The following is a 288,358-nucleotide window of genomic DNA, read 5'->3' as shown; positions in this document are numbered from 1 at the left end:
TTCTCAATCGTCTACCCCATTACTATGTACCTTTTGCGGTGAGACTCAGCACAAATTTCGGTGAGAGCTAACGTATACGGGTTTCGGCTGCTAAATGCTGGAGTCGTTCTCGTCCGCTTTGACGTCTCATTGGCCGCTCAGAAATTTGCCCGTAACTGGAGCCACAATCTGACAGGCATTATTGCATTTAATATGGATCTGCGTGGGCTTCGCGACCATGGATTTGCGTGCCGTTTAAAATTTCACGCGTTTCAATTATGCAAGTGATTGCTTTCATTTTTATTATTCACCGCGTACGTATTTCCCCTGCGCAGGCACACGGTGTGGGATATTTGTCGTTGTTTCGCAACTGCCGTCGCCTCTGATTTTGAAAAACGCGCAGACTTATTCGGGCTTGCGGCGCGGCCAGAATTTTGGCATTGCGAGGCAGTTTGTATTCATCAGGCTGCTGTCGTACGCCGCTAAATCTGAGCACCATCCTTGCCTTCGTTTTTTAATGGCGGCTATTTCTCATACACTGTTGCTAATTTGTTCTGGTTTTTCGCGAAGCGAACCGATATGTATTCTTTGCACGGCGGCATGCATCACGACATGTATAACCCATTCAGGCGTGAGCAGCCAAAAAAGGTGGCCGCCGCGCTGGTGGGATTTGTCCAGGAGAGGAGGCAGCAGATATTTTGCCTTTATGGAGCGCCCTTTCAACCTGTGGCTCTCTAAACGTTTGCCAGGCATTTTTTTACAACAATACCTCTTTTTAATGTATGTACTCATTAAGGAGGCTTTTTTCTACTTGCACATATAAAGCACGCCATCAGATTTTAATACTAAGCAGCATTGTATTTAAAGTTCAAAGAAATGTAGTGCGCTTTTCTTTTGATGCGATAATCTGTCCCGTCATTCATGTGCGAATGGTGTAAGTCTGCTGACAGAAAGGATAGTCTTTTCTGTAATAAATTTCGTTCCTGCGCTTCATTGTTGTACAGAAAATTTAGCAAAAGCGTAGGTGGAGAAGCGGTAGGGACTGCGGGGTTGTGGGGACCTATATGTTCCTTTTCAGACTGAAAAACTTTTACGCTGACCCAGTTTCCACCAACGACACGCCTTCTCGTCAGTCTCTACGTGAAGACTCTTGCCTGCATCTCCATGCACCGCGGTCTGCTCTATTTTATGGTATGTTATTTTCATATAGATACAAATTTCCCAATTGTTATCTTTTGTATACGGTTCTTGTTATTAAGCGTTCTTGTCGATACTTCCTTCAAATGGTTCAAATGCCTCTAAACACTATAGGACTTAACATCTGACATCATCAGTCGCCTAGACGTAGAGCTACTTAAACCTAACTAACCTAAGGACATCACACACATCCATGCCCGAGGCTGAATTCGAACCTGCGATCGTAGCAGCCACGCGGTTCCGGACTGAAACGCCTAGAACCACGCGGCCACAGCGACCAGCATACTTCCTACATTTTTTATTAATTTCTAGGCACTTTTGATGGATTGTGATCGTTGGTACAATGGTTACATGGTTGTGTTCGACATAATGTCGTTGTTTTCGGATTTATGGTAGGTGCTTCTAACTTAGGACTTGGTGATCCAGCCCATTATTGGACACACGTCAATTACGTTTGGTGGATATTTATTGACGAGTCTCATTGCTTAAAACAAATTCTGAGGCAGCCATGAGGGATCTTCGACCCATAATTTCTGCTTCCCTGACGAATCGTTAATATATAGAGACTTTTGGGTCCCGTCCTTGTAGCAAGTTAAGTGTCACACTTTAACGCGTAAGTAATATCCTTTATTTCCTACTATTGATTCTAACTATAATAGACCAAAATACTAGCGAACGTTTTTACGAAGTTAACTGATTTAACCTGGTGATGTGGCTCGTAAGCTGCAATACCACTCGTTAAATAAACTATTACCAAGGGCAGCCAAGCGGTTATTGTTCAAGAAGTCTACTTATGGAGGCTGTTGAGTCTCATGCAAGATAGTGTGTAACAATTTATTAGCAACCCACCCACCAAATCAGAAATAAGGGTCAATATCTTGTGTCAAAATTTATGCAATAGTGCTAGAACCATACCAGAAAATCTTTTATGTAATAGACAATGAATGCAGAGAAGAGCCAAAGGCTAACACTCAAGAATAGCATACGTATGCTTGCTAAACAATCGCAGAATAATTTGGAAAGTTCTCGTGAGAAACGATTATTATACTATAAACAGCAATTAAAATGAAAATAAATTTTCACGAGTGAATGGTGAATACTAGAAACCAAATGCTGCACAATGAAATTGCAATAGGTCAAGTCACTGCAAATAATCAGCTATAGCAATTAAAATAAACAATAAAATGAATAAGATTCATGAGTGAAATGTCAATCTGTTGATACCAAAAACACCGAGCTAAATAGTACCACAGAATCCACAGATCTCTCGCTCTTGTTCGATGCCCCCGAAACCTTTAACAGACAACGTGAAACAATTAAATAATAACTTCGCTCCATAGCACAACCATCATATTCTCGCTCTAGTTCGATATGCTCGAAACCCTTAAGAGACAGCATGAATCAATTAACTAATAACTTCGCTCAGTAGCACAAACATAATACTAAGTTAAACATTCCAAACTACCACAAATTTCGGTTAAAGACAGTATTAATATGTACTCAACCGATACAGGATCACTGCCTAAGGGCGCCCATCCCTGGGGACGAGAGGGGCGCAACCCCTCGCATTCTCCAGCTCTCGAGGAAAGAGAAAAATATAGCGTTGTTAGGTGTTTTTATTTCAAGAAAATGAGTGAAATATCGGCATTACACAGTTATTTAACACTTGTCTCCCATAAAATTTAAAATACACCATAGCCCCAGATCTTCCCAGCCGCCATCCCCCACCCCTAAAAACTATCGTATGGACGCTCTTTCTTCGTAGCACTGGTGCCTCTTATGTTGCCTGTCAGTACACACTGGCCATACACCACGTAGACTTAGAAAATGAAATTGGACAGGCCCTTGGTAAATCCTGTATGCCAGACACCACAGGCAGCACTCTCCGTCCACTTCCTAATCATTTCACAACAGACTTCTAGTAAACCACAGAAACACTGGACGGCCGGTCCTCCTCGCCCTTGGGTTCTCTCTCGTGTCATCAGTTGCCACCTGCCATTAGGTTCCACTGCCGTACGTTTCACGTCCAGGCATACTCAGGAACCGACTTCTCGGAAACAAGATTACTACGATAATTTAGAATCCCGTGCATTCGATGCGGCTGTCTATACGTTGTCAGCCAGCATCCGCCCACGGGTCTGGCTCCAGGCTCCGGCGGTTTCACTGCTCTCAGCTAGACTTCAGAAAAAGATCACTTGGGAACCAATAGGACACCGGACGGCATGCTCCATGGTGCATTCCACGTCTGAGTGGTGTCAGCCAGCAGGCGTATTGTGATGCATCTGTCACCTGCAGCCGACCCAATTTATGCCAAGATGCCTACAGCTCTGTCTGCTGCTAAAACATTCGTTAAATTTTACTTCGTCCAATGACGTTTCTCAAGTTTCTTCAAATCTGACGTGATTCTGAGCAGTGGTTCTGTTTCTACAGCATTTTCAGACAGGAACCCCCTGTAGAGAAACAGGGAGTCATAGAAGAATTGCGTAATGAAACGAGAAATATGACGAATATAGAAATACGGAAATTCAACCTGCAGACCAATAAACTCAGAAACCGATTTGCACTTACTAGGTAGAAGAAGTGATGGGAGCTTAAATTTATGTTGATGACTATGGTCAATTAGAAGAAGGAGAGAACTCTCACAAGGATAATGCTGGCCCAGTTTTAATATAAGGAGTCGATAACAAAGCCGCAACGTTCATCTACATCTATATCTACCCTGAAATTCACCGTAAGGACCTCTCACACAATTCCTCGACCCACTTTCGCACTACTCCTTGATCTGCGCTCATAGGTAGCACACCGCGATTAGTCTACGTCCACCGCGGCGCTCGGGGGCCACAGCACAGTTGCGACACCTGAGTATGGGCTTATGAGAGCCCGAAACCTGTCGTGATAACAAAATAAATTTACAACTGAAGGGGTATTTTTAACCTTTGGTATTTCCCTATCGTTCTACTACCGAACAGCTCGCACAAGAAACGGACACTTAAATCTTTCCTTTCGATCACTGATTCCTCTTACTGTCTTACGATGATCCTTCCTCACTGTATAGGTGGACGTCAACACAATATTTCATATATATTACGTATGAGGAAAATCAAATCAGATTTCAGAATAGAGTGCCGTGCAGAGCATAACATTGCTCATAAATAGATATGAAAATATACAGAACACGTATTTGGCCACAAATTTTTTTTAAAACAGTCGTGCTCCCTACTCAAAATAGGCAATATTCAAAGGAGTTAAAGAATCCCAGAACGTTAGTCTTATACGTCATATTGCCAAATTTATTTCTCATGTGTGACTGGAGAAACTGGACTACATGATAGAGAACAATTATCAGATTGTTAACTTTGACACGGGGAAGTAGAGGGAACGAGTGTCGATATTGACACAGGGAAAGGGTGTGGTCTGAAGAGAGATGGATACGTCTTTCGGTTACTGGGTAACAGATTTTCATTGAGAAAAATGGAATAAGGTAAACCAAATATTGAAAGATCTACGATTAGAGTCAAAAGACAGATGTGCAATATGATGACAGTACTTAATACGATAGTAATGACTGTTCGAGAGGAAGCTGGGATGACAATCCAAAATGGAGAATACTTTCTTAAGCCTTGAAATACGTCTGCGGTGAAGAACGAAGAATATAAATTTTTTTAGGCAGAGTAAATAATAGTTAAATGTTTGAAAGGGTAAACGAATTAAGAGCTCTCTTGAAGCGTATCAGATGGATGAAGCTACACAGCAACTTTAAAGTTCTAAGGAAAATTATCATTTAAGGAAAATGAGAAGCGGAATGATGCAGATATAGAAGATGCTTTAGCACGCTCGTAGATACAAAGGAATGCATTTCCTACCAACAACTAACGGAGTCCAGTAGGAACAGAATGTTGTGGAGCTCAAAGCTAATTTAAAAACTCTCTTTTCGACCGTTTCATATATCATAATGATGATCATGATATCTTCTCGTGAATATCGAGATCGTTGAAGGCAAAACAACACCTTATTTGAGAAGATACAATGGAGAAAACTGACCTTCGCGTTGTTGAAACAACGATCCTTGTTGAAAAAAATGATTGCAGCTCCGTCATTAGTAGCATTGAGAAGTATCTTTTTTATTTCTTGATGGTGGCTAGTTTCGGACACCTATGTCCATTTTCCGACCATCCGTATTGTGTAACAATACTGGCGAAAGCCCATGTACAAAAATGACGATCAAAGCAACACTATGACCAGCTCAACAACAGTAAACAGACCACATGGGACAGGTTCTGAAAGCAACTTATGGAGGAGCTCCAACCATTTCTTTCAGTTATAAAAGAAGTCGGGGACCTATTTTTCACCTCCAATGTGCTGCAACTTCGTAATCATCATATTATTTGCTTAAAATACAGTGCTGAAATTCTGCGCATGTAAGTTATGTAGATGGACGGGAATTTAATCTCTGTTTACTATATATTCAAATGGTGTATTACTCGCTGTTTAAGTTCTTTCATTGCTCTGCAGGACAAACGTCTGCTGGAAGAATACATCCCCATTTTTGCGGGGCTCTGAATAATCTATTAGACTTTGGATGTGCAGCTGCAGAAACACAATATCTTCACCTGATATTTCGTCCGTATATATTCCGGCCATCTTCCGAGGGAGTGACAGTCCTCGTTCCGTTCTTTTAAAACCGCGGCCTTTGATACTGTGCATGTGTCAGAGGTGAAGTTCGGTGGCAAAGAACAGATCAGGAAGTGAATCTGTAGATATCTGATACATCAATACCATGCTATCGAAGTATCAGTGGGAGCTACGCTATAGCGACATCTTTGCAAGTTAATTACAAGGTGTAAAACCTTGCTTGCACCTTTTTTTCTCCAGCATTTGAAGCTTTAATGAAGCAAATTGGTTACACATGTATCATTCAAAGTATTTTCCATCGCTGGCCACTACTTTCTCCCATCTTTCGAACAGTGTACGAATCCCGCGTCGAAAATATTGTTCATCTTTTGAAGCGATCCACGAATCGATCCAACTTGTGATTTCTTCGTGAGATCGGAAGCGTTGGTTCGCCAGGCCATGTGCCATTGATATAAACAGATGATAGTCAGAGGGAGCAATGTCAGCAGAATACAGAGGGTGGGGTAGGACTTCCCATTTTAACGTTTCCCAAGTACGTTTTGACCTCTTTTGCAACGTGGGGTTGACCGTTGTCGTGCTGAAAAATCACTTTATCTTGTCTCTCGCTGTATTGTGGCCTTTTGTCTTTTAATGCTCTGCTCAAACGCATTAAATGCGCTCGATGACGAGCACCTGTGATTGTTTCACTTGGTTTTAACACCTCATAGTGCACGACGCCTAGGTGGCCCCACCAAATGCAGAGCACGATCTTAGAGCCGTCAGTATTCGGTCTGACCGTCGACGTGGAAGCATGGCCGGGATATCCCCATGATTTTTTGCGTTTAGGGTTATCGTAAAGAACCCATTTTTTGTCCCCGATCACAATGCGATGCAGAAATACTTTCCGTTTTTGCCTCTGAAGCAACTGTTCACAAACACACAACCCCGTTCAACTTCAGCTCATTCTGTACCCAAGTATCTTCTTTCTGAATCATACCCATATCCTTGAGACGTTATGAAATGGCTCGCTGTGTCATTCCCACCAATATTGCCAATTCGTCTCGAGTTTGACATGAATCTTCACTCTGAAATGTCTCGAATTCTGCATCTTCGAAAACTTTCTCTCTTCCATCGCTATACCGGTCTACGACGTTAAAATCACCGTTCTCGAAGCTTTAAAATCCCCCACGATACGTTCTTTCACTAATAGCGTCCTTACCGTACGTAATTGAGAGCAATCGATGAGACTCATCTGCTGTTTATACGTATTGAAACAAAACAGTAACATCTCGCGCAAATGACGGGAAATAGGCGCATAAACTGACATTTTCAATCAAGAACAACTTAAGGACGCAGACACAAATGGGCTAATGTTTGAAAGAGGTCATGTTGACCGAGGTCCACGCTAACTGCCTGACGTCTGCAACCTGTTTCTTTCGACCCCTACTTACCGTTGTCGCCACCTATCGGCAAGCGGCAAAGTCCGAATTCCAGACCTTGTCCGGGGTATCAACGAAGGTGGAAGATAGCATATTGCGAGTATTTCGTAATTCTGCAGAGTTGAGAAGAACTGTAGGGGAGACACTGGCATCTCACAGCAATGAGTCAGTTTGCTATATACGTATGGTAGGTCAAAAGGAAAAGCTCTGTCCCCTAAAGACCAATGATCACGTTCGAGGCAGTGGTCCGGTATATGCATATAGCTCAGAACAATTGATAATGTTCAGGTGGATCCAAAGCTCTCACTGTACAGAGCACTGACTTTCCCTTAGACCATTATTTCAATGTTTTGAAATCACTAGCCACAAAGATTGCAATAGGAATGGGTGACTGGTGACTTTGAGACACAAAATGCTCGCCAGTGATATGATTCTCGAAACTAGGCTGCACGTACACGATGTCAGTACATCTCTGTGTGTACTCCGCAAACCACCTAGGGTACGTGGATACCACTGTCACTTTTCCCACTTCCACTTACGTTTGTGGATGGTAAGCAGAAAAAAGACCACGTTCAACGTGACTCCGTAATTCCTTAGCCGGCCGGAGTGGAGAGCGGTTCTAGGCGCTACTGTCTGGAACAGCGCGATCGCTACGGTCGCAGGTTCGAATTCTGCCTCGGGCATGGATGTGTATGATGTCCTTAGGTTAATTAGGTTTAAGTAGTTCTAAGTTATAGGGGACTGATGACCTCAGAACTTAAGACCCATAGTGATCAGAGCCATTTGAACCATTTAATTCTTTATTTTCGACGTTGTTGTCAATGCCTGAGATGTATGTATTAGTAAATAGCAATCCTTTCGACTAATTTAGGAACTTGGGCTGTCAGAATGTAGAGACCACCTCCATACCGTACACCTTCACGCTGAATAATTAAACCAGTTACAAATGGAGCAGGTTTTTGGAATCTGTTGTATCTTCCGGTAAGCAAATTGACGAAGATGCCACAACAACGAACAATAGTCAAGAATTAGTGAAACGATGAGGTTTCGTCAAGTGTTTGATCGGATTAAGGACAAGACTCCCTAGAAATGACACCATGGATTATTGTCCAAATGTTCACAGACAAACGAAAAGTAGGATATGGACAAATGAGGCATCAAATTGACCAACGTGACATCTGGGCTTGTACAAAAAATAGATTTAATTGTTTGAAAGTAATCAGGGTGATTAAGGAAATGTTACAAAGTGATTTGAGAAGTAATTGAAACACTTCACGAAGACTTGCTGCTATCTTTGTGAAAGAAATATCAAAAAGTTCATCAATTCAGGGTCTAGCTATTTTGCGTCATGAAAAATTAGACAGGCGCTGAAATGGCGGAATGTTACCTTCACTTTGAAAAACTGAAATAAATATCAAAATACATCATAAAATGAAAATCCTCTGTTCTCTCTTGTTCCATACTTTATTAATGATGATTGAATGCTGATGGGTATTTATATATTCCATACTTCACTCTTAACGAACTAAAATTGAAAATAAAATAATGGTAACTATGTTTTGTGAAATGATTTGTCGAAACGTAACGAATAAAATACCTTATAAATACATTTGACGCGCCTTTATTTGCTGCACATGATATGAAACATCATTCAAAGGCGAGTCAAATGCCTTTCTAATCTGTTTCACTACTTATTTTTATACAATTTTCTCTAATCCGTTTTACTACTTACTTTTACACGATCGTTCCACAAAAAAAATACAGTCTTTTTTCACTTATTTTTTTTTATTCGTGACTACATTAAATTTCAATTGTTTCTAAGTTTTGCGTCTTCTCTCTCAATAACTTGATGTGAGTGTCCCACATAAAGCACTTCATACAGAAGCATCCAGTTACGTATAGATCATTACTGAATCCAGTGACTGATAACAAGTTTCGTTTTCAAACTGTTTCGGATCTTCTCGTTTATTTACGAGTGTTACATTTATGTCTAGAGTCAGCTGTCAATCACCATAACAGTCCCCGATCATATATAATTTTCTATGCGTTCCATTATTAGTTTTCGGAAGTAACCTCTCAAGTCTTGAACGATCATAGAAACGCAGTTTCACATGATTAAGAATTGCAGAGGTCGTTGTTCAGACTCCAGAGAAGTTTCCATAACCCGAGCACAAAATGTGTTCCAAAATGCAGAAAATGGTCATCAGTGATCCGCGTTTCACACTGCCTCTTCTGAATTTCAGTCTAGTAGCCTTTCTGATAGGTGGAAACGATATCATGCGGTACTCAAGCTTAGAGAAATCAGAGTCTAATGCCAACTAAAAAGAAAAATCATCTATCTAAAACTATGCTTGGTGCGCAGTTAAAAGCAAGAGATGTAAAGAAACAGCAAAGAGCCAAAACGGTAATTTTTAGAGAAAAACATTTCGATGCTACTATTCTTGCGATAATTTCGTCTTTAGCTTGCTGACGTAAAATTTGCCAGTTACATTAGTAGTGGTTGACTGGCGGTCTTTCAAAGACTCACGGTAACTGAAAGAACAAATGAAAAGCTGTCTATCTAGAATGAGCTCTATTGGTCTCCAATCACTTTCGTCTTCGCTCTTGTCATTGTTGTTGTGGTCTTCAGTAAGAAGATTTTGATGCAGTTCTCCATAATGTTGTTGGCACATAAACTTTTGCAGCTGTGGTGGATGTTGCCCTAGTGTCTCTTCGCAACTGTATTACGTTCACCAAGCTCCTGATAGTAGCTTATCCAAATTTTTATTTTCTTATTAATTATTAGACCTTTTCCTTCACTACTTTTATTTTATATTTATAACCGTGTACTAATTTCACCGGAAGCCCTCCCGGCCATTACTCTTAACTTCATCCCACAATATCAAAGTACAACACTTCTATTCACTTTATAACTTCTCTAGTCTACCTGCCAAATTAGGGGATCTAACATTCGACGCTCCGACCTGCAGAATGGCAGTTCTGTTTTTCCTTATGATGACATCTTCCTGACTAGTCCCAACATGAAGAGGCGGATGAGTGACTAATTCACCTTCTGGATATTTTATCCAGGAAGATTGAAGCACACAGAAGAGCTGAATGCCCTCGGGCAGCACCAGGACCGCAAAGTATGTTGGCTAAAGTTAAAAGGCAACATCAGTGAATCATCCAGACTGAAACTACTGAAACGTTTGCTTACCATTTTTCGGTAACAGTATGGCTCTGTGGCATATCAACAGATACCCTACCCATTCGGTTGAAATTACTGTATGTATGCCTATTTGCATTACTGAGGCACACAAATCACCTAATCTAGGCAATCTCCTTGCTTCATTAGGGGCTTCACTATTACAAAAGCAGAAACTAAAGAGTGTGACACAAAGCTATCTTCTGTCCCACATTGTAATTGTAGGTCCATATGTTATCCTAGCACATCTTACTACTCCTGTCTACAAGAATGCAATTCAGAACAGTCTATCACACTTTTTACAGTAAATTCGAGTGAAAAACAAAACAGTCAGCTGACTTATTCATTATGGGTTTCAATCGATTTCAGTCATAGCCTTCGAGGAAAGAGTGAGCAATTCTCATCGACTTAAATCCTAAGGGACCTGGACTTTTCTTTTAACCACGTAATACCAAGATATTTCAACAAAGTCTCCTGGAAGTGTGACTTCAGAACCTTAAGAACTCGACAGATTTACAGAACTGTATTTAAGTGAGAGATACTCGCCACCAAATTTAAATGAGTAATTTTACACAGCTTGTGTGGAACCATCGCACTGCTACATACACTCCTGGAAATGGAGAAAAGAACACATTTACACCAGTGTGTCAGACCCACCATGCTTGCTCCGGACACTGCGAGAGGGCTGTACAAGCAATGATCACACGCACGGCACAGCGGACGCACCAGGAACCGCGGTGTTGGCCGTCGAATGGCGCTAGCTGCGCAGCATTTGTGCACCACCGCCGTCAGTGTCAGCCAGTTTGCCGTGGCATACGGAGCTCCATCGCAGTTTTTAACACTGGTAGCATGCCGCGACAGCGTGGACGTGAACCGTATGTGCAGTTGACGGACTTTGAGCGAGGGCGTATAGTGGGCATGCGGGAGGCCGGGTGGACGTACCGCCGAATTGCTCAACACTTGGGGCCTGAGGTCTCCACAGTACAACGATGTTGTCGCCAGTGGTCGGCGGAAGGTGCACGTGCCCGTCGACCTGGGACCGGACCGCAGCGACGCACGGATGCACGCCAAGACCGTAGGATCCTACGCAGTGCCGTAGGGGACCGCACCGCCACTTCCCAGCAAATTAGGGACACTGTTGCTCCTGGGGTATCGGCGAGGACCATTCGCAACCGTCTCCATGAAGCCGTCTTCCGCTCACGCCCCAACATCGTGCAGCCCGCCTCCAGTGGTGTCGCGACAGGCGTGAATGGAGGGACGAATGGAGACGTGTCGTCTTCAGCGATGAGAGTCGCGTCTGCCTTGGTGCCAATGATGGTCGTATGCGTGTTTGGCGCCGTGCAGGTGAGCGCCACAATCAGGACTGCATACGACCGAGGCACACAGGGCCAACACCCGGCATCATGGTGTGGGGAGCGATCTCCTACACTGGCCGTACACCTCTGGTGATCGTCGAGGGGACACTGAATAGTGCACGGTACATCCAAACCGCCATCGAACCCATCGTTCTACCATTCCTAGACCGGCATGGGAACTTGCTGTTCCAACAGGACAATGCACGTCCGCATGTATCCCGTGCCACCCAACGTGCTCTAGAAGGTGTAAGTCAACTACCCTGGCCAGCAAGATCTCCGGATCTGTCCCCCATTGAGCATGTTTGGGACTGGATGAAGCGTCGTCTCACGTCGTCTGCACGTCCAGCACGAACGCTGGTCCAACTGAGGTGCCAGGTGGAAATGGCATGGCAAGCCGTTCCACAGGACTACATCCAGCATCTCTACGATCGTCTCCATGGGAGAATAGGAGCCTGCATTGCTGCGAAAGGTGGATATACACTGTACTAGTGCCGACATTGTGCATGCTCTGTTGCCTGTGTCTATGTGCCTGTGGTTCTGTCAGTGTGATCATGTGATGTATCTGACCCCAGGAATGTGTCAATAAAGTTTCCCCTTCCTGGGACAATGAATTCACGGTGTTCTTATTTCAATTTCCAGGAGTGTAGTTTCTGTAAACAGCTCCCCTATTGGAACTAGCGTAGAAAATTTGTCTCCAGTACGTATATTTCGCCGGCCGAAGTGGCCGAGCGGTTCTAGGCGCTTATGTCTGGAACAGCGCGACCGCTACGGTCGCAGGTTCAAATCCTGCCTCGGCCATGGATGTGTGTGATGTCCATAGGTTAGTTAGGTTTAAGTAGTTCGAAGTTCTAGGGGACTGATGACCTAAAATGTTAAGTCCCATACTACTCAGAGCCATTTGAACCATTTGAACGCATATTTTTTTAGTTTTGACAGATGAAACTGACGTGGGTATCGTAGCCTATATGTGCGACACTCTTGTTGAGCCTCAGAAGACCAAAAGCGACTAGATTCACCCTCTGAAACCAAATAAGCAACGACGGCGAGTTCCATTAAAAATATAGAAAAATAGTGCATTTACATTCTAAAAAGATCAACCTTCTTGCAACGCAACTTCTGTTCTAAGTGTTGTTAATATTTGAGATTGGGATTTTGTGGCTCAGAAGGTGTGGGCCTTAGACACGACTAACCGGTTGGGCTCATCTTCGTTGCGTCGCTTGCTTGCACCCTAAAATGAGAAACTCTAAGATATTTTTGCTCCAGCACCCCCATTTTTTGAGAAAACCACAAGTAAAATTCAAGATGCGCACATCTCAAAAGTGGTGGGATCGATAAATAATCGAGAAATTGGCATTGCGTCTTAGTCATACTTGGGTTCTTCAAACGCATATTTTCCTAGATATCGAGGACTGTAAGTTTTTCAGCTGTCCCTTAAGCACCCATAAGTGCCAGTGAAAGCGCTGGTGGCGTAGTGACCAAGGCATCTTGCTGCGAAACAGAGAATCTGGGTTCGATTCAAATATTTACTGGGCACTGTATTTTTTCTGCATCTAAAATGTCGAAAAAGGAGAGGTAATAAAATAAGTAAATCTGTAAATAATAATAACAAAGCCAGCAAATAAGTTTTTCAAACGGTTTGGATTGGCGAAGAATTAAAAATTTAATCCTTGCCGCATTACAGAGGAGTTTTCACTCACTGCGAAATATGTCTACAATGTCCTTCAAACTTCTACATGGATTCTGACTGTCAAATAAACATTCGAAGCGAATTTACTAGTGGTGTCAGGAACATCGTTCCTTCCGTAGGTCGGTGGAATTCAGACTTGACTTACATTCAATAATATTTATTTTCGTGAATTAACTTAGATGTACCCCACGCATACGACAACATTGCCTGAAAGTTAATCACGAAATACGCTGTGTTTCACTATTGCAGCCGAGCCGTTGTGCTATTTCTCGTTCAGTTTTCAGAGGCAGATTGAAATTCTGAGGCTTCGAAACAAAATTTTTGACTTGACGATAAAAATAAACTTCAAATGAGTGGCAAACAAGTGTTCAGTTCGGCGGTATTACTTCCACGGTGCAAGTCGGCTGACACTTACCATCTACCGGAGTATGCTATCACACATGACGGTATTAGTTTGTCTATACCAAGAATCCAATATCAAACCAAAACTTGTCAGCTACGTACGGTTTTAAAATGTCCTCAAGACGCGTTTTGTGGATAGTATTTTTCAGTGTCCCGGGTATGGAGAAAGTGACGCCGACATTTTTTAACGAGTCTATTAAACGATTGACTTTTTTGTGCGAGGACTAAAGTTATCATTAGTTCAATATAAGCGCTGGAAAACTTGAAGCAACATTTTTTCAGACGCTTTGATGGCATATTGCTCCTCGTACGAATGCTTCATTTGATGTATACCACCAACTACGACCAGGGCTCGCTATTTCTCCTTATGCGATAACGTCTATCGAACGCTCGTCTTCGCAACAGTCTTATTCGGGATTGTTCTCAAACAACGAGGCTTAAAATTTTAATTCTTTGCTAATACAAGTCACTTGAGAAGTTTATTGCTGGACGGTGTGGCCGTGCGGTTCTAGGCGCTTCAGTTTGGAACCGCCTGATCGCTACGGTCGCAGGTTCGAATCCTGCCGCAGGCATGGATGTGTGTGATGTCCTTAGGTTAGTTAGGCTTTAGTAGTTCTAAGTTCTAGGGGACTGATGACCACAGACGTTAAGTCCCATTGTGCTCAGAGCCATTTGAGAAATTGATTACAGCGTCTATTTCTACTAATTTAGATGCGGAAAAAATACACATGTAAAATTAACCTGCAGGTTGTGTGTAGGACTCGAATGAAGGTTCTCTGCTACGGTACCAGATGCCTTGATCGTTGCGTGAATGGCGCCATCATTAAACAGCGTTTAGCTTTTGGACACATTTTTTTGGAAATTGTTAGTTTCTGGCCCCATGTACGAGTAGCGTTCAGTAAGCGACGCAACACATTTTTCTCTAGAAGGAGACTGGATTTATTGTGCATTCAAATACACCGTACTACTAGCCACAGTTGTAGCTACAAAAACCTATTTTAAAACATCTCCGTTCATTGCTACTCCACGTTACTGGGAGGGTCTATATGCCCACAATATACCACTCTACTGGTCGATGTCGGAGCCAACGTCTTGTTCCCTCTATAATCTGCCATCACCCACATACTGCTTCCCGCGGAGAGCATCCTTCATTTGGCCAAACAGGTGGAACCCTCCCATTAGGCGGTGAGGTACATAAAGGGCAAATATCTTTGAGTACAGCAACTGGTGGACAAGGGTGTCAGTATCACCATCAGAGACATTCAATTGAGCAACGAAGTGTTCGTGACACGTCGGTCACGGCGAATTAGAGTGTCCGCAGAATCCAATACTTCAGGAGCTGTGAGCAGCCGACCAGCATGCGGGAGATCGCACATGTTTGCGCGACCTAGTTTGCAACGATGACAGACACCTAGCCCAAACGATTCACCGTGCTTCTGTTCACTGACATGTCTCCGCAGACTTTCTGCAAGCCGCTACGAATACCTGCGATGCTCTGGATTTCCACCAAAAGAAACCCAATGACAACTCGGATCAGAACGCATCTCCGTTACAGACGCCATTTTGGGGACTACGTATACCGCTGCCACCAGTCGGAGCTTCGGGAAACTATAGGGCCTGAAGGGGGTGGGGACGGAGTCTTCCACGATGTCCCACAGAAATTTCTGAATTTTTTAATCTAAATTAGTCCAGAAAAAGTATATTGCATTACTTATTGAACGCCCTTCGTATCATGACGCAAAATGCTCAGTTTTCAACTGTCTGTCGACCCCGTCGATATTGAGTCTTTGTGCGTCGTCAACTTTAGAGATAATTTTCCCGGTGCAGGGTGGGTGCGGAGGGGGGAGGGGAGGGGGTTTAACCAAAATATCTTAGAGTCTTTCATATTATGTTGTTGAGTGGCGATCTGCCAAATATAAGCCGAAATGGTTCCGTGATTGGCCAGCACAGTTCCAGCCCCGTCCCGCTCACGAGGTGGCGCCAACGCTGCAGATGCCAGGTTCCTGCGGTAGGGCACGCGTCATCTAAGAGCAGCCGTGGGAAGTATCACCGTCGATGGGGGAGGGACCGCGGGAGCAGTTAACGAATCTTGTGTTCGGCAGTAGACCAGATGGAACTTGGATACAGAGCCAGGGAGACGACAGACAGTTGTTGGCTAACAACTCTCGGTGAGCAGTGTGAACTTTATTGAGGCTGCCCTGTCCGGTGTTCCTTAGTTCACTGATCAGTGTTTCCCGAGGAAATGACTCCCGAGTTTCTGTCAGGAAGTGGGCTGGTAGGTGCATAAATTCAGCATGTTGGAAGGCGCATGATTCTGTTAGTAAGGTAAGCCCATCCATCACGGCAAGATTGTATCACATCGGATGGTGCAAATCTGTTTCTAATTGTCCTGAGGGTAAAAACCGCATAAATAAACAACATGACTACGGTTAACTGTCCAAAGACACATTCAGTATGCTGTCCACCGTTTCCTGCCCAAACCTAAATCGATAAAAACCGTGTTCCTTCCGCAACAGATCGGAGTGTCTCGAGGACGTTCAGAAAGCGTTGCGAATACGTGCTTTCAATTCAGCTACTTTCGTAATTGGGGAACTGAACCCCACAGTCACAAGTCATGCGGATTAAGATCAGGTGATCTGAATGGCCAATATGTAGGGAAATTACGACTCGTAAATGAAGCACTTTCGAAAAGCCTCTGCAGCAGCCGCTTCTCTCCCTGTGCATTGTGGGAAGGTGTGCCACCTCGCATAAAAATTATCCCACCCATACATGTAGCCTGTTGTAGGGTTGGAGTGAAATTTGTGCACAAGCGACTCTCGTAGAGTTTACCAGTGACGGTACAGGTAACAGGATCCGCAGGATTCATTGCAAAAATATGTGTTCCCATGCCGTCAGTCAGCACCACACAGCCACCATCACACAATGAAGTGACACCGGTTGATATGCCTGTTGATTTTCCGTTGCCCATATTCTGCAGTTCTGTTTATTGACCTGTCAGAAGAAAATCTTTAGATCTGGAGTTTCCTGTGCACATTGAAGTGGACAAAGAATGACCTTGGAAAATTCTTTGGACACACGAAGCCCAATATTCCAAGGCCATTCGTTGTCCACTTCAATGTCGGCAGGAAACTTCGTGTGTCCAAAGAATATTCCGAGGCCATTCGTTGTCCACTTCAATGTGGACAAGAAACTCCAGATCTAAAGATTTTCTTCTGACAGGTCAGCAGGAAGCAACTTCTAAACAGGGGTGATTTTCCATGGGTAGCAATGCAGGATGTTTCGCAGGATTTTACGCACCGTGCTCGCAGACATGTCCAGCGTTAGGGAATTCCCCGTGCACTGTGCGTTTGCACACAACCGTTCTATCCAACCTCCAATACTTGGGTCAGATCTTCATTAGACGACACGTCAGCTGCTTTCTACCCTCTACCACACTGTACTTTAAAAGAACCTGTATTTTCGAATTTTGTAACCATTTTTTATCCAAGCGCTTGGAAGGCATCACACCATTGCCTTTTTTCATACGATCAGTGTGCGAAACGTCTGCAGGGCTAAAGGCCCTCAGTGACCGTTCTTGTAACACAGCTTTACCAGCAACGCGCGAGACTTCACGAAGGCAGTCATATCGGTCGTCTCGGACGCAAACTCAGGAACGCCCGTCCACCGCTCGTCTGCTGATTTTGACACTTAAGGCTCCATTTATTGGGCAAATTTTTGTTATCTTTTTCCATGAGGTTCCCCCCTGCGTTAATAATATGCTGCTCAAATTTGACGACATTCTGAGCTGTGGTTGTCTTTCTACAGCGTTCTGAAATTGCAACTTTAATTATGAACAACCTGCAGTTCCTCCATCATTTTACGCCTGCTATACAACCGTTCTCAGTATTTTCCCTGTTATGCTTAGCATCTGATTCGTCATTACACAGGGTGTTTCTAAAGCAACTGTGCACATTTCTTGGGATTAATGTTTATAGCAAAGTAAGGGTAAAATACCAAATAAAGTTTGTGTGAAATTGCTTTATTTATAAGTTATGATGCATAACGTCATTCGTGTTAGATATTACATCATGGATAGGTATTACATCATGGACCAGCAAGGGCTTTTGGTGTGTCGTGTTTGCCTGCATATCACCGATGTTGCTTTGTTGACCCCCTTTACACTGCTCAGTGGGAAATGCCTTTGTTTACTTGAGTTCGATGATATCCATTGAGGCATGTGTGGGTGGATGAGAATCCTCGTTTAACTACAGTAAGAGGGTGTCGTTTAGCAGTGAACATTTGGAGTGGTGTAGTGGACAATCGGTTACTCGACCGCACGTTATTCCACAGCGCTTGACTGACAAAGCCTATCGACAGTTTTTGGAACATGAATTGGGTGGTCTACTCCATGATGTCATACTGGCTACACGAACCAACTTATGGTTCTACACCTACATCTACATCCATACTCCGCAAGCCACCTGACGGTGTGTGGCGGAGGGTACTTTGAGTACCTACATCGGTTCTCGCTTCTATTCCAGTCTAGTATTGTTCGTGGAAAGAAAGATTGTCAGTATGCCTCTGTGTGGGCTCTAATCTCTCTGATTTTATCCTCATGGTCTCTTCGCGAGATATACGTAGGAGGGAGCAATATATGGCTTGACTCCTCGGTGAAGGTATGTTCTCGAAACTTCAACAAAACCCCGCACCGAGCTACTGAGCGTCTCTCCTGCAAAGTCTTCCACTGGAGTTTATCTATCATCTCCGTAACGCTGTCGCTATTACCAAATGATCCTGTAACGAAGCGAGCTGCTCTCCGTTGGATCTTCTCTATCTCTTCTATCAACCCTATCTGGTACGGATCTCACACCGCTGAGCAATATTCAAGCTGTGGGCGAACAAGTGTACTGTAACCTACTTAATCACGACGGTGGTCTTTCACTTTTCAGTCGGGAGACAAGGAAGTATCTTAAAGTTGGTTATCTCGATGAGTGGACAGGTCGTGCAGGCCCCTATTTGGTCTGCCAGATCTCTGGATCTCAACCCCCTTGACGTCTACCTTTAGGCCAGCCTCGAGGAGCTCGTGTATGGTGTTGGAATCGAAAACGTAGCACAACTACACAAATGAACTGAAAATGGCTGTGCAACTGTGAAAAATGAGATCAATGGAGCCTGCAATATTGCGAGATCGGTAAGAGGCCGAACGAGTCACTGTTTTCGTCTACATGTACATCATTTTCAACCTGTTCTGTGGTAAATTAACAGTACTAAATGGTTTCCAATTACAGATCAGCGTCATTCCTTTTTGAGAGATATTACTTTTGTGTGGTTAGCCTTGTACTTGAGGTCCCCATTCTATTGAATAACTCTGAAATCAAGAAATTACAAACAAAACTTTATTTTAAACATTTTGCCCTTATTTTGATGCATACATTACTTGCACAAAATGTGAACAGTTATTTTTGAATCACCCCGTATTACTTCTTCCTACCGTCTTTAGTCTTTAACCATTCAGGTAGATGCCATTTCTTCCCATGTTCTTTTCTGTATCGTTAAGTTAATTTTACCCGACTGTAATACCAAATGATGAAACACTTTGTACTTAACCCGTAGTTCCCGCTTTGACGCGGTGAATTTCGGCTCCCACTTACTCAGCGTCCGCCCAGTCGCCACGTCTGAGTGGGGCGCACACACATCACGTCTGTGGCGGTTCACCTCTCCCCTCTCTGTCCCAGCACAGTACAGTGCGGTGTCTCGCCACTGTTTCCTCCGAGTTGCGCTTCGTGGCTACGGGCCGTTCCTCCAGGAAGTTACTGATGAGCTTTCTGGCGAGATGAGACGGTTTCCGCCCGAGGTGTCAGGCGGTACGTCGCAACCCCCCGCGCAACTTTGCTGAACCAATTTCGCAGCACGTGCCTGGCTCCAAGGCGAAAACTCAAGGGAGTGCCATAAATATTTCTCCAAGCAGTTTGGTGCGCGCTCCACTGACCAGAGGAGGTAGACCAGCGCGAGAATTGATGGAGTGACGGACAAGTGGTTGGCGCCCGGTATTTCGGTGGGAGAAAGACCCTTCCTCGCAACTCTGCCGTAGAAGGCACGCCGCGACCGAGAGACGACGAGCAGAAAAAGTCGTTTCCTCGCCACAGGTGGGCTTCACATAGTCGGCAGCTAACTTTCATACTATACTCAAGAATCTATATTAGCTCTGAATACCGTATTAATTTTATAGCGCTTTACACGTCTCGACCTTTCGCCATGCTCAGAGGTTCTAAACATACGTAATACATTCATGTGTAAAACCTAAACTGGATTTTTCGAACGTGGATAATCCAGTTTAGGTTTTATGTGTGAATGGATTAGATATTTTTTCAGTGCTTGTTAATGGCGCCCAGACGCAATGCTTAAGGGAGAATACGATGGTCAAGACTAATAATATAAGTTCTTGAATACATTCGAAACAGTGTCTTCAAAGCATGAGATATTTATGCATTTTGCTGGTGTTTCATACCATATTTAGACAAAGTTACTCCCTTTAGCTTTAGTAGTCTTTGTGATAGTTCATTTGCATTTAATCGACAAAACTGTATAGTTCGCATTTGGCGTTAAAAATTCATCGCGTAATTACCAACATTTTTTTTTTCATGACGCTACAGCAGTCAGGATTAATGAATGTAGACACTGCATACATACTCTGGTGACTGTGAAAAATGAATGTAACGAAGCGTTGTGAGTTACAATCAAATTAAGTGATTAGTTAATCGAAATGGCAGCTCCACCAGTTAACGCTTCCAAACTCCAGATAAGAGCTAGATTTACTGAAGATTTTCTCTTTTCTGACTGTGGCAGCATCAGAGATGAAACCTGCAGCACTTGTTTCAACATAAGAACTTCAAGAGTAAGGGATAGGGTGAAAACCGCAAACACATACGAGAAAGGCAGTGAGCGAACTGAATAAACATGTCGTCCATTTGAGACACAATTCAGTGCTAGGTAACGCATTACAGTACGGGATGACAGAAATCCATACTCTTCGCGCAACTTGTCTGCCATGGGAATCAGAAGTTACAAAAGAAAAATAATCAAAGAGGAAATAAAAATTCGTCCGGCCAATAAAGAGTCCCAATAAATAAAACGAGGGAATCTATCTTGAGTGGTAGACGGGAGACATCGTTGACCATGAGAGATATAAGACTTGAATTAAAGTGCGACATCCCTCACCCAGACGGCATCGGCGAGTGGTGGGCTGACATTTTGAAGAGCAGACTGCTTGCATGTATAATTACGGTGATCGCAGCAGGCACGAACATACCGGCTAGTCATAACCAGATTCTTACCACTGTGATTCCAACTCCAACGAATTGTGGCCGATATAGGTTAATTACATATGGCAGAATCCTCTGCACTACTACTTACCAACCATATAACGGTAATTCCTTGAACCGGCGTTCGAATGGTCTCATCGAAATTTTTTCTTCAGGGAGGCTATGTCAAGAACGAGCATAATAATGGACTCAAGAGAGCATGTTTACATACACTCATGGAAATTGAAATAAGAACACCGTGAATTCATTGTCCCAGGAAGGGGGAACTTTATTGACGCATTCCTGGGGTCAGATACATCACATGATCACACTGACAGAACCACAGGCACATAGACACAGGCAACAGAGCATGCACAATGTCGGCACTAGTACAGTGTATATCCACCTTTCGCAGCAATGCAGGCTGCTATTCTCCCATGGAGACGACCGTAGGGATGCTGGATGTAGTCCTGTGGAACGGCTTGCCATGCCATTTCCACCTGGCGCCTCAGTTGGACCAGCGTTCGTGCTGGACGTGCACACCGCGTGAGACGACGCTTCATTCAGTCCCAAACATGCTCAATGGGGGACAGATCCGGAGATCTTGCTGGCCAGGGTAGTTGACTTACACCTTCTAGAGCACGTTGGGTGGCACGGGATACATGCGGACGTGCATTGTCCTGTTGAAACAGTAAGTTCCCATGCCGGTCTAGGAATGGTAGAACGATGGGTTCGATGACGGTTTGGATGTACCGTGCACTATTCAGTGTCCTCTCGACGATCACCAGAGGTGTACGGCCAGTGTAGGAGATCGCTCCCCACACAATGATGCCGGGTGTTGGCCCTGTGTGCCTCGGTCGTATGCAGTCCTGATTGTGGCGCTCACCTGCACGGCGCCAAACACACATACGACCATCATCGGCACCAAGGCAGAAGCGACTCTCATCGCTGAAGACGACACGTCTCCATTCGTTCCTCCATTCACGCCTGTCGCGACACCAATGGAGGCGGGCTGGACGATGTTGGGGCGTGAGCGGAAGAAGGGCCTAACGGTGTGCGGGACCGTAGCCCAGCTTCATGGAGACGGTTGTGAATGGTCCTCGCCGATACCCCAGGAGCAACAGTGTCCCTAATTTGCTGGGAAGTGGCGGTGCGGTCCCCTACGGCACTTCGTACGATCCTACGGTCTTGGCGTGCATCCATGCGTCGCTGCGGTCCGGTCCCAGGTCGACGGGCACGTGCACCTTCCGCCGACCACTGGCGACAATATCGATGTACCGTGGAGACCTCACGCCCCACGTGTTGAGCAATTCGGTGGTACGTCCACCCGGCCTCCCGCATGCCCTCGCTCAAAGTCCGTCAACTCCACATACGGTTCACGCCACGCTGTCGCGGCATGCTACCAGTGTTAAAGACTGCGATGGAGCTCCTATGCCACGGCAAACTGGCTGACACTGACGGCGGCGGTGCACAAATGCTGCGCAGCTAGCGCCATTCGACGGCCAACACCGCGGTTCCTGGTGTGTCCGCTGTGCCGTGCGTGTGATCATTGCTTGTACAGCCCTCTCGCAGTGTCCGGAGCAAGTATGGTGGGTCTGACACACCGGTGTCAATGTGTTCTTTTTTCCATTTCCAGGAGTGTATTTTTGTTGTCTTGGAGGAGACACAGTGAACTACCTCGCCCAGTAAAATGTATTTCGCGTTTCCAACCTTGATGGGGAGGCTGTCCAGAGTACCTCTATGGCTTCTCATCCTTGGTGGCACGGGAAGACTACCTAACATTTATGTTGATCGTTCTGCAGTGGTGTTAGGTGGTCGTCGCCATGGAACAAGTCTTGCTAGGCGTTAAAGTCTCTGTGTTTCAAATTTCAATACAATTGCTCCTTTCTTCAATGGTTAACAGCAGCAATTCTCAACTTGTATGGCGCGTACCCCTGTGGGGGCGTGATGACTCTAAATGGTGGGTGCTGGCGTATTGAAAATGAATTATTTCAAAAGTTAATTAATGTAGTGAAAAGAAAGCAAATCAAAATACATTCTGACATAAAAAATTGCAAATTTGCGTTTACACTGATAAAATTCGCTTACAAATAGGTCCGTTTCAGTACTGCCGAGTGAACTTAATAATTAACTTTTCAGCACTAAATTAGAAAGAAGTTAAATAATTATTACTGAAGCTCATGGACCTGGTGTTTCTTAGGGCAGCGGCCGTGCTACCTTTTCCGTGCTCGTGCTCTCCTCTGGTGTAATTCTTCAACTTTTCGCGCTCTACTTCTAAGACAGCAACACAGGGTCGTCGATTTTGGGTTTATCAGTGTACAGGATCGATGTTGCGGAATAGCAATAAATTTAATTATTCTTGTTTATTGGTATTTAGTAAGACCTGAACGCTATCTTCAGTGCGAAAATAGAAATGATATATTGTGATAGTATGAGGAAGCGGGGCAAGGTCAGTGATAAAAAACATGATCGAAAACTGGATCGCATGTACTGGAAGGTTGAGAAATACTGCATCTCGCGACTTTCTTAAATGATCTATTCAGTGGTATTAAATTGCTTGGGCAACAACATCTGACCGTCTTATTTTTAATCAATATTTTAGTGAGTCTGGGATAAAGACAAAGATCGATACTTTAACTGAAATTATATTATTATGTTTTGTGATTGCTAAATATTCAAGCGATCAACACGCAACTGCAGTCACAGGACTTCTGATTTTGCCACCTAAATGAATCCGTGATTGGAAGTGTTATTCACTGAATAATTAAATACTCAGTAACGACTGGACAAAAGAGTTATTGTAAACCTTTTCTTTATGTGTGTGAGAAATCGTCCAATAGTGTCGCGTTTACAATAGCCCAATAAAGGATTTTGAAAGTGTATACGGCCAACTTTCTGAGAAACAGAATTCTCTTCTACTTTAGAAGCTAGTGCACTGTGTTCTGGCTCGAATCGATAATCGATGGCTCTCTATCTTCATGTGTGACTGGACCCAAGCAACGACTCTGGTGGTGTTCCGATGGAACGCACAAGCTGTCCCGTCTGCGGCTCATAGAGCGCTGTCTGTGGAAATTCGCTCTCGGTCTGACTAGAGTCTTCGTGCTGCAGTTGACCAGTGCAAAGGACACCAGCTGACTTGCTGAAGCCCATCTGCTGTTCACACTAGTTCGTTATTGAGGCCGACGCATTCCTGGACTACATTTTGAAGAGATGTGTTGCAGCCAGAAGGCTCTGTCGAATGTCAGAGGTTGGCTGGTTCTAAGAAAGCAACTGTTGGTAATTTTATTTCCTGCACCAGTAGCGCAGCACTGAGGACAATTAATTTTATTAGCACGCTGTCAGATTTGTCACCTTTAGAATTTTGGTGTTCCATAGCCAGTGACGGATGTCTTTGTATAAGACGAACCTTATGTAAGTTGGTTTTGTTGCCAGATTTCGTCGGCTTCTGCAGTGTTACGGCAGTGTGGTCTGGGTCTTGTGGTGTCTAATATTATTTGTGAAGTTGTAAACCACTACCACTACATTTGTTTTGTGTTGCGCTAAGGGGCTTTGTATTGGGTTTGATTGACATGTTCTACGTTTTCATATCGTTTAATATTTCTTTTATTTATTACTATCGTTTTTGTATATATATTCAAAGCTTAGAGACATCTCAGGTTAAAATATTTCTGAAATTGTTTTACACCTCTCCATTTTGTAATCTTATTCATTTCCATGATTGCAGAAGATTATCTTTTGAATGCTGTAGTGAACCAATTTACTGTACCATATTCTGAAGTTTGTCATAGTGTGTATACTGTCTTACTGATGGAAGCTGGCCCATCATTCTAGTTTTCTTTATTCTGTAGTGTCAGTTTCATACATGAATCATTCATAAATTTAGTGTTAAGCCTTGTGGCTATAAAACTGTGTAATTTATTTATTTATTCATTAATTTTTTGTTCGAACAGTGGGTCTAAAATAAGTACAAGTTGCTGCTTAGGCACAAATTTTAATCGGACTCTTCTGTCTTTCAGTTGTGACAGCGTGGTTCGCTCGATGTTGCCAAATTTTAAAATAGGTACATTTTAAAAAGATTTTTTTCTGCTATATGTTATGTCCGCTACGGTGTTTCTGTGCTACAGTTCCCTTTGTCGCCAGATATAAGGAACAGAAGTTATCATGCGTTAAAAAGGAATTAGTAAATTAATGAGAATTTTTCACTATCAATCCAGGCAAGAAAGTGTGGCAGAGCTGTGCGCGTCGCTCGTGGGTTTGTGGCGCTGCCCTCTGTAAGTCACAATCGCCTAAGCTTGTGAGCTGGGTGTCTCTTCGTATTTAGTGCTCGTTACTCACCGGTGTGTTCAAGAGTGTTAATCTGGGAAGGCATGACATCTGATAGTAAGAGCGAATTCTTTTTGTGTGAGGTGGAAGGTCAGGGGCAGCTGATGGGTTTTTCAATACTGCACGTATAGAGATGTTCAGTCGCTTTAAGAGATTGCCTAACCCATTTCTCCATGATTCAGAGCATTGTTAATTTATCAGTTCAGAAAAGTCACGAAATTGGTAAACTGTTGTGGTCCTATGTTCACTTAAAACAACTTGCCTGTATATTTCAAATATCTCATTCAGTCACTCTTCAAGTAATATACGCATTAACTCAAGAAATTCTGAAGTTAGTTCTTATCGGGGCTTGGTATCATGTAAGCAAGTTAAAAGATTTACGTGAGAACATTATGTAGGAGAAATTATCCAATAGGGTTAGGAATGAGCTTGATAAACGGCATTTTATCTGGTTATAGGCTCGCGATGAGACATTTTTCGACTTATAAAACAAATTAAAACCACTTCTCGGTGTAATGTTATAAGGTCAACAAAATGGAAGCTGTCAATAACATCTTGGAGGGAATGTATCCTGAAGATCGTTCCTGTATGTTGTTTACTGAAAAACCCAGAACCTTTGTTGAAATCGACAGGATTGTTCCGAGTACAGAGAGCATTCGTGTCAGTGACGAAAAACGTGACACTCGTCGACAAGCTTCCGAGTTCACTCTCACTACTCATTCAGATAAGAGTCAAGTGAGAAGTGCGATTCTACATAATAATAATTTTTATCGTTGTAAGATCCCGACCTACTTGGTTCGTGATGGCCCAGTTTATACGATAGATTTCGAAGCAGGAACCGGAGCCGGAACAGGAACAGCAGTGGGAACACTGTCCGATTCTAGGGGAAACTGCCGCACAGAGATCTAATAAACTGAGAGCAGTTTCGAAGTACTTGATTCCGTTTGTAGGTACGTCTATTAAAGGTGAACCTGTGAGTACAAAATTTGTATCTTGAATTATGAGTGGTGCCTTAAGTACCATCGCAGTTCTTAATTTTTGCTGTTGCAACCAGATAGCAGTTGTTTGGCACCGTGAACAGAGAGTTCTTACCTTTCGTCACGAGTGTAAGGATTCAGGATTTGTCATGACCAAGTCGGCCGTTGTGGCCGTGCGGTTCTAGGCGCTTCAGTCTGGAACCGCGTCACCGCTACTGTCGCAAGTTTGAATCCTGCCTTGGGCATGGATGTGTGTGATGTCCTTATGTTAGTTAGGTTTACGTAGTTCTAAGTTCTAGGGGACTGATAACCGCAAATGTTAAGTCCCATAGTGCTCAGAGCCATTTGAACAATTGTTTTGTCATGACCAGTGAATTTTACACCTGCAAGAGGGGTATTAAATCAGTGTTTTCCTTTATTCTGAGGGCTACCTTAGTTCTATTTTAAATTTCGGCCTGGTAAGGCTGTGTAATCATAATTCCACCCAAGGCATTAGCGACGGTCCAAGTAGTTCCGTTGAATTTGATGTTGCGCATTTGAAAGAAGGGCAAGGTGACAAGATTTTAAGGGTTCTTGAGCAGTTTCCGGATATAATGACTGACAGGTTGTCAACGGCTGCTAAGAAACTATATCAGATTCAGTTGACTTATGGTACATACGTCACCAGTCACCATATAGCTTATCCTGTCCAAAAGTGAAAAAGTTATGCCAGATTATTGACACATTACTGGCTTGTGGCATTATTAGGCCATCCATCTTATCCTATGCTTTACGCATCTTTCTTGTACCTAAGGAGAATGGCGTGGTCCATAGGCCCGTTGTCGATTATCTTGGTCTGAAAGAGAAGGTTATTTTGTAGTCAGTGCAGTTACTGAATTTACGCAAGTGTATGTTTTTTAACTTCGTGGATGATGTACGTAGCAAAACCACTGAGGAACGTTTAGAACATTTAAGGGAAATTTATTTGCGACAAGGCAGCTTAATTACTAGAAGTACTAGCCGGGTCCGACGTTGCTTAACATCGGTGATCTGGTGGGAAGCGGCATTACGAACGTGGCAGGACCGTTGGAAGCAGTAGTTAGAATCAATTTATTGGTTTCACCATCTTCATTAAAGCGCTTTTTCCACAGGACTGGTTTTGCTTTTATTTTCAGAGAAAAGTCTGTGGTCATTCTGGAAATGTGGATACATAAATTATTTGTACATTTTGATTTCATAGATAAATAAAGAGACAAGAAAATACTGTTTACAATCACAGAAACAAAATCTACATATATATTTCTCTAAACTGCAATGTACTTAAGATGGCAGAACCAATAACTATTGGCTGTTTTAGTTAATCTAACCCATCAAGGAATCTCCTTTTTATGGCATTTAGTTTCTGGCGCTGGCTTTAAAATTGGTACAGAGGGTACAAGTCTGAAATTTCCTCAAACTAAAAATAATACATGTATAACTCAATTTATTCCCCAAGTAAGCCGCATCCTTGAATCAGTTTGAATCAGTTAATCTGTAAGGCGGAAATCTTTCAGTGGATCGAAAGTCAGCCGACTGTTTTTGATACAAACTTGGGTTTTGCCTGTCGCAGATTTTGAACGCCCTATTATAGTTTAAACTGATGACACTCATTGTGGGATTGGAGCTACACACTTTTAGCAGCTTGACAGCGACAGAGGACCAGTCGTGTACACTTCTAGGGCTACGTCTGCCGATGAACTTAAACATTCCGTCTCCAATTTAGAAGCGCACCAGTCAGGTTCACTTTGGATATATTAAATAATGCTTGGAATACTTTTTCTATTCGTTTATTTAATAGGAAACTGAGATCAGAATCCAGGTGTAGGCAGTGTTAAACAGAAGCTTCTCGCTGATGCACAGTTTAAGGGTTACCAACTTAATAAACGACTTCTTTGTTGTTTCACCTGTTATTCGGGAATATATTCTGTCTCACCAAGAAACGTGACCTTTCTATTTTTAGATACTTTCATAAATCTTTGCTTGGAAGGCAATCGGGTATATATAAAACCTTAGGCAAAGGTATGGAGCATCTCACCTGGCCTCTATTTAACAAGGACGTAACAAGGCTGCTCAATGAGAGTGAGGTCTATCCTAATACTCATGATTTTCTTCATTCTGTCCGTGAAGTCAAGCCAACGGAAAACGGCTTGCGAGTTATTTTGGTCCCCTCACTCGAACCAAAAATGGTAACAAATGTGCACCTACTGTTTTTAATTTCATTTCATTTATTCAACATGCCCCATTAAAGTGTTTGTAATATTACTAGGGTGGCAATTTTAATATTGGCAACTATTTATTTACAGCTCGTGCAAAACAGATTCGTGCCTCAAAGTTTTACTGACCTTCAAAGTAGTCACCAGCAGTGTGTATAACCTGTTGGCAACGATGTAGAAGTCGTAGGAAACGCTTGGCAGTGCCAATTGTGTTGACAGTTCGAGCGGTGCGGTCCGTTTCCCGACGATTTTGTAGCACGAGGGCTCAAGTAAGGGGGGGGGGGGGGGGTACAGTAGGTGGTATAGCACTTAGCAGCCCCATCACTCAAACATATCTCTAACTGCTTGCACTGTACGTGCTTGAGCATTGTACTGCAAAATGATGGTCAGGTCCTGCAGAAAGTGTCATCACTTCTAATCTGCTCGCAGGCTGTGTTCCAAAAATTAACAGCGGATGGAGCTGATGGAGCTGAAAAGTGCTATACCACGTACTGCACTCCCCTGACTTAATCCCTCCTGAGTTCAACTCGATTTCGAAAGTGAAGGAAACACTTCTGTTTTTAAAAGTTTCAGTAACATAAATATTCGTATGATGAAAAACATTATCAAATTACGAAATATACGCAATTTGTTAATATATAGATTTACCAAAACTGGTTTATAGATTGGCCAGCTCCCTCTCTTTCCCGTATTACTCTTCCTTATGGTATCTCTGTCTGTATTATGATCGTGACACACCCATAAGAGTGACCTACTGTTTGATCACCCTCTTCCTCTACACCTAAAAACAGCACTTGGAGTTAGCGTGAGCTGATGGTAGGAAGATATTAATTTTCCATGTCCGGCTAACATCATTGCAATATTAGATGACTGTGGTAACTTTATGAAAAGACAATACTGAACAATCAGAAAAAAAATCTTTTGTGATTGCGCCATTTGTTATTCCAAAGCGCTCTCATTCCCATTTTTCTTTTGCAGTGTATCTTAACTTCCTCCTGGTCACAGACGAAGGGATTCTGCTGTAGATCTCTGCTGCGTTTTCTCTAGCTCCTTGTTTGGCAAACTTGTCTGCCAGTTCATTTCCAGGTGTTCCTGCTGGTGCGTTCGTCGATTCGACGTTAATATATCATTTCCTCTGCCGCAATTCCCTAATTTTCTCTCTAATCTCTTCTATCAAATATTTATGATTCCTGAAATAACGAATTCAGAGTAATTCTACTCTCCTTGCATATTACCACGACCATGTTAACATTTTCTTCTCGTGAGTTCTCTAATTTCTCTAAGGCTTGCAAGATTGCAAATTGTTTAGCGTGGTTAATGGTCCACCCATTAGGGTGCACTTTAACTGACAGGCAGGTATCCCATTAATCATTATTACCGCTCCTGAACTTGTCCCGTTTTCTCAATAACTTCCATCGGTATAAATCTCTGTAGGATATTCCTTGAGTCTGTAATTTTGTTCTAAAGTTGCTGTACTTGCTTGATAGGGGAGTTGTTTGTAGTTTAAAGGAGCATCTATAGAACGGGCCAGGTATCCAATTTTTGTAATTATTTGTTCTTCAGATGTTGTCTTTACATTAATAATTACTTATGTAAGGCCCATTAGAATGCACAACGCTTCAGTAGACGTTCTATAAGCCTTAGCAATCTTTGTGTTGACAAGTCCTGGATTCTAAGAATGACTGAATCTTCGTGCAGTTATATTTTCTTCTTGGTGGGTGAATCCAAACAAGAGCTGCATATTGCAATACTGGTAGTATAGCGCCTTTGTAAATTATTTTCGTTAGTCCTCAACCAAGTCCCCAGTTGAGCCTTGCTGATTATTTAGACAAAAAATGAATACGTTCGCTGCATTTTTCAGTCATGTACTGTATATGTCCTTTAAACATAACTTACGAATCAATAATTACACCCACGTATTTTAATCGTTTAACACGTTGCAAAACGTTATTGTTTAGAAGGATACTAAATGTTGCTTTGTCTTTACGCCTTTTCCCTGCATTAGTTTCGTTATTAGTTCATTAGAACAGACACTGTGGGTTTTGGCCCAAGTTACGATGTTTTCCATTATTCTAGAGCTCCCTAGCAATAATGATAGTATCTACTTTGATCAACATCATTAAGTCATATGCAAATTCTACCGTTCTTGTGCTCACTGTGTAATTCAAACTAAACAGAGAATTATACTGTCTATTCCAGTAATCTACGCCACAGTAAGACCCGTGTGGGCACCCTTTTGTCACCTTTTCTTGTCTGATGCTCTCACACGCTAACACTCCCGTTTTATCAGTGCAGTATTTGTTTGCTGAGTTATGTAAGTTCTACGATATTCAAATCATAGTAGCACTTTAAGCATTCTGGGCCACCAAGCTGCGTCAAAAGCTACATGAAAGTCAAGACTGCCCTTTATTACACGCTGTCCTTGTGGTATGCTTTCCTCTACGAAGTTCTTAACAGCAAAGAATGGATCTGTGGAGTAAGCCATACTGAACGTTGTTTAGGTGTTTCTTAGAGAAGACATGGTACATAAGTCTGTTAATTAATAGCTTTTCTAATACTTTTCTCTCCGTATACACGAGGCTGGTAGGACGAAATTTGGACACGTTCATGGGGTTTTCTTCACCAGCTTTGAGAGTTGGTACTATTTCAGCACTTTTCTACAGTCTCGGAAAGCAACCGCTTCTTAGGCAACTGTTATGTAGTTAGGAAAAACGCTACACAATCAAAGAAGAATCTTGCTAAATAAATCATTTTCACCATAAGTCTTGTTTTCAAGCAACTTCTTTATTATTTCCTTTATTTCTGTCTGTGTAACAGCTATTCCGTTCCGTTCGGTCGTAGCGTTTGATATCTTATTAATTTGATATTCCGTGTGTTGTGTTCGATCGTCCCCAAGCGAAAAATATTCCAGGATATTGCTGGCAGTTTCGGTTAAATCCGTTGTCGTGTTCTAGCTTTGCCAAGGGGGTGTTATTTCTGATTTTCCCTGATGCTATTCGATAGACTACGTTCTAAGCGTTACTTGTTGGGGTCAACTTTCTGTACTGCTTCCAGGACTACGTTTTTGCTTTCTGTATGGCTGTGCTGTATTCCTTCTTCTCTTTACAATATTGTTGTCTTCGTAGCTCCCTCAGCTGTTCATTGTCCTTTGTCCTTGAATCAATTCACCTTAACGCGATGCCTTTATTTTGAACAGCAGTTAATTCAGATGTTCACCAGGGGTAGATTTTCTCCCAGTTCTGTGCTGCGCCTGGTTTTGTATCTTGAACTATTTATTGCATGAGGTCTCAAGAGCTTGTTCATATTATGTGATAGCAGTTTTGGTATTAGTTTCCTCTTGAAGTTTTGCTGCCAAATTTTGTTCTATCTTTTTTTAAGTTGTGTAAATACGTGTTTGGTAAATATTTGTGCCTAAGATCTTCCAACAAGTACCCGTCAAAGTCTCTCAGAGGCTTGTAGCTGTACACACCGATTGAGATTTTCTCTCTACGACACTCTATAACAATAGCCTAGCGACGAATAAAGCGGCGTTCTGCTAGAGTGCGCAACCTGCTCAGATTTCTTGGATTTAGGACGCTGTCTGTGGAGGCTCGCTCTCAGTATGTTGGGAGTTTTCGTGCTGCACGTAACCAGCGCAGAGGGTCCCTACTGAGCGCAGCAGTTCTTCACACTAAATAATGGAGCCAAAGCACGCGCTACACTGATTGTTTAGGTGTGTGTGGCAGCCACAAGGCTCCAGTGGATCTTACAGGTTGGCTGGTCCTAAGGAAGTAAGTGCTGGTAACTTCATTTCATGAAACACCAGCAGTTAACTGACGACAATTAATTTGTTGAGAACACTCTCAGAATTTTCGCCTTCTGCATTCGGCAGGTATGTTTGCATATGGCGGACTGAATCTAAATTTATTTTGTTGCCACACTTTAGTGGCTTTTGCAGTGTTAGGGCAGTGCGGTCTTGATCTAGTGCTGCCTACTGTTACTTGTAAAGTTGTAAACTGCTACCATTGGAATTGTTTTGTGTTATGGTAAGGAGCTCGGTATCAGCTTTGCTTATGGCATGTTCTATGTTTTCTTAAGGTTTAAGAGGTTTTGTACTTAATATTTTTATTCAGAGATTTGAGATACTTCAAGTTTAAATGTTTATGACATTGTCGGATACCTCTTTAGTGTAACGACGTTTATTGCCATGTTTTCACAAGACTGGATTTTGAATGGTTTTGTAGTGTCGTCAATAAGCTTCATATTGCCAAGTTTCCCACGTCCAGAGTATGTCCAGTATAACTGATGGCAGCTGCGTCGTGATTGCTTTTCGCCTGCTTTAACTCTCGTTGTGTTAATTTTTTGGTGTCATTTGACATTCTATTCTTTCATTGTTTTATTGTTAAGCCTCACAGCCATATCATTATGTAGTACCTTTTTTATAGTTCCGGCTTCAAAGAAGGAGAGTTGTTCTTTTGGCAAACTTTTTTCCTTGTCTTTCGCTCACAGATCCCCGCTTTCGTACCATTGCTCTATATCCATAAATAATTTCAAACATACGCTACACTACTAAAGATGAATGGGAAACAAGGTGATTAGATTTTTAAAAAATTAAAAAAAGTGCTTCTTTCAGGCTACGTTAATTATAGCTCTGAGAAACGAAATATTTCCTCTGGCTGTACCAACCTCATAGCAGTTTTACAGATATCCAACATTTGACAAAACCAGTAGGAACAACACTTCAAATGTACATACTTCTCAAATTAAAAAGAAAATATAAGTCGATTATTTTCACTCAAATTCCATATTATTAAACAGCATCCCAAAACAAAATTTATAACATTGAAATTAATCTCAATTCGAATACACTTGCTGTAGTTTCCATTACCAGTTGCCTTAAACAAAGTATTATGATAACATAGGAGATGACTGTGCATATGTAGAATTTGTGGAGTTTATGAGCGTCAAGCCAACGGCCTGGCCGCAGTGGTAACACCGGTTCCCGTCAGATCTCCGAAGTGATGAGTTGCCGGTCTGGGCTACAACTTGGATGGGTGACCATCCGGTCTACAGAGCGCTGTTGGCAAGCGGGGTGCACTCAGCCCTCGGGAGGCAAACTGAAGAGCTACTTGGTTGAGAAGTAGCGGCTCCGGTCTCGTAAACTGACGTACGGCAGGAAGAGCGGTGTGTCGATCACGTGCCCCACCATATCGGCAACCAGTGGCTCCTGTGGTCTGTGTATGACACGACGGTCGGTCGGTACCATTGATCCTTCCAAGACCCGTTCGGACACAGTTTAGTTTAGGACTGTCAAGGAGAATCTGAGGGGGGGGGGGGGAGGGGGAGTGGATCCGAGTGTTATATAACATTTCCTATTTCAACTTTCACTGTTTTCGGGAGTTGATTCGGAAGCAGGATGCAACGGTAGATGGGCAGCAGCGTTGTCTCTGTGTAGACGTAACTGTCTCGGCGGTTCAGCAAGGCGCTAAGGCGTCTGTTAGGTAGAACTAGGGGTCAATTGCTCCCCCCTGAAAAAAGAGATGACCACTGGTGCTGACTGTCAGCTGACGACACCTTTATTCCTTTGAGACGGGATGCCTTTGAGCTCAGTGGTCTAAAACAGCCACTCATATGTCTGTGGACATTTCCTCTGGCCCCTGGGGCCCTGATACCTTCTATAACCCATTACGCTAATGATGATTAGCTTCCGTCTGAGGCATCACTGCCTTTGATCTGCTGACTAGATGCTTGCAATGGTGGCTCAGCTGTGCACGAATCTCTCTTAGGTGTTGGGTTTGGCTTTCACAGAAACCTTACCACTAACTAGATACAAACAACGAAAAATAAAGCATTAACACTAATTTTCCCGCAATCGTCTCTCTATCAAAGTGACATCGCACAGAGCTTCCCGAGTGTATAGTACTCTTCATTTATCACATGATTCAACCGCAGTACCGCAAATGAACATATAGATCTTCCTTTTTTCATAACTTTGACATGAAAAATTTATACTATATGACTGACATTGGTTTAGTGGGGTAGTTGTACACTAAGAAGTCTCTATCCTCCCATTTTAAAAGCGCTTGAGTGGACCAATTTCAGGACATCTGCTATTAGACACTTCGTGACACAAGGTTCCTTCAATGTGCAATGCCTGACTGAAATGTGAAGCATCCGGAAGGGTAGGAGGAAGTGAAATGAAACTTCTTACCTTGACAGGCTATGTGAAGTTTTTTTTCTCTATGATTACAAAATCGATTCAGATTTATAGAGAACTTGGAAATATCAGCCCATTTGCCAGTATAATGTTATAGACTGTCTGACCTAGATGTATGCACTGATTCAGTTAAGAGGGGTTTCTTAAGCCGTTGTATCTTCTCCTGAGACAGTCTGGTACACAACTCTTGCAACAGATCCTTTATATTCAGGGATGAAGTTAGCATCGGAGATGGTTCCTCAAATATTGTACCCAAGACCGATCTGTGGACTTTGGTGGCCATGCGGTAACCTGAGCATAATGCAGAAAGTTCGCAGAGTTGAAAAATAACACCACGAAACCGTCACATGAAAGATAACACAAGGGGATGCATCAAATCCATGACGTATCATTGTGCCATCTGCGTTCCCTCTATCACTACTAGCAGCGACCTCCAGATTTCTGTGGCCGAGGTCGCTTACGCACGCTTGTGTGGTGGTTCAAATCCTGGTAGTGTAAAAACTTTTAGTGATACCATTTGGCCGGTAAGGGGAGGAAAGACGTTGGTATAAGGTTCCTGATCATCAGAGTCTGTGCCATTGTCCTGGTTTAAACACCAAAACTTTCAACAGTGTCTCAGTAGGTGAGGAAATGTGACACTGTTGATGGTGGTCTGTCTGTTGGAAGGGGTCATTAAGCTTGGCTGCTCCCTTGGTGCTACTCAAGAAGAGTGGACTACGTACTAGCACTGGATTTCACCCTCTCCGTTCTCTCATCATCATCATGCAGTACAAACATTACATACACACACAATCCATACATGTAGTATAACATACATATAATGTTGTAATGGTGCATGTTGTAAATAAATAAATTAAAAATTAACAGATCCCTAGAGTTGTACTAGATGGTTTCTGTGCAAAGCGTGTGCTAAGTCTTTTGTAGCATCGATTGTATTTGCGCTAGGTTCTTCTCTTTCCCGTTGCTGGGAGATCAGAGAATGTTTGGCTGCAAGAGTGGAACACCTATCTCGTGCTCGGATAGCGGCAGTGATTGACTGGCAGATCGCAGTGCCATCAGAAAGTCCGCATTTCCCTGGGACATGCGAGTTCTCCATTTTGGCCAAACTTTGCTGGAATGCGGAGGCCTAGGTTGTGGAGTGCTCATTGGTGCAATCACATTTTTGAGAAATTTTACTAGCAACTGCTTAACCACAGAAGTAATGAAGTCTATTTGGGGGAACTGTTGCCTGGCCATATTGCGAACGAGGGACAAATTAGCCTTTCTTTTATGGATTAATGAATTAATGCTTAATGTATCTGGTAATATTCCAAATAGTTTTGCTATACAACTATTCTCATATACGAGTATCTATTTTGGTGATGCAACCAGACAGCTGATCACAACTGGTCTCTATTATTGTTATTTGCGCCCATCTTGGTCTAACAGCCTTACCTATTCTGTTTGTGTTCTATTGTCGTTGCCTGATTTCCTTTTACTCCGACGTTGGGCGTTTACTTTACTTCACAATTGTCATTTATCTAGACTGTATATAATTTTAGATAAATCATGTTTTTATGTATAAGTAAATAAAAAACAACGCGTAGACTCGATGTGTAATATACGTTCAACCTATTGTTTGCTTGTCCATTGTACTGTTAATCTCCCTATATGTATAGTTACTAACGGATTTCTTGCGCTTTAGTCGAATTTCAGGCAAGCCTTAAAGCGCTTTCACCGATTGTAAAACTTGATTGCTTGGTCATCAGCCATAAATTCAGTTAATCTGTAAATGTTCTTTATTGTTTGGATAGCACCGCAGTTCACTGAACGAAAATTTCATAGTACGTACAAAATTTTATTTTTCTTCATAGTGGTTAGCACTTTTAGGGGGCCATATGTTGTTTGATTAAAATCATTGGTTTCAGCATTTATGTACTAAATCAGTAATTAGTTTTTTTTGTATTCTCACTCCAGCTGCATATCTTACTGTGGTAGGCTTTTATCGTTGGGTTTTAAGCCCTTGGAGTATCTAAGAATGGTTTTGGATGAACTTTGCGCTGTTACTTTGTTTACTGAACTGTACCTAGCTGTAAGTTAAATTTAAATTATCAGACCAATAACCGTCTTATTTTGTGGTGTTATTCCAAAAGGACTGCAGCCCACCTGTCCAGAAGTATCGAATTGTTGGTGATTGTTCTTGATTACCTCATATGGATCATAGTCTTTCACCCAATAGAGGACCTGTGTGGTCAGCATTAAGTAATTTGGCACAAGTGAAGCTTCTTTTCAAATTTATTGGCTTACGAGACGTGACTATACAGCCATCTCAAGAGTGGGCTGTCGTTCCTTACGGTTTGAGCGTAAGGACAACACAATATCCAGCCCCAAGTGGAGAAAGGTCTCCGAGGCGACTGGAAACGAATCCAGGCGCCTTTGCATACCTACCGCTGCGGACAACAACGGAGTTTGGCTTCGCAGCTGCGTTGTGGAATGAGTACATGGGGACTTTGGAGGGGTCCAGAGCTCACATAAAAGGATAGATAGGCTTCGCGGACTACACTGAAACCTTAGCCAACTAGAGCATCATGTCGACTAGTCTTTGATGGAAGATGGTCACCGGATTTAAATTTGGCTTTGTGATGTAATCTCTTGCACCATAACACCCAGCCCACCGGTAAACTAAGTGAATTTCTGGATATTTTCTAACTTTTTCACTGTTCTTGCAAAAACTGAATTATTCACTAATTTGTAAAAATCTTTTCCGAAATCACATTTCCCGAGAGCCCTCTGTTCCATGCTTCATAAATGTACTCCTTCAACCAGCAATTCTATCGAAAGATATGCCACAGATCATACTAACATGTATAGAGACATTGCTGGAGGTTTCTACGCTGTTCTACCCTGTTCCCCAGCGTTGCCGGGACGGAATCAATTTAAGGGACTAAGCACTCTGGACACAATTGAAAGTCGCAGTGCGAATCATGCAAATGGATAGGATATGCTAGTTCTATCTCCAGAACATATCGCTCACCAGAATTCTCAGCAACAAAATGGATATTTTCCTTCTATCTGGCTGTTTCCCTTTTCAATTTACATCGGAACGCCCAAACAATAGGCTTTGTTGCATCGGCTATCTGTAGAGGTTGTTTATATCCAAGTAGAGGATGCAACTTAAGTTTTCAGAGGATTGTACTCTTCCTCACTCATTCGTGGGTCAATTGCATCGTTTACTTGTGCATGCACTGACAGATAACCCCCCCCCCCCCCCCCCCTGCATCCTGCAGTCTCAGAAGAATAGCATGTGAACGTTTATCAGCAGTTCGATTCTGACAAGTGTTATTTTAGCATTGTGCCCCACGAAATAATAGAAGGTAGGAAACAGCGATTATGGGCCCAGGCATAAACTCCCTAAAAAAAAGAGCCATTGTATTCAAACTGGAAACTCTCGGATGGTTTCTTTGATATCGATTTCCTTCCGCATCCTTTAAATATTTCGAACTTGTACTCCGTTTCAAATGACCTCGATGTCGATGTGATGTTGAACGCTAATCTTATATTCTTCCAGCCGGCCGCCTCGGGAATGGATGTGTGTGATGTCCTTAGGTTAGTTAGGCTTAAGTAGTTCTAAGTCTAGGGGGCTGATGACCTCAGGTGTTAAGTCCCATAGTGCTTAGAGCCATTTGAACCATTTTCTTTCTTCCATGGATGGAGATATTATGAATCTAAAACTTAACCACTCTTTCATTTTATGGGTTACAAAAAATAGTCTTGAGCATTACCACATGTGTGTGTGTGTGGGGGGGGGGGGGTGGGGGGGGGGGTGTAGAGACATCGTATGGAAGCCTCACGTTTAGGTATCCAGTACGGTTATTATGATTTAGCTTCTTCATGTCACCAGTATACTCAAAGCATAAACAGTGCCGTATCATTTAATTCTTGTTGAGCGTAACATGCGTGCTGGATTCATTATCAATCATCGGTTAATTATGGTCTCATTTTGTTCTAAACAGTTTATATTTCTAATTTTATATGAAAAGATTCGATAGTACCAAAAATATGTTTAACATTTCCATGTTGAAATGCATGAAATATTTCTTTCAGGTACTGTCCACGGAAACCTGCACGAATATACAGGGTGATAGCACTGCCTCTGCCGATTCGTTTTATGTAACATGCAGTGAGTCTGAATCAGGATCAGTATCCAGACAGGCGATAGACATGAAATCTGTGTAAGTTCTATCTCGAAGATTTGGGTGACTGCTACGAAAGAAATCATATTGTACAAAATACAGGTGAGGATTGGCTATGAGTTCCATGGTATTTGTGGACCGTGATATTACTTATTTCTGACGTTTTTATCTAAGTGTCCCCAATCTCTTTTGGTGTAATTAGCGGTGGAGTCATGCAGGCTTTGGATGTCTCTGAAAGTTTATTAAATTTATGCTACTTAATCTTCCGTAAGTGGTTCAAGCGTTATTACTTGAAAATTGGTACTTCCACTCTTCCCATTTTCATAACATGTATAAATTTCGTAGTTTGTGATGCTGAAGCACTCTTTATAAGGCAATGTCTCTGAACAGTTTACGAAAGATTAAGTACTATAAGTGGAATAAACTTACAGGGATATCCAAAACCTATATCGTTAAACTGGTAATTAAACAAAGAACTTTTGGAGATACTTGGATTAGTCTGGTAGAAGTAAGGTATAACTTGGTGCAGTAATACTGTGTAGCTCATAGCAAATCTTCACTTGTATTCTAAAGTATGATTCCGTTTGCTAGCAGTCGCCTGACGTTCTGGCTGGGAAGTCATATCGTTTACGTCAGTTACATTGTCTGTCTTGATAAGGATTCTGAAGTAGACGTAGTGTGGGTTGCTGAAAAGTAATCGTTAGTTGGCAGGTGAATCGCTGTGTAGAGTTTTATTGTCAGAATATTTCGGGGTAGTGCAAAGACTGTTAATTTGTTTTAAACGTTCAGAACCGTAAAACTGTGCACTTACCAAATCACAGAAAACTAATATCCTATGAACATCTATGAGCCACAACTCTAAACAGGTAAAACAGGTAACTCATACAACTACGTACGAGTAACGGTTTGAAGAGTTATAAACGGAATGACCACATGGTCCCATTCGGAGGAAAAGTAGATTGCAGACTTTAATTAATAGCCCAGGTTCTGGGAAAATGCAGTATGTCTACAAACAAGGCAGCTTACAAAACACTTCTCCGTACCATATCATAATAACGCTCAGTTTCGTAGGACTCATACCAAACAGACTATCAGAAGATATTAACAGTATAGAAAGAAGCGTGGCACGAACGGGCAAAGCTTTGTTTAACTCACAGCAGAGCGTCACAGAAATGTTGAACAACCTGAATTGGCTGATTCTTAAAGAGACGAAAACTTTCCCGAGAAAGCCCACTTACAAAGTTAAAGAAAGCAGTAATAATCAAAGATTGCAGAGACAGTATTCATCTCTCTGTGTATCCCTCTCGCAAAAATTACCTCGAGCAATTAAACAGAGAACCGACTCGTGGAGATAACATCTTGGACCTACATATAACAAACGCACCCGAACTTTTCGACTCTGTAAGCGCAAAACAGGGAATCAGTGACGGTAAGGCCGTTGCAGCATCCATGAATATGGAAGTAAATAGGAATATAAAAAAAGGCAGGAAGGTTTATCTGTTTAGCAAGAGTAATAGGAGGCAGATTTAGGACTACCTAACAGATCAAAACGAAAATATCTGTTCCGTCACTGACAATGTTGAGTGTTTATCGAAAAAGTTCAAGGCAATCGTAAAATGCGTTTTAGACAGGTACGTGCCGAGTAAAACTGTGAGGGACGGGAAAAACCCACCGTGGTTCAACAACAAAGTTAGGAAACAACTGTGAAAGCAAAGAGAGCTTCACTGCAAGTTTAAAGGCAGCCAAAACCTCTCAGACATACAGAACCTAAACGATGTCAAAGTTAGCGTAAGGAGGGCTATGCGTGAAGCGTTCAGTGAATTCTAAAGTAAAATTCTAAGTACCGACTTGACAGAAAATCCAACGAAGTTCTGGTCTTACGTTAAATCAGTAAGTGGATCGGAACAGCATATCCAGACACTCTGGGATGATAATGGCGTTGAAACAGAGGATGACACTCGTAAAGCTGAAATACTAAACACTTTTTTCCAAAGCTGTTTCACAGAGGTAGACCGCACTGCAGTTACTTGTCTAAATCCTCGCACGAACGGATAAATGGCTGACATCTAAATAAGTGTCCAAGGAATAGAAAACCAACTGAAATCGCACAACAGAGGAAAGCCCACTCGAACTGACGGGATACCAATTCGATTCTACACAGAGTACGCGAAAGAACTTGCCCCCCTTCTAACAGCTGTGTACCAAAGTCTCTAGAAGAACGGAAGGTTCCAAATGATTGGAAAAGAGTACAGGTAGTTCCACTTTTCAAGAAGGGACGTCGAACAGATGCGCAAAACTATAGGCCTATATCTCTGACATCGATCTGTTGTAGAATTTTTCAACATGTTTTTTGCTCGCGTATCATGTCATTTCTGCAAACCCAGAATTTGCTCTGTATGAATCAACACGGATTCCGGAAACAGCGATCGTGTGAGACCCACGTCACATTATTCGTTCATGAGGCCCAGAAAATATTAGATGCAGGCTCCCATGTAGATGCCATTTTCCTTGACTTCCGGAAGGCGTTCGTTATAATTCCGCACTGTCGCCTGATAAACAAAGTACGAGCCTACGGAATATCAGACCAGCTGTGTGGCTGGATTGAACAGTTTTTAGCAAACAGAACACAGCATGTTGTTCTTAATGGAGAGACGTCTACAGACGTTAAAGTAACCTCTGGCGTGCCAGAGGGGAGTGTTATAAGACCATTGCTTTTCACAATATACAAAAACGACCTAGCAGATAGTCTCGGAAGTTCCAAGTGGCTTTTCGCGGATGATGCTGTAGTATACAGAGAAGCTGCATTATTAGAAAATGATAGCGAAATGAAGGAAGATCTGCAGCGGATAGGCACTTGGTTCAGGGACTGGCTCCTGACCCTTAGACAAATTTAATGTATTGCGAATACATAGAAAGAAGGATCCTTTATTGAATGATTATATGATAGCGGAAGAAACACTGGTAGCCGTTACTTCTGTATAATATCTGGCAGTATGGGTACGGAATGATTTGAAGTGGAATGATCATATAAAATTATTTGTTGGTAAGACGGGTGCCAGGTTGAGATTCATTGGGAGAGTCCTTAGAAAATGTAGTTCATCAACAAAGTAGCTGGCTTATAAAACACTCGTTCGATTCTATGCTTGAGTATTGCTCATCAGTGTGGGATCCTTACTAGGTCGGGTTGACGGAGGAGGTAGAGAAGATCCAAAGAAAAGCGGCGCATTTCGTCACAGGGTTATTTTGTAAGCGTGATAGCCTTGAGGAGATATTTAGCAAACTCAAGTGGCAAACTCTGCAAGAGAAGGGCTCTGCCTCGCGGTGTAGCTTGCTCGCCAGGTTTTGAGAGGGTGCGTTTCAGGATGAGGTATCGAATATATTGTTTCCTCTTACTTATACCTCCCGAGGAGATCACGAACGTAAAATTAGAGATATTCGAGCACGCAAGGAAGTTTTCCGGCAGTCGTTCTTCCCGCGAACCATACGCGACTGGAACAGGAAAGGGAGTTAATGACGGTGGCGCGTAGGTTGCCCTCCACCACACACCGTTGGGTAGCTTGCGGAGTATAAATGTAAATGTAATTGTAGATCTAGATTAGGGAAGATCAGTTGAATTACAGCTCGTAGGGAGGTATTTAAGCACTCGGTCTTCTCGCACCCCCATAAACTATAACTAACAGGTGTTTGCATTGTAAGCACTCTCTACCGTGCACCTACATTTTTGTGAACCTGGTTACTGTTTCCCCGTACATCTATTACCCTCCCAAATTACTCGCCATCATTAACTTAATAATTCGTTGATGCATCAGGACGTCCCTACTAATCTCTTTATTTTATTAACGTTGTGCCATAAAATTCATTTCTCCTCAACCCGACTGAAGATTAGTTACACGACTTACATATCTAATACGCAGTAATATTATTTGAATTGCGAACATGATATCTGTGAAGGTTAACAGGAACTGATGGTAGTATATTAGCGATCAAATTTAATACCAAACTTCTGGTTGCAAACGGTATAGTTTCTGTGACCGTAAGCAAAACTGTTCTAAATTAACACATCCTCCTCACTTATTTAAAAATGTGAAATACTATACTGGTAATAAAATCGTGAGTCAGTAGAGAAATGGATTTCTTCAGAGGACTGAAACCATACATCTTAGATCAATTCAGAACAATACCGGCTGGGCTAAACACCTGACTACATACATGATCGTGAATCCTCGAAACGAAGACCAGGCCCACCTCACGTACTGCAAACAAGGACCATCGATGATTGCAGAGGGTGACTGGAGGAAATCTATTGACATCAGCAGAAGGAATCACTCGTGAGTTTCGAAGTGTTACTAGACGTCCAGATAGCACAACGACTGTGCGTAAGGAGTTGAGACAGTGGTGTACAGTTGTAAGTAGGCTGTTTAGGTATTTTTATTGGTAACGCCGCCGCCACGTAGCGCTCTGTATGAAAATCACTGGCTGTGCCGTGTGCAGTCAGTGGCTGGTTGGCATTGTTGTAATACTCGCCATTGTAGCGTTGGGCAGCTGGATGCTAACAGCGCGTAGCGTTGCGCAGTTGGAGGTGAGCCGCCAGCAGTGGTGGACGTGGGCAGAGAGATGGCGGAGTTTTGAAATTTGTAAGAATTGGTGTCATGAACTGGTATATATATTATGACTATTAAGGTAAATACATTGTTTGTACTCTATTAAAATCTTTCATTCGCTAACTATGCCTATCAGTAGTTAGTGCCTTCAGTAGTTTGAATCTTTTATTTAGCTGGCAGTAGTGGTGCTCGCTGTATTGCAGTAGTTCCAGTAACGAAGATTTTTTGTGAGGTAAGCGATTTGTGAAACGTATAGGTTAATGTTAGTCAGAGCCATTCTTTTGTAGGGATTATTGAAAGTCAGATTGCGTTGCGCCAAAAATATTGTGTTTCAGTTTAAGCACAGTCTTGTATAATTGTTCTAAGGGGACGTTTCATATAGACCAGCCGTGGATAAATTTTTCAAGGGGGACGTTTCACAGTGGTCAAGTAGCAAACGTCGCAAACTACACGTTTCTGTGGTCAGCACACAGCGACACTCGATGGGGTGTAAAGAGCACCGTCTCTGAACCGCGGATGGTGGGAAACGAGTGATCTGGATCGATGAATCACGTTGTGGTAATGGGATGAACGAGTTTTTGTCTGGCGAATGCCAGTAGACCGTTAGCCGACAACATGTGTATTCCCATCGGTAAAGTATGCAGTATGTCGTCTTACGTTATGGAAGTGTTTTCTTGGTTACGGATTGGTGCACCTATTGCTCGTAAAAATACGCTAATTGCAGATAGATATGAATACATTTTACTAGCATTATGTACCGCGCAAACAAGGCGAGCATTTGTGGAACGATGACTGTACCAGAATGACAGTGCATCCTATTGTAGCGCAGAAAGTGTGCGACAATGGTTTGTGGACAGTGATATTCCTGAAATGAAAGGGTCTAACCAAAGCCCTGATCTGAATCCCAATGAACATCCTTATTGTGAGTTAGAACGTCGACTTCGTTCCAGGTCCCAGGGTTCAACGCCATTACTGCAATGCCCTGCTGGACCCGCTGGACAGGACAGATAGAATTAATTGTGAAAAAGAGGCCAACATAAGGGGCTTTCAGTTACACTCGAACATAATTTTTTTTTATTTGATCAAACATTACAAGAGCCCAAAACTTTTCTTAAACACACAGATTTAATCTTTGGGACTTAATTACTGGCTGGAAGCCACTTTAATTTAAAAACGGCTGAAGGCCAAAATTTAAAACGCAAGCATAATCAGAAATTTAAAATGCAAGCCTCATCTTAAAACATTTCTTTAGTTCGGCTGAAGTAACCAAGTTAAACTAAAATCGGCTGAAGGCCGAAGACTTAAAAATTCAATTTCTTTTTCAAATGCCAAAGAGCTCACGTGAAACAGGCTGAAGGCCTTAAGAGTGAAACAACTCTAATTGAAAACACAAAAATTCTAAACTGGCTATAACCCATACAAATACCAACAACAAGAGCAAATGTAAATAAAATAAGGCAGTACACACAAGGGCGCCCAGAAGTTCAAGGGTCGGCCTGTAATTCAGACACTAACGCTCGCTTAGGCGAGACAGGCAGTCGGGCCAAAAATTCACGATCCGACCAAAACCCAACCGACCGACAGTCAGCAGACTCACCGACAAGATAACTTCCACGTCACCCGATCACTGCGCAACAACGTAGAAGATATTGGCGCCAACACGATGAGGAAACTACACTGCCTGAAATTTACGTCAGAGCCCAGGGCAGGTAACCGGAACGTTAACGGTCACAAGGCAGGAGATTCCGCTGGTGCACTTCAATCCATATAACCAAATACAGTGAAACTCCACAGGAGGGTGGCCTGAATTTTCCAACTTGAAAACCACGTTGGCGCTCGCGGGAATATCCCAACAGCCGACAACGAACTCCAAACGACACAATGTGAACACTCTTGATTTGCTGGCAGGTTAAATCAAAACTCAACTTTCGTGTCCAGGGTCGGTGAGCGACGGACCTCGTGGCAATGGCAACAGCGCCAAACTCTCCGACACCGCGTAGAGACCGCCAGAGGGCCCGGCCAAACTACGCCCCGCCAAGATGTCCTCACTGTTCCACGCCAACCGACCGACTCCTCAGAGCCAGTACGCCGACAACATTTAAAATAACTTGTCAGTCCAAATTACACACAGTTTCACGAACACTTGCACGAAGAACTAGACAATGCTAATGGCGGTGACTCTACGACCACAGCGACGAATCACGAGTCGCCGCTCACAGCCAACCCATAAGTGATCGCCGGCCAAATACACGTCGTCCGGCTAGAAGACCGACCGACGACCAACCAAAATCGTCGCTACACCAATCATGTGAGTCGGCAACCGTCGGGAGACTCAGGGCGGTCCGGACCTCACTGCTGCCGCGCCCCGACTTAACTTGTGCCGCGTGCCAACCAAACACTGCCAGGTCCGAACTAACTGCTGGCACGTTCCAACCAACTTCACTGCCCGGTCCGAACTGCACTGCTAACACCCCCTTAGGCCCTGACAGATCCGAACTAAATACCAACACACGACAACCGGGAAGTAATAGCAGTCAGCAAAGATAATACGCCAGGACTTACACCGATAAGCGCCGCTGCTGCCGCTCACGGGCAGGCAAGGCGGCAACTCGGTGACACCAGTAATTCAAATTAACATAATGAGGTGGTAGTACAGTAAAAACAGGGTATCAAATGAGATATGGCACGAACACGAGCTATGCACGGCTCAATTACATTACCTGGATTCCGCTCTTACGGAGCAATTGGCTGTTTTTCCTCCTCAAGCATCCTGACACCTTTCCAGAAGTGTCTCCAGTAGAGTTCACGCCACCAGAAAGGCAGAGGGAGGCCACACATCATTTTTATGTCCATTATTATGTATCCTGATTCTTTTGAACAGATACTGTGATCAGAGAGCGTGGCATGCAGAGTGTCGACGTATTACGATTCTATATGGCAAGGTGTTGAGAAACGAACTTTTTGAACTTCGATATAGATACCTAAAGACAAAAGAAATAGAAATTCTGTACGAACAGGCCTTGAAGGTCCTACGATACAGACCGGCCGCCGTGTCATCCTCAGTCTTTAGGTGTCACTGAATGCAGATACAGAGGGGCATGTGGTCAGCACATCTTTCTCCTGGCCATTCTCAGATTATGTGACCGGTACCGCTATTTACGAATCAACAGCTCCTCAATTGACCTCACAAGGACTGAGTGCATCCCACTTGTCAACAGTACTCGACAGTCCAGCGGTGAACCACCCAAGTGCTAGCCAAGCTCGACAGAGCTTAGCTTCGACGATGTGATGCGAAATGGTATTACCACTGCCATCTGGCATTCTGGAGCCACTTACTTGTACAATAGCCTAGTAAACTGGAACATACACTGAATATTCTGTACATAATAATCCCATCGAACCCAGTGAGTTATATGTATCATTTATAAGCGCGTCAAGATCGGAACATGTAAACGTACTGTTTGCTTTTTTCAATTTCTTGTGTTATTTGGCCTCCGGCCAATGTCCACCGTTTTGCAAAAAGCTTTGTTCTTAGATTTAAATTATATGTACGGGTACTATGAATTGGCATACACAATAACAAATTAATAAAATCATCAAATTTTGAAAGGATCTTCTTGCCAGCAAAAAGTGCTCACACTACCTGCAGTAACATGAAAACAGCAATATAATTGTAGGTAAGAGTGATTTGATACAAAGGCAAAAGAAAGTGAGGTGAAAACACATTTAGGATAATTGGTAACAGAGATAATCACCTTGCCCTGAGACAGGCTACTTTATTCATGATTTATACCCCATCGTCAAGAAGACATACATGACCTCGTCATTGCCATTTCTATGAAGGCGATTTATCTGCGTTTGAGGTCGTGGTACAGTATGGCGTTACTGGGCTTAGTGCGCAGTGACGAATAAAACAGCATCGAAAAAGTGGAGAATGCAGTTGGCATTCCGGACCTGGGCTTTGTATTTCAACACTGTGGAAGGTAGCGATGTGATGAGCACCTACAGAAAAATCCTTTGCTTGGCAGAGTGCAATGCAAACGCGTTATTCACGGCTACATATTTGGAGCCCTTTACCGCTAGAGGGCTATGAACAGCAGAGTGCAACATGGCGATGTGTAACATAAGTAGGTCGGTCCTTGCGGTAATCGAGTTTCGAATTCGATCAGTTCCTCCACACATAGAACATTCAATCTTTCAGCAACGTGACAGTGCCTGACCACACACGGGCGCTGTGGCTTCTGCTACAATCCGACGCCTTGGGTTCACCTACTCAATACAGTCCCAACTTGGACCCGTCCCATTTTCACATGTTTCCAAAACTTAAAAAGCAAATCTGAGGTCTTCACTTTGAAAGCGTTGAAACAATGCAAGCAGAGGTGGGACTGTGGCTCCATCAACCTACTCAAATATTCTACAATGACGGTACGAGCCAAACCAATCTATTATTGGGAGAATTGTGTTCATCGCCAGGCTTACTATGTAGAGAAACAAATATTTAAGCAAGAAGATTAAATACGTAGAACGTTAAAACGTTTATGTTACTTGAAAGGCTTTAAGGGTCATCACGTAAAAAATTTGGAAGCATTACTTCTCAATACGCCCTCGTATATTTTCCGGCAAGTGAATACGATTCGACATTACCTTCAGATGGTCAGCATACAAACCAAAGGTAATGCCGTCAGGTAAGGTCGAAGCTACAACCTATCGTTTAGTGAGTAAAATTTCACACAGTGTAACGTAACATACTGAAGCAAATCAGTTCTCTCCTCAACAACTGACTGTCCCATAGATGGTACAACGACTGCTTTCCGAACGCAAATGGAACGTTGGTACAAGAAGTTATAAAACATGAGAAAGCAAAAGTGGTGCAAAAATGTTTTTTGAGTTTTTTAGTGGACTATTTAAGAAACATCGATTTCGCGGAGCTGCTGTAGCTCCTTTCCATATCCTATAGATTGATATGAGAGCTATTCTGAAATATTAAGACTGGAAGGGGTTACTGCAATTTATTTTAATTAGCAAAGCAACAAGAACTCAATTATAAAAAGGAACTTATGTTGGATTGGGTTCTCACTTGTCGCCAGCCGTGGTGGCCGAGCGGTTCTAGGCGTTATAGTCTGGAACCTCGCGACCGCTACGGTCGCAGTTTCGAATCCTGCCTCGGGCATGGATGTGTGTGATGTCGTTAGGTTAGTTAGGTTTAAGTAGTTCTAAGTTCTAGGGTACTGATGATCTTATAAGTTAAGTCCCATAGTGCTCTGACCCTCAAAGCCATTTGAAAAATTTTTCAACCAAACTTGTCAGAAAATATTAACCTTCGTACCAAAGAAGGAAATGATCTGGGTAAAGACTTATATTCGTGTCTAGACGAAGTGAATTTCTAAACAAGGTAATATAATAGATAACGAATTATATTCGTTTCTATAGGAAGTCAGTTTCTGATTTTCAATATTAGAACTTGATTTATATATCCACTGCTTCGCAAAACCATTTTAGGTGCGTGCAATGATGGTCCGTTTAATAACATGACAGCCGATATTTCCTCATTTGCATCCATCCATCTAAAACACGCCCCATCTCCAAAGACCTTATGAAACTATAAATAATTTCTTTCAGCACCGTGCATCAGTATCATCGCTTCGTATTTCTCTCCATCGTCAGCCCTTTTCTATAAGGATGCGTGCTTGACTACAGAAATCCATGCTGATACAAGTTTCTATTACCACTGTGTGCTGCAATAAGACACTAAAACATGACCCACTCTGACTGATAAATTATTTTGGACCTTCAGCTATTTTAGCAAGTAGCGCTACGTGGTTTGTCAGTCAATAACGAAACACGAAGACTCGGTCAATTATTCGCATTTCATTTACGGATGTCGGAACGTTTGACGAGATGTTGTTTGTGGGGACACTTTGCCATCAGTGACGACAGTTGGATATTGATAAACGTATTTAAACGTATTCCTTGAGCACCCTGCAGATGTGGTTAATGGTGAATTCGTTGCTAAAGTTTGTTACTAGATTCCCACAATTCATAGAACGAAAATGCACCACCTTGCAGACACCTTAAGTGAACGGCAACTGATAACTTAGATAGTAAGTAGGCTATGAAAAAAAAAATTGCCCCATGGGTGACGCTATTTTTAACGGTGAGCAAATAGCTGCGACTGGAACAATTTAAGGGAGTTGCACAAAACTTTTCGCGTGAGTTGTTACAACGGAGTAAATATGAATTAATACCACGGAACTCAAACAACAATCAAATCAACGTGTTAGATCTGGAAAAATGGTCTCAAGAAGTCGAAAACTGTCACATCAGCAGAAAAAAATCATGATGATGACTGGTTGGATTATGAAATAGGGTAATTAAGTACTTTACAGTACTACAGGAAGATACTGTACCTTGACGTATAGGTATAGGCAGACTATAGCAGCGAATGACAATTTGTACCAAGGTAGAGATTCGAACAGCCTTGGCACTAATTTTCATTCGTTGTCTCAGACTGCATGCATACATCAGAGATGTCTGAGGCTTGGAAACGTCTCTGGAACCATATGGTTTCATTTGATCAGTAGATACTGGACCAATATCACAAGAATTAGAAGAAAATGCAGCAGCATTTGACGAGGAATAAAGGTGCTGTTTCGCTACGATAAAGCGCCACCATACTCAAATGCTGTTGTTGTCCAAACTTTGGAAGAATTACATTATAAATTCATGCAATGTCATCGTATTTTCCTGATCTGGCTCGCTGCGTATTCGTCTTGTTTACAGCCGAGATAAAATGGCCCACAGGTAAAAAATTCTACACGAATGAGGGCGGCGTCATCGAAACAAAAGTTTGTCTTAGAAAGGTTGATCATTGCTATACTATTGAGGGTTTAGTAATGAGTGGGTGGTTCGGTAGGATTTACGTCTCTCAAAGTGGACTACAGTCAAAAATATATACCTTCTTCGAAATAAGTGGTGCCTTCTTTCGTAACATGGGAACTTAATGAACCGTTCTCGTTGGTAGTCATAGAAAGCAACTTGCTATCGTTACTATCTACCCTATCAGGAAGCTCTTCACTGACCCCAGCATTACAAGTCGGCCTTAAAAACTCTCGCAATCAACAAGTACAAAGAAGCTTACGAAGAATAGTGTTTGAATAAGGTATTTGCACGATATTGCTGAAGTGATGCTCTGTACGGAAAGTAGACGGCTGATCCTGTGTCTCGTTATTATCTCTTGTGGTGTTCCTTGAATTATTTATTCAATAACATTACAGTAAATGTGTTCTCTCATTAATCAGCAACTGGTGAAGTTCTCCATATCCAATAAACCTGAAGAAGCAAAACATACACGGTGACAAAAATACTAAGGAAATAAGCACTCGTAATAACACACCTGACTAACAATGCTACTATACCAATCAGATCTGGGAGACAAACCACCAACACTGATGGAGATAACCAGATTCTTAACTTGTATTTGCTGTCAGTCTGTTTATGCGAAGGAAACTTATAGGAATCTTAGAAACATATGTGTAGAACATCTCAGAGCATTAAATAATCGCTCTCACTCAAACTTTACAAATCATGTAGTAGCACAGAATCACCACAGAGAGAACACACAGGAACTGATTTAGACCTTCTTAAAACTAGAAGAAGCATGTACCAAAATGTTAGATAAGAGAGTTATCACATTCGGAAATAAACTACAGTACTAAATGCTTACTTATCACTGAACAATAAAACATTATTTTCAGCTATAGAAGAATCGTGTAAATTAACCTTATCCCACACCCCTCCCCAGAAAAAAAACAAAGAAAGAGAAACAGCGTATGCTTATCATCTAAATGAAAGTCTCTCTCTCTTTCTCTCTCTCTCTATCTCTCTCTCTCTCTCTCTCTCTCTTTCTCTCTCTCTTCTCTCTCTCTCTCTCTCTCTCTCTCTCTCTCTCTCTCTCTCACACACACACACACACACACACACGCACACACACACACACACACACACACACACACACACACACACACACACGTACACAAACGCACAACCAGAAACACAGAGGCTGAACATCTCAAACATCAAGAACATTTTCAAATCGCATGTCGCTCCCCCAAGTAACGAAACGAACACGTAACGAGTAATAAGACTACTACATAGCCGCAACAACTCGTGAAATGCGACAGAAAAGAAACCATGCGCTTTGCTGATAAATTATATCAAATTCGCGTATGACAGCAAGCAATGATAAAAGCAAAAGAAAGAAGTACAGTAACATGTAACAAACAGGAGAAACAAGAGAGCAACACCAGAAAAACCTAAGTGACACGCTAAATAATGAGTTTCTCAGTCTGAAATGAGCGAAACCAAGAAGAATACGTTGTTTGCAGATGACAAACTACAGAATGCTTGGTAGATGTACTGGTATCAGCATGCACAGATAACAGCGTCACATGAGGTATGAGAACAACAGTATACACCTATATTTCCAAATTTATTATGCAGTACCTAAATTTATAGGCACAGAGTCTGTGAGCATCGTATAATGCATCAAGTCTGATCAATGTGTCTCAATTGTGTACCATACGTTAACTAACATAAACTATTTGAGACCTAATAATCGCTCCTTTTTGAGCCAAAAATTCTGACAACATACGCAAGAGGCTAACATTCAATAATATTTTTTCAGAAAGAAAGTAAATACAAATTTCACTGAAGGCAGCACATGAAGTACTGGAAAATATCCGGGTAGTAACAAAACCTAAAAACTACTTCCGTCAAAAGTTGGAATTCATCTCTTAGCAAGCACGGACAACAAGAAGACGAACAATATCCAAAAGAAGATGGCTGAACATCCAGAAAGAGATTTTCACTCTGCATCGGAGTGTGCGTTGTGAAACTTCCTGGCAGATTCCGAGGTACTGGCGGAAGTAGAGCTGTGAGAACGGGGCATGAGTCGTGCTTGGTAGCTCAGATAGTAGAGCACTTGCCCGCGAAATGCTAAGGTCCTGAGATTGAGTCTCGGTCCGGCACACAGCTTTAATCTGCCAGGAAGTTTCATCACTGAACTTGTTTTCTGGCCGTACAGAGTGCTCAGGAAAGAAAGAGTCTAGTTAGACAATGGCAAGCCATGAAGACTCCTTCAAACTATTGTAATGATACACTAGATCAAACAGCCCTTTCCCCCTCCCCCCTCATAATTTCTGGTCAGTCTGTCAACAATGATACCGCGCACTGGTCGAGCATGAAGATTGCAATATTTTAAACACAATATGAATGGTGCATATTCTGAACAGATATCTACAAGCCAAGGATTCCTTATTGAAGGTTTTAAAACAGGCATGTTTTGGGTATCGTTTGTTTCCTTCACTGTAGAAAATCTTGGAGCTATGCACAAGTTATAATACTTACCAGTGAATAATAGAGTTACGATATGGTATATCTGTACTGTGAGGTTTTTTTAAGTGAATTTCAAATAATTTTGGAGGAAACAGGTTGCTTACATTCCTGCTACCGAATATTTTACAGCGAGGCCCGGTATGAGAACCTTCGACTGCCAGGAGATTCTCGTGAATCTGACAGTGATCAACAGAAATCATCGCTGATGACTTTGAGCCTAATCTGCCAGCCGTCTACATGTAAACAGCACAACCACCGACTGGACTTACTTTTATTTTGCATGTATATAAGACTTTCGTACAAACTCATTTACCTGTTCAATGTTCTGTGTAGCAACACGTAAAAAAAGTGGACATACTCTTGTTTTCCTCATAATCTTTGTATGTGATGGAAGGACATCACTTGTTTGAGAATAACTGTCCGCAGCTCGTGGCGCTTCCCGCGCCCGGCTTCCCGGGTTCGATTCCCGGCGGGGTCAGGGATTTTCTCTGCCTCGTGATGACTGGGCGTTGTGTGATGTCCTTAGGATAGTTAGGTTTAAGTAGTTCTAAGTTCTAGGGGACTGATAAACATAGATGTTAAGTCCCATAGTGCTCAGAGCCATATGAACCATTTGAGAATAACTTTTGTGTAGGACAACTACAATGAAGTTAGCTTTGGATGAGATATAGTTCAATTGTTTGCGAATGAAAACACTAGCTGGTATTTGATTTATGGGCATAATGCCTGGTCCAAGGCATATTTCTCTGCCTAACGTATTATCTTCCACTCCTGGTGACTTCATCAGAGGGTTTAACGATTCAGAAAGCTGCTACAGACGCAGGACGAGCTCAGGACGCCGAACTGCTTATACGTATCCACTCAACGGTCGATTGGTAACGTCATCAGTCCGCTATCTACTTTGGTTCCTCCTAACGAAATGTGTGTGTGGGTATCGCCTCCCATCGCGTAGACCGGTACCTGGTGTAAGTCTTTCTAGTTGTCGCCACTTCTACAACTTTCGTGTCGATGACAATAAATGATGAAGAAGACAACATCCAGTCCCAGAGCTGATAAAATCTCCAACCTTGTCGGAAATCGAACCCGGACCCCTCGCACGGCTTTCTGCCACTCTGACCAGTCAGCTATGGAGGCAGACGTTCCTCTTGATGAGGTGACCTTACAGTTGGAAACTGTTTTTGCAAAGGGTACGGTAAATCTCTTCAAACATTGAAACTTCCTGGAAGATTAAAGGTATTTGCTGGACCGAGACTCTGGTAGAGCACTTGCGCGCGAAAGACAAATGTCCCGAGTTCGAGTCTCGGTCCGGCACACAGTTTTAATCTACCAGGAAGTTTCACATCAGCGCAACTCCGCTGTAGAGTGAAAATTTCATTCTTCAAACATTGCCTCATATCAACTTAGTATCAGTAGGACAGCTACATCTATAAACTAACTGATGATTTAGCTGTGGAGAACACGCTCAGCATAGTTGTAGCGAATTTTTATATGTAAATTTTAGAATGAGCAGCTCTTCAGACGAGTAAGAGGAAATCCTAATGTTGGCATTGGTATGTGGATGATACTTCCATTATATGACCTCATGGAGACGAACTCTCTGAATGACAACCGTTTTTGAATAATATTAATTCACTATGGAAGAAGAAATGTGTGCAGGTAATTAGAAACAGTCTGTGGGAGCTTCAGGGTATGAAGTCTACAGAAAGCCTGCTTGCTGTCCCGAGCAGAAAAGGGTAGGTATCGAAACATTATTAGACCGAGCTAGAAGGATCTGTGAAGCACAGTACTTGGCAGACGAGCTCCGTCATTTATAAACGGTTTACAGATAAAACGACTATTCTGAAAAGGTGATAAATAGAGCGCTACATCCTGCAAGAGGCAAACAAAGGCAAAGTTTTCCTTTCACTTGAAAACTATCACACATCTCATCTGCAAATTACTTAGGAAACACAGCAGTGATTCAGTGTTTAAACCAACAAGAAGTATGTACCGAGGGCTTCTGGCTGCGGCTTTCCACAGTAGAACTAAATACTGCGGTGACAAAAGTCTTGGGACAGCGAGATACACGTATCAAAACGGTGGCAATAGCTCTTAAACAAGGTATAAAAGGGAAGTTCATTGGCGGATCTGTCATTTGTACACAGTTCATTCGTGTGGAACAGTATTCAGCGTGATTATGGCCGAGCGACAACAATTAACAGACTTTGAACATGGAGCGGTAGTAGGAGCTAGACGCAGAGGACATTTCCTTTCAGAAATTGTTAGCGATTCAATATTCTGAGATACAGTGTGAAGAGTATGCCAAAAATACCACATTTCAGGCATTACCTCGAACCGCGGACTACGCAATTGCCGACAGCCTTCACATAACGACAGAAAGCAGCTGCGTTTGTGTGAAGTTGCTGGTGGTTAAATACAAGCAACACTGTTTGAATTAACAGTAGAAGGGAATGTGTGACGTAAGAAAACCGTTTCGTTTTGACAGTGCAGTGAAATTTGGCGTTAATGGACTATGGAAGTAGATGTCCGATTCGAGTATCTTTCCTAACAGCACGATATCACCCGCATCATCTCTTCTCCATTCGTCACCATATTCTTTGGATTAAACACCGACAAGATAATTAACTCACGCGATGCCGCATTTTTGAGCGCATAAGGCTTCACTCAGAACTGCAGAAGTCTCATCTGTTACACCCCCTTTTTTGCGTAATACTAGTGTCGATCGTTAATTAAAACTCATGGTGTTCACATTTGCCACTTGAAGTAAAAATCCGAAACGCAATAATTTTTCTGTTATGTAGTTATTGAGAAGCCACATCAGCCACTGTAATTTACGACAGGTTAGATTAGTAATTAAAGATAATTGAGGATCACTGTAAACCATTTTGATAGTTTTCTCTTTCGTGAAACTTAAATTAAACCTAGATTATAGATGTGATATGGCATAGGTCATCCTCCGATCGATTGTAGAACTTGGAAACCCATTCAGGGAATATTCGTTCACATTTTTGTTGAACGCTGTTGGTTTGTACCATCCTGTATTAAAACACTTCCTTTTATCAATAGAGCAATTTATAAACAATGTTTTGTGAGTAGAATAAAATTTCCAATGGTAAACTTAACTGTTTTTTCGACGTTATTTTACCAGCTAACTAAAAATAGGAAAGCCTTGAACCCTTTCCTCTAAATTTAGTTAGTATTAAGATTCTTTTACAGGGAGCGCAGTGGAGCTGACGCAGCGATCATTTAGTATTTGGTTATATCATCGATAGTCTCACTGAACTCTTCTGAATTCTACATGTCATGCGTGGTCTGGCGTCTCCTTACCAGCAACAGGTCCCAGGTTCTAACTAGTTAATTCCCTAAAAAACACGCTCAGGGCGTCGTTGCGCGAAAGAGGTAGGGAGACACGATATAGAACAAACAGACACCACCATGAATGATTAGAAAAATCCTGGCAGGGTCGCCATTTTCTTCCGACTATTAGTTGACGCCATGCCGCGTTGAGCCGTAGCATTGCGGCGTGCAAAACGAGGTCCGGCACGACGTTAGGAGTTATCTCTCGCCTATCGTCATCCCAGTGTATAAAATCCCGTGCTGTTGCGGCCAAGTGTACATAGCAACTACAGAAAATAACATTATCACCCACCTCAACGAACACAAGAGCTGTTGCCGTCTGGGCAAGACGGATACATCGGCTGTGGTAGATATCGCCCAGTCCGGGCGGGAAGGAGTGCCGGTCCCCGGCACGAACCCGCTCAGCGGATTAGTGTCGTGGACCAGTGAGCCGTGCAGTATGAGGATGGTTTTTGAGGCGGTTTTCCTTCTACTTCGGCAACTGCGGGTCGGTTCTCCGTATTCCGTCTCGGTTACACTATGTCGGTGATCGCTGAGCAACCACTGTCTCCACATAAACCATAATTACTCTACTACGCAAACATTGAGGTTACTCTCGTCTGGTATGGTGTGAGACGTTACAGGAGCCAGTTGCGTTACAGGAGCCAGTTGGGGGGGGGGGGGAGGGGGTAGGTAGGGGGAGGGGAGGTCCACGGGGGGCCGCACCGCCCAATAACCGTCGGTTCCGTGTGGGGCGGCGGTGGGCTGAGTCGACTGCTGTAGCTTCTTTTGGGGTTGTGTACCGCTGAGGGCTACAGCGGGTCGAAGCCTCTCCGTCGTTTTGAGGTCTCCAATTACATACAATACAATACAATACAATATTACACTAACATCAATTTCGTTTTCTTACACTGTCGTTTTAGCTAAGTATAATAGTTACTAATCTACGGTGTACAGATAGGACACAAATTCAAAAACACTGAAATTATTTCAACAGCAAAGACGGATTAAAATGCTAAATGAAACGGCCAGAGCCAGCTCTTCCTATCCTCAAGTTCCGTAGCGTATTTGTCGGCGTTACTGCAAGATCATAGAAAGTGGTCGATTCCCATAAAAAAGGCAGGCCGTGACGTTGACGTCACTGCACTAAGACACTGCAGGTCTTACTGGTGCTAGCGGCAGTGTCCGGCGGGGTGCGGGAAACTGTTTAACATATTTATCTGGCACCTTTCCAATTACATAATGATTTCCCGTGGACCCTGCACGGAGCCTAGCGTCCGCGAAATGTGGCGGACAAGCTGACTAATCTGACATCTGACGTTCTTAGCTGGACCCGTATACTTCGTTGGGGCAGCGGCATGATGACGTCACGAACCGACAACTGGTTGGATACATATAAACAATTCGGCCCGCTGAGCTTGTTTTGAATAACGCCTATCTATACAAATAGTTTAAGCGTTTGCTGCCGGGTGACGTCGTCGACCACCGCCGATATTTCGACAGGAGCACACCATGACATTCTCAAGGCACAACTGCAAGGAGGATGCAATGTGCAAGGGAATTTAATACCTCGGTTCACAGACGAGAAACAAGAAAGATACCACACGTAGAACAAGTGTCAACACAAACAAAGATAACCAACATCAGAAATATCGATAGTTACTATTAATAGTGAGGTAGCACTAATTCTGTTCCTCTGTTTTTTGATGAGAGACAGAGCCGAATCCCAAGCAGCATTTAAATAAAGTCCACCATCTCTGTTTATAAGATTGCTTGATTGTTTGATTTCAACAGCTTGCTTAATAATACTATCCCAATAGCTGGACGTGCAAGCCAGAATCGAGGTGTTGTTGTATTCGATAGGATGACGGTGTCAAGGCAATGATCTGCAATAGCGGATTTTCTCAGCTGTTGTAAGCGTGTGTGACGCTTATGTTCAATACACCGGTCTTCCACAGTCCTGATTGTCTGACAAGTATATGACATGCAAGGAATACGATAGACACCAGACTCACGCAAACCAAGATCATCTTTTACGGACGCCAACAGAGCCTTAATCTTAGGTGGTCGAAAAACACATTTCACATCATATTTCCGCAAAATACGGCCAATGATTTTCGAAATGCTTCCTGCGTAAGGCAAAAAGGCCGTAGACTTAGGTGCCACTTCGTTGCTATCGTCACTCACCCGTTGCACAGAAGGCTGATGGCGCAACGCACTTTTGATCTTCCTCTCACTATAACCATTCTGTCGAAAGGTGACTTCGAGATGTGATAGCTCGACTGCCAAACTTTCAGAGTCTGCGATAAGATGGGCCCTGTGAACCAAGGTACGATGTACTCCTTCACGATGAGATGGATGGTGACAACTATCAGCTCGCAAATACAAGTCAGTATGAGTAGGCTTCCTACAAACAGAATGTCCCAACGTACCACCAGTTTTCCTTCTGACCAACACATCAAGGAAGTGAAGGCATGCTTTCTTTTCCACCTCTATAGCGAACTGAATATTCGGGTGGATTGAATTCAGGTGTTCCAAAAACGTACATTGGCTTCGGTTATCTGGGCTGTAGGCTTATGTAGGGAACTCCGATGTCAAACAGCGATATATACTGCATGCTAACTGTAATATAGTTGTATGATGTCGTCAGTTTTTGCGCTGTATTGCGATTTTACGCCATTCTTCTGCAGCGCTATGTTTGTAGTTGTGTAATAATAACCGATCTTTGTGCTTAATTACGTAATTAGGATGGATATTAGCGTCAGTTTCCCGACCAAAATAAATAAAGTAGACTTACCTAACCTTTCTCTCCCGCATCTGGACAGTTTCTGTGTATCAGAGGGTGCACTTCGGCTCTCCATCCTGAAGCACCAGAGTTCAAGACCCAGAAAAGGCACTGCCACCCCCCTCCAGATCGCCATCTTGGATTACATTACGGGAGGAACGAAGGCGCCCTCTCGTGGTACTGGTGTGTACTAGGTCAGTTGGACTCCGTAGCCCATGGTGAACACACCAGATGGAGGCAATGCCTAAAATTGTTTAAATAAAGACTGTTTAAATATCCACCACAGGCAGAGTCCTTTTCCCACCAAATCCCAGGTGGGGCTTGGTGGTGTGGGGTGGGATGTCAGCACTACTCTGGGACAAAGAAATTCCTGCCAAAATTCGAAGTTCCCGCAAACGGGGTAGATTGGGGGAGTGGTGGGGATGGTGGAGGGGGCAGGGGGCGGACAATGCAGGGGCACACCTACAGCTGGTAAAACAAGCAACGTCCTCTGGTTGTGGGGGTGGACGTTTTTGTGGGTGGGGTTGGGCGGAAGTGAGCGCAATTAATTGATCAGTTTAATTAATTTCCATATCAATTTGATATCATAATTGCGCTGATACCCCATCTCCCTACTACTCATGACGCCAGGAGCTACAGTGCTGTGACTTTCCAAAACAATGTAAGTATGGGACCTCTCTCCAGGTCGCTACCATACTCGTTGAACATGGTTACTTAGTATGGTACTGAAATAGGAGTCATTGTAGAACAAAATGCGGCGCCAGTCATCAGCAGTGCGTTTTTCCTGTTCAAGGCAGCACTCCAAACACAGTTTTTTGCGTTTTGGTGTTACCGGCTGCCTGCTCACTGGGTGGTTATGCTCCAGTCCGTCTGCTACTGATCTCCGGTCAATGGTGCTGCGTGACAGAGAATGATGAAGACAGTGCATTACTTGTTTTCGACTGTCAGGTACAGATGTGCAAAAACATGGCTCTGAGCACTATGGGACTCAACTGCTGTGGTCATAAGTCCCCTAGAACTTAGAACTACTTAAACCTAACTAACCTAAGGACATCACACACATCCATGCCCGAGGCAGGATGCGAACCTGCCATCGTAGCAGTCGCGCGGTTCTGGACTGAGTGCCTTGAACCGCTAGACCACCGCGGCCGGCTACTGATGTGCAGTGTGTCTGATACGCACTACGGCGATCCTGCCTTGTGGAGGGCTAGTGAACCAAAACTTGGCGACGAGTGTGGCTAACCTCACGTTCCATGCAGTTCAATAGTGCGCTACCTCGACATTTGAATGCCCCTTAATTTATCACCAGAACATTTACAAAATGTGACAGATCTACCAAAGACACTGCTTACACTATTCTTCTTCGCCCTTTTCTGGAGTACTACTGTGCAGTGTGGGAACCACAAAGAAAGGGAGCTCGTTTCGGGGATATAGCCAAATAGGGGAGAGAGGGCCCCGGATATGATACACGAATTGGTGTGCGATTCATTAAAACAAAGGTGTTTTTCGTTGCTCATGAAATTTCAATCACCAACTTTTTTCTCAAAGTGTGAAAATATTTTGTTGGCAGCCATCTACAGAGAAAGAAATGGTCATAATAAAAAAATAAGGGGAGAGAGAGCTCGCTCAGTAAAATTTAAGTGTTAATTTTTCCCGCGAGCTCTTCGAGACTGGAACGGCAGAGAAATAGCTTGAAGGTGATTTGATGAATCCATTCGGCAGGCGCTTAATAGTGAGTTATATGGCGGTCATATAGATGTAGATGTAGATGACGAAATCTGTATATTTCATGATTCTATCAGACAGTGAAACTGAAGCCCATAACATGGCTTCTTTCCAACTCTGTCAAGCGCTGATAACGCTGTCGCACACGAGTACGTGACATCTACGTGTCCTTCATACTGATTTTACAACACCTGACGCTCACCACAATCTTTAATCCCACTTTTATCCATCTACGTGTCAGTACTGTGCTCTCAACATCTGACGCTGATCGCGATCCTTTTAATACTTCCATGGCTGGTGACTGTGATGCGGGTACACACTGGTGCCACACACTACGTGGGGCTTCTTCCGTCGGAGGTTCGAGTCCTCCCTCGAGCATGGGTGTGTGTGTTGTCCTTATTGTAAGTTAGATTAAGTAGCACGTAAGCTAAGGGACCGATGATCTCAGCAGTTTGGTCCCATGAGATTTTACGACAAATTTCCAAAATTTTCCTACGCAATGCTAGCAGTGGAAGCATAGCCGTCGCCCTGAACTCGTCTGGTGTAATTTCGTACAAATCATTTCACGAAGCCACATAGACAGTGAGTCGGAAGGAAAGTGGTGAAAGTGGTGAAAGTATTATTGGTTCTGAACAAAGGAGTCGTATCAATGTATGTACTTGAACAGTGGAGGAAAGGCATAAGCAGGAGATGGTAAATGATACATCTTGGTCTAATGTTTTGATTAATTTTTTTATATTTTTCACAGAAGATGTTTAAAAGTCCACCATGGATTGTGATGCATTTTGTAACCCTTCTGGACAGTAGTCGTGTTACCTATCTGAGCTCATTCGTACGGTCCTTTACATGTAAAATACGAGCGGGAAGTTTGCCCACTGTATCCACTCTGCCCTTGTAGACTTCGTTCTTAAGCCAGTTCCGCTATCAGTAACTTGACACATCGGGATCGGATTAGCTCGCTAGGCAATAAATGATTATACGGCAACCCATCCAGCGGCCAGGATACGTTTCAGTGCGGTACTGTGTCACTGGGTGTGCGGAATGTGCAGGACCTCCGTCGTGCTGGAAGTACATACGACGTCGTGTCGACAAAGGAATAACCTCCAAGTATCCACGTAACACATCTTGAAGGAGAGGAAGATTCGACGGCAATCCATCCAGTGGCCAGAATACGTTTCAGTGAGGTACTGTGTCACTGGGTGTGTGGAATGCGCAGGACGGAATGCCAGACATTTGCCATGCCGGACATTTGCCACGCCGGACATATGCCAAGCCGAACATTTGCCACACTTGCCCCTTCGCCAGGTAGCGATCCCTCAGGTAAGGGACGCCCTTCCTACTTCTGTCCGCTTTCAAACCGTTGTCTCCACATCTTACTCGATACAACCTGTATGTAAGGAACCTTCTCCTTCGACATCTTGGCCAAATACAGATCTTCTTTTCCGAAATAAAAATATTTATAGCTTTTGGGAAACAAAAGCGATACCAACTATTATGTCGGAATCTAATTAGTTCTGCCAAGTATAAATGTAGATCCCTCTGTCTGTACTGTAGCTTCCATTCACGCTTACTGATTGCGATAGAAACAGTCTATCGCCATGAGAGCAACAAGAAAGGGACGATGTAAAGAGAATGCGAATGTACGCTAATCATTTCTTTTTGATCACTGCATTTGTGCCTACTTTAATTACTACAACTGCATGCCCAAAAGACATTAAGGAAAGAAGAAATGGGCATGTGAATGTTGGAAAAGAAGAACGACATACTCCATATTAATTTAATCTCTAAAATGCGATATCCCTTGCGGCGAAACATTAGTTAATAAAATGTAGCGGGACAGTGTTCAAAACATGACTGAAAATACATTCACTAAATAGAGATAAGATCATCTATGATTGACATGTCGTCTAAAGTCGACATACAGTTTTAAAATGTTAGAAATAAGGAAATGAAGTAATACAGAATGGTATGGTCGTAACGTACGTTGTTGTTCTACAATGTTTAGCTCTGGTATTTACAGGATCGCAGAGAAAGCATCCTAGGTTTTGGAGGGATAAGCCGTAATTGTAACGATCTGCACTACTGCAGGAACAAGAAAGACAACTTAAGGAAAAATAATGTAATGTGTATTCCAACCCACACAAGAGACATTAAGCAGATTGTTCCTGTGACTTAGTATGGGCAGAGGTTATATTCAACAACCGGAATGAAGTAATAACTGGCTCCTTTTACACACCCCCGGTCTCAGATGAAACAGTTGCTGAACAGTTCAAAGAAAACTTGAGTCTCATCACAAATAGATACCCCACTCATACAATTATAGTTGGCAGTGGCTTCAATCTACCTTCCACATGTTAACAAAATTACACTTTCAGAACCTATTGTAGATAGAAAACAACTTCTGTAATTGTTATAAATGCTTTTTTTAAATTATTTTGAACAATTAGTTCATGAGACCATTCAAATTGTGACCTCGTAGCCACAAATATTCCTGAGCACCACGACGGATACAGGGATTAGTGAACACACATTCATAACGAGGCTCAGTTCCATAACAAAGAAATCGACCAAAACTAAACGTGAAATATATATATTTATAAAAGCAGCTAAAAATTCGGTTGACGTCTTTCTAAGAGATAGTCTCCAATCCTTCCAAACTGTGTAAGTGAAGACCAAATGTGGCCTAAGTTCAAAGACATAGTATCAACAGCACTCGAGAGATTCATACCAAATAAATTAATAAGAGACGGAACTGATCCCCCATGATACACAAAACACGACAGAAAGCTGATGCAGGAGCACCGAAAAAGGCAAGTATAATTTAGACGAACGCACAATCTGCAAGATTGGCGAAGTTTTACTGAGGCTCGAAATTTTGGTGCGGATTTGAATGCGAGATGCATTTAATAGTTTCCACAACGAAACTATCTCTAGAAATGTGGCGGAAAATTCAAAGAGATTCTGGTTCTATGTTAAGTAAACCAGCGGAAACGCTCAGTGAGCGAGGAGAAGGAGGAGGAGGAGGGGGAGACAAGGGACCCAAACCTCCGGAGCAGGTAAAACCGTGGCAAATGTCCGGCACGGCAAATGTCGGCACACCGCAGTACCTCGTCGTGCTGGAAGTACATACGACGTCATGTCGGCAAAAGAAATAACCTCCAAGTATTGTGGTAACACATTTTGAAGGGAAGGAAGACGACATACTCCATTAAGACTGCTTTCTAAAACAACTGGACCGATGAACTGGTCGTCAGTAATACTGCATCACACATGTTCATTGAGAAGAATAACAGTACGTAAACTGTCGTCGCTTTGGTCGTATTAGCATGGGAGTGCTGTTCAGGAAGGACATGCGACTGGCACATGTCACCTGTAGGTCAGACTCGGTTAAGAAGAGAACATACGTTCATGTGAAGTTTTTTGTTCAGAATCATCAATACTATCACGTTTCCTCCTGGCTGACCCTGTATTTATGTAAGTTGTTTGGGCGTCTGTAGAATTCGCTGAAGCCAATCTCTTTGGGGGGGGGGGGGGGGGGGGGAAAGGGACAGCCGATCCTGGCTCTCGGATTTCTCTAGCCGGTGTTGCGTCAGGTCAAGCTGAAGCCTGAAGCTGCGTTACCAGTTGCCGGCGGTACGCCGCGGCCGCTGTCCTTGGAAGGCACGTGACGCGTTGGCGAGCTGCACACACGTGGCGAGCGGCCGCTCCAGTCCACTCCAGTCTGTGGCTGACAGCGGCCATCGTCACTTCCGCCTCGCCAGCAGGTGAGTTCGTCGCACTTTCACTTAAATGTGTTCTTCTCACAAGCGATTTTGCTGAAGAACTCGACACGTGTTCTTAGCACCAAGAGATACATTGTAACTGAGACTACTGGGGAACGAGGAAAACGGTGAGCAAAGCAAAGAAAAGGTGGAGGGCGTTGACCTCAAGTAATTCGGAACTTGTGTTTTGTCTGGGACTGCCACCTCGTTGTCCGTAAGTATTGCGTAACTCATGGCTGGAAGAGGGCACATTGTGTTCCATTATTGTCTTTCGTCATTTGCTGATGGCGCGTGGTAACAATGGAGGTTGCTACGCCCCCGTATAGCCAAGTATTTCTCTTGTAAGCAACCGCGTTAACAAGTGTGCTGTTGCTCACGTTATTCACATCCTGAAGAGAATATGCACCTGGCATCAGGAGACATTAAGGAGCTCAATAAACTTTACGGGTTCATCCTGATTATTCGCACTGTAGATACAATATATTACCATTAAAAGGGATTTTTGAATGCGATGATATTTACGTCGATTTCATCGTAAATTAAGTTTATCAACTTACCCGTTACGGATGTTCTAGAATCTGAGAGTATGAACACAGAGAATGACAAACACCCACTTTTTGAAATTTTTGGTCGTTGCCATATTGTAGGTTTCGAAGCTATTTGTGTTAAACGTCTGTTGCTTTCATGGTAATTACTTCTTTCTTTCCTTATCTTGGTATTAGCTCTGTGACAACAACGTTGCTTTATCGTCATGAGTGATACTTTTATAACGAACTGCCGATAAATGAATACATTTACTCACGGCGACTCTGTGCACACCAGTGTTGTTAGCTTCCTTTTCAGTTACCAAGTGGCTACGGATTGGTCACTTTTCACTATAAATACAAATATTGATCGTCACGAAAAATCCGGAAGTCCCCAATATGTCCTGTACCAATGATGCATAAGGGGCGGTACAAAAATTTTCCGTTCGAATGCCGTAGATTGCAGAATCGGTATGCCATTTAGGAAAAATGGCCGAGTGCATTGAGGCAATCATCTCATTGACGCACTAGGATGAGGAAACATCATATTCCGTGAAGAATTTCGTTAACTGACTGTTTCACATTCTCGTCCGACAGGAATCGTCGACCCTTCAAGGCCATTTTTAAGGGACGCAGGCGTGATAATAACGTGTGTGTGTGTGGGTGGGGGGGAGGTGGAGCGTTCAGGACTATAGAGCGGGTGCTCGAGTATCTACTGCTTGAGATGGCATAACTTCTGCTGGCCACCCAGATAGACTGGCATCTTTCCAGGGGGATGGTTTTCGACAGATATGCTCTCCCATGCACATTATTCGTTGTCCGATGGATGCCTATCGGTGTTGTCCTTCGGCAGCCAAGAAATGAATAACAGCACGTTGGTCCTGACAGGACGCGTATCGTAACGAAGTCGCTACCGCACACATACAGGAAATACACGAATGTCGCACTTGTCGGTGTATATATACCAGCATCGGAGTCGCTTTCCGTTGCATATACGCTACAGCAACATCCTCAAACGGAAACATTTTGATCGTCCCTTACTAATATTGATCGTCACCAAATATAAGCAAGAATCGAAGACCTGCAGTAAAAATGATGTATGTTACAAATATCACCTCCACTAGAAATAATCTAAGCTGGTGATTACATGAATGACGGACTATGCAAGTACAGTAATTGCAAGTACAGAAAATCGCAGTGTTTTCCTCGTTTCCCATAAGCGACATGTACAAAGGGGGCAACAGACTCGTTTTACAATTCTCAACGTCTACCGGTTCCTTTTAATGATCCAAGATGCTTACGCTAGAAAATGACGTTTTTGTTAAAGATTCCTCTAAAGTTTACCTGCCATATGGGTTGTGCTCCTCCGCTTTCATGACAACAATGTTTGTCTTTATTCGTGGAAAACCTAATGGCGTAAGTGATGATAATGATTCCGCCCTCTAGATTGAGCAACACTACCGGCTGTATACAAGACCCCTTTATAGGTGCACTTCAGTTCCCCAGACGTCGCCCAACAAATCAACTAATTCATTTGCTTACCTGCTACTGACTTCAAATGCCGCTCCTACTTGACATCGAATTTCAGCATTACCCGTAACTCTTTATTTGGCAATATCGCTTTCAAACAACAACAAAATTGAGCGCTGTTTTCTGCAATATGCTAAACGTTTTATCCTTCGATGGGGAATAGTGCTTGCAAGAAACATTTCGGCTCGCATATACAGCGGCATTTTGCTGTCTCTGGTGAAAATTTTCTGAATGGTGTGCGTGTTTAACGGACACACATGACACTACGTGGGCAGCTATTAGCGGGGTCGAAGTTTCATTCTGGTTTGTTGTGCTTTTTCTGTGCAAAGAAAACTGCTTATAAACGCAAAGAGGTACATAGCAAATGGACTGATCTTTTATGGGAAGAGGAGACTTGGCTTTGTCTATCTGATGGACAACAAGTTCAGAAGAAGATGAAAACTGCAGCTTCAAAGCTATTGAGTTTTATACGGTATGATAGTTCTGCATAGTCGCCGGGCTATGAGCCGAAAACGAAGATGTCGACTTGGCCTTCAGGAGCATTCGACTATGTGTTGTGGAAAATGTGGATCTGTTTTGTGTTTTGCCCAATATTGAATTTTTGAAGACAGTTCACAGGAATTAGTGCGAAATGTTACCATTTTTTTAATCACAGGAAAAACATTGCAGCATTTCTGTTACAGCACATGTATACCTTTTGTTGGGAATAATACTTATACGCACTATAATGTATTTAAAAAATGGATGCAAAAGTTCTCATTTGACCATAAATATATAATTTAAGTAACTTAATATTTTCCTTTCACCATATTTTTGTGTGCTAAACAACAGGGTTAAATATGTAACTCGTATGGCAGTCTCCTGATTCTTAAATATATAACCGTAACACATGCTTCAGAAATTTATTACTGATCCTGTAATCGGATACAATTCTACCTTTGTTAAGGTCATTATTTAGCATTGATAATTTCGCATTTTCCTTAAAACTTATATTGAGAGAAAACAATCAGTTTCTCTATCAAACATTAATCAGGTGCAGTTCTTACTGCAGTTGACAGATATTTTGTACTGATGCGATATTCCTGCATCAAACTGTGTCGTCCATTAACAGTTTCAGAGCTACTGTCGTTTATCACGTAGTACACTTACTTTTTGGTCATCCGACAGTAAATTACTTCTGCATGTTATTTCAGAATGACGTGATATTTCCTTGTCGATATGGAACTTCAAACAATTCGTGGTAAATAGGAAACGGTATTTTCTATGCCTGACGTGTGGAACCCAAGTTTTCGAGTTGAGCACGTTCCAAGAGCGACTTTGCTGGTGACTTGGACACGCGACGTTCTGAGAAAACGTTTACCGCGTTTTCTGGTAAAAAGCGTTAGGGTGCGATTTGGGCCGTGCAATTTGATAAGATACTTCCCAGAGGTTGAAGCTCTTCTGTCCGTGTTTGCTTTAACAACATGTATGTTTTTGGAAGGGGTCCGTCTTTAGCAAATTACAGTTTCGTTCTTTATAGCAAACAGGTTTCACTACAGTTTCAGCATCATCAATGGGCTTTTATGTTATGGCTGTTAAACATAAAGAATTTCTTTACTATTTGTATGCATGCAAATTTTATTTTTAAAATCGTAATCAAACATTTTTGAAGAACACATAAAATTATGTAATCATATATTTTTACCGCGTGGTGTGGTTTTCCTGCTGTAATACGTTTTCATAGTAGCGGTTTCGTACACAGTTTGTCATCTGTATCCATATACAACTTAATGTAGACAGATTATTTAAGCAAAAATTACGATTTGAAACTGTTATTGCTATGCTTGAAATTAATTAATTCTAAGTGGAAGGTTCTGTCTCTGCTCTGTGTGTGTGTGTGTGTGTGTGTGTGTGTGTGTGTGTGTGTGTGTGTGTGTGAGTGTGTGTCTATTTGCATTATGTTTCACTCTTGTTTTCCTTTTTCCTCATCTTATTCTCTGTGGAATTCTGTATATTGAACTGTCACTGTCACTGTTTCACTCTTTACCAGCTGGAAAAACAATGTGGCGGAGAGTGGAACAGTTGAATGTGTTTCTGGCGGTTGTTTTCAATCTTTCAGAGGTGTATGTGCCATGTTGTGTGTGTGTGTGTGTGTGTGTGTGTTGATTCTAGTGGGGGGGGGGGGGGTTAGAATTATCTAATAATGCCTTGATGGCAGATATCAGAGCTCCATTACTGAGAGCCATGTATTTCTTTTGTGTTTTATAGCTGCCTCCAATTATTAGTTTTTGTGGTGGCTGTTGCTACATTTCACAACTTTCGAGTCAGTATTGATGGCTGATGGGCTATGTTTCGCGTCCATAAGATCTTCAACAAATTTGGAATGGACACTGTTTCTTTATAATGCTCTTCTGTATTCCATGTATCTGGTATTAAAGTTTCTGTTATCTGTCCTGTATAAACCGATTTGTAGTCCTGTCATGTTAGTTGGTAAATACCTGATGTGTTGCGTTCCTCTGCTTGTGTTGTGTGTTCTTAGTATTATCTGTGTTGAATGGTCTGTCCTGTGGGCTATTTTAAGGCCTTGTTGTCTGAGATTGTCGTTCACAGAATAGGCGACATACACAAAGAACAAGGGCTAACGATAGCAAATCTTCCAATCCATGTGTGGCATACAGCAAACCAGTGCTTGACAGTTTTGTTTAAAAACAGTCTTGGTTGCAATTTTAGATTCTTATTTTTCAACGACGCGTATCACCGTATTTAGGCATCTTCAGGTTATCTTTCAGGTGGACGCGAGTGACACCAAGATCTGCATAAAAAAGGCGAAACGTGCCGATGGAAAAAAACTAAAATTCCAACCAAGACGGTTTTAACCAATGCTAAGAATACCCTATGGGACAGACAACTCAACACAGAATAAGCAAAGGACAATCGATAGAAGCACGAACAAACACAACAATCATAACCGTTCGAACGACGAAAGATCCGTACCCAAAGACTGGAAGGTTGCATAGGTCGCACCAATATTCAAGAAAGGTAGTAGCAGTAATTCACTTAATTACAGACCCATATCGTTAACATCGATATGCAGCACGATTTTGGAACATATATTGTGTTTGAACCTTATGAATTACCTCGAAGAAAACTGTCTGTTGACACATGGCGTTAGAAAACATCGTTCTTGTGAAACACAACTAGCTCTCTACTCACATGAAGTATTGAGTGCTATTGACAAGGGATTCAAGATCAGTTCCGTATTTCTGGATTTCCGGAAGGCTTTTGAAACTGGACCACACAAGCGGATTGTAGTGAAATTGCGTGCATATGGAATATTGTCTCAGTTATGTGACTTGATTCGTGATTTCCTGCCAGAGAGGTCACAGTTCATAGCAATCGACGGAAAGTCATGGAGTAAAAAAGAAGTGATTTCTGTCGTTCCCCAAGGTAGTGTTATAGGTCATATGCTGTTCCTTATCTATATAAACGATTTAGGAGACAATCTGAGCAGCCGTCTTAGGTTGTTTGCAGAAGACGCTTCCGTTTATCGACTAATAAAGTCATCAGAAGATCGAAAAAAATTGAAAAACGATTTAGAAAAGATATCTGAATGGTGCGAACAACGGCAGTTGACCCTAAAGAACGAAAAGTGAGGTCATCCGCATGAGTGCTAAAAGGAATTCGTTAAATTTCGGTTACACGATAAATCAGTCTAATCTGAAAGCCGTAAATTCAGCTAAATACCTACCTATGACAATTACGAGCAACTGAAATTAGAAGGAAGGCAGAAAATATTGTGGGGAAGGCTAACAAGCAAAGACAGCGTTTTATTGGCAGGGCACTTAGAAAATGTAACAGATCTACTAAGGAGGCTGCCTACACTACTCTTGTCGTCCTTTTTCAGATCCTCAGTGGGATCTTTACCAGATACGACTGACGGAGTGGATTAAAAATTACTCACGTATAAAAATCAACTTTTTGCTCTTAAAAGAACAAAACCGACAGGTATGAAGCTAATTTCAGTGGCATCCCAAGGAAATTTGATGGGACCGTTACAGTTTATAGTGTATATTATTGATCTAGCAAAATGCGCCGGAAGCTCTTTGAGGCTTCGAAGATGATGCGGTTGTCTATAAGAAGCTAGCAACCATAGCAGACCGTAGAGGAAAAGGTCCAAATATTGGCTAGTTAAAGCTATACACAGTAAAAATTTTCTGTTAATTAATAAATTATTGAGGAAACCTTGGGATGGTACAATAACATGTGCCATTAAAAGTTAAAGGGGTTAAACAATTAAAAAAAACATCCTCCTTATTTGAATAATTTATTTTATAAACCAATAAAAAAACACCGATATTGGCTACAAATACGGGCAACCATTAACATGAGAGGGAAAAAGTATTTAAAAACAAGTTTCAAGCGGAAATTTATTTGCAATAATCGCAAGTATACACTCCATTGTCAATCCCTCACTTTCAGTATGCGTCCACATATTGCGCTAGATGTACTGAATCCAAATTTGGCTGTTGGCGTCCGCTAAAAATGGACTGTCGCAGAATATGCACAATCTATATGTCCCAGAAGACGTGCGGTCTTCAGAAAGCTCAAAAACTTTCCTCGTCGTCTAGGGTAAGCTCATTCTCATTAGATAATTCGTCTCACAAATATAGGTCTTTTTTATGTTGCTAAGCAACAGTCATACAATACTTTTTAAAGTAACATACCTCCATTTAACGACTTAATTGTTTATTTAACGTCAACTCATGTTTCGGCCTTTTATCCCATTTTCAAGTATTTGATTTTATATGTTTAACGTATACTGCAGGACACTTAATATGTCGTCAAGATCAAAGTTCGCCAAATATTAAGAAAAATATTGGCTCACCACGAAATTTCAGACGTACAGTCATCATCTTGAACCGATCAGTGAAAAATCTGAAAAGTGACAAGATGATGATTTTACATCCGGCAATTCGTGGGAAGCCAATATTTTTCTTAATTTATGGCCAGCTTTGAGTGTGACAACATGTTAAGTGTCGTGCAATATCCTCGTATGTTAACGGCACAAAATTACATACTTAAAATTGCTATAAAAGGCCAAAACCTGGGGTGTACTTTCTTTTTCTTCCATGGATTTTTTTGCTTCAATTTTTGATGAGGCAAAGTAGCTGTCTCTTCCTCATTAGTGACCTGTCCAAAGAACTTTCGAGCTCTCCGTTGTATGTGATCCTGAAGTAAAGCAAGCTCTTACAGAGTTCCGTCCTCTGTTTTCTTGTTTTCTTTGCAATTGTTGGTGAGGAAATGTCGAAAGGGCTAACAAGAGCCGAAGCTCCTGGTTGTGGATCTGATCAGCAAGGAATGGGCCGAGGAAATCATGAATACATTCTTGGCCTTGTAGAGGATAACAGTGAATTTCTTGCCCTTTGCTCTAGGAAAAGAAGTGCCTTATGGCTTACGAATCGATAGGCATTATGAATGGTGATTCAGAGAAAGATCTGCCCAACTTCTGCCAGCTGATTTAGTGGTGAGAGGTGCGTTAGTGTCACTGCTCTCTGCTAAAACAAGCGCCATTCGTTTCAAATCTGATGCTGTATAACCAGAAACCTTTGATCCTTAGTTAACAAGTGTGAAACAAGCTCTTCTTCCAGACATGGTCCTAAAACAGAAGGCCTGCCTAGCGTAGCACATTCAGCAGCAGTTGGGGTAGGATCTGTTTTCTTACTTAAAGTCAGCAGGGTAGAGCGAGAGGTAGATCATATACTTTTGCTGCCTCTAGAGTTCCTCACATTAGTGACGGCTTCAGTCATCTTCAAAGAGTCGTGCGTTTTCATTTTCTCTTGGCTTGGTGTTTAGTCTTGTTGTACGGCACCACGAAAAACAGATCTTAAGTAAATTCCAAATAAAATTACAGGACTGTCAACTGATCCAAATACAGAATATCCCATAATTAGACCCTCCATGGTAGCCCATATTTGTTCCATACTGTGGTTCCTGCAAATGGCCCTATATGTAATTACTAAATGTAATTACTAAATACTGACGGGGCAATGAAAACTGGGAGGCACATACTTTAACGTACCAGTAATACAGTTCTTCGAACGAACTGCATGCAGGGCGAAGTCAAAACGTAAAAAAAAAGAAATAGTTACTCACGTACCTGTTGTTAGAATGTATTCCGCATCAAGGTTTCCGCGCGCAAAATCTCAGTGCACCCAAACAACATGTGTTCACAGAACGAACTGTTTACAGTAGTCGGTGGCTTGCACACGCCACGGCCAGGTTGCAGCACTTTCTGCACCTCCAGGCCTACCGCCCTATATTTAGACCACGGCCCATATTTGGACCTTCTCTTATAACGATTTACAGAAGGACCTAAACCCATGCCCGAGGGGGGACTCGAATCTCCGCCGGGACCATCCGCACAGGAATGACATTCAGTGGAATGATCCCATAAAATAAATAACAAGAAAAGCGGATGCCAGACAGTAATTCGCAGGAAGAATCTTAAGGATACAAAATTCATACAGTTAAGAAGTAAAGGAAGCTCGTTTGACTTATCCTTGAGTACTGTTTATCAATGTGGGACCCTTATAAGGCAGGACTCATAGATGAGATAACAGAAGATACAACCAACAGCGGTGCGTTCGTGAAGGGATCGTTTAGACTGTGACAAGCCTTTCACCAAGTGGTATTTGCTTCAAATATTACAAACAACATTATTCCTGAGACCGATCAATGAAAACTCGCCATAGGAGAATGCAAACTTCATAAGAAAGTTACTGATCTTAATACTACGTTATTCCTCAGAAGGAGGTCTGTTATTAAGCTGCACTCTAGTGGTAAAATACACTACGCATGTTTAAAAAGTTTGAATACTGGAATACAAATAAATAGAGAAAAGTTAAGATAGTGGTTTTAATACTACAGCTCAACTACCAACTCCGCCTTATATTTAGCATTACATACAGAACGTCCATGAAACAATGTTCAGTAGTCAGAAGGTCCTTTTTCGGGATGTTCAGTTTGCGCGTCACTTTCACATCTTCGGTCTCGGTGAACCATCAGAGACCCAATCTGCTCTGTATCTTTGCGTGGTAAGTTCACATTTGTAGCACTAAATCCCGTCACCGGAGATAACTTTTTCCTGAAAAGAGTTATCCGCTCTTTTCTTTTTAGTGCAACAGCAGACGTCCTATTGCATTGCTTGTGTTCAGGAGGCAAAGTATGCGGGATATTCTTTCCACACACTTCTCTCTACTTCAGCCATTCTGGAGAACGTCCTGAACATTCGACTTCAGGACGGCTGATGAATGATGCACGTCTGTTGTTTGCAGTAGTTGGTACATGCTCTCCAAGCAGTTTCTGTTCAGAAGACGCTTGCACACAGGGAATAACATCAGTCCGGGAACTTTGGGACGAGTGTTCTAAGCATAACGAACTACATGTACGAAGTCTAGGAATCCACCGATTATCACCTTATAGAAGGCGGTATATAACGGTGACGGTTTCATAACCTTTTTTTCAGAATTACTTCATAATGAGAAGAATGTTTTGTTTCGATTTTTATTTCCGTGACAAACAAAATGGAGATACATAATGTAAGTGTTTTCAGTCAGAAGTATAGTTAGTTGCACAGACTGAAGGAAGTCACACTTGCTTCCATATAGCTTCATTTTGTTACTTTTTGGGACTGTCACTGTCACACAGGCATACCTTCAAATAGTTCAAATGGCTCTGAGCACTATGGTACTAAACATCTGAGGTCATCAGTATCCTAGACTTAGAACTACTTAAATCTAACTAACCTATGGATATCACTCACATCCATGCAGGATTGGAACCTGCGACCGTAGCAGCAGCGTGGACCCGGAGTAAAGGGCCCAGAAACGCTCTGCCACAGCGGCCGGCTGGAATACCTTCCTGAACACCATCTGCATATTGTCTTGGCCTTATGTATCAAACCCAATTAAACGTAAAGCACACCCTACAAGTAAGAAATTTGTTTTTTCAGCATGGCTACCAGCACGGCATGTTGCACGGCGGAATGCAGGCCAGTACACCACGACAGTTAATTAGTAGACTCATTTCGCTTGTGTCACGCAATCCTCTCCTGATTATCCACTTGAGCTGAGTGGCTTCCCTTAATGATACAAATTACTCACATCTAGAACTAAGCGAACATTCTCGTGGAGTTATTGTATGCTGTTGCTGCGATAGTTAAGGTATTGTGTGACACGAGCCATCTCACACTTCGTAGAACAATCACCTCACGCTCTACTTTAATTCACTATAGCTGCATTTTCCTCTAGAAATCAACGTTTTATCTACTGCTTATATACTTCCTCATATACGCTGAAGCTCCAAAGAAACTGGTATAGGCATCCGTATTCAAATACAGAGATATGTAAACAGGAAGAATACGATACTTTGCTGAACGTCCGTATAAGAAAGTAAGTATCTGTCGCAATTGTTATATCGGTTACTACTGCTACAATACAGCTTATCAAGATTTAAGTGAGTCTGGACGTGGTGCTATAGCCGGTGAACGAGCGATAAGACACAGCATCTCTGAGGTAGCGATGAATTGGGGACTTTCCCATAAGACCATTTCACGAGAGTACCGTATCAGGAATCCGATTAAACATCAAATCTCCGACATCGTTGGAGCCTGAAATGATCCTACAAGAACCGGACCGACAACGACACAAGAGAATCGTTCAACGTCACAGAAGTGCAAGCCTTCCGCAAATTGCTGCAGATTTCATTGCTTGGCCTTCAATAAGTATCAGCGTGCGAACCATTCAACCAAACATCATCGATATGGGCTTTCGGAGCCGAAGGTCCACTTATGTATCGTTGATGACTGCACGACACCTAGCGTTACGCCTTGCTTGAGCCCGTCAACACCGACATTGGGCTGTTGATGACTGGAAACATGTTGCCTCGTCGGACGAGTTTCGTTCCAAATTGTATCGAGCGGATGGATGTGTTCGGATATGGAGACAACCTCATGAATCCATGGACCCTACATGTCAGCCGATGCCGATGCTAAGCTGAAGGAGGCTCTGTAATGATGTTGGGTATGTGTCATTGGTGTGACATGTCTAGATACGACTCAGACAGGTGGCACGTAAGTGTCCTGTGTGATCACCTGCATCCATTCATGTCCATTGTTCATTCCGACAGACTTCGGCAACACCCCACACGTTCAGAATTGCTACAGACTGGCTCCAGGAAACTCTTCCGCGTTTAAACAATTCCGCTGGCCTCCGAACTTCCCAGACTCGAGCATTATTGAGAATATCTGAGATGCCCATGCAACGTGCTGTTCAGAAGAGATCTCCACCCCATCGTACTCTTACGGATTTACGGACAGCCCTGCAGGATTCATGTTGTCAGTTCTCTCCAGCACTACTTCAGACAGCAGTCGAGTCAATGCCAGGTCGTATTGCGGCACTTGTGTGTGCTCGCGGCAGCCTGATATTAGGCAGGAGTGCCAGTTTCTTAGGCTATTCGGTTAATGTTAAGTCTCATAGTGCTTAGAGCCATTTTGAACCCCTCCTCGACGTTCTCGTCCGCCACAGTCGAAGTACAAGTTTTGTGTACATTGTCAACAGGTAATCTACGCACACCGACCTGTGCCCACACGTTACCGGCCATCATCACAAGCCACAGAATCACGCTTTGTTACAAACATTGGTACATTGTGCAGTGGTAGATGCCGATGCCTAGCTGAACCACCTACGCAGAATCTTCAGGAGCAACGGCGACAAGTACCGCCAAATAAATGAAGTGATCTCAAGCGTGAATCGCAATAAGACCGCCGACGAGCAGCAGGAAACGAATCTTGCTTTTCTGTCATTCTGTGGGTCCTTGTCCAGCAAGAAGAGCTTCCTGCTGAAAAGTCGAAAGATTAAATTGAACTTCTGACTTCAGTCAAAATTCTGACAGTTGCTGAGTGCAGTTAAAGGTACGTCAGGACTCAGAAGGCCTGGAGTGGGCACGTTACCTTGGGAGTGTGGACGTTCTGACGTGGGACAAACAGTCTGCACTGTAGAACAACGCAATTGAGTGTGCTCTAGAAAACGTATATCGAATTAAATTTGACGAAATCTATGTCGTGGTACGCAATAACGGCTTCTGGAACCATGTAATTAAAGAAGCCATCGAAAGAAAAATCATTGAGAACACCGTTAACAGAGACAGCTGCAGTAGCTCATCGCGACTTGAGATCCAGCGACCGCGAAGTTGAAGCGGGCACATCCAACACGGAGTCAACGACTGTCTATATGCGCCGATGGCGTGAGCGCCCTTGACGTCAGAGCCGGCAGCTCGAGGCTCACGAGAAAGACTGGGCGTAGGGGTTACGTCACAGCACGTGACACTGCAGGTGTAAGAGTGCCAGCAGCCGTCTCTGGCGGGGAGCGAATAGCTGTTTCCCACGAGTTTAATAATTCCTGACGGCGTGTTTAAGTACATACAAGTTCTCGATAGCACACGACAAAAAGGTACCATTATGGGAGTCCTTTTCAATTAAATATCGATTTCCTATGGGCCCTGATCGGAGCCGAGCATTCGCGTGTGGCGGACAAGTTCGTTGCTAGGCCCGTGAATCTCTCAGGCCCCGCGGCAGCTCCTGTATATTAGCAGTCATTCCACAGGAAAATGGTCAAGGAGTGGTTGGTAGAAATCTAGTGATATTTTAACCACACGATGCGCCCGGAAACCAGAAAACATTTTATTCAAAAAAACCGCTAACTATTCACACTGCATATCTCTGTCCTTACGGCCTAAAACTGATACCAAATTTCTGCACAGTGCTCAAATAAAGACCGCACAATCATTTTGTAAGCAATCAGTTTGTACACGAACTGCAATCTGTCAATATCGTACTACTGAACTGTAGCCCACTATTTCCTTTGTTGAAACTATATGGTAGTTCCATTTAATAAAATTTATTCCTAGGTCAAACTGCCCTTCAGGAGTTTTTCATCTTGTCGAGAACTTAATAATTGTTCTCATTTGAACGTATTTCCTTAAGAACGCCTCGATGAATAAAAAGATATTTAGAAGTCTAGAACCATCACGTCAACCCGATTTTTTAATCATGGAACCAAGGACATGTGTGGAGAACGTGAGTTATGTTCCACATGACCTATGTTTTCGGAATCCACGTAGATATCAATGAAAAAGGCTATTTTGTTCCACCTAAATCGTAATGTTAGAACTCAGTATATGTTACAGATTACTGATGCAAATGGTTCTGGGTTTTACCCTGGTTTTAGTATCACTTGGTTCTCTTTTTCACCCATTATGCTTGCAGTCATCCAAAGAAGCTGACGTCTGTACGTGAATTTCAGATAATTGTCTTCTTCTTCACAAGGACCAAACGTAGGCTATCAGTTCTTTTCTAGGTGCTAACAACTTGGCCTTGTAATGAACGTGTCTAGTTACAAATTCCAAGATACCGCGTTTAATTATATTAGCTGAATCGACATTGAATAACAGTAGCCTAAATAAGGAGTAGTATAATATAACGGTAAAGAAAGTAGGAGTAATGAAGGCCAAATATCAGTCATAAGAACAATGTCTCTATCAGATAACAAGCGACTATATTGAAGCAGTGTGGAAATACGAGAATACAAACGGTGTGCTGTAATGTCAGGGTCGTTGGTTCCTTGTAAGCCGTATCACAATGAAATATATATAAGGGTAAATAGCGTTTAACTGTGTTTGCATGTGAAGTAAGCCAAAAACTAATTTTATTAAATATTGACTATGGATACAGCAAGGTCAAATTTTCCTGCCAGGCTCTCAGCATATGACGTGTATATAGTAGGCCCCCTTTTGCTTGCTGAAGAAAAAGCACGAGCATGTTAGCAGAATTCTAAGTGTTTACAATAGAGAAAATGTAAAAAAGTTTTAGGTTGACCGAGAGTAAATAGATGACTCACAGCTACGGTCACGGTATGACTGAGAAGTGTGTTATACTGGCAAACGTACTAAGATCATTATGTGGCGTTCCTTAAATCAAGCCGTCCGAGTTGGCCGAGCGGTTCTAGGCGCTACAGTCTGGAACCGCGCGACTGTTACCTTCGCAGGTTCGAATCCTGCCTCGGGCATGGATGTGTGTGATGTCCTTACATTAGTTAGGTTTAAGTAATTCTAAGATCTAGGGGACTGATGACCTCAGATGTTAAGTCCCATAGTGCTCAGAGCTATTTTGAACCTTAAAGCCACAGCGTACTTCAGTAAACAAAATCACCCTACCATCATATAACTGATTATTGCAACAAATATTCTGACTTCCGTGCCTTACTTATTAGGCTGTGTAAGTGAGTACTAGAAGTTAGAATAGAGAGCAAACTGATACTCTAAGAAGAGTTTGCTTCTATATAACCTTATGAATACAAAGGGACAATTATAATCTTAATAATAGATGTTAGAGCTGAAGTGGGAAAGGGGAGTTAGGATACTTCGAATACTACCTTCGTAGGTTAGTAGAAGCCATAAGAAGTCTTGTATATTGCAAAGTGAAATTATGTATCCGAAATTCTGAAAGAAGCACACTGAAGTTCTAAATAGCTAAAATAACGTATGAAAAGTGTGAAAGTAATTTGTGATAGTAGTAAGAACTGTGTACGGCTGTGTTGATGTTTACGTTTAAGGATTGAGGATGAATTCTTTGTCATAACTATTTTATATTCACTTTATTTGACACTTGTGGAGGACATCTTTCCACATGCGCCTCTACCATAAGTATCGGTTTAAATTCGTACTAGATCTTGATCTTTGCTTCACTTATACTTAGATGTGAAGTTCCGATCAGAACCATCTGGCGACGACAGCTGGCTGAAATCCCAAGTGTAGGGAAGCTATCACAGTGCTCGAATTTAGTCCTCCTCCGTTGTGGGCTCTATAGAGCGACTTTTAGCCATTTCACGGACTGTGTGTTTTTTTTTCTTATGCTCCCAGAACCCTTCATCTTTTCTCTTCTTCTCTCGCGCTATTCAATGCTCTTCAGTAAACTCTTCTCCACTCTGCTCTCTGTTGACTCAGTTTTAACTTCCAATATCCTCCTCTGTTCGTTGATATCTGGTACGTTGATCGGTTTGCACTTGCTTCTCCAATTTTCCTTCCCTCCTGCCATAATCCGAATTTCCGATCAATTATTTTGAGTTCTACAAATCAATCAGTTCCTTTCTTTCCTCTTGTTCTAACTGTTATTTATATACTGTTTTGCTCATTCTACTCATACTCATCCAGACTACAAGTCTCTCCATTCTTACCGTTTTCAGTGTTCTGCCTCCTGACTGTATCCTCATGCTCTGGCACAGAACTAGCCTAGGTCCTCGCAATCATATCTCACCATCTCTGCTAGGGCCCATACGATTTTTCTCTCTTCAACATCTAGTTGTTCTGTAGCCGTCTTTCTAGTATTATCGTCTCTGAACAAACTGCACCGCATTCCTCGCCGTTTCCCTGCAGTATCTGACGTTTGCTACCGTGGATACATTATTTTTATTGTATACCTCACTCGTTAAATAGAAGGCTCATACCAATTTCTTCAGCATGTCTCTTGTTCTTTCACTGCTACTTTCCTGGGCTCATAACTGTCAATAAATGTGAGCTATGCGCATTCATTACTTTCGCTACTGCAGCGAGAGATTTCCACAAGCGTGTGTGTGATATGCGTCAGCAGCTATATGAAGACAATAAAATGAGTAACGGGAAGTAGTTCATTTATAAGTTTGTCTTATTTGTAACTATGGCCTGCTCGTATTGATGAAGAAATTGGCGTCCCAGCAGTAACTCCGGAGCCGGCCGGTGTGGCCGAGCGTTTATAGGGGCTTCAGTCTTGAAATGCGCGACCGCTACGGTCGCAGGTTCGAATCTTGCCTGGAGCATGGATGTCTTTGATGTCCTTAGGTTAGTTAGGTTTAAGTACTTCTAAGTTCTAGGATACTGATGACCTCAGATGTTAAGTCCCATAGTGCTCAGAACCATTTGAACCCATTTTGAGTAACTGCGGGCCGCGCGGGGTAGCCGTGCGGTCCAGGGCGTATTGTCACGGCCCGGCCGACTCCCCTCTTCGGAAGTTCGAGTCCTCCCTCCGGCAAGGGTGCGTGTGTTGTCCTTAGCGTAAGTTAGTTGAAGTTAGATTAATTAGTGTGTAAGCTTAGGTACCGATGACCTCAGCAGTTTGGTCCCGTAAAACCTTACCACAAATTTTCAAAGTAACTGCGGAAATGTGAATAAGAGTTCACGACGACGAGAACGGAGAAAGTCCTTGTATTTTCCAAAATTTCAGAACATCGGAACCAACTACCAAGGACGAACGCCAATTATAATGCCAATAATTATGTTAGGTAGGGGAGTTGGTAGAATCTTATAATTACCACTGAGTGCTAATCTTTCATGTTCTTGGTTCCAATCACCACAAAGTCACAAGAAACAAGTCATTATTTAGTCACCCGATAATTCAATTTCAGCTGGCAAAGCCTTTTCCGAACTGCCGGTATAGTTCAAAGAAATGGTTTGCCTTTTCGAATAAAGACCGAGAACTAAATCAATAGCAAGAATTGGAGGAATAAGCTTGGCTGTTTAGCAGTGAATAGGTGAGAATGAAGTGGGAGCATTCGTTGAAGCAGGAAGGAAGGAAGATTTAGTGTTAATATCCCGTCTACGACCAGGTCATTAGAGATGGACCACTAGGTCGGACTCTGTCATGAACGGGGAAGAATATCGGCAGCGCCTTTTCAAACGAACCATTCCGTCATTGGCTTGAAGTGATTTAGGGAAATCATGGAAAACTTAGATCTATGTGGCTCGATGGGAATTTGAACCATCGTCCTCCCGAATGCGAATCCTGTGTGTTAACTACAGTGCAACCTTGACCGCAAGAATTGGTTGAAGTGTCGTACAACTGGAAAAAAATATTGTTAGCAGTCGTTCGATCTTATTATCCAGAAGAAGGTATGTCAGTCGAACTGAGTGCACGATAACAACAAGAACTATGTGCGCAGTGAATGTAACCAGAACTTGACGAAACAGACTCTCAAAAACATCGGAATTTGAGTGTACCGCAATGTCTCCAGATTTAAAACATCCGAGATTTCTAAGTCATTGATGATTCGACACTGAGAACCGCCATCAGAACGTAGTAGCGAGTTTTCGCAGTCAATTTATTGTAATGTGTAAGAGCATTAGCGACGTCTGTATGTTGTTAGCTCAGTCGTCTAATCCACTTCTTGCAATTCCAATTAAATGCTGCGCAATAAACGATGATGTACTTGCTAATAAAAATAGAAAGAAATATTCTTATCTTAACTTTCATTGTTTATATAATGAACGCTCTAATTTTTTGTCTGAAATTGTCTGTTGAGGGTCCCAGTATCTCGAGCCACAATTAGTGGTGACAAAGGTAATTCGTAGTTATCATATTAATACGTAAAATGATGTAATAAAATATCAGTTCCCCAGTTTTCAATTTCGTGAACTTGACTCATTGTCAATTGCTGTGTAACTATCGTGTGCCACAACTGTATCATCTTCTTCTGGATCACTTTCATCACCTTCACTTGATTCATTTATTATTGCTGACACCTATATCTTTGAGTAACCTCTGATACTGAAGAGATTTTAGAACTACAAGTAACATACAACTGCTCGAACAACAAAGGAGATTTATTTCAAAACAACAATGGCACCAGACACTTCGGTACCAACAGTCACAAACTGCAATCCTTTCTGCCATATTGATGAACGTTTTAATGAGAAAAGTTTTCTCGCCGATGTCTAAGGGGGGAGGAACAAAAACTGCCTACACTTAAATTAAATGTAATAGGCCGATTTAAATAATTCACAAAATTGTGAAACTATGACAAGACATATTCTAGATATTATTCTACAACTACCTAAATTCTTGCGTCTTCACTCCAACAAATAGATATATGACACAAATATCACAAATACTTAAGGCAATTCGGGTTAAACAATCAGAATTCTCGAATGTGCGTAGGTAACGACACAATTACCTTGGTGCCTTTGTTGGTTAACACACTTTCTGGAGCAAAGAGTTGGGTCAACATTTTTTGTTACCTTGAGGTTCCTGAGACATGAGCGAATTTCTTGACACATAGTGTCATTTCTTTGAACGAATCTTTTAATACATTTCGATGTTGATATTACCCCTGGGATTATCAGTGTTTTCCGATAGGTGTCGCTTATTTCTCTATCTTTCTCATTCTCTCGTTGTCTTCATGTTGATCTTCTAAATTTTTTTCTTGTCCACTACGCTTTTGCTTATCATTTACCAATCTGTAGCAGCTCATTTCCTATACAATAGGCCAGTCTTGCTGGATTCATACTACGAGCAGATTCATAAAGCTTCTGTCATTTATAGCTCTTAGCACGTCTTAAAACTGACTTTCCTACAGCGGTTCCTCTAACATTAATTACTTTCTCCTTAGGTGAGGATTCCGTTACGCTTGTAGGCTGCCAATTTTTCCCACCATAATACTCTTGGCGTCTAAGAATTTCGAATCGATGCCATCAGCCCTTACTCTTCGACGCTAGTGCGGTTTCATTTCCTTGTCTCTATTTGATTATAAACCCTCTCTTAACCATGAAGTGCTTTCGGTCTGAATCCATACCTTACGGCAACTTCCGTAGTTCCTCAATATTTTTCTACCATTGCGCTGCAGTGCAGTCCATCTTTACTGGTATATACTTTTCAAGTTGAACGCAGATATACACTACTGTCCATTAAAATTGCTACACCACGAAGATGACGTGTTACAGGCACGACATTTAACCGACAGGAAATGATTAGCTTTTTAGAGCATTCACACAACGCTGGCGCCGGTGGCGACACCTACAACGTGCTGGCGTGAGGAAAGTTTCGAACCGATTTCTCATACACAAACAGCACTTGACCGGCGTTGCTTGGTGAAACGTTATTGTGATGGCCCGTTTAACGAGGAGAAATGCGTACCATCACGTTTCAGACTTTGATAAAGGTCGGATTGTAGCCTATCTCGATTGCGGTTTATCGTAGCGCGACATTGCTGCTCGCGTTGGTCGAGGTCCAATGACTGTTAGCAGAATATGGAATCTGTGGGTTCAGGAGGGCAATACGGAACGCCGTGCTGGATCCCAACGGCCTCGTATCTCTAGCAGTCAAGATGACAGGAATCTTATTCGCATGGCTGTAACGGATAGTGGAGCCACTTCTCGATCCCTGAGTCAACAGATGGGGACGTTTGCAAGACAACAACCATCGTGGTTGGACTATCAGCTCGGAGACAATGGCCGCGGTTACACTTGACGCTGCATCACAGACAGGAGCGCCTGCGATGGTGTACTCAACGACGGACCTGGGTGCACGAATGGCAAAACGTCATTTTTTCGGGTGAATCCAGGTTCTGTTTACAGCATGATGATGGTCGCATCCGTGTTTGGCGACATCGCCGTGAACGCACATTGGAAGCGTGTATTCGTCATCGCCATACTGGCGTATCACCCAGCGTGATGGTATGGGGTGCCATTGGTTACACGTCTCGGTCACTTCTTGTTCGCATTGACGGCACTTTAAACTGTGGAAGTTACATTTCAGATGTGTTAAGACCCGTGGCTCTACCCTTCATTCGATCACTGCTCTGACTGACTCAATGCCCAGGCGTATAAAGGTCGTTATTACGGCCAGATGTTGTTCTGGGTACTGATTTCTCAGGATCTATGCACCCAAACTGCGTGAAAATGTAATTACATGTCAGTTGTAGTATAATATTTTTGTCCAATGAATACCCGTTCATCATATGGATTTCTTCTTGGTGTAGCAATTTTAATGACCAGTAGTGTATATAGTGGAAGCAGTTTTAAAAGAATTTTTTTTTACGAGAAGCAGAAGTAAGAGAAGAATATAATGTAACGTCCCGTCAACGATGAGGTCATTAGCGACGGAGAACGAGCCCGGCTTGGAGGAAGGATGCTGAAGGATATTGGCGTTGCCATTTCAATTTGTGTCATTCAGTTATTTCCTTTAGCGATCTAGAGAAGTTACGAAAAACTTAGATCATTCTATCTGAAAGAGATTTCTCCTGACCTTCTTTCGAAGTGGAGTCCACTGTCTGACCTCACTTCTACTTTTCTCGATTTCGAGACGGATGGGTCTTCATCGAGATAAAGATTAATTGTGTCTAATGCAGTTTATCCATTACTTGCTACTAGTTAATGTTTTATCCTTTTTTATGTTTTGCATACCACGCACAATCTAGGATGGGTCTACTACTTCACAATCTTATTAAATTTTGTCCTTGAATCTAAGGTTTGGTACTAATATTACGTCAGTTGCATTAAAACTCCGGAGGTGTAATAAATGAGTCGGTAATAATATTGTCACGTGGCGATTGTATTATTCCAGAGGCGCCCCTTGCACGGCACATGACTAGCTGGTGCTCTTCTTTATTTGTAGTCTATTCACAATAAATTATTAAAGAAGTATACTATAATAATTCTCCCCCATATTTATCTGACTCATTATATTGTTCATTCTGCTGTCTTAATAAATTTATGCCATTTCAGTGACAAGCATTTTCAAATATTGCTTTTAGTGGTCTTCATTTTCTTCAGATGTTACGAATTTATCCCTTTGTTTTCCAGTTTGAATGCCATGGGTTTAACAAGGAAAATACAACCTCACCTTTACGGCGCACTGCTGTATTGTAAACCGATCGCGACGCAGTTACATGGCGTATGCCGGTTTTATTAAGTTTGCGTACGATCCTGCATTTACGTATGAGATACATCTGAGAATATTCTTGCAATTTGTTCTTGTATTATTTTTCTCAGGGGTATTTAAAGCTCCCAAAAAGCCGTATTCCACGTAAACGGTTACGCTATACTAATAATTTACATGAATAATTTTAAAGTATGTTTACCTGATAGATGTATACGTGCTAACGAATTAACTGGTACAAGCACAGGTGCGAACACACAAAATCTTGCGACCTCCCTGCCCTCTTCCCCCACCGAACCCGGTCTTCTGTCATTGTCTCTCTCTCTCTCTCTCTCTCTCTCTCTCTCTCTCTCTCTCTCTCACACACACACACACACACACACACACACACACACATACATACACAATTATACACAAATTCCATATCCGAAAGTATTTGTGTTTGGAACGTGCGAAGCTGCCAACCACAAATTAAACTCATCTCCACCTTTAATTTACTTTATAATATTTGAAAACTCGAAATGACGGATAACATGTCATCCATACTTAAATTGTGAACAGAGGACGTCATTTTAACTCACACTGTTCTATTAACGAACGCTGTTGTTGGTTACTTTAATGAAGCAAGTTTCCGCAAACATTATAAGCAAACTAAATTAGGGTGGAGTAGGTCTGAGGCATCGGTATCAGTTGAGCTCTTTCTTTTCTTAAGTATTTTCAAAGACCTACTGATCAGATTCTGTATTCGGAGATTCTTCATTGACAATAAGAGATTTGATTAAAACATTTAGACTTGGTTTTCTCATCTAAATGACAGACATTCGCCCACAGATTCGTTTGGTGATATGTACTTGCTAGTAGTGTTGTGACGCTTCCACAAAAATTTTCAGTCTAATATTCAAGAACCATAACACGAAAAAATTCGTACGAAATATCGTGTATAATTGTTGACCGAAACTTCAGTAAGTTCGTTACCTTTAGATGCAAATGTCAGAAGTAAATCTAAAAGCATTATGAAATCCTTTAAAATCGTAGTCAGTAGATGATATCGTGCTCAGCCTGCAAATAGAAACGAGAAAATCCGATTACACTATTACTGTTTATCGTCCTGTTCACGAACCGTAGGTACGTTCGTGTATTCATGTATTCCACTGTTCACAATTGAAATATGGATGACATATTATCCAGCATTTCGAGTTTTCAAATATTTTAAAGCAGATTAAAGGTGGGGATGGGTAATAACATCAAGTTTAATCTGTGGCTAGCAGTTTCATACATTCCATAGACGACAGAAAAAACTACAATTTAACTGCTATATTGCGGAAATAGAAAGTGCTGTTGAGCTATTGATGTGCGGTTTTCAGAGAATGGACTGGTAGTCAGGGGCTAATATTGTCAGCCAGTCAACAGATTGTAATAATACTTACAAAGTGTATTTCTTTAATAGAACAATGCCTATTGACATTAACAAACTAAAAGTATGATAAGTATATTACAATATCAATGGTGCTTGTTGCGGAAGTCTAGAGCAAGTCATTAACGAGGCATCGCATTTTGAAACGTTCCCACATACACACTTGTACAACATCTGTAATTGCACACATTAAGGAACAGAATAAATGCATACACTAGTTGTGTTGATAGTGACCAGTAACGAGACAACTGATCATCACGCGTTGTGTTCAAAATGACCACCGGGAGCGGTAATACACGCCTCCACCTGGTATGGAATGACTGGTACATGCTAGCATTTTAGCGGAGATGTCCGAGCAGGCTGCGGTAACACGTCGTTGCATATGGTCGGATGTAGTTGATATGTCTTTTGCCTTCCCAACACAAAAAAGTCTAAACGCGTCGAATCTGAGAGCGGGCTGGCCAAGGTGCAGGTCCTCTGCGTCCAAAACAACGATTTGAAAAGATTTCGTGAAGACATGCTGTAGCACATCTTGCGCTGTGGGCTAGGAAGCCGTCATTCTGGGCTCACAGGTTCTTCTTAGTCAGCAAGGGAAGATGGTCTGTTGGGAAGCTGCGGAACATGTGCGCGTTAAGTGTTCCGTGTACGAAAAAGGGACCTATGAGCTGTTGGTTCACTATCGCACACTACACGTTTACAATCCATGGACGATAAGTTCGGCCGTACATCTGGCCATAATTGGTAAATGTGTCGTCATTACTAAACAAGTAACATGATACATCTGGAGCACCCTGTCTTAATGCCCATGCTCAGACGTTAACATGATTGTCATAGTCGTTTCCATGCAGTTCTAGATGGATGGAGACGTGATAGGAATGGGACTTAAGTCAGTAGAGAATCCGCGAGAAACTTGTCTGACTCACGCCACATCCTCGTGTGATTGCGCGGGAGCTAACATTTGTGTGTGTGTGTGTGTGTGTGTGTGTGTGTGTGTGTGTGTGTGTGTGTATGCGTGTGTTTGAGTGCGTACATACATGCGTGTTTCCCTTTCCACCCTCGATAATTCTTGAAGTCGATAGATCGTTAGGTTCTGTATAGGAATCAAGCAGAAACAAATAGGGTGTCCAGACCATATATTTCAGTGTAGAAGGTAACGCTGCTGACCACCTGGAATTTGTAGAGATTGTACGAGAACTCTCCGGACGCCCAAACCCACAATGAAGACAGTTCATCCTAGGCAGAACTTCAGCATTCCATGTTTGCATTATCTCCGTCATTTGTTTTACATTCTTGAAAGGACTGGAACCATACGTCATCTAATACATGTAAAGTAACAAGTGTCCCAAACCTCGCTTGTGTGGCGTAAATGTGATGCAGAGCTACAGCTATTGTATCAAATTCCAGGTAGCTATAATAACTGTATGAACTGTCATGAAATTCTTCTAATGTGTCCGCGGGATGTACCGTCCAATATATGCCAGTTTTGGTATGGGAACTCGACACTCATGTTTCGCGGGCATTTTTCTACCATATACTGCACGCTAATCGATTTATGAAATGTCATACTTTGTCTCAGTATGCGAATTAAAAGGAAGACTTGATTGTCGACGGAAAGGACGGTGCTCATTTCAAAGAACCATAAGCTCCTAGAGATCTATTAGAAATTGATTCTGCTATATGATTACCTCGAATGCTAAGCGACTTACATCACTCATATAATTACACTGGGTCTGAGTTTAGTACAGGCCTAGGCAAGATTTGTACTCGCTGATCGTACTTGTGCTACGATCCCGCTCCCTCATCACTTTCCGAGTACGTGTGTGAGTGCGACAGCAATATGCTGAATCCGTGCACATAGGAAACACAGGAAGATGCGTTAACAACACATTGAGACTACTTCCAAGAGGCGAGTATTGCAGCATACGTCTATAAGCGAGATCCTATTACTAGTGTGTGTTTTCAATTTTTGTATTTTTCTACCAAAGGAATAACTATTTGGTATTGAAATCGATCAGCGTATTAGAGAATGAATAGAACTACAAAAATGTTTTACACAAGGGCATTGCCGTTAAGTTACACTTGAAAGTGGCAGGGACCTTGTCAGTACCACAACAGAAAAAAAACCGTTTGCCTACATACGTTGAATCAAACACCGAAAATACTGTAGCAACTTGTCTGTGCATTAGAAAATATTGCTCTCGGAGTAATATTTAATAAGAGTCATGTAATTTCCTAGATTAGACAAAAAGGTAATTGGGCTGAGTGCTACACTGTTCGTCTGTCAATTCAGATTGGAGGTAATGAGGATATACACTGAAGCGCCAAAGAAATTGGGATAGACATGCTTAGTCGAGAACAGCGATATGTAACAAAGCAGAATACGGCACTGCAGTCGGTACCGCCCATATAGGACAAGTGTCTGGCGGATATTTTAGATCGGTTACTGCTGCTACAATGACAGCTTATGAGGATTTAAGTGAGTTAGAACGTGGTGTTACAGACTGCGTACGAGCAATGATACACAGCATCTCCGAGGTAGCGATGAATTGGGGATTTTAGCGTATAACCATTTTATGAGTGTACCGTAAATTTCAGGAATCCGGTACAACATCAAATCTCCGACATCGATGCGGCCGGAAATGATCCTACAAGAACCGGAGAACTACGACTGAAGAGAATCGTTCAAGGTGTCAGAAGTGGAACCCTTTCGCAAATTGCTGCATATTTCAGTGCTGGGTCACCAACAAGTGTCACCGTGCGAACCATTCAACAAAACATCAACGATATGGGCTTTAGGTGCCGAAAGCCCACTTATGTATCCTTGATGACTGCACGACACATAGCTTTACGCCTCGTTTGGGATTGTAAACACCGACACTGGACTGTTGATGACTGCAAACATGTTGCCTGGTCGGACGAGTCTCGTTTCAAATGGTATCGAGAGGACGGACATGGGGACAACCTCATGAATCCATGGACTCTGCATAGAGACTGTTGAAACTGGTGGAGGCTCTGTAATGGTGTGGGGTGTGTTCCGTTGGAGTGATATGGGACCCTTGATATGTCTAGATACAGTGGGACAGGATTTGTGGACAGCCCTGCTGGATTCATGACGTCAGATCCCTCTAGCACTACTTCAGACATTAGAGGGGTCCTTGGCACGTCTTGTTGCAGCACTTCAGCGTGATCGTGGGGGCCATGCACGATATGTGGTAGGTGTGTTAGTTTCTTTGGCACTTCAATGTACTTCAGCAGCCAAAAGCGAGAATACTATGAAAAACAAATTGAAATCAGTCTTCGACGTGCAAAGTCTTAAAATCTCTTTGAAAACTCATGATGACCTAGTTTGGTTACTTAAACTTAGCTAGTTATGACTGGTCAACAAATGACTTCCTTGAGTTCCGGTAAATGTTCCATGTCATGAACTTCGAACTGATGTTTCCACAGTATAAATTTCTGTTTCATGGCATCAATATCGTCCACTGCATCCGTTACGAAACTGTTGTCCCCTTGCACTAAAAGACTTAATGAATTCAAGAAACTAATGGTGTTGACCATGACAGAAGTTTTCAGTGCTCTATTTACCCTTAATTTAATTTTTTCGGTATGGCCGTCTTAAGGTCATGCGGCACTCACTCTCGTACTTCAGAGGACAAACGCATCGCATTGCTTACCTTGTCGTGTTGAAACGATATTCCAGTGAATGTTTTTCCTACTCTTAGACTCTCTGTGTAGCCTTCAAACAATAGGAAAAGTAAAGCAGTTCACGATCAGCTTTGAATGATGTAGCTTTTTTCACTTGTTCTTTTTATTGGCAATTGTATAGACGCCACGGGGTTCCTAATCGACAACATAAATCTCGTTTAACATAGGATTGTCAGTAAAGTATTAAACGACAATTAGCTTGCTCTAGCTCAGTGATTTCAAACCTTCATGAGACCATTACCTCTCGTTGCGGTCACATATCACCTAGTGGCCCCTCCCCTCCTCACCCCACACCATCAACAACATTAGCGCCTAACTAACCTTCAGAATGAATAGGATTTTATTTCGAATAGTGTCACGTTAAAAACGAAAAAAGGGTAAATGATTTAGTTTTTCTAAGTCTTTTACTGAAACTCTAACTAACGACTCAGTGAGACAACTGGTGCCACTTATTTGCAACAAATCATGGTTACAGGATGATTAAAGAATTCCACAAGTGCTGCCTACAACACGTCTGAGAAAATTAAGCTAACAAGACACACTGAGGGTAGATAATCGTTGCAAAACGTGCTTTCTCTGCTCCACTTTTCTCTTTAGCGACACTCCCTTCATTCAGAATAAAATGTGTGGACTATACTTTTGTCTACAGTTTGTACACTACTTCAGTGCTGGACTGTTCACTTCTGAACTGGAAGAAACTCCCTATAGCAGTGCAGTAGCTTTTACAGAATTATTGCTGTGGTCTGCTGTCAATTAGTTCTGTTACTGTTGTGAAGTAGTGGTGCGGTGTGACCGCGCGGTCTTAGGCGTCTTGTCACGGATTGTGCAGTCCCTTCCGCCGGAGGTTCCATCGGGTGTGTCTGTTGTTCATATCATTTGTTAGTTTAAGTAATGTGTAAGTCTAGGGACCGATGATCTCAGCAGTTTTGTCCCTTAGGATTTCACAAACATTTGAACATTGGAAACTTCCTTGCAGATTAAAACTGTGTGCCGGGCCGAGACTCCAACTCTGGACCTTTGCCTTTCGCGGGCATGTGCTCTACCGACTGAGCTACCCAAGCACGACTCACGCCCCGTCCTCACCTCACAGCTTTACTTCAGCCAGTACCTCGCCTCCTACCTTCCAAACTTTGAACATTTCTTTGCAATTCTGGCGTAAACAATGAAGCAATTTCTGTGTATTGCTGGAACTACGTACACCTCTTAGAAGGTATTTTAATAAGATATGTAAACATATGTGATGTATGTATCACAATTTTACTGTTGCAGGTTCTTGGCACAAAGTATGTGTATAGTTGGTGAATAGTGTGAGGAAGATGATGTTCATATATTAGTTTCACTTGTTAACGCTCTTATTTGAAAAAAGTAATTGCTGGTAACTTATGTAATCAGTATTACAGTCTTACAAAATAGTGATAATAGTAATAATATTTTGAAAATAATTTTCAATTGTATCAGGAATTCAGTGCAACCTTTTCGTTTTTGCCACCTCAGGTAACTACATTTATTATCTTGGGTTATTTACCCGCGATTTGGAAACCACTGCTCTACCTGTATCCGACTGCAGCCTTCTGTTGGCGTTCCCTGCTCGCCCCTCATTCTAACACCCACACTCGCCACTGCGCTCAGAGCGGCCGGAGCATTAGCGTACGCCGAGCGCTATTCGGTGAGATCTGCTTCATGACGTACAGTGCTTCGCTTGCCTGCCAGCGTAACATTATTGGCTGCTGCAGATTGTTGTAGCTGGACCATCGTCATCGATAACAACTTACTGGTGATTGTAGTGACGAAAACGTTGTGGTATCTATGCTGTTCACTGATTGTACAGTGTACGTGAGCTATTCTGACAGCTTCGAATGGTTGTTCGGGATGCGAGTGCTGAGTATAAATGTAATGATCCTCCGATATACGGTACATATTTACCAGATGTTTTTCCTGCAGTTCTGAAGACTAATAAATGTGCTGCTCACGATGATCTAACAAAGCCACACAGTAGTCTATGATGGGATGTATAACAAATGCTAATATACCAAATAATTTGCTTTTTAAGACATTTGGAATACTTATACCAATATTGGATAAAAGGTGAAATGAATAGAAACGCGACGATAATTCGGATTAGATTAGGACATGGAAGCGAATAAGTGATGATAGTTTATGAGAAACCATGGCTGTATTTGTTTGATCTGATTTTTGTGAATCAAGAAAAATCTAAATCTGGGTTCTGAGGCAGTGAATTTAACCTTGTAACTCGAAGTCTGAAACACTGAGCTAACACACGCTACATTTACTTTACATAGGCGTCTCCCAATACAGGGTGTTTCAAAAATGACTGGTATATTTGAAACGCCAATAAAAACTAAACGAGCAGCGATAGAAATACACCGTTTGTTGCAATATGCTTGGGACAACAGTACATATTCAGGAGGACAAACTTTCGAAATTACAGTAGTTACAATTTTCAACAACAGATGGCGCTGCAAGTGATGTGAAAGATATAGAAGACAACGCAGTCTGTGGGTGCGCCATTCTGAACGTCGTCTTTCTGCTGTAAGCGTGTGCTGCTCACAACGTGCAAGTGTGCTGTGGACAACATGGTTCATTCCTTAGAACAGACGATTTTTCTGGTGTTGGAATTCCACCGCATAGAACACAGTGTTGTTGCAACAAGACGAAGTTTTCAACGGAGGTTTAATGTAACCAAAGGACCGAAAAACGATACAATAAAGGATGTGTTTGAAAAATTTCAATGGACTGGGAACGTGACAGATGAACGTGCTGGAAAGGTAGGGCCACCGCGTACGGCAACCACAGAGGGCAACGCGCAGCTAGTGCAGCAGGTGATCCAACGTCCACGTATCGTCTCATGCGCCAGAGTTAACACATCTATCCACACAAAATTCAAACGTGGCAACCCCTCAGCGCCGCTACCATTGCTGCACGAGAGACATTCGCTAACGATATAGTGCACAGGATTGATGACGGCAATATGCATGTGGGCAGTATTTGGTTTACTGACGAAGCTTATTTTTACCTGGACGGCTTCGTCAATAAACAGAATTGGCGCATATGGGGAACCGAAAAGCCCCATGTTGCAGTCCCATCGTCCCTGCATCCTCAAAAAGTACTGGTCTGGGCCGTCATTTCTTCCAAAGGAATCATTGGCCCATTTTTCAGATCCTAAACGATTACTGCATCACGCCATCTGGACATTCTTCGTGAATTTGTGGCGGTACAAACTGCCTTAGACGACACTACGAACACCTCGTGGTTTATGCAAGATGCTGCCCGGCAACATCGCACGGCCGACGTCTTTAATTTCCTGAATGAATATTTCGATGATCGTGTGATTGCTTTGGGCTATCCGAAACATACAGGAGGCGGCGTGGATTGGCCTCCCTATTCGCCAGACATGAACCCCTGTGACTTCTTTCTGTGGGGACTCTTTAAAGACCTGGTGTACCGCCAGAATCCTGAAACAATTGAACAGCTGAAGCAGGTGGATATGTGGAAAATATCGTACTATAGAGTTTCCGAGACCGCAGCGCCATCTGTTGTTGACAATTGTAACTACTGTAATTTCGAAAGTTTGTCTGCCTGAAAATGTACTGTTGTCTCAAGCATATTGCAACAAACGGTGTATTTCTATCGGTGCTCGTTTAGTTTGTATTGCTGTTTCAAATACACCGGTCAGTTTTGAAACACCCTGTACATCGCCGTAAGTTTTATTTAACTTGTATTTTATGATATGATTATTCAAAATTGAAAATTATTGACAATGCGCACAGTAGCAACAGTTCCGTCACAGTTAAATGCAGTGTTACAGTCAAGCAGATGGCAGCTGCCCTTTCACTTGTCACAACCATGCGATTCCTGTATGTGTCGGGATATTATCGAGAGCAGATACTTAAAGTAAGACTCCAGACAAATATAAAACCTTGGCAACAGCTTTACCGCCATATTCACGAATAATAGAGCAACCATCACAGGGGTTGGGAAAAATTCTGGAAGAATATTAACACACACAACACTTCCGTCCATTGTCAATAGCACCTGGTAAACACTGGTTGCCGACACCGCGAACATGAAAAACATGGTTGTTGGTGACGTTCGGCATAGCCATCTTATTGCCATTCGTATTAAATAAAATACTTCACCACACTCATCGTCAATTGTAGCGATCAGAATCAAATACAACTTTGAACTCGGAGAAACTTGGCCTTTATAACCAGATCAGCGGCGGACTAATACGTAAATTATCTGACGGACACTACGGTGGAGAATGTATTGACTCCAGATTCGTGTCTCTATCCGAGATAGAAAGTGAACGCTAGAACCACGCTCACGGTACATCTAGTAACTTTCACAATACGTTCAAAGTCAGCGTTGATGGATGAGTAACGAGAATATTTACACCAATACGACTGGAACAAACATGGTCGACAATAAGAACAAATCACATTTCTAGAAACATCTCTGCGTAGTGTATCATAGTTTCCCAAGAGTAGGTTGTTATTTTGATAGTAATTTATTATTCTTCAAGATAAAATTTTCTGACAAAGGTATTATTCGGTTTTCCCGAAGTGTTTCTTCGTGGAAAGCCCTTATTCTGTCACATGAACAGGTTCCGAGCTTTTGAAAATTTTGTTATTTTATAGTAAGACTACAACGAACTGCAATGGCAGACAGTACAAGAAAGACGTTCTGAGTGACAGAGTGATTTATTACAAGATTTCGAGAGAGAACTAAGTGACTGGAGACGGAGGACATATAAGTTCGTTCCCTATATGTCTCACGGAATGGCCACAATGAGAGAATCCGAGAAATTTTAGTTAATACGAAATTATACTGACTTTAGTCATCCCACTCTCCATTCGCGAAAGGTATAGCGAAAGGGCGATTAGACAGTCGCAATCGATGTACCCTACACCACACACCGTAAGGTGGCTTGCGGAATATAGACGTAGATACAACTACAAAAGAGCCTTAATAATAGGAAAGGGAAGTATCATTATTTCTCAAACAGAAGTTAAAATTTTTCCGAAAGTGCTTATTGTAACTGTTCGTGAAGAGGTTATTGGAAGTCACCACTGTTACTAATACTATCTTTCTTTTTGTATCAGAATATTGTTTTCAGGGTAAGAGGCACAGTAAGCGCGAACAATCATACTGAACAACTTTCGGTACGAAAAATTGATCATTGGTACAACGTTGGGCCGACTATGGAGCGTTTTAACGAGCACATAGACAAACTGTAGAATGGGAGGGAAGTAAAATAAAAATGGTCTAGTTGCTAGCATAGCTGCCTACTAATTCGAATGTCTCATGTAAGATTGTCGGTGACCACAACAGGGATTTCTGTGGTGGAATGGCCTGGAAGGGATCTTCCACCTTTTGCGAGTCAAAGTGAGAACCTGCTTAATAAAATAAACAGCGAAATTTCCACACACTCCACAGAAGTGGCGTAAGATTGAGATACTGGAACTACGATCGTATCCAATAGTTTTTCATTTATTTGTTACGCAGCATGGTACTCAGTGTTTAGTTTACTATTGCTTAAAATATAGTAAATGACATGATAGCTGTTACTATGCTAATAAATCCCTTATATACCCTTAAACAAGTAATAGCGCTGAATAGCGTCTTATAAAGGACTTACCCTTTGTCTTTTATCCAATTTTATTTGTAGCTAACTTCTGTCCAGACATATTTACAAACAATAGAAGGACAGGTGATTTTCACGAGCATCTCTGAGCCTCGCAAAAAGATTTGTAGAAAACTTGTGTTTTATCTAGTGATTGGTAGGCATTGTAACATTGCTAAATGTATCATGATGTGAGGACTATTATACACTCCTGGAAATTGAAATAAGAACATCGTGAATTCATTGTCCCAGGAAGGGGAAACTTTATTGACACATTCCTGGGGTCAGATACATCACATGATCACACTGACAGAACCACAGGCACATAGACACAGGCAACAGAGCATGCACAATGTCGGCACTAGTACAGTGTATATCCACCTTTCGCAGCAATGCAGGCTGCTATTCTCCCATGGAGACGATCGTAGAGATGCTGGATGTAGTCCTGTGGAACGGCTTGCCATGCCATTTCCACCTGGCGCCTCAGTTGGACCAGCGTTCGTGCTGGACGTGCAGACCGCGTGAGACGACGCTTCATCCAGTCCCAAACATGCTCAATGGGGGACAGATCCGGAGATCTTGCTGGCCAGGGTAGTTGACTTACATCTTCTAGAGCACGTTGGGTGGCTCAGGATACTTGCGGACGTGCATTGTCCTGTTGGAACAGCAAGTTCCCTTGCCGGTCTAGGAATGGTAGAACGATGGGTTCGATGACAGTTTGGATGTACCGTGCAATAATCAATGTCCCCTCGACGATCACCAGAGGTGTACGGCCAGTGTAGGAGATCGCTCCCCACACCATGATGCCGGGTGTTGGCCCTGTGTGCCTCGGTCGTATGCAGTCCTGATTGTGGCGCTCACCTGCACGGCGCCAAACACGCATACGACCATCATTGGCACCAAGGCAGAAGCGACTCTCATCGCTGAAGACGACACGTCTCCATTCGTCCCTCCATCCACGACTGTCGCGACGCAACTGGAGGCGGGCTGCACGATGTTGGGGCGTGAGCGGAAGACGGCCTAACGGTGTGCGGGACCGTAGCCCAGCTTCATGGAGACGGTTGCGAATGGTCCTCGCCGATACCCCAGGAGCAACAGTGTCCCTAATTTGCTGGGAAGTGGTGGTGCGGTCCCCTACGGCACTGCGTAGGATCCTACGGTCTTGGCGTGCATCCGTGCGTCGCTGCGGTCCGGTCCCAGGTCGACGGGCACTTGCACCTTCCGCCGACCACTGGCGACAAGTTCGATGTACTGTGGAGACCTCACGCCCCACGTGTTGAGCAATTCGGCGGTGCGTCCACCCGGCCTCCCGCATGCCCACTATACGCCCTCGCTCAAAGTCCGTCAACTGCACATACGGTTCACGTCCACGCTGTCGCGGCATGCTACCAGTGATTAAAACTGCGATGGAGCTCCGTATGCCACGGCAAACTGGCTGACACTGACGGCGGCGGTGCACAAATGCTGCGCAGCTAGCGCCATTCGACGGCCAACACCGCGGTTCCTGGTGTGTCCGCTGTGCCGTGCTTGTGATCATTGCTTGTACAGCCCTCTCGCAGTGTCCGGAGCAAGTATGGTGGGTCTGACACACCGCTGTCAATGTGTTCTTTTTTCCATTTCCAGGAGTGTAGATGTTGCTTTTTACGTCGGTTCTCTTTTGAATGAACGGACGTGACGATAGGGTGATAGAAATTAAAATGGCTGCCTGACTTCAGATTCCCAACTAACAGGTACGTTTGGCCGAGCGGTTCTAAGCGCTACAATCTGGAACCGTGCGACTCTTACGGTCGCAGGTTCGAATCCAGCCTCGGGCATGGATGTGTGTGATGTCCTTAGGTTAGCTAGGTTTAAGTAGTTCTAAGTTCTAGGTGACTGATGACCTCTGAAGTTAAGTCTCATAGTGCTCAGTGCCATCTGAACCATTTGAACAGGTACAGTTGACCTTACCTGCCAATCTTCTGCTGTCTTGAACGTGGTCAGCGTCAGACCTTATCTCTCCTGGAAGCGATTTCTAATTGTTAATTATTAGGTTGTAGGAGGCAGCAGTGGAATTCTACAGGCCACAAATCGGACTGATCTGGTAAAATCTTTTACATGTTTTCATAAAGACACACTTGTAAATACGAGGTAGCGTTTTACAGTTAAAATATTGAATATTACACCCACAGCAATAGCACAAACCTGACACAGATAGCGTCTTGCTGCAGAACAACATTCTGTTAACTCGTCTTGTCCTTAATCGCAGAGAGAGAGAAAGAGAGAGAGAGGTGGTGAAGAGAGTGCACTTACACTAAGAGATAAATGGTAATGATTATTACTCACGAGAAAGAATAAACTGAAGCCCAGGCAGAGGCAGTACAAAGCGCTACCTTGCAGGCACGGTTAGTTTTCTCGCGACTACCGATTGATATGCATACCGTTGCATTTATGATGGTTCACGACCGAAATTATCGCAGTTGCATTACCTTTAATGCGAAACAATACTAACCCGAGTTGTAAGGTCCATGGCTGCTATTGAGTAAGCAAGCAAAAAGACGCACAAATGACGACAAATTCTGAAGCTACGGATCTCCACAGACCTACCCCAACTAATAACCGCAATCAACTGAGGACTAAAGAGCCTCGCCGGACAGTTTTTTTACGAGAATATCGCAACCTAGTAAGCGTCCGATGGCAGAAAGAGGAGTCCGCAGTCTACCTAAACAGAGTGACAGTTAAGTTTTGTTCTGGCCTGCGAGGCCTGCCCTCACGGTCCTGAAGTTGGGCTCCCTGGAGTGGTGGCACCTCATCGGAAATGGAGGGACAGATAGGTGTCCCTCTGTCACAAAGAAGCCGTGGTCTAGAATTCAAAGTAACGACTCGGCTGTTCACCATGTTGCAAATTAATAGGAATATTTAAATGAAGGATAGAAAGTTTACTCCGCCCCCCGCGACAACAGTCCTTTGGCTAGGCAGTCCTATGGTGATATCTGACTACCTGGGAAAATTAGTTTCACGATTAATTCATCGAATTTCAATTATTAATCGCACCGACCTTTTTTGATGTATCAAATGATTCGTAAGTTTACGTACAGTTCAAAACGTCCATCAGAAAAGTAAAAGGTATTTTGTTGTGACACTCTTTGTCGCAAAGGCAGGACAGAGTGGCAGCCGTAGAAAACATAGTCTTAAGTATTGCTAGCGAGTGAGTGGCGAGCGTTTTACACTAAATGTTTACTTGTTATACTCGTCTTTCCGAATCCATATCGTAATGAAAAGTTTTTTTTTAGAAGTTATATTTTGAAAACTGTACTGTCTGAGACGACGAACGGTCGAAGGGGAACTACTCACGGTGAAATTTGCTACTCTAGAAGCTCTCCAATTCGTACCCATTTGCCCTTTCCTTCTTTTCCACCCACCAGTACAGGCTGAAAGCCCACTCACTCTGCATGAAAGACACTTCTCTGGTGTCCCAGGCAGACCGGAAAGATCTAAATAAGCTGAATCCATGGAAACATTCACGATTCTGGGGCGCAGCATCGCTAGTAACAACGCCGCCCTGTACACTAGTCAGAACCAGTAGCACAGTGGGGTAGATAAACTAGAGCTTGTCCATGATAAACACAACCCCTCTCTCCCTGTCCCTCTCTCTCTCTCTCTCTCTCTCTCTCTCTCTCTCTCTCTCTTTCTCTCCCTCCCTCCCTCTTTCTCTCTCTCTCTCTCACCCGCTGCTCTCGACCAGTGTGGTACGCTAAACTACACGCTATATTTACGGACTAGCTCTCGGAACTCTGTCCTGTCAATGGAACTACTGCTTGTACTGACTTCAATAGCGTACTAGCCTTCTGGATTCCACCGTGGTCTTACTCTCCCTCCCACAGCCACGTTTATCAGACTGTGTCTGCCAGAGCGTGGTTATTTCTCATTTACGCTGTCTCATTAAATTGATGTTGCCATACGACACACTTAGAATGATATAAAACGTTATCTGGTAAAATATGACAATAGCGCAGCGCATATATAAATCAGCGTAAATCTATAACGCCAGAAATATGTTTTTCGACGATATGTCACGTTGACAGGTTAGATCTATTGTAACACTTCAGCATACGTATTAGAAAGGCTACAATGCCGAAATCATAACTTTGTGAAAGAAATTAGCAGTAGTTTAGAGTGAAAAGGAGGGAATTTATTCAAAAAAAGAATAAAGAAATATCTAGCAGTAACAGATCTAGCAATAAGCCTCTGAATTGCTTCAAAGTCTTCCTTTAAGCCGACCTGGTGAGGATCCCAAGCACTCGATCTGCACGTACTCAAGAATGGGTCTTGCAAATGATCTGTATGCGACCACCTCTGCGGATGAGTTACAGAATTCTAAAACTCTCCCAATAAACCGCAGTCACATTTCCGCCTTTCCTGCAACCGTCCTTACATGCTCGCTCCGTTTCATAGCAGTTGGCAACGTAGCACCTAGATATTTAATAGACGTCACTCTGTCAACGCGCATACCAGCAAAACAGTATTCCAACACTGGAGGATTTCTTTTCGTAATGTCTCCATTACATTACACCTTTCGACATTCATGGAAAGCTTCCACTGATCGCACCAAATAGAACTTCTGCCTCGATCATCCTGTGTCTTTCTACAGTCGCGCACTGACGACACTTCGCATATACTACAGCGTCATCAGCAGACAGCCGAAGAGTGCTGCTCACCCCATCCGTCAGACTGTTTACGCATATGGAGAAAAAGACGAGTCCCATCAGACTACCCTGCAGTAATTCTGACGATATCCTTGTCTCTGATGAACAAGCGCCTTTGTGGACCACGCACTGTGTTCTTTTATTTAAGAAGGCTTCGAGACACTCACATACCGGAGGCTTTGTGAAATCCTGTCCGGAAATCTAGGACTATGGAGTCGAACTGTTGCACTTCATAGGATATTGTTTCAAATTTAGCGTTTAAGAAAATCATTCGCGCAGGGGATCGTGCAGACATCCCATCGTTTCATCGCCTCACAGACTCCCTCATGAAGGACATAAAAATAGATACCCCTGGCGTTGAGAAGCAACTGAGAGGGATGCAGACCCAGTTCGGTTTTACAGATAATACCCTACAGCATTGGCATCATACTTGGCTTCAATTTATCGCAAATTTCTCGCCCAGTGGTAAGCCCCAGGCAACTGGAAAGAAGTGCTGGTGACCCCTGTATATAAGACGAAAATTACAGACCAGTATGATTAACGTCGGTATGCTACAGAATTTTTGAACGTCTGAAGTTCTTCCTAAATCAGCGCCTGATTTATGGACAGGAGGTTTCCTTTCCGAAAGAAATTTATTATATTCGGAACTAGAATAGGTTGAAGAATGAATCATACCGATTTTAAGTATACAGGTGTCTAATTTTTAGACTAAGTTCTTTTACTCTTCTTAGATACAGGAGTAAGCAGAGCTTTCTCCAGTCGTTTGACACTTTGTGCTAGCCGAGAGATTCGTGATAAATGTAATTTAAGTAAGGTGCCATTGCCGTAGAATACTCCTCGAAGAGCCGAATTGGAAATCGACTTTTTTCATCTTCAGACGCCAACGCTGACAAGTTTTATGTCCTCCATTCGGGAGTATGTGCGACATCAAAAGATGGTATGTCTGTACGATACCCCTGCGTGAAAGATTTTCTTTAAACGAGAAATCTGAAACTTCAGCTTTCGTTTTGCTGTCTTCTAATTCCAGACGAAACGTGTCAAGGAATGGCAAGCTAGAAGCTTTCGAACGGCTTACTTATATTGCGTAAGTAAAAAGTAGGGTCACATGTTATGACAGGCTGGGCGACCAGTGCGGAAGGTTCAGCCTGCTAATTGGAAAGGTTTATCGTGTCCGTCACGCACAATGGCACATCTCTTTCCCGAACTATGAGACTTGTGTGATAACAGTGTCTGAAGTGTGCAGACGACCGTAGTGTGTGTGTGTGTGTGTGTGTGTGTGTGTGTGTGTGTGTGTGTGTGTATCTGTGTCTGTGTCTGTGTGTGTGTGCGCGCGTGTGCGTGTGTGTGTGTGTGTGTGTGTGTGTGTGTGTGTGTGTGTGTGTGTGTGTGTGTGAGTATGTGTGTGTGTGTGTGTGTGTGTGTGTGTGTGTGTGTGTGTACTGTAGCATCATGTGGGAGAGGGCGAAACCCCTGCCAGCACAGAGCCTAATGCTCTCCACCAGCGCTAAGGGAGCCAGCGAACACAACGTCCCCACCAACCCTCGGATCAGCATCACCAGTGGTACCTTTCATTCTGTGAGACACGGCGGAGAGTTTTGCAATTCAGTCCACAACACTGGCAGAAAAGTCTAGTGATAATGAATTTTACGCCTCCATTCCTCCTACTCTTCGCAAAAGGGTAAATTGCCAACAGCGCGTGTCGCTACCAATTGTGGTGTGCGTACTGTAAGACCTTCAGTACACACAAAATCAGATTATTTGACTTGTCGCTCTAACGAAGTAGGCGGGTGTCAGCAATATGTCTCGTGGTCTTATCGTGGCGTCTTTATCTTCTGCTGTTAGGACCGACTACAGAAATGCCACTTGCACGCTTAGAGTAGCAGATTGACGGTGACCAACTTGTAACAGAACTTGATTAATTTTCACACACATTTATTAAAATAGTAACAAACATAAACCTTATGTAACTTGATTGTGGGTGCTACTTACAATTGACAATCTGAAGTTCCTTTGGTCTATGAATGTTAATCTTATTCTCACATATCTATGATACTTTACAAAGTGTCTATACATTTCTCTTCATGGCTATGTACAGGAATATGATAATATTATTAGGCGCAGACGGAAACTTGACTATAGACTGGTACAGACTAATGCAGACTGGTACGGATGGTGCTGACAAATTCAGACTCGTACAGACTAAGGCAGACTGACTAATCGGAGGTCTGTACACTCGTTATAACACGTCGCGCATTCAGGTATCACTGCGCGAGTGTGATCCGCGAGGAGAAAGGGTTCTACGTTAGCAGCAATCTCAATGGCTGCGTTACATATTAATACGCGGATCGGTGGAAGCAGAATTTGGCCCGCCTCTAAGGCAGCGCCATCTCTTAGTGAGGAGACGGACGAGCGCTGCGCCTGCGCTGTTGTGCTTAGTGGGGCGCGCTCTAGTGGGAAAGTTGTGTGCGCGCTGAGTACACGGAACTATGTACACAACACCCATCGAAGTATTGGCCACACCCAGCGCTCCTTATGTTCAGTGATCTGACGAGAATAGTTGTATTCAACGAGGTAAGGCTCCTGGCGATTCACTTGGGTAATGAGGGGCCTGGGATCGGCCAAACACTCTTCCTGTCTTTGGAGGGGTTCCAGACGCTGCTTCTTACTCATGTAGTTCTACAGTTGGCACCATGAGCGCGAATGGATCGCGTTCCAGTGTTCAGAACTAGGAAATAATCACTTGCAGTACCGGGATCGAAGCCAGGTCCTCTGACTGGAAGTCAGACACGTTGAGCGCTCAAATATAGTGAACGACTCTGATACTGAATAACGCGAGCAGCCAAGTCACAAAACAGTAAACCGAAATCTATGAAGGCTACGAAACCAGCGCTGTCGGATATGACATGTGAGACTGAACGCTTCTCCTTCTTACAGGAACCTTAACAGCGTATTGTCACAAACACTCTTCGGATACTATTTCTGAATGAGAAACTCTCCGTGCATTCTTTCCTTATGTACAGGATGCAGATGGTGTTACACCTACACACTTTCTGCAATCTCACAGCAATGCTAATCGTTTGCATATGCAACCCCTCATAGCAATTTGGACGGCAGTGTATTACGACGTTAAAATTACAATGGAGGACAGGGAATCTTGATAGTCTCCACACATTTGTTAATGGATCCTAAAAGAAACATAATTTCATATTTATGCGAACCACCTGTCCGCCATCTTCATGAGAAAGCCGCTGCTCTTGAGTCCTGTTTAAAACCGATGCCAGCGAACCGTCGTCCTATATAGACCTACGTACTGTAAACGGTGCCTGCACAGCTCACCATAATTGCTGTTCCCAAGACTGGGTTGATGGCGTCGCCTGCAGTAGAACACGGACGTCGTCGGCGTATCATACTCAAAGATTATTTTCAATCACTCGGGCTGATCGCACCAAAGAATATGGTGTTTTGATGCGAAATAGTACAGGGTTTCCACAACCTGCTAGGAGGACAAGCCTGGCCATCATTAATCAGATTGTTTACCATCCTAATTGCAATTGCTTCTTTATAAACACTTTTCCAAAATGCGGAAGTACTGACAATGTATTAGAGTCTCGTAAAGTTCATCTTATGCCCTCTTATAAACAATATTCAGCTACCACCTATTTTTAAAGCTGTTGTAGCCGCGCGTGGCAGTCTAGCTGCTTCTCACTTGTCCTGAAACTGTGAGAATCTAAATGCCGATCAAAGCCTTCACACGATGACACGGAATTCTCTATATGCCGCTCTTCATAAGTCCCAGATCATTTTTTACAGAGCCGTGCGGTGTCCTAACCTTGGAATGAGTACGGAAAATAGTCTTAATGATGTAACTAATATAACCCCTTAAAATTCTTCCCATCTTAAACGATATGCCCTCAGCATAAGGAACAAATGTCATAGATCTATGTTCCTCTACAGGCAGCTCCAGATTCCATACCACAACGCACCTGCTTCCCAGCGAATTCATTTTCCTTAAAGACAGCCGTAAAATGTGCAAGTTTCTGGGTTTAACTGTCCGCTTCAGAATAGCATATAATCTTTGAGTGCGATGTATCCATATCGTCGGTGTTCTGCTAGGGGTCTTGTTATTAGTCCAGTCTTGGGGAGCAACAAATGTGGTGAGCGGGGCATCCGCCGTGTACTGTAGGGATGCCTGTATTGGACGATGGTTCGCAGTCTGACATCAGTTTTCATTGGGACACAGCAAAGGCGTACTCCTGATCGCCGAAATATCGAGTCATGTAGATTTTAAGATGGACAGCAACCCGGAGGAGACTCTAAACAATTAAAATCTACACCTTGAATTAAATGTAACATATATAGATGTACTACCTAAGACGACATATGAATGTTCGTACCTAACCGAAACTCGAACCTGCATCTCCCGCTTATGGCGAACGGCTCCTTACCACTTAGGCTACCTGAGCACGCTCCCTGGATCGACTCAAACTTCCATGTGTGTCGCATCTGTCTACTTCCTCTCATACGTTATTGGTTCATTTCCCCACACTCGTACCTCTCGTGCCTCCCACGCGGGTTTTATAATGAAGATAAAGAGAAGTCATGATTATCGATGTCATTTTCAGCACAGACCCGTCTTCGCTTAATACCTATTTATATTTAATGACGAACTATAGTTTATAATAATGAAATTTATTTCTGAAGTTAACCCTAATTGCAAACGATTTGAATGCACCACTGAAGTTCAATTTCGGCAATAAATTTCATAAAAAAATTTTGTACGTGCCTGGAGCAGCAACCGTAGGACGAAATCTGCTTGTAGAAATAATAAACAGTCCATCAGCTGCAAAAATGGAAGGTTTTTTATAACCGCTTTATCGTGGTTTCGATGTTTATAAATACGTTTTCTTCAGAAGCAAATATTGTCAAGTGGGTTACATGTTTTGGCAGAGGTGCTTTAAAATATAGCAGAAAGGCGTCAGTAAAATGCGAAATTTTATCAGCCGATATTTGAAACTGTAGTTATGTGTCAAACAAAAATATCTCTCAAGAACTATTACATCGATAAAGTCTGTGCAGTCGCACGAAGAGGGAGGATAGTGATAACTTTCGTGACGCCCGTAATTCCTGTGGAACACTTCTGTCGGTTAAATCGTTGACATCTAAATACGACATTTTGAATGAACTCATGATGTCCAACGATTTGTTAAATCTCTTTTAGTTATTGGAGCATTATTCGAATGCTTGACATACTTTAACGGATAATTAGACAGTAAAATCATGATGTATCTTTTGAAATTCTGAGAGCCCTTTTTACAAATTTTCGTACTACTACTCCACAAATACAGATCTCATTGAAGTTGATCTTATGAAACTAGAGACATTAGGTTAGATACTGGCACGTGCAGCCTCTGTTTTAACCTCTAAGATATCATGAGGTGAATAATGAGGAGAAAAATTGATAATTTGTATCACACGTCACACGAAAAACACTGTGAATTGTACAGTACAGATATAGATGTAGATAAGCACCTTTCTAGATAACATGCAGGAATTTACGAAATGATTTCTCGTTATTTCTGTCCGACGTCTCTAAAATGGCTGGTAATGCCATTACTGACTTGGAATACCCACGAGTACTCATTGGTGAGCATCTTTGATCATCGATGCCTATTCGTGTATTCCAAGCACTGGGAAGGCATCCTGTGGGAGCGACACACGGCCGATGCCGTTCGCAGTTGCTTACTTGCGAGAGAATTAGTGTCACGAATGTTGACAATCTGCGCCCAGCTTTGAGCTTATCACCACGAGGCACCTGTGCCGTGTCTGCTGTCGGCATACCGTGGAAGCGGAGAGCACAGATCCTACCCAGCTCCTTGCGGTAGCGGTTTCTGCTTTATGCAAGGATGCGTGATGCTTTCCATCTTCATTATGCACTGAGTAACTCATATTGGCATCCATGAATACAACGGTCGTTTTATAATTCATGGATAAAACAATAGCTTACCCATTCACAGTCAAGATTATGTTTTTCATGTAACACGAACAATACTTACCTGAAAAGCGCTTTTCATCATACTTTTATAACATACTGAATGTGTTATACTCTGCATGGTAGTTCAAGTGAAGAACCAAGAAGATATGGTCGGAGGTCATTCTAATTTCGCACTACAAAACGACACTGCGCTATGGCTAAATAAGTACAGTGCCCTGGCCTGAATCGAATGAACGAGTTCGATATGAAGGTCAACCTTCTACGATTCAGATGTATTTAATAAACTATTCGCGAAGAAAGGGAAAGAGAAGGGTCAGCCCTAGCGAATGAGTCTTGTGAAGCTAATAGTGCTGAGAGGCGTGAAGAGGTTCACCTCTAAATACTAAAGTGGAAGAGCAGTAAGTTATACCATCGTTTGCTACAAAACAACGTAGTAGTTCACTCACTCACACACTAGAGATGAGTAGCAATCGTTACATGAAATCAGTATAGTTATACAGTGGCCAGTACGGGTGGCAAAGTCCGGGAGGGAAAGGAAGTCTGGTTATTAACTCATGTAGTCTGTCAAGTAAATTAAAGACACGGTTTCGCTTCGTATATAATGTTGCATCGATCGGGTGGTATTCGGAAAATACATGCAGTAGTCCATATCACTAAGACATGGCCGGGCCTTCGACTGCACGAGTGTGCTTTTAAACGATATCCCAGACCTTTAGCTAAAAACGCGTCTACTCCTATGTCATCATTAACATCTCGCCTCGCTTTGCTGCCAGAATTTACTAAATTTGAGAGGCGCAAAGGTGAGCTGGACCTCAGAAACTGCAGATAATATCTCCACTGGAAAGGCTGCCACGGCCCGCACAGTGGATGAATGTCGTCCTCAGATTTCGACCAAGAGTCTACAACCTCACATCCTAACCAAGATTAGTGTTCACCTTAGCTTTCCAGCCAAGAGAATTGTTAAAACGAAGCTCCTTTGCTCTCTCTGCGGAAAGTCTGTCAAAAATTACTGGTTGTCCAATGAGACACTATGTTAGAAACGCCCCCATTGAGAAGCCCCGTAGCAAAGAATTTCCTCTCTCTTTCGAAAAGTTTCATATTAACTTAGTCAACCACCTAATGTTTCAGTTTAAACAAATTTCCAATAGTTTGGTGTAGGATCCTCACCTCGGGCTACGGAGAAAGCTTGGACCAATCCGAAAGATCTCGAATTATCGCCTTTCCGAAACGTGACACCAATTCCTCCATTCTGGCTAATATGTTAACACATCGCCCGGTCAAAGAGTATGCTACTTCCCCTTCCAAATGCTTGGGTCCATAACATTCAGGCGTTGGTCCACGGGATGTGGTGGTGAAATTCAAGAGCTCGCATAATGTGAGATGGTGTTCCTCAGTACCCATATTATTGTAACTAGGGATTAAACTGCTGCATAAAATTTGCAGAAACATCAACTTCGGACGTCGGCCCGGCGCCAGTTGTGCCATCTTAAAATTGCTAGCCAAATATAACAAGTAAGTTTCAGGTGAGTGCTGTCAAGTCCTGCCTCTGGAAGGTTGTATCTGCAGCCGGCACAACTGCCAGAGACACGGTCAGTGCTCTGTGACCCAGCGCCTCACGGGATAACAAGGCCGCCTGGGCGAGGCGCACCGAGGTGACCAACTAAGCGGCTGGGCTGCCAGATCACCCACGCATTGTACTGGCGGCGTCACTACCTGGCGAGTCAGCTGCAATGGCAACATCGCACATCATGCATCGCGTTGCTGTTGTTGTATTCAGCCCGAAGACTGGTTTGGTGCAGCTCTCTATTCTACTCTAACCTGTGCGAGACTCTTCATGTCCTAATAACTACTGCAACTTACATCCTTCTTAATCTGCTTACTGTATTCGTTTCTTGGCCTCCCTCTACGATCCCCCCTCGCCCCTAACCACACACTTCCCTTGAATACTAAAGTTGGTGATCCTTTGATGTCTCATAACGTGTCTTATCAACCGATTTCTTCTTTTGGTCAAGTTGGGCCATAAATTTCCTGTGTTTCCAGTTCTATTCAGTATATCCTCATTAGTTACGTGGACTACCCAACTAATCTTCAACATTCTTCTGTAGCGTCATATTTCGAAAGATCCTATTCATTTTTTGGTCTGAACTGTTTATTATACATGTTTCACTTCCATAAATGGCTACACTCTAGCCAGCCGTTCTGGCCGATCGGTACTAGGCGCTTCAGTCCGAAACCGCGCTGCTGCTAAGGTCGCATGTTCGCATCCTGCCTCGGGCATGGATGTGTGTGATGTCCTTAGGTTAGTTATGTTAAAGTAGTAAAATAGTAGTGCGGATAAGCTACTATAAACAGCGTAGTGAACACATTATTGTGGCCAAGATTGACACGAAGCCCACGCCTACTACAGTAGTACAAGTTTATATGCCAACTAGCTCTGCAGATGATGAAGAAATTTATGGACTGTATGATGACATAAAAGAAATTATTCAGGGAGTGAAGAGAGACGCAAATTTAACAGTTATGGGTGTCTGGAATTCAAAAGTAGGAAAAGGACGAGAAGGAAACGTAGTAGGTGAATATGGATTAGGTCTAAGCAATGAAAGAGGAATCTGCCTGGTAGAATTTTGCACAGAGCATAACTTAATCATAGCTAACACTTGGTTCAAGAATCATGAAAGAAGGTTGTATACATGGAAGAACCCTGGAGATACTAGAAGGTTTCAGATATATTATATAAGGGTAAGAGAGAGATTTAGGGACCAAGTATTAAATTGTAAGACATTTCCAGGTGCAGATGTGGATTCTGACCACAATCTGTTGGTGATGAACTGCCCATTAAAACTAAGAAACTGCAAAAATGTGGGAATTTAAGTAGATGGGACCTGGATAAACTGGAAGAACCAGAGGTTGTACAGAGTTTCAGGGAGAGCATAAGGGAACAATTGACAGGAATGGGGGAAAGAAATACAGTACAAGAAGAAAGGGTAGCTTTGAGGTATGAAATAGTGAAGGCAGCAGACGATCAAGTAGGTAAGAAGACAAGGGCCAGTAGAAATCCTGGGGTAACAGACGAGATACTGAATTTAATTGGTAAAAGGAGAAAAAATACAAATGCAGTAAATGAAGCAACCAAAAACGAATACAAACATCTCAAAAATGCGATCGACAGGAAGTGCAAAATGGCTAAGCAAGGATGGCTAGAGGACAAATGTAAGGATCTAGAGGCTTATCTCCCTAGGGGTAAGATAGATACTGCCTACAGGAAAAATTAGAGAGACCTTTGGAGAAAAGAGAACCACTTGCAAGAATATCAAGAGCTGAGATGCAAACCCAGTTCTAAGCAAAGAACGGAAAGCAGAAATGTGGAAGGAGTATATAGAGGATCTATACAGGGGCGATCTACTTGAAGACAATATTATGGAAATGGAAGAGGATGTAGATAAAGATGAAATGGGAGATACGATACTTCTTGAAGAGTGTGATAGAGCACCGAAAGACCTAAGTTGAAACAATGCCCCAAGAGTAGACAACATTCCATTAGAACTACTGACAGCCTTGGGAGAGCCAGTCGTGACACAACTCTACCATATGGTGAGCGAGATGTATGAGACAGGCGAGATTCCCTCAGAATTCAGGAAGAATATAATAATTCCAATCGGAAAGAATGCAGCTGTTGACAGATGTGAAAATTACCGAACTATCAGTTTAATAAGTCACAGCTGCAAAATACTAACGCGAATTCTTTACAGACGAATGAAAAACCTGGTAGAAGCCGACTTCAGGGAAGATCAGTTTGGATTCCGTAGAAATGTTGGAACACGTGAGGCAATACTGACCCTACGACTTATCGTAGAAGAAAGATTAAGGAATGGCAAAGCTACGTTTCTAGCATTTGTAGACTTAGAGAAAGCTTTTGACAATGTTGACTGCAATACTCTCTTTCAAATTCTAAAGGTGGCAGGGGTAAAATACAGGGAGCGAAAGGCTATTTACAATTTGTACAGAAACCAGATGGCAGTTATAAGAGTCGAGGGACATGAAAGGGAAGCAGTTGTTGTGAAGGGAGTAAGACAGGGTTGTAGCCTCTCCCCGGTGTTATTCAATCTGTATATTGAGCAAGCAGTAAAGGAAACAAAAGAAGAATTCGGAGTAGGTATTAAACTCCAGGGAGAAGAAATAAAAACTTTGAGGTTTGCCGATGACATTGTAATTTTGTCAGAGACAGCAAAGGACTGGGAAGAGCAGTTGAACGGAATCGACAGTGTCTTAAAAGGAGGGTATAAGAAGAACGTCAACAAAAGCAAAACGAGGATAAGGGAATTTAATCAAATTAAGTCGGGCGATGCTCAGGGAATTAGATTAGGAAATGAGACACTTAAAGTAGTAAAGGAGCTTTGCTACTTGGGGAGCAAAATAACTGATGATGGTCGTAGTAGAGAGGATATAAAATGTAGACTGGCAATGGCAAGGAAAGCCTTTCTGAAGAAGAGAAATTTGTTAACATCGAGTATGATTTAAGTGTCAGGAAGTCGTTTCTGAAAGTATTTGTATGGAGTGTGGCCATGTATGGAAGTGAAACATGGACGATAAAAAGTTTAGACAAGAAACGAATAGAAGCTTTCGAAATGTGGTGCTACAGGAGAATGCTGTATATTCGATGTGTAGATCACATAACTAATGAGGAGGTATTGAATAGAAATGGGGAAGAGTTCGTGGCACAACTTGAATAGAAGAAGGGACCGGTTTTTAGGACATTTTCTGACGTATCTAGGATCATGAATTTAGTACTGTAGGGCAGCATGGAGGGTAAAAATCGTAGAGGGAGACCAAGAGATGAATACACTAGCAGATTCAGAAGGATGTAGGCTGCAGTAGGTACTGGGAGATGAAGAAACTTGCACAGGATAGAGTAGCATGGAGAGCTGCATCAAACCAGTGTCAGCACTGAAGACCACAACAACAAAGTAGTCAAAAGTCCAGGGGACTGATGACCTCAGATGTCAAGTCCAATAGTGCTTACAAACATTTGAACCATTTGCTACACTCTAGACAATTACTTTCAGAAAAGATTTCCTAACACTTCAATCTATATTCCATGTTAGGAAATTTTTTGTCTCAGAAATGCTTTTGCTGCCATTGCCAGTCTGGATTTTGTATCGTCTGTACTATGGACATCATCAGTTATTTTGCCGCCCAAACATCAAAACTCATCAACTAGTTTCAGTGTCTTTCCCTAATCTAATTTCATAAGCATGCACTGACTTCATTCGGGTACATTCCATTATCCTCGTTTTGTTTTTTGCTGACTTTCGTGTTACATCCTCCTGCGAACACTATGTCCATTCTCTTCAACTGCTCATCCAAGACCTTGCTTTTTCTGAGAGAATTACAATGTTATTGACAAACCTTAAATTCCCTTACTGCTTTTTCACTGTACAGTTTGAATAACGTTGGGAATAGACTACAGCCTTCTCTCACTCTATTCTCAATCACTGCTTACCTTTAACGCCCCTTGACTCTCGTAACTGCCGTCTGGGTTCTGCACGAGTTGTAAACAGCTTTTCGCTCCCTGCATTTTACCCCTGATACATTCAAAATTTCAGAGGGGGTATTCTGGCAACATCTTCAAAATATTTCTCTAAGTCTGCGAAGCTACCAACGTAGGGTTGCCTTTCCTTAACCGGTGTTCTAAGATAAGTCGTAGGGTCAGTATCGGCTCACGTGTACCCACATTTCTGCGGAATCCAAACTGATTTTTTTGTAGGTCGGATGCTACCAGTTTTTCCAAACGCCTGTATAGAATTCGTTTTAGTATTTTGCAACTATGGTTTATTAAACTGATAGTTCGGTAATATTCACACCCGTCAGCAGGTGCTTTCTTAGGAATTGAAATTATCAGATTTTTCTTAAAATATGAGGGTGTCTCATTCAGTACATCTTGCACACAAGATGAAAAGAGTTTTGTCATGCCTGGCTCTCCCAAACGGTTCTGACTGAATAGCGCCTACTCCCAGGGCCTTGTTCTTTCAGAGCTCTACCAAATTCTACTCTTACTATCGGATCCCCAATCTCATCTCCATCTACGTCCGCTTTCCTCTCTATAATATTGCTTTGAATTTTATCTCCCTTGTATGGACGCTGTATGTTCCGCCGTAGCCACAAGTGTCGGCACGACGATGAAGAGAAGAAGAGCAGAGAGGGCTGTGAGACGACGTCAGCCAATAGTACGCTGTCTAGGACGACACCAAGACTAGGGCGGCATCTACACAAAGAGAATATAAGCGCCGCGAGGCCGAGTAGCGATGGAATGGAAGAATAGCCGTCATACAAACGCTACAGCAGTGACGTATGAACTATATGCATTGAAATTGTATATACGGAAGGACATTGATAATTTGCATGTCGGCATTTGCTTCCGACACACCTTTTTGCGAATTTAATTACTGTCAATTCAATTTACTCCATTAGTCCGATTTGCTTGAATTGTTGTCTAGCGATCCGAGAAAACAATGCACCCTATATTGTCTAGCGATCCGAGAAAACAATGCACCCTATATGGCACGAGTTGACAGGACAGTGCACTGTATATACTCCTTCCACCTTCCAGCTTTCCCTTCTTTGCTTGGGATTGTTTTGCCATCTGAACTCTTGATGTTCTTGCAGCTGCTTCTGTTTTCCTTAAAGGCCTCTTTCATATTCCTGTAAGCCGTATCGATCTTTCCCCTACTGGAATATGCTTCCTAATTTGTCCTCTAGCCATTCCTGCTTAGCCATTTTGCATTTCCTATCAGTCCAATTTTTTCAACATTTGTATTCCCTTCCGACTGATTCATTTGCTGGTTTTTTATATTTTCCTCTTTCATCACTTAAATTCAATATCTCTTTTGGTATCCAAGGGTTTCTATTAGGCCTTGTCTTTTTACCTATTTGATCCCCTACTGCCTTTACTATCTCATCTCTAATAGCTACCCATTCGTCTACGGCTTTATTACTTTCCCCCATCATATTCAACCATTCCCTAACGCTTCCCTCTGTATCCTAGGAATGAGGTAGTTGAGGATCTGTTAGAGGAGGATCAGTTTGGCTTTAGAAAAGGTAAATGCACCAGAGAGGCAGTTCTCACGTTGCGGTTGATAATGGAATCAAGATTAAAGCAAAATGAAGAATTTTGTAGGATCTGTCGACCTTGAAAATGCCTTTGACCATTTCTAATGGTGCATCGTGTTTGAATGTCTGAGGAAAATAGGGATAAGCTATAGGGAAAGACGGATCACATACACTTGGTAGAAGAACCAAGAGGGAACAATAAGTGTGGAGACCAAGAACGAAGTGCTCAGATTAAAAAGGCTGTAAAAGAGGGATGTAATCTTTCGTTCTTACTGTTCAGTATGCACATCGAAGAAGCGATTTCAGAAATGTAAGGTTCAATAGTGGAATTAAATTTGAAGGTGTAAGCGTATCAGTGATATGATTCGCTGATAACGTTGCCATCCTCAGTGAAAGGGAAGAAGAGTTACAGGATCTGCTGAATGGAATGAACAGTCTAATGAGTACAGTATATGAACTGAGAGGTCAGCGAAGAAAGACGAAAGTAATGAGAAGTAGCAGAAAGGAAAACAGCGAGAAACTTAACATCTAGTTTGGTGGTCCCGTAGTAGACGAAGTTACGGAAGTCTGCTTTCTAGGCAGCAAAATAGCCCATGACGGACGGAGCAAGAAGGACATAAAAAGCAGACTAGCACTGGCAGAAAGGACGTTCCTAGCCAACAGAAGTCGACTAGTATCAAACATAGGCCCTACTTTAGGAAAAAAGTTCTAAGAATGTCCCTTTGCAACACAGCACTGTATGACAGTGAAACATGGACTGTGGGAAAACCGGAAAAGAAGAGAAGTGTGTTGCTACAGAAGAATCTTGAAAATTGTATGGACTGATAAGACAAGGAATGAGGAGGTTCTCCACAGAATCGGTGAAGAATGGAATATGTGAGAAACGCTGACATGAGGATAGAACTTAATAATAGGGCATCTATTAAGACACAAGGGAATAACTTCGATGGTAGTACAGGGAGCTGTAGAGGGCAAAATCTCTAGAGGAAGACAGAGATTGGAATACATGCAGCAGGTAATTGACCACATAGGTTGCAAGTGCTAGTCTGAGATGAAGAGGATGACACAGGAGACAAATTAGTAGCGGCGCCGCATCAAACCAGTCAGAAAAGGTAGTGGTGGAGGTGGGACAATATGCAATCGGCGGCTGGCGACTGCCGCTTCAGGGCTCGGAAGACACACTAGCCTAGCCTAAGTAAAACTAATGTGCAATTACTTGGAAAAATATGTTGTTTGGAGAGAGCCGGGTAGGAAAGATGAAGGTCTTGAACAGCGTCAGATGTTGAGTGATGACTGTTAAATGGGGGTTGGAACGCCCATTATTGACACTGTTAAATTTCGTTACTTTGCTCCCCGGTACTTTCGAAATCACCGTGGCAATGGATATTAAAGTTTTACAGTACATTGCACGTTATATTCGTACTGCACTGAATTTAAAATTTTGCATTTCAGCCAGTGGTTTGTGAAATATAATTTTTTAACCACACGGTAAAAATTTTGTATAATCGTTTGTACTTTTTCCAATACAATTTTGCTGACACTGAACATTATTTTATACACTCCTGGAAATGGAAAAAAGAACACATTGACACCGGTGTGTCAGACCCACCATACTTGCTCCGGACACTGCGAGAGGGCTGTACAAGCAATGATCACACGCACGGCACAGCGGACACACCAGGAACCGCGGTGTTGGCCTTCGAATGGCGCTAGCTGCGCAGCATTTGTGCATCACCGCCGTCAGTGTCAGCCAGTTTGCCGTGGCATACGGAGCTCCATCGCAGTCTTTAACACTGGAAGCATGACACGACAGCGTGGACGTGAACCGTATGTGCAGTTGACGGACTTTGAGCGAGGGCGTATAGTGGGCATGCGAGAGGCCGGGTGGACGTACCGCCGAATTGCTCAACACGTGGGGCGTGAGGTCTCCACAGTACATCATTGTTGTCGCCAGTGGTCGGCGGAAGGTGCACGTGCCCGTCGACCTGGGACCGGACCGCAGCAACGCACGGATGCACGCCAAGATCGTAGGATCGTACGCAGTGCCGTAGGGGACCGCACCGCCACTTCCCAGCAAGTTAGGGACACTGTTGCTCCTGGGGTATCGGCGAGGACCATTCGCAACCGTCTCCATGAAGCTGGGCTACGGTCCCGTACACCGTTAGGCCGTCTTCCGCTCACGTCCCAACATCGTGCAGCCCGCCTCCAGTGGTGTCGCGACAGGCGTGAATGGAGGGACGAATGGAGACGTGTCGTCTTCAGCCATGAGAGTTGCTTCTGCCTTGGTGCCAATGATGGTCGTATGCGTGTTTGGGGCCGTGCAGGTGAGCGCCACAATCAGCACTGCATACGACCGAGGCACACAGGGCCAACACCCGGCATCATGGTGTGGGTAGCGATCTCCTACACTGGCCGTACACCTCTGGTGATCGTCGAGGGGACACTGAATAGTGCACGATACATCCAAACCGTGATCGAACCCATCGTTCTACCATTCCTAGACCGGCAAGGGAACTTGCTGTTCCAACAGGACAATGCACGTCCACATGTATCCCGTTCCACACAACGTGCTCTATAAGGTGTAAGTCAACTACCCTAGCCAGCAAGATCTCCGGATCTGTCCCCCATTGAGCATGTTTGGGACTGGATGAAGCGTCGTCTCACGCAGTCTGCACGTCCAGCACAAACGTTGGTCCAACTGAGGCGCCAGGTGGAAATGGCATGGCAAGCCGTTCCACAGGACTACATCCGGCATCTCTACGATCGTCTCCATGGGAGAATAGCAGCCTGCATTGCTGCGAAAAGTGGATATACAATGTACTAGTGCCGACATTGTGCGTGCTCTGTTGCCTGTGTCTATGTGCCTGTGGTTCTGTCAGTGTGATCATGTGATGTATCTGACCCCAGGAATGTGTCAATAAAGTTTCCCCTTCCTGGGACAATGAATTCACGGTGTTCTTATTTCAATTTCCAGGTGTGTATTTTTATTTTAGTTCAGTATACTCAGTATATCTATGTTGCTACTCCCTGAAAATTTGAATACTCTACTGCAAGTGGTTTTCAACACTTAGGGAATAATGCAATGGAAAAGGTAAATTTTTAGAAACCAATTCTAGAGTTTGAATTGACTAAAAACTTACCTACCATGTGTTTGAATTTTCATTTTTATACGTTCAAAAGCACGCTGCATCAAACAGTTTATCATAATCTTAATCATTTTCCATAGTTTTCATTCTTTTCTGCCGTCTGGACTCTTTTGTGTCTATTTCTGCTAAATATTGTGCTTTATTGATACGAGTGTTGTCCACATGTTGAGGTTCTATATTGTTGTTTACTCCAGGAAAATTCCCATGTGCTGTAGCACTTTCACCCTACAAATGTTGACATCATTAAGAGCATTTGAGTTTTAGTGTCTTCACCCAAACAAAAACATTGTTCATTATGCAAGTCAATACGAGAGCGTTGAAAGACTCGTTTGGATTACGACTCTGCTCATATATAGATTTCTTCAACAATTTAGGATGTGCCAGATTTCGTAAATGGCTTTATTTCTTCCAAGACTGCTGCTGGCATGGAATGTTTCTGGTTGTATGAAGTATGAGTATGGAGCATTGTTATACTTGCGCCATGAATCAGGATCAGAAGGGCGAGCTGATGTACTGTTTTCTCATCTGTTGACTGTTCGAGGAAGCCTATGCTGCCTGCCTCATTCCGAACAAATCATCAGCGTTATTTCTGATGTACATCCCATAGTAGTGTTGTATTTCATCAATAATTTTATCTGCCAGCCTACCCCTTACAGTTTTAGCATCAGAAAATTCCTTGTTTCTCAATCATACTTTCAGTTCCACCTCTTGGTGCCCTTAGTGTTCTGGACGTGATCCACAAATTCCAGTCCTGTAATAATGTTATCATAACGTTGAGCTTCTACTACACTGTCGTATGCTTTCAAGCCCACATCATCTAAAAACATACAATAGCAAACACCCGTTTCATCCACAGTTCGACTGAAAATTTTAGTGGGTGCAGAGATCTTCGCAGTTCCTATCACAAATATGTTCGGCTTGGTTAACTGATATATATCTGTAACAATGGTTGGTCAGAGTCTGAAAGTCGATTGATCACCTTTCCGCAATCCAGTCTGGTCACTGTAGCAACAGAATGCTCAGAACTTTTACATATCATACGCGTTTGTATTATGTTTCACAATGTTTTCTAAGGTGTTACCAATGTAAAATACACGTAATTCAGATGTATAATACTGGAATCCACAGCCTTCTAAATAAAAGTTACAGACTTTATTTGATCTTCAAGTAATGCATGTAGAATTCTTAACTCTTTAAACAGGTGCAGGAGATATATATATCCCATGCAAGTTTACAATTGATGTATACATCAGGTGCAGGTGATATATATATCCCATGCAAGTTTAAAATTGATTTATACATAATTTTATTAACGTAACTGCAAATAATATAATGAAATAAAATTCAGAAATGATTACATAAATTTCTTTTCCATACCCACTCCCTTTAAAAGACCCGAGATGCCGCATACTCATGGGAGACAGCTTTATCATCACCTGACAGAATACTAAAGGAGCCTCATTGAGCGTCTCCATTTGGACAGCTGGTTGAATTGAGCTTTATTCAGATTTGGGGGGCATTTGGACGTGACAGTGAGCCAGTATTGGACTGCATGGGGAAGTGAGAGCAGGTATACCTGTCGTCAAAGTACCAGTGGACCACCTCTGACAGCAGATATACCTGTCGTCAAAGTACCAGTCGACCACGTCTGACCACCAACAGAGAGCACAAAGGGCATCGTAGTCCCTTCACATTTCCACTTGTCATTCAAGGAAAAGTAATGGGCTACCTGCAACATTACGTTGTCATCTCGCTTCACTGGTCAGAGAGTAGCAGCAGTTTGACTAGGGAATTACAGTCCCATGCATGTACTGATTTTAACACAACACACGTGGCTACATTTGGATTGGTGCTCTGACAGGGAAACATAGGCTGCTGTTAACTGACATCACATGGTATTTAGAAATGAACAGTTATTCTGCACAACTCTTGATATTCATCGTCTATCAGTATAGCGACTAACTGGGGAGATATCCAATCCATTCATTGTTTTGGAGTGGCAACACGGTGTTACTCCTGGCATCATGGGGTGGAGAGCCATCACTATGACTTCGGGTCATGGCTGGTGACTCAGGGAACTCTCAAGGCAAAACGATACATCACGGTCATCCTCCGTCCTTATGTACAACTGCTCACGTCACAGAAAAATGGTCATCTGCACATGACATGTGTAGCTCTCAACTGTCTACGTGGTGTTGAGGTACTCTCACGGCCAGCAAAATCCCTAGATCTGTCCCCCCCCCCCCCCCCCCCCCACACACACACACACTCACAGGACACGTATGTGACTAGCTATGATATCAGCTCGGTGTCAGTGTCGGTAGTCAGAATATCAAGGAGCTGTTAAAACGGTTACGGTTGCCTCAGAAGAGGATACAATGGCTTTAGGAAACCCTTCCCAACACAACAAACGCCTTCAAATTCAAATTCAAATGGCTCTCAGCTCTATGGGACTTAACATCTATGGTCATCAGTCCCCTAGAACTTAGAACTATTTAAACCTAACTAACCTAAGGACAACACACAACACCCAGCCATCACGAGGCAGAGAAAATCCCTAACCCCGCCTGGAATCGAACCCAGGAACCCGGGCGCGGGATGCGAGAACGCTACCGCACGACCACGAGATGCGGGCCCCAACGCCTTCATCCAGACCAGAGGTGGCGTAACGTAATACTGATAATTGGATCAATACAATCAAATTCTTTGCACATTGACTAATTTTGTAATTACTGAAATAACATCACATACCCTCTCAGATGGTGAAGATTCATTTAATTTCCTCCTCCCCTTTCGCGCCATTCACTTTGTGAGGCAATGGAGCTGAACACTGTCGATACTTCAACCGCCCACAATAAAAACTACTAACTAGCTGAAAACTGAGAAGAAATATTACGCCTAAAACCGATACCTAAATGACCCTCAAGCGCCCCATCTACTCCTATGCAATGATCTCATAGAATTCTGATACATACACGTAACATTTACTACTCTTTCCAAATCTTATAACTTCGTGCACTTCGCCTAACATTCCGTAACCCATTCCTTGCTCCTACCCGCTTAAAAAATACCACAGCGTTCCAAAACGGGAACACATAAGTGGATCACAGTTTTTCCCTAAACTCGAACCCAACACACTAATTGTATCCCACTCGCTAGAATCTCATTCTAGAGCTGCGCCTTTCTCAACACAGACCACATGCTCTTCATCTTCATACACCAGGTACCTTTCCCGGTGTAGCCTTAACCTCCTCTGCCTCCCAGATCCCAAATTCACCTCAGACATCTACGCTACTAACCAATGCTTACCCAAAAGCTTCCACTTCAAACTAAGGCTCCAACCTGTCTTTTTCTCAACATTCATTCCACTAAAACGACCAGGGATTTAACTACACCACTAAAATAGGTCGATATGATTTCACAATGCTTTCACAGAAAAGTAAAAATGTAATGAAAATTGGATGAAAATCTCTGTGAAACAATCTGGCACGTTAGCTTAAAATACTGTGTATGTCTCATTATTGGCTTTGTGTTTCTCTGCCGTTAATGTGCATTCATTGTCTTATACGGATCACTTGTAACCTCACACAAGAATACAAATGGTTCAAATGGCTCTGAGCACTATGGGACTTAACATCTATGGTAATCAGTCCCCTAGAACTTAGAACTACTTAAACCTAACTAACCTAAGGACATCACACAATACCCAGCCATCACGAGGCAGAGAAAATCCCTGACCCCTCCGGGAATCGAACCCGAGAACTCGGGCGTGGGAAGCGAGAACGCTACCGCACGACCATGAGATGCGGGCACACAAGAATACATATACACTGTCCAGGCACATTATGAAACACCATGCTAAACCATCCCAACAGGACAGGTAGTTGGAATTGTGGAAAGGGGCCACAATGAGCGGCTCTCAGTTACATTCGAACACATATAACTTTATTTATTTGAGGAAACATTGCACTACAGATTCTTCAACTAGGTTATCGGCTGAATACGCCACACTGAAGGTGGCAGGGGTAAAATACAGGGAGCGAAAAGCTATTTGCAATTTGTACAGAAACCAGAAGGCAGATATAAGAGTCGAGGGGCATGAAAGGGAATCAGTAATTGGGAAGGGAGTGAGACAGGGTTGTAGTCTATCCCCGATGTTATTCAATCTGTACATTGAGCAAGCAGTATAGGAAACAAAAGAAAAATTCGGAGTAGGAATTAAAATCCAATGAGAAGAAATAAAATCTATAAGGTTCGACGAAGAGCAGCTGAACGGAATGGACAGTGTCTTGAAAGAAGGATATAAGATGAACATCAACAAAAGAAGAACGAGGGTAATGGAATGTAGTCGAATTAAATCGGATGATGCTGCGGGAATTAGATTAAGAAATGAGCTACTTAAACTAGTAAAGGAGTTTTGCTATTTGGGGAGCAAAATAACTGATGATGGTCGAAGTAGAGAGGGTATAAAATGTAGACCGGCAATGGCAAGGAAAGCGTTTCTGAAGAAGAGAAATTTGTTAACATCGAGTTGTAAGTAGGCTGTTTTGGTTTTCTTATATTGGTAACGCCACGTAGCGCTCTGAAAATCACTGGCTGTGCTGTGTGCAGCCAGTGTCTGGTTGGCATTGTTGTAATACTCGCCATTGTAGTGTTGGGTAGCTGGATGTTAACAGCGCGTAGCGTTGCGCAGTTGGAGGTGAGTCGCCAGCAGTGGTGGACGTGGGGAGGGAGATGGCGGAGTTTTGAAATTTGTAAGGATGGATGTCATGAACTGCTATATATACGGGGTGTTTCAAAAATGACCGGTACATTTGAAACGGCAATACAAAGTAAACGAGCACCGATAGAAATACACCGTTTGTTGCAACATGCTTGGGACAACAGTACATGTTCTGGCAGACAAACTTTCGAAATTACAGTAGTTACAATTGTCAACAACAGATGGCGCTGCGGTCTGGGAAACTCTATAGTACGATATCTTCCACATATCCACCATGTGTAGCAATAATTTGGCGTAGTCTCTGAATGAAATTACCCGAAGCCTTTGACAACGTGTCTGGCGGAATGGCTTCACATGCAGATGAGATATACTGCTTCAGCTGTTCAATTGTTCCTGGATTCTGGCGGTACACCTGGTCTTTCAAGTGTCCCCACAGAAAGAAGTCACAGGGGTTCATGTCTGGCGAACAGGGAGGCCAATCCACGCCGCCTCCTGTATGTTTCGGATATCCCAAAGCAATCGCACGATCATCGAAATATTCATTCAGGAAATTAAAGACGTCGGGCGTGCGATGTGGCCGGGCACCATCTTGCATAAACCACAAGGTGTTCGCAGTGTCGTCTAAGGCAGTTTGTACCGCCATAAATTCACGAAGAATGTCCAGATAGCGTGATGCAGTAATCGTTTCGGATCTGAAAAATGGGCCAATGATTCCTTTGGAAGAAATGGCGGCGCAGACCAGTACTTTTTGAGGATGCAGGGACGATAGGACTGCAACATGAGGCTTTTCGGTTCCCCATATGCGCCAGTTCTGTTTATTGACGAAGCCGTGCAGGTAAAAATAAGCTTCGTCAGTAAACCAAATGCTGCCCACATGCATATCGCCGTCATCAATCCTGTGCACTATATCGTTAGCGAATGTCTCTCGTGCAGCAATGGTAGGGGCGCTGAGGGGTTGCCGCGTGTGAATTTTGTATGGATAGAGGTGTAAACTCTGGCGCATGAGACGATATGTGGACGTTGGTGTCATTTGGACCGCAGCTGCAACACGACGAACGGAAACCCGAGGCCGCTGTTGGATCACCTGCTGTACTAGCTGCGCATTGCCCTCTGTGGTTGACATATGCAGTCGCCCTACCTTTCCAGCACGTTCATCCGTCACGTTCCCAGTCCGTTGAAATTTCTCAAACAGATCCTTTATTGTATGGCTTTTCGGTCCTTTGGTAACATTAAACCTCCGTTGAAAACTTCGTCTTGTTGCAACAACACTATGTTCTAGGCGTTGGAATTCCAACACCAGAAAAATCTTCTGTTCTAAGGAATAAACCGTGTTGTCCACAGCACACTAGCACGTTGGGAACAGCACACGCTTACAGCAGAAAGACGATGTACAGAATGGCGCACCCGCAGACTGCGTTGTCTTCTGTATCTTTCACATCACTTGCAGCGCCATCTGTTGTTGAAAATTGTAACTACTGTAATTTCGAAAGTTTGTCCGCCTGAAAATGTACTGTTGTCCCAAGCATATTGCATAAAACGGTGTATTTCTATCGCTGCTCGTTTAGTTTTTATTGCCGTTTCAAATATACCAGTCATTTTTGAAACACCCTGTATTATGACTATTAAGGTAAACACTTTGTTCGTTCTCTATTAAAATCTTTCATTTGATAACTATCCCTATCAGTAGTTAGTGCCTTCTGTAGTTCGAATCTTTTATTTAGCTGGCAGTAGTGGCGCTCGCTGTATTGCAGTAGTTCGAGTAACCAAGATTTTTGTGACGTAAGCGATTTGTGAAACGTATAGGTTATCGTTAGTCACGGCCATTTTTTTGTAGGGATTTTTGAAAGTCAGATTGCGTTGCACTAAAATTATTGTGTGTCAGTTTAAGCGCAGTCATGTATAATTTTTCTAAGGGGACGTTTCAGAGTATAGATTTAAGTGGCAGGAAGTCGTTTCTGAAAGTATTTGTATGGAGTATACCCATTTATGGAAGTGAAACATGGACTATAAGTAGTTTAGACAAAAAGAGAATAGAAGGTTTCGAAATGTGGTGGGACAGAAGAATGCTGAAGATTAGATGGGTAGATCACATAACTAATGAGAAGGTATTGAATAGAATGAGGAGAAGAGAAGTTTGTGGCACAACTGGACTGGAAGAAGAGATCGCTTGGTAGGACATATTCTGAGGCATCAAGGGATCACCAATTTGGTATTGGAGGGCAGCGTGGAGGGTAAAAGTCTTAAAGGGAGACCAAACAGATTCAGAAGGATGTAGGTTGGTGTAGGTACTGGGAGATGAACAAGCTTGCACAGGGTAAAGTAGTATGGAGGGCTGAATCAAACCAGTGTCTGGACTGTAGACCACAACAACATAACGCCACACTATCTTATGCATTAAGGGCACAACCACATTAATAAAAAAAAAACGACTAAAAGCCACTAACTCAAAATTGAGAAGCCAAAGAGAATATTTAGAAGGCAGAAGGAGAAGATCTCACGTTAAATATGTTCTATAATTTGGCTGAAGGTCCTAAAAATCTAACACTTGAAAAGTAACAACCTTAACTTAAAGACTGCTGAAAACCCATGATTTAAGACTGAAGGTAAAATTGAATAAAAAGCACAGGGCAGAAGGGGTTATCTTAAATTAGGCTTAAGGCCCCAAGCAATCTAATACTTGGCAAGCAAGGAACATTAACTTTAAAGTGGTTGAAAGTCAATGGCTTAAAACACCACTAAACACAATTCAACTTTAATTCAAAACCATCGTCTATCAGCCATACAAATACACACAACAGAAAATAAGAAAAGGCAGTGCCGCTAACGGCGCTCAGAAGTTTCGGGGGGGGGGGGGGGGGGGGAGGGGGGCGGTCAGCACTTGAAATACTAACGATCACTTAAGTGAGACAGGCAGTCGGCCCAACCATTCTCGATCCGACGACAATTCAACCAACACACAGTCAACGGACTCACTGACAAAGTAACTTGCGCTCCACTCGACCAGCACAAAACTGGGAGTTCACTGCGAACGTAAAAGGCATCGACGCCCACAACCAATCATACATTGAGCTGTCGAACTGCTCACTATACTCGACAGCGACAACACGGCGAGGAAAGGACACTGCCTAAATTTACGTCAACGGCCCGGGCAGGTAATCGGAACGTTAACGGTCACAAGGCAGAAAATTCCGCTGGTGCACTTCAATTGCACATAACTAAATACAGTTATACTCCAATGGACGGTGCCTAAACCTTCGCCAATTCGAACACACACGTTGTTGTTCGCGTAAATGTCTCAACAGCCAACAACGAGAACGAAACGGCACAATGTGAGCAGTCTTGACTTGCTGGTAAATTAAGTCTGAACTCAACTTTCGTGTCCAGGGTAGGTGAGCCATGGACCTCGTAGCAACGGGAACAGCCCCACACACTCCGACACTGTGTAGAGACCGAGAGCGGGCCAAGCCAAACTACGCCCCATGGAGATTTCCTCGCTGCTCCCAGCCAACCGACTGACTCCCACGCATCAGCACGGAGGCAGCACTAAAGTAACTGAGCAGTCGACATTACAAGCTACACACAGTTTCATGAATACTTGCACCAAGGACTAGACAATACTAACAGCCGCGATCGATGGGCAAGATACACGTCGTCCAACAAGACGACCGACCGATGACCAACCATTGTGGTCCGCTCTCAAGTGATAAGTATCGGCAACCGTCAGGTGAGTCATGCCTGTCCATAACTCACTGGAGTCGTGTCCCAACTGAACTTCTGCCACGTCCTAATTCAAACACTGCAAGGTCCGAACCGCACTGCTAGCCTCTCCCAACTCACTGGCTGATCCGAACTAACCCGAACGCACGACAACCGGGAAGTAATAGCAGCCAGTAAAGATAATACCTCAGCCGCGGCTGCCGCTCACGAGCAGGCAAGGCGGCAACTCAGTGACACCAGTAACTGAAATTAAGATAGCTAGGTGGTAGTACAGTAAAAACAGGATGACAAATGAGATATGGTATGAACATTTGCCGCGTTCGGCTCACATTATGGTGATAATCTGTCAAAAGCCTGAATAACCATCTTTTGCAGCACTGGCAGCTGCGAGACGAGCAGAAAGAGAGTGAGTGAGGCCATAGGAGGTGCCGATAGGTATGTGGAATTATGAAAACTCCAGTGTCATGCCCAGATGTACTAGTCTGTTGTCCCGCGCAGTCTCGGTTGGGTTAATTCGGAGGAGTCTGATCGCCTGGGGAGTACGGTGAACTCACGATGGTGCACTTCGGAACACACACGAACTCTGGAAGCCATATGACACGCAACATTGTTTTGCTGGTAGATGCCGTTGTGCCACTGAAAAACAAAGGACATGTATGGGTAGAAAAGGCCGGAGGGATAGATGCGTACTTGAGTTGATCCATCGTGCCTTCCAGAATAGTTGCATCTCCCATGAAAGGCACGAGAAGATTCCCCACACCATAACGATCCCACCTGCAGCCTGGAATCTTCCAACGATTTCTGCAGTATGTTTGCTTTCAGACTTTTCACGCCATACAAGTTAACGGTCACTTATGCAATGGATTATAAAACATGATTCATCTGTAGACGACACCTGTCAGCGCTCAGTAGACGTCCAGTTGCAGTACTGGTGTGCTAACTGCAGCCTCGTCTCCGATGAACAGCAGTCAGCATGGGTGGTTAGGGCAGTCGCCTGCTCCAGAGGACCATACGCATCAAGTTTCGCTAAACAGTCATTGAAAAGAGATTGTTGGTAGCCCCTTATTTCATCTGGGTGATCAGTTGTTCATCTAATAGTTCGTATACATGTCCACAGCCGTCGTTCACCGCTGTCATCTAAGGGCCGTGGTGACACACAGTTACCTCGGCGCCGGTTTTGGGCAGCGTCATTTTTCCATGCACGGTGTACGTTAAGTACCTCATAGCGCGTACAGTTTCCAAACGTAGCCACTTCGGAAATGCTGCCATCCTTCGCACGAAAGCCACTGATCATTCCTTTTGTATGTCCACCCTTTAAGCAGGAGGATTCTGGGACGACGGCCGGCTTGCTGTAGTGACAAAAAATAATAAATAACAAATAGTAAATAATAAAAAATAAAAACATCTACAGCCGTCCTTACGATTCAATTTTATTTTGTCGCTACCAGTTTCAACGCTTCATTGCCTCATCTTCAGGCTGTTTTGATGCATGGGGGTCATACCAACCAGTACTGCATCAAAATAGCGTGACTATGACGCAATGAAACTCTTAAACTGGTAGCAACAAAAAAATAAAATAAAAGCGTAAGGATGGCTGTAGAAGTTTTTATTTTCTATCACTGATCATTCCCTCTTGAACGTCAGAGAAATCTCTCCGTTTCCGCATTGCGAGAACGAGTCCACTGTTTTCCAAGTCCCTTCTGCGCTTTTTATACACCCTTCACTTTTAGTGCTACCACCTGCCGCCTGTAAGTGGTTCATTCACTTTCATGCCGAATGTGAATGGCTATTACATTAATGTGGGTCGACCGAGTAATTCTGGCCGTAAGCAGTAACATTTAGAACGTACGGTTACGTTTTTAGAGTGATCTGGACTTCCGAGCATCTCTTAATACTTACCCCCGCAAAAAGTCGCAAATTGGGAGTTTTCACTGCTGGTATAACCATTTAGATTTATGAGTTGTTGTTACAATGAGAAACCATGTTATTGACTGCAGTACTGACAACTTAAACCGTGTGTGAACCTGAACAGAATCTACTGTTACAGGCAATCGTATGTAGTTTCGAAGCGTTAGATGGATATGGGTATTCGGATTTTCCAACAGAGAACACATACACGTTACTCTTCACTGCACTGCGTTATCGTCTTGATCACTTAGCACTTAGTCATTTATAACAAACAAAAAGTGACTATTCACAGCCAGAATGAGAGCAGCAGCTCAGTTACTCTTAGTATATCCCTATGAAATAAATATTAAAAATAACACAAGGGGTTCGGCAACCCTGATGAGGCTATGTATGCATATTACTTACGTAATTAACTGAATAACTATAATGCAAACTCTTAGTTTATCACTGCAAAGTTACTTAAAAGTGACGACTTCACTCGTTAGTTTTCTAGGTGTGATTAAAAGACATTACCTGAAACAATTATCGAAAATATTTTACCTTAAACTTGAAAATGACAGGAGAGGAAGTTAATCACAGCGAACTAAAACATGGACGTATCAAGAAGACATATTCATTTGTGGCAGTTTATACCAGTAGTTTCGTTGTTAAATTAACGCACTGGTATTGTAGTTTCAGGTAACTACGTTTCCCGATATCGTAGCTCAGCAACAAATCAATTCTTTGTAAAATGACAATGGAATTAGGATAATGCATGTCTATAAGAATGAGGGATTGCTGAAAAGTACTTTACGTGAAAATTTTGAAGGCTTTTAAAATAAAATAAAGGTTGTTAACATTATAAATCATCATTCTCCTAGTCTAAGTACTTATTTCTTCACAAAGTCACAATGGCGACGAACACGTTCCCCCAACGAGAAAGCAGTTAGTTGATAGCGTCACTGTAAATGTGTGACTTTGCTGATGGAGCCACAATCTCATTTTCTATACTTTTGTGTCTACGAATTCTATATTTCTGAAATGGAATGTTCCGTGAGCACTACTCCGAGATTAATGTATAATAATCCGTGTAGTGCAGTCATGGTCTCATCGAAGGAGCCACGTGAGTACAAACGACATTTCTGCCCATCGAAGGAGCCACGTGAGTATTTTCTATACTTTTATGTCTACGAATTCTCTGATTGAACTGCTTCATACCTATCAAATTTGGGTCCTCTAATGCATTCTATTGGGTTTGGAAACACAAAAATCGGATCGGACCTAGTTGGTACTGTGTGGAGGATGATCGATGACCGTGAACCCAAGGCGTCGGATTGTCGCCGACGTCGCAACGCTTGTGTGATATCCGATACTGTAGTGCTAAAGGAAAGGGAGCCCCATGTGTGGACAAATTCTTCGGACTCGTGCTTTCAGTTATCTCAAGGTTCCTCACCGACAGGCACAGTTACACTCCACCTTACCATGTTAAACGCTACAATTTGGGGCCCTCTAGCCGCAGAGGGTAGCAAATTGCCTCAGCGATGTATGTAAGGTGACCTAGGAATATAGATGACATTTAATACCTCAACCGATATGGAAAATGGAATAAAAAATTTTTGGCATTAGTTTTCCTGCTGAAATACAGATCTGCTGAAACTCCTATAAAATGTATCGTTCCAGACTTTCAGAAAAAAGAAAAGTGTACTGATACCTGTTATTCCCTATGCACTGCCAACTATGAGAGTACATAAAAGTGCTTGCCTTTTAGCAACTGAGCAGTCGTAAATTGTGATGACGATCACGTTACACAATTTCTTCATGGCTCAGTTAATTAATTACGGCCAATCGTGCAGCCATTCCGAGCCATTGTTATGGAAATACCAGTGAGAAATTACTTCACAACAATTTGTGTCCGGGAATTCTAGCATGAGGGGCAAATTACTTTTAGAGACGACTTATAATTGTACACCTCTTCATAGACAATGTAATTAAAATTTCGTCCCACAGTAATGAACATTTAACAGTACGCTAGAGAGCGTCACATGAACTACGTCACTGCCAAAAAGCCAGTCCCTCTCTCTCCCTCTCTCTGTCCAAACTGCCTTCACCCCTGAGAGCGCGGAGCTCTTCCAAAAAACGCTCCTAATTAAATTCGTTGTATTTCCACGGTTTTTGTAGATGATAACTGTGAAAGTGAATTTGATGTAGTAAAGATCTCTTGGGAATCTATCAATAATTTTGAGTTAAGAACATATTTTGTATTGTATTCTAATACATAATCGACACATATAAATGAAATATTGAGAAATTTAAGTATAATACGCTATCATAATTTCACCAGCTTCTTTCACAATTTGGTGTCGATCAAAACTGTATCGATAAATAATAAGATGTAAGACTATCAGAAAAATATAAAAATTTTATGGTGTGATATATGATGATGTCATTAAGTTACAGTCGCGTGCCTGACATGTAGAGATCTTCTTTAATGCAGCCTATAGGCTGATATTGGCATGTCTTCGGTCTACTGCAGAGATATATCAAGTGTTGAAATCAAAAGGTACAAGATGTCGTAACAAGCAAACCAGTTGTAAGATTTATATACCACTTTGGGTGACTTACTCATACATCTAGGCAATGGAAGCATGTGTCATTATCTCCTCCAAAAAATTCGAAGGCAGGGTAATCCTCAGCGTCAGAGGTCCGATCTTTCCGAATTCCTCGAGCACTAACAAAACATTAATAGCGACGCTTACCTGAGATGCTGCGTAGGCTACGCAAGTCCATCAACAGCAAACGGCCTTGGATGTTCTCGGAGGGGGTTATTCTGTTCAATGATAACGTGCGTCCACACATCTCCAAGGTCACAAAGAATATAATGGTCAAGTTTAAGTGGGACAGCTTGAGCATCCTCCCTACAGCCCTTACATATCCTTCCACATGCTTGGTAGGCTAGAAACACATCTCAAAGGCAAGCGTTTCAACTTGGACGACGAACCGAAGAACACAGTGGGGGATTTACTCACGTCACAACCATTGGAATTCTCTCAACAAGGAATCCTTCGGCCAGTGAAACAGTGGGATAGTATTACACAGGCTTATGGTGATTACGTGTGAATGAAAACTTCACTTGTACCATTTATTTTCTAACACCCTTCATATATTATCTGCAATAGAGCAGTAAAGAGAGACATTCGATGCAGTTTATGAGTACTCTGACCATAGCACATCTCAGCAATCATCTACAAAGCTTGGCAGTCCACCTCATAAAGCAAGGAATGAACATAACGTCTCCCAGCAGAGTGCAATTACTCACTGATCGGTGTGAAATATTGTAACATTCTGTTTTGGTTGCACTGAACAGCTCATAATGACAACTGGAAACATACACTAATGAGCCCAAACACTCTGTCGATCCTTTTAACAGCATGTGGGTGCACCTTCGCAACGCTATAAATCAGCGACTGCATGTGACACAGAGTCTAGAAGTCCTTGATAGATTCCGAGAGATACAAGGCACCAGGTGTTTGGGAACAGGCTAGACATATTCCCTAAATTACTGTGGTCTGAGGTAGCGGAGCTGGAGCCAGATAGTGTCTCGGATGTGATCCGTCGGATTCAGATCAGGCAAATTTCGTGGCCAAGACTTCAACGTGGGTTCACTATCGTGCTCCCCAAATCACTGTGGCACGATTCTAGACTTGGGACATGCTCTGCAAGCTTGCTAGAAGATGCCGTCGCCGGCGGGGAATACTTGAAGAATGATGGGCTGCAGGTGGTCTACGATAATGTTCACGTACTCCACACCTGTCATGGTGCCATCGTTTACTACTACAAATTACATGGAAACCTAGGTGGATGTCCCTCACAGGAAAATACTCTCTCCAAGGTTATGCATCTGTAGTATGCTATAAGTTTCGAACCACCACTCGGCCTGGGTAACGTTGTATAGGAACAGAGATCGTCTTACATCCTGCTTTACAGAGCGTACAACACTACGACTTCCGTGTTCTGTGATGCGTAGGCGTCCAACACCTTGTCACCCGCTCGCCGTTTAGCCGTTGTACAACCACCTTCCGTGGCTGCTCAGAAGAGCTGCACGTGAAAAGCCGACACTTTTGGCGTCTCCGTGTCAACGCTCGATTCCTCATTCGTTTCTTTTCCACGTGTACACGTTCCTTATTGGAACACGTTTCCGTAGTGCCACCCGACGACATTCAGTAAATGCCCCGCGTCACGGTGTTGTTTATGGTCGTAGTTCTAAGAGCATACTTTCCTAGAAGAGTTAGTCTACATCTGTATCTACATCTAGATCTACATCTACATTACTACCCTGTAGTTCACACTGAAGTGCCGGCAGAGTGTTTATCGAACGACTTTCATACAATTTCTCTACCGCTCCAATCTCTAACAGCGCACTTGAAAAAGGACTACTATCTGATCAAAAGTGTCTGTACTCGTGTTAGTGGACATTAATACTGTGTATGTCAACCCTTCACGTTTATGAAAATTCGAACTCTGCTGGCGACACTTTCAATGAGGTGACAGGATGGCTGTGGAACAATGGAAGCCTATTCTTCCTCAAGGCCCAAAACTAGAGACGGTATAGATGTAGGACGTTAGAGTCACAAACGAAGTCAACATTCTGACTCATAACAGATTTATTCTATTGGGTTCAGGTAGGGACCCTGGGCAGACCATTCCATTACAGAAATGTTGTTGTGCAAAAGCCAATTGCTTTATGACAGGGAGCATTGTCATGTTGATAAAGTTCTCGTCTCCAAACTGTTTCTCTACTGTACGCAGTAGACAGCGCTGTAAAATGTGTTCATTTACTTTCGCTTTTAGTGTTTGGCTATGCACAATAAGGGACCACACCCTAACCACGAGAATTACCTCCATACTACAATGACACTGTCCAATAGCAAACATTAACTCCAGCGTCGCATCGCATTGACGAAAGAAATATGTAGCTTACGAGCAGCTGCTCGATCACTGTATCCTATTCTTTTAACTCCTTACGCAGATTCACTGTGCTATCAGTACTGCTGGTAGCACTATGGAACCGACGAGTGATTCCTTCCATTCACTTCATGGGAGTATTTTACAGTCTCTGTTCGTAATGCTAGACGGTCCCTATCGTCTTGGTTTAGTTGCGGCTGTTCCTTCGATTTTCCACTTGACAGTCACGTCATCAACTGTTCGATATGGACACGTCTAGGAGGGTTGAAATGTCTGTCATGGATTTGTTCCTCAGGTGACTTTCAATGACTACTCCACAATCGAAGTCTGAGCTCTCCTGAAACAGCCATTCTGGTATTACTGTTTCTCTATTTACAACACAGCACTCGCCGGCTCCTCTTACAGTGGTGGGTCTGTCCGTTGTGTCTTCTAGTGGTCAATTCCACATCACGTAGGTAGGTCCAATACTTTTGACCAGTTAGTGTGTGTTATCTTTCACATATCTCGAAAAATATTCATGAAGCTAGCATTAGATAGATTCGAGCTCACACAGAGGTTTTTCAACTATCGTTCTTCTCCGACACCGTTCTCTACTGAAACACGAACAGTGGGGGGTAAAGTGAAAGTGTGACACAGTACGTTCCTCCATACACCGTAAGGTAGCATGTGGAATCTAGATGCAGTCATAGAAACGCTTCGAGACGTCCAGCTGATTTCGTAACTAAATTTTTTATTGCAGCAATTTAAAGAACCAGCATCAACTTGACATTTTTATTCGATAGTTGAATCATTGTATGATTCCTTTGAACAATATCAACTGTCCAAACATTATTCCATGAATACATTGACCTTCTTGTGTCTCGGTGATATACATTTATCAACAGTGATGACAGATATTTTTGAAATAATATACAATTTAGTTACCTTTCTTCCAATCTGTCTCGTTTTCATTTGACAGCCACTCATAAACACAAGACGTTCAAGAAAAGTAACTATTTCTGCCCATCCATCTTCCGGAGAATGTTAGATTTAAAAGACGTGTCACATGACGATATGAATGTGCAGGGTGCCCGTCATGTTAGAAGAACGTATCCATCCTTGTACCCAGGGGAACATCTTTGCATAATACTGGAACCTCGCTTTAAGAAAAGTGAAGGTCACGGGTCCCTGTTACCGACGCTGTAACACAAGTTTAGTCAACTGATTGGCTGTCACAGCGCATCACATATTTACAGCGAAATGTTCTTGAAAATATTTCTCTACAAAGTCAAGAGGGTTTTCATTGAACCACCGATGTGACTTACGAATGTAATTGACAGTGTCACGAGTGAAAGTTGCTTCATGAGCAAACACATTTAATACGATCCCTCTTCTAATTGCAATTAGCCAACTGCTAACTTTCAGTCGTCTGCTTTCGTCACTTTCTCGAAGGCGTTGAATACACAGTAAATGATAAGATTATAGGCAGTGAATAAGGCTGTGAATACGTAAGGTCCCACATATCCTTGTATGTGCGATATCGATTCGTCTAGATATTCAGAGTCTGCTTGTTAAAGAGCTGTGTTCTGACATCTAAACAACTTCTTCTACTTCATTCACACTCTGCTCATTTGCACTTTCAGATCAAATATGGGTGCCATGCACTGCACCAATTTCACGCACTTTAGTGAAATCACAAGTAAACACTCTTAGATCCTGTGTTCTGTGGTTAAGATATTGCCCACTTTATTGACTGTAAGAGGCAGCAACGTTACCAATACAAAGTCAGTACACAAATATCATGTAGGCGTAACATTTGTAAATATATGCATAACAGATTTAGTGAAATAATCCAGTAAATATCAGTTTCAGTCACAGTTGAAAAATTCTACTGAAGCACAATTTACAAACTTCAATTTCAACACAAAAAGACACTCAAAAAGTAAATCAAAGCACTTGAGTAGCAAAGTGCGAAATGGAAACTAATCTATGTAATCTGCTATATTATCGAAACCAATAAAAACCGACGCTCGGAGGTGTCGATTAAACCATGGGGATGTGTGAATGAATATTAATTTTTTGCGCTTGACTTTCAATAAAAGAAAACAGTGATCTTTTTACTTCTGTTGCTGCCGAGCAGCGTCCCCTGTTAACATAGGCCTGACTGACATCAGTTGAGACAGATAGATAACGAAAGCAAAGATTTAATTTGGCCAGAATACATTCAACAATTCTCTAAATACTCTGCGCAATCGAATAAATGGTCACTGTTTCGAAACCCTTGAAGTGTGTCCCATTCAAACGCAAAAGTCTGCAATTTGGCTCACAGATTCGTATAACGCTCCTCTGTAATGCTGCAAAACCGTGGTACACTGCGGTGTCACACACTGGCTCGACGACGCCTCACACAAATGGATGTCGACACTTCCGAGAAAAAGGCTGGACCACAGAAGTTTGTGTGACGTGTAAGGCGGATGAATGATTTCACATTGACACCAAATTTGACCACAAATCTGCCCAACGGCACCGTTGACGTATGACGCGATGGGAAGGTCGTCACAGCTCCGCCTACGCACATTTCACACCTTCTTCTGCCGACTCTGGAATCGAAGTCAGAACTGCAACGTCCAGCGTTGAAATCAAGCGGTTTTCTTATAGCTGGACGGGGAAAATATTTCAGCCACACAGCCGTGCAGAAGCGAAACGAAGAGGCCTCAGCCGGTTGCATAAAGGGCGTAAATGATACCTCCCCTTCCATGTCACGCTGATTTCCTTACATTTAACAGTCGAAAACGACAGTTCGAAGTGCGGCTTGCAACATGTAGATTTACATCAAAACCTGTGGCACTACCCACACCCTCGGTCGCTTCAGCTCTTCTGTATGGACATTTTGAGGCTACATCCTTGTTGAACTTGAATGCATTCCTTTGGAGCGCAGCGCGAGCGCAATTTTTTCTGTCATTTACAGCTTGGAAACATTCGGAACCATTCAAAAAAACTATTCGAATAAATTTAAAAATGCTCTGAAGCAGAAAAGGGTACCCATGCTTTTTCAGTACTCCAGTTTCACGCCCTTCTTTTGCGGTCGCACTGAGCTACAAAAGGGGTTGCTGCCCCATGATGTCCGTCGATAAGGGCTACATCACCCGAGGCGTGTTAACTGTGTCAAATATTGTCAAGAACATAGTCCCTTTGCTAATCTCACTGGGAACTGTGGTTTTCGAACTCGACATATGTGGTAATAAGGGCCCCAAGGAAAGGGGTGGTTACATTGAAACCCTCTATACCACCCCATGAAACTTTCTTATGTCAATTCTGAGCGGCAGTGTGTATCAAATGCTTTCCTGGGCCACTCAAAAGAAAACCGCCTGAGGCTGAGGTTACAGAACGCTGCACTTTTGCATCATTTTACAAGAACGTTGTAGGCACTTTTGAGTCAAATTTCGAACCTCCACGTTAGTATGGGAGAAATTCCAAATGTGAAACTAGGCACAAAACCACGTTTAGACAATCACTCAATCAAGAAAACCACAGTGGCCTGTGTCATTTCCATGCAAAACTCCATACTTGTCTGCTAGCGCCATCAGAAAGTGGCTTGTTGCAGCTGCACTACCAACTGCTCTACTTGCGTGAATGTTACAGCTGCCGTAATAACATGACTGTTGGAGTGTTCACTTGCGCGTTACTTGTAAATTGTGTTCAGAAGAGTATTAAACCCACGAATATGGTGAGAGTATTAGGGGTAAATTTGCGAGGTGCTGAATATGGAAATGAAATCGGCGTCGAGGATAGAGAGTCCACGGATATATTATATAACATAATGATTAAGAAATACATAATGTTACGCCCGATAGATATAATGATTTTGAAGGAAGGGAAGAACCTGAATCTAAAGGTGGCTGTTCAAGCAGTAGACGATGGTAGTCTCCAGATCAAAAGGATTAGTTTTGTCAAAGTGGGTACGAACTATCTCCATCCAAACAGTCGAGGCCCACTGTATTGGGAGGTAGTGACGGCAGCGTACTAGAGAACATTTATGAACACTATTGCAATAGTGGTCTCAGTTCCTTTAGCAAACTATTGATGGCGCTATAACTGCATTACAAGTAAACAAAATTTCAGATTAATTCTAGGTCATGTCTTTAGCAAAGATGAGCGGAACATTATTTTAAAGGAAACGGGCTGTCACAATCACAAACTATAAAAGAGTATATAATACCGCAAGTTGACAGAAGAAAGTCATATTGATCCATTGTTCACTATTGGCATCGGCAAATAAGGGCACTGGAATCGTCTAAAATGGTTGCCTCGGACAATTTCAAAGCTTCGATTTCTTATGTCAACAATTTTGAGGCTGAATATGGCATTTCATCCAGGCATATAACTACATTTGTCGCACGTAAGAACATAAAAGACGAAAATAGTATACGTCAGAAGGCAGAAACAGTTTGTGGAGGAGGTGAACGTGTTTATGACAGAGTAAGGAGTGGAGAAAGGGAAAGTTTGGAACACTGACCAGATTCAAGTCCTATATGAAATATCTTCTTCAGCAATGCAGGAGAGAAAATACTGCTAATGTGTTGCGGTCTGCACATAGCTCTACACGTAGCTTAAGAATTGTGTAGCTATCAATGGCAGGAAGACTAGGAAACAAGTTGTACATCTGCTTTAAAGAGGCACAAGACACTTTCGGCCCAAATATTTTGAAGAAACGTGAAACAATTCTCCAAAAAACATTCAAATGGGAGCAAATAAAAGTGGGATAGTGACTAAAGCATGCATGAAACGTTTGCTAACTTCAGTTCTCGGAGAACATGAGCCTATTGGTGTGTGACTCCTAGTCAGACCATACAGATTATACCCTTCTAGATGCTAGTTTTCCAACAAAGATGTTATGTTGAAGATGCTGCCACCGAAAACAACAAAGTAATGACAACCCGTGGACAACCCGTGGATGTTTACTTTTTTGGGCACTGTAAGCTCTGTATCAGAAGGATGGTTGATTTTCTAATACTACAACGTGACAACTGCAAGTGAAGATACATGGCCGTTATTTAATTAATTTGATTTAACATTAATTTTGTGCACCAAAGTATACTCCTATGTTGCAATATGCTTGGCGAAACGTGGGTTGTGACTTTGACATACCAGTATCATCATTCGAAATTTTAATTTCTGTGGATTTTGATACTGCACTGCTTGAATGCGAAAGTGGTGCTGAATCCGAAAACGGTGCTTTAGTGAAGTGTGCTTTGTTTCCACTACTTCACCAAAATCTCACATCTGCACTATGATCGCTAATACAAGCACTAACACGTGTGCAGAATATGTAAGTTTTGAAGTATTATTGAATTCACTAAATTACATATAATATCCCTCCTATGGTCTAATATCTTGTTACTTTATTTCTCCCTATCACAATGCCACTTGCGGTAGAATACAATGTTTTATGTGGAAATGATACAGATCACTGTTTCTTTAACGATCGAATGTTATTCTAACCAGAGTTTCGTGCGGTTCCGAGCGTTCGAGGTGAATGTTGACTCTTGTTAGGTACCGAGAAACAAATTCCTTCTGTTTTAAGCTCTCGTTTTACATATTATGACAGGTGGTAGTATGAACCAAAACAAGAAAAAAAATCCAGTAAACATGGAATCTAAAATGTATACCTTATGAGCTGTTAGCAGTTGTTTAGCTTCGCTTCTGCAGAACACTTCCTTTCTACCGAACAAATGCACGTGGTTCATAATTTAAGTATTTCAGAGTGCATGATAACCTTAAAAATTTTTTCTTTGGTTTGGACTACTTCCTCCCAAAATATGGAAAGCGATGAGCTTATAGTAGAAGAGGTTTGTTTCACAGCATCTAAGATGAAGAAATGCTCACAGCTCTTAAGGTACACATTTTAGACCTCATGCCCACTGGACTTCTGCTTCGAAAGATCGTTCCTGTCATATCCTTGAATACCGACCACTCCTCGTGGGACTTACTGTATCTTGAATTACACTTCTTTAAAATGCCGGCCAAATATGTGAAAGTCTCGATGAAGCGGAACTAAATCTTGGCAGTGTCCACGTCTCGATAGAGAGGTTCAGATGGTTCTGACCACTATGGGACTTAACATCTCAGGTCATCAGTCCCCTGCAACTTAGAACTACTTAAACCTAAATAACCTAAGGAAAGCACACACATCCATGCCCGAGGCAGGATTCGAACATGCGACCGTAGCTGTCGTGCGGTTCCCGACTGAAGCGCCTAGAACCGGTCGGTCACACCGGGAGGCCCATAGAGAAGGAGACAGATAAATGTCAGAAGAGTAAAATGTGTTTATTGCTTTGTCATTATAGGTCGCAGATGACAACATAATTTAATAATACCGTATGGAAGGAAATTTCTACGCTGGAGCCGCAGAAATGAATCTGAGATAATACAACACTTGAAATATTGGATGCCTTATTCGAATTATTAAATATAACCAGATCTTAAATATCTATTGTTCGTAATGAAACACTCATAGTACTCAAAGATGCTTAATAGTCACTTATGCTTAACAGCGTGTTGGTGAACCTTTGGAACGACATAGAGCAGTGATTTTGCGTGACATGCGTTCGATTACCCTTGGTATACATGCGGCACCAGATGTGTGCGCACAGATCACGTAACTCCAGTAAATTAACTGTGACGACTTTGGAGTCCGCTAACATAGCAGATGTGCCCCATCGCGCTTACATCATGTGAATCTGGGAGCCAAAGGTCAACATGAGTTCTCTCACATGTTACTCAATTCGCAGCAACCCTATTCTGGATCAGTGACACGGACAACTATCCTGCTCGAAGATGCCGTGGCCACGGGAAAAAACACGCTCCCTGAAGACATGCAACTGGTCCGTCACCGCTTTCATGACCACAGCTCTCAGGATGTCATAGAATATTGCCACCACCGTCCTAAGTTCGTGTTGCGTTGTATAGCAGCCGTTCGCCTCTAAGAAGGCGACTGAGGATACAACTATGAATCTAGTCCAGTGTAAACATCATTCATCCGACCAGTCGAAGCGTTTTCATTGATGCACTGTCCAATATCGGGGATCCCGAGGGAACTGAATTCTTAATTTACTGTGTCGTTAGATGAACATAAAACACTGTTTCCTAACGGAAGTTAAAAAAGGCCTTACATACCATCGGTTTTTAGCGTTCCATGCGTCAGCCAGTATAAACGGAACTCTCATTGGATTTGTCTGTTAATAAATTATTTTTTACTCATCGGGATGTCCGATGAAAAACCTATCGAAAGAAGATAATCAATTTCGTCAATTTTTTAATACACAAAGCGAAATCTCGATATCCCAGCCTAATAACTCAATGTTAGTTTATATTCGTAAGGGTAAGGCTGCATTACTTAATTTTGTCAATGATTTAAGCTCCCGAAAACAACGCTGTCAGTTGATTCTTTGGTGTAGCACGATATTAACGGCACCCTCTATTTCTTCTCTGGTTTATTGTGTCCTCACTAAGATAAACGTCCGAAATACTAAACCGAACAGACTCTTAAAACTTGAAGTTACGATATCTCTCATTTTCTGACCTGATTTTGATTAAATAAAGCCTTTACTTGCACCAAGCTTCACTGAAGCTATGTGGAAACCCCATCAAAATTAGTCTAGCATTTATGGAGATTTTTGGTCAGACCGACAAACAGACTGACAGACACTACAGTTTAAATCAGGATATCGTCCTTTGGTGATCCGATGTTGGTGAAATAAAACCTATACGTTACCTCAATCTACGCTCGCGTTACCTTCAAAGAACCTATGCAAATTCGTCTAGCACTTTCGAAGATTAGCGTTTTCAAACAATCATACAAAATGGTTTTATAGCTATATTATTAGTATAGATTGTATGCCGAATGATGTGCCCCGAAACACTCTTGTCGTCAAATGTGTCACAGACGGCCGAGTATCCGGCTGGGCAGGAAGGGAAGCCCCCAACCTCCACATTGTGTGAGGACGCATTTCCCTCCAAAAGTTGATACACTGTCGCTTAGCGTTACTTGTGTTTCACTATCATTCAGCCACGTTCCATAAATCCTCCCGACAGTAGTACACGAACAGTCGATCAGATTGGCAGTTTCCGAGGTGCGCATTGCCAGTGGACGGCCTTGGCAATCTGCCCTACTGTCTAAGTCATTTAAATCATTGGGTGCCTCCTTTTGCGGAATCGTAATTTCATTAAAATGATTACCCAATAGTCTCTTTACCGCTTACATACATTTGTTTCGACGTCAGTGCCCTCAATAGAAGGAAAGGCTACGTGTAGCGCACAAATGAGAAGGAAGAGTCGCTGTTGTTTGGTCAGACGATTGCTGAATGGTCACTGGATGATGTTCGGAAGTGTGTGAAATCTTATGGGACTTAACTGCTATGGTCATCAGTCGCTATGCTTACACACTACTGAACCTAAATTATCCTAAGGACAAACGCACACACCCATGCCCGAGGGAGGACTCGAACCACCGCCGGGCCAGCCGCACAGTCCATGACTGCAGCGCCCTAGACCACTCGGCTAGTCACGCACGGCAACAGTCACTGGAACACTTCCATCCATTTGTATATGAAGGGCTTATTTCAACAGTGGTACAAGTCCATTTTCATTCATTTTGAGATACACAGTCCTAAAGTTAAATGAGGGCCTGAAAAATCTGCAGATGAGATACCAGAAATATTCAAGCATATGGCTTCTTGCTAGAGATGAACCCTTCTTTCTGTTTGTTTAGCTAATTAATTTAAGAAGTATTCAAGACGGAAAAGTGGAGGTAATGGGCTTGTACCACTATTGAAATAAGCCCATCATATGGAAGGACGAGTACGACAGATCTATTTAAAGTGCAACAGCCACAATGAAAGTGATCAAAGGATGTTTTTTTAGTGTTAGAATTCCGAGAACATGCCTTCCTGAAAGAGAAAAGCAGCATACTGCTTCTTTCTACATAAACTTCGTGGCTGATTATGTAGGTGAAAGAGAGAGAACTGAGCTCAGACGGTTAAATGTAGTCGTTCTCCGCTCTCACACATCTCGATTAGCACAGGACACGGGAAAGTTTCAGTGTTTCGCAAAGCACTAGTCACTAAAAGCCGTAAAGATGCATATGCATTATAGATGTAGATTCTACGGCAAGCTCCTGTATTGGAACCACCCACCCCCTAACACTCCCTTTCAAATTTTGAGAAATGGACGTAATGTAGGAAAAAACGCTAGAGATATTCAGCGTACGTAGAGCGAGATGCCACTTCGGTGAAGCACTTGAATTCTGCTCAAGTTATCGAGAGATATTCTTGATTTATTTTTTCCTCGTTACCTTCAGTGATTTCAGACAAACAGTAGAGAGGTTATTTTGATAATTATGCATTCAAAGTGCAACTCAACCTTAATTTACTCCCGTGCTTTTTTGCGTCCATTCATGAATCAATAATGTTTGGTGCCCTGCATCCAGTATGAGACGTCGAATTTCGTGGTAAATAAGAAAACCTGGCAGCTGACTCTTGATGTTTAATTGAAGAAACAATAGGACACTGAAATAAGGCTTACTCACCTCTTTGATATTCATCTGAAGAAAGCCAACCAAACTGAGACTGAAATATGTCGAAACTTAAACCATTCTGAGGTATCAAACACTGTACATCTAAACTGCATTGAACCGGCGCAAACTTCCTCTTTCCCAGATATGGTGCACAGACGGTTCTGCTTTTTAACTGCATTTCATATCGGTACTAATGTATCTACAATGACCTACGACGGATAAGAATGTTAATGACAGTAAAATGTTTGGCGGTCAAAATAAATACAGTATAAGATACGACGTGAACGGGAAACACTGCGTTGGCCATTAGTCAGCTAATTAAGGAGATATATTTACTACCGTATTCCTTCCAGACAGCTATGGAAAAGGGAACAGTACACTGTCTGAAACGACGCGCTACCAGGAGAACTTCGGTATGTAGCGTATTTAATAAAGCTCGTACTTTAGAGAAGTTACGGACAGAGATATGATTATGACTCAATAACTTACTTGCACTTTAAAGCGAATCATTCACTTCTCAAACGACTATGCACTTCTGTCAATATCTGTGAGTGATTGAAACCTTGTTAGGTACCACTTAAAGTAGACGTACAACATCAGTGAGAGAAAATAACACATCTACATGACTACTCTGCATTTCACTCGTAACTGCCTGGCAGAGGGTTCACTAAACCATTTCCATTACATTTGTTTACCATTCAACTCCCGAAAACCTCTCGGAAAAAGCGAACACTTAAATGTTTCCGTCGCGATTTGACTTTTCTTGCGTTATTACAACGATCATTTATGTCTATGTAGGTGGTAGTGAACAAAATATTTTCGCTTTCGGTGGAGAAGAATGGTGATGGAAATTTTGGGAAAAGATTTTGCCGCAATGAAAGACGCCTTTGTTCTGATTATTGTCCTCACAACTAGCGCATCACATCCGTGACACTTCTCCCCTGTTTAGCGATAGTGAAACATGAACTGCACTTGTTTGAACTTTTTCGATGTTCTCCGTCTACTTTGTATGGTAAGGATCCGTGCCGCGCGGAGTGGTCGCGCGGTTTGAGGCGCCTTGCCAAGAATTACGCGATTCCTCCCGCCGTAGGTTCTAGTCCTCCCTCGGGCATGGGTGTGTATGTGGTTCGTAGCATAAGTTAGTTTAAGTTATGTGTAAGTCTAAGGACCGATGACCTCAGCAGTTTGGTGGCTTAGAAATTCCTACACCTTTGGACGTTTTGAACGTAAGGAACCGTATCGCACAGCAATGCTCAGGCAGAGGACGTAAAAAGTTCATTGTAGACAGTATCTTTGGTAGACTTCTTGTTTCTTGCAAGTGTTATGCCAGTAAAACGCAGTCTTTGGTTTGCTTTCCGTGCAATATCCTCTGCGTGATACTTCCAATTTAAGCTGTTCAGAACTGTAATTTCTTGGTATTTCGTTGAAACTCACAGTTTTCACATTTGCGTGATTAAGTATTAATTTATTACTCATGTATATGACCTCACGCTTTTCATAATTAAGAGTCAAATGACACTTTTCAGACCCCAGAAATATTCTGCTAGAATAAATTTGTTATTGGTTTGATCTTCCGATGACTTCACTAGACTTTATGAATGAAAACACCTAAGACACTGGTGTAATATTCTACAATACTTATTTTTTATTTCACAAACTGGTTTTCGTCTCTTACGCCGTCATCAAATCCAAAGACAAATACGAGGTGCTCTGAAATTTCCAGTAGTTGTAAATATGTCAGCAGAAACGTCTGTGGAGCAGGAAAGCTGGGATATATAATGATTTAAAAATTCGAAACTATCGTATACACCGTGCGTTTTCAATGATATATTCTATGCTGATGCCGCGCCCCCTAACATCATATGTATTAGTTTTAGCAGAGCAAGCATGAAAGAAGCGTCCGTTTCCATGCTACGGTTTCATAAAGTGGATTGTTGTCTAAGCTTTTCGGATTAGCTGCTTGAATGGTGTACACATTTTAGGACATTAAGAAGCGTTTGGACTATAGTACCGAAAACTAGAAGCGCCAGAAATCTCAAATCTCGTGTTTTCTTAAGCACTAGATACTTTTTGATCCAAAAAGAGAAAATGGTGAGTTAAGTAACAAAAACATGTGAACTGCTCATTAGAATATTAAGTCTTTTATTGTCTGAATCATAATTTTGGCATTTTCTGTATTTTCAGAGTTTAATGGGATATTACATATAAAATAAGAGTCAACAGACGTCACGAAAGTGCGAATGATGAACGCAATCTGACATGGTTGGAATGAGCATTGGGGAAGGTGTTATGCGATTAAAAATCGAGATTTAAATCACAAGTAAGTATAATTATTTTGTTTCTCTTTGATCTGCATTTTTGTGTACGAGATACAGAAGCTTTACAAGTTACCCCACATTATATTAAGTTGTCTGAATCACCAGTTTATGACAGAATTTTCTGACCTGATTTTATCGAAAAGAACAATACACTAAAGAACTGCAAATTCCTTCCCTTGGCATATCTGACGGTGTCTGACCGATGCATATGTGAAGGTAACACATAAAATCTATGATAACAAAACTCTTGACGTAAGTTTGGACCACGGTATCAAAATTACTTAGATACGTTTTTAGTGAAGTTTGTGAACGAGTTAATATTATGTGGCCGAGATTTGTACAAGGATGTGCCACGTTACCTTTTGAAAAAAACACAAAAAGTGCTGATGTAAACTTAATGTTACAACCATAAAAGAATTTGTCATTATATTTAGAACAGTCAAATGAATCTTAATAAATATGGATTTGACCAAAGATAAATTTAAATCAGTGAATCGTTACAACTTTCTCAGGGGATGCGAAGAACAGCGTTCAGAAAACGTCGCATTCTGATATCGAAGTACAATGAAATATGAGCCACAGACATTGGTGTACGAACCAATAATTTTGTCCAGTCGATAGATGGTTGATTATTTTCTGTGTCTTCCACATATATTTCTTCATTATTACGTTCGCAAATCAAACTCTGGTGGTACATATCCGAATGTCGAGAGTTCGAGTCCTCGATTATAACATCTTCATTGCTGCTTTATATGAAGCATATATGTTAAAGAAAAGGAAAAATTTGTAAGAACGATCCGTGGTTGGTTTTTTGGGGATACTGACATTCGACATTTCAGAGAAGTACATAAGAAAATAATCATTTAATTAAAAATAAATTTTAGTACTACACGTTATTAAATTGGAATAAAAAGTAGAAAATAATTTCTCAAAGATAATACAGATATCTGACTGCATATTCCAGTTATAGTATCTTACCTGCACAACAATAATGTCCTCAGGAAAGCACAGTTTGGATTTCAGAAGACCTCAATATTCCATTCACATGTAAGCTCAGTAAATTTTACAAGCATTAAATAATAAAATTTCGTGTGTTGATAATTTTCGTGACTTATCTAAGACCTTTGACTGTATGAATCACAGTATTATCGTAGATACGCTGTTGTGTAATGGGATTGATGACATAGCCAACCAATAAATAATGTTATATCTAACCAAAAGAATGTAGAACGTTGTACTTAGTAATTGAACCAATGATGTCTGGGGCCATTATTCGGATTAGGGAGAAATCACATATGGGATTCCCTAAGGCTCAATCTTAGGTTCGCTGTTACTCGTCATATATGGGAACATTCGTCTGTTAATATTCAACATGAAGAATTAGTCATTTACCAGATGACACTACTATTGTAAATGGAAATGGTAAATAACGTTCTTTAACATATTCCTAGCTGGTGTTCTGTGTATGGTCGCATCCTCAGTTATACAAAGACACTCCACTTCCATTTTTGCACGTGTAGGAGTACTACATTGTCAATAAGCTGTGTGCATACTGATGAGAGTTTAAACGGGGAACGTATATTCTGGAAGTCCTAAGACGACTTAGTTCCGCCAAATTTGCAATTACAATCATTGTGAATCTTGCCTAGAGACAAATCAGTAAGTTGAAGTATTTTGCATATTTTAATCAAATAATGTCATATAAAAAATAATATGCGATAACTTATATTTACGAAAGTAAGTATCAATTGTTAAAATACATCCTGTCAGAATAAATTATGATGCCCACCCATGATCCTCTTATAGACGTCTGTTTAAGAATTTGTGTATTCTGACTACTGGTCCACAGTTCATTTCTCCCCTCATAAAGTTTATTGTAAGTAATCCATTGCAGTTAAAAACAAACACTGATGTATATATCTACAATACCAGAAGAGAAAATGATATTCTTTACTCCACATTAAGGTAGGGTTCAGTATAAAAAGTCTGGCAGACTTTTGGTAAACAAACTGAAATAGTTTCTCCCTGACAACTGCTTCTCTACCATAAGAGAATTTCTATTATTGTAATGTGTAAAAGGTAGTTTGCAGGATTTATTAACTCATATTAGCATGTACCCATATTTACAAATTAATTGGCAATGTGAGTTTCAAATCACTCAATCTACATCATTATGATTTATTTTGCAAATGGTCTACGTGACATGAAACTAAATAAGTGACCAACTAACTAAGACAAGTATACGGATTGTCCCAAAAGTATATCTTTGTGAATTTATAAAAGGGATGATAACACATGTAATATTTATAACATAAACATGGGGCACATTCAGTACATAATTGATGCACAAATAGTTGACTTCCTAATTATTGCCTATTGAATTCACTTCATTTGTTGCTTAAATCTAACAAGTATTGTCACAGAAATTAAAAATTCACAAGAAAAAATTATCACTGTGTATTGTAGATTTATTTTTATTTAAGTAATATTTTATTCTTTTTAGTCTCAGTGAATTTCAATCAAATTTGTTTATGTACCAACTATGTCACTTATGGCTTCACCTGTATACGGGTATGGCACATATATTACACTTATCTTCTTCTCCCCCTTTCTATGTCCATCTCCTCTTTGCCTCTCTCTTTGTTCATATGTTCCTATCAGTTTGCATACTACCTAAACACACTCCAGTACTATCATCGTAACAGGGTGCTTCTGTAGGGGAGCCTAGATGTCAGGTGTCAGTCATTCACTCACACCCCTACCCCTTTCATAAACCACCAACAATAAAGCAAGTTAATATTGCACTGTCGTCCAGTTCTGAGCTATGTTTGAAATTTCAAGTCTCTATCTGAGGTGGAAGTCAGTTCAGAAACGGTTGCAATATCTGTACCAAAGAGACAGAGGAACAAGAAAGTACCCTGATAAAATCGGTTTACAATGCTTTTGTTTCATAACCGACTGACAGTTTCAGCTTTTGACTTGTTACCAAAATTCACGTTTGGTGTGCATTCGTTAAATTTATGAACTCAAAACAGAAAGTGTTGTTACATGGCACGCACATAGCTGCAGAATATTACTCTATTTGAGTCCAGTCTATTTGGCGGGGTCCTCTCGTTCCTTGAGCTCCTCGACGTGCGCTGTTCTATGTGGTCGCGCTTTGGCATCCACAAAAATGGCAGCTGGGACGAATGCACCCCTGAAAAGCCACACATGGGGAAGTGCTACAGTGTAACAATAATGTTGACTAGTGGATGTACCGTGTTCATCGATATGGAGGTCAGTACACCCAAGCAGTTTTATCCCCCCCAAACCATAACGATTGACCACCAAAACTATCACATTCGACAACATTCCTGAGTGCATTACGTGTTCCCATCGTCAGCGTCGAACACGATCTATTTGGTAGTCCAGCTGTTACAATGTTTCACGAGAGTGCTGATCTCCAAATCTTTGACCAAGGTACACTCACCGATGAATGGTATTGTTACACTCTACTACTTCCCCATCATAGATGACAGCGAGTGAGCTCAGTGAACAATAGATGAGATCTTGAAGGAGAGAATATTAGGCGAATGGACTGGCCTGGCTGTTGTGACCAGCATGGGAGCACGATGCAAAGCATACAGTGCCGTCTTTGGTAGAAATTTGGAAACTTGTGGTAGATTCCTATGGGACCAAACTGCTGAGGTCATCAGTCTCTAGGCTAACACACTACTTAATCTAACTTAAACTAACTTACGCTAAGGACAACACACATACCCAAGCCCGAGAGAGGACTCGATCCTCCGACGGGGATAGCAGCGCGAACCGAGGCAAGATGCGTCAGACTGTGGGGCTACCCCGCGCTGCCCGTCCGTGGTGAACACACCTTATTGAGAACCATGTGGTGCCGTTTTTAATGTCCAGGGGACCATCATGAATCACGTGCCTTCAGTAAAATTATTACCTTTTAATAAAAATGCTATTTCTGTTCGTCTCATTGCGTATTTCTTTCAGTTACTTACTGTACTGTACTATACTGTAGGAATACTTTCTATATTTGTCTCCCAAGTTTCATCGAGATGTTGCTTAGCAGTGACATATCATACAAAAGTTACTTTCGTTCTTCAGTTTCGCATACTTGCGTATTACAGGACTTAAATGGCGTAGCACGCGAAGTATTTATAAATGCAGCACAAAACACAACCTCGTGCGCACTAACAACGAAAACTGTAGGAAACTGCGGAAACAGCTTATGGTTGCCTGTAGTGCGCATTCCTTTGTGTGATTCTAAAATCAGCTACTAGACGGAAGTACCGACCAAAATACATTTTGTACACAAACCTCTATATCTAACAATTTCCCCTACAGATACAGAATCCAGCCAGTATCCGATCCCGTTACTGGATCGATCCAAGGGAAGCAATTAATAATAGACGACCGCAACCTTTTTTCCATATTGTAATTTTACTTCTCCAAAAATGGGGCGGTCCGGCATTGATAAAAACGGCACATCACTAAAGATGTCAAGTATGAAGTTCTAAATAAAATAAATGGAATAATATAAACTTTAAAATAGGCTTTGATGAAGGATTTTCTACGATTTTTAAAACTACTTAAATGATTTGACACACAGTGGTAATGTAATCGTGGATTATATGGTGACGCTTGTGGTGCATGAAAATGATCATGTTCATGATGGATGACACTTAAATATACCCTGTGTTCAACCGGTTAACGTAATGATTCCAAAAGCGTTTCAAGCATAGAAGGAGGTCTTGGCAATGAATGAGTTGTTATACTACGCGACTTCAGGAAGTTAGGGCGGATGTACATTGTAAGGCAGAGTGAAGATTTTCCAACGTTTTCCAGATTTGACAACTATTATGGTGCAACTGAGATACTGACGACACTATCAAAAGTTGAAATGGAATCAGTAAGTGCATAGCTCAGGAATTGTAGGATTTGAACATTAATTACGACCTGTTGAATATGAACTGTCGCAGGTCCGTTCAGAACTCACGCGATGTAAGAAGCTCTGAAGAGGAGATGTGACGTTCCAGAGGGCGTACACTTTGAATCACTGGGCAGCCTCCTCTGTTAAGTTCATCTACAGCTAGAACCTAAAATGTATGTATTTAATCCCTGTGCTGTACCTTCTTTTCACTGTAATTCCTAAATCTCTGGTACTATTTCTATTTTTGTGCTAAACCCTAACCCTTCGATAAAATCGCTACTGACCTCTCTTTAACAAACTGTAATGGTCGAATGCACTCCTTAATCAGTAAGCTCCCTTAAATCTATGTGGACTATATACATCCATATACTAATTCGTTCATACAAATACATCACAAGTACACTGGGCAAACTTTCGTAAAATTTGACCACATGTGAATTGTGCTATACGCATAAACTGACAGTTAACACAGCGATGTCCGGAGTAAACGTTATTTGCAGGTTCTGTAAATAACTGAATTTTTATACTACGGCGCATTGAGTATAGGACCTTTTTACTCCATTCCATATTGGGTCAACAATGTTTTGCATGAGAGAAAGTTTTCTGTTCTCGCTATATCACAGTAAAAGTTTTGCGCTAATTATAATTGCAGTGCATTCCTCTGCTATAAACTCTCATTCGGATTTAGCCCATTAAATTAAAACGTTTCCTGGATATCTTACAGTTTAAATAGTTACTCTCACTATGATAATTAACAGCAGTGTTTGAGTTTGTACTCTGACCGTTTGCTCTACATCCACATTGTTTTTCTTTTCATTTTGATTCGGTGCCCGGCGATGATTTTTTATTGCCCTGCAGATGTCACCAGTTTCGGCGGTGAGATGTTGCATGATCTCAGCTCGTCTTTCATAGTAGTCGCTTCCTGCACGTTGCCACGAACTGTGACTCCCGAACAAAGTCCAGGATGTCTTAACCATTTCGGTCAAACTGAAACAGGTGATACTGCGTCCATAACCGATTATATTCAGATAGGCAACCAATGGTCGAAAATGCAAGTTTAATATGTTACGAACGTACATGGCGTACATCGCGTAACAACGACGCTCATAGTGAATCTCCAAAGTGCCTACTACCAGTCCCAATGCACTCTCTCAAAGATCCCTGGTGTCTGTTGTAGCAGGAGACTAACAGCTTGGACCCCAGAAAGCAGATCTTCATACGTTTCTAGGGAGATTTCATACACCAACGTCTTGACGCAACCACTGTGGTAAAAGTCCAGAAGTGTGAGATCTTGCGATTTGCGGTGGCCATGGGACAGGACCTCTCTTTCCAATCCAACGATGAGGGTACGTGTTGCTCAGGTGCTCGTGGACAATAACATCGGAGCGAGCTGATGCACCATCATGTTGAAACCATATCCTTTCGCGGACAACAAGAGGTACACACTTCAAGAACTGTGGCTGAACATTTCTCCGGAACCCCGGTAACATGTATCAGTCAAACGGGGTGGCAGCAAACAACCTTGGACAAGTCCCTCAACTACCCCCCCCCCCCCCCCAACCCCCTCCCGTCTGCGGAAGTTGACACCGATGTGGGCGACGTAGGGATTGACCTAACTCCAGACATGGCTGTTGCGGCCATCGAAAACATCATAATGCGTTAATCAGGCCTCGTTAGTGAGAATATATGCTGTACGAGATTCGGTGCTACGGCACTGCGGTGGGTATTCCATTGACTGAAGTGGAGGAGGAACTCAAAAAACCTGTTTGTCCCAGTGCTTTATGACAGCGGTGTAATACTTGTTCCAGCAGTACTCTCTACTCTCCACACGCTATCCTTCGAAGTGTGCGTTTCAAGGCCAAATTGACAGGTGCTTATTTCCAGGTGGTAGGCCACAAGATACAACCCCATGTCCTTAAAGTCTGGTGTTCGGACATATGATGGCGATGGCCTGGGACGGCTGTCTGTAGCGCGAACAGCCCCGTCTCTTGTAGCTTGGTATACATGGAAATAAACTTCTTCAAATTACGATGACACCTGTTGCCAAATGCTCTCAGTAAATTCGTGCTGCTTTACGGGAAATACATCCAGCTACACCGTACGTTAAATGCGTGTTAGCCCACTAGCCGGCCGCGGTGGTCTCGCGGTTCTAGGCACGCAGTCTGGAACCGTGCGACCGCTACGGTCGCAGGTTCGAATCCTGCCTCGGTCATGGATGTGCGTGGCGTACTTAGGTTAGTTAGGTTTAAGTAGTTCTAAGTTCTAGGGGACTGATGAGCACAGCAGTTGAGTACCATAGTGCTCAGAGCCATTTGAACCATTTTTTGTTAGCCCACTCTCGTGACGAGTAACATTCGATCTTTGACTTCGCGTCTTGCATTGTACATAGTAACACACTTTACCACGGACCACATCAAAAGCTGTCTGATGGCGTGGACACCTAACAGCAGGGATGATAGTGTGCGTGTGGCACAGGTTAATGCGCCGGTACGACGCATGCGGTCTTCCCATGACACTCGTGTTCTGAGCTAAGCTGTGTACAGTATGTCTGTTGTTGGTTGGGGATGCTCCCTGTTTATCACCCGCTACCTGTTGCAGTGTACAACAGACAAACAGGATGCTTATGAGAATGCAGCAGAACTGTATGCGCCGTTGCAACTCATGCTCTGAGACCGTCGCTCGTCGCTTTGTACAATTGCTGTGAACTATGGTGTTGCTTTGAGGTGTACCCTGTGTGTGTCCATAACACAATAAACATGCACTTCCTATCATTTTTCCCTGTCTCAATATAATCGGTTGTGGAACCACTATCATCTTTTCAGTTTGACCCAAAAGATTTGAGACAGCCTCTATACGACTGAATGTCTTGCTCCCGATTGTCGTCAGATGAAAATCAAAATTTTTGATTAACGCAAAGGATTCCACTGGATGGGATTAGATGTGACGTTGTATGAAAACCGGCAGATCTTCAAAATGGTTCAAATGGCTCTGAGCACTATGGGACTCAACTGCTGTGGGCATTAGTCCCCTAGAACTTAGAACTACTTAAACCTAACTAACCTAAGGACATCACACACATCCATGCCCGAGGCAGGATTCGAACCTGCGACCGTAGCAGTCGCACGGTTTCGGACTGCGCGCCGAGAACCGCGAGACCACCGCGGCCGGCCTTGTTCACATATCAGCTCTTTGCTCAGCAGCGTTATCAACGTTTGATGCTGACAGTTTGTTCTGAGTAGTCTTATTTTGTGTTCTTCCCTCTTTCCGACGAATCTCCACCAGGAAGACACTTCTGTCCTCTCTTCTGTTCTCGTCTGCCTTCCTGTAATATGTCCACAGTCCTTGTGTACGACAAATAACCAAAGACTCCTTGTAGCTTTCATCGAACAGTTCTACAGCATCGCCAGTACGCACCGACACAACGACAGATTTCAACACGCTACAATATCTCTCGTATTAGCCGTCTTTTACAACAGTAAATACTTGTTTAATGCAACTTTTACCGATGAAAACAAAATTATTGCTCCTCCATATTCTCACTTTACTGCATTTCACAAATTCCGCGAACTCTAATGTATTTCCTTCACAATAATTCACCCTAATCCCAGCTGTCTTTATAATCCTGTTTCGCTTAGACATGGATTGTATTTACCACCTAACTGGGAGAAGTGCGTGAAAAGTAATGTACTGAAATTTATTACATTATACAAACTTCCATAACAGAATCATTTTTATAAACAAGTGTACTACGTAACATAATACTCCAACAAATTAATGTCATATGTGTGGGCAGGAATAGGATTATACATAAGATGTAAGATTTGTGCTTCACACAAAGAAGCAATAAGTAAACGAGTAAACACAGGCAGATAAAGGTTAATAAACTTCCCGTCTCAAACGCTGTCCATGTTTAAGTCCGGGGGCTTGAGGACCTGATGTAGAGAGTAGGCGACACTAACCGGAACTCAATGGAATGTCAGTTCTTGGCGAGGGTACCGCTTCCTTGTGAATTTCATTAAGATACTTTCCAAGTCGAGAGGTGGACTGCCGCTAAACATCTTGATGCAGCGGTTATCTAGTTAAGTTCTCCGCTCAAATATTTCTAGTGACCAAGACGCAAAAAATCTTGCGACAAGACGGTAAGACATCTCATACCTTTCCTCATTCGGACCGAACATAGCGTCATTTCCTGGCTATATCGCTCATTCTAAAGTGACACCTAGTGGGCGTTTCCTAGACTAGATCCTGGTAAGTCACTTGTTCCCTGGTGCCGCCGCGAAGAATAAACATTCCAACACTTTCTTTCTGCTCCCAAGGCTATTTAGGGGACAGTAACGCAAAAAATAGAAGCATGGTGGGTTCCGGTTAAGTCTCATTACTTTTGTGTGTATCTGTGTATGTGTATTTATCTGCATGAGTTGTGTGTGTTATGGTTACGCATTGTTCATATTTTCACGTGACTCGTCTGATAGTATCATTATCCAGTTACTGGCATTCATGCCGCACGGGATTAGCCGAGCGGTCTGGGGCGTTGCAGTCATGGAGTGTGCGGCTGATCCAGGTATAAGTTCGCGTCCTCCCTCAGGCATGGGTGTGTGTGTGTTTGTCCTTAGGATCATTTAGGTTAAGTAGTAAGTAAGCTTAGGGACTGATGACCTTAGCAGTTAGGTCCTATAAGATTTCACGTACATTTGGACTGGCATTCATGTCAAGTTCCCTACTATGCACACACTCATTTGCAGTGTTTGTGAACAAATGCTGAAGGCGGTGCCTCTCTATCCGAAACTAAAATGTATTTCGTTATCACGTTGAATAATGATTTATGATCACTGCCATCATTGCCAATATGGACGTTTAGAATCACCTAAATTTAGATTTCACGTCGCCATTGTTGATCAGTTCTAATGCTTATATAGAAATAACATACAGCGAGTCAGTTTCCACACTACCAGTTGATAACTTGCTTTTATGTGTAGCTACATGAGACCACCTACAATTTTCACGTTGTGACAGAAGCTCACTTTTTGTCTGTATATGCTTCCATACACCCTAACGGTTAAACGAAATTGGAACACACTGAAGGGAAACAAAAAGAAACTTCATCAATTGAGAGGATATGTGCTGCTGTTGCAACAATTACAAGATCGAGCTCAATTTTGAAAGACGTTGGCAGTGCAAGTGCGTTTATCAGTATGACGTTGATCCTCTCTAGCCTCGATGCATGATATGATTCATTTGAGAAGGAAAAGGGTATCATAAAGTCATTTTATTCTCTCGTCAGGCAAGCTATCCATCAACTGTAGCAGTTGGTCCTTGATATCCTGAATACTGACAGTGGGACGGATTTGACGCCTGAGCTGTTGACACAAGTTCCTGTCTAAGACAGATCTTGAGATGTAGCCAGCCATGGGAGTACAAAACAAACTCACAGTGCGTAGAGACATGTGTCCAGTGTATACGAGCTTTCGGCTGTTGGAAAGCGGCACCTCTTTACTGTCACGTGAGAGATAACATGTGAGGGCACAACACGTGAGGGTACAGGATGTCCATGACATACCATTGTACCGTCAGAGGTCCCTCGCTCACCATCAGCCGTGAGCTGAGGTCTCGCACGATGACTCTCCGCACCAAGATGCCGGGACTTACGCCATTCTGCGTATCCAGAACCTTGGAACAACCGAACCGCTCCTGTCGCCGCCATATTGGAGGGCGACGTTCATCTAATGTAGTGCAGAAACAATATTCATCGGTGAACACTACGTGACGCTGTTCGTCAGCTGTCCACGCTTTCTGTCCACGGCGCCACTCCAAAGGCAGCCGTTTGTATTCTGATGTAAACAGCAGCCTACGCATGGACCGTAATTCTGCCGTCCAGCTGCCACTAGTTTTTGTCCAATAGTGCACGATGGCAGAGATTGTTACAGGGAGTGCCATACTTGTTCTTGCGTTGTAAGGGCAGATGTCAAGAGGTTACGATGTGTTCGGTGCACAAACCGGCGTTCCATCCTTGCGGCGGGCAGACGTAGTCACCTGTGACCTAGACGATAAGTTTGGCCTCCATCACGTTCTCGTGCAATCCAACTTTGAGCCAATGCCACATCCGAATGCCTGCCCCCCCCCCCCCCCCCCAAATACGTATTTTGAACGATTCGGGCTACCAGGCAAATGGAGGCAGACATGAGGCCCGTTTAAAACTCTCTTAGATGGTGATAATACTGTCTGACATGAGTACGCGGCATTTCTATGACGTTAATTACTTTGGAGCTGGCTCGGGGACCGGGAGGTGGCCGTTACCATGTCTTACATGTTCTGACTATCGGCGCCATCTAGCCTGTGTTTTGCTTACTGTGGAGCCCGATTGGCCTCAGTCCGTGGCTCAACACTCCGTAGTGAGCGTTGGACAAGAGATAGCCTAAGATGCAAATTTTACCTTCATTTTCGGCCGAGCCAGTAGAATGAGAAGGTCCTGGTAAATCACAAGAAGAAATTTCATCCTCGCATTCAACGGAAAACAAATGTTAATTGTCAGAGATGAAGTGGAAATTTCTGTAACAAAATTATGATATCGAATATAAGATATATGTGCAAAACATTTAGTGAACAGAGAAAATAAAAGATTGAACAGAATACGAAGGGTACTCATTTTAATCTATATTTATTACAAATTTACCGTGAACGGGAAATAACGTCCTCATACGTCCACACCTGTTTTGAGGCATCTCTATAACAATAAAGTTTTTGTGTAATTAGGGTGAAAATTATTATTTTGTAGATAAAGGCCGGCCGCTGTGGCCGAGCGATTCTAAGCGTTTCAGTCGGGAATCGCGCGAAGGCTACGGTCGCAGGTTCGAATCCTGCCTCGGGCATGGATGTGTGTGTTGTGATTAGGTTAGTTACTTTAATTAGTTCTAATTTAGTGACTGATGACCTCATTGACCTCCGATGTTAAGTCTCATAGTACTTCAGCGCCATTTTTTATAGATAAAGAACTATGAATGAAAACAAATGCACTTACATGCACGCGTTTCACCAGAGAACTCTAGAAAGATAAACCAACAGCTAAATCTCAACTGAGACTCACTGCAGAGTGCCCGGGTGCGGTCTAAGGCAAATACGACCCGCACAGTAAACAAAACATAGGCTACAAGCCACCAGTAATCAGAATATGCTAGGCGTAGCGTCGGCCAACTACCGCTTCCCGAGTTTCCAGGCCTGGCGGGGTGGAGGCACCGACGGTGTTGACAGTGATCTTTCAACATACGATGCTGTTCACGCCCTTTATCATTCCTACATTTGGTAACAACACGAAGAACCTCACACAGAATTCCTACTCTAATATTTTACATACACGCCGAGTATCTAAACATTCATGGTGATGTCTGATTGTTCTATATCGTGTCTCCCTACCACTTTCGCGCAACCGCGCTCTGAGCGTGTTTTTCAGGGAATTGACTAGTTTGAACCTGGGACCTGTTGCTGCTAAGGAGACGCCAGACCACACATGACATGTATAATTCAGAAGAGTTCAGTGAGACTAGCGATGATATAACCAAATACTAAATGATCTCAGCGTCAGCTCCACTGCACTCCCTGTAAAAGAATCTTAATACTAACTAAATATAGTAGAAAGGGTTCAAGGCTTTCCTATTTTTAGTTAGCTGGTAAAATAACGTCGAAAAAGCAGTTAAGTTTACCATTGGAAATTTTATTCTACTCACAAAACATCCTTGATAAAAGGAAATGTTTTAGTACAGGATGGTAAAAACCAACAGCGTTCAACAAAAATGTGAACGAATATTCCCTGAATGGGTTTCCAAGTTCTACCAGCGATCGAAGGATGACCTATGCCATATCACATCTATAATCTAGGTTTAATTTAAATTTCCCAAAAGAGTAAACTATCAAAATGGTTTACAGTGACCCTCAATTATCTTTAATTAATTATCTAACTTGTCGTAAATTACAGTGACTGATGTGGCTTCTCAATAACTATATAACAGAAAAATTATCGCGTTTCGGATTTTTACTTCAAGTGGCAAATGTGAACACCATGAGTTTTAATTAACGATCGACACTAGTATTACGCAAAAAAGGGGTGTAACAGATGAGTCTTCTGCAGTTCTGAGTGAAGCCTTATGCGCTCAAAAATGCGGCATCGCGTGCGTTCATTACCTTGTCGGTGTTTAAGCAGCGTCAGGGCGGCAGCGGCCAGCGCAACAGCCATCCAGCTCGCCGTCTCGGATCCAACTCTCCTCTAACTTCTCCTTACTACAATTTACCGAAGTTGGTTTAAAAAAACTATCTGGCTATGTTTTCATCTGACCAGTCAGGGTCTCAATGTTAACCTTAAGCTCCGCCTACAAAATTCTGTCTATCCAATGAGGAACGTTATACTTTTCGTGGTGGGGCAAAGTTTTTTAAAGTTTGCAACGTAACAGAGACGCTAAAAAGTCTCACGCTAAAACCTGCAGCTGGTGTGGTCCTTTTAGCGTTATCGTGAGATCTATACTGTTCTTCTGGAGGGCTCTATCTTTTAACATGGGCTAGAGGATTGTCCTAATGTAACAGACACGCGAAAAAGTCTCACGCTAAAACTTGCGGGTGGTAGTAGCCCTTATTGTGTTATCGTAAGATCTATACTGCTTTTCTGGAGGGCTCTAGCTTTTAACATGGGCTGGGGGTTGCCCTTGACGTACCTGAGACGCGAAACAGTCTCACGCTAAAACGTGTGGGTGGTGAGCCCTAGAGGTTAGCTGGAGACGTGGGTGTGTTGGATTTGCCTGACACCTTACATATCACCACCCTTCGAACTTGATTTTTGCACTGTATTTAGGCAATGATTGAATCGTTGTCTAAGTCAGTCAAAAATTTTCTAATTTATCTAAATTTTGTTGCATACTATTCAGCCACGTTATTCTGTTCTATGCTAGTTTGTATTACTAATTTATATTTTTATATTCTTCCACATTATAATTAAAAATGACAAGAGAAGAATATTTTTATACTATTGTTAATGTTTAATTATTTTCTTTCTTTATTTAAGTGTGAAGTTTGTTTTTTAAGAAGTTTGTTATCGAAAGTGAGGAGTCTTTCACATCGATTTTCTTAGAAATATTGTTTCTGTAAATGTAGTAATTAAGTAAAATCTATTCCTAACACATTTTCTAAATATCATGTACAAGTAAAGTGTTTTTGTTTCTAGACACGCATTTCAACATTGTGACACTAACAAATAAGAATTATTTCCAAGAATTGCTTTGACAAAGAAATATACATACACAATTATTGAGATATTATCCTACTAAATGGTATAAATGTTAAAAAAAGGAAAACATCCAGCAAGATAATTTTTTATTCTTAGTTTTTATAAGGAGAAACTAAGTAAAATATAGTTATTCTTTCATTTTTATGAGGAGAAAATAAGTGGCATATTGTTTCTTTATATACTATCCATTTCAGAACGAATGACTATTTTTATCGATAGTCTATTTTTTTACGTAAGTCCATAGACAATGACCGTTATTTTGTAGTTTGTTAGCTGTCTGGTGTGCTTAACTTATTTAGTTTCTCACACATTTCTTTTGCACAATTCCTACATCGCATAATTTGATTTCACACGTTCACACAATCCTGTGAATGTTTAAGCATGAGGTTGGCCAATGTTTTTGCACGAAGGCGATGGACTTGAGCGAGATGGATGTGGGCAAGTATTTGATGTACAGCTTCGTTCGTCGTTCCTTGTTGGCTTTGCAAGTGTGTGTTGCTTTTGTGGAGGTCCCATAATGGAATGGAGCTGTGAGTGCAGAATCTCGTGGTTTACTGGCTTTGTATGCGTGAAAGTCATCGTTATGTGTCGCTGAATGCGATCGTTTTTCGTTGTAATACTTCGCAGACGACTAGTTTACAATAGGATAGGGATTTGGGAAGGTATGTCGTCTATTCTTCACCCATCTTCTTTCTTGGTCTCAATCTTGCGAATCTTCAACTTCTGTTCTTCCTGCTTTTTCTCTGCATCTTACTTGCTTCTTGGTTCTTCTCTGGGCAGGATATGGAAATATTTATTGATAACTAGTCGCTTTGAAGTTCTCCTCCTAGTAACAGTTTGATAAATTGTTTGGGCGCGTCATTTTTAATTTGTGGAAGTTCTTCTTCAGTTTCGTGCATAAGCGTGCTCTTTAATAGCAGTAGTGTGACTTTTACGCATATTTTTTGCCAGTGGTGGCTTGCCCAAGCGGTCTTCTCGTCCGGCCGTTTTTTTGCTCGCTCAGTTCATTCGGGGCTCGGAGACCCTTCCGGCGTTCGCCGTCCCAGCGCCGTCCCGCCGCGTCTCAGCAGGGGTCTGTCACTGTGCATCTCGGTGTTCCATCCCAGCAGGATTCCTCCTAGCGGGCAAATTTATTGCCCACTTTCGCTACAAGGGCATTATGTTAGTTTTGCTGTCTCTTCCCTTCTCAGGACCCTCCTGCTATGTAGGAATCGTGTCTTGCTAATTACGTCCTTTTCTTTCTTGATACATCTCGCGTTGCAACTTGTGGGTCGTTGCATCTACATCTACATCTACAGCCATACTCCGCAAGCCACCTGTCGGTGTGTGGCGGAGGGTACCCTGAGTACCTCTATCGGTTCTCCCTTCTATTCCAGTCTCGTATTGTACGTGGAAAGAAGGATTGTCGGTATGCTTCTGGTGGGCTCTAATCTCTCTGATTTCATCCTCATGGTCTCTTCACGAGATATACATAGGAGGGAGCAATATACTGCTTGACTCTTCGGTGAAGGTATGTTCTCGGAGCTTTAACAAAAGCCCATACCGAGCTACTGAGCGTCTCTCCTGCAGAGTCTTCCACTGGAGTTTATCTGTCATCTCCGTAACGCTTTCGCGATTACTAAATGATCCTGTAACGAAGCGCGCTGCTCTCCGTTGGATCTTCTCTATCTCTTCTATCAACCCTATCTGGTGCGGATCCCACACTGCTGAGCAGTATTCAAGCAGTGGGCGAACAAGCGTATTGTAAGCTACTTCCTTTGTTGTCGGATTGCATTTCCTTAGGATTTTTCCATTGAATCTCAGTCTGGTATCTGCTTTACCGACGATCAACTTTATATGATCATTCCATTTTAAATCATTCCTAATGCGTACTCCCAGATAATTTATGGAATTAACTGCTTCCAGTTGCTGACCTGCTATATTGTAGCTAAATGATAAGGGACCTATCTTTCTAGGTATTCGCATCACATTACACTTGTCTACATTGAGATTCAATTGCCATTCCGTGCACCATGCGTCAATCCGCTGCAGATCCTCCTGCATTTCAGTACAATTTTCCATTGTTGCAACCTCTCGATACACCACAGCATCATCTGCAAAAAGCCTCAGTGAACTTCCGATGTCATCCACCAGGTCATTTATGTATATTGTGAATAGCAACGGTCCTATGACACTCCCCTGCGGCACACCTGAAATCACTCTTACTTCGGAAGACTTCTCTCCATTGAGAATGACATGCTGCGTTCTGTTATCTAGGAACTCCTCAATCCAATCACACAATCGATCTGATAGTCCGTGTGCTCTTACTTTGTTTATTAAACGACTGTGGGGAACTGTGTCAAACGCCTTGCGGAAGTCAAGAAACACGGCATCTACCTGTGAACCCGTTTCTAAAGCCCTCTGAGTCTCGTGGAGGAATAGCGCGAGCTGGGTTTTCACACGACCGTCTTTATCGAAATCCATGCTGATTCCTACAGAGTAGATTTCTAGTCTCCAAAAAGACATTATACTCGAACGTAATACGTGTTCCAAAATTCTACAACTGATCGACGTTAGAGATATAGGTCTATAGCTCTGCACATCTGTTCGACGTCCCTTCTTGAAAACGGGGATGACCTGTGCCCTTTTCCAATCCTTTGGAACGCTTTGCTCTTCTAGAGACCTATGGTACACCGCTGCAAGAAGGGGGGCAAGTTCCTTCGCGTACTCTGTGTAAAATCGTACTGGTATCCCATCAGGACCAGCGGCCTTTCCTCTTTTGAGCGATTTTAATTGTTTCTCTATCCCTCTGTCGTCTATTTCGATATCAACCATTTTGTCAACTGTGCGACAATCTAAAGAAGGAAGCACAGTGCAGTCTTCCTCCTTGAAACAGCTTTGGAAGAAGACATTTAGTATTTCGGCCTTTAGTCTGTCATCCTCTGTTTCAGTACCATTTTGGTCACAGAGTGTCTGGACATTTTGTTTTGATCCACCTACCGCTTTGACATAGGACCAAAATTTCTTAGGATTTTCTGCCAAGTCAGTACATAGAACTTTACTTTCGAATTCATTGAAAGCCTCTCGCATAGCCCTCCTCACACTACATTTCGCTTCGCGTAATTTTTGTTTGTTTGCAAGGCTTTGGCTATGTTTATGTTTGCTGTGAATTTCCCTTTGCTTCCGCAGTAGTTTTCTAACTCTGTTGTTGTACCACGGTGGCTCTTTCCCATCTCTTACGATCTTGCTTGGCACATACTCCTTGCTGGAGTTTTTACAATGGTTCTTACAAAAGTTTTACTTATAATCATCTAACATATATCTAGTACCTACTTGTTATACGCCTTCTTAAAAAGCTTTACAAATTTCGGCGCCCTTTCCATGTTATAATTCTAAGGTATTTGGAGTCTTAACGTCTACTCAAGAATCCTCAAATTCGTTTTTTATTTTTGTGTAGTGTCGTGGTGTATAGCATTTTAGTATTTCATGCTGTTAGACTATCTACACTTTATCCCTTCACCTTAATCTATGGTACTATTGGTGTTATTATTGAAACTACTTTCTTTTTCCCACCTTCCTCTCTCTTCATTCTTCTTTCACCTGACGATCTTATCTGCAACATAATCTTGAAATATTGTGCTGATTATTTACCAATAATAAAATTAATCTTCAAACTTTTTTATATGGCTCACATGGTGAAGTCCTAAGGTTTTGCCTGTTTTTGGATTCATTAGTTCCACAGCATTATCATGAGCAATTCGGCTAATTATGACAGGTCCTTTGTATGCAGCGTAAAACTTATGTATTTTGTGTTTCTGTTTGCTGGATAGATGGTGTTTTTTTACAAATACTTTCTGACCTACTGAGAATGTTCTTTTAATTGCTGTTCTATCTCCTCTTTCTTTTCTTTTAATGGCTGCCTTTCTGATGTTGGAGAGTGCTGTTACTATGATTTGTTTGTGCTGTCTACGTGGTACAATAGCAAATCTAACATTTTCTTTGGTTATGTTTGGGGGTTCAATATTTTTAAGTACAGTAACTGGACGTAGTAGTGTAGTGTTATGTGGCATTTCATTTATTACTTCTTGAAAATCTTTAAGGTATATATCCCAAGTGTTGTGTCTTTTGCCTGCATATAATCGGCATAAAGTGCCTATGTCCTTCATAGATCGTTCTGCTGGATTTACGCTAGGTTTGTACTTAGATATGTACACGGGTTTTATTTTGTGTTGTTTTAACGTGTTCTGTCATTGCACTGATTTGTATTGTGGGCCATTATCAGAAATTATTCGTTCCACTCGACCTACTTGTCTGAGAAAATCTTGTCTAAATGCTTTACTTATAGCAAGTCCTGTTGCTCGTTTTAATGGTGTCAAGGTAACATATTTAGAAGTAAGTTCCAAAACGACAAATATGAAAATGTACCCATTTTTGGTAGGTGGGAGGGGCCTCGTCAAATCTGTTGCAGCTATTTGTTTTAATCTTTTAGGGATTATTGGAAACATAGGTGGATGGTTTGGAAAGTGACGTCTTTAGCCCTCATACATTTTTTGCATTTGACTAATACCGTTCTAATTCGTCTTTCCATATTAGGAAAATAGCTTGTTTGTTCTATTTTTAAAAAGCATTTCTTTGGTCCAAAATGGCCATTACTTAAATGTGTATACCATATGTCCTTATTAATTAGTTCATCTGGGATATAAATTAGCCATTCATTCGTTGCAACATTTCGTCTAAAAAATAAAACATTGTTTTTTACGAGATAATGCTGTCGAATGTCTGGAAAATCCTTACTTCTCCACTTGTGTTTGATTCCTAGTATTTCGGGATCCTTGTCCTGTTCTTTGCCTATGTTTTTCAATGCTGTCGTAATGTAGTTTTCGAAAGGTACTTGTTTCATATAGTACATTGTAAACTGGTCTTCTGCTGCTTCCAAACCTATGTTTTTGGATGCACCCTGTGGACATCGTGATAAAGCATCTGCTTATACATTCGCTGGTCCTGGTATGTGTGTAATAGTGAAGTCAAATTCTTGTAGTATTAACATCCATCTGGCTAACCTCCCATGAGTTAGTTTGGCGGATAACAGAAATTCTAATGCTTTGTGGTCAGTATATACTTTTGTTTTCCTTCCGAATAGGAAATATCGAAAACGTTGGAAGCCCCATACAATGGCGAATGCTTCCAGCTCCGTGACTGAATAGTTTTTCTCGCTTTTTGTGAGTACCCGACTGGCAAAGGCAATTGTTCTATATGATCTTAGCCCTGCCTGTTCGTATTCTTGGAATAACACAACTCCTAACCCTGTTTTCGCGCTATCAGTGGCCATACAAAAATTTTGTGTTAGATCAGGATGTGCTAAAATCGGTGCTGTTGTTAGTGCGTTTTTCACTTTTAAAAATTCTTCATTGGCTTGTTGATCCCATACCCATGGCGTGTTTTTTCCATTCAGTGCACATAGGCGTGGTGTTGCGAGAGAGTCGATCCAAATAAATTTTTTATAGAATCCGGTGAGACCTAGAAATCCTGTTGGATTTGCCTGACACCTTACAAGTATGCCTTCTGGGAGCATCACTTCTTTTGTCAGGCAGTGCACTCTGATGTGACAAAAGTCATGACGAAACATCTAATATCGTGTCGAGCCTCCTCTATGGTTCAAATAGCTCTGAGCACTATGTGACTTAAAATCTTAGGTCATCAGACCCCTAGAACTGAGAACCACTTAAACCTAACAAACCTAAGGACATCACACACATCCATGGCCGAGGCAGAATTCGAACCTGCAAACGTAGCGATCGAGCGTTTCCAGACTGAAGCGCCTAGAACCGCTCGGCCACTTTGGCCAGCAAGACTCCTTTTCCCCAGCCAAGTGTGGATTGGACTCAACAAGTCGTTGGGAGTCCCCTGAAGAAATATTGAGCCAAGCTGCCTCTATAAATGGTTCAAATGGCTCTGAGTGCTAAGTGACTTAACATCTGAAGTCATCAGTCCCATAGAACTTAGAAATACTTGCAGATAACTAAACTAACGACATCATAGGCATCCATGCCCGAGGCAGGATTCGAACCTGCGATCGTAGCGGTCGCACGGTTCCAGACTGCAGCGCCTAGAACCGCTCAGCCACATAGGCCCATGATTGGGAAAATGTTGCCAGTGCAGGATTATGTGCTAGAGTAGACTTCTCTTTTATATTCCATAAACGTCGGGCGATCTGGGTGGCCAAATCATTCCCTCGAATTGTCCACAATGTTCTTCAACCAAGTCGCCATCAGTGGCGGCCCGGTGACATGGCGTATTATGATCCATAAAAATTCCGTTTTGTTTGGGAACATGAAGGCGTTGAATGCCTGACATGGTCTCCAAGTAGCCGAACATCGGTTCAGTTGGATCAGAGGACCCATTCCATTCCATGTAAATACAGTCTACACCATTACGGAGTCACCATCAGTTTGCACATGAATTGACAACTGCACTCCACGGCTTCGTGGGGTCTGCTCCACACTCTAACACTACTGTCAGCTCTGTCAACCGAAATCGGGACTCATCTGACGAGGCCGAGGTTGTACTGTCGTCTAGTTTCCAACTGATGTGGTCCGAAGCCCAGGAGAGGTGCTGCAGGCAATATTGTGCTCGGTACACGCGTACGTCTTTTGCTACCGTAGCCCATTAACTACAAATTTCCCGGCATTGACCTAACAGATACTTCGTGGTACGACCCACATTGATTTCTAGGGTGATTTCAAACAGTATTGATTGTATTTCAGCACCGACGTGTCTACACAAACGTGGCCGCTTACGCTCGTTAGGTGAATGCCGTCGGCAGCTGCATTGTCCGTGGTTAGAGATAATACTTGAAGTTTGGCATTCTCGGCACATTCTTGACATTATGGGCCTCGGAATACTAAATTCCCTAAGGATTTACAAAGTGGCATCGCCAATGCGTGCAGCTCCAACTACCGTTCCGCTTTCAAAGTCTGCAATTTCGTGTCGTGCGGCCTTAAACTTGTCGGATGCCTTCTTATATGAATCATCTGAGTACAAAAAACAGCTCTGCCAATGCATTGCGCTTTTATATCTTGTGTATGCGATACTACCTCCATCTGTAAATATGTATATCGCTTTCCCGTGACCTTTGTCACCTCAGTTTATATAATTGTGAAGATTGGATTCTATCCTGATCAGACAGAAATTGTTCTTGTTTTTACGCCCAAACACTTTGCGGTGTAGTTTTACAACCGTCAGTGGGTGCATTGAGTTGATTATTACCAAATGTGACAGCCTGGTATTGGCAGTATAGCTGATATCGTACTCCAAGTAGTAACTTTTTTATCCCGCTTTTTCAAACTTCTGTATCGACTGTGCGTTCCAGCACGCAAGACGAATTTATGCTTGATAAAGATAGAACCATTAATCGATAATGATATAGACTTATACTTTAATACATAGTTCTCTGCGTGAAAGTATGTAAGAAGTAATATACGAGTATTAGTGGCTGACACTACCCACATTGCTAGCGAATCTAATAACTAAAGAGGACACTTTTGACTTTCAAACAACACATGCTACCAAATTACCACAAAAGATGGATATACAGAATGGAATAAGGTACCCTGAAGAAGTGATTTCAACTTATCCCTGGAAATTTTGTTTAATACGTGCCAGACTTTTATCGTTTCGCTTTCAAGATCGAGGATTTTTTGTTGCTACATATAGAATTGTATTCTGAGAATGTCTTACAGTTTCAACAATGTGAAATATAGTTTCTTTTATCTTTTAACGGTGATACCACTGTTAGATAATTTTATTTAGGGAAGCTCCAAGTAGTCAATCAACGATTAAGACAACTCTGTAGCCTGCCACATTCATTGTTCACCTACATGCAAACGAGATTCTACAGAAGTGGCAACAGATGAAGTCACATAGTGTGTGGTTGGTGGATTATAACAATAATCATAATCGATGCGACGAGGAACTACCGGCAGTATATCCTGAAACAGCACGGTATATACAATGGCGGAAAGAAGTTTGGGGGTAAAAAGGAAACTGTATCACTTATAACCTTCTGTCCGATTGGATATTTGAAAATGGATGCTTAGGTCGTCAAAGCAGTAAACAAAGACTTCCTCCATGCTACAAATATGATCCTCTCAGTGCTGTAGAAAATTAAAATTTGAAAATATAATAGCACGGTAGAATAATAAACGATAAAATAGCCGATTACTCAAGATTGACTAATAAAGCTGCGGAATCTAACTTCCTTACAAACATCAGCGTCCATAATCTGCAATCACCTGCCAACACAACGCGGCCAAATATAGGGAATCGGCAATCAATATAAAAACCTGTGGAAACGGAAGTATGTGCACTTCGGCCCATGGTAATATCGGACACCCACGTTGTCCAAAAATGGACTTTGAAGAGTCTGCAGAATCTACACCTATAACTTGAAACGCAATAGACAGAAACTCATTTAGAGGAGTGCACGGTACAACAATGTATGTATTCATTGCATTATACGGAGAATGAATTAATTATATCTTGATCCACTTTTGTAAAACCAGTGATTGTTTCTCAGATGAATACATGCTACCTTCGTAAGTTTTTCATTTATGATTAAAAGTAGAATTAAAACACATAAAATCACATGATATAAAAATGAGTTTACATACAAATGTCAGAAATGTAAGCACTAGTAATTATATCCATATTTAAGACTTTATAAATTTAACTAGTACAGACACTTACGACAAGAGTTTCTATATGAAAGAATGCAAACTTGTTTATTTTCACCACAAAATATATTAATTGCTTTTATTATGGACCCCTTAGTGCATTTAGATATTGCCCTAATTGCTGTATGTAGTTATAACTAAGTTGAAATATTTTTGTCAATAATGCATGTACTGGTTCACATAGCTAAAAATATGGTAAAGTATTGGTGACTGCCACCAGCAAAACCTGACAGTGCGTGGCGCTATGCAGGAAGTTGAGCACCAGTAAAGTACATATGTGTGTTGTAAAGACAGGTAGAAAGTTGCTCATAAGAGCATGTAAACTTCTTACTGGTTCACGAGCTTTTATTTAAAGATTATCCAACCACAAGCTCCAACCAGAATGGCATGGAACCCAACAGTGAACAATTTAGGACTTATTTTGTTACAACAAGAAGATACTAACATCTAATATTCTGAACAACTGGACTTAGTCGTACACATTAATCATTCTTCCGCTAAATGTGGCATTTGTCAACTTGAAGACACTGACATTGTGCAAAGCTTCTTAGTCGTTTTGAAGCAATTGCAATTGAAGATCTGGCAAAGGATGTGCCAATTTGCTTGCTTTCATTTCCTCTCAACTGCAGAAGACAGTCGTACTGAATTTGTACAGAAAAGTAGGTAGTGTTCTTGTAGGACATATTTAATTTAGTGGTATCTAGTTACTGATACGGCTATCATTATATCAATACGACCTATAACGGAGTGGCTCTATAAATAATAATTTTAATATCACGATAATCATGTTTGTAGAACACCAGCTACTTATTAATAAGTACTGAGGGAGATATATGAGGTAATTCCAAACATCAGAATGAAAATTTTGAACTGCTTATGTATGTAGAGAACTTTGTCATAATATGACCGGTGAAATATCAGTAAAAAGTTATAAAAAGGCAATTCCTCTCAAATTTGCGCTGGAGGATCAATGACTGTCTGCTGTAGAAAGCATACTTAATAAACCGAAAAGATGATAAGTTGAGTCAGCAATTCCATTAGTTCAGAATGTCATAATCGTACCCAACGTTCTTTGGGATACGTGTCACTAGAAAGCCCAGATTCTTGAGGAGGCGCCTAGAAGCTCACAGATGAAATACCATGTATTATTAACACTGCTCTTCATATACAACCAATACTTTCTAAGAGATAAATCACCAGCCCGCATCTCGTGGTCGTGCGGTAGCGTTCTCGCTTCCCGCGCCCGGGTTCCCGCGTTCGATTCCCGGCAGGGTCAGGGATTTTCTCTGCCTCGTTAGGGCTGGGTGTTGTGTGTTGTCCTTACGTTAGTTAGGTTTAAGTAGTTCTAAGTTCCAGGGGAGTGATGACCATAGATGTTAAGTGCCATAGTGCTCAGAGCCATTTGAACCATTTGATAAATCACCCAAGAAATGTATAAGACGTTGACTTGTGTAAATGTGATGCATTCACAGGTTGTATCTACGACTCTCTGCTACAAATAAGAAACACTTTCCTTTCAGGTGACGAGGAAGCAAAATGGCCACTCAGGATAACAGCGCAGAAACAGTAGCAGCGGAGCGGCAGCCGCTGCGCCATTCTAATTTCGAGAGGTCTTCCACATTCAGGAGATGGCCGCAGTATATTGCAGTTTTTTTCGGTAGGTCTCTTCAAGCTGCCACGCACATAAGATGACGAAATTTTACTGTTGTTGGTGCTTACCGGCACTGTGTTAATGTTTAATTTATACTAAGTTAACGTGACTGTAGCCAAATGACAATACTATGTCTGATTAAGTTACGGAGATGGCACTCAGACAGAGCAAATGTTCATCTTCAAATGTACATCGACAATTAATTCTAATCCACATCAACCGGAACCCTCTTCCAATTAATTATCGATGGCCTTCACATTGACCTCAATACGCGGCTCTACCATTTACCAGACAGCCTTTGAAATACGTCAGCGTCGCCAAAAAGTTGTATAACTGATCAGCGCGGGAATTGCCAGTTGAGAAAATACGATAGTACTTCCCATTAGATGGTACACAAACGTACCGGATAGTTATAATTAAAGTACAGTTACTCATGGAGATCCAGTGCGGGCTGTAATTAACGCACGACAGCAAAACTTGGTAGCTATGCTAATGCTTTAGTGACAAACCGATATACATTGGGGAAAAATAGTTCCATTTTCGGCCACCAGGTACAAATATGGCGTTTTGCGCTGTATGATGACGGTAAGACATACACTATGTCATTTGATAACACATAATGGTTCATAATAAAATGAAGATTGTGGCTTTCTCTAGTTTGACTTTCTCTGCCAACCTCTCGTTCCTAATCCATTACACATCCTTCTGGTATTCACAGTTCCAGATTTGCAACTGGCTGCAAAAATTAGACCCAGTATTTCTGCATCGTAAATCGGTTCTGCATTAAGGCATCAGCATATATAGCAAGTTTCGCTGCCATACGTTTTTTCAGCCCACACTGTGAGTAGCTACACATTAATTATAACCACCTGGTACTTCCTGTAGACCACGATGAGCGTGTTTTCTTCGAACAAGTGAATATTTCAACTAACTTAATTTACTGAATAACTTTTGGTTCTCTCTCTCTCTATCTCTCTCTTGACGCGCTGTAATGAACTGTAATTGCAATACTGTGAGAACAGAATCAACCAAATACGGGAACTACATTATATTAAAAGCAGCTCAGGCATAAAGAAGCAAAATTTGTGTCGATGAACAGAAGAAGAATTAGGAAATAAGCTAGTAAAAATAGCAGAACAAAGATAAATTTATCTTATTCATGGTGGAGGCTCAATACTTAGATTCTGGTTGCGATACTGTGAGATTCCTGTGGAACATGGACGTCAAGTAGCGTGTCTCCAGTGCTGCTACATACTGGACTAAAGTAGGGGCGACCGGGGCACATTTATGCGGATTTCTTATCGGAATTTATAAAAAGATTTTGTTTACGCTTATCGTGTTAAAAATAGTTTAATGCCATAACATGGTTATTAAAGTATATCTTGGCATGTAAATTTTAACTCAACATTATATTTGCCGGCAGGAGTGGCCGAGCGGTTCTAGGGGCTACAGTCTGGAACCGCACGACCGCTACGGTCACAGGTTCGATTCCTGCCTGGGGCATGGATGTGTGTGGTGTCCTTAGGTAGTTAGGTTTAAGTAGTTCTAAGTTCTAGGGGACTGATGACCGCAGAAGTTAAGTACCATAGTGCTCAGAGCCATTTGAACCATAGTGCTCAGAGCCATTATATTTAAGAGTGCAAATTTTATACAGCCGCAAGTCAAGTGCGTAAACGTGCCTTAGCTATGAGGCTGGTTTACAGTTATAGGTTGCATGTCACAGAACGCAATAATGACTAACAAAATCACAATACTTAACTTTTCAATATAAGTTTTCTTGGCAGTAAACAGAATTAGAGTCTTACTTACACTAATTAACATGAAAAAGCTCAACAATTTTACTGGCAGTAAACTAAAATTTGTCAAACTTCCATTTGTTAGCATAATATGGCCTACTTAGAAGTCTGAATGTTAATACAAGGTCTATTCATTATCGTTGTACGAGTATCTATCTATGTATACAAATGTGCCTCCTGTGGAACGATAATTGTCTTGGGCCCAACGTTTACATCTAAGGCAATGGACAAACTCTTGATTTTTCTTATTGGTTGTATCGTTTTGGTTATTAAATACTAAGACATTTTTATCTTCTTCATCAGACTGTGGAACGTTATAAGAGAAAGGAAGGAGAATTGGATAGGACGTTCGTTGAGGCGGGACTGCTTCATGTATATCATACTCCGCAAGCCAACTAATGGTGTGTGTCGGAGGGTACTTTCGATACCACTACCTGATCCCCCCAGCCCTGTTCCACTCACGAACAGTGCGTGGGAAGAATGATTGTCGATAAGCTCCTGGTGGTCAATACGCAAGATGTATGTGGGGGAGAGTAATATGTGTCTGACTCCTCCTAAAAAGTGTTGTCCCGAAAATTCAGTAGTAAATCTCTCCGTGATGCTTGAAACGTTTGGCAGTAGAATTTGTTTAGCATTCTACGCGCCTATAGCCGGCTAGTGGCCAATCTTTGAGTTGATTGGCAAATTATTGATTTACAGCTTAATGTGATGCTGCGAGAAATGGCCTCTTGCAAGATATCCGTGTCCGTATGCCCACTGCACATAGTTCCGTTCGCAGCAATCGCTCAAGAAATTAGATCGTAAGGATCTGCATTCATAGTCAGCAGCAATTTTTGTCATGTTTGAACTAGATTAACATTAACAGGGTTTGAAGGACGTATAACTTCTATTCAAATACGCCTTTTACGACCTCTGCTTTTATGCCGTTTTACATGGAGGTGCGAGTCATACACTATTCCACCTCCTCATCTTGGATAATCCATGACGATACTCGGACGAATCTGTCAAACCCTTCACTGTGTGGTGATCGGCAAGCTGAAACACGATAGTTATTTTCTGCCATTCTGTTAAATCTGCGTGTCGACAATTTCATTGTGCAGCTTCCGTGTATCCCGCCGGCACATTCTCACCACTTCTCTCCCACTTCTTACGTCAGTAACAGTTTCATTGTTCTTGTACTTCTGTGCCTTAAAATGTATGCGATGTGAGAACATAACGTCTCGGCGTAAGAGAACAGCAACAAAACGGTGTCTAAAACGTCATTTCCACTCCCTAGAAATGGTATCCAATGGCATTTTTGTTAGTAACTGCATTGCAACCGATATCATAATAACAGTCTCGTACTACTCAGGCCTACCAGACCAATTACAGCAAAACATAAATGACAAGATGCTTCGATTGAAACAGGATCTTTCTTCTGGACGATACGCACGCCCAACAAGCTGCTTCGGTAATTAAATACTTATGGATTTGAATTATGGATTGCTGGAACATCTGCCCCAAACAAGGATTTTGGCACTGGCGCTTTCCATTTGTTCCATTTTCTAAAGGAATTTTTGTTTTATAATCATTTCAGTCGTGGTGTATTTCGAGTAGTAAACCGTTAGTAAGTGAAACACAGAGAACAAATGTATTCATGGGCAGAATCTCGGATTGAAGCCACTGACCGAAAATGTGATAATATTAAAAAGAGAGAGTGAATGCTTTGCACAAAAACGTAATATTTAACCACCTGCAGTTAGACATGAAACTTCGGACAAAGTTAACCTCAATTTGTATTTACTAAAGCGTAAATGTAGCAGAATTTAATAATAATAATAATAACAATGAGAAATAATAAAAATTGCACAAAAACGCAATATTTAACCACCTGCAGTTAGACATGAAACTTCGGACAAAGTTAACCTCAATTTGCATTTACTATAGCGTAAATGTAGCAGAATTTAATAATAATAATAATAATAATAATAATAATAATAATAATAATAATAATAACAATGAGAAATAATAATAATAATCCTGCAGACACTTACTTTCAGAAATCCCAAAGCAAGATTATGGGAGATATACCGTTTTGCAAATAAAACAATGTCTGCCAAACAGATTAACTGTCGTCAGCGTTCTTCAGTCTTTTCCTAGACAATGCCTATAGAGACTGGGAAAAAGGAATTAAAAGAAAAGAAATCTCTGGTAATTTACGAACAATAGGTGGTATTAAGACCTCTTATTTAGCTTTAGCTTTCGCTGAAGATTTAGTGTTACTTGTGGGTAGTGCAATCACAGAAATAGAACAGAAAGAAGATTGCAAAACATGTGCTGAAAAAGCTGGACTACAAATCTTTCTTTAAAAGGCTCAGTTCATCTGCAGTAAATTTAAACTGCACAAATTGAACACAAAGTATGGGAAATCATGTCGCTTCAATTCTCAACGGAAGTAGTGAACTCTTATAACTCCATGTAGGAAGAACGAATGATTAAGAGGAAAATTCTTTGCCCACGAAAACTAGTGGACGAATACAGACTGAAATCCCTCAAAGGATCAGAGAAATTATCAAACTTCACAAAAGTTATTAGAAAACGAAAATTTTTAACGCCCTCAGGAACTCCCAGCAACGAAGTTTACTCCCAAAACTGGCATACGTGGCAAAATACAAAATGTACCTTGGATCCATCAAGTAAATATGACCTCGAGGAAACGCAGCTGGAAGCTTTGGAAGTAGAAGACAGGAATATTTTAAGTGAAAATGTGAACTGTTGGGTAGCGCAACTAGACAATGTGGTTTCAAAAATTCCAAGATCCTAGTGGACTGAAGAAAAGGAAATACTGCACGGAGAGAGAGTGAGAGCCACACGGAAGTTCTGGAAAAAACATCTCAAAGCAACAAGTGCCATGCCCTAATAATACTGATAATAATAACCCACTTGATCTTCTCACCTCTTCCTTCTGTTGCCGATACTTCGAAAATTTAAATTCTAGATTTCTCCAGCTGTTTCAATGGCGAAAATTATTCAGAGCTGCATAGCTGCATCTGATCAGATAGAATGATCGGACGATTTATGTATATGTTTAAAGAGGACTGAACTGATTTCCTTCCCTATGCCTTCTCGAAGTTTCCGAGAATTGTCTCAAACTCTGGGTATGGTCCAACTAAACTCCGAGGATTGCAGATTTTGCATCATTAAAGGATAAATTTTAGAAATAAAATACTGTAGAACCATGTTAGTTTTTTCTATCTTTTTTGCATTACAATTGGTAGCTTCCAATAGGAAATCACTTGAGTTTTGCACACAGCAGAACAAAACGCGCCAGTGCAATACCGATAGCAGGAGAACAGACCAGAATAGAGTGAACACGCCGTAGTGTATTATAAAACTCTGATGATTCTTGCTAGTAAGTTAAAGTGGCCAGCGATACTCAACTCAGAACACAATTACATAAAGATATAGTTTTTTTGCACTCAATGTTAAAATTTGTATGTCATTAACAGTTTGTAAGATATACAGCACAGAATCTTTTATATTAGCGATCCAGAATTCAAGTTGTTGTAGTCTTCAGTACGAAAACAGGTTTCATGAGGGTCTCCATGCTACTCTGTCCTGTGGGAGCCTCTTCATCCCTGAATAACTACTACAACGTACATCCTTCTGAATCTGCTTGGTGTATTCATTTCTTGGCCTCCTACTTTGGCACCCACACTTTCCTCTAATACTATAATTGTGATCCCACGATGCTTCAGAATTAGTCTTATTATCCGATTCCCTCTCTTGTTCTAGTTGTGCCACAAATTTCTTGTCTCCAAAAAATGGTTCAAATGGCTCTGAGCACTATGGGACTTAACTTCTGAGCTCATCAGTCCCCTAGAACTTTGAACTACTTAAACCTAACTAACCTAAGGACATCACACACATCCATGTCCGAGGCAGGATTCGAACCTGCGACCGTAGCGGTCGCGCAGTTCCAGATTGTAGCTCCTTGTCTCCCCAGTTTTATTCAGTACCTAGTCATCATTTACGTAACCTACCCATCTACTCTTCAACATTCATCTCTAATACCACATTTCGAAAGTTTCTACTCTCTTTTCGCCCGAACAGCTTTTCGTCCATGTTTCTCTACCATACATGGTTACACTCCAGACAAATACTTTCAGTTAAGACTTCCAAACACTTACATCTACATTCGATGTTAACAAATTTCCCTTGTGCAGCAACGCTTTTCTTGTCATTGCCAGTCTACATTTTATATCCTATCTACTTCGCCCATCATCAGTCATTTAGCTGCCCAAATAGCAAAACTCATTTCAATTTCTCGTTCCCTAATTTAATTCCCTTAGCATTACCTGATGTAACTCGACTACATTCCATTACTCTTGATTCGCTTTGCTTGATGTTCATTTTCATTGATGTTCGTCTACATCTACATGTCCGCAGCTCGTGGTCGTGTGGTAGCGTTCCCGCGCCCGGGTTCCCGGGTTCGATTCCCGGCGGGGTCAGGGATTTTCTGTGCCTCGTGATAACAGGGTGTTGTGTGCTGCCCTAAGGTTAGTTAGGTTTAAGTAATTCTAAGTTCTAGCGGACTGATGACCGTAGATGTTAAGTCCCATAGTGCTCAGAGCCATTTGAACCATTTTGTACCATCTACATGGATATTCTGCAAATCACATTCAAGTGCCTGGCAGACGGTTCATCGAACTACCTTCACAATTCTCTATTATTCCAATCTCGTATAGTGCAGCGGAAAGAATGAACTCCTATATCTTTCCGTACGAGCTCTGATTTCTCTTATTTAATCGTGGTGCTCGTTCCTCCCTATGTAGGTCGGTGTCAACAAAACATTTTCGCATCCGGTGGAGAATGTTGGTCATTGGAATTTCGTGAGTAGATTCCGTCGCAACGAAAAACGTCTTTCTCTTAATGATTTCCAGCCCAAATCCTGTATCATTTCTGTGACACTCTCTCCCATATTTGGCATCTGATGTCCTCCTTTCGAGATAATGTCCATTCCTTTCGATTGCTCTCTCAAGTCCTTTGCTGTCCCTGACAGAATTTCAATATTATCGACAGATCGCAAAGTTCTGCATAGAACTGTAGTAGAATGGCCAGCTGCCGTTTCTGGATGTACTAGTCAAAAGGAAAGCTGATGGATGAATTCGCCACAGTGTGTATAGAAAAACCACACACACTGATATCTGCAGGCCAGCAGCTGACAACGCCGTGCGCAGAAGAACGGGGTACTTAAACATTGGTCTACAGAGCACGAGCATTGTGAGACCAAGAGAGTATACCGACAGAAGCAGAGCATCTTAAAACTGTGTTCTGGAAAACCGGATACACCACAAAACAAATCGAGATGGCACTCAAACCAGCCACTACACCACAGGTTCCCGAAGAAGAGCAAGATGAAGCAAAGAAGGTGGCGTATCTGCCCTATGCTGGTTCTATTCCTGCCAGAATCAGTAGGGCCCTCCATAAACACGATATCGAGTATTTTCTGTCCATACAACAAGATAGGGGCGCTAGTGGTGTGAGTTAAAGACGACCTGGGGCTACGGAAACCAGGGATTTATAATATACCTTGTCAATGTGGCATTTCCCGCATTGGCCAGACGACAAGAACAGTGGATATCAGGTACAAAAAAGACCAGACGCACACAGGATTAAGACAGGTGCCGAAGTCAGCCATTGCTGAACACTGTCTAGAACTAGATCATGCAATGAATTATGATGAAACCAAGATTATAGCACAGACACACAGAATTTGGGACAGTGTTATAAGGGAAATGATTGAGATAACAGTGACTGAAAATCTTATGAACCGTGACATGGGGTTCCAGCTAAGTAGACCCAGGGATTCTACTCTGGGATTGTTAAAAGAGGAACGGGGACAGCTGCAGCACTCCACGAATAGAAGAGCGGGAGGCGCGGGCATGGAAAACGATCACCAGATTGACTGCCAGGCGCAGCGGACCGAAGATGGAACGTCCAGGAGAGGGTCCGACGGAGTACGGAACAGCAACGTTCCAGAAGATCGCAGCAGCGGGCGCGGACCGCAGAGGGAACGCCTGCAACCGCCGGTGGAGGGAGAAGGCAACAGACATAAATACTGGACCAGGTCCACTCGAGGAGCAGTCCCAGGTTGCACCTGATGGAGGTTACGAACTACGTTACCGAAATGTCGAGCCAGAACGACGCTGATATCTGGCAAAGCACCCGCAACCCAAGATGTCATAATATAGGAACTTCAAAGTGGGTTATTTAGAATACTTGTTACCTAGGACTTTATTATATCATGTAAAAATAAATACTGTTGTCAACACTTAAAAATAAACGTACAAATAGGACTACAGCTCGTTCATCCCATCATTTTTATATTCTTAGTGAAAATTATTTATTATAGATTGAAAGAAGATCTATTACAATTTACAAACCTGAAAAATGCTTTAACATCTAACTATTAATGTTGTCTAACATACCTCACTCCACTGTAACAAGAACCGTTACGCACATTTTCGGACATACTAAGTATTAAAAAATAATTTTTAAACAGAAAACAGCACAACGATTTGATTAAATGCTTTTGTATTTTAGCTACGTAATGATGGTCAAATTGTACGCCATTCTCATTTTTTTGAGCAGTTTGGAGCACGTCCTTGCAACATGCGAGTACTGTCACTGCATATCAGCACACATATCGCAGTTATTTGCACAGTGCTGAGCGGGAAAGGAGAACTAACATGGTACTGTACGCAAAGAGATGCGCACCACTTTGACGCTTCGTGTGTACTGATGCGTGCAGGAAGCCGCGACCTTTGTCACTGAACAAACGTACACGTGACATTTCGACGCCAGTGTGAACGAGACTGAAGCAGAGTAGGAACATAAAGCGAAAGTATCAACGTACAAGCTGCTGTTGTGTTTCTTCTGGGAGAACGATTGTGTACTTGCCACGGTCCTGTTCTACACTCCAGTACGGGTCCTGTATTCGAGTCTGCTTGTGTAGGGGACCACAGAGTGACATCGGTCGTTGAGTTATACTGGTATCCTATTACCGTGTGTTTCGAATTCTAGACCATTTCAGAATACGTTTTTCCAAAGCTGCGCTCATTTTGATGAGCTCCTCTGTCACACGGCTGAGCAATTTCTCTGTAATTACTGCTTTTTTGACAAGCTTTCTTAAGGATTGCAGTAACAATCCCCTCTTTGTTTACTTACGTCTTGATTGAGTGGCTGAATTAATGAACTGGGGTGCTGGAAAATAGATAGATGCCGTAAGATCTTGAAATACCCCCTTCTTTCGTTCTTTCTTTAAGTTTTATCTACCCCATTAACTCTCGTTTATACAGGGCACACGTATGTACATTCCAAAAAAAAATCAGTGTCATGGTTCATCTTGATGGCTAACGTACCTTTACTTTACGAGTTGCATTCAAGTTCTAAGGCCACTGATTTTTTTTTTTCTGATTAACTACTCACCAGAAATCGATGAAACTGGCATTACTTCTCGACGTAATCGCCCTGCAGACATACACGTTTTTCACAACGCTGACGCCATGATTCCATGGCAGCGCCGAAGTCTTCTTTAGGAGTCTGTTTTGACCACTGGAAAATCGCTGAGGCAATAGCAGCACGGCTGGTGAATGTGCGGCCACGGAGAGTGTCATTCATTGTTGGAAAAAGGCAAAAGTCACTCGGAGCCAGGTCAGGTGATTAGGGAGTATGAGGAATCACTTCAAAGTTGTTATCACGAAGAAACTGTTGTGTAACGTTTGCTCGATTTGCGGGTGCGTTGTCTTGGTGGAACAACACACGCGCAGCCCTTCCCAGACGTTTTTGTTGCTAGGCATGAAGGAATTTGTTCTTCAAAACATATTCGTAGGATGCAGCTGTTACTGTAGTGCCCTTTGGAACGCAATGGGTAAGGATTACGCCCTCGCTGTCCCAGAACATGGGCACCATCATTTTTTCAGCACTGGCGGTTACGCTAAATTTTTTGGTGGCCGTGAATCTGTGTGCTTCCATTGAGCTGACTGGCGCTTTGTTTCTGGATTGAAAAATGGCATCCACGTCTCATCCATTGTCATAACCGACGAAAAGAAAGTCCCATTCATACTGTCGTTGCGCGTCAACATTGCTTGGCAACATGCCACACGGGCAGCCATGTGGTCGTCCGACAGCATTCGTGGCACCCACCTGGATGACACTTTTCGCATTTTGCGGTCGTGATGCAGGATTGTGTGCACAGAACCCACCAAAATGCCAACTCTGAAGGCGATCTGTTCAACAGTCATTCTCTCCACTTTCTCGATCATGTCGTCAGACCGGCTTGAGCGAGCCCGAGATTGCTTCGGTTTGTTGTCACACGATTTTCTGCCTTCATTAAACTATCGCACCCACGAACTCACTTTCGACACATCCATAACTCCATCACGACATGTTTCCTGCTACTGTCGATGAATTTGAATTGGTTTCACACCACGCTAATTCAGAAAACGAATGATTGCACGCTGTTCAAGTAAGGAAAACGTCGCCATTTTAAGTATTTAAAACAGTTCTCATTCTCGCCGCAGGCGGTAACATTCCATCTGCCGTACGGTGCTGCCACCTCTGGGACGTATTGACAATGAAAGCGGCCTCATTTTAAAACAACGCGCATGTTTCTATCTCTTTTCAGTCCGGAGAAAAAAAAATCGGAGGCCTTAGAACTTGAATGCACCTCGTATTTTAAAATTTCACCTTAATGCGTTTCGGTCACAGCCGTTACCAGAAACTGTCAGAAAAAGAAAACAAATCAGATATTACACAATGCAGTGACAAAAATAAAAAAAAGAAGAAGCAATATTGGGATACCTCCTCATACCTTGTCGGCCCTCCTATTTCCCGGCGTAGTGCAGCAATTTCTCTGTAACAGTATGAAATCAACAATTCGCTGGAGTCCCCTGCAGAAATACTGAGCCAATTTCCCTCTATGGCCGTCCATGATTGCGAAAGTGTTCGTGGTGCAGGACGTTGTGCACGAGTTGACCTAATATGTCTCATGAACGTTCGATGGGATTCGGATCGGGCAACCTGTGTGGCCAAATAATTCACTGGAGTTGTTCACAATGCCCTTCAAACCATTCGCGGATAATTATGGCCCTATGACATGTTGCATCGACGGCCATAAGAAGTCCGTCATTGTTTGGAAACATGAAGTCCCTGAACGGCGGCAAATGGCCTCCAAGTAGCCAAACACAGCCATTACCCTTAAATAATCGGTTCGGTTGGACCAAAGAGACCATGCCATGCCATGTCAATAGAGCCCACACCATTATGTAGCCACCACCAGCTTACACAGCGCCTTCTTTGACAACTTGGTCCATGGCTTAATTGGGTCTTCGCCCCACATTAACCCTACCATCAGCTCTCACTAAACACAATCGGCGGCATTCTGATTAGGCCACAGTTTTCCTTTCGTCTAGGGTGCAACAGATATGGTCACGAACCCAGGAGAAGGGCTGCAAGCGATGTCGTGCTGTTAGCAAAGACCCTCACTTAAGTCATCTGCTGCCACCACAATGTCCTAACGGATACGTTCGCCGTAAGTCCTACTTTGATTACCTCGGTTACTTCGCGCATTGTTGCTTGTCTCTTAATACTGACTCCTCTAAGCAGCAGCCGCTGCTCTCAGTCATTCAGTGAAGGCAGTCGGCCACTGTCTGGTGCTTGGTGAGCAGTAATACTTGAAATGTGGTATTTAAATTGTTCAAATGGCTCTGAGCACTATGGGACTTATCATCTGAGGTCTTCAGTCCCCTAGAACTTAGAACTACTTAAACCGAACTAACCTAAGGACATCACACACATTCATGCCCGAGGCAGCATTCGAACCTGCGACTTTAGCGGTCGCGCGGTTCCAGACTGAAGCGGCTAGAACCGCTCGGCCACACCGGCCGGCAAATGTGGTATTCTTAACACACTCTTGATACTTATGTTATGACTAGTGCTGTTCCTTGAGCCACCCTGCTTGAAATAAGACTCTGTGACCATTAGGTGGTGTTTAAACCAATAGAAAGTATCAATGTTAATTCCAATTAGAGTCCACAAATTAAGATACAGTCATTTAATACAAGTAAAAAGTAACTAATGGCAACCCTCACGCTAAAATTCCTAATAAAGTCTACTAATTACGCATATAGTCGCAACATAAAAACTAATCTACAAAAATAATGAACAGGACCTGCAACGTTAAGAATTCAAATTATGGCACGTACCAAGCATACAGACAGAGCTTGACCTAACTTTACCCTTGTTGTAAGGTATTTAAATTCATATTGCAACCACCTTTACTTTCTTAAGTTGGGGATACAAAATGTAAGGACTTTATTTTAAAATAAATAGCAAGGGATTACAACATTAACATCTCGCGGCTGTTGTGTATCTGCCGAGGCCCATAGACGGTCGGTCAACACACGAAGCACAACAGGCAGGTATCCTCCTCGGCACACCCCCGCTGCCCCCCTCTCACGGAACTGCTACATAGTTAATTCTTGGAAAATATCAAAGGACCAATGTGCTCTTGAGCTTGCTTTTAAGGTCCCTTATTATTTTGTCCAACTGATCTCTTTTCCAATGTCCAAACAGGGACAAAATATGCTGCAGAAAAAGTGGTAGCATTCAGGGAGTTAATGTTCCGTATCTTTAACACCTAGCTCCCTTTTTCATGTCACAAACTTCCCCGCCCTCCGAAATGACGTATGACTTAATGGCAGACCAGCAGTGCATACAGGTAATTCGGTCACTTCAGGATGTAGTGAGTGTCATCGTGTACGGACGTGTACGGACGTGTTGCCTCAAACTCTACCTCCAGACATTCTGAAAACAGTCCCAGTGACTGAACGTTCGATGCAGAGGAACAAATTCACGTTTGATTATGAGAACTAGTGCCACAAAATCAAAATGAAATGTTGTAAGACCTTGTTTTTCAGTATTATTTATGATATGGGAGTAGCATTTAGCTCGTTTTTGAGCATTTAGCTACTTTTTCAATCAGAGAAAAACTGAAATTTTTGGCCGTGTTCTTTGGAGCAATGTCAGTACTGTATGCGCTTATCTGATTCACACGGAAGACATTATATTCTGTAATGGTCTTTATTGCAAGGAAAATATCTATGGAGTCTTCACAAAGATCTAGCAATCACTGATTTATCCTGTGGTTAAAATCTAAGTACTGGACTGCATAAGGATAAGTTTTCGTAATTCCTCAGTTCAAAGTATCTGATCACAAAGAAAAATAATTCTTTATGAAACTCACCTTCGACTACATTTTGACTGTATTGGCCCAGAACAGTTTCAGAGATAGCCGTTGGCTTCATTCTTCCACTGTATGTTAGATGCAGTATTACTGACTGGGTGACACAATTTCATTTGCCAATCCATTAACTTTTTTACACTGTGATAAACAGATGCAACTGCAGCCCGTATCACGGCATCTACTACAGTATTTTTTTTTAAAGAAAGTTGTTGCTGTTTTACTATTATAGCACTGCTATGGTGGCAGGAAGCGTTTCTGTGTCTTCTGCTCATCCATTACAGCTTTTATTTTTTCAAATTTTATCGGAAACGTGGCGGGGCAAATTACAACCTTTTCAAACAAGTCGTTTTCTTTTATCAGTAATGTAGAAATATCTCTGTTTTCTAACCAGACTCTTATTTAAGAAATTGCGTGTAACCTCTCTGTATTGAATTTTACGCATGTATTCCGACCGTATTGTAATATCTTTGACGGGTACACGCTTTGGTGTGGCGCCGTATGTTTACTGTTGTTCTTCAAGTGCCCTTGATGCTCAATTTCTTTATATTTCAGTTGAATGGATCACAATACTTCATTGACAGCTGTTGATATGTCCTATAATACGCGATGTACTATGCCATTTTTCTGTAGCATGATGTATGAGATGTAAAAGAAAGTTTCTTTTCTTTTTTTTTTTTTTTTTTTTTTGCTAAACGGCTAAGGATTTTGTATTTTTCGTCAGTAATATGAATTGTTTCTTTTTGTCAATGTCGTGTAGTCCCTGAATGATGGTTGACAATCTGAACTGGTCGGAATAAACCTGTAAAATTCAGTACAGCAAAGTTAGTATGCATTTTCCAAAATATATTCGTGCTGTAAAACGTAGCCTTAAAAAGATGTTTGCGTATCTTTTAACTTTCTTTTTCGGAACAGACGAATTTGAAGAACCATCTTCATTACTAGAGAATGGGAAAAATATCTTTTTTTCCGAAAGCCGATCATTTCTAACTCTGTAATGCTCAAAATGGACATGAGATCTCCTGTCAAGTTAACTTCCTAGTAATGTAACGTGCAAATGTGTATTTTGAAACATGTAGAAATGCACAATGAGTGGGGGAAAGAAGTTCACACACTATTCTTTCTCTTCGTTTGCATGGTTCGGAAATTCGGGAGAAGGCGGGATAAAAGTGTGTGCCGAAAATGGCTCTGAGCACTATGGGTTATAACTTCTGAGGTCATCAGTCCCCTACAACTTAGAACTACTTAAACCTAACTGACCTAAGGACATCACACACATACAAGCCCGAGGCAGGATTCGAACCTGCGACCGTAGCTGTCGCGCGGTTCCAAACTGTAACGCCTGGAACCGCTCGGCCAATCTAGCCGGCGTATGTGCCGAGAGCTGTTACATACCATATGTTAGAGGTATAGTAACGCTAAGCTTTGCTTTGTATTATGATAAAGCTATACGTTATAATATTTTATCAACACGTTTGTCAAGTTTAATCTCTGTAGATTAATTTTTATGAAATGACAATATGATTAATATGTGACCTAATTTGGCTTTTTAATGCGTCAAGTAATTTTTTATCCTTTTATTTGGTAATGTTCCTTTCAATCTGCATAAAAATTGCGCACTGTTATTTGCAACGTGTTTCAAATTACGCCCTTGGGTGGATAATGGTGCCTGCAAGTAAATTTTAAGCTTTTATATACGGCAACATTCTGTCGTCCCCGGTGAGGAGTTCGTAAATACTGTGTATCTGTTGCAGACATGGTGCAAGGTTATGTGAATATCATTTAAAGGTGCATCACTTTCTTTCGACTTTGTGGCGGTATTATTTTTATCATGCAAGCGAAAGTGGCTTGTAGCCAGAAAGAGACAGTCTTGAAGGTGAATTATTATTCAAATGTATTAGCGAATTCTTACCTGTGACATTGAAAACTGACGTCTCTTTTTTGGAAAGAGAACGCCAGGCTTTAAGTTTTTGATGGACAAGACTAGAAGAAGAAGCAAACAGCCGCTCCTGTGCCAGTGAATAATATACGATACGACAGTTTCGCTCACTTGCCTGAGTAAGGGACAAAATTCAGATGTTGACCTTTCCGTCAGCAATATTCGACTGTACATATGAAGAAAATGTCGAACGATTCAGTGGTTTGTACCAAAATCGAATTGTTTTAAGAAATTTGAGATACAGTAGGGAAAAATGGTGCCATTTTTCAGCTAGACGCTAATGCGTCTTTTGTGATCGACGATGCTTACAGGTAACATATTATATTTTGAAACAATATGTGCAACATTGTTCGCACGGCCATATACTTCTAATTTAAGTATTAGTACTTTTTCTTCACCGTATTTCTGGGTGTGTTGCACGGTAATAAGTCTAAGCGCAATTTCTACTCGTCATTATTAATTTAAGTGTGACATTTTCAATTCGTAGTTTGTTCTGTCATTATGTAACCGTATACTTAATTCGTAGACCTTAATTTGAATTTAAAAGTGAAAAGTCGTATTGTTTTTAAAGTCACCTATGGCCGAAGGGGTTTATTTAAGGCAGGCAGCCTCAATGAACATTTCATTGTAATTATTGTAGATATATAACGTCTCTCTTGTTTTGTTTATCAGACATATTCTGATGATGGCTGTGGCCGAAACGCGTGAAGACGTACTTTTAAAATAAAGACATATTAGCGATGAAGACGGGCAGTTACAGTGACGTTTACGTATGATGATTTTATGTCATTTGTAGATCCCTTTAAAAGATGACACTGGTCGCTTTGGAGCACTGTGGAGGGTGTAGAACTGTTACCAATGATCACGTGACTGTACCGCTGACGTAAATCATGGCAGTGAAGTGATGTGCATCTGGCAGTTGGTTGTATGGAGTCGCGCAGTAGGAGGAGCTATATCATTTCAACGTGACCACGATGACACCGTGAATGAAGCTGCCCTATTTGTTGCTGTACCAACGCGGTCTTCCCAACACGCCTACAAGTAACAGTGTAGCACTCACTGCAATGTAACGCAGATTAAGAATAATGGTCACAAAAATATAGTAACACACAAGGACGGGAGATGATATCAATTCCTTGTGAATGAGAATTAGATTCGAATCCGACAGGGATTGTCTCTATCGTTGAATGCCGGTCCATATCAGATAGTTTCCGATCGAACACTGCGAAGAGAACTGCGTAGAGTCGGGAACTTCACAATGTCCCGCTATTTACGCCGTCACATGGAGCTGCACGTGTCCAAAGGGGCAAACAACACCGAAAGTGGAGAGAAGCTGACGAAGGACGTGTAGTGAGGTACGACGACTCATAGTTTACCCTCTTTCCTAACGATGCACGGTGTCGAATGGAGCGATGTTCCAAAGAGGAATTCAGCCTCAATGTGGGCAAAGATACTGTGATGTATAGGAACCAAGACGAACTATGATATACACGAACGATGCATTCAGTTCAAGATACTCGATGACCGAAAGTAGCGCTTTATTTCACATCTTCGTGATGAGTTTGCTGAGCACACGCCCGTGATCCTACAGATTAACAACGGTGTTCACTCAGTTTCGTGCATATGCCCCTGTCACACCTCAACCGGCCCGCTAAATCACCATATCTTTATCCCATTGAAAATGTCTGGGACAATTGGGAACAGTGAATGAAACTTTGTAATCAACAATCCCGCAAATTAGATGCTTTATGTAAATTAAGTATCACTGATTGGCTAGAGTTGTATGTGGACGAATTCATATCACGGCCTTTGGGAGTAAGCCACATTGCGACAGTTCTGCTGTCCCCCTTTACTCTAGTAATTAAGAGACAGACAATCCAAGGATAATATCTGGTTGGATTAACAACAGTTATTGTTAGCAGAAAACGAACACAACAATTTACCGTGGAAGTACGAGGGTCAGTCAAAAAGTAATGCCTCCAATTTTTTTTTTCTACGTTTAATTGTCAGGAAATTTAAATGCAATTACATAGGTTGAAAACCACAACATTGAGGATCATTTTGTCATTTTTCAATGTAATCTCCGCCCATCTCTACAGTTTTGGTCCATCTTTGAACAAGGGCATGTATCCCAGCACGGTAAAAATCACAGCTCTGCTTCCTAAGCCATTGACGCACGGATGTTTTGACGGCCTCCTCATCTTCAAAATGAATCCCACGATAAGCTTCTTTTAGTGGCCCGAACAGATGGAAGTCTGATGGAGCCAGGTCAGGGCTGTATGGGGGATGAGGCAAAACTTCCCATCCAATTTTGACAATCTCGTCAGAGGTGTGACGACTGGTGTGTGGTCTTGCATTGTCATGCAAAAGAAGAACATCTGCCATTGATTTTGTTGGGCGAACTCGCTGAAGACGTGCTTTACGTTTTTTGAGGGTTGTGACGTATTGAACAGAATTTATTGTGCATCCCTGCTCCAAAAAATCAATCAGAATCACACCCTCTGTATCCCAGAAAATTGTTGCCATAACTTTCCCTGCCGATCGCACAGTTTTGAATTTTTTCTTCCTCGGCGAGCTTGTGTGACGCCACTCCATTGACTGCCTCTTTGATTCGGGTTCAAAAAAAGTGCACCCATGTTTCGTCCCCGGTCACAATTTTTTTCAGAAACTCATCTCCCTCCAAACGGAAGCGCTGCAAGTGTTGGGAGGCTATTGTTTTCCTTGCCTCTTTATTCTGATCGGTTAACATTCTTGGAACCCACCATGCACAAACTTTAGAGTACCCCAATTGTTTAATAATCGTGATCACACTGCCTTTACTAAGAGAAATAATGCGACACACTTCATCTGCAGTCACCCGACGGTCACCACGAATGATGTCATCAACTTGCTGAATGTTGTGTGGAGTCACTGCACTCACTGGCCTGCCGCTCCGCTTTTCGTCAGTCAACGGTGTTTGCCCTTCAGCTTCCTTACAACGACGAACCCATCGTCTAACAGTGCTGACATCCACTGTCACAACACCATACACCTTCTTCAGTCTTTCATGAATGCGTATGGGCGTTTCACCTTCTGCATTCAAGAATTCAATCACACAACGCTGTCTCAAACGAACATCGATGTCGGCCATCTTACAAACTTCTGCTGTGCTGCCACCTGTTGACACAGAAAGTTACTACTGCAGTGGACTGCAGAAGAAGGTTTGAGGAATGGCGCCAAATTCAAATTTTTCACTTAACTTAATTTTTTTAAGTAGAAAAAAAATGGGAGGCATTACTTTTTAACCGACCCTCGTACTATACTGCGGTCCCTGTGTTGTTAAGAAGAGTGGTGCAATGTTCCTATGCACAATCGTGCGGGTCTCAAACACAACATTGCATTTCCCCTCTTAGCAACTCCGGCAATGCAGTATCGTATTTATCCGCCGATATCAAACAACAACTTTCAATTAAACATGTCCTCCCATATACGACAGGTACAGAATGATTGTACGAGTTCAGGTTGTGACGCAGGGACAACGACATATGGTAGTTTGGATCTCGTAGTGAGTCGCACTCGGGTAGCCAAAGGGGATAAAGCAATCGCTCGCGTGAAGCAGGTAATCCGGGTTTGACTTCCGGTACTGCACAAATTTTCATTGTCCTCATTCCCTTAAACACCTGATGGGTGTTCGTGTTCATATCTATGAACACATTTCATTTATTGTTGGATGCACGGCTCACAGAGAACCTATTTAAGTATGTACAATAAATTAAGAGTGCACGTGCCACTATACGACACAGATCTTTTCACTCTGACACTTTCAACTGAACAAATACGACGCGAATGATCATATTATAAAACGATTTAACAACTTCGACCTAACAGTGTCGGCCCGCTTATTATTTCATCCCGACCCTTCGATTCCACTCACCCCACTCCAATCTGCCTGCCGACTTCTACTAAGCACTAGCGGCTAGGGCTGTTGATAAAATATCGATATCTCCCCCAGAAAATATTGAAAAATATCGGAGATATTTCTTCCGCAGTATGTCTACATCTATACCTACATCTACATCCGTACTCCGCAAGCCACCTGACGGTCTGTAGCGGAGGGTACCTTGAGTACCTCCGTCGGTTCTCCCTTCTATTCCAGTCTCGTATTGTTCGTGGAAAGAAAGATTGTCGGTATGCCTCTATGTGGGCTGTAATGTCGCTGATTTAATCCTCATGGTCTCTTCGCGAGATATACGTAGGAGGGACCAATATACAGCTTGACTCCTCGGTGAAGATATGTCGATATTAACATACAATACAGAGAACCGATATTATTATTTTATATCTTTATTCCATTTTCCTTAAAAATTGTAGTGGAACATTTTTTTATTTTTTTTTTTTTTTCATCACGTCCAGTCTTTCTCTTTGAGTGTGTGAAGCAAGTATAGGTGCCACAAAGGAAGAAGTCCAATTGCATTGGGGAGCGGCGGTTTGAGTGGAATAATAAAATTTCCAATGTGAAGAAATAGCACACTAATTTTGTTAAAGTACAAGTTTAACGCAACTACTGTGCTCTTTTATCACATCGGCATTCTTAAAAAGCAGTTGTTGAAAATAATTAACGAAAATCTTAATGACGAATTTGCTCTTTGTGGCAAGTCGACACTATGAAGGGAAATGCTAACGCAATCGGCTCTCGGCACTACCAGCAGAAACTGTAATGTTTAGTTTCACCACGCAGTTTTCGTACATGAGCATCAAAAAAGTTTATTCGACATATAGTCAATGACTGGAATGAAGTATTTCAAGGTAATATGCCAGGTACACAGTTGTTAGCTAACAACACAATAGTCGATCAAAAAAGTGTTGTAATACAAGCTTTTCATCTGCAAAAAGTCCCATTATTAATTTATAGATTTTGAATTTAAGCGTTTCTCTTTTAGTTCTCGTTCTAAGAATGATAGACAGGCTGCTACGCGCTTCAGTCTGGAACCGCACTGCTGCTACGGTTGCAGTTCGAATCCTACCTAGGGCATGGATGTCTGTGGTGTGCTTAGGCTTTGAACCATATTTTTGAACAGGCTGCTAGCTTGTTGATGCAGGAAATAACCAATAATAAATCAGTAGTTAAATATACACCTCTGAAACCGGCAGTATATTAAGAATGAGCATCCCATATTTTTATAGGTCAATATATCGATGTTTTTAATTGGATATATCGCTACTCATCGTCGATATATAAATTTACGATAGTTAAAATGTTTTGAATACCTAACGGACCAAACTGCTAAGGCCATCGGTCCTTAGACTTACACACTACTTAAACTAACTTATGCTGAGAAAACACACTCTCCCTTGCCCGAGGGAGGACTCGAACCTCCGGCAGGAGGGGCCGCGCAGTCCTTGACATGGTGCCTCAAACCACGCAGCTTCCATATCGATGTATCGGAATCCCGATATTATAAATAATAACGACAGTTCTATACTCGGGCAGGAACGACAATCATATTATATTTAAAATATTGTCCAGTGGCTGTGATTACTCTAAAATTCCGCATTGGCCAAACCAGAGGTAGCTACAACATTGTCACTGCAATAAAGCAGTTCAATAAATTCTACATCTATATAATACTCAGAAAGCCACCGTACGGTGCGTGGTGGAAACTACACTGTCCTACTACTTGTCATTTCCTTTCCTTTTCGTGTTACGAAAAGAGGGGAAAACGACTCTCTGTATGCTTCCGTATGAGGCCTAGTTATTCCTGTTTTTCCTTCGTGGTGTGTTGGCGGCAGTAGAATCGTTGGGCAGTCAGCTTCAGATACGGTTTCTCTACATTTTCTCAATAGTGTTTTTCGAAAAGAATGTCGGCTTCCCTCCAGGGATACCCATTTGAGTTGCCGAAGCATCTTCGTAACACGTGTTGTTCGCATCTAACGGTAACAAAACTAGCAGGCCGCCTCTGAATTGTTTCGATGTCTTTCTCCCATCCGACCTGGTACGGATCCCAAACACGTGGGCAAAACCCATGAATAGGTCGCACCAGTGTCTCATTGTGCGGTCCCCTTTACAGGTGAACCACACTTTCCTAATATTCTCCCAATAAACCGAAGTCGACCATTCGCCTTCCCTACCACAGTTCTCTAACGCTAGTTCCACCTCATATCGCATTACTCTCCAACGTCGTAAATACGAGAGGCTTTCAATAAGTAATGAAACACATTTCTTTTTCGTCCAATTTCGGTTGAAAAGGTGTGGAACTTGTTGGACATCGCGCAGTATTCCCGTTTCAGCGCCTGTAGCTTAATGAAGCTCCTATAGTTGGCGGGGCTGTTGCAGCTATCAATGGCGTCTGTAACGGAGGTGCGTTCCAAATAAAGAGCTGTCACTAAGTTGCTTTCATCGAAAAACCAAAGGCGCTTCCAGAATGTCTACGGAGACCGGATAATGAACAAAAGTACGGCGGGTCATTCAGCGAGGCGTCTGTTATCATGCCAAAAAAGTCACACAAATCTGTCTGACCTCCCGCTTGCCTGCCGGCTGCACACAGCTGCGGCTTCCGCAGTGTTGAAAAGTGCGGACACTATCATTCGAAGTGATCGACGGATCAGAATAAAACACCTCGCTGCTCACCGGTACATCTCTGTTGGTAGTGTTAACACACTCGTTCACCAGATGGGATATTCAGAGGCGTGTGCCCACTGACTTGCTCGCAAACTAACAGAAGCCCCTAAAGAGCAATGAAGAACATCGTAACAGACTATGAAACATAGCCACCACAAAAAGGGAGTCCATCGAGTGACACCACTTCACCTCTCGGAAAAGTTTTCAAGCCGCACCCTCAGTCGCTAAAGTAATTGCAACAGTCTTCTGGGACTCTGAAGGAGTTATTCACATCCATATCCTTCCACGCGGTGCTACGATCAACTCTGTAACGTATTTTGCTACCCTCAGGCAATTGAAGAAACGACTTTTAGTGTGTTCTTAGCCTCAAAAAGGTAAGCGAACTACTTCTTCTCCATGATAACGCATCGCCGCACACAAGTCTGTGTACCCGGGGGGCGCTTCAGAACCTTGGAACGTTCTTCCCTATCCACCCTCTGGCTCAGATCTCGCACCTTCCAACTTTCATCTGCTTCGCACAATGAAGTACGGCAGGGAGCACGATGGAGAGGTTACTGATGCAGCAAGATATTGGCTTCCGTGTCGAGTATATTGGTACGGTACGCGCATAAGTGCTCTGCCAGTAAGCTGGCGTAAGGCCATCGCCTTAAACGGAGATAATGTTAAAAAATTTAGTTTTGTAGCCAACCGATTGGGGAATAATATGGTGTATTGTAATCATGAACAAAACCAACCTGCTCTCAGGAAAAAATGTATAGCTTTTCTTACTGAATGCCCATCGTAATTTCAGATGTCTAGACATGTAACGATACGGAGTTAACGATTGGAACCAAACTGCAAACTCCCTTTGTCGTCAAACTGATTCCCTTATTAAGGCTATAACAAACGTTACACAGAATTAGCGTAGCTTCCAGAAGTGATTTTTTTATCTGTTGTGCTTACTTCGTGTTGTCCTAATACATAAAAGGAACGTTCATGCTAGGTATTGTGACTTGTTAACAACAAAGGTCACACGAAGGCCTATGAATAAAGTATACACATCTAACGAACTTTTGTAAGCGAGAATAATACGACAAATGCATGAAATTCATGGACGACTGCTGTTATCTTTTTGAAAAAATTAAGTAATTTTTGGTATTCAACGAGGATATGTCTTAAGGTGAGAAGCTCACCGGTGTGCTATAACATTATGGTTTACGAGAACTACTTTTGACGACAACACTAAAGACAATGATCCAATTGGTGAGCAGGTTTAAAATTGCAGAGAACTGTATGGAGTTTAGTTATAGTTTTGCAACCGGTGCTCACATGAATACGCTTTAGTTGTAGGAGGAGAAATTATGTTTTAGCTCGAGAAAACGAACTGTATCTTTTACTGTGGTAAGACTGAAACGTGAAACCTCCATACCCATTAAAACTTAATGCTTCGATTTAGACAAGACTGGAGTTTGGTTGTTGGATTATTTTGTGGGAGGAGACCAAACAACGAGGTAATCGGTCTCATCGGATTAGGGAAGGACGGGGAAGGAAGTTAGCCGTGCCCTTTCAATGGAACCATCCCGGCATTTGCCTGGAGTCATTTAGGGAAATCATGGAAAACCTAAATCAGGATGGCTGGACGCGGGGTAGAACCGCCGTCTTCCCGAATGCACAAGATAGGAAGAAAACGTCAAAAACACGCCTGCTATACATGTTAGAATGCGCTACCTGCAGCTATAAGTGGAGTAATAACGAGGGTGCGGGATCCAGTAATAAAAGTTACCTACCTTCTGGGTATGAGTAGTTCTAATCCATCTACACGTCCTCTACCTGTTAAAATTTACCCGTCTTGGTCTACGGTCATCCCTAGGCTGTTATCCATCTGGTGTGGCGTAGTTGCTATCTGAGTTGACTAATACGGTCCAGGAAAAGGTTCGTACGCCACCACATAAACGGCATGCAACACAATGTTACGGAAGCCCCATGTCCTCTAATTAGTTTCGAGTACTACAGCAACAAGTCAAATAGAAAAATGCAATTTCCACCTACCATAGTCACCGGAGCCTCTATAGTGCCGGATAATTCTGATTAATAAGAATCAATTTTAAATTGAGATCGCTAGACACTTCCGGCTGATATCAAAATAATACTGATGCTACGTGGGACATTGAATAAGAAAGCGAGGGTAAATCTACATCTACATCTACATCTACATCTACATGACTACTCTGCAATTGACATTTAAGTGCTTGGCAGAGGGTTCATCGAACCACAATCGTACTGTCTCTCTACTATTCCACTCCCGAACAGCGAGCGGGAAAAACGGACACCTAAACCTTTCTGTTCGAGCTCTGATTTCTCTTATTTTATTTTGATGATCATTCCTACCTATGTAGGTTGGGCTCAACAAAATATTTTCGCATTCGGAAGAGAAAGTTGGTGACTGAAATTTCGTAAAAAGGTCTCGCCGCGACGGAAAACGTCTATGCTGTAATGACTTCCATCCCAACTCGTGTATCATATCTGCCACACTCTCTCCCCTATAACGCGATAATACAAAACGAGCTGCCCTTTTTTGCACTCTTTCGATGTCCTCCGTCAATCCCACCTGGTAAGGATCCCACACCGCGCAGCAATATTCTAACAGAGGACGAACGAGTGTAGTGTAAGCTGTCTCTTTAGGGAACTTGTTGCATCTTCTAAGTGTCCTGCCAATGAGACGCAACCTTTGGCTCGCCTTTCCCACAATATTATATATGTGGTCTTTCGAACTGAAGTTGTTCGTGATTTTAACACCCAGGTACTTAGTTGCATTGACAGCCTTGAGAATTGTACTATATATCGAGTAATCGAATTCCAACGGATTTCTTTTGGAACTCATGTGGATAACCTCACACTTTTCGTTATTTAGGGTCAACTGGCATCTGCCACACCATACAGCAATCTTTTCTAAATCGCTTAGCAACTTATACTGGTCTTCGGATGACCTTACTAGATGGTAAATTACAGCATCATCTGCGAACAACCTAAGAGAACTGCTCAAATTGTCACCCAGGTCATTTATATAGGTCAGGAACACCAGAGGTCCCAGGACGCTTCCCTGGGGAACACCTGATATCACTTCAGTTTTACTCGATGATTTGCCGTCTATTACTACGAACTGCGACCTTCCTGACAGGAAATCACGAATCCAGTCGCACAACTGAGACGATACCCCATAGCTCCGCAGCTTCATTAGAAGTCGCTTGTGAGGAACGGTGTCAAAAGCTTTCCGGAAATCTAGAAATACGGAATCAACTCGAGATCCCCTGTCGATAGCGGCCATTATTTCGTGCGAATAAAGAGCTAGCTGCGTTGCACAAGAGCGATGTTTTCTGAAGCCTTGCTGATTACGTGTCAATAGATCGTTCCCTTCGAGGTGATTCATAATGTTTGAATACAGTATATGCTCCAAAACCCTACTGCAAACCGACGTCAATGATATAGGTCTGTAGTTGAATGGATTACTCCTACTACCCTTCTTGAACACTGGTGCGACCTGCGCAATTTTCCAATCTGTAGGTACAGATCTATCGGTGCGCGAGCGGTTGTATATGAGTGCTAAGTAGGGAGCTATAGTATCAGCGTAATCTGAAAGGAACCTAATCGGTATTCAATCTGGACCTGAAGACTTGCCTGTATCAAGCGATTTGAGTTGCTTCGCAACCCCTAAGGTATCTACTTCTAAGAAACTCATGCTAGCAGATGTTCGTGTTTCAAATTCTGGAATATTCCATTCGTCTTCCCTGGTGAAGGAATTTCGGAAAACTGCGTTCAATAACTCCGCTTTAGCGGCACAGTCGTCGATAACAGTACCATCGGCACTGCGCAGCGAAGGTATTGACTGCGTCTTGCCGCTTGTGTACTTTACATACGACCAGAATTTCTTCGGATTTTCTACCAAATTTCGAGACAATGTTTCGTTGTGGAACCTATTGAAGGCATCTCGCATCGAAGTACGTGCCAAATTTCGCGGGTCTGTAAATTTTAGCCCTCGGCCTAGCTACCATTAGTATAGCTATCGGGAGAAAGTGCGTACTCCAGCTATTCTAGAGAATAGGAACAAAATTTGAGCATTACACTCTTACTCCAGCCCAAGCAAACTGACCGACTAGGTTGGTTCTTTACCATTAGGTGTAGTCTAGGATGAGACTTATACAGCTTACGAAAAATCCATTTGTTCGTGAATGGTTCCTCAGAAAATCACGAAAAACTATGATTTGTGGGTGCAAAATGTACCAGTTGTGAGGATTTCCATTCAGAACTAATGTTCGAAATTTTTATGTGAAGGTCATCGGCCACTACATTATCCGTGGTGAGGTGTAATGCCTCCTATCTGGTATTTTCGTACACTCTTCATACTTTGGATCTCGAATTATTGCATTCTCTAACGGTTTTCGAAGTGGAATGTCCCATGTGTCTAGCTCCAACTTCCATTCCAGTTGCAAAGACTCTTAGTTTCCGTCGTGTGGCGTTAGTCACCTTGCTTCATGAATGATTAAGTACAAATAACAGGTCATCAGTCCCCCAGAACTTAGAACTACTTAAACCTAAGTAGCCTAACGACATCACACACATCCATGCCCGAGGCAGGATTCGAACCTGCAACCGGAGCGGTTACGCGGTTCCAGACTGTAGCGCCTAGAACCATTCGGCCACTATGGCCGGCCCGGAATCAGTGGTATCCGGTTCTATTCGTTGGCAATCACAGGATTCGTCTGATCCTGATGCCAGTCGCAGAAGAGTGTAGAAGCGATCTGACAGCAACAAGTGTGTAAGGCGTGCTGTCCCACTGATACAGCAGGAAGATGGGTCAATCCTGTTTAGGCCAGGTGTCGGACGCCTCTCATCACTATTGGTGGTTATTTGACAGCCATGTATTATCTTAGCAGAATCCTTCATCCTGTTATCCTGCCCTGATGTTATCGTTACGTAGATGGTTTCCTATTTCGTGATGATAACGCAAGTGCACATCGCGCCAGCCCGTGTAGACATCCCTGCAAGATGCGGACCTGTGGCGTCTGATACATGAAAACGATTGAGCATGCATGAGACCTGATAAAACTCGCAGGAACTCTTCTCGTACAGTCTGTAGATTCTTACGCAAAAGAAGCTCAAGATGTGCTGGAACCAATTTCAGCAGACTGAATTCTTATGTATGTTGGTATGACTGTTATCGTTTGGACAGCAGTTAGAAGCAATGACTAGACCGCACTGTGAACATCATAAATGACAATACAAGTATGTATGATACGATACCCAGATTTGTGCAACAGTGTGTTAAACGTTATGTTCTGTTTGTGATCGTATTTAAAAGTTACTACCATATTAGTGACAATTTGTGAACAGTGACCAAGAGAGCCACGTAAATGGATACACTGCAACACATCACAACGAGACTGCCACACCAGAAGAACAAATATGACCACAGCATTTACGAAAAGAATATATAATATCAGTATGACCTTATTGTAAAGTATTGTAAAGTTGTTTTTGTAATGCCATTTAGCCTGAGGATGAGATTTAACCCTCGAAACATGTCGCTAAATAAAGAAGTAATACAATGGTTGACTAAATTTGTGACTGGTAGCAGTAATAAAAAGAAAAAAACTTTACATATGTCTTGAGACAGTCATGGCTTCAAATTCTACAATTACTTAGTAGTTAAAAGGCTTCAGGACCAGATGAGATACCTATAAGAATCTATAAGGACTATGCGAAAGAACTTGCTACCCTTCTATCGTAGAACGCTTGAGCGGCGAACGATATCTAACGAGTGGAAAAAAACGCAGGTCATTTCCGTTTTTAAGAAAGGCAGTAAGGCAGATCCACACAATTATACATCTGTATCGGTGACGTCATTCTCTTGTAGAATTATGGAACATGTTTTATGCTCAAGAACTATGACGTTCTTCGAAAATGAAAATCTTCTCTCTAAAAATCAACATGGATTCCGCAAACGGAGATCCTGTGAAACTCAGCTCTCTGTGTTCCTCCACGAGATCCACAGCACAGTGGATAATGGCGCTCAGGTTGACGCCGTGTTCCTTGATTTCAGTAAAAAATTTGACACCGTCCCGCATTGCCGTTTAATGAAAAAAATACGACCTTACGGTGTATCAGAACAGACCTTCGATGGATTCAAGACTTTCTTGCACACAGAACTCAACTCGTCTCTCTTTAACCGATCTAAAGGTAATATCCGGAGTATCACAGCGACTATTGACAGGACCGTTTCTGTTCACTCAGATGCTCTTTAAGGCTATTCGCTGATGATGATGCAGTTGGGTATAACATCGTTCAACGCCACAAGATAGTAAGAATTAGCAGAACGACCTGCAGAGAATTGATGAATGGTGCAGTCTCTGAATGTCGACCGTGAACGTAAATAAATGTAACATATTGCGAATATATAGGAAATGCAATGAAATCCGCTACTGTACAGCTACACTATTGATGACAAACAGCTGGAGGTGTCAAACAGCTGGAGGCAGTGTCTGCTGTTAAATATCTAGGCGTAACTGTCTAGACCGATCTTAAGTGGAATGACCTTATAAAACAGATAGTGGGGAAAGCACCCAACAGGCTCGGATTCATTGGAAGTATCTTAAGGAAATGTAATTCATTCACGAAAGACGTGGCTTATAAGGCGCTTGTTCACCCGATTTTTGAGTATTGTTCATCTATCTGGGATCCCTGTCAGGTAGGACTGTTAGAAGAGATACAGAAGATCCAACGAAGAGCGGCGCATTTCGTTACGGGATAATTTAGCTGGTGGGAGAGCGTTACGGAAATGCTAAACAAACTCCACTGGCCGACGTCACAGGCACCACGGAGAGATTTACTACTGAAATTTCGGGACAACACTTTTTAGGAGGAGTCAGACAATATATTACTCTCTCCCACATACATCTTCCGTATTGACCACCAGGAGAAAATCCGAGAAACTAGAGCCAATACAGATGCTTCTTGGCTCACTTATCTTCACAGAAGTTGAGCTGGTGCAGAATATTTTGAAGAGGTTACTAATATTTTACCAAAACAAACACCATTTTCTTTTCGAAGAGCTGTTATATCCTATCGAAGAAAAGAAACTTTGTCTTCCACGGTGCGTTTTAAACGTATCGTTGGAAAGTAGAAACCTATGGAAAATACTCTTCCGTGTTTCCCCAGAAGTTCGCAAGGCGACGACCGAACTAAGACGAAGGCACTGTGCCCTTTAACAGCTCATCAGCGACCTGCCGACGGTCCTTGGGCATATAAATAGCAGCCTGCCTCCGACCGCTCTCTCCCCCCCCCCCCCCCGCCAACCTCCCCCCCCCCCCTCCCCCATCCCCACTCCCTCTTCAGGCGGACGCATTTCTACGCTATCTGCTTCTCCTTCTCCAGCCTGTCCGATAAAATCTTGACAGCAGACAGGACCCTACCCCGTTCGGCATGGAGAGGACGAATGGATTCTTACGCAAAAAAGTTCTTCTCACCTCACTCTCCTGCTGTATTTACGGAACTTCTTTATAAACTGTTAAACATCTAATACACGCGAACAATAGTACTACTATATATATTAAACCTTTAAGAAGTTTTAAATATCTGTATTTACTTCTACTTATGATTACTGTATGCAGTCGTTCCGCATATATCTATTAAAATTCCAACGTTAAGTTTGGCGTCCTCGTTGGTGGCAGAAGAGAGGAGCAGGGTGTGTGCTGGCACCGAGTTTCACCCTCTCCCTCTCCTCTTCCTCAATGCAACACAAGTATAACACCACATTATACGCACATCCATACACTTACCTACACTCCATAAGACGTAACCCTCTGACATCCGCTAGAAAAGGGGACATCCTGCGCGGCAGAAGAAAACACTTTCCGACTCAGTGGCTGAACCTACCCTCCAGGGTCTCCCATCTAACAACGGCATACGACTTAATTATTTGTAAGATTTCAATAAAAAGTGGCCAAGTGGAAGAACGACTCGCATTTCAAAAGTTTCTTGCTATGTTAATTATGCATACAGATAGATCATCCATACCGGAAATCGAGAATGTCGACGATTTTTGCCAATTATCGATAACAATATTGGTAAAATATCCATTCCGGGAATTCCAAGATATTCGAGAATGTTTTAATTTTAGGTTCAATTTTTTGTGTAATTTGGCTTTAGTTACATATTAAAGATAAGTGAGCGTAATTTTTTGTGACCCTATGGATTCAGGCATAATTTAAGTCTCTAAATTGTATTAGTAAAAGTAATTCAATTGTGACAGAACTTGACTGATAGATTCTGACGTCTGATACATCCTTTCGAACCATAGGGAATTTGGAAATTTATTCCAGGGACTTAAATTCTCGTCAAAATTAAAAGTAGATATTTTACATAAAACAAAACAGTCCATGAAACGTCTAACTATAATATTGGTATGTTTAAGGCAAGAGTGATTACGCATTTACAGGTGCTGTAAAACCTCACTTCATGCAAATTTTCTTGATGGTAGGTCAACGGGAAGTACTCTACAGGTTTTGATGAATGAGTTTAGGAGTATCAAAATATGTGATCTAACTGATTGTACTTTTTAATGCATAGACGTAGAAGCATTCATTTTTTACGCCTCCAAGGGACAGTCGACCTTGGAATGTGACACAAATAATTTGATACGTCTGTAAGTTCCTAAGAAAACGAATCTAAATATACGTACAGACAGACTATCGTATAAAAACAATTTTTTGTCCATGCGATATAATTACAAATTAACAACTTCCGAATTTTTTTTCCCATACTTGGCTTCTTAGCAAGTTTCGTGATTCTACGTCAGTTGGGGAGTACTATCGGTTTCGATGACAGAGTTTGCGAGTTTCAGAATCTATTTCTATATGTACATGTACATCTGCACGGATACTCTCCAAATCACACGTAAGTGCCTCGCAGAGGTTTATTCGAACTACCTTCACAATAACTCTCTATTACTCCACTCTCGAACATCGAGGGGAAGAAACGAACGTTTATTATCTTCCCGTGCGACTTCCGATTTCCCTTGTTTTATGATGATGATCGTTTCTCCCTAAGTACACCGGCGTCAACAAAATATTTTCACATTCGCAGGAGAAAGCTGGTAATTGCAATTTTGGGAGAAAATTCCACCCCAACGAAAACACCTTTGTCGTAATGAAGTCTACCCGAAGCCTGTCTCATGTCCTTGACACTCTCTCCCCTATTCCTCGGTGATACAAAACATGCTGCTCTTCTTTGAACTTTCTCGAAGTACTCCGTTAATCCTATCTGTTAAGGATCCCACACTGCACAGCAGTAGTCCAAAAGAGGACGGACAACCGTAAAGTAGGTAGTCTCTTTAGTCCCATCTGTTACGTCATCTAAGTGCTCTGGCAACAAAACGCACTCTTAGGGTCCCCTTCCCTACAATATTTTCTATGTGACATTAATAGCAGTATCTTTTGGCAGCATTGACTTAAAAGTTAAAGCGTTTTAGGTCCTTAAGAGACCGTTGCCCCTTCGTATGCGATATAATTTTCAATCTTACACGTGAGGCTGTTCCTAAGGAAAACAGGTGTTAACAGGTGGGCAGACCGACAACCGGACGGACAACAAGTGCTCCTACAACAGTTCCGTTTTTACCGCGCTCGAACGGTTCTAGGCGCTTCAGTCTGGAACCACGCGACCGCTTCTAGATAGGACGCAAACTATACCGAGACGCCGCCCGCTGTGGAGGAGCGGTCCTAGGCGCTTCAATCTGGAACCACACTGCTGCTACGGTCGCAGGTTCGAATCCTGCCTCGGGCATGGATGTGTGTGATGTCCTTAGGTTAGTTAGGTTTAAGTAGTTCTAAGTTCTAAGGGATTGATGACCTGAGAAGTTAAGTCCCATAGTGCTCAGAGCCATTTCTACCGTACAGAACCACAAAAATGTTTGAATTTTTTTTTGGTTATCCGTGCTGTGTCGAGTTTGCATTAAGTCGGGGAATCAAGCACGTGCTCTAGTGTTCCTAAATAAAATAAAAAATGAAGTATCAGCGCACATCTGCCACTCGTTTGAGATATGTCTGGTTATCTGTATTTCCTGCAAAATTTGGTCTTTGGGAATAATAACTCCACCCTGATAACATCATCAGTGATATCAGAAATGCTGATTGAAGAATCTTGACCCCTTTTGGATAAATTTTTGCATGCGCCATTGCGGCTAGCATGAACAGCTTGCAATATCCCCGGACTCGTACTAAACCTCCAGAATGTCTCAGTTTAGCTGTTGAGGCCGTAGAGGGTGGTGCAAGGGGTGTGCAGTAAAACTGGCCACGTTGTCCCACTCGAATATTGTGATAATTAAGCCACTCCGTTCTTGAACTGACTCAGTGAGGCGCCGCATAGGAGCTCTTACCCTCGGTTTAGTATTCTGTTTCTTCTGTTCCGGTATCAGAACGTATTTCTGATTTTTACTCCTTATTTTGTATCTTATTAGTTCCGTGATATTCTCCCACGTTTCCTGAAATTGAAATAAATCAGCAACGCCCTGCGAGGAGGATTGCTGCCATTGCTGTCAGCCCCTCACACTGTCGGATAGTGGACAGGAAATCAATTTAAAATACCGATGAAATGTCAATATTTATCGCCCCACAAAGTGAAATAAGTTCTTCTCACTTTTTCCATGTAGTAAAACATCTGAGTGAGGTAGTGCAACCGTTATGTCGAGACACTCTCGTAGTTTTATGACTCCTTGCACAATCGTAGCAGCGTTGTCGGATTCTAAAAGTTCAATACCACTGTGTGTGTTTTACAGAATGAAGCGGGCAGAACTTATTTGTTCATATAGTTTTTACACGGGATGCCGTTATGGTGCGTTTATTTAAGAAACACCGTAAAACGATTACAAGGTCACTATTAACGGTGCTAGAGCATGATCTACCGCAGGACCAGTTGAAAGGCATCCAATCGACCATTGCCGACGATGGCGCACAGTCTGTAACTTGGGCGTACGATCGGTATAGTTCCTATGAGATCATACATCTTCAGCTACGCCGAAGTTAGTCATTTGTTTATTAATATCAACGTTTCTCGGCACTGTAAAAGTACTGAAAAATAGCATCTATGACCTGTAGACTCCTCCTTATGTCTGAGTGGCAGAAGGCAACTTTTGTTAGCAAATATTTATTAATAACAGTTATTGATTCGCCCCAGAGTAAATTTACGTCCCCTTCGTATCTCTTCGCTGAAGTCACGAGCAATTTCTGAATCGTCACCTTATCCCACTGGCTCCGAAAGCGCAACGTTGCCAAACGACTCTGCTAGCTAGTGTGGGAACCTACTGGTCACCCATACACAGTACGTATTGCCATGCTGATATATTCACTTCACATATGTAAAACAGAAAAATTAGGAATAAAGTAAAATACGCTTTTATCTGCAAATAAGGGGTACCTTACAAGCCTTGAGACAGAGGACACATTACGTTAATTGTGGTGTCTGCAGCAAGTAAGACAAGACCATTCGTTGAGACTGTTAAACCTTTTTATTATGATACCCACTTCACACACTTGTATTTTTTTATTGATCACTATCGATTTCGAAGAACTCCGGCATATTTTGTGCCTTAGAACCACAAACAACATTACGATATCCCATAATCATAGATCGTTATCAACCATGGCTCGACATTTGACCAGTTAAGGTGATCCAATATTTGATAACGACCCATCATAACGAAATACGAATAGCATCCGCCCCCACGAAAGAAATCTTTAGTATTTTCATCCAACAAACTCGTCTAAAGCAGATCACACCACTCTCGTCCGAGTACGCTCGCCGTTTCGTTCGCTCAGCGAGCTCTGCTGTCTCTCGCACCGACTGAAAAGGATGTCGGCGAACATTACCCTCGGTTTAGTATTCTGTTTCTTCTGTTCCGGTATCAGAACGTATTTCTGATTTTTACTCCTTATTTTGTATCTTATTAGTTCCGTGATATTCTCCCACGTTTCCTGAAATTGAAATAAATCAGCAACGCCCTGCAAGGAGGATTGCTGCCATTGCTGTCAGCCCCTCGCACTGTCGGATAGTGGATAGGAAATCAATTTAAAATACCGGTGAAATGTCAATATTTATCGCCCCACAAAGTGAAATAAGTTCTTCTCACTTTTTCCATGTAGTAAAACATCTGAGTGAGGTAGTGCAACCTGTCTCAGCCCTTTCACAACTGTTTCCTGAGTCTTACAACTGCAGTCTGGTTTCTGTACGTATCGTAGAAAATTCTTTTCTCTCTCTATATTATCCTTATTACGTCTAGAATTTCAACAATGTCGATGAATAAATACAATACACAATGATGAGCGAAAACATTATAACCACATGCTTAATAGCGTTCTGGTCCGCCTTTGGGGCGAAATACAGCAACGGTTCATCGCGATATCTACTCGACTAAGCAAGGTGTGTGTTCGAAGGTATTTGGCACCAGATGCCTAGGTACTGGTCGCACAATTCCCACGGAATACGGGCTCGTGGTTTGTAGATATGAACCTAGAGTCAGATAGCGGCCTAGGTGTGTTCATCTGTGCAGATATGGCAAATTTAATGGCCAAGCCATCGGTACGTGTTCGTTATCGTACCCCTCAAACCACTAAAGCACATGTCTATCCTTTGACATAGAAAATTACAAGGGCTGTTCTGAAAGTAAGGTCCTATCAGTCGCGAAATGGAAACCACTGTGAAAATCAAAAATGATTTATTTGCAACAGTTAGCTACAGCTTTCAGCTAGTTCTCTACATAGTACCCTCTCCGACTTAGACATTTGTCGCAGCGTTGTACCAACTCCTCAATGCCCTCGTGATAGAAGGCAACGGTCTGTGCTTTCCGCTAAATCTCTGCGCTAGCCTACGGCTCGTTGTCTGAGCTCAAAAGTTCTCTTAAGAGCCAGCGGGTATGTGAGCAGTATTGTGAGCTGTATTGTGGGTAATCAAACACATCCCGTCGAAAACGCTGCAGCTCCTGCAAGCTGCGGGCGAGAATTATCATGAATAAGGAAACGCATGATAGTCACGTTATGTTGGTTCAATTGCTTCAAGCAAAGTCTGTCACCAGACCCTCGCACTTAGCGGGAGACATTTTTTTCTAGGCATCGTTAGGCGCTCAGTTTGCGTTCAAAACTGAAAAGAGCGACGTGACGTGATCGACTGGCATACTAGAGACACTGCCCAATACATCTGTGCAATGTTTGATCTGATTTTCACTGACATTTCCATTTCGCTGTCGATCGGACATTACTTTCCCAATGGCCCTCATGTCTTCCTGGAAGAGTCCATAGCCGACACGGAAGTCTTCATGCATGAAGGAATCCAACTGCTACGTAACTATATTCTCACAGTTCTTAGATGTCACGTAACCAGGCGAATGTCTCCCACAGCGTAACTGTACCCCCACTAACTCCGTCTGTCACACGGTACTGATTTTTTGGCTGATGGCACACACATACATGACCAGAAAACTGGTGCACTCAGTCATGCAACATGTTTCGATTGGTCCATGATATAGATCCGATGATATGGTGCCCATTTCAATCGTAACTGGTGATCCATACGTGGAACACTTAGGAGTCATCTGTTGTGGAGCTCCAGGTTCGACATGGAGCCTTGAACGCAGTAATCCCAAACACTTTTGTCAGCATCAATACTGCACTCTGCCACACATCTCAGCTTTCGCTACTTTACAGAACGACCAAGTCTCCGACCACCAAGTTTTGTGATGAGTCGTGATCGTCCAAGACCTTGTGGCCTACTCGTGGTTTCACCATCCTTCAACCACTCCTGAAAGCTACTCATTTCCGTAGTACTCGGACAGACCACCAGCTTCGCAGTTTCCAAGAATCACGTTGCTAGGCGCCAAACCATAACAATCTCCGCCTTGTCAGCGTCACTCCTTTATTTGCAGTGCTTATCTTACCTTAAGACCAATGCCCTATGGTAGCTGTTCAGCTTACAAAGGGTGTTTCTAAAAGAAAGCACTCCGTCTTCAGGCCACGAGTGGTCCTTCGGGACCATCCGACCGCCGTGTCATCCTCAGTTGAGGATGTGGATAGGAGGGGCGTGTGGTCAGCACACCACTCTCCCGGTCGTTGTGATGGTTTTCATTGACCGGAGCCGCTACTATATGGACGAGTAGCACGTCAATTGGCATCACGAGGCTGAGTGCACCCAAAAAAATGGCAACAGCGCATGGTGGCGGGATGGTCATCTATCCAAGTGCCGGCCACGCCCGACAGCGCTTGACTTCGGTGATCTCACGGGAACTCGTGTATCCACTGCGGCAAGGCCGTTGCACGTGTTTCTAAAATGAATGTAAAAATGAGAGGTCTGGTAGCGTGTCTCACTATAAGTGACCTCCACATAGCTACAACCCATGTCCGCACAATTTAGCGTTCGGCCCTATACGTCATTTAACAGCGCAGTGCGCCGCCAGAAATGTCCGTATACAATCAGACACACAATTCGAAACTGTAGTAGGGTACAGAACAACGTTTTACCTGCAGACTTTAAAAAACTGCTGGAAGTTTAGTCCTTGAATGCATGGCGTACAACGATGCCTGAGGGATTCTCGCACCATTTCAAATACATATGGCAAACTGTGAACTACATCAGCGGCGGACGTAACGACGGGCTTTCAGCTCTTCGTCCGTCTCGATAGGTGTTTCATAAACAACAGATGTCAGGCGTCCCCAGGTGAAAAAGGTCAAGGGATTGTCAAGTCGGAAGAACGCGCAGGCCATGCCACTGGCCCACGGTGCCATATCCAGTTCGCACCCAGTTGATTTCGCACTGCATGAGCGAAGTGAGCAGACATGCCGTCATGTTCATATCACATGCACTGTCACATGTTGAGCAGGATATCTTCCAGTTACTAAGTCACTGTTTCCCTTATGAAGATTAACTATCTGTTTGCGTTCAGTCGTTGGTAAAGCATGTTTCGATCAATTGTCTACCAGACTAGCCCAAACACTGACGAAGAAGCCCCATTGGTACCACGAACAAAGGCGACAGGCGGATCTTCCCGTGTCCGTACGTGTTCATTAAGGCGGTTGATCCACTTTCCCTTCTAAAGGACCCCTCGAATGTAAGAAGTACAAAGTACGGGAATTCAGATTGAGTGGCACTCTTCTACAAAAACTACTGGCAGAAGTCAATGTGATGCGAAAAATCTTCTCGGTTAACGGCTTAAATTTTCTGAAGGCGGTAAGGGAGCAAATTATCTTTAGTGAACACATGCCAGACTGTGCCCTCGCTTGCCGTGAGTTTGCTGAGGGTGTGTTTTGCATTACTTCTCAAAATGGCTCTGAGCACTATGGGACTCAACTGCTGAGGTCATCAGTCCCCTAGAACTTAGAACTACTTAAACCTAACTAACCTAAGGACATCACACACATCCATGCCCGAGGCAGGATTCGAACCTGCGACCGTACCGGTCGCCTGGTTCCAGTCTGAAGTGCGTAGAACCGCTCGGCCACTCCAGCCGAGTTCTAACGCCTTCTCTTCAAACTATGGTGTATGCGCTGTGCGTGGACAACCATGTCTGTCCGACCTTAACACGGGCATCGCAAAACGAATGCATCGGACTTCGATGTAGGCCGTAAGTGCTCATGGGCCATTGCGATACCTTGTTAGCCAATAAGTCACCTCTAGTGCACCTGCCTCTCTTTGGGATGGTGGTGGACATGCATGGATCTGACACTCGACGATTCAGAAACTGCTAAAAGTACAACAGTCGAGGAGAGAGAGTATTTCAATCTGCCACCTCGTAAGCACAGTGTATTTCTACCACTTCCTCTGACGGAAAGCGCGCCATTTCCCTCCTCTCAACATAAAACCAAGCTCAAGAGTGTTCCCACTTGTTGATGAGCAAATCGAATTATCCACTGTACACAGATGCCGCTCTCTATACCGTTTCGTATCAAACAGACATTTGCACTGGCAAACACGATGCGTTCGCGTCCAAGAAAATGCCAGGCGAAACTCCATGGTGTTGCTCCGCCCGGTATAGCTGCTGCCAATTCGACACAGATAACAGGTTGTACGGTATGCTTACCTACCCAGCGGCGCGCGGCGCTTTTAACCTTGTTACTGCTACAGACGTGCTCTCTGCATTTCGTTCTGAGGGTGGCTCTTCTTATGACGGTACTCCTCTTCAGATTTTGGTGCCTGAGCTGAAAGACGGCGTTCCAATCAATACGAAATACCTACTATCGCGTTAAAAAAATTGAAAAATTAAAAATACTATAACGAGTAAGAAACTGATATTCGCACTTGTTGCAATCTGATATCTTTACTCGATCACTGAATTTCTTTTCGTTCTTCGTTATACTTACGTCACTGCATTAAATTAAGTAAAACATTGCCTGTAAATTTAAAGTGTTTGCAGCGGTAGAAATGCGTTGCGTAAACTATGCGTATTGTTGACTTTAACTGATACACTACAGCCAATTAAATTTAGATAAGATATGGAAATTTTATTTAAAACTGAGAGCAGAATGACATTTCATTTCATCCTAGGGCATCTGCGTTTTATATCCAATGGACGGTATCATGAACGATTCAAGATATTGCAGTTAGGTTCCTTACAAATCATAGCACGCGGTGAGACACATATAGTGTGTGGTAAATACTCGAAACTTTTGATTCATCGTAATATGGAAGCGACTCGTCCGCACCAATGAGAGGTCGGCAGCTCAGGCCATACAGGGTGCTTCTGAAGTGATGGTCAATATTCAGGGATATGATAGGATTGATCATTCGAAACAAAAATGTCAATAAACATGGGCTCTAAAACTCATACCTTAAGAGCTATAAGCAATTGTTGATCTTCGATTGTGTGAAACAAATGTCTTCCACTGCAAGTTCTTTGCTTTCCATATTTTGGGAACTGGTAGTATGGAGCAAAACAGAAAAAGTCGAGTAAACATGTGCTCTAAAATGTAAACCTTAAGAGCTACGAGCACTTGGTCATCTTCGCTACTTTGAAACACAACTCTTCTTGTGAACAAGTGCTCATAAACTTTAAGGTATGCATTTTAGAGCACATATTTCCTGGACACTTTTCTTGTTTTGGTCCATACCATCACTTCGCAAAATATGGGAAAGCAAAGAGTTTGCAGTAGAAGAGACTTGTTCCGGAGTATCGGAGATCAAGAAATACTCATAGCTCTTAAGGTATGCGTTCTAGAGCGCTTGTTTACTTGACGTTCCTGTTTTGAATGATCATTCCTGTCATATCCCTCAATATTGACCACCACTTCTGGAACACCCTGTATACAGACGTCCATAGCAGTGTAAAAGAACCCAAGTGGCGGGCGTATACGCTTCCACAGCAGATGGGGAATAGCTAAGCAGGACTTATACATACGATCATGAGAGCGAAAGGGTTAAATGACCTGTTGCGGCGAGCGCTAAGGGATGCGGACATGGCTTGCTATGTGAGAGGTGCTTGTTATGACCTACTGTACCAGCCCTGTCATTTCTTTAATTTTATATGAAAGGGTGGTGTCTGTTCTTTATGTAACTGATTCACCTAGATGGGCAATGGATCAACCTTCTTCAGTGCGGATGCTCAAGTACGTGCGACCTCCTGCGGGTATCTCAGAGTAGCGAGCATGAAGGAAATCGATAGGGACGGCAGATAGGTGGCGCTGTGAGGGAATGTGGATCAGGGTGCCAAGATATTCTGTGCCATTGTGGTAGCACTATGTCCCGGATGGCGCAGTGGTTACCGCATCTGCCAAGTTCGCACGAGGAGCCAGGTTAGAACCCCGGTGTGCTACACTTTTTCACTCGTCACCCCTGATTCAACATAATGTCCTGATGCAGCTAACGTCAGTAATACCTTATCTTTCCCTCCTCCCCACCTCCAAATTATATATATATAACGCCGTAAAAAGTGCTTTCCTTACCGCGTCACGGACCCGCAACACCAACAGGTTTTCTTACAGAAAGATGAAGGTTGTGCGATGTGTAGTTGAATTTCAATACAGTCTTAATTTATTGCCACGAATTTTTGAACTATTATCTAGAAACTCTAAACTGGTAGTACATATTCAATAATCATGGTGATATACAAAGGTTTACATTATGTATATACACTCCTGGAAATGGAAAAAAGAACACATTGACACCGGTGTGTCAGACCCACCATGCTTACTCCGGACACTGCGAGAGGGCTGTACAAGCAATGATCACATGCACGGCACAGCGGACACACCAGGAACCGCGGTGTTGGCCGTCGAATGGCGCTAGCTTTGTAGCATTTGTGCACCGCCGCTGTCAGTGTCAGCCAGTTTGCCGTGGCATACGGATCTCCATCGCAGTCTTTAACACTGGTAGCATGCCCCGACAGCGTGGACGTGAACCATATGTGCAGTTGACGGACTTTGAGCGAAGGCGTATAGTGGGCATGCGGGAGGCCGGGTGGACGTACCGCCGAATTGCTCAACACGTGGGGTGTGAGGTCTCCATAGTACATCGATGTTGTCGCCAGTGGTCGGCGGAAGGTGCACGTGCCCGTCGACCTGGGACCGGACCGCAGCGACGCACGGATGCACGCCAAGACCGTAGGATCCTACGCAGTGCCGTAGGGGACCGCACCGCCACTTCCCAGCAAATTAGGGACACTGTTGCTCCTGGGGTATCGGCGAGGACCATTCGCAACCGTCTCCATGAAGCTGGGCTACGGTCCCGCACACCGTTAGGCCGTCTTCCGCTCACGCCCCAACATCGTGCAGCCCGCCTCCAGTGGTGTCGCGACAGGCGTGAATGGAGGGACGAATGGAGACGTGTCGTCTTCAGCGATGAGAGTCGCTTCTGCCTTGATGCCAATGATGGTCGTATGCGTGTTTGGCGCCGTGCACGTGAGCGCCAAAATCAGGACTCATACGACCGAAGCACACAGGGCCAACACCCGGCATCATGGTGTGGGGAGCGATCTCCTACACTGGCCGTACACCTCTGGTGATCGTCGAGGGGACACTGAATAGTGTACGGTACACCCATCGTTCTACCATTCCTAGACCGGCAAGGGAACTTGCTGTTCCAACTGGACAATCACGTCCGCATGTATCCCGTGCCACCCAACGTGCTCTAGAAGGTGTAAGTCAACTACCCTGGTCAGCTAGATCTCCGGATCTGTCCCCCATTGAGCATGTTTGGGACTGGATGAAGCGTCGTCTCATGCGGTAGGCACGTCCAGCACAAACGCTGGTCCAACTGAGGCGCCAGGTGGAAGTGGCATGGCAAGCCGTTCCACAGGACTACATCCAGCATCTCTACGATCGTCTCCACGGGAGAATAGCAGCCTGCATTGCTGCGAAAGGTGGATATACACTGTACTAGTGCCGACATTGTGCATGCTGTGTTGCCTGTGTCTATGTGCCAGTGGTTCTGTCAGTGTGATCATGTGATGTATCTGACCCCAGGAATGTGTCAATAAAGTTTCCCCTTCCTGGGACAATGAATTCACGGTGTTCTTATTTCAATTACCAGGAGTGTAGTAATAATGTGCGTTAACAGCAACGATTGGTAATATTAATGTAGAAATTAAACAGAAAATTTAAAACAAGAGTCTATTAGAAAAACATAAACTGAAAGGAAATAACTCAAGTTTCAATTTAATAAATCCGAGCTTATATTACTAGACATCTTACAGACAGCCTCGGAATATTTGGAGGTTTGCCAAATAACTACAACTATATGTACTTCTAAACCCATTGCTTGTATACGACTCTACATTCCCCACACTGATATGGGCATGCCTCGGCGATCCTCAAGTCTATGCTAACCTATGTAGATGGCCACAGCATTCTTTCTTTCCTTCTTTCTTCTGTTTTTTGAAAAAAAATCTTTCTCCTAATGAAATTTGCATGTTCCTATCATTGTCTATAGTGATGCAAAAGCTTCTTATGATCTGTTGACGTTATATTGATACTCAGAGCGTCCACTTGGTCTTATAGACTGAAAGTGAAGCACTTGCCTTTCAGTTATTCTTTGAGCAATCATATTAACAGTTTTTCACTAGTTTTGGTCACATACAATTGTTTGCAGATCGCCGTCAGTTCGTCTGCAATCTCTGTCTACATGTAAAAGAGGGCAACTGAAAACAGCATGACCAGCGGGACCTTCCTGTCCACATTCACAGTTTGCTGTGTTACTACATCCCACTCGATGAAAATGTTTGAGATGTGGACCGTGATCTTATGATAGTTCCACCATACCTCGAGTAGGAGCAATGTCGCTCTGTTTCACTCTGTTCCTAATGCTTTGGGATGTATTGTGAACCCACCTTGCAATGCTTCTAGTGGCTGTACAACACGCAACGGTAATTTATAGTCAGTAGTGGTAGAATAGGCAGTCTGATGCATAACCTTAGTCGCTTCCGAGTAACAGATTGCTGACAGCTATGGGCGAGCGGTTCCAAGCGCTTCAGTCCGGAACCGCGCTGCTGCTACTGTCGCAAGTTCGAATCCTGCCTCGGGCATGGATGTGTGTGATGTCCTTAGGTTAGTTAGGTTTATGTAGTTCTAACAAGGGAACCTCCCCATCGCACCCCCGGCAGAATTAGTTATAAGTTGGCACAGTGGATAGGCCTTGAAAAACTGAACACAGATCAATCGAGAAAAAAGGAAAATGTTGTGAGGAATTATGAAAAAGATAAGCAAAATATACAAACTGAGTAGTCCATACGCTAGATAGGCAACATCAAGTAATGTGTGAGCTGAGGAGCGCCGTGGTCCCGTGGTTAGCGTGAGCAGCTGCTTAGCGAGAGGTCCTTGCTTCAAATTTTCCCTCGTGTGAAGAGTTCAGTTATTTATTTTCAGGCAATTATTATCTGTCCGTCTGTCCGTCCGATGCGAGGTAACTGCGCTGTAGTATAGGGACGTTACACCTAAACAAACATCAAAACATATTCCTGTCATGTAACGCACATGCCGTTACCAGTGTCGTATAGAATATATCTGACGTGTTTTCCTTGGAGGAATCTACTTCTACATCTACGTCTACATCTACATCTACATGTCTACTCTGCAACTCACATTTAAGTGCTTGGCAGAGGGTTCATCGAACCACAATCATACTATCTCTCTACCATTCCACTCCCGAACAGCTCGCAAGAAAAACGAACACCTAAACCTTTCTGTTCGAGCTCTGATTTCTCTTACTTTATTTTGATGATCATTCCTAGCTATGTAGGTTGGGCTCAACAAAATATTTTCGCATTCGGAAGAGAAGGTTGGTCACTGAAATTTCGTAAATAGATCTCGCCGCGACGAAGAACGTATTTGCTTTAATGACATCCATCCCAAATCGCGTATCATATCTGCCACACTCTCTCCCCTATTACGTGATAATACAAAACGAGCTGCCGTTTTTTGCACCCTTTCGATGTCCTCCGTCAATCCCACCTGATAAGGGTCCCACACCTCGCAGAAATATTCTAACAGAGGACGAACGAGTGTAGTGTAAGCTGTCTCTTTAGGGAACTTGTTGCCTCTTCTAAGTGTCCTGCCAATGAGACGCAACCTTTGGCTCGCCTTTCCCACAATATTATATATGTGGTCTTTCCAACTGAAGTTGTTCGTGATTTTAACACCCAGGTACTTAGTTGCATTGACCGTCTTGAGAATTGTACTATTTATCGAGTAATCGAATTCCCACGGATTTCTTTTGAAACTCATGTGGATCACCTCACACTTTTCGTTATTTAGGGTCAACTGCCACCTGCCACACCATACAGCAATGTTTTCTAAATCGCTTAGCAACTGATACTGGTCTTCGGATGACCTTACTAGATGGTAAATTACAGCATCATCTGCGAACAACCTAAGAGAACTGCTCAAATTGTCACCCAGGGCATTTATATAGATCAGAGGTCCCAGGACGCTTCCCTGCGGAACACCTGATATCACTTCAGTTTTACTCGATGATTTGCTGTCTATTACTACGAACTGCGACCTTCCTGACAGGAAATCATGAATCCAGTCACACAACTGAGACGATACCCCATAGGCCCGCAGCTTGATTAGAAGTCGCTTTTGAGGAACGGTGTCAAAACCTTTCACGAAATCCAGAAATACGAAATCAACCTGAGATTCCCTGTCGATAGGGGCCATTACTTTGTGCGAATAAAGAGCTGGCTGTGTTGCACAAGAACGATATTTTCTGAAACCATGCTGATTACGTATCAATAGATCGTTCCCTTCGAGATGATTCATAATGTTTTAACACAGGATATGCTCCAAAACCCTACTGCAATCCGACGTCATTGATATAGGTCTGTAGTTCGATGGATTACTCCTACTACCCTTCTTAAACACTGATGCTACCTGCGCAATTTTGCAATCTGCAGGTACAGATCTATCGGTTGCGAGCGGTTGTATATGATTGCTAAGTAGGCAGCTATTGTATCAGCGTAATCTGAAATCGGTTGACCTATGACCTTGCGATGAAATGTTTTCGGTTCCCATTGGAGAGACACGTCCTTTCGTCTACTAATCGCACTGTTTTGCGGTGCGGTCGCAAAACACACACACTACACTTGTCACAGTTAACTGAGACGCCAATGAACGGAGGCATAGATCATAACTTTGCGAAAAACTTATTACTGAACAGAGACGTCAATGAACGAACGGACAAATCATAATTTTGCGAAAATAAAGAACGTAAACCTTTCACTCGAGTGAAGACAAGAACCAAGGACCTCCCGTTTCGCAGCTGGTCACGCTAACCACGGGACCACGGCGCTTCTGTGCTCACACTGTCCTTGATGTTGCATATGTTGCACATAGACTGTTCAGTTTGTATAGTTTGCTTATTTTTTCATAATTCCTCATAACTTCTTCCTGTTTTCTCGATTGATCTGTGTTCAGTTTTTCAAGGTGTATCCACTGTGGCAACATGTAACAAAATCTGAGGGGGGTGGGGGTTGCTATGGGGAGGTACCCTTGTAAGTCTAGGGGACTGATGAACTGAGATGTGAAGTCCCATAGTGCTCAGAGCCATTTGAACAATTTTTTAAGGAAACAAAAGAAAAATTCGGAGTAGGTATTAAAATCCATGGAGAAGGAGTAAAAGCTTTAAGGTTCGCCGATGACATTGTAATTCTGTCAGAGACAGCAAAAGACATGAAAGAGCAGTTGAACGGAATGGATGGTGTCTTGAAGGGAGAATATAAGATGAACATCACCAAAAGCAAATCGAGGATAATGGAATGTAGTCGAATGAAGTCTGATGATGCTGAGGGAATTAGATTAGGAAATGAGACATTTAAAGTACTAAAGGAGTTTTGCTATTTGGGGAGCAAAATAACTGATGATGGTCGAAGTAGAGAGGATATAAAATGTACAATGGCAATGGCAAGGGAAGCGTTTCTGAAGAAGAGAAATTTGTTAACATCGAGTATTGATTTAAGTGTCAGGAAGTCGTTTCTGAAAGTATTTGAATGGAGTGTAGCCGTGTATGGAAGTGAAACATGGACGATAAACAGTTTGGACAAGAAGAGAATAGAAACTTTCGAAATGTGGTGCTACAGAAGAATGCTGAAGATTAGATGGGTAGATGAGATAACTAATGAGGAGGTATTGAAAGGAAATGGCAAGAGGAGTTTGTGGCACAACTTGACTAGAAGAAGGGTTCGGTTGGTAGGACACTGTCGTGACCAACTGCTGTCAAAACTGATATCTAACAGACATTACAGTACGATAACATGTGTTGGAATGACACTGACGAAATTATGTACACATATTTAGCAATAGGCAGCTCTACAGCTCTCAACACTTAAGAATTCAAAGTAATCTCGTGTCTGTCTCTGCGTAGGCATCAGGGAATCACCAATTTAGCACTGGAGGGCAGCGTGGAGGGTAAAAATCGTAGAGGGAGACCAAGAGATGAATACACTAAGCAGGTTCAGAAGGATGTAGGCTGCAGTAGGTACTGGGAGATGAAGAAGCTTTCACAGGATAGAGTAGCATGGAGAGCTGCATCAAACCAGTATCAGGACTGAAGACAACAGACTGGGTGTTGTGTGATTTCCTTAGGTTAGTTAGGTTTAAGTAGTTCTAAGTTCTAGGGGACTGATGACCATAGATGTTAAGTCCCATAGTGCTCAGAGCCATTTGAACCTGAAGACAACAACAACAGTGGCAGAATAGGCAGTCTGATGCATAGCCTTAGCCACTTTTAGTAAAAAATTTCCTGCCTTGTGGCCGAGCCGTTCTAGGCGCTTCAGTCCGGATTAGCGCTGCTGCTGAGCTCGCAGGTTCGAATCCTGCTCTGGGCATGGACGTGTCTGATGTCCTAAGATTAGTTAGATTTATCTAGTTCCAACTCTAGCGCACTGGTGACCTCAGATGTCATGTCCCATAGTGCTCAGAGCCATTTGAAGCATTTTGAGTAAGAGATTTTACATGTTATAGAAGGTTTCTTTTCTCACCTAGAAGAATGCTTAAATATCTACAAGCAGTGCTGCGTTTTACAGGTAAATCTGTGAAGGCTGAGAGTAGCGATGTGTAGCGTATCGTGTTTGGGTTGGGGCAGCCACGCTGGGCGGGGCGACGGCCGGCCTGGTGGGCGGCTGGACGAGCAACGCGGCGCCGGCGCTGCGGCTGCGCGGCCTGTCGGAGCCCTCGCTGGCGTGGGTGGGCGCGCTGCCCGCCGCCGGCGCGCTGCTGGGGGCGCTGCCCGCCGGGCTGCTGGCCGCCGGCCTGGGCCGCCGCCGCCTGCTCGCCGCCGCCGCCGTGCCCAGCGCCGCCGCCTGGCTCGCCGTCTACTTCGCCATCGGCGACATCGACTCGCTCGAGGTGGGTCGCCGCCGCCTCTGCTGGTTACCGGCGCGGTCGCGTTCACGCCACGAAACGTTAACGACAGCCCCGCACATTTGCACAAGCCCCGCCCATTTACCCCCCTCCACACCTACCCCCCGCCACACCGACCAAGAGCCCATCAATATGATCTTTGGTAGTCCTCGTCGCTGTCGTGTTTTTGTTCGTCGTTTTTTGTTTTACCGCGGTTGTTCCTAATCTTGACTGTCGTGGCCAACTGCTGTCAAAACTGATATCTAACAGACATTACAGTACGATGTGTTGGAATGACACTGACGAAATTATATACATTTGTTTAACAATAGCCAGCTCTAAGGCTCTCAAACACTGAAGAACTCAAACTAATCTCGTGTTTGCTATAAGCAAGCACCCATAAGTGCTCACAGGTAAAAATTCACCCATTACACAGGCAAATATTAATGAATAATGTCACTGTATAAATATCTGACTGCTTGCATTACGCATTTCTACATTATGCCACTCTTATATTCTTTAGTCGGAAACAAACCAAGACATCGACTTTTCCTTGTTTATGCACAACATTCACTTCAGACAATCGAGGTAATGGACAGCATCCTTGGCGATACTATCAATTAACATTTCACAACAGAATTTCTTACACTACGTGAGGTGACCGAAATTTGCGAACACTGCAGTTAACAAATGTCAGATTATTTAATACAGTGCAGACGAAAGCTCATGAAATAAAAAAGACAGTGTGGATATCATTTTTATTTTTTATTCTTATTGACGCTTTTTCAAATCGCCTATTCAATGAACATGTTTCTAATTCTTTTCACAATGGTACCGGAAAAACTGTATTTCGTACTACCTACTGATTTTCTCCCTTGTTATGACTGGCATATCTGTGATACGATCATCTTTGATGTTGGAACATGCGGCCGACCATGGACGGAGCTTAGGATATGGATTGTTGTGGAGGGGGGGGGGGGGGGGGGAGGGAGTGATTGGGCGGTACTTGTGCACCGTCCGGGGCTGTCGCTAACGTTACGTGTTCACGACGTGCTCATCACAGGCCCCACTTTACGCCCCACACCAACTGCGCACGTCGTCGCAGTCCTCACGCTGTCATCCATTCTCATAGCTATCACTGACATATACACCTTTCTGTTTTTATTTATTTATTTTGACAGTGGTAAACTGTAAACAGAACATAGGACTGAGAGCACAGATTATATTGCATAGTGATATGCAGTTCGCAGTAAAAATATTTCTGTTACTGATAAATCAGACATGTGTAAAGTATTTAACGCCGGCCAGAGTGGCCGAGTGATTCTAGGCGCTTCAGTCTGCAACCGCGCGACCGCTACGGTCGCAGGTTCGAATCCTGCCTCGGGCATGGACGTGTGTGATGTCATTAGGTTAGTTAGGTTTAAGTAGTTCTAAGTTATGGGGGACTGATGACCTCAGATGTGAAGTCCCATAGTGCTCAGAGACATTTGAACCATTTTTTAAAAAGTATTTAACAATCATTTTCTGAACATTACTGATGAATTAAATAAAAATTTACTTTCTACAGGAAATAATATAACTTTCTTAGCAAGTGCCTTTCCAAGATTGATGTCTGAAATACTCCTCTGTGATACGGACAAGAGGGAGATTGAGTCAACAATTAAATCACTGAAGACTAAGGACTCTCATGGTTATGTTGGAGTGTCTAGCACAACATTAAAGTACTGTGCTGCAGATGTTAGCCCTGTATTTAGCCACATTTGTAATTTTTCCTTTAGGAATGGTCAGTTTCCTGAACGATTAAAGTACTCAGTAAAAAGGGAGAAAGGGATGACGTAGATAATTTTAGACCTATTTCTATCTCATCAGTCTTTGATAAAGTTATGGAAAAACCTGTGTATGTAAGGATAATTGATCATTTTATATCACACGATTTGCTAACAAATGTACAATTCGTCTTTAGAAGTCGTTTAACAACTCTTTTCTCTGTGAGGTACTGGATGTGCTAAAGAAAACTTTTCGAACGTTTGCGTATTTTTTGATTTAACTAAGGCATTGTAATGTGTTGATCACAAAATGTTGCTCCTGAAGTTGGACCATTACGGAACACTGGGAGTAGCTCTCAATTGGTTCACCTCTTACTATAGCAACAGGCAGAAAAGGTCATTAATCACAGTGTTGATAACGGCTGTGATGTGGGATCTGAGTGGGGTACTGTCAAGTGTGTGTTGCCCCAGGGATCAGTGTTGGGGCCACTCCTGTTCCTTATTTATATAAAAGATATGCCTTCTACTATTATGGGTAACTCTAAAATATTGCTGTTTGCTGATGACACTAGCTTGGTAGTAAAGGATGTTGTGTGCAACATTGGCTCTGTTTCAAATAGTGCAGTACATGATCTTAGTTCATGGCTTGTAGAAAATAAACTAACATTAAATCACAGTAACACTCAGTTTTTACAGTTTGTAACAACAGTTCAAGAAAACCTGACGTTTTAATTTCACAGAATGGGCATATGAAACTGAACAGCTCAAATGTCTAGGTATTTAGATAGATAGTAACCTGTCGTGGAAAGCCCAATTTCAGGATCTTGTTCAAAGACTTAATACTGCCATTTTTACCATTTTTACTATTCGAACGGTATTAGAAGTGAGTGATACTTCGACACCAACATTAGTCCACTTTGCTCATTTCCATTCGCTTATGTCGTATGGTATTATATTTTGGGGTAACTCTTCCCATTCTACAACGATATTTTGGGCTCAGAAATGGGCCGTTCGGGCGATAAGTAGTGTGAGTTCATGAACCTCTTGTCGACTTCTGTTCACGAGTCTGGGTATTTTTACATTGGCCTCTCAATGTGTATATTCCTCATTGTCGTTTCCTGTTACCAATATTAGTTTATTCCAAAGAGTAAGCAGCTTTCACTTGGTTAATACTCGGCGGAAATCAAACCTACATTTGGATCGGACTTCCGTAACTCTTGCGCAAAAAGGTCTGCAGTATAATGCTGCATTCATTTTCAGTAAGCTGCCACTGGAATTCAAAATTCTTAGCTGTAATCCACGCGCTTTAAAATCGGAACTGAAGAGTTTCCCCATGTTTCATGAACATTTATTTTTATCTGTTATTATTTTTATGTTGTAATTTAATGTACTGACACGTTCCATGTCCTTGGAGATTTGCTCCTCAGTTTGTTCCTACGGGACTTGGCGTGTAAATAAATAAAAAAATAAATAAACATTTACACATGGCAGTACTCTACTGTAAACAAGGTTTAAAGCGCAGTGCACTGCCGAAGCTGTTATTTGTACTTATGTGATTTATGAAGAAAGGTGATTATCGTCAGACAATGGAAGCTAAAAGTCTTTGAAAGTGGAATCGTAGTTGGAGCTAGACGCATGGGACATTCCATTTCGGAGATCCAATAATTAATACCCACAGTGTCAAGACTGTGCGAAAATGCCAGTACCTCTCACCAAGGACAACACAGTGGCCGACGACCTTCACATAAAGCCTGAGAGCACTGGCATTTACGTAGAGTTGTCGGTGCTTACTGACAATCTACACTATGTAAGATCACCGCAGAAATCAATGTGAGACCTACGATGAACGTATCTTTTATGTAAGTGTGGCGAATGTTGGATTTAATGAGCTATGGCAGCAAATTATTGACGCTAGTGCCTTCACTAATTGCACGACATCGCCTGCAGCGCGTCTCCTGGGTTCGTGACCATATCGGTTGGACCCTAGACGACTGGAAAACGGTGACCTTGTCCGATGGTGCCAACTCCACTTGGTGAGAGCTGATGGTTGGGCCCCAGTGTGGGACAGACCGCACGAAGCCATGGACCCAAGCTGTCAAAAAGGCACTGCGCAAGCTGGTGGTGGCTTCATAATAATGGGGACTGTGTTTACATGGAATGGACTGGCTCATCTAGTCGAACTGAACTGATAATTGACTGGAAGTGGCTGTTCAACTACTTGAAGTCAATTTGCTGCCACTCATGGGCTTCATGACAATTCCCAAAATCTTTGGGCCACACTTGTAGGCCATTCATTTGAGGAACTTAAGCACAGTTCGAACGAATGATTTAGCCATTCAGATCGTCCGACGTGAACCTCATCGAGCATTTTCGGGTATGTAGTGGGGACGTCAGGTCGTGTATAAAATCCTGCATGGGCAACAATTTTCCAGCCATGAATGGCTGTAGAGGCGGCATGGCTCTATATTTCTCCATGGGACTTCCAATGACTTACTGAGTCCATGCCATATCGAGCTGCTGCACTACACTGGGTAAAAGAAGGTCTGACGCGATATTAGGAGATATCCCATGACTTTTGTCCCCTAAGTGTAGATGCAGTTATGGAGCAGTGTGTTCAAGTATTTGGCGATAGCTCAGAATTAAAAATGCGTAAATAATTTCAGTGTTAAACTCAGAGTGAAGAGCAGAGAGAAAGGGAAAGAGCACTGAGGTCCTCAAGGGGGGTTTATTGTCTGCTGACATGATAGAGGAAAAGTTGATATCAATTTTTGAATAAAAATGTGATCCACTATAAAAGATTATGACATGGTGAAATTGCATTCCCAGCAATGTGTCTTGCAAACAAGCAGCGACCTCCATGCTCTGACTCTGCCTAGAGTATCAAATTCATCTCCTATTACTGGTGTAATTCGACATTGTCTTCACTGTCACAAAGGAGTCGACGATGTGTGATAGGTTAAGGATAGTATGGGATAGCGCAAGTCTACGTAGGTTAGAGTGGACCACATGTTCAATAACATTCTTACATTTTGCTAAAGACCCACAAATATATTAATAACTGGCATTTTAGCTGCAGCTTCACGCATGCATGCATAGGTTTCATACACTGAACACACCTCCCCCTCGCCCCCCCCCCCTCCCCCATTCTCTCTACCCGTCTTCCCCCTACTGTCTGTTGACTTTATCCTTACACCTCTGTATGCCCAACTCGTCTCTCTCTTCATCTGCTTCTCCCCCTCGCACCGTACGTTTCCTCCATTCACTCTCCCTAACCATATCTTCCTCCCCCTCTCTCTTTCAATTTCCACCTTCCCCTCTTCCTATTTCACTTGCACACCACATCTATACAACTTCCATCTACCTCATGGACTCTCCTCTCCCTGTCCTTTCCTCCCCCCCCCCCCCCCCCACCCAACTCTGACCATCACCTCCTCTGTCCTTCTCAACCGGCCCACAGGCACACTCCAGTAGGTGTACAGTTCATCAAAGGAGACAAATACTATTCCCACGACATGCCTATCATGCAGGGCAGACAACATATCAGGACCTATAAAACAGTTTATTGCCCCTGATACGTAGGCTACATTGCAAAGCAAGTTGTTTTGGCAGGCTGATACTGTCCCAACAGAGTATTTCTGTCTTTCAAGAAAGCCTAAACACCAGGGGTTCCAAAGAAAAAGGAACTTTTATGCCCATATCTCTGCTCCTATTCGATATAGAGGGTTATAAATCCCACAGTGCTGGTACTGTACAACCTATTATCAACACTGAAGCAGAACCATCTGTGTAGAAAAACCAGAACATATACTCCCATCTGACAATGTGCCACTTTTGTTGGCAATGGTTTTAGCGTGTGACGGCATGTTTAACAGACTTTCAAAAGTCCCTACCTATCTCTCGTCCACCAGCGTAAGACACAGAAAATCAGAAATTAAACTGCATTCAAAATTAATTCATAAAGTGCTCTTATTACTAGCCTCAAAGTAATATTAATCTCTAATTAGCTTATTTCTTATGTAGGGATAACAGACTGCCATCCCTGGAGTGTGTGGCACCACAACGTTATCAAGCTGTAGAAAACTGCCTATCAGACATTTAAGTAACCATACAATGGTAATGGCTAGGTCACCTCTCCTCCTTCTAATGCGTTACAAAACGTGGCTTTCACGTACGAGGCCGATACCTACACCTACGTGATTACACTGCTATTCACAATAAAGTGCCTGGCAGAGTATTCAATGAATCACTTTCAAGCTGTCTCTACCGTTCCGCTCTCGAACGACGCGCAGGGCAAACGAGCACTTACATTTTTCTGGGCGAGCCCTGAGATCTCTTATTTTATCGTGCTGATCGTTTGTCCCTATGTAGGTGGGTGCCAACAGAATATTTTTGCAATCGGAGGCGAAAACTTGTGATTGAAGTTTCCCGATAACATCCCGTCGCAACGAAAAACGACTTTGTTTTAACGTTGCCAACTCCAGTTCATGTTTCATGTCTGTTGCACTATCTCCTCTATTTCGCAATACTACTAAACGAGCTACCCTTCTCTGAACTTTTTCGAAGTCGTCCGTCAGTCCCATCTGATGTGCATCCCACACCGCACAGCAGTACTCCATAATAGGGCAGAGAAGCATGGTGTAGGCAGTCTCTTTAAAAGACCTGTCGCACCTTCTAAGTGTTATGGCAATGAATCGCAGTGTCTGGTTTACTCTACCCACGACATTATCTACGTCATTGTTCCAATTAGGTTACTTTTAAATGTAATCCCTATGTATTTAGTTGAATTTACAGCCTTCAGATTTGTGCGACTTATCGCGTATTCGAAATTCAGTGGATTCCTTTTAGTACTCAAGTGAATAATTTCACACTTTTCTTTATTTAGGGTAATAGACACTTTTCGCACCTTACAGGTATCTAAGTCATTGTGCAATTCGTTTTGCTTATCTGATAACTTTACAAGGCGGTAACTGATAGCATCATCTGCAAACAATCTAAGAGACCTACTCAGATTGTCTCCTATGTCGTTAATATAGATCAGGATCAATAGGGGGCCTACATCACTTCCTCGGGAAACTGCGGATATTACTTCAGTTTTACTCTATGAATGTCCGTCAATTACTACAATCTGTGATCTTTCTGACAGGAAATCACGAATCCAATCGCACAACTGAGGCGACATTCCACATGCACGTAATTGGGTTAGAAGACGCTTGTGAGGAATGGTGTCCAAAGCCTCCTGGAAATACAAAAATGTGGAAACAATTTGACATCAGCTGTCGATTGCACTCATTACTTCATGTGTATAAAGAACTAGTTTCCAAAGCGTTGCGGAAAATAATAACCAATGAACTGAACCTACTTTCCATGTAAATACTATGCCCGTGAGGCTTTGGTGTGAGTAAATTCAGATATAAGGCAGTACTGTTGACCTACACATCATTCAGGGTGTCCCACAAAATTTCCCCCGGGCCTTAATTCTCCATCCCCTAGTTTAGACCCTTCTGAGGATCCAGCATCACTGTGTCGGCAGCATCTTGTGGTCGTACGGTAGCGTTCTCGCTTTCCACGCCAGGGTTCCCGGGTTCGATTCCCGGCGGGGTCAGGGATTTTCTCTGCCTCGTTATGGCTGGGTTTTGTGTGATGTCCTTAGGTTAGTTACATTTAAGAAGTTCTGAGGTGTTAAGTCCCATAGTGCTCAGAGCCATTTTTGAGCAGCGTGTCCGATGGAGCATAAAATCTGATTCATCACTAAAAATCACCTGTGGTCCGGTCTGGCACATATTTTCAGCTTGTTCCACTAATTGTTAGGCAGCGCTTGAATACTTAGTCGAGCTTATGTGGAACATGCTTCAGTTATTCATATACAACTTTCGCTCTTATGAATAAAAACATAAATCTTTTGCCGTTCATAAGGGTGAAGAAAGTTCTAACGAGTAAAAAGTACCATTTTTATGTTTGTACATGTAAAATGTATTTCCATTGAAAGTAAGTTTTTTTGTTACTTAAAAACGCAGAGCTTACGCTATCAAATAATTTTTGTTACTTATAAAATGCAATTTATATTTTGTAAGGTTATATAATACCCAATGAGCTGACACTGAACGTTCTGCGGTCCTAATTATATGGAAAACAAACAGAGAAACAAAGAAAAGGCATCGGCTCTCCGTTTATCTCACACACATTCGTTATGTTATTTACGTACTTTATCAGATGTACCGAACCACAGTTTTGGTAGAGTGCAAGTCTAGCTGTAATATGGAAGAAATCAGTTCTGCCTGACAAGTAATTTTTGCATCAGCGATTTTTTCAGTGTATTTCAGAAGACGATTGGCTCTTTAAACGTTTGGTGACATAAATGTAATTCCAGTGAAGTCCTTATTATCACATTCTTCTGCGATTTCTTTTTTGCAGTATTTGCTGATTAAATTAGCAATGTAATTACGTATTTCAATATTATTTTCATGAAAAGAAGTTATTATTCAATAGTCTGTTTACCTCGATTAGCTATTTTGCTAATCCATTCAATTTTTGACTAGCACTTTTCCGTCAAGGTTGTGGCAGAAACATGAGCAACACTGTTGCCATAGTGAACTATTGAATAATCCTTAGATGCTACAACCTTTCCCTTCCCGTTGGTGTGCCGGTCGAATCACTTGAAATCAAGAGTCATCAGTACCAGTTTTAAATGGAACTTATCTCCACTATTACCCTTTAGGAAGCAGATTCTCTCAGCTGCGTCCACTGGAGCGCCCTGTCAGCCTGAGGCTACAGTGCTGGGTGAAATGTCTTTAAAAGTTGTGTTGTTTAGTACTACAACAGTAGCTGCATAAATCAATATAATTCCGTCTGAAGACAATCGTAATTGAAACAGACATCTGTTTGACTAACAGAGATCCGACAAAAGAGTATATGTCATTGGACGAGAGATTTTACGCAGTCTAGGCCACAGATATTCGAAATATGCTCCACGGACGCACTGAGGGCAGTATTGTGCTATGTGGGACACTCATCTGTGCTTTCCTGGGACCTGTGGTTGTAATCGAAAGCACCTTGACAGCTCTACATTATGTGAACATATTATGGACCTCCTGCACCCATTTGTGCTTAACGTCTTCTCCGGCTGCTATGTCCTTTTGTAGTAGAATAGCAGTTCACACGTAAGTGCCTGGCAGAGGGTTCATCGAACCGCGCCGGCCGCGGTGGCCGTGCGGTTCTGGCGCTGCAGTCCGGAACCGCGGGACTGCTACGGTCGCAGGTTCCAATACTGCCTCGGGCATGGATGTTTGTGATGTCCTTAGGTTAGTTAGGTTTAAGTAGTTCTAAGGGACTTATGACCTAAGATGTTGAGTCCCATAGTGCTCAGAGCCATTTGAACCATTCATCGAACCGCTTTCACACTATTTCTATTCTGCTCCACTTGCTACCGGTTCATGGCATAAAAGAACACTTACATCTATTCGTGTGAGTTCTGTTTTCTCTTATTTTATAATCAAGATAGTTTCTCCATATTTATATGGGTGTGAAAAAGATATTTTTGCATTCGGCGGACAACGTTGGTGAAAGAAATTTCGTGAAAAGTTCTCGCCGAAACGAAAATGATTGCAACCCGAACTCGCGTATCATATCCGTGACACTCTCTCCTATTTCACGATAACAGGTATTGAGCTCTACTTATTTGAACTTTTTCGATGTCCTCCTTCAATCCTGTCTGTTAAATGTCTCATACTGTACTCATTACTCTGGCAGAGGACGGATAAGTGTAGTGCCGGTAGTCTCTTTAGTACACTCGTTGCATCTTCCCAGTGTCCTGCCAATAAAACGCAGTCCTCGGTTAGCCATCCCCTCAATATTATCTATGTGATCGTTTCTATTTCAGTTGTTCGTAATTGTAATTCCTAGGTATGTACATGCATTCACCGTCATCACATTTTTGCTAGTTATCGTGTAACGAAATTTTAAGAACTCCTTTTAGTTCTTATGTGAATGACATCACACTTTCCACTATTAGGGCCAATTACTACGTGTTGCACCAGTTATGATCACAATACTAGAAGGTTAAATGACAGTATTATCGGTAAACAATCTAACAACTACGCTCATATTATCTGCTGAATCGTTCATATAGATTAGGAAGAGCACAGGGGTTATAACACACCCTTGATGAACATCAGGTATTACTTCTGTTTTACTCTAGGATTTTCCGTCAGTTACAACGAAATGTAACCCTTCTGATTGGAAATCACAAATCCAGCCTCATAATTGAGACGATAATCTGCAGGCACACAGTCTGATGAGCAGTCGCTTGAGAGGAACGATGTCACAAGTCTTCTTCAGATCTAGAAATGCGGAATCAAATTCAGTTACCCAGTCGATAACACTTATTGTCGATAGCACTCAGTACTTTAAGCAAATAAGGAGCCAGTTGTGTCTCACAAGAACTATGATTTCGGAGTCCATGTTATTTATTTGTCAATAAATCGATGACTGCCACTGTCAAAGGGCCCTTGTCGCAGTCTAAGAGGGCTTAATTTCTTATGTAGAGCCACCCTACATATTTAATTCTTGTTTTTACGCTCTATTAGCATTCCCCAGGTCTATTAACATACTGAATTTGGTAAATAAGAAGTTCCTTTCATAATTCATGTTACAACTTGCAAAATGCCTTGGTAATTCCACCTGTCCCCACAGACGATATAGGAATTAAAGTAGATGTTCATTTTGGTTAGTGAGAAGCTGTATTTTTCCGTTTTCATTTAGCACAGCAGCCTACTATACAGAGACAGCGGAGGGACGCAAGCATTAGACCTTCACCACAACCATAAACGTGTAGTTTTATCTTGTCCTCGGGGACGATGCAGAGTTCACCCTTCCACTTTCCACGATTTTTGGGCTGGTCATGTTAAAGCGACGGTAGGTAACGTGCCGGGCAGCTAGAAGGCGCTCGTGCAAGGCCGTCATGTGTTCCCGCACTAATATCCCCTTCACATAAAGAAAGCGACGGTTGGAAGTTTTCCGTGAAAACCACAACAAAAAACGTCTCAACGGCTCCTCTGGAACAAATTGGTTCAAATGGAACTGCCCACTATGGGCTTAACATATGAGGTCATCAGTCCCCTAGAACTTAGAACTACTTAAACCTAACTAACCTAAGGACATCACACATCCATGCCCGAGGCAGATTCGAACCTGCGAGCGTAGTGGTCACGCGGTTCCAGACTGAAGCGCCTAGAACCGTTCGGCCACCCTGACCGGGTGCCTTGGAACATGGCTACAAAGACGGATAGCATCTGCCCGTATGTCTGCCCACAAAATAAACAAAAAGTCTCACTCTTGCTGACACTCTGTCGAAATCTTGAAATTTCATTGGGGCGATCGTAGCAGTACCAGGAAAATTTGGATAGAGTTTGAACGGCTCTCGGAATCAGTATCGTCACTGGTGTTTGATTTGGAGGTAATCCTAAACTTGAGAGTAAAGTTAGAATTTCTGTTTGGAAACACTCTGCCTTCTGCCTCCAAAAATGGCTGACATGCATGATAGTGAAACAAGGCTGATCTATTTACCACCGAATTCACCTGATGAGAACCCAATAGAACACATCTGGAATGTTACTGAGCGTATTGTGGTTCACAGGTGAACCAATTCGCTGTTAAGCAGCTGATCGTAATGTTTTCGCCCATCAGTGGTTATCAGTTTCAGGTCGCACAGATGCCAACATTATCATTTACAAATGCTTAGCAAGTCATTATCACATGTTCTATTGACAAAAAAATGGGAACGGGAGATGGGGTTATAAAATACTAGGAAACTAAATTATAAAATGAAATTAACTTGTATACATAAATACGTGTACTTGGACTTTTCAAAGCACAACTGAACACATCAGTAAAGGCGATCACAATTCAAACAATTCTCCACTCTGCCTGTTGGAAGTGAAGGCTGCAGTCTATTCTAACATTCATGGTGGTGTCTGATTGTTCTATATCGTGTCTCCCTACCACTTTCGCGCAACGACGCTCTGAGCGTGTTTTTTAGGGAATTGAGTAGTTTGAACCTGGGACCTGTTGCTGGTAAGGAGACGCTAGACTACACATGACATGTAGAATTCAGAAGAGTTCAGTGAGACTAGCGATGATATAACCAAATACTTAATTATCTCAGCGTCAGCTCCACTACACTCCCTGTAAAAGAATCTTAATACTAACAAAATTTAGTGGAAGGGGTTAAAGGCTTTCCTATTTTTAGTTAGCTGGTAAAATAACGTCGAAAAAGCAGTTACGTTTACCATTGGAAATTTGATTCTACTCACAAAACATCGTTTATAAATTGCACTATTGATAAAAGGAAATGTTTTAATACAGGATGGTAAAAACCAACTGCATTCAACAAAAATGTGAACGAATATTCCCTGAATGGGTTTCCAAGTTCTACAATGAATCGAAGGATGACCTATGCCATATCACATCTATAATCTAGGTTTCAATTAAATTTCACAAAAGAGAAAACTATCAAAATGGTCTACAGTGACCCTCAATTATCTTTAATTACTTATCTAACTTGTCTTAAATTACAGTGGCTGATGTGGCTTCTCAATAATTATATAACAGAGAAATCATCGCATTTCAGACTTTTACTTCAAGTGGCAAATGTGAACACCATGAGCTTTAATTTACGATCGACACTAGTATTACACAAAAAGGGGGTGTAACAGATGAGACCTCTGCAGTTATGAGTGAAGTTTTATGCGCTCTTATGCGGCATCGCGTGCGTTCATTACCTTGTCGGTGTTCGTCTGGGAGCGGCGGCCGGCGCAGCAGCCATCCAGCTCGCCGTCTCGGAACTAACTCTCCCCTTCACTTCTCCTTACTACAATTTACCTAAGTTGGTTTAAAAAAAACTATCTGGCTGTGTTTTCATCTGACCAATCAGGATCTCAATGTTAACCTTAAGCTCCACCTACAAAAATTCTGTCTATCCAATGAGAAACGTTATACTTTTCGTGGTGGGGCAATGTTTTTAAAGTTTGCAACGTAACAGAGACGTGAAAAAGTCTGACGCTAAAACTTACGGGTGGCGTTGTCCAAATGGTTAGCTGCCGACGTGGGTGTCCAGTCCGTCCCTTATCGTAGGGCCTTCTAGCTTAACACGGTTCTGCTCTTGGCTTCTGTTCTCGTTTCTCCCCTCGGAACTGCGTCTGTCTCACGGTGGGAAGGTATGTCATGCAATTAGGCATTCTTGTATTCGTTTGTGGTATTCCATTTGCTCACTCGTTACTCGTATTACTTTGGTTAATTTAATTTCACGATTTATTTGGTGCTATGTGACATACTACTGCATTTGCTTATCATGTCATGGTTTTCATGGAAGGTGTTGGATTTGCCTGACACCTTGCATATCACCACCCTTCGAACTTAATTTTTGCACTGAATTTAGGCACTGATTGAATCGTTGTCTAAGTGAGTCAAAAATTTTCTAATTTATCTAAATTTTGTTTCGCACTGTTCAGCTACGATATTATATTGTATGCTAATTTGTATTATTAATTTATATTTCTATACTCTTCCACATTATAATTAAAAATGACAAGAGAAGAATATTTTTGTGCTATTTTTAATTATTTTCTTTCTTTATTTAAATGTGAAGTTTGTTTTTTAAGAAGTTTTTTTATCGAAAGTGAGGAGTCTTGCACATCGATTTTCTTAGAAATATTGTTTTTATAAATGTAGTAATTAAGTAAAATCTATTCCTAACACATTTTCTAAATATCACGTGCAAGTAAAATGTTTTTGTTTCTAGACACTCATTTCAACATTGTTACACTAACAAATAGGAATTATTTCCAAGAATTGCTTTGACAAAGAAATATACATACACAAGTATTGAGATATTATCCTAACAAATGTTACAAATGTTAAAAAAGGGAAAACATCCAACAAGATAATTTTTTATTCTTTGTTTTTATAAGGAGAAAATAAGTAAAATATAGTTATTCTGTTATGATACCAGAGTAGCAAAGGGAAATGTAAAGGGACGTGTTAACTACGGCGAAACCCTCTGTACGAACTCTCTATATGGTTTCGAAAGTTCTAGTAGTACAGTGTTTGACGAAGGAGTTTGTGGAACCAATACATGCGACATTCCGTGTGCTACGACAACAGGTCTGCAAGACATCAGTTGAGTGTTTACGATCTTGGGCCTGCAGTTGGACGGCTCAAAGCCGGTCAAAGTGTCATTACTGTTACCAAAGTAATGGGAGTATATAAAACTGTCGTCTGACGATTGAGAAAGGCCGCTGATGGAGGAAATGCTAGGCAAAAGCATGCCGGTGGTCGTAGAGAAGCCACCACACCGCAAGAGAATCGTTACGTTGCCCTAGTGGCGAAAAGGAAAAGACATCTCGCTCCTAGGCAGATCGCTGCATAGCTTGCAACCGCTACCAGCACCCCACGTCCCCGCCAGAACCTTTTCGTGGCTATTAAATGAGGTTGGTTTGTGTGGTTGGAAGCCCGTTAAACTCATCCCATTTCAACCATGCTATCGTGGAGAAAGAGGTCGTTGGTGTAGGATATATCAACAGTTGTCCCAACTGATGATCTGCGTCGAATCCCACTTCCCCGCGGCAAGTGATTCTGGCCATTAGTTAGTGTGGCGGGAAAGAAGGACACCTTACACACCACAGAATGTTCATGAACGTCATCGATATGGCCTAATCGTTATGGTGTGGACAGGCATTATTCACAACGGCCAAATATCGTTGCTTATCTTTGCTTGGTGTACTATTACAGCATTATGGCAGGTACATTATTCTGGATCATGTTCGTCTGTTTTAGTGTGCGATAGGTCCCGATTTCCCGTTTACAGGCGACAATGTCCGAACACACAGGACCGCTGAGGTGTCGGACGCACTGGAATGTTTAGATATTGAATGTATGGAATGGCCTGTGTTCTACCTGGACCTAACTCCTATAGGGAGTGCCTGGGATGCTCTTGGCAGACGTGTTTATCAGCGAACAAATCCTCTACGAGTTGTGCAAGAACTCAAAACTGCCTTCAGAGGGACCGAGACCTCAGCACTTTGGTCGCTTAGCCTTGAGAGAGGTGTGGGAAAATATCCCCCGAGGACTCCTCAACAGTCTGTTAGCATGAATAACAGGTGCTAAATGAGCATTAGTGACCAAGGAGGACATATTTCTTACTGAGAGCCTGATATAGACCTTCATGTTGGTAGTCTGACAAGTCTCAAACATGAACGTTATTTAGGCCTCTGATCCTACTTTCTCATATGGTGAAATTTGTATCATTCTTCGTTATAAGTATATCGTTACACCTCTATTACCTATGTAGTGCGGTCCATGTTGCCCATGATTGCTTATGTTTGTTCGAGTGCAATAGAGCCCTGGTGTCTCAGCAGTTGTCGAGCAATGTATTAAATCCTAAATATAAGATTAATGTGTCCACACGATAAAATTGCTTTTCAGATATATCCTCCTCAAAGCGAAACCTTGTAAGAAGTTACGTAACTAGTAGTTAGTCGTACCCTAGAACTTGGTTAAATGAAACCCGCCTACGGACCTGAGACTCGAGTGACAAATTAGCTACGGCGATCGCATGTGCTCACTTAATCGGCTATAAGAAGGACTGTTTAGTCAGTCTGCTACTAGGTACGTCGGAGCCGGTAGATAAAGGGAAGAATATCACAAAAATGGAAAATAAGATCAAAAAATAGTTAGAAAACCCTTGTTACGGAAATCTCTTTGTTTCTTTAACAATTTGAGTATTGTTTTGGAACTAGTAGATTATGCAGCTTTTCAAATTGCATAAAATTAATATTCTATGAACGAAATGCCGACGAGTAATAAATGGAATCTGTCAACTCACACAAATGCATATCTGTAACAATATTTAGGAGTCGTAGGTAAATCAGATATTAGACTTCGCTTCATTCGAAAGGTTCTGGGGAAAAGCTGTTTGTTTAAAGAGGTGGTTGCTTAGAGAACACTTGTTCTTCTCATCCAACAATACTGCTTACGTGCATAGGACCATATCAAATCAGATCCGAAGGGGATACTGACAGTATAAAAAGGGCGAAACGAGTAGTCACCAGTTCGTTTGCCTCACACGAGAGTGGCAAGGAAATTCGTGAAAACCATAACTGGCATACGGACATTGATTATCCTACGAAAATACAACTTATGGGTTTTCAAGAACCAGTAATAAACGTAATATCTGGAAATGTACTTCAGCACCTTTCTTCTCGATTCCGTAGAACCTGTCAATAGAAGATTAGAATAACTTCAGCCGCACAAAGAATTTCAGCAGTCATTCAGTATGGGCTCCATACACAATTGGAGTTGAAAGAAGAGCTAGCATCGTACAATGCTAGGTAGCCTATGTCATTCACTTCAGTTGTTATAGGAGAATGTTAAGTATTTGTGTAGAGCTATAACTATCAAAGCTAGATGAAACTGTGATATATGGTGCAATGCTATGTCATCTCTAATACGCACTTCAGAAGGATAACAGAGTAAGTAGTATATGAATGTAGATGTAGGTGTACTCAAATACTTAAACTAAGGAACAATTACTGTGGCACAGTGGAAAGTACCCAGTGCTATGCACTACAGTGGTTATCAAAGCATGTATATCCCGTATTTTAGTGTATGTGTATTCCAATGTCTGGTAATCACAACCGAAGATAGAAATAATGGCAAATGACAATGTGCTAAGTGTCCTTTGCCACACACTCCTGTAGTTAGAGTACATAGTTGATGTAGCAGTATCGAAACGGCTGACTATCATGGCTATATGAACGAACAATGAATTCACTTTATACCCAAAAAATGTATTCATAGTGATAACGTCGCTTTAATTTGCCTGCAGGGATCGTTAGCAGACAGCGGTATGTACTCGACCAAACTGTGGATTCTGCTGAGCGGACGATTCCTGCTAGGCGTCGCAATGGGCGTCGCCACGGTGGTGGCACCCCTGTACTCTGAGGAAAGCTGTGACGTGGCCATCCGAGGCCGCCTGGGGGTGGCGCAGAACCTGCAGATCGACGCGGGCATCCTGCTGGCCTACACGTTGGGCGCTGCGGGGGCGTCGCTGGAGACACAGACCCTTGTGCCGGTGGCCGTGCCGCTGGTGCAGTTGGTAGCACTGCTGTGGATCCCCGAGAGCCCAGCCCACCTGGCCGCGGCGCCGGAGGCCGAGGCGTTGCGCCGGGCGCCCAAGGCGGCGCGATGGCTGCGGCTGGAGCTGGACCCTCTGGAGCGGCGGAGGCGGGAGGCCGATGCGAGGGGCGGCAAGGAAACGCCTCCACTCAGGGTCAGGTGAGCATCCGGTTACAGGACAGCGGTAAAGTACAGAGTACGGGTTGAAGGGTGCCCCTCTACAAATTCACTCCTAACTGGGCACTGACTGAGCGAGCTAAGGCAGCATAGCAGCAAATCGACACCTTAAGAATACTTATGGGAAGAAAGCTGAGCCACCAGTTACAAAGCTGCTGTTGTATTCTATGTTACCTTATAGGCCGAGGTCTTTCGTTTGTGGTTAGTTTGGTACCAAGGCAGCGACATTAATGTATTCATGTCGTTTTTGCTAATGTCAAAAATCTTTTGACATTTATCTGTTCATTTTGCACTTAACAAAGACATTTTAAGGTTGGAAGATCTATTTATTTGTAAATAATTACACCTCAAATATTTTTTGGCTATTTATTGTGAAATGATCAGCCAGATACCAGCAGCAGTACGAGGGTGCGATGAAAAATATTGCTCCCGAATTTTCTTCAGTGGATTAGAAATTACAGCCTACCGATTGTCATATACATGTTTATTAAACCTTGACGCAGTTTTCACAGTTTTAAAATTATCTACTTCCGAAGGTTTCGTACATTGAATCACAATATCTACATCCAATATGGGAATAGCTGACTCTGTCCAGTACATGTATATGTCATCCACTTAATCGCCATTTAAAATACATTATTCAAAAGTAGTAACTCTTTACTGTAGGACTTCACCTAACATTTTTTAGGCATCACATACTTTATACATCACGTCGTTGGATCCACGATCAAGTGTGTCTTACTTTAAGGCAAAGCTCTACAGTAGAGAGCAAATACTTTCAAATCAATTATTTTAAGTGATGGTTACGTTGATGACACGTACATGTACTAGACTGAGTCGACGACTTCCCCACTGGATATAGATAATGAGATTCTATGTACAGTGCCTTCTGAAGAAGAGAGTTTTAAAACGGTCGAAACGACAGTCAAGGTTCAATAAATCTGTATTTGGCCAATGGTATTCTGTTATTCCCAATCCATTAAAGCTCGTGAATAAAACAAACGTCTTTAACGGTCTGCATCTTTGTTCTCCTTGTCAACATGTCTATTTAAGTCGTAGTTAACTTGGTGAGGAGCACATTTCTCCCAACTAGAAGGCAGTTTGTTGATAAAGTCACTGCAGACAGTTTGGCTTTGTTGACAGAGCCACAACTTGACTCCTGCTGCCACAGCTTCATCATTACAAACTGAAGATTTCGAAAGTATTCTTTAATATTTGGTAGCCGATCAAAACACGATGCGGTTAATTCAGAACTGTATGGAGGATGACCGATAACGATGAACCCAGCGCGTCATATTGTCGTACATGCAGCTGCACTCATGTGTGTTCTGGCACTGCCATACTGAAGGAGAAGATGCTCCATGTGTGAATAAACTCTTCGATTTCGAAACCCGATTACAACTCACTGTTTCTAACCCACCGACTTAGTTACGGTACGCACTACCATGTTACACGCTACGATTCAGATCCTTCAAGCGGCAGAGTACTATACAATATGTAGACATGAAGGAAAAAGGTGTAGAACATTAACAACATATTGTTTTATTTAAATATGTTAAGAGTTTTCACGTAAAAAATTCGGAGGCGTTACTTTTCACCACGTTACAGTACACATCCGTAATCGCATATTTTCTCAGTTTCGCAGTGGTAGTAACGCTCCAGTTGCTACAAGTAACATTTCTGATTTATATCAAAGTGTTTCAGACGTTCACAAAAGCCAATTGTGGTTTTCTACTTTCAAATCCGGTAATACTGATCTTTCAGACTTTTGTCAATCACGAAGACGAAGAACTTTCAAAGAAAGAAATGGTTCAATTGGCTCTAAGCACTATGGGACTTAACATCTGAGGTCATCAGTCCCCTAGAACTTAGAACTACTTAAACCTAACCTAACCTAAGGACATCACACACATCCATGCCCTTGGCAGGATTCGAACCTGCGACCGTAGCAGTCGCATGGTTCCGGATTGAGTGCCTAGAACCGCGAGACCACCGCAGCCGACTGTTGTTGTTATCGAAGGTCATAACCTCAGTTATTAAAAGAAAGAACTGGTGAAGCACTTATCTATTTGAATTAAATGTAAAAAGGGACGACATTACCGCGGGTCCCTGTGTTTGCCAACTCAGGTGCTAGTTATACTGAAACACTTCTCAGATTACTTTCTCGATGGTGGAGGAAATATTTTAGAACAGTTTGGAAATGTACTTTAACTGCGTTCAGTTCATTAAGTTTTTTCGAGTCACTACTGTAGAACATAGGTGGTATTTAGACATGTCTGGGCTTTTTGGTGATATACATCAGCGTAGTTTAGGGATTTGTGGCTCGATCTAACACACATGCGAAATTCAGCGGTAGTCACTGCTCTGGATCCTTAGGTTCCGTATATAATACTCAGATTTCCGAAGAAATTTCTCTTAAGCCATTTAGACTTTCTGGAGTGAATGGGACGCTCGAACACCGTTTACGAGTGTTGTAGAAAAACCAAATAATTTTTAGATTTTTTGTTGAGTGGGTTGTTCGTTTAATAATCTGTATAAAGGCAGGAACTTTTCAGTTAAGTACCAGACGAGCTGCCGGTGGGGCAGAGTTAGTTCCAAATTGGGTTATCTAGGAGGAGACGCCAATTTGAGCATATGCTTTATTACGTTCAGAAATCGTTTTTCAGAACGGAGCGATGGAAATGGGAAAAGGAAATTCCGGAAAGTGAAATGAGAGATGTAATTCTTAGAGAATAATTTGACAGAGCACAGATAGAAAAGCGTGGAAAAATAACTGCATAAACGGCATTTCCTCAAAATTTTTGAGATCTTTAGGAGAATATGGTAAAACTACTACATCAGATTTGAACCATGTTAGCTAGGAGAAATACGCTTAGAAATCAAAAAGACAGTTCGAATTCTGATGACAGCGCCGGCCACCGTGGCCGAACGGTTCTAGGCGCTTCAGTCGGGAGCTGCGCTGCTGCTACGGTCGCAGGTTCGAATTCTGCCTCAGGCATGGATGTGTGTTATGTCGTTAGGTTAGTTAGGTTTGAGTAGTTCTAAGTCTAGGGGACTGATGACTTCAGTTGTCAAGTCCCATAGTGCTTAGAGCCATTTGAACCATTTTTTTTTTTGTGTTGATAGCAGGTACTGACACGTATGAGTATTACACAATCTTCAGCCTCATAAGTGTTTTTTGCAAAATACTGACACTAATTACTTATACAATGATGAAAACTTTACTATACACTGAACTCAATGAAGACCAGACTGTCTTCCTGAGAAATGAAAGAACACCCGGCGCAATACTGAACCTACAATTTTGCTTACCATATAGGTTAAAGAAAGCCACAAGTACTTTCATAGAATTTGTAGACTTAAGTAAGAGCTTTAGCCCATGGTGATTGGAATTTGAAGGTAACACGAATAAGACACAGAGCACTGAACGTGGTTTACAAATTGTACAGAAACCACCTTGCAGTTATAACAATCGACGGATTTGATAGGCACTCAGTTGTTGGTAAGGAAGTATAACAGGGTTCCAACGTCCCCGACATTTCTCAATGTGTACATTGAGCAAGTTGTGAAACAATAAGAAGATGTTAATTGTAAATGAAATCAAAGTTCAGTGAGCACAAATTAAAATTCGGAGGTTTACCGATGAAGTTATAAATCTGATAGATGCGAAAAAGCATTATGAAAAATATTGAAGAAAATGGATAGGATCTTGGAAAGATTTAGGATTAATATCAATAAAAGTGAAGGACGTTAAACAATGTCTTGTGTTTAGGTAGTAGTATAGATATATTATTTCAACTCTTTTGTAATTTTTTTTTGTCATCAGTCTACTGACTGGTTTGATGCAGCCCGCCACGAATTCCTTTCCTGTGAAAACCTCTTCACCTCAGAGTAGCACTTGCAACCTACGTCCTCAATTATTGGCTTGACGTATTCCAATCTCTGTCTTCCTCTACAGTTTTTGCCCTCTACAGCTCCCTCTAGTACCATGGAAGTCATTCCCTCATGTCTTAGCAGATGTCTTATCATTCTGTCCCTTCTCCTTATCAGTGTTTTTCACATATTCCTTTCCTCTCCGATTCTGCGTAGAACCTCCTCATTCCTTTACTTATCAGTCCACCTGATTTTCAACATTCGTCTATAGCACCACATCCCAAATGCTTCGATTCTCTTCTGTTCCGGTATTCCCACAGTCCATGTTTCACTACCATACAATGCTGTACTCCAGACGTACATCCTCAGAAATTTCTTCCTCAAATTAAGGTCGGTCTTTGATATTGGTAGACTTCTATGGCCAGAAATGTCTTTTTTGCCATAGAGAGTCTGCTTTTGATGTCCTCCTTGCTCCGTCCGTCATTGGTTATTTTACTGCCTAGGTAGCAGAATTCCTTAACTTCATTGACTTCGTGAACATCAATCCTGATGTTAAGTGTCTCGCTGTTCTCATTTCTACTACTTCCCATTACTTTCGTCTTTCTCCGATTTACTCTCAAACTATACTGTGTACTCATTAGACTGTTCATTTCGTTCAGCAGATCATTTAATTCTTCTTTACTTTCACTCAGGATAGCAATGTCATCAGCGATTCGTATCATTGATATCCTTTCACCTTGTATTTTAATTCCACTCCTGAACCTTTCTTTTATTTCCATCATTGCTTCCTCGATGTACAGATTGAAGAGTAGGGGCGAAATGCTACAGCCTTGTCTTACTCCCTTCTTAATAAGAGCACTTCGTTCTTGATCGTCCACTCTTATTATTCCCTCTTGGTTGTTGTACATATTGTATATGACCCGTCTCTCCCTATAGCTTACCCCTACTTTTTTCAGAATCTTGAACAGCTTGCACCATTTTATATTGTCGAACGCATTTTCCAGGTCGACAAATCCTATGAACGTGTCTTGATTTTTCTTTAGCCTTGCTTCCATTATTAGCCGTAACGTCAGAATTGCCTATCTCGTGCCTTTACTTTTCCTAAAGCCAAACTGATCGTCACCTAGCGCATTCTCAATTTTCTTTTCCATTCTTCTGTATATTATTCTTGTAACCAGCTTAGATGCATGAGCTGTTAAGCTGATTGTGCGATAATTCTCGCACTTGTCACCTCTTTCCGTCTTCGGACTTGTGTGGATGATGCTTTTCCGAAAGTCAGATGGTATGTCGCCAGACTCATATATTCTACACACCAACGTGAATAGTCATTCTGTTGACACTTCCCCTAATGATTTTAGAAATTCTGATGGAATGTTATCTATTCCTTCTGCCTTATTTGACCGTAAGTCCTCCAAAGCTCTTTAAATTCCGATTCTAATACTGGATCACCTATCTCTTCTAAATCGACTCCTGTTTCTTCTTCTATCACATCAGACAAATCTTCACCCTCATAGAGGCTTTCAATGTATTCTTTCCACCTATCTGCTCCCTCCTCTGCATTTAACAGTGGAATTCCCGTTGCACTCTAAATGTTACCACCGTTGCTTTTAATGTCTCCAAAGGTGGTTTTGACTTTCCTGTATGCTGAGTCTGTCTTTCCGATAATCATATCTTTATTGATGTCTTCACATTTTTCCTGCAGCCATTTCGTCTTAGCATCCCTGCACTTCCTATTTATTTCATTCCTCAGACACTTGTATTTCTGTATTCCTGATTTTCCCGGAACATGTTTGTACTTCCTCCTTTCATTCATCAACTGAAGTATTTCTTCTGTTACCCATGGTTTCTTCGCAGCTACCTTCTTTGTACCTATGTTTTCCTTATCAACTTCTGTGATGGCCCTTTTCAGAGACGTCCATTCCTCTTCAACTGTGTTACCTACTGCGCTATTCCTTATTGCTGTATCTATAGCTTTAGAGAAGTTCAAACGTATCTCGTCATTCCTTAGAGCTTCCGTATCCCACTTCTTAGCGTATTGATTCTTCCTGACTAATGTCTTAAATTTCAGCCTACTCTTCATCACTACTATATTGTGATCTGAGTCTATATCTGCTCCTGGGTACGCCTTACAATCCAGTATCTGATTTCGGAATCTCTGTCTGACCATGATGTAATCTAATTGAAATCTTGCCGTATCTCCCGGCCTTTTCCAAGTATACCCCCTCCTCTTGTGATTCCTGAACAGGGTATTCGCTATTACTAGCTGAAACTTGTTACAGAACACAATTAGTCTTTCTCCTCTTTCATTCCTTGTCCCTAGCCCACATACTCCTGTAACCTTTTCTTTTACTCCTTCCCCTACAACTGCATTCCAGTCGCCCATGACTAATAGATTTTCGTCCCCCTTTACATATTTCACTACTCTTTCAATATCCCCATACACTTTCTCTATCTGTTCACCTTCAGCTTGCGACGTCGGCATGTATACCTGAACTATCGTTGTCAGTGTTGGTCTGCTGTCGATTCTGATTAGAACAACTCGGTCACTGAACTGTTCACAGTAACACACCCTCTGCCCTACCTTCTTATTCATAACGAATCCTACACCTGTTATACCATTTTCTGCTGCTGTTTGTATTACCCGATTCTCATCTGACCAGAAATCCTTGTCTTCCTTCCACTTCACTTCACTGTCCACTACTAAATCTAGATTGAGCCATTGCATTTCCCTTTTCAGATTTTCTAGTTTCCCTACCACGGCCAAGCTTCTGACATTCCACGCCCCGACTCGTAGAGCATTATCCTTTCGTTGATTATTCAATCTTTTTTTCATGGCAACCTCCCCCTTGGCAGTCCCCTCCCGGATATCCGAATGGGGGACTATTCCGGAATCTTTTGCCAATGGAGAGATCATCATGACACTTATTCAACTACAGGCCACATGTCCTGTGGATACACGTTACATGTCTTTAATGCAGTGGTTTCCATGGCGTTCTGCATCCTCATGTCGTTGATCATGGCTGATTCTTCCGCCTTTAGGGGCAATTTCCCACAAGAGAGTGCCCTAAACCTCTATCCGCTCCTCCGCCCTCTTTGACAAGGCCGTTGGCAGAATGAGGCTGACTTCTTATGCCGGAAGTCTTCGGCCGCCAATGCTGATTGTTTATCAAAATTTAGGCAGTGGCTGGGATCGAACTTGGGACGAAAGACGTTTTGATTATGAATCAAAGACGCTACCCCCTTTTTTTTAAACTCATTTTGTTCGCTTTTGTTCGTTGTATCTGCTCGGGGCGGACGCCGTAAGACATTCGATGAAGTTCGTTGGTGATCGATTAACTCAGTTTTTTTATTACAGAGGGTACGTAACCCTCTGACCGAACACGCTGAGCTACCGTGCCGGCATCCCTAGACCACGGGCCACTTTATTTATAAACATCCATAGATTCATCAATTTGTGAGTAAATAATTGTAAGGTTAAACAAACTTCAAGAAGTGCATGTAATTTGCTCACACAAATGAAATTAATGTATTCCCTACGACTCAGTGAGACACAGTTGTAGAAATACATTGTCTTAATGTCTCCATATCAGTCTCTGATTATAATAAAATTGTATCACAGACTTATTCCTTATTGTCTGCACAGTAGCTCTATAGGTACGAAACATTTCGTATTATGTTTCTTGTGGAGCATTTGGTGGGGTGCATAAATCATATTAACTTCGCCACATAAATCTTTTATTATTTTAAAAATTATATTACTTATCAATTGCATATTGCCTTCACAGAACTAGATGGATACTAAACCTTTTGCATAATAAGCGTACCTTTTCAATACTGGTTTATAACAATTTTAAATAGGATCATTGAGCCCACTTTATGCAACTGATCGTCTGTGCAGGATATCTGTCCATCCTTACTTAATCTAGAGTAAACCTTTGTACTTGATATATCTTGATATATAACGTTATTCATTAGTATCTGTGCGCTTTCAGAAGACGACTGTGCGATAACTGTAGCTTAGACGCAATTTAGTGGATAGAGCATCTCTCTGAATTTTTTACTCACTTAACAGGTACACGTTGTAGGTACCGATTCTGACATCGAAGCGTCAATATGTGCGTCCGTGCATTCAAGAAAGCTGCAGCCCGGTTTGGAGATTTGTTCATGGGGTTGCCTATCTACAAGCGAGAATTAATTCGATCGATTATTCGGAGCGGATGCTCTGTCCACAGATTCTACATGTTTCTATATGCCTGCCCCCTAGTGATGCGCTGCACAACTACACTTCGGCGCATATTACAAACTGAAACTTGGTGAGGTACTCTATTAACTGATTGTCATTTATATTATAATATCGTGCAGTTTTCACGCACTCGTCTTCTGACCCTTGAAGTTACTTACGAATAATGTGTTGCAGCACAAGTGTTTGGTTACGTGAAGTAGAGAAGCTTAAACATGCATCTACGCAGCTATGGTATTCCTACAGAAGATAAAGACACACTCAGACAATAGTTTTATCTGTGGACGCTGATGCAGAAAGGGTACTGGCGTAGTCATTATAAGTTTCGACAAGCTACAAGGCTCTCTCTCACTCTCCTTCACATAGACAAAAAACACACACACACACACACACACACCCACATACATACACGCACACGCAGGTGAGCACACACGGCAGATAGAGAGACATGGAGCAGTAAGAGCTAACACCGTATTTACTGGTTTCAATAAACTGAGATAAATATGACACATTCCTGACAGTTTCAATCAGTACTTGCAGATGTAATCTGTCAATGTCTGAGCACTGAAAATCCTCTTTCGACAGGTGTCGGGCACTGCTGATAGTCGTGGGACTGATGACGTTGCGACAGTTCCTAGGCATCAACGCGTTCATCTACTACACTGTCGACATCTTCCAACAAGCTGACAGCTCACTATCACCAGAGATGGCCACCTTGGTGGTTGGAATCGTTCAGGTGAGCAACTTCATTACATTCACGTAGATGGACGTAACTTTTATGTCTCTCGTTATCTATCGTCTTCTTCCTGGTTTTATCGTGTTTTCCTATGGAATCGGCATGTTGATTCGCATTTGACACTATTAGTGATGGTGGGAAGCTGGATGCCATTCCTGAGTCCAACACTTCTTCCCAGGGGCAGAATTTGTGTACTCCATCTCTCTGCTTAGAGAGTTAGGTCGCAAGCAAGAGTGAGAATGTTTTTTAATGGTTGCGAATCGTGCAACCGAGGCAGTAGGTGGGTACTAGCTTGGCGTTCACCCTGTCCAATGTGAGAAACCGTCTAAAAACTAAATCAAGTGTGAATTAGATAATGCATGTTGCCTGTTCCTTCGTACATGCACATAAGAGCAGACAACACGTGTAAAGATAATTAAGGCCAGGCGGACAATGAACTCTTCAGCGCAGATGCTCACCAGGCTGTGAGCTATTATGTAACATATGTCACAATAAAGAGCTTGCCCAAAGTGTTACCTGCTATCAATATGTATTCAGTCCGCAGCCCGTGGTCTTGCGGTAGCGTTCTCGCTTCCGGGTTCGATTCCCGGTGGGGTTAGGGATTTTCTCTACCTCGTGATGACTGGGTGTTGTGTGTTCATCATCATTTCATCATAATTGACGCGCAAGTTGCCGAAGTGGCGTCAACTAAAAAGGACTTGCAATACGGCGGCCGAACTTCCCCGCATGGGGCCCCCCGGCCAACAATGCCATACGATCATTTCATTTCAATATGTATTCAACCCTGTCGATTGTCTTGTCTGCATTATGGCTGGAATGCTTTCACAAATGAGATGTATCAAGTAAATTAGCCCATCCTCAGCTTTCCCAAAACCTGAAGAGGCGGACAGGCTCAAACCGGCTCCCTCTGCAACTAACAGTTCTAGACTGGAACATGACTGATCCCATTCCATTCAGACATATTCACACACACCTTGCAATAAATATTGTGGATGTTCGATAAGTGGCTCCGCCCAGTGCAGTCCACCATACAAGAAATGGAAGAGATTTACACAGTTCCAATGAAAAAGAAGTAATGGTGAGAGGCTTGCTGTAACTGTCTGGTCATTCATTAATTCACCAAGTGGGTGCAGTATGGTTACATGGCTTTATAGAATATTCTCAACAGTAGACATCAGCATGTGATGCAAGTGCTAGTATAATCCCTTTTCTTGCAATGCTACGTACGTCACTGCACATCAAATATTTCTGAGGTATTGTTTATAGGGAAATATTTTACATAAAAGCTCAAGTAACAACTGTAAATTAGTGATTAATAAACTGAGAACAACTTCAATACACAATTCGAGCTGGATGAAGTTATTTTGTCTATTTACAATCTTACGTCACGGAAACGGACACGAAATGCTAGGGAGATAGAGGTTGACTGTAAATTGGAAAACGAGCACCTCTCTTAGTGAGGCGAAGCTGCTTTTCTCCTAAGAACACTACATTTGTCGAACAGGATAACTAATAATCAGTTTCCATTCTTGCAGTGTAAAGGGGGTTGCTGAGATTTATGGCGAATCCGTCAAATGGCTCTGAGCACTATGGGACTTAACATCTATGGTCATCAGTCCCCTAGAACTTAGAACTACTTAAATCTAACTAACCTAAGGACAGCACACAACACCCAGCCATCAGGAGGCATAGAAAATCCCTGACCCCGCCGGGAATCGAACCCGAGAACACAGGCGTGGGAAGCGAGAACGCAACCGCACGACCACGAGATGCGGGAACGCGAATCCGTCCATATGCGTTTTTTTCCGTTAGTTTTATAAGTAACTCATATCTTTATTCCATATAGTATTAAAGGACTTTGTGGAAAATATAAAACACCCCTCTACTGCTCCCCCCCCCCCCTCCCGCCCCGCGTTTCGGTGCATTGTATCGACAATGGGGTAGAGAGAGTGACGACTTGCCTGCTCGATATTCAGTTTGCAGCAGACTTAGGAAGGACTTAAGGGCATGACTGAAATCCGGCGACCTGCCTTCCTTCGTGTGGCTAGCCCCGTCCGGCTAACTCGTCATACTCCCAGAACAAAATATTTCACTTATACTCAGATGTGGGACACACTTTTAATATTTGTTTTTAACTCACTTCATTTAAAAACAGATGTTAACTCGCTATCAGTAAATCACTATTTTCAAATAACTGCGATTTTTCCATCCGCTACGACACCGAAACTATTGGTCCCAGAGAAAAATAGACTAAGATCTGTTGTAGGAAATTTCACACTGTTTAATTTCGTACTGTGAGACATTTTCGTAAGAAGTTGCGGTTTCTGAGTCATCCAAGAATAATATAAAAGAGTGACCATCAATGCGCTAAACATCCACTTCTCTCCCACACTCACAGCCCAACGGCCAGCATTTCTAGTATGTTGTTCATGGAACTCGGTCGCATCACTATACGATTTTTAGCGATTACGCGATTTTTCCCCCAAATGCACATCTCTCAGTCATTGTTGGATGGGCTACGAGTATTTTTCCCAATGTCCCGGATGTACTAAAGACGCTTTCATGCACTCGCTTATCCGGGTAAGTCCTGTTCTACACTCCTGGAAATTGAAATAAGATCACCGTGAATTCATTGTCCCAGGAAGGGGAAACTTTATTGACACATTCCTGGGGTCAGATACATCACATGATCACACTGACAGAACCACAGGCACATAGAAACAGGCAACAGAGCATGTACAATGTCGGCACTAGTACAGTGTAAATCCACCTTTCGCAGCAATGCAGGCTGCTATTCTCCCATGTAGACGAACGTAGAGATGCTGGATGTAGTCCTGTGGAACGGCTTGCAATGCCATTTCCACCTGGCGACTCAGTTGCACCAGTGTTCGTGCTGGACGTGCAGGCCGCGTGAGACGACGCTTCATCCAGTCCCAAACATGCTCAATGGGGGACAGATCCGGAGATCTTGCTGGCCAGGGTAGTTGACTTACACCTTCTAGAGCACGTTGGGTGGCACGGGATACATGCGGACGTGCATTGTCCTGTTGGAACAGCAAGTTCCCTTGCCGGTATAGGAATGGTACGACGATGGGTTCGATGACGGTTTGGATGTACCGTGCACTATTCAGTGTCCCCTCGACGATCACCAGAGGTGTACGGCCAGTGTAGGAGATCGCTCCCCACACCATGATGCCGGGTGTTGGCCCCGTGTGCCTCCGTCGTATGCAGTCCTGATTGTGATGCTCACCTGCACGGCGCCAAACACGCATTTGCGCGAATACCAAATCCGGCCTCCCGCATGCCCACTATACGCCCTCGCTCAAAGTCTGTCAATTGCACATACATTTCACGTCCACGCTGTCGCGGCATGCTACCAGTGTTAAAGACTGCGATGGAGCTCCGTATGCCACGGCAAACTGGCTGACACTGACGGCGGCGGTGCACAAATGCTGCGCAGCTAGCGCCATTCGACGGCCAACACCGCGGTTCCTGGTGTGTCCGCTGTGCTGTGCGTGTGATCATTGCTTGTACAGCCCTCTCGCAGTGTCCGGAGCAAGTATGGTGGGTCTGACACACCGGTGTCAATGTGTTCTTTTTTCCATTTCCAGGAGTGTATTTTCGGCGTTTATACGTCTACCACAACGGATAACAGAGGGCAGCCTAGACTACTTTATTTTAAGCTAATTACTTACTGCAGTTTATACTTTTTGACGAATAGCTATTCCATAGCAATTTTACGGTGTATTTTACCTGTAACTCTCTTTTAAATCTAAGTAATGTAGACTATTATAATACACTTCATGCTAATAGTACACCATGTACTTCTGATTGGTTAAGACTGATGTTATGCACAGAACAGTGAGTGGGAGTAGTGCCATTTAAGACTACTTTCTGCCTCTCCATTTAACAATCAGTTCAGCGTCGTGGATCGGCGCAGCCAGTTCCATGGAAGTCCACCTGCCGTTCTGGGTATGTGTAGTTTGTAATCTGATTTCAATGAAAAACCGTAATATCGGATATTTAGTCCGCCTTGATGCAAAACACCTTGTAATTCGTTTATTTCGTTATTATCCCAAACTTGTTTCGGCGACAAATATCACCATCAGCAGTGGGTTTTTTTAATCTAAATCATGCACAAAATGGCATGGTTGTACAAACACAGTAAAACATCATTACATTTTTACAATTGGTTTTTTGAAATATAGTTTTCTATTGATACTTTCATACTACCTTATTTATTGTATGTTACAGCACGTTTTAAGCAATTATTGACGCTGTTAGCAACATATTTTCTGTGCTCTATTTTTTCTGTTGCCGTATTTTTATTTAGCGAACATCATGTCATCTGCAACCATGTGAGCGGCTGTTAGTAAACAAATACTAAAAGGTGAATTTTGTATCTCAGCAGAATATACTGGGGTTTGTGGTAGTGTTGTGGAAACTATTTATTTGTTGTGTACTGTGCCGTTTGCTTAGCTATTTGTATACTCAAGTTCGTTGGATGGTATGTGGCTGCTTTTATACACAGAAAAAGAAAACTATTAAACTTCGTTTCTGGTCCAGAATATTACGTCATCTTGCTGTTCGCGTATGTCGCGAGAGGCCTATCGCATGTGGCGAGAAAGGCTATGAAGAACTGTAGCGTGAATTATGAGGACTGCTGTTCATCATTTACGTCTCTGTGTGATGAAGAATTGTCCTTTTGCGTGTGTTTGCTATCTGTTCTGTGTCCTTGGTCAGTTCTCTCAGAGCGGTAAAGAGTGTTTTGTTGCAGAGTGTTGTGTTTTCACTTATTACATTTTTCCCTTCGACTATAGCCTCTTGTCTATAGTAATTTTTTTGTATTGTTAGTTTTCGGATTAGACTGTTGCTGCTTCCTATTTCAGTGTATATACAATTCTGTAAGGATCCCTCTATCTGTACGGGTGCATTTCAGAGTTTGAAGATGATCCTTAAGGATTGAAACCGGTCATTCCGATTAAAAGAAATTTGCACTCAAGGCTGTTTTTTAATTATCATAATCATAGTGTTATCTAATAACACTTTTAAATGCTGGCTCCTGGGAAGACTTATCGCATTATATGACTGTGAGTGGTAGCGGCATTGTTTATGTACCCTGGATCGCATTATTATTTACTTGTTAGTGGATATTGAAGAAATCTTCCCTACAGCACACTTGAAGTGGATTACATAAAATCATCCCATTACGTCTAGGCTGCTTTCGAGAAATACCAACGTCTAACGACAGGGCCTGAGATAATTTCCGAAGACGCTATCGTCTGTGCTATCAGACAAACCTAACAAACAATTACTGCACCTATTAAAAAATTCTTGTCGGATAAATGCTTCTCGTACAACTCGTTCGACCACGTTATTAAATCATACCGTGTTGAATCAGCAATTCCCAACCTTTCTTAGACCATTGCCCCTGAGTGCAATCACCCCCTTCACCACTCCCACCCTTCAACCGCTTTCAGCCGCCATCGTCCACTTTATTGCCTAACTAAACGTTAGAATGGAAAATAATTTCCTTGAAAACTTTTGTTTCGAATATAATGAAAGATAAAGGAATTTAGTTTGTGTAAGTGTGTGTGGTACGTGTGTATGTGTGTGTGTGTGTGTGTGTGTGTGTGTGTGTGTGTGTGTGTGTGCGTATTTTATATTGAATGGTGAAGCAAAGCAGTTCCCAGTAAAGAGTGAGTTCTACGTACAACTCAGCTACGAGAGCTAACTATCCACAACGAACGTAGGTACGTAGGTACTCGTTACAAAACGTGCTTTCTCTGCACTACTTCTCTCACCAGCAGCATTTGCTTCCTCCTCTCACTAGAAGCATTTACTTCGTCCACACCGTGCATCCCCATTTAAAATACTCCCAGTTAAAATGTATGCACTATACTTACTGTTTGTAACTCACTTGACTGCTGGACTACCTACTTCTGAAGTGGCAGTCATTGCAATACTTCAAGCTGTCAACGCTTTTTGTTTGACCACTCTACTAACAACAATGATGATGATAATTCTGTGTACAGCACTATAGTGTTGTTCCACCAGTTCAAAGTAAGTAATGAAGCAATTTCTCGCCAGTTACAGGAACTGTCTACAACTTGCAGAAGATATCTTCATGAGATATTTAACTTTTGTTACGAATGTCTTACTTTTACTTTCAAAGATCTACAGTTCAAAGTACAAAGTATGTGTGTAATCGGTGGGCTATGTGAGGTGCTTGTGACCTCCACCGAATGGTGTAATGCGTTAATGTTAGTATTTGAGGAAAAAGTAAATATTGATAACACATAATCAATATTAAGGTCATAGAAAATTGTGATAATAATAGTAATGTTTTTAAAGTAATTTAGTTTCATAACTGGAACAAAGTCAACCCTTTGGGTTTCTTACCCCTTAGAAAATCTCATCTTAACCCTCAGGGGGTAATTACCCCTTGTTGGGGCCACTGTCTTAAATTCTATAACTGACGTTTTAGTAATTTACGAAGGTCAAACTACGAGGGTTGGAACTTTAATAGTGGCAACTACTTATTTACAACTCTTACAAAATAGATAAGTGTTTCAAAGTCTTACTGACCTTCAAAGTAGTCACCAGAATTGTTTATAATCGGTTGCCAGCGATGTGAAACTCGTAGGATACTCTTAGCAGTGCCAGTTGTGTTGACAGTCCGAGCGGCGCGGTCTATTGCCAACGTATTTGTAGCAGTTCTGAAGCGAATGCCGTGAAGTGTGTCCATCAGTTTGGAAATCGAGTTGTACTTACGAGGGCTTAAGTCAGGGGGCAAAGTAGGTTTTATAGCACTTAGCAGCTCCATCAGTCAAACAAATCAGTAACAGCTTGCACTGTAAGTGCAAATTCAAATGTGTGTGATATCTTATGGAACTTAACTGCTAATGTCATCAGTCCCTAAGCTTACACACTACTTAACCTAAATTATCCTAAGGACAAACACACACACACACCCACACCCGAGGGAGGTCTCGAACCTCCGGCGGGACCAGCCGCACAGTCCATGACTGCAGCGCCCAAGACCGCTCGGCTAATTCAGCGCGGCTGCACTGTAAGTGCTTGAGCATTGTCCGGTAAAATTATGATCAGGTCTTGCAGAAAATGTTCATCACTTCTGTCTCTATGCTGTTCATTTTTGTAACACAACCTAAGTCCAGCTTTATGCCTTTATGAGGGGGAAGACATGTGCGATGACGTGATAAAAAGAAAGATCAGTCGATACGGAAGAGATAGGTGATCCAGTATTAGAATTAGATTTTGAAAGAGCTTTGGAAGACTTAAGATTAAATAAGGCAAAAGGTGTATATAACGTTTCATCAGAATTTCTAAAATTATGGGGAGAAGTGGCAACAAAACTACTATTCACGTTGGTGTATAGGATGTATAAGTCTGGCGATATACTACCAGACTTTCTAAGAAATATCATTCACACAGTTCTGAAACCAACAAGTGCGAGAATTCTGACAGAGTCAGTTTAGAAGCTCTTGTATTCACGTTGCTGGCAAGATCAATGTACAGAAGACTGGAAAAGAAAACTGAAGATGTGTTAGAGGACGTTGGCTTAAGGAAAGGTAAAGGCACAAGAGGGGCAGGTCTGATGTCGTGGATGGTATTGGAAGCAAGACTAAAGAAAAATTTGACAAGTTAAAAGGATTTGTCAACCTGAAAAAAGCGTTCGATTGTGTAAAATGGCGCAACTTTTTCGAAATTCTTGGAAATAAAATCTGGGTGAGCTATAGGGAAAGACGGGTGGTTTACAAAATGTTCAAGTGTCATGAGGGAACAATAAGAGTATGAGACCAAAAACTAAGTGCTCGGATTAAAAAGGGTGTAAGACTGGGATTTAGTCTTTCACCCATATTGTTCGATCTATACATGGAAGAAGCAATGACGGAAATCACCCTGTACATCTATAAAAATTTGATCCAAAATATTATGACCACAGTCCACAGTCAGAGTGAAAACCGCCTTGTACCGTTGCGGGTACATGACACGTAAGGCAGAGACGAATGGTGAAAAATTCTGACGTCGGTACAGGCAGCAAATTGGGAAATACTCTGACACTAGGTTCTTTATCATATGTCAGATTGTTATGCCCGGTGCCTGCGTAGAAGCGTCTTTGAAACTGTGCATCTCTCGTCGGCTGGCAGCGTGCTACAATCGTGAGAAACTGTGAACAGTGAAACCAGAAGCAGTCGTCAAGGTTTTGGAGATCAGCGCCTCACCAGATAGCGTGGATGTCAGAAGTCTAATTGCTGTGTAGAACAGAATAGGCCTCAGGCTCTGTGACTAGAACGTTGATTCTGGAAAGGGTGTTTCGGATCACTTCGGTCAGCGCACATTGTTGAGCATGAGGCTCCGTAGCAGACTACTCCTCCAAGTTCCGATGTCGACCGAAGACAACGTCATGTAGGATCACTTGGGACACAGGATAATCGTTATTAGAAACGTGTCGCCTGGTCTGTTGAATCTTATTTATCATAACATTAGATCGAATGTTATACCAGGATACACCATCTTCCAGGTAAAAGGCTGCACGAGACATGAACCGTAGCCACGGATAGATGGGGCCAGTATCATATTATGAGGGACATTCACTTGGCTTCCATAAGACCTCTTGTAATAACCGAAGATGCCATGACAGATGTGGATATGTGGACGTCACTGCAGGCCGTCTGCATCCCTTCATGCTTGATGTCTTCCCCAATGGTAATGGTACAGAAGAAAAACGAGCAAATTAGTGTTTAACGTACCGTCAACAACGAGGTCATTCGGGACAAACCACAACCTCGGATTCGGGTTAGGATAGGGAAGAAAATCGGCCGGGCTCTTTCAAACGAACCATCCCGGCGTTTGCCTGAAGCGATTTATGGAAATCACCGAAAATCTAGGTGAGGATGGCCGTACGGCGGGTTTGAATTGTCCGCCTCCCGAATGCGAGTCCTGTATGCTAACCTCTGCGCCAGCCCGATTGGTTGGCAATAGAGTACATACCAGCAAGAGAACAATTCGTGTCACAAGGCCACAATCGTGCTGCAGCGGTGACGAAGATGATGGTGAACTACCGTTGGTCTCTTAGGCACCTGTTTTTCCTGATATTTACCCAACGAAACAATTTTAGAACGCTATCAGGTGTCGCAAAACACCAGATGTTAATTTACGGGAATTATGAGCCACACACTTACCATGTGCTTGTCGACTCCAAGCCACGCGGAAACGATTCTTTACTGAGTTCCAGAAGTGGCCACCACACTACCCGTCAGATGGTCGTTGCTGGAAGGATGTGCTCACTACAACAGAGTTTCTTGAGAATGTTTCGTTACATGGTAATTATCATGTCTTCTTTAAAAGCAATTTTTAATTTATTGTTCAGCACCTTTCAGGGTACATAGCTTACAAGTGACTGTAGACAATGAGTTATATACGGGTTTCGTGATTTGTATGTTCTCGGCTGGTTACATAAAAAGCAGAAGTTAGGGTAGCTCTGTGTCGGAGATATGTGGGGAAGACACATGCCAGGAAGAGAGGGATGGATTCTTTGTATAGCCCTTAACACGCCACACACGCTCGAGAGTGAGTGCTAGATTGCAGAGTGAATGGTGACAAGATAGATTGAGGACAATAGTGTAAAAAGGACAGGAGGCATGAGCCCTTCTAAGAAGACTGCCAACGACAAGATTGTAGGATTGTGCGAGTATCTGTTAGGAACTGATGGATGACAACTGAAACCTGAGTATAAGCTGCCGGTACTATCGCCAGAACTTGTCGAAAACAAAGTACTTGAAGTTGAGTTGAGATGTAGTTGCCATAGGGTGTTTACTGCTGACATCACACCACAAACCACAAAGACTTGCATAATGTAGAGCTAGGGTCAGCTGGGGCACTGAGTGGTAGTCTATGGTGCTCAACTATTAGACTCACTTCACTTCTTGACGGTCAGATCGACATCGAAGTGTCCGTAGACGACATGACGTGAAGTCTCAGGAATCAGCGTTGCTAGAGACACATATTTCTCCAACAACATTGATTTGGTATTCGCGCAAACGAGCATGAATCCTTACCAGTATGTAGGAAGGCATGTTAATCTGGCTGTCATATCCTTCATGACCAGGATGCCATATGGTATCTACGGACAATATAAAAGAAGCTTGCAAAATTGCATTCACGCCACAAACGGCTTGAGTAATGTACGGGTCCTTGACATCAGTGCCGAATACCCAGATTTAACACCCAAAGAGCATGTCTAAGATATGATGGGGAAATATAAAGTCCAATTCCAGCCTCAGTACGCCAATATTCAGTAACAATGCTACACGTTTTCCAGGCAAGGCAGTAAATTCGTTAAGATGATACTCATAGATTATCTGCTTCCACGTCACAACGAATAAATCTTCATCTGTGTCTACATCTACAATCTTAAAACCATTGTGGAGTGCATGGCGGAAAGTGCCTACCATTGTACCAGCTGTATGATATTTTGCCCTTTCCATTCGCACATGGAATGGCGCGAAGAATGACCGTTTAAATGCCTCTGTGCGTGCTATAATTAATATAATCGTATTATCACGATGCTTAAGGGGACGATATATAGGAAGCTGAAGCATATTCGTAGAAACATTGTTTAAAACCGGTTCTTGAAACTTGTAATTGGTTGTCTCGGGGTAGTTTTTGTCCCATGTTCAATAGTCGGACAGTTCAGTTCATTCAGTATCTATGTGACACTCTCCTAAGGTCAGACAAATACGAGACCATTTATGCTTACCTTCATTCACAGCTATCGTGGAATCATGGCTGCACTGTTGTGAGAAATGTGTACGGCTGCTGGCAGATTACCTCGGAAACTGACACTTATCCCCTTTTAATCCTACTTGCTTGGTGTCCCACTCTCTTAAGTAATATTCTAGCATGGGTATTACGAGTGATTTGTAAGCAATCTCTTTTTTAGACTGATTGCCCTTCCCAAGTAATCTACCGGTAAACCGAAGTCTGCTACTTGCTTCACCCATGAGTGAGCCTGTGTGATCACTACATTTTATGTCCTACCAAGGTATTTGTATGAGTTTACCAGTTCCACTTGTGGTTCGTTTATACTGTAGGTATTGAACATTACGTATTTTCATTTTGTTGCGTGCGCAATTTTATATTTATGAGCATTTAAAGTAAGTTTCTAATATATGCAGCAGATTCAATTCTTATCAGGGCCTGGCTGAACATGTGTCCAGCTCCTTTCATACTGAACTTCACGGTAGATAATTGCATCATCTGTGAGAAGTCTGAAGCTACTATTAACTTTGACTGCAACTTCATTAATATACAAACCCTTCCATGGCGTATTCCCGAAGTTACGTCTGCATTGTTCGATGACTGTCCATCCAAGAAAGCTTGCTGCATCCTCCGTAACAAATAATCCGCAATGAAGTCCCAAACTTCGATTGATACCTAATACGACCGAAAGTTTCATAATAAGTATAGCTGTGGTAGTGAGTCGAATGCTTATTGGAGCCGCACGGGGTGCACGCGCGGTCTGGGGCGCCTTGTCACGGTCCGAGCGGCTCCCCTCGTCGTAGGTAGGAGTCCTCCATCGAGCATGAGTGTGTGTGTTGGCCTTAGCGTAAATTAGTTTAGGTTATGTTAAGTAGTGTATAGGCTTACGGACCGATGACCTCAGCAGTTTGGTCTCATAAGACCTTACCACAATTTTCCAAATTGCGTATCGGAAATCGATACATACTGCATCTTCCCAAATGTCTTGTTCCATGTCCTTTAGTACGTTATGTGAGAAAAGTGCGAGTTGAATTAGACATAAAAGATATTTAGACATGGAGTAGGTCATTTTGTTCGAGTTATCTCATTACGTTTGGTGCCAGAATATGAGCACAATATCTGCAACTACATCATTCTGCGCAAGCCACTTAGCGGTGTGTGGCGGAGCTTACTTCTGGTAACAATCTGTGATTCCTCCTTCCCTTTTCCACTCGTGAGTGGCGCGTGGGAAGAACGATTGTCGTTGAGCCTCCGCATGAGCTCTAATTTCTCAAATATTCTCGTAGTGGTCACTTAGCGAGATATATGCGTTAGGAAGCACTATGTTGTCCAACTCTTCTTGAAATGCACTCACTCGAAGTTTCTGTAATAATCCTCTGCGTTATTGATAATGCTTCTCTTGTAACGTCTGCCATGGGAGTTTGTTGAGCATCGCTGTAACGCTCTCACGCCGACTGAACGATTTTGTGATCAAACGCGCCGCTCTTCGTGGGCTCTTCTCTACCTGTTCCATCATTACTACTTGGTAAGCATCCGATAGTGTTGAACGGAAGTCGGGAATCGGTCGAACAAGCGCCTCATATGCCACGTCGTTCGTGGTTGATTTAGGTTAAGGTTCTGCCCTTGAATTTGAGTGTGGCATCAGTTTTTCCTACTATTTATTTTATGTATTTTTCCAGCATAAGGTAGCTCTTGATAGTGGCTCCTAGATTTCCTTACGGTAGGTACAGTTTCTGGCAGTTTGTTATCAATAGTGTGGTTGTACAGTGACGGCTTTCTCTTCCTGGGTTTGCGCAATACGTTACATTTATTCACATTCAGGGTCAACTGCCAGAACCAGCACCATTCGTCACTCCTCTGCCAAGCGAGGTGACGCAGTGGTAGCACACTGGACTCGCATTCGGGAGAACGACGGCTCAATCTAGCGTCAGGCCATCATGATTTAGGTTTTCCGTGATTTCCCTAAAATCGCTCCAGGCAAATGCCGGGATGGTTCCTTTGAAAGGACACGACTGACTTCCTTGCCCGTCCTTCCTTAATCCGTTGAGACCGATGATCGCTGTCTGGTCTCCTCCCCCAAATAACCGAACCCAACCTCTCAATCCTCTGCAAGTAAATCTGCACATCGATAATATCTTCTGGCGTTGCTACTTTTCTTATAGACAGCCACATCATTTTCGAATTGTCTTGACGAGCATCCGAGTCTTTATACTACATCATTTATACAGACTGCAAACAACAATGGGCCTATGCTATTTGCTCGTGGTACTCCAGAAATTACCTTTACATCTGTCGGTTCTACTGTGTTGAAGTTGAAATGTAGAATACTGTACGAAAGGAAGTCTTACATCCAGTCGCAAACCTAATTCGATACTCGATAACCTCTTTTTTTGCCGACAGTGCAGGACGATGTCAAATGCCTTCCTGAAGCCAAGGAACACGGTAGCAACGGGAGCGCTGTTGTCTGCAGCTCTATGGATTTCATGGGGGAACGTGGCGAGCAGAGTTTCATGAAATCCCTATTTGTGCAATCCAAGCTGATATTTACCGAGTAGATTTTTTCTCCAAAACTGTCATAATTCTTGAGCATATTCTATTATTGAAGTCAGCGGTATATAATTATGTGCATCTCTCCTATGAGGCTTCTTGCAAACGTGAATGGCCTGCATTTTTTTCCACTCACTAGTTACACTTCGTTGCCCCAGCGATCTACGATAAACTGCTGCTAGAAGAGGATAAAATTCTTTCGCACAATATTTGTACAGTAGAATCCTGAACATTCCAGTATCTTAGTTTTCAGCGTAGGTACGACGACTGGAAGGATGGATCGTGTTGCAATCTTTAGCGAAGAAACATTCCAGACGATCGAATGCAGTACTTGAGCCTTCTCTCTGTTATCTTTCGGTACCAGCATGGTCACCGAACGAATGAATAGAATATCTCGAGCCGCTTACTAATTTCACTTAAGACCATAACTCCTTTGTTTTCAACTCAGATTGGTTGATAACATTTTTGTTTCAAAGTCGATGAACGCTTCTCTCATTACAGTCATTAAATTCATTTTCATTTCTTTTAGCTTTTTTCTTGCAGCTAGGTTTTAACTTCACCTGAATTCACAATGAAGCTCTGTTTGTTTACGTTGCAGTTTTCTAACATACGTATTAAACCACTATGGGTCTCTCACATCTCTTAAGACCTTGCTCGAACATACTTGTCAGAGGCATATTGAACAATACTTTTAAATTTTTTCGCTTGGTGTTCCACATTATGGTCCTCATAACTGAATATACAATGCTGACGGTTCAGATACTCTACAGTTTGTATCCTGTCACTGTTGCTAAGGAAAAGTATTTGCAGGTTTCTGTGGAGGTCACACCTTACATTGACGTCAACGGCGGGCACCAGTTTCGAATGTAATGAAGGTCTAACCGTTCAATACCCGGTGTAGTGATAAGATCCTCAACAGATTTTGACATGTAGTGGACTGGTGCTTTACGATATAACACTTTGGAATTCTGTCAATGTACGGGATGGTTATGACTAAACTTTCCTTTTTTAACACATTATAACACACAAATTAACTACCGTACGAGTACCAAACTTGGTAACATTAATATCCAGAACATGGGGTGCAAGATTTCCAGTTCAATCTATGGATACGACGTGCCGCGATCAGTCATCATGATTCATAGTCTCACATACCTGACCAGTCGCTGTGCACTTGTTGATGCGTCAACATGAGCTTGGGCTGAAGGGGCAGGGCATTGTTGGTGAAGCTCTGTTATCAAAACAACAGTAATACTGTATCTGCACTTCTGGAATATCGCCGGCTGAAAGGATCACGGAAGGGTTTTCTTTCTCCGCCCTCTGTGCTTGGTATGATGAAAAAGTTAGAATCAACTGAACAACTGGTCATCCCTGCGGAAAGAGGACGGTGGTTGCTGAAATCGCTGTTGCTGTGGCAGACAACGCTGCGCGCAACTTCCGATCGTCAAGCAGTGCGGGTGCTGTGTCACGACAGTCGAACATCCCGTGGTCCACTGTACCGAGTGTGCTCCGAACCATTCTCAGATGGCATCCGTACGAGATCCATATCGAACAACAGCGTGCACCACAGGACGTACAACGACGCGTTGACATCGCTCTCCACTTTCTCGCAAGGACTGAATTTGACGAGGGCTGGCACTGGACCATCCTAAGGACAGATGAAATTTTAATTTTCTCTGATGGATGACGTGAACTCACAGTATTGCCGAATGTGGGGATCTTAGCCTCCAGTCACTGTGCATGAAGTTCCTCTATATGGTGAACTTGTTAAAGTATGGTTTGGCTTCACGGCTCGTTCATGATTGGCGCAATCTCTTTTTGGACACGTTGGTGTTCAAGGCCCAAAGACGTGGAGTCTCACTGGCCAGTGATATCGCGATATGCTTCGCCAGCATGTCATACCCGACCTACAGGAGAGAGGCGCAGTGAACTCAACAATTTTCGTACAACGGGGGGGGGGGGGGGGGGGGGGCACAGCACATCGCTCGTGAAGCTCACCTGCTTCTCCGAAACACAACTCGAAACGACAGAATTATCAGCCGATCGTTTCCACATGCTTGGCCGGCACGATCATCTGATCACGCTCCCTGTGATTTCCGGTTGTTGGGCTACCTCAAGGGCAGGGTTTACCAGAGGAATATTCGTTAATGTGCTGATCTGAAGCGCAGCACATTAGGAGAGGCAGACGGCACAACTACGGACATGCTTCGTTCTGCTGTGGAGAATGCAATCCAGGGCTTTCAGGTTCTTCTGGACACTGATGGGTGCCATATTGAGCCCCTTTTGTTGCTGTAGAGGTACCAGTATGTAATGGTATTATGCACCATAGCAGCGTATTGAAAGTGTTTCAATTGAATTGATTCTGCATTATTTCTCTTCCCCATGTCATTGACATTAATGCTGCCAAGTCTTTTACTCGTACGGTAGTTAGTTTACGTGTTATAACGAGTTAAATCGGGAAAAGTTTAATTATAACCAACCGGTAAGTGTAGGCGGGGGTAGGTTTGATCAAGGTTTCTTGGTCGCTGGATTCATGGCGTTAGCGACGTTCATTGCTCCGCTAAAGAACTTGCAAGGCAGCAGACGGGGGACGCTCAGTGTTGTGAGGCGGCGTGGTGCGCTGCCCGCAGCTGGTGGCGACGGCGCTGTCCGGGGCGGTGGTGGAGCGCGCGGGCCGGCGGCCGCTGCTGCTGGCGTCCGGCGCCACGGCGGCGCTCAGCCACGCGGCGCTCGCCCTCTCCGCGTCGCCGTGGGCGGCGGCCGCCACCTGGCTGCCACTGCTCGCCATCAACGTCTTCTTCGTCGCCTTCGCGGCCGGCTTCGGCTCGCTGCCCTGGTTCATCACGGCCGAGGTGGTGCCCACGCCGGACGCCGCCTGGATGAGCGGGCTGGCTGTCGCGTCCAACTGGTCGCTCATCTTCACCGTCACCAAGGTACTCCCCTCCGCCAGTGCCTGTACATGCACGTAATCTGATCAAAACCATCCGGACAAATCAGTGGACTTCTCTATGACATGTCTACACCATTAGCCTTTATGACGGCTTAAACGCTTCTTTCGATCTGGTGCCTTAGTGTCTGTGGAGGTTTGTGCAGCCCATTATTCCTCGAGAGCCGAAACAACAGACGGCAGTGATGTTCGATGCTAGGGTCCAGAGTGAAGCCGACGCTCTAACTCATCCAAAAAGGGTTCCATTGGGTTCAGGTCGGAACTGTAGGCAAACCAGTCCATGCTAGGGAAGCTATTGTCCACAAACCATTATCTCGTAGATGTTGTTTTATGCTATGGATAACTATCATGCTAACACGGTCATCGTCTTTCAACTGTTCCTATACTGCCTGCAGTATACAATGCTCTAAAGCAGATTCATATAAGCTTACATTTAGCGTTTTCTTTAGCGCGGTGAGAAACACCCCCTTAGCGAAACATCATCTCCACCGTACTTCGTTGATGGTAGGAAACGTTCTCTTTCATCGATTTGCCGCAGAGCATAGCTTGGTTCACCACTCCACACGAATAGTTTCCGGTCGTCATCTCTCCAGTGGCATCGCTCTTTACATTACTGCAACATTCACTGTCCATTAACTACACGAATTTGTGGCTAATGACGAGATGGTCAATAGCTTCGTGCGCACCCTCATTGTGCTAGCTAGGAACTGCAGTTACGAACAATTTAAACTGGAACGATGACAAAGGAATCGTTGGGGAAAGGGAAAACTGAACACTGTGATTTACTGACATAACACTTACAAGATGTCACAGATATAGTAGACAGAATGTGAACAAAACGCTCGCCCGTCTGTTAACGTACTACTAGGCGCTAGGAGATCCTTCCAGGTGGGATTAACTGGAGACGTCGAAGAACTACAAAGAACAGCAACTCGTTTTGTATTATCGTGAAATAGATGAGAGAGTGTCACGTACATGATAAACGGGTGGGGTGGCAAAAATAAAAAAAAAAACGTCGTATCTCGTTGAAGTGAGATTTTTTCAAGATATTTCAATCACTAACTTACACCTATTAAGGAAAAGTACACTCCTGGAAATTGAAATAAGAACACCGTGAAATCATTGTCCCAGGAAGGGGAAACTTTATTGACACATTCCTGGGGTCAGATACATCACATGATCACACTGACAGAACCACAGGCACATAGACACAGGCAACAGAGCATGCACAATGTCGGCACTAGTACAGTGTATATCCACTTTTCGCAGCAATGCAGGCTGCTATTCTCCCATGGAGACGATCGTAGAGATGCCGGATGTAGTCCTGTGGAACGGCTTCCCATGCCATTTCCACCTGGCGCCTCAGTTGGACCAGCGTTCGTGTTTGACGTGCAGACCGCGTGAGACGACGCTTCATCCAGTCCCCAACATGCTCAATGAGGGACAGATCCGGAGATCTTGCTGGCCAGGGTAGTTGACTTACACCTTCTAGAGCACGTTGAGTGGCACGGGATACGTGCGGACGTGCATTGTCCTGCTGGAACAGCAAGTTCCCTTGCCGGTCTAGGAATGGTAGAACGTTGGGTTCGATGACGGTTTGGATGTGCCATGCACTATTCAGTGTCTCCTCGACGATCACCAGAGGTGTACGGCCAGTGTAGGAGATCGCTCCCCACACCATGATGCCGGGTGTTGGCCCTGTGTGCCTCGGTCGAATGCAGTCCTGATTGTGGCGCTCACCTGCACCGCGCCAAACACGCATACGACCATCATTGGCACCAAGGCAGAAGCGACTCTCATCGCTGAAGACGACACGTCTCCATTCGTCCCTCCATTCACGCCTGTCGCGACACCACTGGAGGCGGGCTGCACGATGTTGGGGCGTGAGCGGAAGACGGCCTAACGGTGTGCGGGACCGTAGCCCAGCTTCATGGAGACGGTTGCGAATGGTCCTCGCCGATACCCCAGGAGCAACAGTGTCCCTAATTTGCTGGAAAGTGGCGGTGCGGTCCCCTACGGCACTGCGTAGGATCCTACGGTCTTGGCGTGCATCCGTGAATCGCTGCGGTCCGGTCCCAGGTCGACGGGCACGTGCACCTTCCGCCAAACACTGGCGACAACATCGATGTACTGTGGAGACCTCACGCCCCACGTGTTGAGCAGTTCGGCGGTACGTCCACCCGGCCTCCCGCATGCCCACTATACGCCCTCGCTCAAAGTCCGTCAACTGCACATACGGTTCACGTCCACGCTGTCGCGGCATGCTACCAGTGTTAAAGACTGCGATGGAGCTCCGTATGCCACGGCAAACTGGCTGACACTGACGACGGCGGTGCACAAATGCTGCGCAACTAGCGCCATTCGATGGCCAACACCGCGGTTCCTGGTGTGTCCGCTGTGCCGTGCGTGTGATCATTGCTTGTACAGCCCTCTCGCAGTGTCCGGAGCAAGTATGGTGGGTCTGACACACCGGTGTCAATGTGTTCTTTTTTCCATTTCCAGGAGTGTAATTGCACTGACGGTAATCTACATAGGGAGAAAATGTGACAGTAATAAAATAAAAATAAGAGGTCGTAAGGCAAGTCTTCGATTGTTCCCACGCACTGGTCGACAATGCGACCGTAGATACATAGTCTGAAGGTGTTTCGATTACCGCTGTGCCAGGCTGCTAAGTTTGAATTGCAGAGTCAGCACGCAGAAATACAGTCCTGGAAATTGAAATAATAACACCGTGAATTCATTGTCCCAGGAAGGGGAAACTTTATTGACACATTCCTGGGGTCAGATACATCACATGATCACACTGACAGAACCACAGGCACATAGACGCAGACAACAGAGCATGCACAATGGCGACACTAGTACAGTGTATATCCACCTTTCGCAGCAATGCAGGCTGCTATTCTCCCATGGAGACGATCGTAGAGATGCTGGATGTAGTCCTGTGGAACGGCTTGTCATGCCATTTCCACCTGGCGCCTCAGTTGGACCAGCATTCGTGCTGGACGTGCAGACCGCGTGAGACGACGCTTCATCCAGTCCCAAACATGCTCAATGGGGGACAGATCCGGAGATCTTGCTGGCCAGGGTAGTTGACTTACACCTTCTAGAGCACGTTGGGTGGCACGGGATACATGTGGACGTGCATTGTCCTGTTGGAACAGCAAGTTCCCTTGCCGGTCTAGGAATGGTAGAACGATGGGTTCGATGACGGTTTGGATGTACCGTGCACTATTCAGTGCCCCCTCGACGATCACCAGAGGTGTACGGCCAGTGTAGGAGATCGCTCCCCACACCATGATGCCGGGTGTAGGCCCTGTGTGCCTCGGTCGTATGCAGTCCTGATTGTGGCGCTCACCTGCACGGCGCCAAACACGCATACGACCATCATTGGCACCAAGGCAGAAGTGACTCTCATCGCTGAAGACGACAAGTCTCCATTCGTCCCTCCATTCACGCCTGTCGCGACACCACTGGAGGCGGGCTGCACGATGTTGGGGCGTGAGCGGAAGACGGCCTAACGGTGTGCGGGACCGTAGCCCAGCTTCATGGAGGCGGTTGCGAATAGTCCTCGCCGATACCCCAGGAGCAACAGTGTCCCTAATTTGCTGGGAAGTGGCGGTGCGGTCCCCTATGGCACTGCGTAGGATCCTACGGTCTTGGCGTGCATCCGAGCATCGCTGCGGTCCGGTCCCAGGTCGACGGGCACATGCACCTTCCGCCGACCACTGGCGACAACATCGATGTACTGTGGAGACCTCACGCCCCACGTGTTGAGCAATTCGGCGGTACGCCACCTGGCCTCCCGCATGCCCACTATACGCACTCACTCAAAGTCCGTCAACTGCACATACAGTTCACGTCTACGCTATCGCGGCATGCTACCAAGACTGCGATGGAGCTCCGTATGCCACGGCAAACTGGCTGACACTGACGGCGGCGGTGCACAAATGATGCGCAGCTAGCGCCATTCGACGGCTAAAACCGTGGTTCCTGGTGTGTCCGCTGTGCTGTGCGTGTGATCATTGCTTGTACAGCCCTCCCGCAGTGTCCGGAGCAAGTATGATGGGTCTGACACACCGGTGTCAATGTGTTCTTTTTTCCATTTCCAGGAGTGTAGTACCCAATAAAATTTATTATTTAAAATTCTACGCCGGCCGGAGTGGCCGCTACGGTCGCAGGTTCGAATGCTGCCTCAGGCATGGATGTGTGTGATGTCCTTAGATTAGTTAGGTTTAAATAGTTTAAGTTCTAGGCGACTGATGACCTCAGACGTTAAGTCGCATAGTGCTCAGAATCATTTGGACCATTTTTTTAAAATTCTGCACAATGCGTTTTGGGGGATTATACCTGCATTATCAGGTGAGTTATGTCTATTATATCTTTTAAAGCATGGTTTTACTGTGTACACGACATTTCAGTTACTGTCTGGCACCAGAATACAAAACTCTAATTTAATCAATATCAAAGTTAAATGTATTTTCTGATTAGCTAGGTGGACAGTAACATAAGAGTAAATTCCTATCAAAGGTTACAAACTGTGCACTAAACTAAGCAAAGCCAGCGTTTTAGGAGCTAACAGCTCACAAGAACAAATAATAAGAATAGTAACGCTGCTTATGGTAGAAAATTTTGTGTGGTATTTTAATACTCTATTTTAATTACTATTCTTGAAAGTACATAGTGAGAGTACGGTTGTAATAGTTATGGCAGCTGTTTCGCATTCAAATATCTGGAATGTTCATCAGATAAAAGAAAATATTTAGAATAGGAAAGCCTCTGTTTTAAACAACAGTCTAAAACTCACACACACGTAATACCAACGTAATGTAATAACAATAATTACAATGTAAGATAAGATTTGACCGAGCCCAAAGGGAGACCAGAGGGAGACCAAGAGATGGCTACACTAAGCAGATTCAGAAGGATGTAGGTTGCAGTAGGTACTTGGAGATGAAGAAGCTTTCACAGAATAGAGTAGCTTGGAGAGCTGCACCAAACCAGTCTCTGGACTGAAGACCATAACAACAACAATAACAAGTAATTATTACTCTCTCGCTGGATTCCTACAGCTCTTATAGGGTAGGCCAGAAGAACAAAATAATGCATTTATTGCAGCCATCTGGGCATGCAAGCTCGAAGTACTATCATAATAACACAAGAAAGTAGAGGTTTCACACATCGTGGTTTGCATAGCCACTTACAGACCATGTTTAGTTCACATTTGTATACGGTAACGTTGGCATATTCGGTTACACAGTTGACACTCGCATGTTGCTTTTGGATCGTTGTTCGTTATGTTACACGTGAGGTGACAGAAACCATGCATTGCTACTCTGGTAACCTCGCGTCTCATCTCGGAGATTTCCTTTTGCCATGTAACGTCAATCATGGCTCCTCTGCTGCAAAATTTTGGAAGCATACGTTCCTTCTCTTATTTAATGTTTTAGTGATCTTTTCGAAGCACTGGTGTTGGATAACATTAGTTTAGTTTAATCTGTATGTCTTGATTGAGGAAGGATCGCTTTAATTGTACAGGTCACCGTCACTTTTCCTTGTGTCAGATTTTGCTCGATAAGATGTGGTCTGATGATTTATATGTCATGCGTCCGTATTGGCGAGAGGCTGGGTTTGAGTAGTGCCGTCGCTGTCTTTAGGCGGAATGATCTGATGTGATCTATTTCGTGAGGAGTCATTATTGCTTGTATTGTTATCTCTGTTATGTTTTGTGAAGGATTTTACCACAGCATCTCGAAGCCTACGTATCTGAATCGTAGCACGAAATGTTTTTCTCTCCTGTATGAAGTTCTCCGCCGGTTCAGGTGCTCTTCCTCCAATTATGAGTAGCAAAATTTCTGTCCACGAATAAAAATCTTACATGAAGGTCGAGGTTTAATATTACGTCTCTCTGCAATGAATACTTTGTATCTACGTGTGGGCCAACACTTGTTGGAATGACTACTTTGATCTCAGTAACAACAGAGACTTAACCGGCAGGTGTTCCCGGAGAGCGTGGCCAAGCTGGGCCGCCAGATGACGTTCGCCCTGCTCAGCGTGCTGAGCACGGTGACGACGCTCTTCGCGCTGCTGTTCGTCCCCGAGACGCGGGGGAAGCCCCGGGACGCCATCCAGAGGGAGCTGCTGGAGGAGAGCGTGTTCGTGCTGCCCTGCTGCGCGCGCAGCCGCCAGCGCGTCAAGCCGACCGACCGCGCAGGCGCCGGCGCGGGGGAGCAGCAGCCACTGGCCGACTACGGCGCCTCTGTCGTCCCTCCTCGGTACTCGTAGACGCGGAACGGAGGGGACTGGACTTCACACAGAGCCCTGTTAACAGCTTTACTGTCGTACTCTTTCCTAGTTGGTACCATAATCAGCCTGTAAGATATACCATACCGAGCACTGCCAAACCACATTATTCTTGCCGCATCCCAGGGACAAGAGGCAGACTTGGGAGTTTCAGACGCAGATGGTTAACTACGGCCGCTGTGTTTCTTCGTGTTAACACTTAGAGACAATATTTTTCCTTTGTACTTGTGGAAAAGACTATTGATACATGTAGTGTGTGTGTGTGGTCGAAGAACGTGATGTCTTTAAAAGTTCAATCGTCAGTAAATTACGCCATGTCCGTTCTCCTTTCCCTAATTTCATACAAAGAGTACATACTGAATGTCGCCGAATGATCTCATTTTCAAACCATGCCATAATATTTCTCCTCATTAACACGTGGTATATTAAAGTATTTTTGTCTGACAAATTAAATATTGCAGTCTACTTCCTTCATTTTACTTAAAATCTAACGTACTTTTAATGGCATGGCATTGTCTCAACACAAATGTAATGTTAGTGGTGAATGTCCAATGTTTTTTTTTAGTATGTTTTATTATATCAAATGTGATCTGTTTAAATGTTATTAACACACGTACTCGGCGAAACCAAAAAAATTTAATTCTCTGTTGGGAAAGTCTGTTTGATGAGCCTCACCGAATATCCTTATATTGCACTCGGTACTGTATGCCCTCATACACTGGCAAAAGGTATTGCAGCCTTTTCTCTCAACTTTTCAGAAATGGAGAAACCGAGCCATGTAACGGATTCTGACCAGAAAATCAACACCATATTGGGGCCTATTGCCCAATAAGCTGGAAATTCGTGTGCTTGTGTAATAAATTTATTTTCTTTTCTTTATTTGAAATTTATTAATTAGCACGTGTATTATTTCAAGCCACATGTCGAATATATACAAGATGTGAGACTTCAAGTGAGCTTTAAAATACCCATGAGATGCTAATAAGATCTGAAACCTGTGACATATACACTCCCCATAAGATTATATGGATTATTAAAAAACTAAGCATCTGAATTGAAACAGGTGTTGCACACTTTATCAAGAAATATTTGTACCACAGCTCACATAGACAAAATGAGAGAGGGCATTTATTGAGCAACGAAATGAAATCCACGGTCAAATAAAATCCTGTTTATTGTTGAGCTTCCTACAGTCTACATACAGGTAAAATAATAAAATAGTCTACATACAGGTAAAACAAAAAAAGAAAACGCACAAAAGGTTCAAATGAAATATGCAGGGAACACAGTAATGACTTGGTTCAGGTGGTGGAACTGGAAATGAAACGACACAGTTTGCTAAGTCCTCGTAAACCCTGAATGACTGCGGAAGTAAAGAGAAAGAACATGCAAGCATTAGCACCCTTTCCTACTGAGCGCATGTTGTGTTTAGCTATCTGAGGCTGCAGTGATAGCTGAACGTTAGAAGACCAGCTCTGTGAACTACACTCCTGGAAATTGAAATAAGAACACCGTGAATTCATTGTCCCAGCAAGGGGAAACTTTATTGACACATTCCTGGGATCAGATACATCACATGATCACACTGACAGAACCACAGGCACATAGACACAGGCAACAGAGCATGCACAATGTCGGCACTAGTACAGTGTATATCCACCCTTCGCAGCAATGTAGGCTGCTATTCTCCCATGGAGACGATCGTGGAGATGCTGGATGTAGTCCTGTGGAACGGCTTGCCATGCCATTTCCACCTGGCGCCTCAGTTGGACCACCGTTCGTGCTGGACTTGCAGACCGCGTGAGACGACGCTTCATCCAGTCCCAAACATGCTCAATGGGGGACAGATCCGGAGATCTTGCTGGCCAGGGTAGTTGACTTACACCTTCTAGAGCACGTTGGGTGGCACGAGATACATGCGGACGTGCATTGTCCTGTTGGAACAGCAAGTTCCCTTGCCGGTCTACGAATGGTAGAACGATGGGTTCGATGACGGTTTGGATGTACCGTGCACTATTCAGTGTCTCCTCGACGATCACCAGACGTGTACGGCCAGTGTAGGAGATCGCTCCCCACACCATGATGCCGGGTGTTGGCCCTGTGTGCCTCGGTCGTATGCAGTCCTGATTGTGGCTCTCACTGCACGGCGCCAAACACGCATACGACCATCATTGGCACCAAGGCAGAAGCGACTCTCATCGCTGAAGACGACACGTCTCCATTCGTCCCTCCATTCACGCCTGTCGCGACACTACTGGAGGCGGGCTGCACGATGTTGGGGCGTGAGCGGAAGACGGCCTAACGATGTGCGGGACCGTAGCCCAGCTTCATGGAGACGCTTGCGAATGGTCCTCGCCGATACCCCAAGAGCAACAGTGTCCCTAATTTGCTGGGAAGTGGCGGTGCGGTCCCCTATGGCACTGCGTAGGATCCTACGGTCTTGGCGTCATCCGTGCGTCGCTGCGGTCCGGTCCCAGGTCGACGGGCACGTGCACCTTCCGCCGACCACTGGCGACAACATCGATGTACTGTGGAGACCTCACGCCCCACGTGTTGAGCAATTCGGCGGTACGTCCACCCGGCCTCCCGCATGCCCACTATACGCCCTCGCTCAAAGTCCGTCAACTGCACATACGGTTCACGTCCACGCTGTCGCGGCATGCTACCAGTGTTAAAGACTGCGATGGAGCTCCGTATGCCACGGCAAACTGGCTGACACTGACGGCGGCGGTGCACAAATGCTGCGCAGCTAGCGCCATTCGGCGGCCAACACCGCGGTTCCTGGTGTGTCCGCTGTGCCGTGCGTGTGATCATTGCTTGTACAGCCCTCTCGCAGTGTCCGGAGCAAGTATGGTGGGTCTGACATACCGGTGTCAATGTGTTCTTCTTTCCATTTCCAGGAGTGTATTTGCAGCATTGGGACGGCATTCATCATCTTAATAGTTCCAAGATGAGTCCTTCAATTTTTGAAGGTCTCAGATCACATGTTGTCCATCTGCAATTGCAAGATTAAATGATTTCCCTATGGAGATCTGAGACCAAGAGAGTATGTTCTCTCCTACGAATAACTCTTGGTGGTTCCGGTAGCACGGTACTATCTTTAGCCAATCTCTGTAGACCTTCAGAGTTCCGACCAATGAAAAGTTTATAACAATATCAACAGTTTTCCTTATCCCAAAAAGTATTCTGTGATGAAACAATAATACACATTTCCCTGTAAGAGTGTGGCAGAGAGCTTAGCTTCTCTCCCACTATGAGAGTGCTTTCAGAAGTGGTTCAAACGGCTCTGAGCACTATGGTACATAACATCTGAAGTCATCAGTGCCCTAGACTTAGAACTACGTAACCATAACTAACCTAAGGACATTAAACACATCCTTGCTCGAGGCAGGATTCGATCCTGCGACCGTAGCAGCCACGTGGTTCCGGACTGAAAACAGCGCTTTCAGTTTTTATTCAATGACAGAGGCTGCACATATGCACCCATGAGCCTTCATCTTCACTACAGAAATGCCATAATCAAACAGCCCTTTAAAGATTTGAACATTAATTCCCGCTGCCCACTGATCTCCTCTGAGAACACAGATCAATCTCACCCTGAATGCGTTCTGTTCTTCACCTCTTGTAGATTCATATCTTTTCGAAGGAACTGCTTCCTCGGAGTGTTTAAATGCCGCCTTCACGTCTTATACCGGAGTGTGGGACATTGTCTCTGAAAATGTCCCTCCGTCCAGAATACCTGTTAAAGACCTGGCCTTTCATCCTGCAAATATTCACGACACGATTGTGGTTCGACCTTTGTATCCTTCACTTTGACACGGTGTTCCAGCTAGCCCAACATATAGAAAAACATTGCATGAATTCTTCACTGAATAGAAACGAAATTGAGAAGTACTTATTAGATTCGCAATCATTGGTGTTTATTAAATTTCCATTCAAATTTTCTTGTGCCACTAATAATTTGATTTAATTTGGTAGTTTAATGTCGATATTGGGCCACTGATCAGCTTTAAATGTCTGTTAGAATGGGCGTACAGTCAAGTTGCTGAAAATAAAAGACACCACTACATTAGAAACAAATTATATATAATCACTGCAAACACATGATCGAACAACACATAAATACCTCGCTCAGTATCAAATCAAAAACACACTTCTCAATGCAAGGACAGATCTGACTGAAATTTCGTCAGAAGAAATGACACGATTTCAGAACGGTCATTGATCGAATCCTGCCTCGGACATGGATGTGTCTGATGTTCTAAGGTTAGTTAGGTTTAAGAAGTTCTAAGCTCTAGGGGACTGAGGACCACAGATGTTAAGTCCCATAGTGCTCAGAGCCATTTGAACCATTTTTGAACAAAACACAAAATAATCTTCACTGACGAGCTGAAGTTAATAATCTACGCATTTAACTTTGAACCATACTACCTTAAATGGAAGCCATCGGCAGAGTATGCTCTTTAACAGTTAGTGTCTAATTTTTATTATGGAAGTGGGTGAGGTCCATAGGATATATATGATGAGTCAAGCTATTAGAGATTTCAATTGTTACGTACGGAATTCCTCACTATTGCCTTAATCATGCAGAGTTATAATACTTACTAGTGCACTGTACGACTAGCTACGGCATATGCAGTGAATGTGGCTGTACTCCCTTCCTCAGTGGGAGATCATCCACATTATTATGATTATATTTTTGTGTCATTGCTTTCTGGCATAAAAAGTATGTTGTTTTCTGTAAGCTTTAAATTTTCTCTGAAGCACACAATACACACATACATAATATTTTGTGGTCAGCACAGAATAACACAAAACACTTCTTAATGCTCATCAAGTCAATAGTTCCACACTCATAAGTCTATCTTCTTACCTGTTGAATCATAACTCTGCCCTTGCCACTCTGTCAACTTATAACTCTTTATTTATATCCTCTGTGGGATGAACTTTAAGTTTAACCATGTTGTCATTTTGCTAATTACCTCATTCATTGACCCTTCCAGACGTCACCCGTGCCCCATGTGAGCAGTACAGCAAACGCACAAAATAGTTCTGTATCTTTGGTTACTTGGACTCACGTATCTGTTCTCGAAGTGGCATGTCTGTGTCTTAATTAATACTGTCAATGTCTCTGAGAATTCCATCACTGGCTCCGTTTTTTTTTTTAAAAAAAGTCCCTAACGGTACAGTACTACTTCACAACCGGCAAATTAATAAAAGCTCAGTGCTTCCTCGCTACCGTCAAATCACGCCACAGTGCATCCCGCAACTGGCTCCTAAGAAAGCACCGTCACACAAACCAGTTTTATTGAGGGGATTCATCCAATAGTTCTTGCAGTGCTTTCTTCCTTATAATCCACCACACACTTAAGATGGACCCAACTTTCACGGAAAACCATGCACACGTCAATTTGCCAAACACTCAAGTACGAGGGTTGCCCAGAAAGTAACGTACCTCATTTTTGTTTTCAGCCGAAAACAATGATAGGAATGTGGAACGTTACGTTTGTATTATTTGGAGTCTCCTGAATGGCGCTCTAGGTTTTAGTTACTTCCGACAGATAGCGTAGTTGCAGGACAATTTGAAAACGGCGTCTGTAGGTGATGTACGTCAGAAGCAATGTGAAGTCATCCAGTTTCTTACTGCAGAGAAAGAAACTGTGGAGAAATTCACGAACGCTTGTGCAAAGTCTATGGAGCATCTGCTGTCGACAGAAGAAGAATTAGTCGCTGGGCGTGAAGGGTGAGGTCACCAGAAGTCGGTTCGGCGGAGTCCCACGATTTGTAGCGTTCGGGGAGAACATCCACGGCCTACAGTCCTACATCCTTGATCTAGTCCCCTTAGACTTCCACTTGTTTAGGCCATTAGTAGAATACATTTTGAGGTAGATGCGGAGGTGATTCACACAGCGACGCACTGGCTCCGCTACCAGGAAATGGACTGATACCAACAGGGTACACATATCCTTGTTTCGCGCTGAAGGAAGGCCATAGAACGGGATGGAGATTACGTGGAAAAAGAGGGTGTGTAGATAAAACACCATTCTTCGATGCGTGAAATTCTCATTTTGTTTAATATAGAATAGTTGAAGAAAAATATTGCGGTACATTACTTTCTGGGCAACCCTCATACTACTTACATACGAATTAAATTCCTTCGCCTACATTCTTAATTGTACCTCTTTCTACGGATGTGAGGCCTGGTGCAAGATCTCAGACCCTCTTCACAAAATAAATGGTTTGATGTGCAAAACGTGCTGACGTTCCTATCCTCAGTCTTCCGTTTCCTACAACATCGTGGCGAATAATTTTCCTTACGTGCCAAGGTGCACAGTAAACATAGATGATTTTTTGGTTACAAACTTGGCTTTCTGTGATCTTTTTCTCATCTCCAATACAGCTTTATCGCCTTCAGAAAACAAATCTGAGTTACCATGCCTTTCTGACTTTCCTGACATCTCTTAGTTCCCCCAGTATTTCATTCAGGCGTTAACATCACAATCTCCTGATGACGCTTGCGTGGAATGGGTACATAGTCAATGATTTTTTTATTCTCTCTCCAGGCTGTTGATTTGTCAATGTTAATCTTGGTATCATACCTGTCATTTCATGTGGCAGTTCATTAAGGGTATTCTGAAAGTCCATCTAGTTCCCGGCCTGGGACCAGTGTTGTTTGTGGCAATACAGGATACACTACTGCCAAGTGAACCTCTCAGCTCGTCCAATCATAGGAAGAAAGTACCTGTGGAAGTCCACTCCGTTGCCAATGATGCTTCTCAGTGGTGTGAGAGTAACGAACTTCAAAGTGATCTCGATGATTACAAGTATATGTTGGCGTTCCCTACGAGTCCACAAAGCAGACGCAAAATCCCAAAGATTGGCGATCTTTTACAGAAGCTGGACATTTAGCCCGGACTTCGATGCGAGATGCCTATAATAGTTTCCACAACGAAACATTGCCTCGAACCTGGCAGAAAATTCAAAGAGATTCTGTTCGTATGTGAAGTATGTTAGCTGCAAGAAACAATCAGTGCCTTCTATGCGCGATAGCAATGGAGATACTATCGAAGACAGTGCTGCCAAAGAAGAGTTACTAAACACAGCTTTCCGAAATGCCTTCACAAAACATGACGAAGTAAATATTCCGGAATTCGAATCGAGAACAGCTGCCAACATGAGTAACGTAGAAGTAAATATCCTCGGAGTGGTGAATTAACTTAAATCACTTAATAAAAGCAAGTCTACTGGTCCAGACTGTACACCAGTTAGGATCCTTTCGGAGTATGCTGATGCATTAGCTCCATACTTAACAATCATACACAATCGTTCGCTCGGCGAAAGATCCGTACCCACAGTCTGGAAAGTTGCACAGGTCACACCAATATTCAAGAGAGGTAGTATGAGTAATCCACTGTGTTTGAGGCCCATATCGTTAACGTCGATATGCAGCAGGGTTTTAGAACATATATTGTATTCGAACATTATGAATTACTTCGAAGAAAATGGTCTATTGACATACAGTCAACATGGGTTTCGAAAACCTCTTTCGTGTGAACCACAACTATCTCTTCATTCACATGAAGTTTTGAGTGCTATCGAAAGCGGATTTCAGATCGATTCCGTATTTCGGGATTTCCAGAAGGTTTTCGACACTGTACCACACAGGCGACTCGTAGTGAAATTACGTGCTTATGGAATACCGTCTCAGTTATGTGACTGGATTTGTGATTTCCTGTCAGAGAGGTCACAGTTCATGGTCATTGACGGAAAGTCATCGAGGTAAACAGAAGTGATTTCTGGCGTTCCCCAAGATAGTGGTATAGGCCATTAGCTGTTCCTTATCTATATTAACGATTTTGGAGAGAATCTGAGCAGCCGTCTTCGGTTTTTGCAAATGACGCTGTCGTTTATCGACTAATAAATACATCAGAAGTTCAAAACAAACTGCAAGGCGCTTTAGAAAAAAATATCTGAACGGTGCGAAAAGTGTTACTTGACAGTAAATTATAAAAAGTGTGATATCATCCACATGAGTGCTAAAAGGAACTCGTCAAACTTCGGTTACACGATAAATCAGTCTAATCTGACAGCAGTAAATTCAACAAAATACCTAGGTATTACAATCACGAACAACTTAAATTGGAAGGAGCACACAGAAAACGTTGTGGGGAAGGCTAACCAAAGACTGCGTTTTATTGCCAGGCCACTTAGAAAATGTAACAGACCTACTAAGAAGACTGCCTACAATACGCTTGTCCGTTCTCTTTTAGAATACTGCTGCGCAGTGTGGGATCCTTACCAGATAGGACTGACGGAGTACATCGAAAAAGTTCAAAGAAAAGCTACACGTTTTGTATTATCGCAAAATATGGGAGAGAGTGTCACAGACATGATACAGGATTTGGGCTGGACATTATTAAAAGAAAGACGTTTTTCGTAGCGACGGAATCTTCTCACGAAATTCAAAAGACCAAATTTCTCCTCCGAATGCGAAAATATTTTGTTGACACCGACCTACATAGGGAGGAACGATCACCAAGATAAAATAAGGGAAATGAGAGCTCGTACAGATAGATATACGTGTTCATTCTTTCCGCGCAGTAAACGAAATTGGAATAATGGAGTATTATGAAGATGGTTCGATGAACCCTCTGCCAGGCGCTTAAATATGATTTGCAGAGTTTCCATGTACATGTAGATGTAGAAGCAGGGCCGAAGAGATTAGAGGTGGCAATATCTCCCAGACCCATTGGTAATATGAGGTACATTGTGGTACTCAATGAGTGACTGACGTTGGTTTTGCTTTCTGACAGGACACACATCTACTTATCACTTTCCTAAGACATCTTTCTATATTATTAAACTATGCAGATTCTCTTAATTTGTTGAAAGATGTTTGTGCCCCAAACAGGGTGTGACCCAAAGGAGTGTAACACATGAGCTTATTGACAAATTCTTCCAGCACAAATACTGAACAATTTCTGTCATCCAGATCAGTTTGCCTAAACAGTGCTTTGTAACTAATTACAGTGTTTGCCAGATTGTGACCACTTCGTTATCTTGCTACTTATATTTGACGTGTTTCAAGATGGGATCTTTGTCTTGTGCTTCGCGACTATCTGAAAATGTGGCCAACACATACCTTTCTTACATTACCCACGTCATGTATAATGTATAGAAATTAATCTCCTTCATTTCCCTGTCTTTCGCATTTGCTAACGCAATGGGCGCTCGTGATAACATGTCAGCCACCACAGTGTAGTTCCCTGCACACATATGACATGGAATTAGGATTCCTGCAGATGTAGTGCCCACTGTCCTTCCTGTCTCAGTTTCACTCTGCTCCAATATTCCAGTGCTTTTTGTACAGTGTACACTTTTATCACTCTCCTGATTAGAAAGAACCTAAATTTGACAAATCTCCAAACCACTGTCAACGCCTCCATGTCAGTCTCTGTGCAATACCTTTTAGTCTTTCTCAGAACATGACTACCAAATGCAATCGCCTGTTTGACTTCCATCTTATTCCAACTCTTGGACCAAAGGTGCCCAAAGACAGGTTAAACCTGTTCGTGATAAATACACTCCTGGAAATTGAAATAAGAACACCGTGAATTCATTGTCCCAGGAAGGGGAAACTTTATTGGCACATTCTTGGGGTCAGATACATCACATGATCACACTGACAGAACCACAGGCACATAGACACAGGCAACAGAGCATGCACAATGTCGGCACTAGTACAGTGTATATCCACCTTTCGCAGCAATGCAGGCTGCTATTCTCCCATGGAGACGATCGTAGAGATGCTGGATGTAGTCCTGTGGAACGGCTTGCCATGCCATTTCCACCTGGCGCCTCAGTTGGACCAGCGTTCGTGCTGGACGTGCAGACCGCGTGAGACGACGCTTCATCCAGTCCCAAACATGCTCAATGGGGGACAGATCCGGAGATCTTGCTGGCCGGGGTAGTTGACTTACACCTTCTAGAGCACGTTGGGTGGCACGGGATACATGCGGACGTGCATTGTCCTGTTGGAACAGCAAGTTCCCTTGCCGGTCTAGGAATGGTAGAACGATGGGTTCGATGACGGTTTGGATGTACCGTGCACTATTCAGTGTCCTCTCGACGATCACCAGAGATGTACGGCCAGTGTAGAAGATCGCCCCCCACACCATGATGCCGGGTGTTGGCCCTGTGTGCCTCGGTCGTATGCAGTCCTGATTGTGGCGCTCACCTGCACGGCGCCAAACACGCATACGACCATCATTGGCACCAAGGCAGAGGCGACTCTCATCGCTGAAGACGACACGTCTCCATTCGTCCCTCCATTCACGGCTGTCGCGACACCACTGGAGGCGGGCTGCACGATGTTGGGGTGTGAGCGGAAGACGGCCTAACGGTGTGCGGGACCGTAGCCCAGCTTCATGGAGACGGTTGCGAATGGTCCTCGCCGATACCCCAGGAGCAATAGTGTCCCTAATTTGCTGGGAAGTGGCGGTGCGGTCCCCTACGGCACTGCGTAGGATCCTATGGTCCCGGCGTGCATCCGTGCGTCGCTGCGGTCCGGTCCCAGGTCGACGGGCACGTGCACATTCCGCCGACCACTGGCGACAACATCGATGTACTGTGGAGACCTCACGCCCCACGTGTTGAGCAATTCGGCGGTACGTCCACCCGGCCTCCCGCATGCCCACTATACGCCCTCACTCAAAGTCCGTCAACTGCACATATGGTTCACGTCCACACTGTCGCGGCATGCTACCAGTGTTAAAGACTGCGATGGAGCTCCGTATGCCACGGCAAACTGGCTGACACTGACGGCGGCGGTGCACAAATGCTGCGCAGCTAGCGCCATTCGACGACCAACACCGCGGTTCCTGGTGTGTCCGCTGTGCCGTGCGTGTGATCATTGCTTGTACAGCCCTCTCGCAGTGTCCGGAGCAAGTATGGTGGGTCTGACACACCGGTGTCAATGTGTTCTTTTTTCCATTTCCAGGAGTGTAGATAGACGTACAGAACTCTCTGTTCAAGACAGAATGGAACAGAAGTGGAACGCTCAACAACTCATCCTTCACATGTTCTAATGACCGCAGTTGAAGTTCTGTCAAACTCCACGTGACTTTCGTGATTGTCAGATGACACAAGTTTGTTGTCAGGGTTGTTTCGTTTACGAAATGCCTGTGAAAATTTATGAGACTCAAAAAGGCGCATATCTGCCTTATTCTTGTTGGTGCGGAGTAATTTTATTTTGCCTCGAGCTTGCCCAGATTAGGGCTGATTCCAGACGCTGAAATCGCCTCCCTCAGGAATCCTACTTTCTTACGTCCAAGTTCTGAACTCGTTAGGTTGGCCGTAATTCGCTGATAATTAAAAGCATCGAGCATTTGGTCTGTAACTGCAATGTTGTATTCCCACGGCCTTTATACTGTATGACAAGTATGTCATGAAGATATAACGTCAATTGGTCTCTTACTGTTTTCAGGATCACAGAACTCAGTCTTCTAATGAAGATAGCCAACGACACAAGACATTTAGTCCTTACGTAACCTCCCAAATTGGTAGCACCGCCCAAAAAGTAAAAATGTCATGTAATTTCGACACGCAGTGTGCAGTTCAAAGTACCAGTAACTTTCCCACAAAGTACTGACATCAGCACACCCATGCCTTGTTAGCACTGTAATGATTCTTTTAAGACTTTGCCGTCTTGATCATGGCGTTAATTTTCCGTGAATCAAGAACATGCTGAGTAAAGCCGTTAGCAACACACAAGAGAGACTTATTATAAGAGCAGACTGCCTCCTCAATAATTCCTTCCTGCAGTACATCTCTAATCTCTTCCTGTACTTCATCTTTGAATACCAGTACAAAGATTTTTCGCTGTTATTTTACCTTGAATTGGTACAGAGAGATGCGGATTTTTCCTTGTGCATCTGAGTATATGGGTAAAAGTGGTAGTAGCATTTTCCTTAAATCCTCCCTTGTGTCAGTCATTCAGTGTTGTGTAATTTACTTTTAATTTCCTTGTCAACATTTTGAACTTTATTTCTGCCCGTTCCTATAAACATCACAGGTATTTAATTTGATCCTCTGTCTCCATTAGCGTAATCACTGAGATGAAAATCACTTCTTGGTCCGTAGCTTTCTACACAATGAACCTGTCTCTAAGTGCAACGTGATATTATATTTGTGCATGAACGGAAGTAGCAGCGTAAATTCGACGGTGAATCCCTGTATGAATATGAAATGGGACTAAACATGTGCCACTCACAAGTGGAATCAATGTGAGTCTACCCTTTGACTTTGGCTGTTTTCCTTTAAACAGAACCACAGAGCTTAACGTCTTTCACTTTCAGAACCAGCCAATCTGGTTCTCGGACACAGACATGATACGCAAACTTACCTATCGCTGATATTTGGCCAACAATGTCTAGCACTCATTGAAAAGTCCTACTGTCTATTTCTACGCTAATCACAGGTAATTAAGACTAACTACATCATTTTAATCTTCAAGCAGTCTTCGTGAGATGCTGAAAATTGACATGCATCATTCTTGGCTTCCCTGTTCGTTTACTTTCCAGGGCGAAAGCTACCTGTCAGTTACATTTCTTGATACTATTCCCCACATCATTCCTGTGGTTTCTTCGCAGATCTGGACTCCAGATCCCAACAATCTTCACGTCTCTCCCATGTTGATCATTGAGTCCTCTGTTACTGTTCCTCTCATCTGGTGGGTCCGATGCCTCCCCATGATCCATGGTTACTGTTCCTGTTCCACTTATTCCCATTCTTGCGGGCTGGGTGTCTCGCTTACCAGCTCAAATTAGTGGAGCCATATGGTTCCAGCTTGTAGTGAGTCTGCACAAAGTGTACAGGCTCTCTTCCTTTGCCGCCAAGATCAAACTCCAGTTCGTACAATAACCACTAGAATGCACTGATATCTCCCATGTCATGTCCCATGATCGTGATGTCTCTGTCTCACATGTAATAGCTAAGTTCGCCAGATTTATATTAATTTTGTCCGCTCATAACGTGGGTATAGTAACAGGTTGTGTCCCTCCACACTTTGAATTTTGTAGTGGATTTCGATAACGCAATTAAGCATAAGGTCACATCATTAAAATTCTCAATTTCACACGCTCTTGTTCCTTTTGTGCCCAGTACCCATTTAAAAATACGCAGTACTATTTCTCGTATGTGTTGCACTTGACCGCAGCTACTTCATAGTTACTGATGCTTCCCCTCGAAGAGGATAAGTAAAACTTATCTAAAATACTGCAGACCACACCCTGGGTAGTTCATCTCGAAATTGTCCGCCCCAGGTAGCTGAGTGTTCAGAGAATAGAATGTCAATCCTAAGGGCCCGGCTTTGATTCCCAGCTTGGTCTGAGATTTTCTCCGCTCAGGGGCCGAGTGTTGTGTTGTCCTAATCATTATCATTTCATCCCATGGACGCGCGAGTCTCCGAAGTGGAGTCAAATCGAAAGACTTGCACCTGGCGAACGGTCTACCCGACGGGAGGCCCTCGTTACACGATTCATCATCATCATCATCTTTAAATTATTAAATCCAGGTCTTTAGGTGGAGGCAGTTCAAATAGTCCAGGAGTAGTATGTATTTCTGCAAAGAGACAACGTGAGTATGTACATCGTCTTTATCAGATTCCTGACACACCATGCCTAGTGGTACAGATGGAGATGAGTGTTCCACCTGATCGCGTATACAGCAGAGTCAGTTTGTCAGCCGATGCAGTAATTCCTCTTCCTTTCTTCTTTCCTCTTTGTTCATGATTGGTCTGCTTTTCTTGATGTTATTCTGCAATCCTTTACTTCTACCACTTTCTATAAATAACTGGAATACCAGTTCGTGGTTTCTGTGGGTAGGGAGAGCCTGAATAATTTTTAACAAGAATAGTACTTGAATTTCTTACTGATACTTTAAATTACGGGGGCAGTCCTGTCCGATCCTGTGTCTCTTTGCAATGACAACTGTACAATTAGCTCCTTGACTTTAGTTGTTCTTCTGCGAATTTGCCTTTCTAATCTTCGATTATTTCAACATCTATAGGCTCTACATTCATTGTGCCTTTCATTTCTTGTGACAACGTACGTATCTAGTGTCACAACCATGAACTTGCTCATCATTCATTTGAGTTAACTGGTCTTCAGACTGTTTCATCGTCTCGATAGCTCTGATTTCGATGATCAAATCATCACTCCCCTTCACCTGATCCGCTAAATTGTACACCTCCTTCACGAAATTTTCGTTAATTTGTTTAAACTTCCTCTTAGTCTTTTTATTTTGCTGTTGTTTTTCTCTCGCTGTCGCTGCAAGTTTGTCTTGTCTTTTTGTAACGATCGTCGTTATTCTTTAGTTGTTGTTTCTTTTAAAAAGTTGTTCTTGGGAACTACTGCTTGATCCTGTCGCTATTCTTGCGATACTTTCTTCCATCTTTTTGTGGTTTAGTTTATTATCCAACATTACTGAATAAGACCAGATTCAAGATCAAATGGCGCCAATGGGGGAGGTATCAGTCAACGATTTGTAACACTCTGCGTTACTTCCTCGTTGTCAGTGGCTTCGAAGTTTTCCATTGCCTGTGACGTAACATTTTCCTCATTCATAGTGTAAAGGAACTGAAAATATTGTGATTTAATCGCAGAGGTGCTGAAAAATTGTTCCAGTGACACACCAGAGAAACATCTGGTAAACTTTTTATCTTTGAGAGACATAAGAACAATTTCGCCCTTCGTTTTTTATTTCTTGTATGAACGACTACTTTTTGTTCTGATGGGCTGGTGGGATGTCGTACTGTCTAATTACTAGTGTGTGTGTGTGTGTGTGTGTGTGTGGTAAATGAATGAGTTAAAAGACGCAAGATGTGTTTTATATTATTTTCATCGCACAACAAACCTTATTCCCATGCCTATGGAGTATTTATGTAAAGCAGAGAAGGCGAGTTTTAGATGGAACCGAAGATCTTCAAAACGGCGCTGCTCAACAATAGAGGTACGTGATTGTGCTCTCTACTTTCCTTTCGTGGCCGCTAAAATTACTTCCGTTTCGTTTTGCCGAGACATTCAGAACCTGCAATCTTCTTTTTCTTATAAAAATACTAGTCCGATGCAAAAGAAATACTCTTAGATTTAAATAATTGCCATTCTTTTACTCAGGCCACGGGGAATGATAGAACGTACGTGCCTCTACTCTGAATGTACGTTCGCAATCTCCGAGTGTGTTACGACGAAATTATTTCACAATGAAAATTTCTCATCAGACCGCAACCACTCGCACGCGAATGTACGTACCCTCTGAATGTATCTAGTCAGTCACGCGCGTTGTTCAAAAGCTTTACTTTTAATATTCAGTGGATTACATTTCCGAAATTAATTTTTGTTTATGCTGCAAATCGTACTTCACGCGAAGTATTTATTACGTAAGTTTCAGGCTCAATTTAATAAAAAAAAGATTCCGAATAATAGAAATAAAGAATAACAATCAAACAAATCAAACCTAAATAAACAGAAAGAGGGAACGTTACAATAGACACCGTTGCTAACTGGTGGCCACTATCTTGGTTATTACTCCTTCCAGTTTCTGTAACTACTGACTCCTGTAAACTATCATTCTGTGTTTCCCTAGCCTTGCTCTGTCACACAGAGTCCTGCCGGTAATCAGTAGCTAACACAGTGTCCGTGGATCTGATGAAATTACATTTTTCCGGAGCCAGATGAGTCTGAGCTTTGTCTTCGATAAGGATAGAAGCCGAAGCCATGAATTAAATTATGCGCCATGGCCGGGACTTAATTCTGAGTCTCCTGGATTTTGGGCACACGTGATAACTATTTTTTCTTGCTTTTTTCTTTTTTAACCATATTTACTTTGTTTCTTATATTTAACGCTACACTTTTTCTACAAGTGGCTAACCCTTTTTTATTTTATTTAGGATTTTTTTTATTCGTTACACCAATCCCACTTCAGGCGTTGGCCCCTATCACCCATAATACACCCAAAAACCTATTTAATATAAAAACAAAGACAAACCTAGTGCCACCACCACTTTCGTCCTAAATGCTAACTAGGACGATTATTTGCCACCCCTTCAGCCTACGCCCACGAACAAAAATTAAATACGCCTCTGAACGTTTTGTTAAAAAAGAAAAGGATAAAGAAAGGGGTAAAGTACTTTTTATTATACTTTATTTGTTTTTCATTTTGTATGTTTTCATTTGTAATTCTTTTTTATCATTTTTATCTTCTTCTGGGAGGTCGACAGCAGCCAGACGGGAGGGATGTGCTGGTCGTCTTCTCATTCAGCGGCGGTGAAACATCCTACAATTACCGTTGATGTCTCTCATCAGTCCATCGTGTGCTGTATCTCAATTCTTCTTACAACTGGTACACCCCAATGGTCTGGAGGGCGCGTAAACAACGACTCCAAGTTATTCGCAAAGAGCGAACCATACCACGCTTTGCACCGTAAAACCGTGTAGTTGTTCATTAAATAATGCACAAAGTCTAACAACCCTGCAACGCTCTCACTAAAACAAATAGGAAAATGCACACCCTTAACCCACACCGTGGCGTTATGACGAGCAGCAGGGTAGTAAGTGACGTCGGGATGGATCAGTTCGGTGGGTTCTAAGGATTGAGGCGTCCTTTACAGCAACAAAGCCAACAGCGCCGTGTGAGGAGCCAGCAGTCGGCAGCCGTACCACAAACGAAACGTTTCTTTTAACCTCGTCCATCTTCTCTAAAGTGCATGTACGAGCACGGGTTAAGTTCGGTATGCCCTGTTTCTGACACAAAGAAAAAGCGAAAAAACCATTTCTCGACTACGAAAACCCCACATACACAAGACGGCACAAGAAAACACATCCATAAGTTCAAACACAAACAAATAAACCCTCAAGAAGGTCAAATTTGAGGCTCAGGACAATGACAGGCTATCCTTACCTCATTCTTCTTGCTACAAGAAAAGCAGAAATTAGAACAGTGGTAGTTGAAACCATTTTTCTTAAGTGAAATTTTGTTGTAATTGTAGTGATCTCGCGTTGTTAACTGGTCTTTGAATGTACGAAGTGACATGAGGGATTAGCTGATAGCTGTAAAATTCAGACAAGACTTTGGATTATCGCTAGTTTTCGAGAAACGCGTGAGAATTTAAAAAGTGCTGGCCTAGTAAGTGTTGACTAACTGCTCTGTAGGCGCCCAAGTAGCCGACATTTCGCAAATTTTTAGCCTTGCTCTAACGAAAACAGATTCCTCGTCCCTGCACAAATATACAAACTATTCACAGCTGTTTGATACACGTATCTACATTGTTTAGGTACTGCTATTCGACTGTTGTTGGAGTTGTTAAGAACGAACCACGTTCGGTTAGTTTGGCGAATTTTAAAACTGACGAGTACCATATGAAAGCAGTTTTTGCCACCTTATATACATGTAGTTTACATTCCAAGTAATAGTCCTCTATTAGTTTTTCTAGAATGTTATTAAGGCACGCGTTTAATAAATAACTAACTTCGCCCTCCAAGACATGTATTTACTTTTCCTTTACAACAAAAGATCTGGTTCGACACTTAACTTAGGTAATGACCCCCTCAGGTTCTAATTCCAAATGAATTACATCAACCTCATGCTACTACAATTCAGTCAATCCTAGTGCCTTCTCCTATGCAACAGGTCACCCACGTACAGCTACCGAATGCAATATTCAGTAAGCATTCATCCGTGATGTAACTGTTGATGTTACTGCAAAGTTATGTCACGAACTTACTTTGTTACCAAATACTAACTAACCCGCTTAGCGTGCAAGCGTAAATTGATCATGAATAAAACTTCACCTTTTCTTCAAATGAATTATTTTCCTTTTATTTCTTTCACTTATTCTTTCAAGATAAATTTTCTTTCATCGACCTGTATTATTGTTCCTTCACTTACATTAACTTGGTATAAAATTAGAAATCGCATATTATTTTGATTTTAGGCACGATATACAGTCTTTATTCATAAAACGCAAACTACTATAAACACTACGTGATCAAAAGTATCTGGACACGCCCGAAAACACACTTTTACATATTAGGTGCGTTGTACTGTCACCTACTGCCAGGTATTCCATATCAGCGACCGCAGTAGTCATTAAACATCGTGAGAGAGCAGAATGGAACGCTCCGCGGAACTCACAGACTTCGAACGTGGTCAGGTGATTGAGTGTCACTTGTGTCATGCGTCTATACGCGAGATTTCCAGACTCCTAAACATACCTGGGCCCACTGTTCGAGATGTGATAGTGAAGTGGAAACGTGAAGGGACAGGTACAGCACAAAAGCGTACACGCCGACCTCGTCTGTTGACTGACAGAGATCGCCCACAGTTGAAGAGAGTTGTAATGCGTAATAGGCAGACATCTATCCAGACCATCACACAGGAATTCCAAAGTGCATCAGGATCCACTGCAAGTACTACGCCAGGCGGAGGAGAGAAAACTTGGATTTCAGGGTCGAGCAGCTGCTTATAAACCGTACAAGACGCCGGTAAATGCCAAACGACGCCTCACTTGGTGTAAGGAGCGTAAAGATTGGACGACTGAACAGTGGAAAAGAGTTGTGTGGAGTGACGAATCTCCGTACACAATGTGGTGATCCGATGGCAGGGTGTGGATATGGCGAAAGCCCGATGAACGTCATCTGCAAGCGTGTGTAGTAAATTTCGGAGGCGGTGTGTTGTAGTGTGTTCTTATTTCATGGAGGGGTCTTGCTCCCCTTGTTGCATTTCGTGGCACTATCACAGCGCAGACCTACATTGATGTTTTAAGCTTCTTCTTGCTTCCCGCTGTTGAAGAGCAATTCGGGGATGGCGATTGCATCTTTCAACACGATCGAGCACCTCTTCATAATGCACGGCATTGTGACGGAGCGGCTACACGACAGTAACATTCGTGTAATGGACTTGCCTGCACAGATTTCTGACCTGAATCCTATAGAACACCTTCGGGACGTTTTGGAACACCAACTTCGTGCCAGACCTCACCGATCAACATCGATACCTCTCCTCAGTGCAACACTCCTTGAAGAATGGGCTGCCATTCTAAGATACCTTCCAGCACTTAACTGAACATATTCCTGCCAGAGTGGAAGCTGTCAGCAAGGCTAAGGGTGGGTCAATACCATACTGTATTCCAGCATTACCGATCGAAGGGACCACGAAGTTGTAAGAATTTTTCAGCCAGGTGTCCAGATACTTTTGATCTGTCGAACGTTTGCGAAGGCTAGTGTTCCCCACTACGTACTGCTAACAAATCGAAAATAATTGGATATTATAGCCGTCACTCTCATTTCTGTCTGGAAGTATTTCAAAAAAATCTTCACCACTTCAGGCGATGGCTCTTAGTTAACGGTATCTCATTGAGACTGCAGAGAAATTTGGCTTCTTGACAAAGATTTCCTTGAAGCAGATGATGACACTATCATTTTTCATGGAATGGTTCCTACCATGGGCTCACTGTTTCACTAATTTCCTACAGAGCTCAGTAACTTGAGTCACGGACACTTCCAGTCCCCCTCCCTAACACACACACACACACACACACGAAAACCGAAACCACTCAATTCGTCAGAGAATTCTGCGCAGCTCTATTATTCGTTCTTTACGGAACACTATCAAAACTCATTCTGCTACCAAACTTCCCACGGATTTACATGATCACGACGATTACAGAAGTAGAAAAGGAATCTGGGCACTCTTTTAACAAGAAATAGGCCCTGACTGAGTCCTTCCCATGATGACGCTAAATGGCACATTAAACATTCGACTTACCCAACAGGTAGTAATACGACAGCTTCTTCAAAGAGCAACAAGGTCTGCCGGCAAGTTACGTAATCTTACTTGTGGCTCATTTAAAACTGTCTTGCGTCACAATTTCTTTTAACGATATTCACACTGTTTATGAGCGACTTTGTGAAACTCGATAGTGACCAGCGGGGCACTTGCCGGTGCTTGGGTTGTAAGCAGCCATACACTCCCGCATATATGTATAACAATCAGTCACAAACAGAAAATTCACAACATATAAAAATTCCATTCTTCAGTCCGCATTGACACCGATCTTTGATAAGATCAGGCGAATTGATCTCCCGTGATGTATCAGCAAATTGCGACACTTCACAAATATGACTAAATCATCGCAACTACCTGACATTCTCAGCTCTGAAGGAGGCGATGTATAATTTAGAATGCTGTAGCGTTCCTGAGGGAACACTTTATTAGACAAGATCGCAGATATTTTTACACTGATATCTAGTTTACGGAAATTCAATTTCCAGCTTCTGACAACTTATTACGAGGTAGTAGCGGCTTACGCCGTACTTTGAAGTTAGGCACTTTTTCACAACTGTAAAAAATTTGTCATAAATGTAAATCGCAGTTTTGACGATGTAGCTTGAAAGATCTGTGTAGACGCTATCACCTTGTACTAAGTGATCTGAAGGTGGCAGTTTAATTTGCTGAAACTATTGATCAACGTACAAATACTTGGGACCATGGCTAACTCAATCTTTCCAGAATATGACAACAGCATTCAATAAAATCATCAGTGTTCGCAAGCTTTAAGTCAAGGACTTGCCAACGTCTTAGTTTGACTAGCTATAAGACGAGTAAAGGTATCAGAAAACCGCCAGTGTCATGAGAAATCCTGGATCAGTGCAGCAAATTCGTAATTTGAGGCAATATAAAGCGACTGCGCATATCACAAGAAAGCGGATATCCGGAGAATTACCCTGCCCAGGAGTCACCAAATTATTATGTAAGAATACAGTTGAGCATATATTAGCGTACCTTCAGGACGCTAGCAAGGTGCAAAGAACGTGACTTGTACAGTGAACACACCGCTGTGCTGACGACTATGTGGAATATTAAAAAAAAAGGTTGCGCAATGAAAACTAATGAACAGCTGAAATTAAACAGGAGTGACCCAGTTAAATGTAAAATAAGGCTGCCATAACTCGCAAAAATATAATGAAAGAGGGTTTTCATCGAAATGCGAAATTAAACTAAATGTAACAACAAAATCAAGTTTATTACTAAGATGCATTAAATGGATTCCAATCATTTAATCGAATCAACAAACAAATAAAACAATTAATAATAAAGTGTGCAAAGATACAAACGAATTATACGAGGAACACGGTAAAGCCTTGGTTCATGTGGGTGGAATAGGAAGTGAAATGATGGAATTAGCTATGTGCACGTAAAACCCCAATGATTGAGGAATTAGACGAAATATTGAAGGGAAAGAAACAGAAAAGTGCATGTAAGCACCGTTAACCCTCCCGAAGTGCATCTTGAGTATAACTAGCTGACCCTGTGAATTAATGTAGAAAGGGAAAACACTAAATTGACAGAAACTACTTTCTGTTGTGACTTCTACTTTGTGATCCCCGCATCGCGACTAGAGCAAATGCAGCTTATGCTTACCATTATTCTAAAACTCAGATGCAGAGAATGGTTTCAGAGATAGCTGAGAGGTATTAGTCGAGCCCCTCCATTTATGATCAGCTCTATGACAACGCCTTCCTCTTTCCAGTTCTAAGGTGAAGTCTTCATTCTCTGGAGATGAGAGACATAGGGTTGCTTCTCTGCAGCGCTAAGACGAAGTTTCTCCCCTACCGAGATCTGAGATGAAGTGTCTCTCTGCTCTCTTACTAAATACTCTTGCTCATCCTCCCAAAACCACAATGCCCTTAGCCAGTAAACTTTCTGGGTTCCAGTCAATGAAAAGTTAATAACGTAGTTCAACCAGTGACAGGCGCTACATATAAGCACCCGTGACTCTTTCTGCCCGCTAAGAAAATGAATTTGATGTTCCAGTCCGAACAAAATCTAGATATCATCTCCTGCTGACCTCCTTTGGGTCCACGGATTCTCCCAGCCATGAGTGCGCCATGTTTCTCAACTCCATGCAGATTTGTACCTTTCTCGAAGGCATTCTTTCCCCACATTCTCACAATGAAAGATTACAGCCTGGCTATTGCCAACTGCAGGCTTCAGCGAGGATTTATAGAACCGTAGAACATTGTCTCTGACGAAACTCACAGCCCAAAATACCTGGAGCAGGACGAAGCCTTCCAACATGATTACTATTGGATCCCTACATCCTCCACTACTCCCCACTCTAACAGCGAGGCCAACTTTCAGATAAATGTTACATGAATCATTCTCCACATAGAGATACAACTGGGAAATACTTAATATATTTACAATCTTTGGCCTCTGTTCCACTTACATACGCATTTTCAGGCATTGCTAGTAATGTAACCTGATAGTTAAATGTAGGTAGTGGGGTATTCGGGTAAAACTGCCCCACAAGAAAGTGACATAGAAATATCAAAGCGACATAGAAATATCACAAAAGTCAACTCACAGTTAAAATTTAAGCCTAAGTTTGTAAAATCTGATTACGTAGGAAAGTAACTCAGTCGCTATTAACACTTTCTGACAATTTTAATAATATCTTTTATGTGTGTACTCTGTTCTCGAATAACATTCTAGGTACACTATATCAGGTGTTGGACTCCTGGTTTACTCTGGTGGTAGAGTAATCCTCATTTATGATATTCGTATTTGAAACATGCGAAGAAAACCTTGAATGCGTGACCAACAATATTAGCTTTGCAGTCCCACTGGGAGTTGTTCACAACACCACTATGAACACTTGGCATGGCAAACTGCCCTGATTGGAATCTAATTAGCCTTGTGACAAAACGACTGTTAATCTCGTAGCTAGTGAACCGTTTGCTAACATGCAACTCACGATGGGAGAGAAAGTGGATCTTGTGACTCCTCTTGGTTCTTTGCAGTGTATGAAATTCACTGTTATTCCATTTTCAAGATAATTTAGTATCAATATAGGTTAGTGGAAGCATTCTGCCGTATACTCTATGTATATAGAGCGAAGCGAATTACAGAGTGTACCAAAAAGAATCATCTGATTAAAAATATCATAAATATTTGATTTGAGATATGTGCATGAACAAACTCTCCAGTTTTACTTGGTTTCCACTAAGTAGGAGCAGTTTGCGCACACTTCAGTTCTATTAAAAATAGTGCCGAGGCAACAAAAGACTTTTTTGTTCTACGTTTTGCGCAGTGCAGGTCAGTAACAACTGTTCAGCGTGACTTTCGTACTACCTTTATAGTAATGGCAAACGAGCAGATGCGGTGAATAGTAGTCCTATAACAATAACACCCTTCTACCCCACATTGACAGAGTGTATTTCGAAATGAAAAATGACGACGTCCTTCCAGAAATGGAAGCTCCTCTCGATGAATCAGCATGGCTGCAAGGACAACCACTATCTTTAAATGCACCTCGCAATATTCACTCATTCCATCTTCCAAAATGAACAGGGCTATTGGTGATGGTTCATGAACGTGGCCTGATGCTAATTTGATCTCAACCTTTCTAAGTAACAAATACACTTTTTGATAGCAAAAGCAACCTTAGTAAGGGATTATGTATTGTTCTGTAATTAGAATCCCCTTCTGCTTAACTTGTTATACACAGAAGAACCTATGATTCCTAGGAACAACCAAAAGAAGTCAAAAACTGATTTTAGATAGAACCATAGCACGTGATTATTACTTGCTATGATTAGTTAATTAGAAGTACTAATATTCATTCTTTTGCTGATTATAAATTAAAGGACCCTTGGCATAATGACTCCAGTATACGAACTGATGTACTTCTAAGTAACTAATAAATTCAAGTAGTTCTCAAATGATATGTTTCTTCGAACTGAAGTCATCGCAAGGGTGAACGCGGTCATCATGAGATATCAAAATTTCTGTGCTTCACTCAGTAATAAACTGAGCTTCTAAAAACGTGTTCTATTAGCAATTTCAAAATTAATTAATGAATCAATAAAATACCCTTTCTTCCACGACTAATGAAGAAAGTTCCTTTTCCCCTTATAACTCTTCTGTGGTCATTTAATATTTAGCAACAAAATAGCGATAACAGAGATAACTCGCTCTGTATTATGTTGTGTTCATAATTTGTTTGTTTTGAGATGATTTCTTTTCATAATTTAAATTTCCTTTAATATAATGATTTTTCCCTTGCACCTGATCGGCAATTTAAATTTTCCATAGTATCGGGGTAAAATAATTCCTCTTGTCACTGTCCTTAAAAAAAGTACGTTGATTTCTTTCAGTGCTTTAAATAGGAAAGTGAATATACATTTTATATTCTTTTTTCACTTATTTTCGTAATGTAGTCAAATATAAAATTTACTTTTGAGGTAAGTAAGAAATAGTTTTTTATGTTGTTCTGTTTTATGTACTTTCATTCAGCAGCGTATACACTCGCTGTCTTAGTACTACAGTATTTTGCATCTTAAGCTAATTTGATATTTTCCCAAAAAGAATAACAGTTAGTTACCAGCGCAACTTTTATCCTGTTTGCTAACACTGGATCAAAAAACCAACTAACCCACCTCAGGTGCTGGTGTGTCCCAAATAACTCATTACAACGAAAGATGGA

General features: G+C 42.6%; 1 protein-coding gene and 1 long non-coding RNA gene across 3 annotated transcripts; both read left to right on the top strand.

Moving 5' to 3' along the window:
- The first annotated feature begins 64,558 nt into the window (after positions 1–64,558).
- On the top strand, positions 64,559–215,097 carry LOC126281999 (uncharacterized). 2 transcript variants are annotated; one of them, XR_007551316.1, is made up of 4 exons: positions 64,559–64,637; positions 144,123–144,258; positions 168,689–168,825; positions 215,016–215,097. It is a non-coding gene; the product is annotated as an uncharacterized LOC126281999 (long non-coding RNA). The 2 variants fall into 2 exon arrangements; XR_007551317.1 differs by having other exon boundaries at positions 214,957–215,028.
- Positions 215,098–215,134: 37 nt separating this feature from the next.
- LOC126281998 (facilitated trehalose transporter Tret1-2 homolog) lies at positions 215,135–264,693 on the top strand. The gene is made up of 5 exons (XM_049981387.1): positions 215,135–215,278; positions 231,917–232,365; positions 241,082–241,232; positions 257,195–257,497; positions 263,509–264,693. Exons 2-5 carry the CDS (start codon positions 231,938–231,940, stop codon positions 263,794–263,796), a joined length of 1,170 nt encoding a protein of 389 aa, XP_049837344.1. The 5' UTR covers positions 215,135–215,278; positions 231,917–231,937; the 3' UTR covers positions 263,797–264,693.
- The last annotated feature ends 23,665 nt before the right edge of the window (positions 264,694–288,358 follow it).

This window comes from Schistocerca gregaria, chromosome 7, assembly GCF_023897955.1.
Source record: "Schistocerca gregaria isolate iqSchGreg1 chromosome 7, iqSchGreg1.2, whole genome shotgun sequence".
Taxonomy (NCBI): domain Eukaryota; kingdom Metazoa; phylum Arthropoda; class Insecta; order Orthoptera; family Acrididae; genus Schistocerca; species Schistocerca gregaria.
This window is presented reverse-complemented; position numbering and strand designations above follow the sequence as displayed.

Bases quoted from the DNA above. Each gene is read 5' to 3' on its own strand.
- LOC126281998 (XM_049981387.1), top strand. From the start codon at position 231,938: ATGTACTCGACCAAACTGTGGATTCTGCTGAGCGGACGATTCCTGCTA. The intron at 241,233-257,194 runs GTGAGCAACTTC...CGCTGCCCGCAG, and splicing joins TGGTGGTTGGAATCGTTCAG to CTGGTGGCGACGGCGCTGTC. The intron at 257,498-263,508 runs GTACTCCCCTCC...CTTAACCGGCAG, and splicing joins TCATCTTCACCGTCACCAAG to GTGTTCCCGGAGAGCGTGGC.